General features: G+C 38.4%; 1 protein-coding gene across 1 annotated transcript; it reads right to left on the bottom strand.

Moving 5' to 3' along the window:
• Positions 1-51,927: 51,927 nt before the first annotated feature.
• Positions 51,928-287,999, bottom strand: ZNF804B (zinc finger protein 804B). The gene is given in 5 exon segments (XM_065629591.1): positions 51,928-55,618; positions 58,209-58,339; positions 81,412-81,555; positions 287,605-287,817; positions 287,820-287,999. Coding segments are annotated over 5 exon segments (4,359 nt in total).
• Positions 288,000-288,358: the final 359 nt, after the last annotated feature.

Genomic DNA, 288,358 nt, shown 5'->3' with positions numbered 1-288,358 from the left:
AAAGTGTATCACCTACCAATTTGTTCTGTTCCTGCCAGCTAGAAAAGCAAAGGTCTTGACTTCACTAACAAAATAGCTGAATTTCTCTGGCTTGGCAGCAAACCTCTGCACTAACTATTAGAATTGCTTGACACCTATTTGCTGTGTGAATAAAGAAACCTTAAGCTTCTTCACCCTCTAGGTACAAACTAGCCAGGCTGCAGGTTAATTCTGCACCACAGAAGGGCTGAGCAGGCAGGAAATGTCAGCAGACCAAAGGAGTTAATTCTGCAGCACTGTGAGGGCATGTGTCTCACATCTCCAAAGCTCACTTCATTTTAAAAGCCTGGGGCAGACACAGCTTTAAAACAGGGAGAATACCCTTCAAACTGTTTTCTGTTTTTTACGCTCATTTCACATTGTCAACACATATATTTTGCCTTGATGCAAGTGGTTATAAGGTGACCAAATATTTGAACCTGGAAACAAGAAAAATTTCTCTATGTTGTCCCTGTAAAGTTGGGGTATGAAGGCAGCAAGGTGATGGAGGAAGACAGAACATGGAACCTTACAAGGGAGTTAGGAAAATTATTACTGTAGTCCTGTTCAAATCAAAACACACTGGAATCTCTGCAAGACTCCTCAGCACCTAATACATCTCTGCTCTGCAAGGGCCAAAGCTGATAACTTATTTTCTGCAGAGAGAGGCTTGAGATATCTCACCTTCTTATTAAAGAGCAGACCAACATTCAAGGGGCTGCAGGTTCACTGTCAATATTGCATACTCTTAAGATTTTATCAAGAGTTTTCTCGTATTCAGCACTCTTCTGAAAGCTTCTGGAGCCAAGTGATAACATGCTAGTCTCAGATTTCATTTTCAGCATCACTATGTTTTTGTTCCTTCTCACTGGAAAAAGAGTTTGAAATTGGAAATCCTGAAGGACTGGTGGTAAGATCGCCCAGTAGCTGTTTTAATGGTTGGTGTTTTTAGGAACATCTCTTAATTCCTTCAAAGCTGACTTGCAGTTTTGTTTAGTTCCTAGCATTAAATACTTCCCTTTGACAGTTCCAGGTGAGGCGCAGAGTGTGTTTCAGGTGAACACTGTTATGGGCACTTCGCCCAGGGAAGAAACACATTTATGGAAAGAGCAGCTGCACAGGATGGTTAAAATCAGTGTTCCCTTTGAAATATAAACATGGCTGCATTTAGTTTAGAATGGCTTTTAAAGGTCAAATCTGTTCATGAGCAATGAGAAAAACCAAAACATAAAAGAAACCTTACATTTTTTTAAATAACATAATTTGCAATGACTGTTTCGGGAAATTAAAGAGTAGCAATAGGTCCAGAAGTGTACAATGTTCATGTACTGGGTTCAGTAAAAATTTGGTTGCATCGGCTCTTGCTTTCCTTTTTATACTTGGGGGTGACCTAATTCTAATTAAAGTCTTCCATAGATGCTGCATAATATGTTGCAAATCCCCTGTGCTATGACAGTCTGGACAGTTCCCAACTACTGTGCAGGTTTTCCTGTCAAAGTAGCAAGATTTTACGGTCTTTTTCTAGTGAAGGTTCTTGAAGTCACTGAATACAGATACATCGTCTGCCCAGGAAATCTACTACAGGATAAGCTACTTTCTCTGAAGCAGACAGGCATTTTCAAAATCTGTATTTCTTTATCCAGCTGATCCATTTTAATTCTACCCCTTTTTATTGCAGAAATTTCTTCCTGTTGTGGGACTGATTTGCGTTATTCAGGTTAATCACCTGGGATTGTACTACAGTTTAGACTTCATGCTTGCTTTTTTATTGAGGATTTTGTGAAGTTGGAAGAAGTACTTCACTACTTGGAGGTATTTCCCACAATCCATGTTGATTCTTGTTCAAGACCAGGAGTAACTATTAATTCTCCTGCTGCTTTTTATCTAGTGGAGCAGCTGCTACTTTAATGCACAGATTCAAGCCAGGTATGTCAGTCTAGCAGAAAATTCTTGCAGAACAAAGTAAAAATTTGGGTGGAAGTTGTTTTTCTCACCCTTAATCTCTGTGTTTGCTTGACCGTTTTAATTTTTTTTTTTTAGTTTTCCCCAATCTTTCTTTTGGCAATGGTCTTGAGGTCATCTTGTTTCTTATTTTTGCTGGAGGATGCTGCTTCACCTTTGGCTTTGTTTCAGAATCCTTTCTTGATTTCTTTTTATAAAACCAATTTATTAAAAAAAAAGTCATTATGAAATCTACTGTTGCTGAATGCCCTCCTGTTTCAGGTGGTGATTGCATTGCTTTGGGAAAGAAGCCAGGGCTCAATGTAAAAGTAAATTTCAGCTGTGTATAAGTTTCCCTCTAAAATGTTATTTTGCAAGGAATTCACAGGCTGATCATAGACCCGAGACCAAACTGCAAAGGAAATTAAAGAAGTAAAAACTTAGGCCACATAATAATGCCTGTAGCCTGCTCCCACCTGGCTGTTAGCAACCAACGCTCAGGATTGTGAAGCGTGTGCTTGGGCCAACAGCCCTATGGAAGGATTTCTGCAGCAGCCTGGCTCACCGGGCTGTTTAGAGTGGCTGCCTTGTGGGCTGAGACTGGCTGAGCCATTTGGAGGTGTTTGGAGGAGTATTCTAACCAGTACTGAGTGAATTAAAGGTTTTTAAATCAGATGAAAGAAGGGATTGATCCCTGCCCAAACCCACGGATGAGTGCCTTTCAGTCCCAACTGCATGCAGATTTTTCCCTGTTTTTGGAAACAGGCAGTACAGTTGTCTTTTGTTTTCAAAACCACCTAACCAGCTGGCTTGAGACAACATAATATTGGTCAGTTAAATACTTAGTACTTCATAAAATGGCAGATAACTGAGACAGGCTTTTGCAACGGGCAATGTCCGACGATGTGGAGAGAAGCACTTCCTTTCCTCATACATGGCCTGGTAACTGTGAAAGTCTCTTGTAACTGGTACCTCTGATAACAGCCTCCCAGTGAGCTCACCACACAGGAGGGAAACTGGTGGCCCCATCTGATTTGGACTGCCTAAAATGTAGATGTCTACCCTAATATACGTAGACCATTTGCAGACACCAAACAGGCACTCCATGGCAGGGTAAGCATTTGAAAGACAGGTGAACTGCACTCAAATGTGTAGCTGTCTTTCCCTGATAGCTCTATGGGGAGCAGAGATAACTAAACCGACTGTCCAGTTTAGACTAGAAAATTAGCTTTTAGCCAGCTATAATGCTGTGCAATTAATCCTGTACAGAATGTTTAGAGTCTGCCAGTGCAGCTTTGTAGTACAGGAGACGTGAGACAGAGCACTGATATATTCAAAATGGAATTTACCTTCTTTATATCTGTGTTCTGCCTACATTATGTAAACGGAAGTGTAAAGGAATTGCCAAATGTTATTTTTTCTAAGGAGTAACTTAACTGTGATCATAGTCAAAGAACAGACAAGACTGCATTTTTTCGTTGTTGATTACTTGTTTTTCTCCTTGCAAACTTACACCTTTAGCAAACTCAAATCAGCAGCACTCTTTGTCTTCATAAGACTAAATATTCGCTGTGATGTTAGAAAACTGACTAAGTCAATTAGACCTACAGTGCTATTTGGGAACACCTGTCATGACATAATACACATTTGTGCTCATTTCCAGTAAGTAAAAAAGTAATGGATTTGCTTGAAGTTGCTCTATGTGCGATTTGCAGCTGACATTGAGCTTGCTTACGTCATTTATTGATTGCTATCAGAATAATGTTAAAGAACAACACTTTCTAGTGTTTTCTTTGTGTTCAAGGCTGCTGTACATGGAATGCCACTGACTACATGTATAACTCAACATGGCACCTATGAAGAGTTGTGAGGAAACTGGAAAAAGATCATGTCTATTTCTGCAAAGATACTTTAACAAAAGAATAGCTCTTATTGTGTTGAAAAGAGCCAAACCTGTAAATGAGTTTTATGCTTTATCTTCATGAGAAAGAACAGCCATTGTCCAAGCAACTGGCATACAGGGAAAAAAGTCTTCCCTGAGCCGCCTGTTCCTGCACAGAGTCAGCTTCAAGGTTGCCAGCTAAACTGCTTGACAAGTCTGCCAGTGAGTCAGAACCTGCTGCTAAAGAAATATCTTGGAAAGCGCAGCATCTGGGTTCTCTATTGCAATCCAAGAAGAATGGGAATGACGTTTTAGTTTGACTGTAGCTGGCACAGGCTTAGACAGATCTGTCAGAGTTACCATTGCCTTTATCTTCTTTCAGATAGCTTGTTTCCTGTCAGTTGCTTATTTAAGTAGATCTGGGACATTTATTTGACTGTTTTGCTTTATCCTCCCTCCTCAGTATTGCTTTCTGGTTTATTCTAAATGTTGTTGTCTGAAAGAGGCAGGCTCTACTCTACAGTGGGTTAGATATCTGCAGACCTTCCCTTTTTTTCCATGTGCGTGTAGGTAAGCCACTGAGCAGAAACTCATGCTTTGTAACTGAAGGCTCAAGACAGAGATAGTCACATGATTCTGTATGTTTGATGCAGCTTTTTAGCTGAAATGACAAATAAATCTATTTCAGGCTGTGTTAAACAGATAGGAGTAAGTTTGTTTTTTCCAGTTGAATTTCAGTCAGAATAGGGCTATAGTCTGCTTTACTGATGCTGAATCTTAATAATTGAATAACATATTTTTATCATGACTAAGGGGATCCACACCTTGCAAAACATAGCAGTTTGCCTCCATATTCCTAAATTATGGCTTAAAGGATAATAAGTAGAAATAGTTGGCACTGGGTGAAGAAAACAGGCTCTTTCGTGCCTTCACTAGTGATACCTTGCTTGAGCTCCAGCAGAGCACAGCCTTTGCCTACAAGGCCTGCAGGTGGCTGGTGCTTTGTTGACAAGACTACCAGCAGGCTGTTGTAGCTTGAGACAGGATGCAACAAAACCTAAACAGTTGCAATCCTATGCAGATTCTTTCAAACCAATGAGATTTTTAAGTTGCATTGTGTTTTTGAGATGAAACAACACTATTTTTGAGACCAAGGTATTATAAATTGTGTTTAGAATCTTTGGAACAGTTCAAATTTTCCATAAGAAAACTAGCAAATTTGAGGAATGATTTGGTCAGAAGTAAGTTTTAGTCCAGGAAATAAGATTAATTCCCAAACCATCTTCAATCTTCCAGGGAAAAGTGGATTTTTCTTTGAAATTTTGAGGAATTGCACACACATATGTATGTATGTATATCTTTGCATTTCTTCCACAAGCCCTGTTCTGCGCTATAGTTGTTCATAGGCACAGATTTATCATCTGGGCTAAGAGTGAGTTCATTTTCCAATAACTGGCCTATAATGTGCTCTTTCTTATTCGTCTGATTTCGGCAAAGTGATGGCAGGTCCCCTACATTTAGATCACAGTGGTCTCTGTCTCTGTCTTCAGACTGTGGGACTGCAGCTCACTGAGCAATATATTTTAATGGGGACAGGTTCTTTTGTCAATTCATTTTTTGACAGAACAGCTGGACAGGGACAAGCCTGGCAGTACCTTTTTGGGGGGGCAGTTTTTAGAAATCCTATTCTGGGACAATCTGTGCAGTTCCCTGAAGGCTGCTTATGTTCACGTCATAGTGATTTCGTTAAACTAATACAAAAACTTGGCACTATGTAAGTGTATGGAGCCTTTCAAGACTGCCTTATATCAATTTAATGTATTTCTCGCTTTGTATGTTTTGCTTTTTTTCTTTGTTTTTCATTTCCTTGATGTGTCTAGATGAATATAATATCAAAACCACTCTTCATATCCTGACATTTTCTGAAGTCTCCCTCTGACAAGGAACTTTGCCTGTTACCACATACCTGCAGGACTGGCTTCTTGGTTTGGCTTCTTTGTTTTAGATAAACAGTTGGCTTCTTCTTATCACCCCTTTCGAAATAAAGCTAATGAAATTTGGTTGAGCCTACCTTTAGATGTGAAAGTCTATTCTTTACACCTGCGGTTGCATTTTTTCCTCTCCTACATGTTTGGATCATTGTTTTCCCCAGACTATGGAAATGAAAGATCAAGAAGGAGTTATGATATCCCAGGGCAGGGACAGCTTCATGTAGCAGGAATCAAAATTGAGGACCATAGAATTTAGATTAGAAGCTGTTACAGAGGTGAGGAAATACCCTTTTCTTAGCACTAGCAGTAAATTTATTTAAAATAAAAAATGTAAAAATGTTTTAGTACTGTTATTTTCTGGGACAGTTTTATTATGTCAGAATATAATCTCCTTTGGTCGCTACTCAGACAGTTACAGGTGATGAATACGGTAGGAGAACACCCGTCCTTGCCTAAATACAGGTAAATCTGATACTTCCTGAACTGATATAGCCCGTCTTTTAAAGACTGTCTTGCTCAAGGTGTATCAGTAGTTTGAAAGGTTTCTGCTATTTTTTCAACATTTAAATTGTATCACCAAAAAATACAAGGAAAGTAGGAGCAAATAGTTATTTCTTAAAACATTCTAGCTACTGACTCTCTTGATTAAGTGAAGAATTGCTCTTCTGCTTTTCACATTATTGCACTCTTCATTTGACTACTAGTGGGTGGCTATTTCATAGAGAATCTTTTTGATTATGAGAGTGCAGGTGATATATTATTTTCTCATTTTCAAATAATCTCTCCATTAGAGAAAGTGTGAGTGGTAAATGAGGAGTTTCTCCTTCAGGTGTCCGCTGTGTATGTACAGCAAGTTTCCTAGGCGATGCTCATTGGTATTTGTAAATGATCTGTTCTCCATCTGAGAGATTTAAGTACTGGTTGCAGCTGCTCATGCTTCGCCCCATTTGTAAATAGTTTTAAATATGCATGATCATCTCTGGCAGATTGCTTTACTTGCAGGATTTATGAGTTTTTTGACTTGTCTCTTGTAAAATAATTCACCATACCGTCTCCTGCACCTCCCTTTCCAAATAAACAGAGAACAAGCACATTCTGAGATCCAGGAATTTAGAATGAATAGTCAGAAAATGTAAAATCATGGAATGTCAGTAATTCTCATGTTCAGACTGCTAATCAGCTACCCCCCAGGAGTACTTTTCCCTCCCCTCCTTATTCAATATGCCATATGTCAGCAATTAACAGTGAGTCAAATTACAGCTCAACACAGTTTTGCTCATGCAGTTAGTGGAGTAGGCAAGAACTAAACTGAATCCAACAACTATTTGTAAGTACAATGCAAAGGGCAAATGGAAATTTCCTACAAAATTATGGATGGTGAAATGTCAATGTCATAAATTATTTTATCTTCAGGGTTCTAGGAGGCCAGTAAAACCTTAGTAAATAAAATAATTTTCTAAAATTCTTTGGTTTTTTGACAAAAACCTGTAAACATATTTGAGACCCAAAAAGCTCTGACTGGAGTTGGCACCCCATAGTGCTGATGACATTTGTATGAAGTGATACAGTTGACCAGGAAGAGATTATGAATTTTGATCTGCAGAGTGCCATGTTCAGAGCATGGTACACTGAGTGGGGCATGTAGAAGAGAGGCAGGGGATAACCAGGGTTATATATGGTTGTTTCTAAACTGAAGGACAGATGCAGATTGCTGTATCCATAGGAGAGCAGCTCAGACTGCAAGAAAACTCTGCTGGACTCCATCCAAGGAGCAGGTCCACCTCACTCTGGTTCAGGATTTCCTGATCTTTACTCAGAGCTCTCCGTGGGTTTTTAAAATGTGCATGTGTGTGCCTGTGTGCATTAAATCATTTCCCTTGGACTGTTCAAAAGCTGAGAGAAGTGTCACAGTACAAATAATACCGGAAGAATTTAGAGAAGTAGTGATAACAATGCACACTAACAATAGGAATAGGAACTCCCACCAGAAGTGTAGTATTTTATACAATTACTCAGTTTTACACAAAGTTCAGAATTAAAAGAATATTAGACTTAACCATTATTCACCCTATGCTTATTCCTCAAAGCCTAATTTTTACCTAATCTGTATTTATTACCAAAATCATCAAAGCAAAATGTGACTCATGACCCTTGCAGACTGGATTTTGACTTATTATGTCTCTCAAAACTTCTTTTCAGACTGAGACTTACCACTACTGTTTGAGATGTTGTTTAATTCATATTTGTAAGGAAAAGTCTGACAAGCCAAGAAATACTGTAAATACAGTTCAAATTTATCTATGCCTGGCACATCTACAATCTTTTACAGAAGATTATATTTCAACCTCTCTGATCATTTTGCCTTCAGGAACCAGAACCAATATTATATTTTCTAATTTGAACTTATTTCCAGGTTATCACCTTGGTTTCTTAGATAGTGATCTAAGAACCCTCATGCAGATAGCATCATGTCCATCAAGTGTTATCTCATTTTTTTCAGTTTCTCTATAAGCCATTTACAATCTTTAGTGAGATATTTCAAACATTTCATCCATTGTATTCTGAATTTTATCTAACCTTGTACTTCTGTCTCCCGAATTTTCAGTAAGTATGCCTGAATTCATTAAAAAAAAAAGAAGAAATCAGATTAGAAAAAAGAAATATATATAGCTGTGCATGATTAAGAGGCTCTCCACAGAATATTTTTCAAATGTGATGAGATGTAATATTTTGAATACAGTAGCATATGCAGGACTATTCTCTGACACATCTGGATCTCCAGCTGATATATGCCACCCTATTAAAATCCAGGTTTACATCCCAGCTGTGATCAGAACCAGTGTGTTAGCTTGCTGTATTTGTTCAAACATTTGCTGATATAAGATGCATATCAATTCAAAAAATTCATATGGATGAGACTCAGATTGCAGAAAAGCCTATATGACTGAAGAATTTCATAACAACTTAACTTATTTTGTTATTTTTCACATCAAGAAAGAACTTCTAAGAGGCTAGTGTCTGGATATCTTCATCTTCTGACAGAGTTATTGTGTGCCCTTAGATGATCTCCTACCCTCTGTGTCTCAGAGTGCTGGCTCCCTGACTGTCTTATAGCTGGTCACCTTCATGGGGCTTTTTTTCAGTCAGGAGGATGAGCATTTGTATCACTCAAGCCATAACATCATTAATTATCAATTTTTTTCATAATATTTGAAATATTACATTTTTTGTAATGCCTGCATTACATAAAGGAAAAAAATAGAAATAAAACTTAGATGTCTTGTGGTAAAACTTGTTGAAAGTTTTTGTAATTTATTCTTTTCACCAGCAAATGTTATGATCTACAGTTTAACTGCAAGATGCTCTGTGCCCAGGTTCTGTCAGGTTTTCACAAGATTATTGGCAGACTGCGTCTATCATACTTCTATATGCAGTGATATCCTGCACACGGCATGTCCTCTGATAGTAGCTGTTACAGCAAAGGTCACTATCTGTTAGATGCTACACTAACCAAAAGACACGATTCTTTCCCAAAGCCATTTCCTTCTTGTTTAACCCACTGGGTGGATGTAAAAAAGAGCCAGGAGGTGCAAGGAGCAGAGAATATAGGAAGGATGGCAGACAGCACTCTTCGTTTACCAGACATCCAACTGCTGCCAAGTCTATTTCCTGTAAGCATCATTGCAAAGGACAGTTTCAGGGAATGATTTAAGAGAACAACAAGGTCATTTTGTGGATATTTGTGAGGAGCTCAAAGGTGTTTACCTGAAAACTTTGTAAGTGTAGGATGGAGCTGCCTGACTGGCAATGGGGTTTGACATTGTAGTAGTTGGGGGATGGAGCTAAGAAGTAGGAGTAAGATAAAGCTAAGTAAAGGTGAGTTATTTTTAGTGCAGAACAAGCAGAAGAGAGGTCATTAGAGGATGGCTGCAAGGTGGGGACTGTAACTAAAATAATAGGCTAAAATGAACTCATTTTCTATATTATATTATTTTATAACTGTATTTCAGATACAGGTATTTTAAAAGAGTGAGCCACTAAGATTTAGAATAAGTTTTGGTGTAAAGTTGCAAGGAGAGGGTCAAGAGAACAAAATGACCAGGTTATCTTTCAATAGCAAGATGAAAGAACTGTCAAAAGTGATCAAGAAAGAAGAAAGGTCAGAAGGCCGAGGAGAGAAAGTTAAACATTTGGATTGCTTGTCAGCACATAGCTGGTTTGGATGATGGTTTGGAAAGACAGAGCTCATGTGGACACAGAGGTCAAGTCTGAAGCAAAGAAAAAGACCTATCATAGACTTTTGTTCGCTTTCTTCACCCCACAGAACTGGATGGTAAAAGGGCAGTCCTGGGAATAACACGTTGAGGAAATTATTAGAGGAGCTAAAGGAACTCAAGGACATATACAGCTGGAGGAAACTGTCAGAGGAAGAAATACTTTGGGGAAGTTTGTAGTTGTCACTACCTACAGTCAGACAGACAGAAAGAAAGAAATAGAAATAGAAAAACAGAACATTAATAAATTCTTCCAAGCCGAGGCCAGCAGAATGTCCATTCCCAAGGCATCACACAGAGGGACAGGGAGGCACAGACAAGTGGTACCATAGGTTAGAATCATCGAGGGTAAAAAAGCAGAGGAAGGAAAACTATTAGAAGTGATGGAAATTACAGAATTCAGACTGCAGCTTAGAGATGAAAATGGAGCCATCAGGAAATGCAGTGGAAGAAGAAATAGTAAACAAGAAATGAAGGAGTAACAGGCAGACATGATTTGAGAAAACAAAATAAAACATGCAGAAACAGTTGAATAAAGCAGAACTTGGTAAGAAATTATTCATGTGAGATGCACAGTTAGATCGAAAAGGGAGAACATCCAGGATGAATAATTTCTGTGTTTTGTATTCCAGAAGGGAAATAGAACAAGACTCTGTTGACATTATCCTTCGTTATTCCCTCCCCTCCTCTCTCTTCTGTCGTTTCTCCTTGCCTCTTTCCACTTTCTCTTGAAATTCTATTTTCTGGCCAACCTTATGATGTGATTCAATGAAAATACAGTCCCTACATCACATAATCATATAATCAATGAAAATACAGTCCCTACATCACATAATCTCAGGCTGGAAGAGGTAGAAATTTAGTGGTGAGTCAGCTACTGACTTTTGAAGACAACCAAACAACTCAGTCCTACAGAAGAAGTTTCAACTGAAAGTTTTAACTTTATACATCAAGCAGATTTAAGGTAAAAAGCTGTATTAATATGAGAACTGTCAACAATAATTTGATTCATTCTTCCCACCGATTAAGAACAAATATGAAAATGCTCTAAAATACAAAATGAGCTCTTCATTGGTGAGAGAATAGCAATTACATTTCATCAAGGGACCTTAACAGAAAAACCTTTCCTGCATTTCTCTCTCCCTTTGAGACTAAAGACTGGGATATGTCTTTTCACATTGGTATTTTTGATGCAGATAATTTGTCTCCTCGGGCACTTTGAACACCACCTGTTTAGGCTTAAAAGAAAAAAAAAATTGAAAATGATTAGTATTCTGTTGTGCTTCTGTTGTACTTTCCTTTAGAACAGGGAAGTTGAAAAGTTTAACTGACAAGGTATTTGTTCATTGCATATTCATAGACATCTTTCAAGCTTTACAACTGCCATAATCAGGAGATGATAATTCAAGGCCCATCAAAGAAACTTATTTTCAATTTATGATGCTTCAAATTTTTCTTTTTTGTTCCCCCCCGCATTGCCAATCTTGATAATCTCAAATAAAACTATCAGAAAATAGCAACAGAAGAGAAACAGAAATATATTTTCTGTGCATGATAAATAATCATTTTGCTAAAATGCTTCTGCTCCATGCGAACTTCATGAGTCTCATGAAATTCAACAAAGGGAAATGCCAAGCCCTCCGCATGGGGAGGAATAGCCCCACACACCAGGACAGGTTGGGGCCAGCCAACTGAAAAACAGCTTCGCAGAATTGACCCTGGGGGTCCTGGTAGGCACCAAGTTGAACATGAGCAGCAAAGAAGGCTAACAGCCTCCTAGGCTGCATTAGGAAAGGCATCACTAGCAGTCAAGGAAGGTGATCCTTCCTGTCTACTCAGCACTGGTGTAACACATCTGAAGCGCTGGCCCCGATTCCGGGTTCCTCAGTACCAGAAAGACATGGGCACACTAGAACAAGTTTGGCAAAGTGTCACAAAGATGAAGAAGGGACCAGAGCATCTGGTGTACAAGGAGGTGGTGATAGAGCAGGGACTATCCAGCGTGGAGAAGAGAAGGCTCATGGGGCTCTTACCATCTGTATAAATACCTGATGAAGGAGAGTAAAGAAGACAAAGACAGGCTCCTCTCAGTGGTGACCAGTGACAGGACAAGAGACAATGGACACAAACTGAAACGAAAGAGGATGATTAAACAGAAAAAACCGATTTTTTTACTGTGAGAATGATCAAGCACTGGCACGTTGCCCAGAGAGACAGTAGAGTCTCCATCCTTGGAGGTATTCAAAACCTTTCTCGACACGGTCCTGGGCAACTAGCTCTAGTTGAACCTACTTGAGCAGAGGGTTGTACTAGTCAGTCTCCAGAGATGCCTTCCAACCTCAACCATTCTGTGATTCTGTGTCATTTCTTCTTTCTATAGAATATACAAACTTTCTTCAAAAAAAAAAAAAAAATTTGCTGGATAAGCATGTATTTAAATTGTATTTCAGGATGCTGTATCATGTGTCTGGAGAAGGGGTCCTTCCATTGTGTAAAAATAAATAGCTGTTTCATCTGACCTTGATTGGTGAGATGCTTTATTGTTTTTCTGTGGGAAGATTTTAAAGACTGGATTTCATTCCAACAAAGAGGGAAAACATCCAGCAATGAGGAAGCTTATAATTTTTCATAAGGAATAAATTTTTGTTAGAAGTTCATTACAGAGGTGGGGTCAGTAAAAAATAGAACAAAGACAAACCCTTATAAAACTGGCATTAATGGCTGTTGCTGTACTTAGCATTCTGGTAAATAAACTATGATCTCTGCACAAAAAATGTAAAACTATGTATATGGTTGTCTTATTCCACAGAAATATCTAAGATTGTGACCTTTTTCTGTGTGCTTTTTGGAGTAAGCTACAGATTTATTTTAAATTAAAATCTGTTCACTCAATCTCATTATTAAAAGCACCTGTGATACCTAATATACAACTAAGGCACTTAAAATTAGTGTATGAGGAGGCTTAGTAAATAAAATACTGTTTAATTGAGGAACTGTCTCCATTTTTCACATTAAAGTTCTTCAGGTACCTATGTATGCTCAGAAGTAATCAGTCTTGTCATGACTCAGTGATTAATACATATCTTGGAAATGCTAAGATCAATAGAACAAGCACTTTTAGAGCACACGTATCACATCAGACCACTCTAATAATAATGAGGTGACCTTTACATGTTTTAAAAATATATTTATGGCAATCAGCAGTTAAAGGCCTGCTTGAGCTTGAGTTAGCATTTAGAACATTGTTTTCAAAAGCTACTAATGACCTTAACTTCTGTGAATTTGTTTTATGTATTTTGAAATCATTTATCCTACTATCCTCTGTGAAATTCTGTGGCAATTCTGTGGCAATGAGTTTCCAATTTAAATAGATTCATATGAAAAATGTAATTCTTATTGTAAATGTGCTACTGAATGATTCTGCAAGGGCTCATTTCTGTTTCTTCCACGTACTCTGAGAAACAATAAATGTCCTTCTCCCTAGAATTCCTAATTTTATTAAGCAACATCGTATCCTCTTCACTGACATTTTTAAGCCATAAAGACCTCTTCTTTACAGTCTCATCTACTCTTGAATGTATTCCACATATCTGTTAGTATTTGTTGCATTTTTCTGTCCTTTTCTAACTCCGCCATAAAGTTTTTAGAATAGGTTTGCCAAGAATTTCATGCAACATTTAGGATGTGGGCACATTGTGGATTTATGCAGTAACACATTGATGCTTTCTGTTTCTTTCTCTATGCATTTCTTAATCATTCCTACATTCATTTATTTTTTTAATTATTTTTATTTATTTATTTATTTATTTATTTATTTATTTGTCTATCTATCTATCTATCTATCTATTTTACCAGGCACTGAGCATGTAGTTAATGGGGGTACATTTCAGAAAACAATAATTCTGGTATCTCTTTCCTGCCTAGTAATAGCTAATTTAGAGGCCAGCCTTGTGCAAACAGGGCTATTTTACACTGGTGATACCAGTTAATAAATCTGTCGATAGACAACTCTTTATAGACTGTGTGTGGTGATCAATTTATACAGCCCAAGTTTCAGACTAGATCTGTGCTTGAATTTCTCGTAATTTACACTTATTTTCTCCTGTTAAAAATAATCTATGAAAGGACCTTACCAGTTTGCCCATGGAAGCCTAGTTTCTTTACACTTTCCTGGAGGATTCAGAATGTAACAAATGATCACTTTTCTGTTTGCTAGAGGAAGGTTAAACCCCAATTTCCCACTCCTAAGAGGAAGTACATCAAAGTACAAGACTGCTTCTAGTCTATCCCCTTAAATCAGTTTCATTTTGAATGAAGTTGTTCAAGATTTTTTCAGGTCCAATGACAATGCCTGAGCAAGAACCAGTGAGCATGGGTCCAAGATGCTGATGCAAGAGACCACAGTTGTGTGAGATACAAATTAGCATTTGCATTTCTATGTTAAACAGTCATTCCGTGAAAAGCAACAATGAAAAAAAAGGTTGACTGGAGACGGAAGTTTTATCTGGCAGGGTAAAAGGTTCCTCCTTCTTCTTCCTCCTTTCTTCTTTAACTTGTTACCTTCACCTCTTGAACTGAGTATCTTCTCTCTATCTGCTATTTGGAACTTTTATTTTCCCTCCCCTGAGTGTTTCTTTGAATAATACTCATATTTTTTCCTTAAGTGGCTCATTCTTACTGCTCTTAGGCTTTCTTCAAAAAAAAAAGAACCACCACATTTAAAAAAAAATATGGTAGTATTGTAGAAATCAGGTGTCACTAGAAGCATCCATTTTATACAATCTCATTAACCTTCCAGCTTTTACTCTGTTATTTCATTTTCGTGAAAACCATGTTCATGATCACACGTGGGAAAAATCTAGAAGACAGAGTGCTTCTTCAAGCTGTCTTCCTTACCCCAGCTTGTTCTGCTAGCTTTGGTAGTACTTGTGGTCACACTGGCACAGAGCTGGGTGTGCCCATGTTGCCATCACCACCTTCAGGGTACCGTTCAGTTCCTTCCTAGGATGATATCAAATGGTCCTGGAAGAATCTGGCTGGGAATTGATAGGATACTTTTACCTATTATTACACTCAGGTTTTAGATATCTAGATATCTCAGGTATCTAAAGGATGTAGGAGGAGCTAAAACTGCTTTTTAAGAATAAACTTGCCATCTTTTTGAGACAGGGAACCTGAAATGGGTTCTGTGAAAGTAGAGGACTGAATTCATTGAGTTTAGATGCAGCGCATAGGCACCTTTGAGTCAATCATGCCACTTAGAGAATCAAATACTAAGGAGCAGACCATATGGATGATTGTAGCACACAGAGGAAAACATATCTCTTCATTACTGAAATACCGTCTGTCAGCACTGAGGTCAAAATCTTATGCACCTTTCTTGTGAAAGATGTATTTTGCTTCTCTTTCCTTATGAGAATTTATGCTCCAGTCACTTAGGAGACTTTACATACTAGAGACAGCTGCAGTACCTGATGACATTATTCCAGCTGTACTGTTTTATTCCCAGTGGTATGGGCAATGGATTGTCTGCTGAGATTTCAGATTGAGATGTAGTGACATGTGTTACTTCTGTGGCTGCATTCACCCAGTGAGCAGTAACAAGAGGATTTTCCAGTTACAAGCATTTTGATGTATTTCAATTTGCAGAACTAATTTAGAGGAACGCAGTAGCCAGTTAATTGAGTTATCCTAGGTTGTTACTGAGATGACAAACTAATTTTTATTAATAAGCTTTTTTTGCAATACAAGATTGAAATACGTGTAAAGTGTTGATTTATTTGATGCATTACATGAAGTTATCTTTACATTAGTAGGAAATATTTCTCATTTTTTATTCTATATTACCAAGTAGCTTGTCAAAAAGCTTTGTTAATGAAAATTGCTATAAAGTTTCCATGTCCCAATAGGAAAAAAAGAAGTCACAAAATATTTGAATGTACACAAGAATTGAAGTACAGATGAGAAAGTAGACCATCTAGGTTGGCATTCTCCCTCCAATAATGACCGACACCAGATGCTTCAGAGCAGATGAATGAACATTTGGATGATCAAAGAAGAGAATTGTTTTTGCTGAGTAGATTTCTCCTTAACCTTATACAATTTTAATTGGCTTTGTCTCACAGTGGGGAATTTATAAATCCATTCAGTTCTTTTGTTTTATTTTATTGGTCAGTGTAACTGGATTTTCTTTCCATCTGTGGACACATTTCTGTCTTCATGAAATCTTAGTAACTCTGAAGTCTCAATGCTACATATGGCAAGAAGTCAGACAGGTCAACTGTTTACACAGTTCAGTTGTGTTGTGTGGGGAGAAAAAAGAAGTATTCTGCCTAGTAGCATTTCCAATTTGATTGGCTCCATCTCTGTTAACTTTGGATTGTATGGATTTTTTTTTTCAAAGACTCCTGAGAAAACTATATTTGAAATTAGTATCTTGGTACAAATATGCTTTTTTTTTTTCCAGGAAAGTGGATGTTTCTATATATTTTCAGTGTTTTCCAGTCTAGCAAATTAAGTGGTTTGGTGTTTTGTGAGCCTCTAGTATAATTACTCAGGTCCATTGCTTCAATGGGTTAGGATAAAATGAAGTGTTTTCCCTTGAAGTTTTGCCTGACAGCTTCTTCTGGTGTTAACTGCATTGAAGAAATCTTTATTTGGGAGATTTGTTGGAACTACATTATGGTGACCCTTGAGTTATAGGTATCATCCAATTCAATTTACGCCTCTTTGGAGTCTGGCATATCGCCAACGTCATCCTGGCTTCAAGTCATTTAAATTATTTAAAATGTCTTTGTTCTCTTCTGTAGAAAAATATTAAGAAGAGGATCTGGCATATGCATGTGTTTCAATTCATGATCATCATAACATATGTGCTGTCTTGCGAAGTTGTTTATGGGCATGTGGCTTGAAATGTCAGTTGTACAGAGAGAGAGGACCAGTCAAGAAAGGAATCTGTACAGGTCCACTTTGATAATTTTTGACAGAGCGGCTTGAAGGACACTCATAGCTTTGGCTACACAATTTCACCTGTTTTTCCAACATACAGGTGGAATCTTTTAATAAAAGTAGAAAATTTCACAGTTACAAGTCTAGGAGCTTTTCTTATCCTGGGTAATTAAAAAACTAATATATTTTCTGTCCTACTGCCTGCTAATGCAATTAAATAAGTTCTGCCTCTGTTCTTATTTGATTCCACATTCCATCCTTCATATGATCTTCAATAACTCTTTCAATAGATTTTATTTGCCAAAGTACACTATGTTATGGAAAGAGAAAATAGTGAAAAGCATCTGCAGCATATGCATGGCACTACTCAGTTAAGCAGAAAAAAAACCTGGGCTCCTGGGAAAAAATTGTCCTGCAGATGAAACCTTTCAGTTGTAGAGGGCACTGTGTCGCTGATACCCAGAGAGGACGGTGGCAGGAAGAGTAACTATTTTGGGATTGGTTTACATCAGATTTTAAAAACTCTGTAGGGTTTCTGGTCATGATGAGGGGAGTATTTTGGCAAATGAAGGACTCAGCAGGTGTAAATCAGCATAGATCGCACTCCAGCTGACAATGTAGTATAACTACTCTAGCACTATATGGAGGAGCTAATTTCTCTTGAAGTAAGGATTATGTTTCCATGCATAAAAACCACAACTCAGACAATACAAAAGCTTTAGAAGTATCATTCTTTGAGACTAAGTCCTCAGATAACCTGCCGTCTCAGACAATATCAGAGGAACAGCCAGAAGGAGGGAGTTTCTACTTCAACAGAGTTCTTGTTTATGAAAAATCAACGCAGAAGACCGGCTGCATGAAATTCAGCTTTCTGTTACATTTTCTCTTGTATTGCCTGCACACTTCTGCTGAATCATAGGGGCTTTTACACATACCCCAGGAGTCACCCATACAGTAATTCAGAAAAATTCCTTTTCACGAGCAAGGGAATGTTTGGAAATACTATACTGTCATAAAGCAGAGGCTGATTTTCCACAAGGGTTTCAAGTGCACATTTATTACCCTATGTACAGTTTAAAGCATAATATTGTTACATATTTTTTTCTGAAAGCTGCCAACTATTTGCTTTTTTTTCCTCATTTATCATTCTACCACTGCTTGGGTTGACAAAGTCTATTAATTCCTTCAAAGTCATTGAAATTCATGATTTTACAATACGCTCTACCTCATAAGACCTCTTTTTTTCCTACTGTTTCCTGATACAATCCAGCTAGAATCAGTTTGATTAAAAACTTCTTGGGTATAGTTTTCCAAGAAGCAGTTTTCTGGTTTATCAAATTGAAACAAAAGTACAACAAGTGTCTGTGAAATAATAATATCAAACAGAAGCTTATGCAACAAAGTTTAAAAAAAAATAACCCCCAAAGCAGTGTCAGTGAGGCATAAGTGGAAGGATTTAATCACAGGATGAAAGCTCGGCTGATCCAGAGAGACTGTATGTGGAACAGCTTGGAGTAACCAATTTCCCAAGGGTAGCTGGGACAAAACCTCAGCCCAGAAACAAGCTCAGAGCTCACTGTCTCAGCAGCACTGTCACTTTTCTCCCTTCCCCCTGTTGTCATCCCTTAGCCAAAGCCTAAGGACATAACATTCATGTGTGATAAAGCCATAACCACCACTCAACAAGCACTTGTGAAATTTGTTCTATGGAAGCAAACCATGCCTGCTCAGGAATCATATACCTGTAAATCAGGTATAACCCTCTGACCGTTCAAGTACACCACCACTATGTTCTCCACAGAGTCATCTTAGAAGGAAGTCAGAGACCCTTGCAGGGGTTTCCATCCTTTCTTGCCCTCTTTACATCTCTTATGGCTCTTCTGCTATCGTTCATGTTTGGGTAATTGGGCTAAGTGGTTAAGGGTGAGTGAAGTGCTGCAGAGGTGTATCGTGGGACCTGTCCTCTTCAACATATTTATCAACAACCTGGAGGAGGGGGATGAGGGGCACTTGAAGGAATGGCCTGATGGAAACTTCATGCAATTCAGCATGGACAAACACGAAGTCCAGCAGCCAGGAAGGAAGCCCATCACCACCACCACCACAATGTTACAGGCTGCAGATGACTGCCCAGGGGCAGCTCTGGAAACACAGCCCTGGAGGTCATGGCAGAGAGCATCCATATAAGAGTCCCTATAACCCTGTCAGCAGTGAGAATCAGCAGCACCCTGGGCTGCACAAACAGAAGCACAGGTACTACATCCAAGGAAGTGATCACCTTCATCTGCTCAGCACTCTTCAGACCACATCTCAATTACTGAGGCCAGTTTGGGGACCTTCAGTACCAGACAGGCACTGACAAATGTGGGAGTTCAGCTGAAGGTACAGAAGATGGCTAGGAGCTGGATAACTTGTCCTGTGAGAAAGGGCTGAGAGTCTAAGGTTTACCTAGCCTGGGGAAAGGATATCTTCAGAAGAACCTAGTAGCAGCTAGCCAGAACCTACAAAGAGGTTAGTCTGAAGATGGAGAAAGGTTCTTCACAGTGTTGCATGGTAGGAAGACGACAGACAATGCTGTTACACTCAAAATCTTATTTGCAGGCAAAGAGAAAGCATGCCTTACACATATAAAGCCAAGAATTTATTGTTAGTATAACTGAAATCTTGATGGGCTAAGTATTACTCATCTAGATCTCTTATTATACAAAAATAAATAATAATATCCTAAGCAGGTTTCAGTAATCATAATAATTCAGTTAAAATTGTTGTACAAACACTTCCTAGTTTCTACCCATTTTCCTCATGCTGTGCTTATCTTTCTCCTGCTCCTCAGGGTCTTGAATTCAGTAGTTTCACTTTGGTGGTGGTCGTGGGGTCGCGTTACTCTGAAGAATATGATGTAGATGTCGATGGTTTCTTCTTTCTCAGTGTAGGATCAACCTGGGGTCTTTCCTATGTGCTTGCCAACATGCTTTTACACCTTTACTCCTTCTGGATTGGTCTGTAGCTCCATGTTACATTCAAATTCAGTGTATAGCATGCTTTTTATGTATGCTAGGTAGTATTTTTTTATTATCTTTTTTTTTTTTTTTTTTTTCCTAAAGCCCTGCTTCCAATCTGCATTTATTTAACTCACCACGGGTGTGTTGTATGCAGCCATAGGGTCTCCAGAGCCAGCCCATGCCCCACTTCTTGTAACACCATGCCTGTGCTCCTCTATGCTGCATCCAGTCTCTCCATATTGTCGGGCCTCTGCTATCACTCCAGGCCTGCATTTCTCTATACTAAACCATTCTGTTAAAGTCATAAAACCATGGTGGTACTGTAAAAAGCCAAACAAAAGTAAAATGAATGAGGCACAGATTCACGATCAATGGGAAAAAGTGCTGTAACAGCTAAACCAAGTAAAAGAAGTCTGCATGAAGGTCAAGAAAAGTTCAGAGAGCAAACATGACAGCCTCAGTCCTGAGCCCTTACAAACTCAGTACAAAGCTTATGGCTTGGTACTGGCAGTGGCTTGTTACTGTATTATGGGGTTACATGGTTACTATGGGCGTAGACTGTAACAAGAGATGTTCAAACTGGATATATGGACAAACTTGTTCCTCATGAGGACAGTGAGGTCAAGGAACAGGTTGCCCAGAAAGGTTGTGTTGTGTCTGCCCCAACCACAGGTAGCTCAAGGTTATTTCACTGCCAATATGATATCCACAAACATTGCCTTGACAGTGCTCCCACTGACCCCTGAATGGGATGGAGAGCGCAGATGTGCAGTTTGTAGTGGTGAGGAACAGGCTGAGGGGACAACTCCATCACAGGGTTAGGAGGAACCACGGCAGCTCCATGCAGCACCTGGAAAGACTCTCAGGAGTATTATGGTCATGTTCTTTTAGTTTGTTCACGTTTATTTGCTTAGCACATTTCTTTTTACTTATTTGAAAACCTTTCACCTGCATTGTCTGCATTATTTGACAGACTATAATAAAGGGAATGTTTTATTGACCTCTTGAGAGCACTTGAGGCCTGAAGTGGAGGGCAGAAGGCTATTAAACTTAATTCATGTTTACTGTAACAACAACTTTTTCAGCTGTTTTTTTAACAATGTTTCTCTGAGCTATCAGTGCCGGGGTACCCCTAAGAAAAGGTATTTTAAAATATTTTTGTTGTGAGTGGATTCTGAAGGGTTTTGTGCAGTTTCTTGTTAGCTTTCTCTCAGTGCCATGTGACAGTACCATACTTACCCTGGAAAAAGAGTGGCTTCTTCGAAGATAATGCCTCACTATAGATTCTGCATATTCTGACTTCATCTCAATCTGGCTGAGTAGAGTGGTGGAAGCCCCATGTTCTCCACTGTCTGGGCAGGGAAAACCCTGTGTTCAGTAGTGCCTGGCTGTCCTCATGTCAGGTGGGCTGCTTTGAGGCTGAGGGCTTGTGACCACTCTCAACTGAAGAGCGCCTGGCAGCTCTGAGCTTCTCAGCCTGACTTCTGGGATGGGCTCAGTACCTGCCTGCCTCAGAGGACACCTGGCAAGCAGGGCAAGTGGCGGGAAGCCCATTGGTGAAGCAGGGCATGCCTCCAGAGGTGCTGCGAGACCAGCACCTACCTCTTCACCTACAGCAGACCAGTGCATGCAGGAGGAGCACTCGGGCTAGAACTGGCATTTCTGAGCTGAGAAACTTTGTCAGAACATTTGTGGCTTGCTTTCTCCACCAACATTATTAAAGGAGGGATGTGAAGTGTTTACAATGGAGACTTCTCAAAGCATTGTTAAATGATTTCATGCTTTTAAGACAATAATTCCCATAGGGCTGTGCTCATTTTTATCACATATTAATCATTCACCAGCACTGAGGGTATATGGCAAAATGCAGTACTGCGCAGAGGCTGTTACTGAAACCAGTATAGTCCCATTAGGGGGGGTTCATTGTCAGAGTTACTCATATACACATGGGCAAGATGGAATGCTTCGTGCACACTGTGTATAAAGAGCTCCTGTGTGACTCTGGCTGAGAACATTTTCTAAGATATTAGCTGAAGGAAGAGAGAGAGTGGGGCTGAACAAAAGTATTTAACCACAGAGAATCACATATTGGCTGAAGACATATTTTTTTTCCCAGTGAAATGAAAGGAATTTCAATGGCTCCCATGAACAAGAGTGGAAAACTTCCCCATGAACGTTATACCACATCTTGTCAGGTTGGAGGAGTCAGGAAGTGGGAAAAATGCTGGATTTGTCTCCTTATTCACTGTCAGGTTGTCATCCTGTAGCTGTGAGATCTCATTTCTCTGACTTTTTGCCCAAGGAGCTTTAATCAACTTCCATAGTTATCTGCTGTGGCTTAAGTAGACATGATTGTGTCTTTGATAATGCAGGGTAGGTTTGTATTGGCATGAGGAAGAGGAGAGACCTGAAAATGGTGAAGGACTGCTGTGTCTAATTCGTTATCCCAGAGGATTTTAAAGACAGTGAGGTTCAGTGAAACAGGCTAAATTATCACTGTAAAGTCTGCAATAAAGCTATGGAAAATCCTGACATTTGAGAATGGTTCCAAGAATAAAACTGTAGCAATTTATAGCACACATAACAGCAGAGTGTACTACAGACTCCTTCACAGGGATACCTGTGTGAAAAGATGCTGACAGTGAATGTGCCAGCATCTTCCGGAGAGACGTTACTGTTAATAACAGGTGCTGTTGCTAGCAAATTTCATATCTTTCTTCCCCATCAAACACAAAACAGAAAATATGTAAACTATGGCTAGACAGAAGCAGTGATTTCTATTAGCAGAGTACTCAGGTTAGCTAAATCCCACACCCGAAATTGTTCTGGAAGGCTAACATTTCTGAAGTTTGTGACTGTTATTGAATATGGTTGCTGGAATTGACATCAAGGTAGTGCAAGTTTGCTTATCGTTAGCAGCAGTAGATGATAAAAATAAAGGTCAGCAAAACATGAAGGATGAAACTGTACACTAAAACCAGCAAAAGCCTTCACCCATCTCACTTCTGCAGGCCCTCTCACAAACATTTGCATCTGTCAAAATATTACATTTCTTGCAGAAAATGCTACTTACATAATAAGCAAGCACAAATAAATCTGGAAGCATATAATTAAAGTTTTGGCCTGTTTCTTTACTGATGCAATTTTAATTTCTCATTCTTATTCCTAACTAGAAAGTAACCACTCAGTTTTAATCACTTTAACATCATTCTTTTTACCCCAAAATGGAAATAGTTCTGTATCTGTATGCAGCTGTATACATGTTGTCAGATGTATATTCACTTTCTTCAGATAGATATATATCAAAATACCTGTAAGCTCTATATTTTTTCACATAATGCAATATGTCGTGGGCAGGAAAAAAAATATATAGAGAGAGAATCCATGTTGGATTCCCAACAGGGTGTTGTAACTTATATACAAGAGTATATAATTCACTGGAAATTTGTATTTTTCTGTGCTGTCAAGCAGCCAGAACTTGTATGCTTTGTTGAATAATGTGCTCTGATTCTATACTTATAATCTATGCTGAACTGATTTCTGGTGAAAAAAAGTGGCGTTTTGCCATTGGTGTGCTAAAAATATAAACCCCATGTTTGTGCGTGAGAAAGAGAATGGAGGAGGACTCAGAGAAGAAACCTGAGACTTTGGGGAACAGAAATGGAGGCAGGGAGGAAGCTCACAGCAGGGAAGGAGAGGCTGGATGGTGAGTGGTGGCATGAGGAGGGGACAAAGAGAAGCACCGGGGCAGCGGTGGCTCAGCAGGGGCCAGGGCAGCAGTTGGAGTCAGGACCCGGAGAGGAAGGGGCAGCGCGGTAGGGGCGAGACTTGGTGGGGAGATGTGCAATGGGCTGTGCCCAACTGTGCGGGATGCAAATGTACCATTAGAGACTCAGCATAACATATTTGGTGTCCTGATGTTTCTTTCTCTCTGAGGGGTAGCTGTTCTCATCTTCATGCTGATTCACCTGGGCAGGAATAGTATTTGATTATCTATGGCATACCAACACTGGTTATATTTCTCTCATTATGACATAGCAAATCTCCTTAAGTAAAAGGTCTTAATAAGAAAAACCTTTAATCCAGTGCAGCACTGGTTTTGGAAGGGATAAAAATATGCTCTTCCTATGCAAGATGTGTATTTTTATGTATTTCTGTCTGCCTGACATTAAAAACAATGAATTTACATGCAGGCACAAGCATTCATGGCCATTCTCTCCCATCATTTATAGGGGACTGGGAATCTTTAGTCTGTGGGGAAACCAGTTAGTGGAAGAAGGGCTCTGGTAAGAAGGCTTTGACAGCAAGCTGATGTGAATCATTTCTGCTGCCTGTCTCTCAATAGAAAACTTCCCACAGGGTGAAACGGACTTTTTTCCATCCAGAACACATATTATTTACCAAAAGTCCCTAAAGGGAAGATGGGAAATAAGGAGGCTGGAAAGCAGACTCAGTCACCTTTCTCTGTATGCAGCTTCAGTCCTGCTCATGTTTTTGTGGTTATTCCATTTGAGTTTGTTGTCCTGCAAAGACAATATATACCTCCCCAGTGACAACTACTGGAGATTCTCGATTTAGCCCAGTTGGGAATATTCAGCCCTTCTGGAACTAATGATTACAGGTTAGCTCTACTGTGTGTAGCTTAGCAGGTTATTTTTCCTTTGTCTATGGAGAGCCCGGATCATTACAGAAGCTTGAATTGCTGTATAATGCTAGCTAATAATTGATTTTTCTGTTCATTTGAGGGGAAAAAATAGACTCAAAGAGGCTATAAAACTTTCTGATTTTTTTTCCTTTTTCTAAAACAACCCCTCCTACCAAGTATTTCATCTGACATGGTATGTTTAACTGATTATGGGGAGGGAAGAAAAGAGCATTCAAAAATAGCCAAAAGGAATAACAAAATTCAAAAGGTAGGAAGACTGGTGACAAAAAAAAGGAAAACCTTAGACCTTACAGTGCCTGCTAATGGTGGTCAAGAAGACCTGAGCTAAAAAATGGTTACAAGGGTAGAAGGGTCCATATTTATTCAGTGGCTCAGTGATGAAACCAGAGCGTGCACAAGTAGGAGACCCACGACTCACTGGCGTCAGCGCAAAGCTGAATCCACATCAGCTGCCAGCAGCTGCATGGAGGAGGGCTCTGCTCAGCATGTACAGGGAGATCACAGCACTGGGCTGGAAGCTGGGAACACGGATTTAGTTACTCTGCCTGGCTCAAAGCAAGCCTCAAGCAAAAGGGACTTTTAAAGTAACTGGTTAATCAGGATAAAGAAAAAGTGGAAAGTCAGAGGCATAATGGGTCCCATCTTGGACAGCGAGGGTCTGGGATTCTGTTGAGACCTCTTTAAGCCCAGAGCGCCAAGTGACTTAGGGACTTACAATGGAGACAGTTATTGGCTATCCCTGAAAGATTAAGATGTCATGGAAAGGTATTCTAACAAATTTTAGTTCAGGAATTGGATAGGATAAGAGTTATTGAAGTCTTTGCTTTGAGGAAACAAAATATTGTGGACAATGTATGACTCGTTTGTGTTTAAAATTAGAAAATATCAAGAAAATATCAAGGAAAGTCAGATAAAAAATGGAACAAACCACATTTCACATTATTTTGATTTACACATTTTGTAATATTTGATGCTGTATTGTAAAATGCTTCATTTTTGAGAAAATCTTATTTTCCAATAAAAAATTTAATCTATCAAAAATGTTTGCAGAATGTTTATTTAATAAGGCTTAAATGAAGAGAATAAGCTTTTATACCTTTGTCTTCATGAGAGGAAAATAAAACATAAAAAAGCTGATCACCATTCTCTGTTTATCATATATAATAGAGAAATAGTGTTTACACTATAGAACTGTACGAATAGGTAGTGTTTACAATAACAATGAATACAGGCCAAAGCAATTGAGAAGTTTTTTAGCACAACTTCACCTGAGAGGAATTGAATCAAGGGGTAGTTCAGAACTGGCATCTCATTGTTAATTTGTTTGACCGTGTAGATCTAGATTTGTTCTTTAGTTCCTATTTTTACATGACAAAACCTTGTTTCTGAGTTTTTAGCTCTATTTATGTAAACCATTTTTGTTGCAAACTGCCAGTTTATCTCAATAAAGCAATGAAGGTTGCTAATCAGGGTGGGTTATGAAAAGTCTCTGCTGACAGAGTCATTTTTCATATTGAACAGCCATTTGGGGGAAAAAAGGGAATGAGAAAAAACAACTTTAATAGCTTGCACTGTAACTAGCATTCCCTGTTCCTTTGCTAGTTTACAGCTGTAAATAGCTTCCAGAAACTCAGTCCCTTTGGTCTAATTCCATTGCTTCTCTAGCTAATAAAAATGTTTGTAGTAACAGCAGGGATTGTAATACATGTTCTCCTAATTCTTCACTTGATGCAGGTTCTTATAGTTCCTCAGACCTGTTTGTGTTTCAATAGCTGGATACCCTTTATTGCTGTTTTGATAGGAGAATCATATTTTCCAAGGTTTACAACTAGACTATCAACCTTTCTCCATTTTGGAATCTTGACCTCATAATTTTGAAATGGTGAATGTATGCTTTTCGTTTTATATTGGCGATTAGAACTATCTGATCATGTGTTATTAGTACAACCTCCTTTATAGTTCTGTTTTTGTCTGTAAAGCTTTGGGCACAAAGTACACTTTACTGGAAGGGCTGATTTCTTGGTCAGTCTGGACAGGAGAAGGCTCGAGGCTGCCCTGTGGTGCGCTCCCATCCAGAGACATCTCTCTGGCCATTCAGGTTTGGGTAGAGCATGATTTCCCTCACTCCCTGTCACTCTTTGTAGAGAGAGCAGATGAAAAATCCACTTGAGCTAATATTACCCAGGTTAAATATTTTCCCATGGTAGTAGGAATCCCCTCTGTTCATTTGAATACCTTCCTGCCAGTGAGCTCCAGACCTAACCCTAGAGGTATCTCTTCTGATGTAAAATTGGATTTGAAATGTACACTTTTAAAAATCTTCTGTACTCTCCCACCCTAAGAACCTTATAAGGGTGGTCATGATTCCTCCCAAACACACTCTTCTGTCTTGCCTGATTATTTTCTCACAACTGTTTCTCTCAGTGTCTTTCAGCTGAAAGACATTTGTTTTTCCTAGTCAGAAGAGAAGACTTCAAGTCTGTGATTTTCCTTTCCTACACAGCACAAGTAATTAGTCATTTTCAGTGGCTCAGCTGATATTAGCAGCTGTGGGATTTTCCTTTTTTTCTTGTTACTTTTCATGTAATTGTACAATTAAAATGTTATTTGTAGTTCCCAGCTAAACTTTTCGGCCATTCTTTTATACCACTTCCAGAGAAGTGACCCGCCATTTTTTTTCATAGCTACTGTCATTTCTCCCTTTGTTAGCACATCAAAGGCAGAGATTCCTTTTTAAATAACTTTTCTGACATATGGTAGGTTGGTATTTGAAGAGATTATAAAGATTCTTAAAATGCAGTTTGATCTACAAGACTACGCTTGACAATGTTCTTTGGGATTTATTAGCATTTTTATTTTGTATTTGACTGCCTTCATCACTGGATACTCCAACTGACCATATTGGACTGCATTCTCAGAAATCAAAGACAAGGAAAGTACTGAATGCAAAGGAAAATGCTTTTGAATACTTGGCATTTTTTCTGCATATTTTTCAATATTACTCAACATTTCAAAACTTCCCTTTGTGACATTTCATCTAATCATGAGCATCATTGACCAGAAAATTATTATTTTCAGACCCAGTGACAGCATCATCTGCGCCTGAACTTTGCCTTCTTCAATATGTAGAAAAAAGCAATTGGACGGGCTTTGTGACTCTTGGTAACCATATTCTATTATCTCCAAGCATACATTAGCTACTTCAGAAAAGGTATTATTTGTCTGTGTTTTTACTGACAGCATCCAGTGGCCTTATCCTGGTCAGGCTCAGCTGCGGTACGTGATTTTGATTTCACTCTGTACCTGCTGCTCTCAGGGACATGTCTGCACTGGCTTTTCAGTGGTGCAAAATTTCTCTGCACACCTCCATGTGGCAACGAAGCACCTTAAAACACCCTTTCAGACAAACTCTGTTCAAATAGACAGTGAGAAAACTGAGAAGACATGGGTCAGAGAACTTTTTTCATAAAAGGAGAGTGGTATAGATAGGCAGGAGTAGGAAGTTTATTGGACGCCAATCAGTCGGATGTGCTGTGGTTAAAAATTAAGCATGTTCCATATTGGGATTTTATGTCGACAACTTAAGTAAAGCATTTGTCTTTCTCAGTCTTTCTAGACTTTCTAGCCTCCTGCAGATCTCCTTGTCTGCTGGCTGGAGAAGAAAACTGCTTGATGTTGACTCAATTTGTGAATTTCAAATAGTTGGTGATTCAAAAGGCAGGCTATTCAAATCCTCATACCAAAATTTGTACCTATTCCAATGATAGTAACTGTAAACTAAAGTGAGATTGCATATTTATACTAACCCGGAAAAAACATTTGATATCTTTTGTTATCCAGTTGTCTTTGGAAAAAACATTATTTGGCTAACGTTAGCCTTATCTTAGAAAAGCCTATTTTTCAAATATTTTATCTGATGAATTTTGAAGACTGCCTCATAAATTATCTGATAATTTTCTGCAATCCTGTCACAGCTCGGTGGAATCTGTATTTCATAAAGAAGTGATGTATGGAGAACCAAAGGGATGCTCACTTGAAAAGTATAAATCCTTTCCCCAACTTTCTAGCCAGAGGAAGAACAAATATCTCTGATCATCATCTATATGAAATGAAGAACTTGGCCTATGGAGGAGAAGAGAAAGGTGAGACAGTCACAACTCTCTTTTGAATGAAAACATTTGCTTTTGTAGCTTTAGTCTTCTGATGTTTTCGTATATCCCTAAGCCCCCAATTTTTTACTTTTTTTAAAATAGTGGTTTTCTCACTAGTTCTAAACCAAAAGGAATATCCTTATATAACTAATGTGGCAAAGAAATCACTGTTTGTACATCCTAGGTATCTATCTGTATATAAATAAAACAAAAATTGTGGGAAGAGATTACAAGCAAGATTTATTGTTAATTTAGAAGTATACTGAAATATTTGTTAACAACTTGTAAATCTGGTTTTGGGTCCCAACATTACATGTAACACATCCTGTTAATTAAAATGAGTGTTTCTCATGGGTAACTTTGGCCCACATTTTTTGAGCTGCAACTTAGATAGCTGTGCCATTCATCCCACTGTTTGCAAGTGGAAATGAGATTTTCTTTTCTCTCCTGATCTCTGATCAGGGTATTATACTGGGCCTCATTAGACCTTTCACAGAGAAATGGGATTTTTTAATGGGAAGACTGAGATCTAAAAAAAGCAAAGCATTTCCACAAAAACATTTCTTTTGACAAGTCTAATGGGAACAATTGTGCTTCACAACTTGTGAGCTAGGCAGGTTTTCAGTTCTGACTAGGCTGTGTGATGCGTGTATCTGCCTCTGCAGTTACCCTGATATGAGGACAACCTCTGAATCACTTTGTTTCCGAGGTCTGGGACAACTACTCTGCACAATAGTCCTAGGTGAGGAGACCCAGACTATCTGATTTGCCCATCTGTTCGGCTACCACAGCCTGAAACATGGTGCTCAAAGAATCAGCCCCAAAAGTTTAAGTTTGAGGTCAGGTTTTCAGGGTTGAGCTTCTGGATCTCTGGCAACAAAGTGACACTGAACCAGGATCACATGGTTTTCAGGCTCCTTTCCTTACAGCCAGGACGATCTCCATCTGACTTGTCCCTGAGACCAAGGAACCAAATCGGTCTCGAAGCCCTGAGGTCTCCACTTCTGGAGCATTTCACATGTTCATACTGCCAGCATGTCTTCTCCTAGCACAGAAAAGCAGACTCAATAGGTTTTCCTAGTGCCATTCCTTACTGCTGCTAGTGGAAAACAAGAACTGAGATAAACATCATGTTTTGCTTACTTAGATTTTTGGGAAGTTTGAGCAGGGTTGTGTTTCAGGCAAATGCATTCACATTATGGCCTGTGGAGTGCTAGGGAAGGATTCAGTTACAAAACTTAGGTGCCAAGATCTTCTTGGTACCCAAGACATCTGCAGAGCTCTGTCAGATACAATGTAGTACCTACAGCGGCTGTATGTCATTTGAGCTGTAGCTGGAGATCAGGAGGATTTACCTTGAGCACCTGAAATGGCACCAGACACCAGAATTGCATCTCTGGTGATGGCTGACTGCATGGCCTCGGGAGCAACTCACCTCAAGGTAGAAAATGATGGCTCACCTTAGTTGCAGAGACCTGGTCGTCCAGTGACGGTATTTACATCACACCAGGCAGCTATGTTCCAGCACCTCAGCTGAGTTCTCAGCAGCCCATCAGCTGAATCATGCTCTCCCGCAGCCATAGTGGAAGATTAGACACATAACTCACAGACAACACATGCTTTAACAGCCCTAAATTTAGGTGATTTAGTCTCCTTAGCAGCCCAGGATTTGAAAGTCATTCCACACATTCACTGACTGTATTTTCGTGTTTCCTAATGGTAATATTGCAGGCTTTCGGTTCTGTGAGCTCCCTGCAGTTTTGGCTTTTCCTCCTTGAATCATGACTGAAACATTTCAGCTGGAAAGCCCAATGACTATGTCTAGGTGAGCCATATGCTTGTTGACCAAAATATGCCCTTAAAAAGTATATGTACATGCACACCTGTCTGAATCTTTGTCACTCTCCTTCTGGCTGGGCCACATTTCACATTTCTCGTGGAGAACTGAAGTTGAACTTCCTGCTGTAATTATAAAATTATATCATGACAAGGAAATGAGAAACAAGGAAAGTATCCCAAGGGTCACACAACTGTAATGTGCTCAATGAATTGGTTTTAAAGTGACTCGTAATGAGGAGGAGGAATAATTAAACTTGTGTCCCTTTATTTCTCTGCAATATAATCCCAGGAGCTAGGGCTAAAACGTGCCTGGTTCACAGTGCCATGCAACAGAGGATTTTGCTCCATCCTGGGTTAGACCTCAAAAGAGAAGGAGGCAAGGAAGTTCTCTAAGGTCGATGACAACCCCGTTAGATCCACAATGAAGAACCAACTGTTCTTCACCTTCAATGTTACACGACAGAGATTCATGGCCTCAAACTTTAGGAGGCAGCTGGGTAAGAAAGAAGACAGAATAGTAGAGCATAGGGTAAGCAAAAAATATGTGCTTTCCTGGTTGTGTCAAAGTAATGTAATTGCAACCTAGTTAAACCTAATTTCTAGTGTTGTATCTGTCTTTTTTGCAATGTCTAGGATGTTGAGAAATGCCATTTAACTTTAATATATTCATAATTTTATTGTACTCTGCAGCAAATCTTAACTGACTGTTTGAGGTTCCTCTTCACTTCTCTACAAATGATTATTTGGCTGGCTGTCTTCTAATCTTGATCCATACTGAATTTTAAAACAATAAAAAACATCCAAGTTGGCAAGTCATTTATAAGGGAAACATTTCTATAATTAGGATTAACTCAAAATACATATTGCCTGTCCTTACTAACTCTCATGCTTGTTTAGAAGCATGATTCAGCATCATCCCATAGGAGCCAGCTACAAGAATTTAAACAGCACTCCATCAATCTGTAGGCTGAAGTGACATAAGCCAATATAGCTGTGTGTACAGTAGATAAAACTAACCATCTCTGGAGTTTTCTATTCTAGTGAAAAAATTCTTTACAGTGAATAACCCTATACTTCCACAAGGCTCTAGAGAAAACTTGCTGTTCGTTTGGAGGACAGGCTCTGTGAAGGCTATCACCGTTGAATTTAGCTTGTCACTGTATTGATTAAGGTGAGATTATTTTTGCCCTTGATGTTGGTCTAGTTTTTTATATTATAAAATCCTTCAGTACAGCAGATAGTGTCTGTAGAAGAAAGTGATTTTTTTCCACCCAGTTTATCAAAGATAAAGGTGTGTATTTTTGTTATGCTTGAAAATAAAGTGAACAAAATCAGAAATAAATGCATGTTTAAATGCCTGTCTTAGCTGACAAGGGAGACTGCGAAGCTGACAACTGCTAACCTGAGGATAATAGGTTCGCCTACTCTGCAATTTCCTTTGTGGATTTAGTGTCTTGCATAATCGTTGCAGATAATATCAAATACTAATTAGCATTTGAGCAGATTTGGGGTTAATTTTCATCTCACATACATCGATAGAGCTCTACTGACTACAATAATACATTCATTTATATCAGTTAACTATCCGGCATTTTCTCTTCTCTGCATTTGCTGTCACTGCCAACAATGTGTTTTGGAGTAGGAAAAGGTGAGGGAGCAACTGAGATTAAAGCGGTAGGTAAAGAGGAAAAAATTCTTTAAAAGCATGATTGCAACCTGTCCCCTCATCCTCAATCTGAGATCTGGCAGTTGCAGGAACCTGATTAGCAGTGCTATGAGAGAGACACAGCTGTCCATTCCTGTCTGCAGGTGTTGCAGTAGGTATTCTGTTGTCAGACAGCCAGTGTTTTGAATCAAAGTAATTATTTCTTGTTGTAGGAAAAAAGTGTTATCTGTGTCGTTATAATAGTAATTACCCACCTGTAACAAGCTGGGCACTTGGAGAATACCATTATATTACTGAATTACCGGCTCTGTGGTGATTAGATTTTCCTTTTTTACTTCCACTTGATGTCAGGTGTCTTCCACGCTGCCCAGTTAATTCCAGCTTCAGATCCTGTGTGCTTTGAGTGCTTCAGCTCTTGAGAGCACTAGACAAGACACCTGGCCTTTGAGCAGACTGTTTTAGTGGAGAAGAGAGAGAACCTGCTCTGTCACCCTGGTGGAAGTCAGCATTGAAATGACAGTGCCTGATCTGTCATAGCCCAGAGGACAATGAATCAGTGCAGTAGGAAAGAGGACGTTTTCACAGAAACCGAACTGAATGAATGAGGGTTAGTCATACATGAAATATGTTCTACCTGACCACTTCTGAAACAGCAGCTTGGAAATCTAGAAGGCAACAGCATAAAGCAAATATGCCACTTATGTTCATTTCTAGGTAGAGAACTGCATATATAACTTATTTAGTCTCAAGCTTGCAGACAGCCAACCTCTAGCCATTTACTGCAGAAGGGCTCACGGGACACTCTTTGTACTCTTACCCACTCTTGCAGCTTTGAGTGAAATTAATTGGAAGTGAGAGCAGCCACTGTCTCTTGAAGATCATGTGCCTCTATTATTTTTCATAGCCACAAAACCACACACTGAACCAGGCTGCATGCAAACGTACTTTCTTCCCAAAATGCAATAGGAATGAGTCCTCCAGGAGAAGCCTCCATACATGGTTTGGAGTCCAGAGGAGGTCAACAAAAGGGATTGTAGCAGAGGACTCTGTGGGAACATGTATGAGCTCCCAGCCTCCGTGATGTTTGCCAAGACACAGAAATGGTCTCACAAGCAAATGACTTCATCATGACAGCAGCATGTGCTGGTTTGATTCACCTGTGTCACTTGGCTACCTGCCCTCCAGGTGTGTGTCGGGGTAAACGCCTCTTCTGGTGTTCGGACCCTGAAATAATGGTACTATTTGGTGGTAGGTGGGGAACTAACAAGGACGTGTATTATTTTCTTTTTTGCATTTTGGAATTTCTCTCACTTTGTTTTCTAAGCCAAATCCTGGTTCCATCTTTTTTGCCACTGAATTTCTGGTGTTGCATAAGTTTACACAACAATTACACAGATGTTAATTCAGAAGTAGTACAGATTTTGGGTTTGTGCGTTAGAAGTACAATTTATTTATTTATTTATTTTTGCTTCAGTTCTCTGGTTCTCCAATTTGATTGCCAAGGGAAACAGCTGATCATATATTCAACAAAAGTAAACCAATCATAATTCATTGACATACAAATTGATTGGCAAAACAGGTTCAGTGTATGCATTGACTCTGTAATGAGTGATAATTTAAAAACAAACAATAACAAAAAACAAAACCAAAAAACAAAGAAACAACCCCCCCAAAAACCATACACACACACAACCAACCAACCAAAAACCCCACAAACAAACAAAAACAAACAAACAAAAACCACTTTAGCTAATGAAAGGAACTCTGATTTGATCATTCAAGATTGAACAGACAAGCTGACCTAGGGGTGAACGGAAGTGTAATAATTTGAGTAATTATGATATCGCCTACCCACAGCCCTCACATATTCTGTTAAATTAACCTTTGCCATTAAAGACAGGCTGTTGTCTGGTCTCTTCAAGTTGAAATGCTTGTTTATAAACTCCTTACTATGAATAGCCTCATGTGCTGGCCCAGAGAAGCTAGGTGAACTAGCTAACCTAAGGCACTGAAAGGTCAGGGCTTTAACCAAACACTTTGGCTTCTACTGCTTTATTTAGAAATGCTTGTTAAAAAAGCAAGCCTTATTTCCCTCCTGCCATACCTGTCCTGTTAGATGTAGTACACGTAGTGTGACTTCAGTGAGCAATGAGATCTGTTCTCTTTGGAATCCAAGGTGGTGTCTCTGCCTTGTGATATGTGGCAGCACCAAGCTGCCCTGCACAGAGGTTGCTTCAGGATCTCTGCAAGGTGTGTTAAGGACTTGTCCAGGATGATTCCTTTAGGTTGCAAACAGACCTCATATTCTCATTGCTTGTTTATTCTTATATGTGAATGATTTATGCATTTTTCATGTGAGAAAAATATTTGCTTTCAGAACAAGAACGTGACCAGATGTATTAGCACTCTCCAGAAAGCTGCAGAACATGCTGGATGATTCACCCAGGAAGGCCAGATGGGAAACTCTAACTCTGGCTTCCTAGGCAGAAAGTTCAAGGGCTGACACAAAGGATTTTTAAGGGAAAAACTATGACATCAGTTTATAATGTCTAACATTTGAATATAAAAAATGTGGTTTTAGATGGAGAATTTAGATTTGAAAATAAGGAAATATTTCCTGCAATGTACATAGTGGAAATGCAGGTCTTTCAACGGGTGGCTCTGGACTGCTGAGCAACAGTGGTTTTATTGTGCTATACTGAAATACATCCCACCCCAAAACATACCTCAATCTGGAGCAGTGTTCAGGTGGCAGTGGTTTGATTACCTGATGCTTTCTGCCCTGCTTACACTTATCTTTTTACTAATTTAAAGAAACAGGACTTTTTGTCAGGAAGGGCTAGAAAACAAAATTTGTGACTCCACCTCATGCACTCAGCTCCCTCATGTATCTTGCCTAGGACTTTCTCATCAACTTTTCAAAGGCTTTGCATTTGGTGTGATCATTGTAGGAGGTTCATAAATGATAGATGAAGTAAATACCTCCTATCCCATGCCTGCATGGAGAATGAGAGAGAAAAAAGTCAGAATGTGTTTGACAATCACTTGTATGCTGAGCAGTGACTAGTAGCAAGTAGAACCGTTTTGATAAAACCAAGAAAATCCACAGATCATTACTTGTTTCCAAAACTCTTAACTCTTCTAAGACACTTTCAGTATTCTGCACTGTCCAGTGCTGAAAGGCTCACTGGACATTTTCTCTTTGTGCAACCGTTCACACTTGCACCTGAACAAAATTAACTGGAGGTGTTAGTAGCCGCAGTGCCTTGAGGACCAGGTGCTTCTTGTCCTTGTCACAGCCATAAAAAGTAATGAAGAACTCAATTAAAAGTACACAATAATAGTGAAAATCAAGAGGCATTCTACATGCTCCACCTGTGAGAAACAGATACATAACACAATAAAAGATAGATATTGTTGATATTTGTAAGTTGCAGTTGATTTTGCTGATCCCAGTCTTGATCTCCATCTTGGCTGTGTGCTTTGTCTTGAGAGTGTAATTACTGCTTTATTTCTAGAAGTTTTGCTCCAAAGTGATTTTTTTTTTCCTCCACCTGACTTAATAAGTTAAAAAGTAATTTGGGATTCCAGGTTGTCCTTAAAGTCTTTCCCAGGTACCCCCTAACCTCTACAGATTCTTCTGCAAAAAACAGTTGTCCTAAAAGTACATCCTGCATCCTTCTGGCTATGTCTAAATATCTGCTTATAGTCTTTAGTATTGGAAAATTGTAAATGTTTAGTAATAACAAATATTTGCTTCATTAGGAAGGAGACTGCACATTTCCATATCTGAATGGCAAGTTATTAATGATTCTTCAAATGATTCTTAGTAGTTCTATGTGACATAGAAAATTTTATTGATATAAACGTACATTTTGTAGTTTCACCTCTGTAATACTTACACATTGGCAAAAGTGCTAATAATTATATAGGTTATTTAATCGAGGTAAATGAATTGTGTTACACAGAATGAACAAGAATCTGTGTGGTTGCTTTTAATACAAGGGTATCCATATGATGGAAAACCAAAACAAAACAACTTTTTCTTACCTGACATGTAATATGATAGCTTTTATTTTGCTCTCTCTCTCTCTCTCTCTCTCTATATATATATATATGTAACGTGTTTGATCTGTTAGAAGAGAAGAAGTTGGAAAAAATAATGAATGCTAAGGAAAAAATCTATGCCAAGTAAACTTGATTTACCTTCAGAAAATAACGTGAGCTAGCACCAGCTTAGGCAATCCTTGTTAGCTTAGGTGGCAACAATGTACACTTTTTGATGTGGTATTAGTAGATCCGTCCTGGTCTCAGGCCTGTTCTGTGATTTTTACCTTTTTTTTTTTTTTTTTTTTTTTTGTTATACTCTCAACAGCCTCGGTCTATGTTTCAGGCTCTGAAAAGCCACTACAGAAGTGTTCAGAAGCTTGATAGTTCCTCCACTTCTGCTCCCTGTATATTTCTTGGACAGAAACCATTAGAACCATGAGTGCCTTCTGGAAAATGGTAAGCAGACTGCTACGGGTCTTCTAGTTTGTCTCCAGTTATGGACAGAAGGATCACAGAGTGGTATGGAAGGTAAAAACAGGGAGTTATAGAATTGTTATAGAGGATTTCTCTGCCCAAAGCCTACTTTTCTGGGCAAACTGCAAGCATTGAAGGATAAAGTGAGAAATTAGCAGGTTTAAGTTCATATCCAATGACTTGGTACAGCTGTTGTGCATGCATAGAAACATTATGCAAGAGCATCCACTGTAAATGTCCAGTTCTTTAGAGCAGTTTTAAAGTCAATTCTTAACCTACCTGTCCAAACTGGAAAAATAACTGATTTGAAAATCTAGAGATAGCATTTTGATTTTCTTTCAGTATGACCAGAATTGTAGGAACTGTGTTGCCACTGTCCACTCAAGTAGAAGAGCCACAGCTCTGGCCTTTGTATCATGAAAATATCCCAGAAAGACTTGCAGCTTTGGCCAGACTTCTCTGTATTCAACGTGTGGCATATTGTTACGTAATAAGATATTTTCTAGGAAACTGGAAAACTGTATGAACACCAACATATAGAAAGCTGCCAAACTGGCCATCCAAATTCAAAGAAGACAGATGTTTGTAGTGTCTTAAAGAGATCTTTTCTAACTGCTTATGTCTCTATTCTTTTCCTCGCTACTTTTAAGGCTGCGCTACATATGTGTAAAACTTAAATGTTCTGTAATGACTCTGTGCTTGTCTGAAACACTAACAGCGAACCTAGATAAAAATGCCACCTTGAATCATATTATGTGGTGCCATCCTACAGGTACAGCACACTCCACTGTGACACAGAATAGCTCAACACATTCCTGCACTACCAAAGTAAGGAAACACAAATAACCCCATAATTTCATACAATGTACCACTGGTGGGAAAGAAATTACAGCTGAAAAATATTTTTGTTATTATCTTATTTTTCAAGAAATAAGTTCTTACATTCTGTTCCTCTTCTCATCCTTTTGTTTTAAGGGACATACCCCATCCAGCAATTTTGTTTTTTACTTTTTTAAATTTTTTTTTTCCCCTAGGAGATGCTAGGATGGATCAGAATAAACCGAATGCAGAAAAGCTATCCTCCCATCCATCAAGTCAAGAGTCCAGGTTGACAAAAGCAGAAGCCCCAAACTAGGGCAGTGTGGCTGTGTTGGTTGCTGATGCAAGAAAGGAAATCGGACTCCTGAGTATCCAAACACTAGTGCTTGAGATGGGTTCCTATGATCTTTCTACTACCATGCCAGAGATCTTCTTGCTTATATACAGCACCATTTTTGCAATACTTACTCAGTTGCTACAGCCATGAAAACCTCTCTGGAGAGGATAGTTTAGTCCCTGAGAGGCCTTGTGTTTGGTGTCATACTATTTTGATGGAAAAGTAAAGAGAATGAAAAGATATAACAAAATGTAATATAGTAATAGAATCAGAAATAACAAGGTAAAGAAGGTTCAGAGTTTAGCACAGAAGAGAGGGACACTGAGATCAGGAAAATGGAATAAAATCAGGTTTTAGTACTGAAATAATGGAAGGGAAGAGATAGTATCTCTTTGGTTGTGGAGCCCTTTCTATAAGATAAACTTTTCACTGCTATGGGGTCTCAGTGCTGTTTCTGACCTGAAGTGTACTTTCCTAGGCTTCTCCTTGTCTTTGGGTCATTAATTTTCCTGTTTCAGGAACCCATCCTTCAGTCAGCATTCAGGTATATTGTTTATCATGTCTTGGTCACTTGAGTAGGAAGGATCCTGCTGAAGCAGGATATCTGCTGGAAATTAGAAAAAACTCAAGGTTTAGCCATGACCTCAAGCGACATGAATGAAGATTTTAAGATGATCATGGGTAGTCAGTCATCTTTTTTTTTTTTTTTTCTTTTTTAATCAAGAAATGAGAAAATAATGTGATACATTTGAGAAAATACTCAAAGAAGATGGGCGGGATCTTTTAGGTAGCTCTTGAAATAACTCGTTTGCCTTTCCTTGAACCGAGTTTTTTACTTAAAAAAGCCCCATGGATTGTTAATTTGAACTTTCAATGCATTTGTATGTGTCAGGTCTAAAAAGAAAAATGTTGAGTGTCTTGAGTGAAACTTCAGTTCACATGTGACATCTGAAACTATGAAAGAAAGTCAGAAGTACCATCAAGACATTGCCTGGACCTTTCTGAGAGCTACAGACCCCTTATATACTGGAGTATGTAAGTCCTCTCATTCATATTTGGACAAAGGCATCCATAATAAGGCTAAAATGTCAAACCTACCCGATGTGTGACAAGTGTAGATTTAGTCAGAAAACTGGGGATGCACTTTGGTGATCCAGTCATTCAAAATAAGAGAACACGGTGAGGACAGAAATCTGCTTCAGCTGCTGCACAGATATATCTGCAAACATATGTGTGTGTGTATATATATATACACACATGTGAACATACACTGTGAACAGTGAAATTTGTGAGTGCTTACGTTCTCTGGAGTCAAAAGTATAATTTTATGGAAATTACACGGACTCTGTTGCACATCTATTATTTGAACTCGATTTTAGAAATCATCATCGTGGTTACATGTCTTTGCATTAGCAGACTGGAAATGATCCTGTTTATCTATTTCAAAACATAGGACTTCAGGTTATTTTCTTCGAAATATCACTACTCTGAGATCTTTGGAAGACCAAGACAGGTAATACAATCCCTAGGTTTATTGCATGGAATTGGGCATCTACAAGGTAAAACAAATACCACAGGACTGTCAAACAATTATTTTAAGGACCACAATGGGAAAGAACAATTTTGCATACAATGAATGCCCTGCATTTCCTCTGTCACATCTCCAGTAGTTTATGTCCTTATTTGGAGAGAGATAGCGAGCTCATGTGGTGTAATATATGCTCTGAGCACATTACAATGAATTGTTGGGTCCTAATGAGAGCTACCTGAGAAATTTTAATCTTCAGGCACTAACTGTAATGGCTTGGCAGCTTATGCTTTGAAGATCTCTATAGCTAACTGCCATATCCAACTGCTATTTCTTTTCTTCCAAGACAGGCATAATGAGTCCCCTGTACAATATATGGAGACCATCTCCCACTTGGCAACAGTGTCATCTACTACAGCTGTACTCAGCTTATAAGCAGCTCTGTAGGTTGCTCAAATGTCACAATTTAAAGGTAAAACCTCTAGTTACTTGGCTCTGAAAGTAACATTTTCTGGTCAGAAAATGGGGTTGAATGGTTCCATGCAGTAGAAAGTCTGTATAGAAAGAAAAGTTTCTTCCATAAAACACAGATTTTTATGGCAACCAGGCCTGATTGCATGCATCTGCCACCATGGGAATTTAGGTGGGTGTGAGAGCTGCCCTTCTATTATATTGTGTATTCATGCTCATTTAAGCACAGCAGCTCCCATTCACTCAAGAGGGTTAAAATGAACCATCTTTCTTTTGAAGGGCAATTTGCTTTCATACACTGCTTGGTTATCTCCATGCTGTGATTTTCTCAGCTGGGCCAGGCTCAGCCTTTAAAGCCTTTTTTGCCATGCAAGTGGAGCAGTGTGGCTGCCTCTCTTAGCACATTCCTCTTTTTGGCTGCAGGCTGGGAACTTTCCCTAGCTACTCCTGCCACAGGGCAAGTTTGCTCCCAGGACTTCTGCTCCCCTGGGATCTGCATGTGCCTTCACATTTTCCAAAACCATCCATTCCACAGTGAAGGTTATGAGATATCATAGCAGGTTTTTATTTCCCTTTATTCCCTGGGGTCTGAAATACATCAGGGAGAGTACAGAGTTGATCAATTTGGTCCTTTGCAGTCTTGTTTGGGCCATAGATTTCTTGTGCATTGATGATTCATGGAAGAAGACAATGTCTATAGTGCCTTGAAATGCCATACCACCAGGCATATCTCCGTGCCTAGAGATTTCAACAGTGGTCTTTCCAGTAATTATATGGAGAACATATCTAGGCTTGTAGATAGGATATTGTTTACTGATGCTCTGCAGTGTATTCTCTGTATCACTTTCTGTGGACATCTGGTCCACCAAAGTAGATGAACTGCTGCTTGTCCTGTGAAGAGCTGCTGCCTCTGATGTCTGAAATATTCTTCTATGGGGAATCTGATAATTCATTCCTCATAAATATATTCACATGTTAGTGCTTCGGCAGAGACATTCTTCTGCCTCAGGTTAACTTTGTCAGGAAGAGCCAGGTAAAGGTCCCTTTTAAAAGACACCACAGCTTCTTTGGATGCTGATGCATCAAACATATTATCAAATATGATGAACACTATTTTCCTAAATGATCATTTGCAGTTTTATATTCACTGGCTATTTCCTAGAAAAAAATGTTGCCGTTAACTCTCTAGAAAAAATGCTGGTGTTAAACAATAAAATTTTTTCCACTTAACAGATTTTGAATTCATCATTTAGATTATATTTCACCAAGCATACAAGTTTCTTGAGATTCAAATGGAGCTGTGACTCATTTACATTATTCGTAAATCCAAATGTACCTACTTCACCAGGCTGAAGTGTTTCATGCTGTTTGCTTATACTTGCTCAAAAACTAGCCCATAATCTCCTGTTTCAATTGTCCCCAATGTAGGAATGAGCAGATCACATAAAGAAGAAGAAGAACTGACCAGACATTTAGTTGGTAGCTGAACACTTATTTGTGTACTTTTTTAAACACTTTGTGGCAGGCACATTTCCCCCTCACCCCTCAAAAGCACCAGAAACTTCTAGACTGATGGACTACTATGGTCATGTACATGCCCCTTGCTCAACAGACAGGGCCCTTAACCAATGAAATACCTCAGCCGAGAGGTATTTCTAGACCACTACCAGAAATGACCACAAGCTCAGATTCAACTGGGGTGTAAATGGAGCCCACTGGAGACCCCATTTTGAGTTGGTCTTCCTTGGAGCAGCAGGTCTGCAGATGAGGAGTCTCCTTCTTAGACTAGGATGCCATCTACAGAAAGTTCCTCAGGGATTGAGGAATCTCTTGAGTTGCCTTATTGGTGAGTGATTGTATCTTCTGGGGACCTTTGAGAGTCCTCACTTTGTGAGTGGGTAGATGGAGATTTTTAATCATCATTCTAAAGTTTTGGGGATCCCCTGAGTCTGAATTAGCTATGTAGTATTTGAACTCCCAACTGGTACCCGAATCTGTGTTTTATAATGTCGGAGTGCTGAATGATTTTGGATAAACCCCATTTCTAGTTGGTTCTCTGCTCTGGTTAGAATAAAGTCTGTTTTGAGCATATCATCTGCCTAAATGGAATTTTGGGGTGCTTCTGTGACACACTTGTACAGTTATTCTTTATTTTTCATCATTACCTGACCCTCTTTGTTTTGGGACTTCACGGGGAGCAGATATGGAAAAAAAAAATTAATTTTATGAAAGTTACAACATACCGCAAGTTAAAAATCACCTAGAATTTTTGTCTTAATTTTATTGACATCAATAGCTACAGCTGCTCATGTGAGGTCTTATTTGAGCTTGCAAACCTCTCTAGCTTTATCCATCATGAGTCAAACCTTTCCTTGGTGTTCTCTGCACCCTCTGGAATTAACATACTTTTTTCTCCAGGTGTCACAAATCTGACATTGCTCTTCAGACTTTGCACATGCCCTTTTTTCTGCCTTTATTGTTCACAGGCAGCCCTTTTGCTCATTTGCTTCCTTCTGCTCTATTTCAGCACTGTCCCTGGCATTTGAGAATCTCTTTTGTGAAAAGCTAGTGGGGTCTGGCAACATTGAGATGAAAGACAAAATTATTTTCAACTCATAAGCTCTGATCATAACCCATAATAAGATTCATTATTATTATACTTCACCCTGACCCATATAATTTCCAATAAAAATCATTTAAGAACCACGTATCTAACACATTATTTGAGAAAAATAAAACCAGGGAACTTAGCATTTGAAAAAATAGTCACAGAACAGAACTAAGAGAGGAAAACTCATGGGGAGGAAGCTCATTGCTAAGGATTAAACCTATAATATGTCAGCAGTAGATACCAGTGCTGTAATTACTGATGATACTAATAAAAGCATTAAGTCAAAGAGACCTTTCAAGAAATTAGTAGTAAACTAAAAAGTAGACCAACAATCATCTCAATTAATTGTCTTTTTTATTTTTTTTTTCCAGACAGTTTCTCAATTGCCTGAGAGAGAGAGAAATGTAATATAGTCCTGACAACTGTCCTGTGTACTTCAGGTATTGGTTGCATGCTATAGATAAGACAGAAAAAAAATTCCAATACTATGTGAGCAGGAAACTTATCCCAGTTGACAACTAGCACCTTAAACAACATGTAGTGTTAACTTTTCTCTTAAAACATTCAAGTTTTTCAGATGTGGATTCCTATCCCTGGATCTGGCTGTCTTTATTTGGAACCTAAATTAACAGGATCATCATTTAAACAGAAGAGACTACCTGCATCTCCACCTTCAAACTCATAGGTGCTCCAGCTCTCTGGAGAATGCAACTCACTTGAAAACGAAGTGCACTCCCAAGAAGACTGGAATCTTTTCAGAGAAATCCTGGCTTATATAAGCAAGGAGCAAACATTTCTAGTGTTTTCACCTTCTCTGATGAAGGTAGGGCTTTCCACTTCACAACAATGTAGACAGCTGACAGATAAGCATTTTTTCAGAAGCTTACACCTTCTAAGCACGAGGGACAGGGGAAAAAAGACTCCCTGTTTTGGGAAACCTGCAGTATTTCACCCATGAAGATATGCAACAATTGATTAAAGATATTTCCTACCTGTACATCTTTCCTTTGATTTACATGCAAAATTCTATGTCAGGGTATAAGTTTCTATTAGATGCAATTGTACATCCTTAAGAAGACACACATTTCCTCCCCAACACACACACACATAACTATTTCTATTAAATTCCTTAGGGTTTCCTACTGGGCTCGCAGAAAACAGCCCATAAATTACCTACAGAAAAGAAGAAAGCAAATTATAATTCAACCATTTTTGTGTAGAACTTATTGTTTTATATAGAAATAGTCAGTTTATAACTGTCTGAGACTAATTGGTTCATTCCATTCACAATGATTTATTTATTAATGTTGCTGATTTGCACACATACACAGCTTGGAGTACACAGAACAGTTTTATACATAAAATTGATAAATACATTTAATTTATTGATTTGCAAATGACAAATTTATTTGGTCTCAAAAGTTTATTGGTTCATAAGAATGAAATATTGATTTTTGTGTGTAATATAAGTTTTAGATGTGCACTTAAGCAGAGGCAGCAGAACTGCTTACACGGCTTGATGGAAGTCTCTCAAGCTTTTCAACCTTATCTTTATATTGAGGGGTTTATAGCTAGGTCGTAAAAAATGAGCTTGGGCTGAGTCTTCTTTTAAGACAGTCATGTTTCTACTGCTTGACATCTCAGTCAAGAGCAGCGTTACGCAGATTCACAAAACAGATTGGTCACTGTTAAGCTGTACATGTTTAGAATACATACCCATTACTGTAACTGTAGATTTATTTCTGTCTGTAATTTCTGCAATTGCCTATTTGGCTTCTGTGTTTTCTATTAAAGAGAATAATGTGTTTATTGAAGAATAATAAAAAGTATTTTAAAACTGCTGCATGCTCTATGGACAAGTAAGGTGCTGACTTAAGGCTCAACCTGATGGTCCTGAAGACAGTGGGAGTATTTCCATGACCTGAAAAGTTCATGAGTTAATTCCCCTTAGCCCTGGGGCAGAGAAACATTCAAGCACATCACAACAGTGTGTCCCAATCTCAGCAAGGCAGCAGTGCAGTTAATTGACATGCAGATTCCTGTTATCCCCACACGCATTGTTATCATTGTGCCTAGTGTCTAGAAAGAGCAAAGTAATGAGCTGCATTCCAAATGATTCTTTATATTTCTGTATCAAGTTTATATTAAGATGCTTATTTTGCATAATAAGGTTATGCACTGAAGTGGAAGACTTCCCACCACAGTGTAGGAAAGATTTTGCTGACGTTAGATTGGGGCACAAGTACTCGTTGTAATCTCTGAAGAAAATTGTCCAAATATGTTTCCAGCCTCCCTTCCTCTGCTGTTCTCTCTTTTACTGTCCTGGCTCAGTCTCATTTGCCTCTTTGGCTCTGCTGATGTGATTGATCGTAGGACTAAACTGAAACAGAACACAGTAGGGAGAAGAAACGAGAGGAGAGGAGAGGAGAGAGGAGAGGAGAAATCCACTGCAGTGTGGGAGTTGAAACCTGTGCTGGGTGGTTGAGGAGATGGAATATCTTTAAATCAGTCTTGTGTGTCTGAATCCTGAGTGGGCTGGTTATAGCCAGATAGGCCATTACATTTTGCAATCATATTCATTTTGTGTTCTGCATGGCTGGGTGACAATGCTGCCTAGCCTGTGCCCAAGAGCCAGATGTATTTTGGCTGCAGTACTTATCGCTGTGATAGAAGAAGCCATGGGTACTCACCTCAGGCTTACAGGAAGCCTTCAGAGGTCAGGGAGATCTGAGTAGACACTGGGGGAAACAATATGTCCAAAACAAACGCTGTTCCCCAGCTGAGATCCTGTGGAGTGGAGGCAATATCGGTGTCTTCCTAAGGCTGGACACTGCATTGAGAAAATCTTGTAACTGAGGGAAGCAAAAAAGAGTGTTTTAAAGCTAAAGTTAGATATTAGTAGCTACAAAATGTTTTCTTTTATACTGTCTCTAAATATCTACTTCATTGATCTTTCAATTTTTAAATTAAATAAAATGTATATTTTTTCCTACAAAAAGTCTCTCTGTCTAGTGACAAGAGACATTTAAAATCTGGCAAAACATTTGTTTTTCATTTTCAAGGAAGTAACAGCCCTAAATCTGGCTTTGGCCTTAATAGATTAATTGTGGCATAGAGAAAAAATAAAAATAAAAATAAATCCGCTTAGGCTCAACTGTTAAACAAATCTGGGATTCAGGCTAGCTATACCAAGAACAGGAAGGTGTGGACATCTTCATTTCTACACATATTACATCCTAGTCAAAATGGGATCACTGTTCATTTAACAATCATAGAATCAGAATAATTTCAGTTGGAAAAGATCCTCAGGATCATCGAGTCCAACCATAAGCTAACTTAACTCTAGCACTAAACCATGTCCCTAAGAACCTTGTCTAAATGCCTTTTAAACACCTTCAGGGATGGTGCCCCCACCACCTCCCTGAGCAGCCTGTTCCAATGCCTTCTTTCCGTGAAGAATTTTTTTCCTAATACCCAATCTAAACCTCCCCTTGTGCAACTTGAGGCCATTTCCTCTTGTCCTATCACTTGCTACTTGGGAGAAGAGACCAACACCGTCCATGCTACAACCTCCTTTCAGGTAGTTGTAGACAGTGACAAGGTCTCCCCTCAGCCTCCTTTTCTCCAGGATAAACAGCCCCAGTTCCCTCAGCCGCTCCTCATCAGACTTGTGCTCCAGACCCCTCACCAGCTTTGTTGCCCTCCTCTGCACTCTCTCCAGCACCTCAATGTCCTTCTTATGATGAAGAGCCCAAAATCAAACACAGGATTCAAGGTAGGGCCTCACCAGCACAGAGTACAGTGGCACAATCACTTCTTTAGTCCTGCTGGCCACACTGTTCCTGACAGAAGCCAGGATGCTCTTGGCCTTTTTGGCTCCCTGGGCCCACTGCTGGCTCATATTCAGACAGCTGTCAATCAACACCCCCAGATCCCTCTCTGCCAGGCAGCTTTCCAGCCACTCTTCCCTGAGCCTGTAGTGTTGCCTGAGGTTGTTGTGATCCAAGTGTAGGACCTGGCACTTGGCCTTGTTAAATCTCATACAACTGGCCTCAGCCCATCCATCCAGCTGGTCCAGATCCCTCTGTATGGCCATCCTACCCTCCAGCAGATCAACGCTCCCACTCAATTTGGTGTTGTCTACAGACTTACTAAGGGTGCACTCAATCCCCTCCTCCAGATCATTGATAAAGTGATTAAACAGGAGTGACTCCAATACTGAGCCCTGGGGAACACTTGGATTTGACTCCATTCACCACAACAACTTGGGCCTGGCTATCCAGCCAGTTCTTTATCCATTGCAGAGTACACCCATCCAGGCCATGAGCTGCCAGCTTCTCCAGGAGAATGCTGTGAGATACAGTGTCAAAGGCCTTACTGAAGTCTAAGTACACAACATTTACAGACTTTCCCTCATCTACTGGTTGGGTCACCTTGTCCCTCGGCTACTAGGTGGGTCACAACAAACAGGTAAGATCTGGTCTCAACCTCCTATAGGTAGGTTGAAGCCTACTATAGGTAACAGTTAATGGTACAGATATTAATTGGCAGGGGTTTTCCTTCAGACATGCCACACTTTTTATTTGTTTGTCCAATTCTGAATTTTGTTTTTATTATGAAACAACTTGGTGAAGAAACACAATTGAACGGACTTGGATACTTTATGTCAATTATGGCTCTGTTGATTTGCTGTGATTTCAAGATTTTATAGAATGTCTGAGTGAGTGCATGGTAGATTAATTTGGTCCCAGAGGTTGGCAAAAGTTGTCTTTGTGCTTGCCTGGAGACATGAAATTTCTGAAACTGTCTGCTGATGGCCTTATGATTACTATTAGTACAGCATGAGTGCCTGGGACCTTCAAAGCTGAGTACCTATATGACAAAATCAAAGTATTGTATCAGCTTGCAATATAAATAAAAGATAGAAGGAAATGGAAAAAGCAGACAAACTGGAAAAAGGGAAAACACAGGAAAAAGAGATACTTGTCATGACTACGGTAAGTTTTAAAGAATGGTTAAAAAGTGAATAAATAATACACTTGTGGATCCTACTGCTAGCTTCTTTACCAAAGGACCTTCTACACAAGCATTAGGAATCATAGCTCAGAGACATTATTTGGGGAACCTGACAGGTGAGTTATAAGTGTAATTCTAAATAAACTGATTAGTGAATAAAAATATCCAAGAGGATGTTGATCCATTACAAATACTTGCAAAAACCACATAGATAGAATATATTTTTTAAAGGAATATTTATTTTCAGTTCCATTTAAACAACCCACTTTTGTAACACATACTAAAATCTTTAGGAAACATTCTAAGAAATTTCAGGATTAGAGCCACAGGGATGAATTAAATGCATTTCAGTTCTGCAGATTAAAATACAGAATATGTTTACATTATTCTGCATTCTATTAAGATGCTGCCTTTTGGTATGCTTTACATTAAAAATACATGACTGACACTCTTTATACCAGTAAGCCTTTTTATTGAAAAAAAAATATTATTGCATTAAACTACATTCCCAGGAATTTCTTGAATAACCTAAAAAAAAGCCGCATTGCATGTACAATAGTGCAATTCACTTCGCTACTGTATAATATAAAACACTTTATACAGAGAATACAAAACAAAATTACTAGTTTACATATTATACTAGCCAGAGTATTATCTGGTTTCAAATATAAACTTAACACTTTTAAAATCAACCTGGTCAAATGGCATTTTTATGTAAATCTGCACAACAAATATACATGTTAAATGTATTTCAGAAGTACCTCAATTACCAAAAAAAAGAAAAACCCTCAGAAACCCTCCACAAAAAACGCCAAAACAAAAGAAATAAACAAACAAACAAAAACCCCCAAAACAAAACAACAACAAAAACCACAAGAAAAAAACAAAACCAGACTTATTATTGTGTAACTCAGGAAACTTCTGTTATTGGAATTTTACAGTGTGGGTGGCCTGTTTCCTTAGATTATGTATCAACAATATACGATCAAGCTAAAAGAGACCATTACTAACTTGGAGGGTATATGTGTCTGCCACCAGGATACTGTAAATCTTTTAAAAATCAGTCCAGATAAAATCAAAATTGTAGCATGGCTCCATACATCAGGCTCAATTATGCTTTAATAATAATAATAATAATAATGATACATACTTAAAGTACATTACTGTTGAAAAATAAATATGGCAGCAAGTAGAGCAAATATATCATCTCAGCTCTCCTGATTTTATTACATTTCTGCAAGAAAATCCCTTCTGAGTACTAAGAATAATATTGGACTTTTGCTATTGTGCTGTTTCTATTCCTTCTTAAACTCTCTTTTTTTCCATATATACCTCTCAAAATCCTATTTCCTACTGTTCCAAGAATTAAATTTAATCTTTATTGTCTATTAATTTATCTTACCAGATCATCCTTCTTGATATATACAATGATGCATGGGCACCCTATGATTTAGTTCCTTCCTAGAATCCCATTGTATTGTGCATACATTAAGGGAACGTATATAACTATTTTCCATAAATGAGCTACATAGTTGGATGTTGTTAAGTTTCAGTTGGTCAGGTTTCTTGCCATAGAAATTTTTACAATATTAACATTGTCTGTAAGAGACAGACATACAAAATGTGTGTGTACATGCTGAAGATGAGATTAGCATTTCTTCTGTTACAGTTTTTTCTCTTGGTGTTATCTACTCAGGATTCAAATGAACACTTATATACAGTGACAACAATTGGGGTTTTTTCTGACTCGCAATGAAACTGTGCCCATAAATTTAAATTTTTTTAGGACTGGAAGTTAATCTTTTAGGCTGGTATTATCCCTGAACTGGTGGTAGTGGCTGTGCAGCTCGGTCACCCTATTCCAGGGCACAGGTTGACCTGCTCCTTTCAACATCCAATTCGGAATGTTTCTACAGGACTATAACTGATGTTTCCAAGTGTCCAAGTGAGTGAGGGATCTCCATCTGAGCAAGCAAGTACTAAATTTCAGAGATGTTAAGTCACATTCAGTGAAATATGTTTGATTCTCAGAAAACAGAGTTTCTGAAGTATAGAAATTTTATGTAAATTCAGACCTAATTTGGAGAAGATTTTCAAACAAAAAATGAAAGAAGGAATTTTAAAACTCTGGAAATATTTATTTTTAACATCTTTCCCAAAGAAAATTTCTGACTTTCTTAATTCTAAAGCAACAATTTCAACTAAAAAAATCCCTAAAATTAAAATGAGAAAATTAAACCATAAAGATAAGTAACTCCAAAATGGCACAAATCCATTTTGTTAATGAATTCAATAAAGGTGGAAGTCCAAACTGAAGATATGCAAGGGTGCTAGTTTCACCAATCTTTTTCAATACAAAATGTTTTGCTTCTGCTAAATCTCCAGATTTTTTCCTGACAGCTTTTATATGATGGCTAAAATGTTAAGTATCAAAAAAAATTTTAGCTTTGAAAATCAACTGAAAAACAAGCAGTCACAACTTCTAAAGACATTTGAACAGCTTGGCATGATACCAATTTATGCTGAAGCAGCTTCTTTTAGAAATTAAAACAATTCTATTTTATTGCAATGGATCAATTTAGTTTGACTAAAAATAAGTTAGAAAATTGTTTCTAAGATGTATTTTTAAAAATCCACTTAATTGCAATTAGATTTTTCAATTTCATCAGATAGCCAAATATAATGGAATAAAATCCTACAAAATTTTCTCCATGTGTTTTATATAAATTCTGAAAGATACATTATTAATTGTGCACTACATTATTGTAAATGAATTGAAATAATTTCAAATGTTTCTAATCCAAACATACAGGTAATGACTGTCAGACACTTCCCTGTCCAATTACATTGGGAGGCATGCCTGCAGTATAACCAAAATTATGAACCTCATTTCATGCTAAATACCCCATGTTGAGTAAGAAACATTATAAAAATAGTCAAAATGTGCAATTCAAAGAGATGCTCAAGCCCTCACCTATTTCCAGATAGACAGTTATTAATAGCAATTTCAACCCCATGTTACCTTGAAGTTGGATATGCGCATTCAAACATTGCAGATTCAGAACTTCAATTTATATGTTGAGAGTTTGGTAAGATGTGAAAATCTAGACTCACTTGATTAGATTCAATATACTTTGAAATGCTGAGAACTGTGGCATGGTTGTCTGTGAGATCTGACCTGGAGAACCAGTTTCCTCTCAGAATTCTACTTGTGGATTTTTATGAATATCAGCATGATTTTATAGGACCAGCCAATTGTTCATGTTGTTTATGAAAGGGATGAAACATATTTACACCTTCTTTGGGCAAGACTCTCCCACATGTCAGAGTTCTGTTTGGTAGGAAAGAAGTGTTGCAGTCTTGGCCAAGGACCTCTGGGGTTCAAGGCCAGCACTAGCTGCTTGGCAGCTCTGGGCTGCTGCATCCCACTCCTGACATACTCTGTGCTACAGCCACAGGCAGGCAATGCCAAAGGACTTGGCTTCATCCACTTCTTTCCCTCGCCACCTTGGATGGTTGGCTCAGGGAGAAAAGTCACAGCCTGCTGTGCCAGCACAGATCCCCCTCTACACTAAGGGAATTTTTTGTTATGTACTTGTGGCTAGGCTGCAGTTCCTTTACACTGTACAAGCAACATATCTCAGTGGTAAAATCACTAAAGTACCTTTGAGGTGTTGTTCTGACTCTCATCTCCCGGTGTTAACTCACCAGGTATGACACTGAGGCTCCTCAATTTTTTGGCCAGGAGACAGAACTGGGGACTTGTGGCCCCGGATGCCTTATTTTTTGCTCAGTGTGGAATATCTTAAACAGCCCAAGCACTATGCCATTGCATATACACAGTCGGAAAAGCAAACCTTTGCGCTGCTTTAAATTGTGCTGCTTTAAATCACTCAACAGTGTTGATATTCTTGGTCCAGTTGTGTCTGGGTGCTGTGGTCCTATTCTTACTGACAGCCATAGACTTTACTTCAAGCTGTTCTTTCCAAACCTTCTGCTGAATGACATTTAGCTGGACCCCATCCCCCTTGTGATACTATCATAAAAGGCTTTAAAACAGCTTTTACTCAGTGATACAAGAAAGAAATCAACATTCATGTGCCGTCAGCCAGACTGTGGACTTTAAAATATTTGCTGTTGTGCTCTCAGCAAAACAGGAGTTTTCCCCTCAGACATATGATTGAACACTGAATAATTTATTTTATTCAAATTTGGGTTTGGAGCCATGGTGTAATCATTTGGGCTAGTTTAAATAGCTAGAAACACTGAAAACTTCTTTTATTGTTGGTAACTGCTGAGACTGGCTAGAGCAAGAATGGTGATGGGGCTCTTGCCCTTGGAATAATGGATGAACCAAGGGATTTGGATGTATAGCAGAAGGTGTGGCTGCACTCAGGTGTGGTGTAAATAAGGCTGGGATATACGCAGTGTGTGGCAGTGCAGGGAGGGTCAGTGGGGAAGGTTGGAGGGGGGTGGTGGAGACAAAGTGCAATGGGTGTCCTGTCAGCAGAGCAGGGTGGGTGGGAATGAGGGCTGGCGCTAATGGGGAAAGTGATATGGGTGTGAAATGTGCCTGAGAGAGGGGGTGGAGGTGTGCCGGGGAGAGATGGCTGCCATAGGGATGGACAGATGCCGAGACAGCAAAGCGTTGCAGCAACGTGTGGTGAATGGTGGTGACAGTAGCGTGCTGCTGGACAGGGAGGGCAGGAACTGCTGGTGTTGCAGAGAAGGCAGCTGGTCCTGGGGCAGGCAAAACTTTCAGGTGTTTTGCCAGAAGTTGTTTCTGCATATGCTGCTGAGCTTGCAGCTGCAGCAACCTATATTTGTCTACTTCCTCTGGTGAAAACGTGATAGGCTGCTCCGTTAAAGGAGGGGAGGTGGATTTACTGTACACTTCTAGGTCATTTACTGTGTCATCATACTTCTGCATAGCATTTTCACAAAGAGAGTCTGAACTGCCTTCTGCATGGTTTGAGTCCATGTTTACATCGTGTAGTTCTTCTTTGGTCTCTGTTGAATCAGCAACAACAGAATATCTATTAGAGGGAAAAGCACCAGGGAAATAATTTGGTACTGGGTCACAGCTTTGTATAAAGGGTTGCACTTCACTAATGAAGAGATTCGATTGTTCCTTTATTGCTGTGTTCGTTTTTATGCTTGGGCTCTGATAGCCTGTTCCTATTTGAATGATGTCTTTAAAAAGACAATGATTATAATCAGTGCCCGTTGAAAGAGCAACATTAGTTATCTCTGATGCTTCAAAGTTGTTTTTCTTCACACTGGTATCCAATGAACTGATTTCATTATGCCTCATGTCATTTTTACCTATGCTTAGCAGTTTATCTGGTGAAGGTAACATTGCAGTGTCATCTACTGGTGACGAAAATTGAAGAGCAAAGTGACTTTGCGAGTGATCCTTTAATTCCACTCCACAAGTGTTTGAAAACCTCTCTGAATTTTGTGTTTGTTCCTGGGCTTTCTTGGACTGCACTCTTTCTAAAAGTAAGCTGGCTGTCAGTGACTTTCTTTTTCCACATATGTCTTTTGCCAGGTTTTCAGACGAGCAGGTGGCAACATTTTTTGACTGACCATTCACATTCAGAAAGTCATAATGCGCAGTTTCAGCTTTTCCTGGTTCAGAGTTAGAATCTCTTTCTGCATCCTCTTTTGTTTTGTTTTCACAGTTGTCAGTCTCTTTTGAGAAGGATTCTGAACTGCTACCTCTTGACATTCTGCTACTAGATGACCTTTCACTGCTCCTTGAATCTCTGGTGGAACAAATTTTGGAGCTATGGTAGCTTCTACTTTGACTGTGCATTTTGCAAAAATGCCGGTGTCTACATCTGCTGTGTTTAGATCTGTCTCTGTGTTGTAAAACTTTATGTCTTGACCATCTTCGACATTTAATGGTGCCCCTCTGTGTACAGTTCCTAGTTCTGTGACTTCTACCATGACAATGATAATCCTCATCTGTACCTTCAGAAGCAAAAATACACTTGTGCTTTCTGTGTTCACATTTGTGCCTTTCAGCTGTCTTGCTTTTTCTTTTACAACAAAAAAGCAAATGATTTCTGCTGTGATTGTTCAATGTGGGATTCATGTAGCTCATGTAGCTACTTGTATCACTACCTGAAGTGTCAGAATAGCTGGAATGTCTGTCAGAAGAGGATCTTTGAGGAGATGGGAATCTCCAGCATCTTGTGTAACTTGCATTTCCTTCATTTTCCAAATAGTTGCAGTTTGAACTGGATTTGTAATTAAGGGAACTTCCACTAGAGTCTTTTCCACTATCACTTACGTCACTGTTGCAGCTGACCACATCTTGAACAGATCTGGAGTCATTTTGCTTTTTACATTTTTCTTCAGAATAAATTAAATGACATTTTGCAGCTTTAGACTTTTTAATCCTAGACATAAAAGCAGAAAAGGAAATGCTTTCGTTTCTAATGTTCTGGTTTTTTCTTTCACAGCTATGAAAATGATGCTTTAAAGATCTTCTCAGTGGTTTTGTATGAAGGCTTTTTCCTGTCACATAATCCTTTTGTGAGAGATCAAGGTAAGCAGGCACTTTGGGTATATTTTCATTCAAATAATCTGCGATGTATTTTTGACCATTTTCATTCATTTCTTTCCCTATGTCTGACTCAGCTTTTTGCTTGGCCTTTCTTGGATTTAGGGAACCTTTCATCTTCTTTGGTTTCAACAAGTGATTATCTTGTTCATTTGACATTTGCTTGTGTTTTATTAAACCTGAGGCTTCATTTTCATCTGCAGTCTTATTTATAGAGTGCTCTTTACAGCTTTCTTGGTTTGTTTCATGCTGTTTACCATCTCTGTGATTTAAAGAGAGTCTGAAGTCAAAATACAATGGATTACAGCCATATGAAATACAGGGCTCAGTTTTTGTAAACAAAAGTAATTCTGTGGGCCACTGCAGAGCAGTGGTGCCATCTTTGCTCACTACATGGAGGAAAGGTAATGCCTGGGGCTTAACCTCTTTAACCATGGTCTCCCTTGGAAGCATTTCCATATTGCCATTTGTGGTTTCCGAACTCTCTAAAGATCTTTCTTTTTTTACCACCCCAGGACTATCAATAATGTTGCTTCCGCATGCCAGCTGAGGTGCCGGCCATTGGGGGAGCTCAGGTAACTGGTCACGCAGGTGGCCATTGCTGTGCTTGTAGGTGTTCGGCTGTGTACAAAAATCACTAGCCTGGTATGAAGGTGAAATAAGAGCTTCCAAAAATTTGTAAGACTCATTCAAATGGCTTTCTTGCTCTGTTTCTCCAAGTGAACCAGAAAAATCCAAATTTGAAAGATGCATTCTGACTTTGGAAAATGAAAGATGAGCACTGATCTTTTCTTCTAATTCTCTATCACTGCTTTTATAATTTTCCTTTACCATCTTAGGTTTTGTTGCTACATGACTTGGTACACAATTATCCAAATCCATTTGGTTTTGAGTAATAGGTGGCCCTTTATCCAAGCTTGCTTTCACATCTTCCTCCAAAACTGTGCCAGAACGACAGCCCTCAAGAGCTTGCTTTGCTTTATGGTTGGAGGATTCACTACAATCATTTCCTTCTTCAGAGTTCTCACTGAAGACTGATGCTGAGGACTCGAGCTTCAAAGGGACCTTTTTAGAGAATGAGAAAGACACTCCTGCCCTTTGAGAAGCATTAGTCCTATCTGGGAGCACTTGTGAGACTTGATTTCCAAGTGCATGGGGTCTTTCAGTAGAGGACTGGTGCCTGCTTACTATAGGCTGCTGTTTCTCTAGTATGTTGCTGGAGAAACCTTGTCCTTTACTTATGGTGGTTCTTTGAGAACTGGCTGTGAACTTGCTGCCCTTGTACAGGAAAATGCCATCCGGTGATTGCTGCTTTTCCACAACTAATCTGGGGGCTTTAAGCAATGGTCCAGTTCCAGTGATGCTGTAAGGTAATAAAAAAAAAAAAAAAAAAAAAAAAGCTGTATTAAGTAACCAAGTTAAAACAGAACTCACATTTGACGATGTCTGTCTGGTAAAGAAGGGTGTCACCCATGCTGTTACAGGGGAAAACTAAGTTTCTAAAGGGTAAATGTGCAGTATAGCCCTGAGCTCTCACCTCTATATGGGCAAGACAGTCTTTACACACAGGAAATTATGTGATTCGAAGTCAGCACATTAATACTCTTTTTCAGAGTTATGCCCACGTACATCCAGAACAAACAATATTGTCTTTACTCTGAATTTATGTCAATTACAAGTATGTGCTAAGTCTTGGTTTTCTGAGAGGCTACTGAAAAGGAAATTGTGCCTGGTTTAAAATGCGACACTTCGACCTGAAGCATCTGCACAATCAGATTCCATAAGAGAAAAGGCAGCATTCTTCTTGCTTAGGGTAGATGATTTTTTTAAGCATAGATTTTTATTTTAGCTTTACATTTTTCTACAATAAATGATTTTGTGATGCATGCAAAGTATAGTAATGCTAAAACTATCATCAAATGTTAGTGGGGAAAAAGGCACAAGATCCATTTCCATTGGTATTAATGGTAACTTAAGTATTCTCATTATCAACCACCATTTGACTTTCTTTGTCATATTTTCTCCTTCTGTGTTCTACTTCCATTAATTACATTTTATCTATTCCCAAAGTGTCTCAGATTTTAAATCTGCAGTTTAGTTTTCTTGCACTTCAAAAAAAAATCAACCTATTCTAAGGTAAATCATTGATTTCTTGCAATGGATAAATAACTGAGGTTGGAATGACTGCTGCCATTTTCCTTTAGAGATGAGATATATATAACCACCAAACGTTATTCCAAGTAATATTTTAAACATGCATTTCATTCGACCAGTTATCTACATTTGCTATCAAAGCAGTACTACAGTACACTTACATGAAACAATTTTGGAACCAGCTTCAGTAAAGAGTTTGATTAAAAATTCGAAAATATTGTAATTAAGTGTAAGTGAATTACGACTGCCAGATCTGCATAACAGCTATCTATAGATAATCAGGAAGCTTTATAAATGCTATAAAAATGCATTGATCTCCAGCAGTGGAAATGACATAAAGACTCCCTGGAGTATGGTCAACTCAGAGTATGAGAATATGTATGCATTTCTGAGAATATATTTGCATTTGCCACAAATTTGGCATCAGGAGATACAAATCCACCCCTATATATACATGAAGAAGGAATTATCTCTTGGAGAAGGCATGTAAAGAGATCCTTTTCAAAGTCTACTTAGAACAGCAAAATAAAGCTGCATTTTTCAGCTTTTCTGTGCATGAGATTAACAGTAATTTTGTTGTCAAATTGTACTAGCTAGTTGTAAGGAACTCTGTTGGAACCTGAGACACAGTACTTGGGGACAAAAACAATTGTTTTCATGTGTGTGTGTATAGACTTTGGCTTAGAAGGGCTGGCTTTCTGTCCTGCCTGAGCAACTGGGAATGCTACCGCTCCACTGGGATGACAGCTCACAGCCCCCCCTGAACCTGTTAGTCGTTACAAACAGGAATGGCAAGCTGTCTTACCAGGCTCTTTGTAAAGAATTACGGACTCCTGACTGTTTCTAAAAGCAAACCCGCTTTTTTTTACCTCCCAGTCTCTCTCTGGCTCTCCTGTAATCACTGACCTTTTCAGTCTATCAGAGACTACATCTTCAAACGCATGGGCATAAAGTATCTTCCCACACCAAGTTACATTGCTTTCAGTAGATTTGTATGAAAATGGAGTTGTAACCATAAAAGTGATACATTAGCGCTAAACTGTTATATTTCAGCAGATTACTCAAAAGCAATTACATAGGCCAAAATGAGTGTATAATAAACTCTGAATGTTATTATTTCCAGAGTACAGTAAGCTGGATATGAATTTAAAGGGATGCCTGTTTAATTATCTACTTAATTCATTACAGTCATAGCTTAACATAAACAATTGGTCTGGTGGCAATCTATTCTACTGAAGCATCCAGTGTCATTAAACAAAGGAGATTTCTCAAACATAAAGGTCTATTAGTGCAAACTTTGTACTGTATCTTGATATGAGCTAACAGTATTGGATAAACTTAACTCAGTTACTTGTTTTTCATTCGCATAATGATACTTCCATTACTCTATGGAGAAACTGTGATGACCTCATTATACTAAAAGTAGTGAAAATCATTTACACACTAAGTATAGATGCTCCAAGAGGGGTTTTCCTCTCCTGTTCACTTACTATCAAATGATGACAGTGATACTAATCTATTCATAAGATAAAATGGTAATATTATAAAAACATCTTCAAACCACTCTGTTCAGAAGAGATGAGATTAACTGGCTACAGGAAAGAAAAACACAAACCTTCAAATAGCAAGTAATTAATTCAGGGGCTTTCAATTTTATGGTTTGCAGAACAGGAATATTTGGAGTTGGGGACAGTGGAAAACAATCACTGTACACAACAGAGTGTAGGAGTAAAAATAGGAAGACTTCTGGAACTGAGGAAAGAGGGCATAAATATGTAATACAAACTTTAAATACTTGCCATTCTGACTGCTTCCGTAACTCTGCAAGCTGGTGAAGCCGCTTGAGTGCTTTTTCCTGCTTCTTCTCATCTTTCCATGACTTTGAGGCCACATTTCGAGCAAATTCCCTTTGTTTTAAATCTTTCAATCTCTGTGTGAAGACAACAAAAAGAGAAGAGATTAAATACATACACAGTGGATGCATTTCTTCTTACGCAATTTATTTGCTTTTGGTGAAGTTAGTATGTAAGTAGAGAGTGAAAATATACTTAAAATGCTATCGTCCTAAGAAGAAATTGAAAATGCTGGTTTTCCCTAAAAATACAATATGATTGGGCCATTGCTATTTAACTGATCTATACCTACATATGAATGATAACTTTTTAGTTTCTTATGAATACACAGATCTTCTTCTGTGTACAAATACATAGACTCCATTTAATGTAGTAGAAATTTTCCTATTTAATTCAGTCAGTTGGAATTTAATTCATAGACATACACTAGAATAAGGCTGAAGGCATGTGTGTAGTATATTTTATACATCTCTATACTTGCACATACATGCATGGATGCATGTGTGCTTCTGTGTTGGTTTTGTAGCTTTTTAAACTGCATTTGTTTTTCAATGAAAGAACTACTGTCGGAAATATTTGGTCAGGAAACTCTTTAATGGTTATTTTTACAAATTTTTTTAGCTCCTCCAACATCTGTAAATCAGGTAATTCCTGTAATCACCTGTTGGAGGAAGCAAAATTCTTTGCCTTTATTACATTTTCTATTACCCATTTTTGCACTGGTGGTAGAATAAGGAAAAGTGGTAGAGAAGAAGATGCAAACCAAAAAGTGCCAAAAAACATCCTCTGCAAAAAAAAGTGGTGCTGTCTTGCCTTTGAGTTCACTGTGTTTTGTAGGACTCAGTAGGTCATGTCCAGCCTTACAGCTCCCCGGTTCAGGTTCATGCTTCCAGGTTCCATGGCAGAAATACCAACCTTCCTTCTTTCACCACCTCTCCGGTGCTCTGCGGTGTTTGGGGAAGGCAGGTTTACAAGCCAGAAGGGACCTCTGTGCATCAGCCAGATGTGCAAACTGCAAACCTTGAGGACTAGGACTGAGAATTAAACTGCTGCATCTACTTGCCCGTTGGTCTGGAGGTGGCCCTGTGCTCTTCTGTGAAATTCAGTACTATAGTATCAACACCTGGAAATGTTAAATTTTCCATGGAATCCAGAGAGCTGTTTTTGCAAGCTTGACTTGAAGAAAGGCTTTGGTATAAAAGTCTTTTAAAAACTGCTGCTCGACTGCCAGCACCTATGCCTACTTGCCTGTCCAAGGTTCCTTCCAACCCAAGCTATTCTCTGATTCTCTGACTCTATGATAGACATCCTAATCACTGCCATCATCTCATACTGGTTTTTTGCCTATATCATGGCCAAAGTTGCAACATGAGTCAGTAGGATAAATTGGAAGGCTGAACCAGCACTATAGCAGCAAATATTGCTTTCTGCAGTTCAGGTATGTGGAGCAGTCGAGCCATGGCACAGAGCTCTGCACAGGTCAACAGGTATCTGTGTTTGAGAAACAGGGCTGATAGCAGAGTCCTCAGCTTTTGGGGGTCAAGAGAATGATCAATGCATGAGAGAGAACTGCTTTCTGGGGAGAGGTCTAGGTTTTGTCAGTAGGTGAAGACAAAGCAAATAGATGAAAACCACTGTAGAGTTGCTTTATACAATCTAAAGAGAGGGCAGCTTTTTTCTCCAGCTGAAATAGGTCATCCAGTTAGTGGCAGTGACCTATTATGACAGAGAGGCATGGAGGAACCCTTGATGGAAACAGGCCATACAGGGTTAGTGACTACATTCCATGAAGAGTGCTGGAAAGCTGTAGTGGGTATCTCCCACCACTGTCACATGAGCTGTCCTTCAAGTATGGGATTTAAACAAGCAAACAAACAATGAAACAGATAACCTCTGCGAACAAATAAATGCTGGGAGACTAAGAGCAGAAGTTTCTTGTTTGCTTTCAGCCTTCTGGACACCAAGGCATGTGCCTCTGAGCACTGATCTGGAGGTGGGGAGAGCTAGGCTGCCCATGAATCACCTGCTCAGGGAGCTTAAGAGCTGGCTCTCAACCACCCTGATGTCTCTGCACAGGTGGACTCCCTTGGATGAGGAGAAGGCCAGAAAGGCAGTTGCTCAGGGAACTGGTGCAGCTCCAACCAGCAAGAACTGTCCTGCCACCTGGTGCCTGTTGAAAGTTTAACCATATTCATCAGAAATATTCACACTCGCAAATCTGTATTATGTGTCTCTGGAAAGTTTCTATCAGCTCCAACATCTAGTACTTCACCTAATTAGACTCTGAAACAGGACAGCTGCAATGTTCTCTTATAAGGTCTAAGGCTCCAGTTCCTTGGAAATAAATGGTTGCTCCATCGCATTTTTAGCTTTTTCCTGTCCCCTTAGATGACCTCTCTTACTGTTCCTTCAACGTCATTCCTTGCAATGTACAGTAAAATGGATGAATATGTAAGACAACATTACTTTTGGCCCACAAAAGTAATGTAAATAATATGTTAAAGCCAAAGCTGTAAAATAAGTGAGACAATCTTCCCAGAATGAAAACACACTTTCTGTCACCTAAGTAATATTCACAAGAACGTAAAGATATTTAAGCAGTAAAGATCCTCTCCTCCATAAACATAGGTAGTCTTATTAACATCTTCAGTGTGAAGAAAGGGCAAAGAAACACACTCGAGAAATGTCCTTTAGTGCTTCTTGCTATGTTTTAGCTGTCACCATGAGCTGGTTGGTATCACACATAAAGCATTCATGAGGAAAAACAGAAACATTTTCTACCTGTCAAGGCAGCACAGAACAATGTGAAAACTAGTACTATGGAGTGCAGGTACTGCAAAGCAATACCATTTAACTTCTTTGACAGTTGGGATGATAATCAACAAAGCAAATGGATGAACACTAAGAATAGAAGTTCTTGCAGTATTTTTTGCTCTCTAATGGCATACAGCATGTGTCAAGGAAGTAAAGAAAAGAATAAAAAAATATAGTAAACATAGCAGAGAATGCATTTACTGGAGATGAAATCCAAGAAATCAAAAGCATCTACAGTCTGAACAGAGAAAGGACTGTCCCTGCACATCCCCTCATCGAAATAAAAAAAGCTGCACTGCCAGAGCTCCAGTTAGGAGTCATAATTAAATTTGTCGGCTATGTTGGATAGACAGTGGAACTGCTCACTGAACCTGCAAAGCCGTGGTTTTCCTCGCTAATAACCTGTGCCAGGCTCCTGACAGGCACACAAATATTTTCTGCAGGTGGTGCACAACAGCAAGCAACTGAGCAGGTACCTGAATGACAACCCTAAGCTCAGCAGGTGTGCTTCAAAATTAACATCGCTTTACATGGTAATTGCATTTTTCCTGTAATTAGGTACTTAACTGGGCATCCAAATAGAGGCGTGTATAATAGATTATGATTTATTTAATAGAAATCTTGTGTTCTGTCCTTCACCTGCTACCAATATCATTGCCATGGAGTTATATTTCATTTTTAGACTCATGTTCTATTCTTTCTCTGGTTTTCATGTGCATGTGTGTGGACATTGCCATATCTAAAAGTAGCCCATCCCTTTTTTTATGAACTCCCACACAGAATATTAAAAGATTACAAAATAGCATTCACTGTTATGGAAAGATTTGTTCATACAACCAGGCCTGAGTCATGTTAGTTCCTCTGTCTAAGACACACTCAAAAACTGCTGAATCTGTTCTTTTCCTCCTGAACTCTGGCATGAATCACCAGGAGATCCAAATGGGTTAATGGAGCTGCATCTTCACTGCCTACTTTTTCTAGACATGAGATGTCAATGGATCAATACCTGTACTTTAGCAGTTTCTGCCCATTCTTAATGTTTGGTTGTTTTTTAAAAATTGTTGCTTCATTGTGGCCGGTACTTGCTTTTCACTGATGTATGAGCACCTCCAGTGTACTCACTACTGGCTACATTTGCATTACTGAGATTACTTTCTTTCCAGAGTTATGACCCTGATTTCTGTTCCTCTCTGTGCAGGTGAACATTTCTCTGGATTGCTATTCATCTGATCCAATTTAGATGCCTACAGGAGTTGCTTAGATTTTTCTTTATGACCACTGGAAAGAAAGCACTTTTACGGACCTAATTGCCATTTTTTAAAGCAGCTGTCTAAAGCAGAGGGATAAAATGAGCTGTAAAAGTACCTCTTTCTTTTCATTGCGTAAGAGGGTATTAAGGGTAGCTATCTTAATTTTTAAGGGGTACTCCTCTAAGAAGGTGACATGGCTGACAGCCCAGCTGAAGTGCCCCTACACCAATGCATGCAGCATGGGCAGCAAACAGGAGGAGTTGGAAGCTGCCATGCTGCTAGAAAGCTACAACCTGGTGGCCATTAATGAAACTTGGTGGGACAGATCCCATGACAGGAGTGTGACTATCAATGGCTACAGGCTGTTCAGGAACAGGTATACAGGGAAGAGTTTAGGGACACTGCATGGCTGTGTATGGATGGGGTCAGGAAGGTCAAGGCACAGCTGGAGCTGAACTTAGCAAGGGATACAAAGAATAACAAGGGCTTCTATAGGTATGTCAGCCAAAAAAGGAAAGTCAAAGAAAGTGTACGCCCCCAATGAGCTAGGCTGGCAGACTAGTAATAGTGGATGAGCAGAAGGCTGAGGTACTCAACAGCCTCAGTCTTCACTGGCAATATCTCTTCCACACCTCTCAAGTGAATGGACTGCAAGACAGGGACTGGGGGAGCAACTGTAAGAGAAGATCAGGTTCATGAGCCCCTGAGGAACCTGGACATACATAAGTCTATGAGACCTGACAAGATGCATCCCAGAGTCCTGAGGAAATTGTCTGATGTAGTTGCCAAGCCACTCTCCTTGATGTTTGAAAAGTCATGGCAGTCAGGTGATATAAGGAAGAAATTTTTTACAGTGAGGGTAGTAAAACACTGGAACAAGTGGCCCGGAGAGGTGGTGGATGCCCCATCCCTGGAGACATTCAAGGCCAGGCTGGACGGGGCTCTGAGCAACCTGATCTAGTTGAAGATATTCCTGCTCATTGCAGGGGGGTTAGAGTAGATGATCTTTAAAAGTCCCTTCTAACCCAAACTATTCTATGATTCTATCTCAGAGTTAGACTTTTGATAGACAGAGGAAACTGGTGGTATTGGTACATTTTCATTGCTGCAGATAATATTCATATTTCCAGGTTGCATAAAAGAGTACTTTAAATTAGTGTGCTTTTGGAACATGCAATATAAAGTTGAGGAAGACATCTGGGCTTGCTTTATAAATCATTGCCAAGAATACAGAGAAGTCTTTCATAATCTGCATTTCCTTGCCATATTTGCCACCCCTCGTTCTCCAGGGGGTCTCTGGCTTCAGGAATCATTTCTTCTAAATTGCTGTCTCATACATTCTCTCTCAGTTTGAGGACCACAGGACCACAGTAGTGGGGCACAGCATTACTTCTTTTGAGCATTCTACCAGGGACCACACTCATCCCATTATATAGATTTAACAAGGTTCTCAGTATAACTACTTCAGATACTGGAGCAAATAACAGTTGCTACAAGTATACTGAGAAGCAAATCCTCTTATTCACAGCAGCATAACTGCATTGATGTAAAGAGAAGGCAGCTTTGGAAAAAATAATTTTCCATGCATTAAGTTAGAAAATGGCAGATGAGTATGAATTAGATAATTTTTTCCACTTACATTTAGAATTTTTTCCCCTGAATATCATTTACAATGCATCCTCCAAAATATTCATCATTCTGTAATGCTTTGCAGTCCCAGGTAAAAATGTAATGTATACCACTAGTTTCTTTAGTCAGCATTAGGTATATGTCTCCTGTCATGTTTAGAGAGTTTTCTCTGAATCTAAGTCCATGAACTAATGTGAGAGTTTGAGTGCCTAATTTGCTTTAAAGATTGATTTCCACTTTGCTGAAAAGCTTTTTAATTAAGTTCTAAACAAATTCACCATTGAAGAGTTAAATGAGGAAAAAAATGAAATGTGAACTTCAGTAATTATTCTCTTGCTTTTAACCCTAATATTGGAAACAAATACATTATTTGTAAAATGAATTCACAGTGCAAACCATCAAATGAGAATGATAGTTACTAGAGAACATAATTCGACTTGGTGTCTGAAGCTTATGATATTAGCTCTCTAAGTGAAAGGGAGGAAACAGTAACAAAGGTATTTGCTTTTACTATGGTAAAAAAAACCCTAAAAAATAGATTGGAAGGGCTACTACATAGAAGAATTAGCCATGAGATATGAAGCTCTAAAACTAGCTGATAAATTTTCATTTGTTTCACCCATAAATAGCTATAGAACACTTTGAAGTGTGTGATAGTATCATTTTTTGGAGTAGCTTCTATCTGAAGTAAATCTTAACAGATGCAGTATTTTTAGTGGGGACAATTGGGAAGATAGAAAATAAACAGCCATGATTGGTTGAGAAATGAGATAATAGCAGGAGGGGGAACAACTCAGTCCTCAGACATGCCCTGGAGAATCTGTCTATCAGTGAATGAGATGTTGATCACAGATCCAACCAGAAGGATAAATTAGAGATGGCTGTTTGGAGGCCTTGTTTTTGTACGTCTTCACAGAAACTCCTGCTAAGTCTGTATAGAAAGACGGTCTGGTCTGGCACAAGGGGTCTTCATGCCAGAAAGCATCAAGACCTACTAGCGCTAACCTGTGTCTTTTCTGTGGGAGCTTCTTACTGTTTAACTAGATCTGCAAATATTCCTGCTAATTAAACTGATTTGATCAATTGCTGGATGAAAGCACATCCATTTGTACAGCTCATGAGAATCCCCCAAATAAAGTTAAACCAGACGGGTTTCATGGGGGCCATTTCCATAGGGGACAGGACAGATCAGGTACTTTGTGGCATCAATTGTCTCATCTGAAGGCCCGAGCTATTTGTCGATCCAGCATATGCTCCACTTGACCACACATATTTATATCAGTTCCAATGAACTTGTCATATGCTCCAACAAGCTGGCTGCATATTGTGTAATTTGATTAGACATATTTGGTGCCACTTCAGAATACAAAGTAATTTACCCAGTAGAACCAACACATTTGAATGTTACGAAACTTGGAGCAGGGACTGTATCTTCACTGCGTGTCCATGTATTATTATACCTCACTTGTTGGAGTGTTGGGGTCTCTTAGCCAGAGAAAAACGCATCATCTCATATATTTTATTTCTTTTTCCTTCTAATTTAAGCAGTTTAGAGAGAAAAAAACCTGTCATTACAGACCCTGTGCATGACCAGCTCATTTCAAAACTTTCAGTACTTCCTGCAATCTTATTTAAAAAATATTTAAGCCTTTTCCTCATGTTTTTGAAGCCTGTCTCACCATTTTGTTTTCCTTTGTTCTAACCACAGTAGGTATGATACAAAATCACCTACATTTTAAGGAAAAGAGCAAGAATCCAAATTATCCAAGAATTCAACAAGTGAGTCCAAAGCCTGGCCTCAAACTTTCTTCATTGTGGTCATCAGACTTTCAGAGTAACAAAAATGAGAGTGGAAGTGACCCTACATATATTTTACATAGCACTTTCCATAGGCAGATCTCAGGTTTCTTGTGAAACAGGTACCTTCACCATGTCACTTTACAAATAAAGAAAAGAAGACAGAGAGATGGTGTGACTTCTGAAAAGAGCAAGGAGGAGGCTGAAGGAGCACTTACAGATACATGTTTAATTACTAGATCTAACTCTGTGTAAGCCCATTAAAACAAGAGCAAAGATGCCAGACATCTGAATTATGCCTAAATTTGATTTAACTGTATAACCAGTTAATTCCTGATAACTATGATAGTGCTGATGGAACAACAATAAATCATAAAGGATAAATCTATTACAAACTATTGTGCTAGATCCATAAGTTTACATAAAGGAAATTTGAATCAGCAGACCACTCACTACACAGTGACTTTGAAGTGCTGAACCAGAAAACAAGTTCCTCACTAAAAAAAGTCATTTTAACATGTACTTGAGATAAAAATAGTGTTGTTTACATATACCACTCACTGCATTTTAGATGAAAAGGTATGGTCAGGACAAATAGTGAGGAATAATATGCGCATGAAGGATATTAAAGGCAGCTATAAGCAGAAACCTCATCAAATATCTCAAGGAAGTAAAATTTGCTTTTTTGTCTGATAGAATGTAATAGCTATCCATAAAAATTATTTTAGTGGTATTTTTTTTTTTAATTCAGTCAAAACCAAAATATTCTGTATCTTGTATTTACTTAAAGTAGGCTGATCTCTTCTGGAACAGGGGAGTTAAAGTTACCCAGGAATCCAGCAGCAATACTATAACTAAATGCCTGTTCAAAGTAAAGGAAGTTTAATAAATTACATTTCCTTGCAGTTTTTGTCAATAAGAAAAGGCCACAAAGGACTTTCGTAATCACCTGATCAAAACTTTTCAATACCACAAGACAGAGGACAACCTGATTTGCTGTGTTTTGACAGAGAAACTGATGGAATCAAATTACTTTGACAAGATATATTTTACATAAACCACATTAAATAAAATTAATTACATTCTCATTCTTTAATACTTTATGTATCAGGCATGCCAGTATTTTCCCTGGCACTAATGTCAGGATGACAGATTTTCTTGTTTATTCTTTTTAAACCCTAGCATGACATTATCTAGCTTCTAGCTTGATGCATCTTCCTCTGGTGCTCTGAGACTTATTAAAAATCAACATTAATGATTAGGAGAGTTTATGGCCATGTCTTTCCTAATACTTAAATGTTGGTCACCTGAAATCTGCTGATACAAAAGTGTTTAGCTCTAGATTAGGTCGTTTAATATCCTTCTTAGCTATTGGTAGAGTGGTACTTCACAATCATCATAAATGTCATAGATGTGACTAAATCATCTGAGTTTGCCCCAAGTATAGAATAGAAAACTCTGTTGAATAATCCTTTTTACATCACTGATAACAAGTAATTTATTTATATTTGAAGCAGAAGATTCTTTATGTCCTCAATATACTTTCAGAAACCTTCTTGCTCTCACCTCTGATGACTACAGATTTTCCTTTTGCCCTTTTTACTTCCTCCATCGCTTTTTCCAAATTCTTCACTTCTGATTTGTGATCTTTACCATCCATTTTTCCTTTCTCTCCTTAATTTTACATTTAAGCCACAGAGAATTGACTTTCCTTCCAAACGAGATTATACATTTATAACCTATTTGGTCTTTTTCAGTTGTGGGATTTGGGTTCTTAAACAATCTACCAAGTGCCCTTTAAAATTTCCTAGGTCTCTCTCATATCTTCCATTTGAATTCCTCCTCCCAGTCCATTTGGCAAGCTTATTCACCTTTATGAAACTAGAGTGCTTAAAGAAGTATCTGTTACAGTTTGTTATTCATATAAAAAATATGCAAACATTTATTGTTTACTAAATACAATCGCTTGGCTTTTTTAAGTTCCTGTATGCCTGTGTTGATCACCATAATGCTAATAACACATAGATTAAAGATTTTCTTTTTAGACACCTATAATGTGGACAAAGTATTTTTGTGCTATTCTTGACGGAAGGGAGGCTCACAGAGGCAGCAAATTCAGATGGATAATCTGTTAATTTTAATTTCTGCATGCATGGGATTGGAGTAGAAGTTTATGTTCCAGTCTGTGGTTTATTTACAGGAGAAGATGAACAGATGTCCTTTTTTTTTTTTTTTCACTCCTGCAATAGCCTGGTTTAGTCTTTGCTTATCTGAGACAATCTTCTGAGAATGCATCTCAGTAAATTATACTGATTTAAAAAAAGCTTATTTTGATTATACATTTGGTTTTGGTTTTTTTTGTTTGGGTTTTTTTTGTAATTATTTTCCAAATTTTTCTCACATTATTATGTGTTATCTTTTTTTACTTTACTGTCCTTTCTTCCCTCTACTTGACCTAGCCATTTCTCTTCCCAGATCAACAGCATTTCCCTCTGAAATAACAAAAGCAATAAGGTGCTTTCTAAACAAATGCAGTGTATCATGGAAAAAGATGACCAAACTGTGCAGACTGAATGATGTCCTAATTTTCCAGTTTAAAAAGGCAAAGATATTTTGGCCTATCTAGCACCCTTTCTATTGTCACATGCTTAAAATATTATTTATTTGCAATGTGGTATTTGTATTTCATTCCCTTGAATGTCCTGCTGTTGCAACCTGCAGTGCCTAAGGCTTTTATAAGAGAGGGAGGCAAAAGCAAGCACATGGTCAAGATATGCAGTTCAGCCTACTGGTACATAACGTATCACTGAGCTGCAACTTGAAGACCTTCAATTGTAATTCCATAATTCAAAACTTTTAATACTGTTGTAGAAACTGTTCCCTGGAAAGGGGGTGGAAATGAGCATGACACACTTCTATAAGAGCAGTCACAAACTACTCTTATCCCCTTGTATGTTGTGGAGCTACGGGAGGTAACATTTGATGTCCCACTCTCTCCTCTTACCCATGCTCCAGACAATGGCTGTTTGTATTCACTCTTACATTAAATGATGCTATAAACATGCATTTACTCTTTCACGTAGACATGGACATTTTTAATATTACAAAGCTGATCTATCGCTCACTGCTTCTAAAATACTCTTCTCAAATTCTTTGCCTGTTACTTGACACAACCAACCTTCCCTCACAGGAAACTTTTATTCTTGTAAAATTTGAAGTTGATCTTTTGTTTATACTGTGGCTTCTTATTCTAGTAATCCATACTTTTCTACACTCCTGAATTTTAATTATTTCTTGAAAAAAAAAAAATGAGAGTTTATGTACTGAAATAGAACAACAATCCTCTCAAAATATGCACCAACACTATTGTGATAGTGACTTTGGACTAGGTGGGTTGAAAAGATACTGTAAATTATTCTGGAGACAAGGAGAAGTAGGGAAACTGGATCATTTTAACTTCTGAAAAATATTCCATTGTTTTTCCAGGTATTATTGGTTTAGCTTTTTAGAAAGACCTTGTACAAAAATGAGTAAGGAATTATGTACAAATTGTGTTATTTTCCTAGAAATACGAGAAAATTGCTATAACAATTATTTTATAATTCTCACATATTCAATGTTCATATTTATTAGGATATGACTGGCTGTTTTGCATGTGTACAGGTCCAATTTATAATTATTTTTGAACTGCAGACCAGAATCTTCATTTTCTTTTTAACCAAGCTAAGAGACATTACACTGTGTTAAATTTCAAAATGAGAAGGAAATCAGAATCTGACATGAGCTATTGAGGGCCATAATTACATCAATGAATAGAACATTTGGTGTAACCCAGGCTCAAATGATATAAAAGTAATGCCAAACTTAGAAAAAATGGTCATTAGCGGCTGATGAAAAGACTGAATTTTGCTTTGAGGTAAAGAACAAGATGAGGTTAATCTGAATATTCTGGGTTCCTTTTAAAAGGTAAAAATTGCATTGTACCTTTTAGGCAATATTTCTGTATACAAACATTGATACCAACGCAATTTAATGAATTGTATTGTTTTACTCCTATACAAATTACTTTACCCAATAATTTCTCAACTAATTATGATTTGACATTCACACAATAAGATCCTTATCTAAGACTGAAGGTCCAGCGCAGGTTCAGAACACAAGCAATAGATTATATGGCTTCTGCTGGATATGGTTTAGTAGACTGCTGAATCCCACAGATCCTAAATGGAAAATTTAAATACAGAGCAATGTAATGTGACTGCACTTGCACTTTTAAGCATCAATATTTAAGTGTCTGTTTTGAAGGAAGCAACACTAAGAATCCATCAACATGTTAAGGCCTGAGAACAAGCAAAGAAAAGCTAACTATGAGCATAAAGTATCCTACGGGGTTCCAGGGGGCTTCTGTCAACTCCTCTGTAGTTACACACTTGTTTAAAGAACCAGAATTTCTGCTCCACAGGAAAGTTTGACATTAGGGATTTCTTTACCTCTTAGTCTTACTGGAAGAAGTAAAATTTTGAAAACTTACTAAAAAAAAAGAAAAATTTAAAGTGCTTCCAAATGACTTGGTGTCAATGCATCTAAATAGCAACAAAACATAATACCTCAAAGTTATAATTTTCATCATTTCTTTATCTCAAGGAGAGTAAATATAATGTCTGCTTTAGTTAAAATTAATATTTTTAAAGTATTTTTAAATACTTTACAATACATTTTAGAAGTATTTTTTTAAGTAATACTCTTGAAGCAAAGTATTTCAGTGTTTATGAGCCATTTCAACCTGAGTGAAACTAAATGATGTAAACCTTTCAAATGAAAAATGGTTTTGATCTTTTTGCATTCTTGCAAAACCACTCAACTTTAAAAATAGTATTTCCTGATTGAAAAAAAAAAGTGTTTAGTTGCCAATTTTTTTTGTTCAGGAAACATTTGGTTTCTATTGTTCCATCACCTGTGATAATATATTTGTTTGGTACTCACAGGAATATCATCCACATTTCTCTAGATATTCCCTTGTAATGCAATCAGAGAAGATGCTTAAAGAGCCCTCATCTTTTTAATGGCTCCTGGTGGAGCCTAATTATTATGAAATTGCAAAAGCTGTGAAATGATAATTAGTCTGGGTTACCTCCTTTATTTTTCCCTTAGAGACACATTAAAAGAAGTTAATTAATGCTTTTAACTAAGTAAGGATAATAAATGACTATCCTCACCATTTTTATTACTGTCTTGGTGATGCACAGATATGTTTCTCTTTTGTTTTTAAATATTTGTTTCTGCTATGAAAATCCCTTAAAGACATACAAGGCACATTGTACCTTTCCTCAGACACAAACATAGCTGATTAACATGACTTTAAATCTCCACAGGAATCAATTGCTCAGCTACATTCTTGCACATTAATTACTGTATTGAAAGTACAGACAGTCAAAAGTGAACAGAACTATAATAGATGCAGATTCTAGACAGAAGTTCACAGGGCCACATATACTTTGAGAATGCCAGTGGGATAGGAAGAATTATTATTTTTCCAGAGAAGGGAAAGATATGAGCCAGAGACCACTGTTCAAAAGTCACGCAGAAGCTGAGAGAAACGTAATTTTTCTGGGAAAATTTGAGGGTGCAACATTTTGCTAGCAAAGCTAATTACCTAATATTTCTGAAAAGCTGACTATGACACAGAATTGCCCCAGGTAAGATATGTACAGATGTGTTGTGACCTGCACAACAGGTTCTTTAGTCTGGCTGAATAGTACCTTACTCTGCAATCACTCCATAAATATGAATTAAAGTGTATGTGAACAGACAGTAATCAAAGACAATCATAGCATTTGGCAGTGCTTTGTCCCTATTACCTCCCTATCTGAAGCCTGACCTTAAGATGACACCAGTTATTCCAGATCTACTACTCTAACAACAAAAAAAAGTACAAAATATGTGGCCTATAAGCAATATCACCTAATGTTTGCCAGTTTTTGGATGCTGACGCATGAAGTAAAATGTACATATGTGTTCAATCTTGCCCAGTTCTTATTAGTTCATGGTGAACAGACATTTTTGCATGAACAGTAACATGTTAGATAGAAGTAGGTGGAAAACATGCTGTATATTCTACTTCTTCTGTCCTTATTCCTGTCCTTCAAAAAGTGGAGAAGACATCTGCATACAGACATTTAAAAAGAGAACAGCAATGCTCAATATAATTTATCTTGTTCATTAAACAATACAGGCACAAGTCCAGGCTGACTGCCCAAAAGGTTAACTAAAAATGGGAATAATAATTTGAACATAAATTTTTAGGTTATCCATATCTACCCTGTTTTCTCAAGTAATATTCTATTTGCTGCATGTATTAGCATTTCGGAACCAAGAACCAAAGAGGAATATGTTGGTTTTAATCAATCCTTTTCACACAGTGTAAAAAAGAAGCATAACTGGCTCAAAACCACTTTTTATTTGAACAGAATGTTTCAGAAAGTCTTTTGTTTCAAAATTTGTTGAGTTGTCATAACAGAACATTTTAATCTCTTTTTGAGCATTTTTTCCTTATCCATATTTGAAAGGGAAGCAAATTTGGAAACAATGGAAATTTATTTGAACCAGAGATGCTGAGTTTTAACCAGATTTAACGCACATTCAGTCTGAATATAATTAAATAAGAATGTTCCGTCATGTTCTGGGTGGGCAATTATTGTAAAAAATTGAAACCTAAATTGATATTTCAGGGCAGAATTTCATTTGTCTGTGGTTTGGCACCATGTTTTTCTTACAAATCTAAGCCTTCAGATTTCTTGCTTATTTGAATAAGCAATCTATTACACAGCATCAACCATTCCTCCTGCTTGAAAAATTAGTTGTAAAAGTTTAGTAATTAAAAAGTTTATCCTCTGAGAAGAATGGAAAGGACAACAACACAGGCATTAATGAAGAGCACTTCCCCTAACTGGCATTCTGGTTATTGCTGTCTTAAATGTCAAAATCTGATAATACACTTCTGAAATTCCTTATATAACGAAATACTTAAGAAATATCTTACAGTCATTGGACCATAATTAACAACTATGAAATTAGGTGTCCCGTGGAGTTTTTTCCAATTTAAAGAGGGTTAAATTGCTAATTTACATGTTAATTAGCATTAATTCTAAAGAACACCAAATGTAATTCCATAGCATCTAGAATTTAACAATTTATTTTATCAGGACATTAGATTTAAAAGAGATTGTGCATTATTTGCAAGAAGTTTTTTCAGGCCTAATGATGAAAGGAATCTCATTATTCTAAGCAACACACAGTTTAAAAAGGATGAATACTGCCAATTTATTTACTTCATCACTGAGTGATAAGAAAGCAGCAAAGCATTGCCAAGGCAGCAGGTTCAGCAGTTCTTAATAAGGCCTACTGACCTGCACAATTTGTAAGTTTAAAATAAGGAGTTGTTTATGGTGACATTTCTTTGGAATCTGTTGCCTTGAGTCATGCCCAATCACCTGAGTATGCTCAGTGGTATTTGATAATGTTTCTTCTGCTGTTCCAGAGCTACTGGAGTACATGTGCTTGCTGTAGTGTGCAATTAAGGCATCTCTGGGTAACATTGCCATAAATACAAGCCTCGCTTTATAACATTTAAGAAAACATTGCATGAAATTATAAGTTAAGCATTCACTTTAAGATCATTTCAAGTTGGCAAAATAAATGTTCTAAGTACAGTGATGCCATAGAATTATCGTATTTTTATTTTGCTTTTGCTCATATGCTGTACACTATTCCTTTGCTTAAATGCTGATATCAATCTGTAGTGCTTTATGTTACCTTTATTTACATCAGTTTCTGTGATGTGACACAATCTGATTGCTTCACTGCACTGCTACTTCAGCATTTCAAAGATGCTGGATTGCATGTACTGTGAAGCACAGCAGCTGTGATGCAAACATGCTTTTAGAAAGATGGGATTTCTCTATTTCTAAATAACAGAAGCGTTCATGCCAAGAAAATAGAGTGTTTAGGTCCTATATTATCTATCTGTGTCAAAAGATGGAATTGTACATGAACAACAGCATTATACGTTCCATTCTTTGCTTTTTTCAGACCCCAGCCATTTTTTATGTTGTGTAGGTCATTCGTATTATTTTCAAGACAACATTTTCAAGACAACATGAGTCCAGCGCAGAGCCACGAAGATGATTAAGGGAGTGGAGCATCTCCCTTATGAGGAAAGGCTGAGGGAGCTGGGTCTCTTTAGTTTGGAGGAGAGGAGACTGAGGGGAGACCTCATTAATGTTTATAAATATGTAAAGGGTGAGTGTCACAAGCATGGAGCCAGGCTCTTCTCGGTGACAACCAAGGATAGGACAAGGCGCAAGGGGTACAAACTGGAACACAGGAGGTTCAACTTAAATATGAGAAGAAACTTCTTCTCAGTGAGGGTGACAGAGCCCTGGAACAGGCTGCCCAGGGAGGTTGTGGAGTCTCCTTCTCTGGAGACATTCAAAACCCCCCTGGACACCTTCCTGTGTAACCTCATCTGGGTGTTCCTGCTCAGGTGGGGAGATTGGACTAGATGGCTTTTCGAGGTCCCTTCCAATCCCTAATATTCTGTGATTCTGCATGATTCTGTGGTTTTGTACCACTATAATATCTGCGGTATTCTTGTTAACAGACTTAGAGTTGTGAAATGTGATTTTCATATAGCCTATCTGGTTGATTCACTAAGTTCCCCAGCTCTAAGTGGAATGGTTTAGACACTGGTGACTCTAAGTGGCTGACTCTGACCGTCTCCTTCTGTGTTTTGCCCTGGTATTTCCCCTTATTTATGGATTATTTCTTCAGGTCCTTCCTTAAGTAACACCTTTTCCTCCCTTTCTTGTACACACCTTTCATTGTCTTCTAATTTCAGAGTGATCCTTCCATGCATTTCTGTTCTTGAGGTTCTGTCTCTGTCCATTACACCTATTCCCATCATTAGTTCCTAAACCTATTTCTTCTCCTCCTGTATTTCCCTCATTTCAGTTCATCAGTTATTTTGTAGCCAATAGCTTCAACCCCTGCACAAGATGGATTCATTCCTCAAGTATGGTCCATTTTCAGTACTGAGTCAGGGAGTTTTCCTTAGGAAAAACAACATGCAATCTGTGATTAAAGATTTTATTAAAGACCAGATACATAATGGTATCAGATTAGATTGTCCAAACAGAATTGATTATGGCCCCTTATTACTTCCTTGTTCTTGATTTTTCAAATAATATGTATTTTTATTTAAACTTAGTGAAGCTTGGGATCCAGAAAGAAAATATCATCCCAAGCTCTGAGAGCAACAGAAACCTGGGTCTTAAAATACAAAGTGTTTGGAAATCTTCATTATAAGCATAACAGCCAGTGCTGTGTCTAACAGCCCAGTAGAAACCATGAGGTAATCTAGTTTGTAATAAAACCTAATTTGGGAACAAAAGAGAAGAGTAACAGGAGTTATTTCACAAGAACAAATTCTGGAAGAATGAGAAGAACTTTTTAAAGTTAATTATGGGAAAGGCAGCGTGAGAAAATGAAATTATCGAAAACCTGCTCTTCGGGAACAGTTACAGTCAGAGTGGAAGTAATTTTTAGGAGTATAAAGAAGAACACACACTGCAAAATCAATATATGATGAGAAGCTAAGAAAGTGTGAAGCTATAACAGAAATTAGAGAATGTAATAAATGGCATAGGCATAAGCAACAATAAGAAAATCACTGGTTTCAGAATGAGCAAGAGAACAGTGTGTCTTTAAGGCAAAAGATACTGAAATTATAGGACAGACAAATTCTTTGCTTTTAGCTTTGATTTTCACAAGAAAGAAAACAAAACTTAAGCCAGAAATGTAAATAGTATATCGTATGCTGTTTCCAAGGGGAAACTGCTTAAAAGGAAAGAACAGGGATAATTGAATCAGTATGTGTATTATAGAATGATGAACAAAATAAATAAAATTCCCCAAATATACAAGAGAAAATAAATATTGTGATGAAGCAGAAGTGTCTGACAAACGATATACTGGCACAGATGATTATTCTAAGTAATTGTGTAATGGTGATAGTTAAAACAGAAACTGGTAATAGATTGCCCGAAGCTTAAAATAAATGAGCATTTCACTGAAATGAAAGAATAATTTGTGGAAAAATCTGAGAAACTGTTGACCATATTGAGTCATAGTTTCAGTATTTTGATTTATGTGTCAGAAACATCTAATCTCACTAGAGATAGTTATGGTTAATGTTTGAAGAGACAAAAAATAAATAATAAGTAATAACCTTTGTCTCTAAACCCCCTCTCTTGTAAAACATCTGAGCATCCTTAATTTTATACATTTCGATATTTTATTTTTGTGGGGCTGCTTATAGGCATATATCCAAGAAAGTTTACAATTGTTTTTGGGACTAGCCTAATTTTACACCCTACAAATTGCACACACATAGTATAGCCGTTTGTGTATGCAATAGTTGCTTTTGAACATAGTAACCTATTGGTACCTAAAAATAGGAGGACAATAACTACCACACATATAAAATTCCTTTGCCACTTCAAGTCCATTTATAAATCAGCTGTTTGAGGGAATCTAACATCATTTTACTGTCTCTCTTGCTTGACTCCTTTTCTTTTATCCTTAATACAGTTCTGGTTCTGGCTTTCTTACTAGAGATGTGAGGAATATGAAAATTTTATTAGAAGTATGCATGTATTTCTTAACAAACATCAAACCAAGGTGATTTTTGCGAGGTTACAGGACCAGAATGCTGACGGCTGCAGACGGCACCACTCACTAACTGAGAGCAAGAAACGCCGAGCTCTTCTGCTATTCAGGTTATTTTCTGAGAAGGATACAGAGAGCACAGATCTCACGTGCACAATCTGGCCCTAAAAAAACCAGGCAGACCTTAATGGCCTGATGCAGAGAAACAGAAGCAGGATCTGCAGGGAAGGACATAAATCTTGTCCCTGTGGGAGTACAAGAGTGGGATGAAGGGTCCACTGTCCTACTGTATTGAGGGCAAAAAGCAGAGACTACACAAGCATACATAGTCATGGACCTTCATCCTGGTGTAGCACTTTCTGTTTTATTAGTGTGTTCTTACAGCTAGATACATGATACTTTGTCCAGAAGAAGGTTTCTTGGTGTTGCTCTGTTTGCCTAATTGTCCAGATACCAAGGTGAAATCTCTCAGATATTGCCAAACAAGGTTCCTTTTCTCCAAATGAAAATTGTTTGGATAATAAGAGAGGTGTACCTGAGATCCAAAATATGTGATTTTTTCTCCAATAAGCATGCAGATGCTGGAAAAAACACCCTAAAGATGAATGAACAAAATCTCAGTATTACACTCATTCCTGGAGCTTTCTCTGTGTTCACTTATCTGTGCATTTTCTAGGTGATAAGAGGTAAAGTTGGCTAAAATGTAAACATATTTGCTAGCTTTGATGTTTAAAAGGAGCTAAATCTCTGCCTGAATTGCAGTTTAAATCCACAAGCACTACGAAGTCTTAACAGCAAGAGCCCACAGCTGTACACAGTAAATCAGACTTTCATGCAAAAAATATACCCAAGTGATACTATGCATAGATTTAAATACTAAGATAGAGGTACATGCATGTGAACTAGTGTAGACTGAAAGTTCTGTTCACTTACTTAGACAGTACTGCCTGCTTCTACAACACTAAATTTAGATTTCTTTTTTTTTTTTAAATATGAGACAGTGTGATGTATTTAACTGCATGGCTAAATTTTGATAACAAAACTAAGACTTGTTTTGTCATCTGAAACCCCAAGATGGCAATACAGCCTTGTTTTTCTTTGCTGCTTAGTCCTATTGTTGTTATTATTATCATCGCCATGATTATTACACTGCAGTACATGGAACAGACTTGTGATTTTCTCCTTTGCTGACATGTAAAAGCCTTACTGATTGCTAAGGATTATTTATACAAAAATTGAAAGCTCCAGCTATTTTGACATTAAGTGAGTGGATGAATGCTGTCTATGACCTAGAGGTATTAAAAGCTTCCATTTAATAATGTTAACCAAACAGACATCTCTGCTCAAGTTAGACTTCCTGTTATAGATGCACTTAACTTACAACCCTGTTAAATAATCTATACTTCCATATTATTTTCAGCTTAGCAAGTAACATACATTCATATGTATACATTTTCAGGCAGCAGCCTATTATTGATTATCTATATACTAATCACTTTTGAATGTATTTACACCAAGACCCTTATATTTTTCAACATTCAGATAGTTTCAACAGAGCCGAAGTAATCAGTTTTGATGCAGTTAACTTTTGCTGCAGAGAACATAGCGATCAAGTGAGAGCAAGCATTGTTCACCTTGTTGCTTGATGAGAGAGACTGCGGATTTATCAAATATGCTACTGCCCATGATGGCTGCCCAGGACTACATAAAGTCATAGATTTGATAACAAAGGAAAAACGCAAAGGAAAAAAAAAGCCATTGATTTCAAGTGGGCTAGCTGGTATGTGCTGTGTCAATGAGACATGTATGCAGAGGCCTGTATGGTGATGAAAGATGAGGTTCTCCCAGGGAAGTCACTCACAGTCTCGCCTCAGCCTTGTTAAGTATCAGGCTGCACGACAGAGAGCTCAGGTAAAGCTGGGTGGGAGCGCAGCCTTCTGCTCAAATTTCTGAGTTCACTTCATCCAGCCTTGCACTGAGAGAAATTAATTTCCAATAACAGGTAATATCAACGAAAAATTATCATAGAGTAGCGCGCTGGGAAAGATGTTGGCAACGTTAATTAAGACTAGTGTTGTCAAGATAACCAAAGAAATAAGACCTGCTTAATACTCAGACAATGTTACCCAAAAGTACATAAATCAAATTAGACCCCTTCAGGGTAATTACAGTGTTAGAAGATAAGATGTGGGCAGGGGAGATCTTTGACGTTCTGTCAAAGTTTTCTTTGTATCCATATGTGTTTATATATGTACATGTACATATAAATGTGTAGTATTTATATATATATAAGTATGGATAGCATGCAGCAAAAAGGCCAGTTAGGGAAACAAGGCCAGATTGTGATAACATTTTGCCATCCTCTGAGGACAGGGAAGGATATGGCTGCTATGCCAACTGCTATGTCCAAGACTCAGTACTTTCTGCTTTAACAACTAGTTGAAATCATAGATAAGAAAAAGGATCACAAAATTAATTTTATAAAACCATAATATTGGGAGATTATAGTCATAATTCTTTGATTAAAATCTGTTTCCTCTGGAAGAGAAACCAAAGGATTATGACAAAGTGCTCTGCAATATTCTTTTTTTTGCTTTTATATCTTCTCTAAACAGCATTGCCACTTTAATAAAAATTTCAAAGTAGTAGCAGTTAAATATGAAATCACATGGGAGGACTATACTGTTTGTTACTGAGATGTAAAGAACCTCTCATTCTAATTTAGTCTCCATTAGAAGAATGATGCCCAGAACATATCAGTGCGAATGACTAAAGGTGCACTCAAATTTCTGCTGGAAAACAGAAAATACACCTTAGGAGAAGGAAGCTTTTTTGGTGGCTACTACCCCTCCCAGAACAAACATTTTGAAGCTAAGCTAACTAAAACTGCAGGAAACCATAAATTAACTTGTTTTCTTTCAAGATTACTCTGATAAAAGAAAGAAGAATAAAGGCTCTTCTATGATCAGCTATAAAATTCAGAGGAAAGAACACATCCACCCTGTTCCTAGAGGCAAACTAATGCTGTTCCCAGACTTGGCTGAGCAGTCAAGAAGTGAGAGGGGAGAAGAGCCTGAATTACCTGTCACATCAGGAGGATAGCTAGCTAATCCTCTGCTAACTGAGCTGCTGAACTACATCTGAAAGGGCAGGATGGGGTGAGCTTGTGCTGCCAGTTGATATTCTGCATGTGCTGTGTGTTTCCACGCAGACTCTTCGTTCCCAATACTATGTCTGGCAGCTTTTAAAGCACCAAAAATTAAAAACAGTTTTATTGCTTAAACATTCCCTTTAATAATGGAAAGCTGCCAAAATCTCCCCTGCCCAATTGTAGATGGTGTATCGTCAGGCTGTTTTGTTTTGCATAAGCTGCTCTTTGCAGGGAGAGTGTGTGAAGAGGGATGGGCACAAATGGATCCATCTCAGTTGAGATGCACTTCTGATGAGTAAAAAAACCAGCTGAAGGGTGAAAAAAAATTCATTGTGCAGCAAATAGGGATTTATAAGGATTAGAGTCACAAGTTTAGGATCTGGAAAAGCATTTGTTTTGTGTTCTTATAACCATTTTCATGGATTAATAAATGCAGTGGTGATGTAAGGATCTTCTCTTGATTGAATACGTAGATACATTAGATGAATCTAGCTCTGGTTTGGAGTGATGGGCCAAAAGAGTCCCATTAATACCCATGGATAGCTGACTCTGGGCTGCTTGAATTCAGCAGGATGGTCCAGCATGACGGGTGGGCAGGCACTAGCGAGTTTGTTAATGCAGTGCTGTGATAGATGCACACCGAAAATTCCAAACTGATTTACAAGCTCCATAGTACTGCAAAAGACAATAAGATTATTTGCAGTGAGAGTGAGGACTTTTGCCTTTGGCACTGTTTGATTTACTCAACATGTATTGTTTCTAGTGCTCTGTCAGAAATACCTGAGGCTTCTAAATGATTCATATATTTGCAAAGTAGCTCCTGACCCCTGTGCACCCGGAAGTGTGATCACCCAGAGGACACTAATACCCTGACAACTCGAATGCACACAATACATGAGAACTTGAACTGTATAATGCATGTAAGCGCTAGCAGAAAAACATCTATGGAATCCTGTTACTGGTTCTAACTTCTTATGTGTTAGATTAGCAGATGAGATGTATTACATTGGAGATTCAGAAATGCTCATTCCTGAAATCTGCAAAAAATTTTATTTGAATTCTGAAGCGTTTATGTGATTTAATTGCATTTTTCCTTGCATAATGCCAACTGAAATGTGGATTTTGCTAAAATCGGACAAAAACTGAGATGCAGGAAGCAGACATATAAGGATGAGCATATAAGTGTAGAGTATACCTACCACATATAGATTTGATAAAGTTGATACAAAACTAATGACAAATAATTAGCATCTGTTATATTTTCCCAAGAATCCAATATCTTGTCATTCAAAAGCAGCCGTTGTTCTATATTATGTTCTGCATGCAAGGCAAAATGTATTCCACTCTGAGAAATATTATGAGACATAGATTTCAACTTCAGAAACTTATGCTTTTAAAAAAAAATAAACTATTTTTCTGCCGTGGTCATATGCCTTCTGCATCCAAAAGAGGGACCTGGATATTTGAGGAAGTGATCATCCCCCCTCTCTAGTTTATAAGTAATTCCACATTTAAATATATCAAATGCAGAGTGAATATTGGTGTTGAGCACCTGTCTAAAACTATTGACAGTGATCTTTCAGTCAAAGGGCCTTAAAAGAAATTGTGGTGAAGATTAAAACAACGAACATTTTTCACTTTATTTTAATGAAAAATAGCATGTTGAGGTCAAAACCATCAAATGTTAAATTGTCTTCTACTTGGGCAAATTTAGAAACCTCCCACAATCAAGCAGGAAGGAAGATGGACTACTGTGACATGCACAGACATTTGTCAGGTTTACCTGCTTGTGAGCATGGTCGTAAGAATTGATGTGGTTGTCAAATTCCTGGTGTTTGTGGTACTGCTTGTCACATAGTTCACAGTAGAAGTTAGCCTTCACATCCTCCAGAGCCTTGGCTGCAGCTTTCTCCTTCTCAGCATAGTCCTACAAAGGTAGAAGCAGAGGGAGACAGTTTGCTACAGATCCTGGTGAGGTCATGCTTCAGCAGCTGTTTTTGTCATCCACGTTAAAAACACTAGACTGACAAGGACTGCTAGATCACAAGGTTCCATCCCAGTATCAAAGTACACGATAAGGAGGTTTTGGTCTTAAGTTGGGTTTAATAAAACAGTTGAATAATTATTCTTACTACTTGTTGTAGGAACTGTAGTAAGGAAAGTAGAGAGGAGTGGGGTGCAGAGAAATACTGTCAGGATACTGCCCAGCTCCTGGGCAGGAGAGCTGAGCAGTGAAGAAGACGTAAGGCACAAGGTGGATGTATGCAGGGTTAATCTGTTCACTCTCACAGCACTGTCCCAGGCTGCACCAATGCATGTCTGCTCTTTCAGGTGCTGTTGCTCAGAAGAAAGAAAATAGTTTCAGTCTGATACTAAGGCAGATTTGTGTTCTGCTTTCTACCTTCTGTGAAATATTCAGCAGGGCCAGCCAGCAACAGGCTATGGCCAGCTGAGATTTCCCTGGAGCAGAGGCACCTCAGCAGGAGCCTTTTCCTTGTCACCCTGTCCCTTCCCCAGGTCTGGGTGAGGGGACATGCCATCCATCCACCCAAACTGGGTGTAACTGTCACCCATCCAACACAGACCACAGCCACTGACAAGAGCATGAGCTCACATCCAGGCTCAGGCAAACATGGCAGAAAACAGGAAAACACAATTAGTTCCTACATAGTCCCCCTCCACGTCTCTCTGTTGACTCATGTGGATGCTCTGGAGAGTCAAGTACTTTGATTTCAATATATAATAATGGGTAAAAAGAGAAAACTTAAATCATAGGAGCCAAAAGTTACTGAGCTCCAAATAATGCACTTAAATAAGTGTCCTGACATGCAAAATTGTTAGCAGCCTTTGATAACCTTATTTCTTTTGAAAGTCCTTCATTATATTGTTATTATTAGAACACTTCCTTAAATGTTTTACGTTAGAGTTTAAAGAGCAAACTTCTGACGTGGAAAATATGAACAAAAAATTTGGTAGAAGCAAGTAATTTTGTATTCCTATTGAGAAGTGGATATTACTTGACTGTGTGTAATATATTGCCTGGGATTACAATAATTCATCATTTGCTGTATCATTTTACTCATGTAAAGAAATGCCTACTTTCTGCCACCAGGTTTTTCACGTTATACAGTCAGCATTGTCTGCTGTCTACATGCTTTCACCACCCTTTGTGTGACAAACTCAGAGCACACCAAATCCTGGACATCCTGAACATCTGGGCCGCCCTGCTCCCAGCACATCACACTGCCCAGCATTGCTCTGGAGACCGCTCCAGCATGGAAATAAGCCTTCAGGCACAGCAGATCAACACAAATGCACATTTTGAGCCATTCAGTGTGTGAAGGACTTTCTTAATGAGTACCACATGTTTTGAGTCTGAGACTTGTCCAAGCAGCGTGGGTGCTGGTTGTTGATGTGACGCATTGAGCTGTGAGTCCTGCTCTGCCCTGGTCCTTAAACCATCAGGTTGGTGACAGTAGGTCTCTCTCACATAGTAGTTTAGAGGCTGCCATTGCTGGTGAAATTCACTTCACCTAAACTAGACTGCCTAGAAGTTAGGTGTATGCTCTAAGGCAATATCCCAAACTTCCTCTATAAGAAATAGAAAAATGATAGCCACTGCCAAATGGTGATTAATCCTATCCATTTCGAAAACCTATTTTAGGATGAGATGAAACTCTCCAGAGATGCCTTCTCTTTCCTTTGACCACTGCAAGATTCTAAATTACTAACTTGGCCTACATCCTTAATTCTTAGATTGCTGAACTCAAGGATAATGAATTCTATATTGTATTTCTTTATATTCAATTCTAAATCTCCCCATGAAACTTGCATGAACTGACCTGCTTGAAGACAGGAGGTCAAAGAGAAATTTTGTGCCTGGAATTTTGATTTTACATCTTACAGACGATGCCAATGACATGTCAGTCCCTCTCACAGGGCAAACATCCAAATAAATCTCTTTCCTGCATGTATATGGCTCAGATGGATTAGTGTACTGTGGTATACTCAGAGTGGTCAATTGTCAAAACAGGTAGCCTGAGCTAACATTTCTCCACTTGAGAGATTTTCAATAATAGTAGTTAATACTTGATTGTATCGGGGGAAATATTCTCAGAATCAAATAGTTAAATAGCTTTCATTAGTTATTTAAATCTACAAAGCCCATTAAAAAGTGCTACTTTTCAGCTTATGTTTCAGACCCATTGTTTTGCTAGCATTAATTATTCACCAGATCTTTGGTATAATTAAAATGCATAAATTTGAATGTGGATGCAATAGCATTAATTATGCAGAGACGTGTTCCCTGGAAGTCAAGTGTTGAGGGCTACATATTTTTATTCTAAACTGGTAAAAATGTAAGTTTTGCACTCACTGGCAGCCAACCAAAGCATAGTGGGGGTTTTGGTTGGGGTTTTTTTGTTGGTTTTTTTTTTTTTTTTCTGGGTCTGAACTGTCAATTAAATGTCTACAGCCTGCTCCATATTTGCTTCTGCTGAAGGAGAAGCCTAATTGTTCGGGGTGAACACACCACATTACTCTCTGTGAAGCACAACTGAAACTGCTGTTCACAAGCGTTCCAAACTGCCAACTTTATCTTTCTCAGCAGAAATTAATACAGTTCCCTAGCATAAAGATGTTTTAAAATAGCAACAAGGCAGCTCCCAGGTGCATCCTAAGATAATCACAACTACCTCCATTGCCTTACTGCTTAATTATGCTTGTCTACCATGGCAAAAGATATAATTTCCTGCTTGCTTATCGATCAGATGCAGGGAAATTGAATGCTACATCACATACTTTAGAAAGGTCATGGATTTTTCTTTCTCTACAAAGGCATAAGAAGTTCTAGCACTACAGTAAATTGTGCATAGTCAAATTAATTTTCATATTCAGACTGCTAATAGAATCTCCCTAGGAATATAGAGACTGGTGGTCAATTCTGGCATATTAAATGTGATCATGTGGAAGAAAATGTGTAGAATTACACTTGTAGGAAACATATGTGATCATTAACGCTTGACTACATCAATACATACACAGGAAAGCAAGAAAGATGCCCCAATGTATTCTGAACTGGGGACCAGCACTGGTAATGAATATGTGTGTCACAGTCTCATAAACTTTACTCTGTATCCTATGCTACTCACTAATGACATATAGCCTGGGTAAACGTGTATACTTGCAAGTTTGCAGTTCTGTCTTTGAGCTATGGACAACTATAAGTGCAAGCAGATGTCAGGGATGATGCAGTCATTGTAGATAAGAACGCCTAGAAACGATGGGTTAACCACCTTCTACATTGCTGGATGCAGATAAGTACACTGTAAAAGGATAAAGAAATGCAGAATGCACCTGAATGCCTTTTTTTCCTAGACGCCTGCAAAATGGTTCCATATTATAGATTGTAATTACATTCACATCAATTTGGCCCACCGAGGCACATAACTTTAATAAATGTTTATATATTGGATTAATTTTAAAAGAATACTTCTATTGCGTGTTAGGCTGGAAGTGATTTCACTTAGGAGCTACTTTTGCAGTATGCTTCTTATTGTGAAAATGCAATTAATGGTATCTGACATTTCATTTTCTAATATAGGGAAAATCAATGAAAAATCCCATGTAACTGAGTTTTCTAGACTGTTGCCACTGACACCTACTCAATTAGAAATCATTTATTAAATCCAGAGTCTGTAAGACATATTTAATAGACTGCAGGGCCATTAAAGTGTGCTGATCTAGACAAAACAATACCACATTGCCTTCCTCAGTAACTGATAGTAAATATATCTGCTATGTTCAAGTGGACTAAGGTGAAAAGTAGGTCACTTGATACAGTAAAACTTTCAGAGGCTGTTTTCTATAAACCCATGTAACCCATGTATTTCTACGAATATAGTGCAGTAAATGCATAGTGCTTGTAAATAGAACATGAGAAAAATATAACATCATAACCCCACGTTTGGTCATCTATTTATAAATTGGAATGCAAAATCAGTGACAGAACAGCTAACTCACATTAATGCAGAGCTCAGTAAGTGTCAGACTGCTTCCTCTTTTGGGACGTAAGCAATCAGAGTTGTTAGAGTTTGATAACTTGAATATACTTCTGTGAACCAGATTAGATATGAGTGCAAATATTAAATACTGATGCAACTACTGAGGTGCCTTGGAGATTTTCAGACTAGAGATTAAAGGAGAAATAGGACAAATATAACCACATGAATAAGTTACAGAATTATATTCTACATCTAAGAATTTTAAATACGTCTTCATTAGTGACTTAGATGACGAAATGAACTGTGATTATGTATGAAATCTATGAATAATACTAATTAACAGCACAGGGCAGACAAATGTTTTAGGGACCAGGATCAGGATTCAAACTAATAATCTTGAGATATTGTCTAAAATCAGCAAGATAAAATTCAATAAGATGTGTATCAAATGCTGCACTTTGGAGGGGGAAATTACATTCACCAATACTAGATTGTGAATAGCTGAGTAAACACAAATGCAAGGGAAAAGGTCCAGGAGGTTATAGTAGAAAAGAAATTAAATGAAAGTCAAGGCAAATCACATTCTGACATGTTAATAGTAGTTTTATATGTAAGATGCTGAGGGTAATGATTCCACTTGATTCAGTATTGGTGAAATGTCAGCTGTAAAATACTATTTGGTGCATCTACACCATCAAATAACTTGGCTCCTGGAACCTGGCCCTCCATCATCCCCACTCCATATGTGATAGTTCGTTCTCAGGTTTTCGTTTCAGAGTGAAGTTGCTAGTTCCCTTTAAAATAAAAATGAGTGCAGTTCTAGAATAACATTCAGTTCAGGGATCACAATCTACAGGTAACAAGGATGAGACTTCACCAGATTTTCTAAGCTCTGTATAGTTTTCCAACAACCATCAAACTGCATTCCCTCAAGCATCCCCATCTCATGGCATTCCCTGAGGCAAGCAACACTTGCATGCCATAAAAACACATGCAGCATCGTGCCACAAAAGATCTACCCAGGCAACGTTTTAACATAGCCCTCAGACTTTTTCAGACAGATAGAAATAAAAACAAGTACAATTATACCTAAGGGTATATATACCCCCAGACCTGAGGAGACTTAAGACAAATATGGACATAACTTGTTTGCCCTGAGATGCAGGATGGATGATGTTTTTTTCTACAACACTGGTCCTGAGAGACTCGTCCTGCTTGTTGGGGCAGATCAAAGTGTAGATGTAGCCTTTAGGACAGTTTTGGTACCCACAAATTGAAAAAGATATGGACGTACTTGAGAGATCCTCAAGCAGGACAGTAAGAGCGAGTTACACACGAATTAGGCAAACTAGATTTCAACCTGTAATTCCTGTTTTCATTGGATCATTCATGTGAGCACTTGTAAATAATATTTTTAAGGGAAATCTGTGGAACTGCTTGGGCTGTCACAGAACATCTCTGGGTGGTCAGGACCTGCACATGGATGGGTAGAGACAGCAATTGTAGAACTTTCATTTTGAGTGCTCATTCACTACTTCTTCCTCATTCACCTGTTCGTGGGATAACTGCACATATTTTTTATGCCCTTATATCTTTTCTTCTGCAGCTACAACAAAATAGATTTTAAAAGAACTCTAAAACTCAGTGGACAGGTGGTAGGATGCAGGAAGTAATCAAAGTACTTGTGTGAAGTGCGAAACTTGAGAACGACACAAATGTCCTGATAGTAGGATATGCAATTGAACATCAGGGTGGTTGAATTAACAATTTTTTCCCTGAATGCTATCCTTTTTTTTTTTTTCCCCTGGAGAAGACTCTGCTGTCTTAAGTAAAAAAATTTGCTAGGGAAGTTTGGCTGTGGAGATAGAATAAAAAGCAAGTAATTTCGTTCAGCTGCAATACCAGCAATACGGAACATTTTCATTTACCTCACACATGTTCGACCATTCTCAACCTTGAGAATGCTATGCATAGCTTGTTTCTGCCAGTGTCAGATCTAAAGAGAGGAATTACAGAATTATCTATTGCAAGGAATTTTTTTTTTTCTTCAAAGGCGGTAAATACTGTCATTCTTATCTGACTTACAGAGGCCAGCTCCTAGCTTCTGCAAATAAATACATCTTCATATTTTTCACACTCAGCCAACTACTGCAGTGTTTTCAATTATATGCACTTCCATTTGCTTCTAGAATGCCGAGACCTGAGAAGTGCTATGCTTTTAGCATGTCCTACAGGCCTTCCAGTGTACAAACCTGCTGGAACTAATAGGACAGACAGAGAGCTTTAAGGAGTCATAAACCTCTTCCTAACTTATTTACCATCAAAATCATCAGTGCTGATTGGAATCAGCCTTATACAGCATATGAATTCAGAGAAGGACATCAGCAGGGCTATTCAGATCTTCAGCAAATATTTCATATTCTAAGATGCATTGCTGCTTCTGGTAACTTTATAAGTGACTTGTACTTTGAGATTTTCTAAACACTTTTTCAACTTTATAAATGGAGCATATAACCACTAAAAACCTTGTCTGTGAACACAGAGGGCATTTTTCAATAATGTCAATGTGATTCAACATTTTTCCCCTAATTTTCAGAAATCAGTGGAACTTAAGCAGCTGCATCTATTAGAATTTCTGAAAATGTGATCAAGAGTTGACCTGCAAAGGCAATTAGGTACCTAACTGAAAGTTATATACAAATTTGTATGTGGTCAGTTTAATTTTGAAAGAAATATATAATAAAGTGAATTTGAGAGTTTAGATAATTTTTCATTGCTAAGGGATATATTTAAAGAGCTTAAAGGAAGTAATTAGCAAAACGTAATTTCTTCAGGTGAACAAAACCACCTGGAATAACATACAGTGCAGAAAACAGAATTTTAGGATAAATAACCAACTCAAAGAGGATATTAGAACTAGAATGAAAATAACATAAATAGGAAAGAAAGCTAAATCACCAGTTTCGGAAAACAAAAGGATAAAGTGAAGATCAGTGACAAGTGGTGTCCCTCAGGGGTCCATATTGGGACCAGTACTGTTTAGTATCTTCATCAATGACACAGACAGTGGGATTGAGTGCACCCTTGCAAGTCTGCAGATGACACCAAGCTGAGTGTTGCAGTTGACACGCCTGAAGGACGAGACGCCAGCCAGAGGGACCTGGACAAGCTTGAGAACTGGGCCCATGTGAACATCATGAGGTTCAACAAGGCCAAGTGCAAGGTCCTGCACCTGGGTTGGGGCAGCCCTCAGTCAAAGCAGATTATGATGAAGGGCCTGCTCCCATGTATTAACCAACTGGTGTGATGCAGATGTAAAAAAAAATATATGTATATATATTTGAATATAGCAAATTCAGAATTTCCAAAAGAGACAGGGAAACACATTCAAGCATAAAGACAAAACTTTATTTAGGCTGGAATCCAGAAGGTTTCTCATCATCAGTGGAACATCCTCAAGAACAGACTTCACATTGAGGGTGTTATTTTAAGATGGAGTACAATACATTTATGGAGGGGAATATATGATGTGGTTTGGTTGACTATGCTAATAGAAAACTAAATTTGTTTTGAAGATTTAGGAAAACCTACAGTTGTACTAAACCTGCTTAATGATATGTGATGCTGCCAGAATTTTATATTGGTGTTATGACCAGTATTTGACTTATTATTTTGAAAGTACTTTCTAGGTAAGAAGTAATTAGATAACAATTTCCAAATACTAACTCTGCCATTAGAGATAAATAAATAAATGGTCATTCTGTAACTAGAGGAACAGCCCCAAAACCACGAAGGGATGTGATTGAAGGATGAAATGAGAACACAAAGGGCATCAGATCTGTCAGAGGTGCGATACAGTTTTAGAGGCTGAAATGATTTCTGGGATAATGGTGGAAATGAAGTTTGTTTTATTACTGTTGGGATTACATTCTAGGCATTTAAAAGCAAATTCTAAGAGACTATCGAAAGATGGAAAATAATAGAGGATCTCGGAATTTTTGCAGCTACTCTGCAGATATCGTGATTGGTGTGACTGCAGTAAATCTAGACTGCCTACTAAGGCTTCAGTGAAATTAAATATCAATAAGACTATCTTGAAGTGCAGATAGAATAGAAATGTTTTTCTAAGTTGGACAGAAGAACTGCCTCCCGTTGCACAGAAGGAAAAAAATACATCACTCACTTTTTCCTTATAGTGCTGCTTCTCTGTACAGAAGTGAGTCCTTCAGTGAATCTGGTTGTGATATTATTCTCTGCCTTCCATTTAAAGTAAATTCCTTCAATTTGTTCACTATTTCATATTACTTTCTCTCTCCTTCTCTTGAGTGATCATTTCTTTTACCTGTTTTTTGATGAGTTAGGTATTATCAATTAATCTGAAGAGTTAGTCCTCCATTTATCTCTTACCATTCTCGTTTTTCCAGTTGCAGTTTTTAGAGTACAATGCATGTTCCAGCACTGGATTTAATAGATTGTGTGATGTTGTATTTCTTTGTTTGACACCTCTTTTCAGATGAAACCTACTTGACATTATTTGAGATCTTTGTGCGTTTTGACCTAAAAGCTTCCTGTATAGAACACAACAGAATTTAACTTATATGCAGTGTCTTTCATATTTGAGTTAGCTAAAAGCACTTTAAAATAATGAAATTGATCATGCAGTAACTGTGTAGGAAAATGCAGCATTTGTTACAAGGACAGAAACAGTTATCACACAACTCATCCATGGCTGCTAGAACATTTTTTTTTATTAAATGCCTTTTTTCATAAAATACAGGCTATTCATATCAGATAGTTTTTTATTGTCTTTAATATCAATAACATTAAACTTTTACATCCTCTCTCTTTTAATATTGTTTGACTCTTTCTTTGCAGATATCATTATATTAAAGCCAGTTCATGCAGACTAATTCAATATCATAAATGATGCAATATGATGTCTAATATCAGTAAGTTTCTATTGCTCATAGCAGCAGAGAATAATTTTTAACTTTATGATAAAATATTTATAAACTTTTAGTAATTCCAGATTGGTCAATTTATTTTCTTACATATATTTGTAATCTACTTCAGAAAAATGTCTTGCAGGATAAGCATTAAACATACATTTGAATTATATCTATACTGTCCACCTTCTCTTAAAACTTTCCTGTAAAATAGTGCCTCATCATTGCATTGTGTAGCATTTGATGACATGTTTTTAACTGGAAACCAAGGTATTCCCTCACATTAGCTTTTCATGCATCCCTTTTTGCATTTTATTTTCAAGAGAAACCCAGAACACTGATTTATGAAAGCTTTGGCTTTCCTTAGCACTTGGTGTTGTCCAAGTGAAAAAGAAAGAGTTCCAAATTGCTGTATAAGATCCATATGGAAAAGGAAGGTTATTTACATACAAATATATGCCTGTTCCTCTGCCCCTCCCCAAATGCATTCATATGAATGGCAAAATTCTATACACTGTTTTTTATTAACTCTGCAGTTTTATATGTGCTACAATTCCACTGATCCGAGCCAAAGCAAAAAATTTGCTTTTATTCATCTACCAGATTAAAGTATAATATTTTCATTCTGATTGCAAAAAAAAAAAAAAGCATGTCAGAGGGAAAGAGGGAAGAATATAGGAAGGGCAGGTGAAAGGAAGGGTGGAACAGAGGGAGGAAGGATAGAAGAAAGGGTAGAAGGGTAGAAGGAAGGAATACTTTTTCCAGCTCTTTTTTAGCCAAATGCTTATGACTTGAAATCCACCCGGCAGCACACTTGGCAATTCAAAGTCATTCAGTTTCTAAATACAACTGGGCACTAAACTTGCAGATTAATGGCACCATTACAGCAATTTCTGAAGTAAAACTCTGCCATCCCATGCTCAAAAGCCATCATGCAGGAATAATTGCCCAGCAGTATCCCCTGCACCCAAATGGAAACAACGACATTCTAAAATTACTTCTGTGTGATGACTTAAGAATATGTCCACAACAAAAATACATTAGCTACTGACATATCTAAAGAATTAACATGAATACTTGTTTGTTGACTGTAGGAAACCACTATTGACCAAAGACACTAATTCGGTCTCTGTCCAGCACCTCCAGACTTAAAACTGAATTAACATTAACTAATCCAAAAACTCTGAGTGATGTCTACATTCTTGCATCACATCTTCAGTTCCAACGTTCCTTTAGGACAGACTTTTCAAGATGAAGTGCTAGTTTTTTTTTCTCAGCACAAGGAGGTCTCCTCAGCAGGGAGGAGTGAAGGCGTTAGTGAAATGAGTGGAGACACACAAGAAGTGATGGCTCAGCAGCAATGCTGGGCACTGTTTTAGGTACATGTGACTCAAGTGCCAAGTGGTTTCCTTCACAGTTTCCATGCTCAGTGTACAACTCCAGGGGCATGCAGCAGAATCCTTGCAGCCCATGGTATTTTGCTTGATGTATAGCTGATCCTACATGACTTTGTGGCTTTGTTCTTTTTTTTTGGTGCCTTCTTTCCTTCAACTTACAACCCATGGCAGAGACAGAATCCTCATCCTACCTGCCAGTTTTTGTATTTACCAGGCAGTATAGTCAGTAGTGCTGTTAATTTATCAGCTGCAAGTCTGCAATGTGTTTGATTACTTGTTCACAAAAAATAAAGATATTTTAGTCAGAATATATTACTGGTGCAAACTCCTGGCCTTCATGAGAGTGTGGAGAAACTCCAATGCTCATGATCGGTTGGGACACCTTGGTGCTACTCGCCAGCTCCTCTTGCTGTTCTCTCACCCTGGGTAAGGATGTATTGCAAAAGACCATGAAGGGCAATCTAAAAATGTTTGCCTAAAATTCTTCACCCAGTTGTCTGCAGAAACTGGATAACAAAAAAACAGAGGTGCAGCCACCTCCGTTTTCAACTGGTCTAGCACAATCCAACATGGCTGGAGTCAACGGGAAGTTGCTACTGATTCTAATGGGAGCATAGGATCCAGATATAACAAGCATAAGTGGAAAAACAAAACAAACAAAGGAGAAGATAACATTTAGATCCAGAAGGATTTCCTGAGAAATTATTAAAATTAATAAAAGCAAGAGGGAGCATATTCTTGCAGAGGCAGCTGTAGAAAACAAGCAAACAAACAAAAATGAACAACAACAACAAACCAAACAAAAACCAAAAAAACCCCAATCCAGACTAAAACCAAACAACAAAACACAAGATGTGGAAAAGGAAAATAATACCTGTTTATAACCAAAGACTACATTTTTTCTGCTCTGATATTTTTGAGTAGCAAACGAATAGGGTACCAAATTGACAGCAATCATCTATTGTGCTCTTGAATTCACGGTACATGATTGTTGGTATTAGGAATAGTATTGTAGAATACAACGTGCAATTTAAAATAAATACGTCAGGGTCTGGGGCACAAAAGATCTTAAACAGATACTTTGTTAAACAAATAAAAGATGATCCATCCTCATCTCCCCTCAAATGAATAAACTGTATAAAGTAGAGCTAATTTTGTCCCAAGTACTTGGTTGGGAATACATTACTCAGACTTCGCAAGCACTTGTAGTGCTGCCGTGGAGACCTGAGGCTTCCTGAGACAACAATTCAAGCAGCTGATTAAGCCTGATGCTGTTTCACGAGGCCTCCTGGGATGTCAATTAATCCCATGAACTTCCTGAACATAGTGGAACATTAGAGGGTCTTGATTTCAGAAAAATGAGCAAGGCTGCTGTCTCTCAATTTGTAAGAATGTTCTGGGCTTCACCATCACCTATTATAAATATAAATGGGGAGTTCTCAGCTCCAAGAGTACCATCATTAAATTGCCTGCCTTACTGTGTCACATTTCTTAAGACTGAGTCCTCTTAAAAACTGACTGAATTTATATCCATTATAGGCTCTCTGGATTCTTCTTTATCTTTGAACTATGATTCTTCATTGAATTTTTAATTATTTTAATGCTACATAGGTGAACACAAGTACTTTGTAACTTTGATTTTAGATAACCTGCTAGCACAACCACCTATGTTATAAAAAGGTGCACAATGTTATTAGATAACAGATTTGATGGTGCATTTCCTTAATGAATATGAATACAAGTGTGTGAGCTCTGTAACTCCTGATCTAATTAAAACAGACGACTCGAATTAATGATGAGACATTTCCTCCCAGTATTTAAAAACTACATAGTAAACTGCCTGTTCTTGAATAAAATGCAACAAACAAAAATACTGCTTATAATCTCACTGGCTTGCCACTGGATTCTCTAGAATAGTGCTTGGTTATGTAAGTGTATGTATGAAAGCAGAAGCAAGCCAACAGTAATTTTCATCTGGATGATGCTCTTAGTCATACAGTTTAGTTTAAGATAGTCCTTCAAGGAGCAAGGAATTGGACTATCAGTCCCTTCCAACTCGAGATATGTATGATTCTATGATTCATGAAGCAATGTAGTCCTCTAGTACAATGCAACTTCACTGAATGGTTACAGCATGAGGAGGTCCGGGGGCCACATTCAGTGTATTGTGTAACATCATGTTATGCCTGTAATCAATATGAATGTAATTTCTAAACTATTGGATAACTTGGATTGAGTTTATATTTACAATACGAATGAAAAGTATGACAAAAAGTTAATGTGAATGGGCAGGAAAAAAAAAAGCTTTGCATAGCTTTATATATTAATAAGTTTAGGTGAGCTATTTTATATGGTTTTCTCCTGTTAATTACTTCCCTTCTGCACAAACTTTGCACTGCCTCACTCTCTAAACCTCATTAGTTTGTATACATCCCATTGACACTTCATTCCTTCACTTTATTTTAAAGTAACTTGTTCTGGTACATTTCCATCACCAGTGATTTTGGTCTAACTTTCATCCCTGAGCTGTTTTCTGTTATGCTGTCAATATACCGTCAGGAAAACCCAACAGAAAATTTGCCGTTATGAGATTTGATGTGTTAATGTGAAGCTGGATTCTTCCAAGCTGGCTCACACTAATGTCAATAGCTGTCTGATGGGATGTGCACTCTCAGTAGTGCAAGCATTCACAACTGTCCCCCACACATGTGGGTAATAACACAAGTGCACTGTAGAAATGTCCAGGTAATAATAGTTTTGTCAGGTCTCATTGCTTGTATTTAGAGATATTCTCTTCCCTTTTTAATACAAGTAGGTACTATCCTGTATGAAATTACTAAAGCAGAAGTTCTGACTCGATTCATTAGAGCTGTGATGAGACCATTTGGGAAGCAAGTCTATAGTTATTTAAAAATAATCAGGCCTTCATTTGCATCATGACAAAGGTGACCAGGTGAGAGTCAAACTTAATACTAGCAGTTATTGCTGTCCTGCAAATTTTCTTTTTCGTCATTTGAGAGGAACACAGCTCTCAAATGACTGACATTCAGCCATATGCAGCGACCTCTATATAGTAAATTCCAGTTATGAATTCAGTACAAGATATTTTTATATATTCAAAATAACCTATTCTGCTCTAGTTAGAATAACTGTGACAAGTTTTGCCATGATTACTGTATACATTTTATGTAGGGAAATAACAAAGCAACTACACCATATGTGATTTATGCAGTCATCTCTGTCTTCATCTCTAAGTCTATTTGTCATATGGTTGCATAAGCTAATATTTAATATTCAAAACATCATCCTGAAGCCTGACTGACCCCTACACTGAATGCAGTGCTAGGACTTCGGGCCCACTATACTCAGCACTGAAGCTCTGTGTGCCTTACTGCGTTCTGGAACCTGTAGAGCTGAATTAGGCATCATCACAGCTGCCTGTTGTGAGCCCAGCATAAATCCAGCATGTTGGATGAGACACTGTTAGCAAATACCAAGGAAAAAAGTGGAGTTTTATGTGTCTTTCCTTCAGGGGTTCGGATGCCTTCCTGAAGTTAAATAGCTAAGCTATTCTTCACAAAGTTGTTGGCCTCTCATGTCTTGCCCACACAAGGTGAATTTTCTGATCGAGTTGGGAATATGGTACTGCATTTGTTCCCTTCCCGTTTCCAACCATTAGGACAGAGGAGCTCAGTACAGTGTTATACGATTCTAACACTATGGAAAAAGGGAAAAAGTGAAAGCAAGCAGTGAGATGACATGAACAAGATTTGCCTTCAGGTTTGTAGTTGTGCCACAAATAGCACCCCATGTTCCAGCCTTAGCCCAGCAAACTGCATAACTACATCTTAATTGATAATAGTGGGGGAAGATTTTTAGAAAACACGGAAAAATATGACAACAAAGATGAAGATGGTTGGAAAATAAAGGAACAAATGACAAGGCATAGGAAGGAGAAAATACAGCAGTGGAGGACGAAAGAAAGAAAATCTTCATGCTAATTACCTAGGTAAAAAAAAAGCGTAGTATATTTATATACATGCTTCAACCTTTCTCTTTGTTTAGTTTATATAGTATGTATATTTATTATAGTATTTTGGTATAACTATGAAACAATACTATAGTTGCAGCCGATATGTTATACATATTACATGCATTATATCATTATATTATTACATTATTAGCACAGTAATATAATAAAAAATTTATATATAATATCAAATTAATGCTAATATTAATGTAATATAATAGCAATAAATATAACATTACCAGCATTGGCTTTACTATATTGTTAATATTTTGAATAATATATGATATCATGATATTTAATATTACTGTAATATAGTAGAGAAATATACGGTGTGAAATGGTTGCTGATATTTCAAGTCACAATATTCCAGGTTTCTGTATTAAAATGTTTATGATTACTTTCTACATTAATATCCTTCATATAGCATTGTGTCACTTAGGATAGGCCACCTGCATTATGAACTAAAATCAGACATGATACATACGTATGACTTTATGAGAAACAGAAGTTGGCATCACTAAATCTAAATAATGTTGCAACTTTATACTATGCCATAAGGAGAAATAGTGTTATTACTATCTCTGCTACCAACTTGTTTCTGCTAATGAGCTGCATTTTCACAAATCACTTCAAGTAAACCTACAGTTCCATCAGTTCGTGCATGGTATTAATATCTTGGAATTTACAGCGAAGTGCAGATTTTACAGGAACGAGTATTTTAGATTAGTTTGAATGTACACATTTCTTGCTCTCAAGATTTTTGCTTTTATGGCTAGTGCTGAAAAACATCTTTTTGCAGTTCTCTCCATTTTTATTTAAGACGTCATAAAAGAGAAGGCTACTTACAATAATGAGAGTTTATGACAACTTACATATTTTAATAATGCCCACATTGGTCCATTGTTTCTCTATTTCAGATTTTAACTCAGTCTAATAATGAATGTCACAATTTGTGGTGCTACTCGAGATAAAACACGCAGAGGTCAATGAACCAAAGTAATTTCTATACTAGTTACTTGAAACAAAATTCTATTCATACAACTTATACTTAAAACCTGGAAATCCTTATCACAACTGTTCAAGATGTACTGTTCTAAAACAAGCACTTGCTTGGTTTTACATGCATAATAAACCTCTTACTGAATTTGCTTCTCCTTACCGCTTCTTCATTTGCAAATGTAATCCATGCTTGCATGCAGAATCGGATAATGAAATTAATGTCATGCTTATATTTCCCATAAAGAAAAAAGGAGTCAGGATACAATAAAATAATGGAAAACTAAAGTGACAATGCAAGCAAGATATTTATACAACAGGCACAAACCCAGCCCATTTCATATATTATTTTAGTCAGAAGTTATCCTCCTGCCCACAAATTTATCATATATCAAACAAACAAAAAATTATTATTTTTACACTAATTGCTCACCAAGAGATTTTCTGAAGTGACCTCATTTCTCCTCAGATCCTGCATTTGATATTAGTTGTATTGCCCTGAAATGTAGCGATGTGACACTGGCATCTAATTTTGGATTAAATTCAACCCTGCATAGAAAACCTGCTTATGATACTCTGCACTCCCTTGAGCAAAAATTAGTAGGTTGACTAGTGCTCTGCACTGGGATGAATTCCATTTGCAATGAGTGTCAGTGTGCAGATTATGAAGAAGGTTTTCATTGTTACCAGAGGAAGGGCAAGGGCTCCAAATTGTCAGATTGTGCCACAATCTTAAGTAGAATTTAAGTCTATTTTTTCCTCTGTTGGCAAGCTCTAGCAAAACAGGCAGATAGGAATTCTGAGTTAGTACTCTCATGCACATCAGCGGACACCCGTGCTTCTGTTCATCTTGCTTTCTTTGAAATATGACTTGTGTCTTCTGTTCCCTTGAGTTGTCAAGGGCTCTTGGGGTCTGTTAGATTCTAAGACCCCAAAAGCTGCTGACATGCTCTTATCAGATTCTGGAAAATTGTGTTTAAGCACAGCATAACTGTTGCTCTGCTATAACAGCTTCTCTAGTCAAATCATTTCAGCCAGGGTACCTCATACAAGAGGCTCAAGAATCTTATTACGAAAGTAATTAATTGCAGAGCAGAGATGAGAAACTTAAAATAACTAAGTTTGAGAAGATGTGTTTTATTTAGTTATTTCCTTCTTTACACTAGAAATAAAAATCTGCCTCAAGCAGGGCTTCTTCAGAAAGAGTGGCAGTCTCTGCATTAGTATATTGGACCAAAGCTTTTGAAGCAAACCTAAAAGCTTTCTCTACTTCTTCCACATTGGCTTGGTGCACGGAGCAGATTCGGTGCATAAAATCATGGAATCATTTAGGTTGGAAAAGATCCCCAAGATCATTAAGTCCACTCATTAACCTAACACTGCCAAGTCGACCACTTAACTATGTCCCTAAGAACCACATCTACACATCTTTTAAATACTTCCAAGAATTGTTACTCAACCACTTCCCTGGGCAACCCATTCCAAAGCTTGATCACTCTCTTGGTGAAGAAATTTTTCCTGGTGCAAACTGAGGCCATTTCCTTGTCTTATCACTTGTTACCTGGGAGAAGAGACTGACACCCACCTCGCTACAACCTCCTTTCAGATAGTTATAGAGAGCGATAAGGTCTCCTCTGAGCCTCCTTTTCTCCAGGCTGAACAATGCCAGTTCCCTCAGCAGCTTGTGACCCTTCACCAGCTTTGTTGCTCTGTTTTGGTCATGCTTTAGCAACAGCTTTCTTGTAGTGTGAGGCTCAAAACTGAACATAGGATTTGAGGTGGGACCTCAGCAGTGCTGAGTACAGGGGGACAATCACTTCCCTAGTCCTGCTTGCTTTCAGGGGAAACAACAGGAGAAGACCTGCCCTGGGTGCATGCCAAGTGTTTCCAACCAGTAATGGAAGCATAAAGATCTAAACTAATGGCTTATCCTGCAGACAACATTGAGCTACATGTGTGGTGGGGACAACCGCTCCAAGTGAGCAGCCTAGATCTTGTCCAAAGCGAAATCTCTGAATAACGAGCTTGACGTAGGTGTCTCAAAACCAACTATTTCAGTTCACATATCCACTCCTACTATACTGAATTATTCATTAATGTAGACAAGGCCTGGCTACATGCTAGTGAGAGCAGACTAGGATCCCCTTTTTGCAACTTCTCCTATCAGGTGCTCTACCAAATTTGCCCCTGATTCAGCCGAACTCAGTAAAGCACAAAGGTTTTGCTACACATCAGTAGTCCACTTGTCGGCATACTGTATTATACAGCACTTTGTTGGTCAACAGCTGGGTTGTTAGGCTTCTTTATGTCTTTCTAGGTTTGAGGGTTTTATGTTAAAAATGGGAACAGTAGTTCTCTGAATTATGTTAATAAAAAATCACTCCACAGCCCACCCATAAGCCTGCATCCAGCCTGTCACTGAGTAGATGGGGTCAAATAAAAGGGTTGCTCTGTCCAAAAGTGAAGGACAGTTCATCAGTAACGTGTAGCTTTAAAATAGCAGTGAAAAGAAAGTGAGACCCTGAGGTGAAAATATTCCCTATTGCAACAAAGAAGTGTCATCTATAACTTATCCATTAAGGTGACTATGTTAGGGGACTGATCTTTCTTTTCCATCAAGGAGACACCAAATATAGCTTAAGTTTATAAACTGAACATTTCGATAACACTGCAGTCAGGTCAATTGAAGCAGAACTGGTACAGAAACATTATCAAGCAGCATTTCAATAGCATGTGGCTGTCTTCCAGGGGTGAAAATATCATTACAACATAGCAAAGCAGCCTATGGACTGGATTAGCAGAACAGCCGTTATCAGCACTCAGGAAAATAATATCAGTGACAGTGACTTCATCTGCCTGAGTGGTTTAAATGTCCTCCCTTGCCATAACGATAACACTTGGTACCACTTGCAGGCTGAAGAAAGTGTGACTTTGTTTGATCTAATTATAGAACCGTAACAATTTTTGATAGAGAAAAGACATGTAGTCGAGGTCATCTTGTCCATCTCCCTGTAACTACATGACAGTTGCATGCTCATGTGCCTGAAGTGCACTAGAATAATACCCTCTTTTTGGCTCCTCTGTGCTTTTTTATCGGATTTATTGGGTGGATTTTCAGTCTAAGAGCAGCTGAGCTACCTAAAGGAATGCTATTGGAGTCTTTACATAGGGCAAATATTAGTAATTTGGTTTGGCAGAGAAGAATAGGAAGAGAGATGGTGTTTTTAGAGCTGTTAGAAAGATTTTCCTCTGGGATTTAATCACCCCAGCACAGGATCTCTGTATGGAGGAGAACACTTTGGCTTGGTATGGGCAGGCACTTGCCTGCAGTCCAAAGCTGGCAATCTGGCTTGGAAGCAGTCAGGTGGATTTTTAAGTGATTCAAGAAAAAGAATGGTTTAGACACAGAATCCTTATTAACCAACCATGCTTTCTGTCCTGTTAGCTTGCTTTACAGTATATACAGTATATGTTAAATATGCTATATACTCTATAGACAGCACTAACATACAGTAAAAGAGAATTTGTTGGATTTCTTTAAGTTTCTTATCCATCCCTGCAATGCTTTTTTACTTGAGGCAGTGCTGTAGCAGTAATTCGATTTGCAGTATAGCACTAATTTTACTCTAATTATAGGAGTGGACTTTCACTAGTCACAGTTTGAAAAGTGTGAATTCTGATGTAAATAACAATGTACCATACACACTATGGGGAAGTGATATGACATAGAATTGATAGAGCTATAACAACACCTATATATTTATTTTTTAAAAAAACCCCTAAACAATAAAATAACATCATCAGCTTTGAATTGTGTCCTCAGATTTATCTAAGGCCTACTACAGTATAATATTAGGCTGTAGAGTCACCTGCTATGTGTGCACAGCAGTAAGCTCGCAGAGTTCCATTAGGTTGCTCAGTTTAGGCACAAAAAAGATCCAACTACAGATTCAATATCAGGGCAAGTAAAGCTAGAAAACAGATGCTGACCTTCGACACCCACAGAGCATTTCCTCACTCTGCTTTCCATTATCCTGGAGGGCGTTCTCATTATCAGCTCCAAGAAAAGTTTTCCTAAGAGCAGTGAGGTGGAAGGCACTATAAGGATGCTCACTCCCATGGACTGCCAAAGCATTACACGCAGCTGAGTAACAGAAGATGACTTTAACAAGATAGTCATGCCGAGCACAAACCCATGTAGTCATTAGTGTCAGCATTAGAGAGGTATTCATTTCACGACAAACACTAAGGTTGGGTGTCCAAATATGCACTCTGCAGGCTCTCCTATTACAGTCAGTTGAGTGCTGGGGTTTGGTTCTGTAGCCCACACATATCCAGTGCTACCCGATATGCCCTTAGTATTGCTCTGTAAGAGCATCAAGCTGCTTTAGATCCTACCTCTAACCCATCTGGCAGCTTTTACCCTAGATGCTGACCAGGGCAACTGCATCTGATGCCTCGTCAGTTGTGCAAGTGGGCTGGGAGAAGAAGGTTCAGCGAGACCTGTGCTCAGGGCCTACTTCGAAGCATGAGCAGTTCTCTAGAGTAAATGGCCTGTGCTGGTCAGAGGCTCAGTGTGGGATTTTGAGTGCCTTTTGAGATGCTTGAGGTTATCAAGACATACACACAGGGCTGGCTGTTGTACTGGACCCCACCTGAAATTCACGTATTTCCAGAAGAGGCACCTGAGGAGCAGGCAGAATGAATATCCTGGGACATTGGAAATCTCAATTAGGAGAGGAAGCTCAGGCAATTGAATCCTGTCAGTAGCCTATGTTTAGACACCAAAACTTAGGTATTTCAGTCTGGAGATGAGCATCACCTTGGAATGATGATCAAGTGCTTACAGATAAAGGAAAAACTGAAACCTTTCCAAATCTTTTCTGCTGACACCTACAGCTGACAAGGGAAAGATGTCAACCTTGCAAGAACAAGAAATTAATTTGAAGACATTTACTTTTTTGACTTCAAAACTTGTTTTGGATTAGGTTGAGGAAGCTCATATCCCTAGTAAAGCATGTTAGTAAAAACTTGTTCTTGCACTGTCCTGTTAACTTCACTGACTATCCACTGAAAAGAGAAGAAGAAAAAAAAAACACATATTTTTTTTTTAAAATCCTGATTTTCAGGTCATTTATTACTTTGAATCTTCCAGCAGCAGTAGAGACCAAGCATTTATTCACAGGTGGGATGTCCTTTGACAGCCCAGGATGGTAGAACCGTCAACTGAACAATGAGTGAGTGATGACACTTATTCTGCAGCTGGTCCACCACATGTAATTCTCTTTTATCTTAGATTAAAAGGAGAGTGACTGATGTGTCATTCACATATCATTGTTCAAATAATGTGAAAACCTGCTTCTGCGAGTTATATTTCACCATAAAGTAAAAAACAAACAAACAAACAAATGAACAAACAAACAAAAACTCAGAACTCCTCCTGTTAATACAGGGGGAGTAGAGGTTTGTAATGTGCTCTCACAGTAAAGTAAATAGTATTAGAAGGAGACTCTTCAGAATTTTTTGTCAATAAGTATAAATTTGTTTATGTAACTACACTCTAGCCACAGGGTATTTTGGTTAAAAGAAGGGAATGGACTTTTAACAAATTATAGTTTTTGCTGATATTTCATAAAGGTCTGTTGGATTGTTTGAGGGAGGCCAGAGTTCAATGTGTGTTTTATAATCATGGAGCATAACTGCAATTTTTCCCTGTGAATACATTGCAGAAATTAAAATAGTGAGTGCATGTTAGGTAGGCAATTTTCAGTTACTGTGTACAATAGTCTAGATAAAATCAATTTCATATGCATTACCGCTTAAGACATCTACACAGACCACTAATACTCTAAGCCACCCTGTGAGACTGCTCAAAAAGATGTAAAATTTTATTTTACAATAAGAAAAAAAAGCTTTTTAAAAAAATTATTTTCTCAGATAATGTTAAATATTTTGTTCAAAAAACTTCCAAAAGGGACTTTCTTGTCTCATACAGACTGATGAACAACACAAAAAAAGGAGTCTGCTTTGAAAATGCAAAAAGTTAAGAAAATAGAGTTCCCTCCAATACTGTGGAGATCAATACCAGACATGCTATTTCTAGTGCTCTCTAACTTTATATGGCTGTGATCTGAATAAAAGTCACCTCTCCTTCCTCAAACCTCTGACCAAAAGCAGGCATTCTGTTCCATGGAGTCAAAAACAGTCAGAGAAGCTGATGTTTTCAGCCTGTGGCTTCAACAGGGACATACATTAAGGATTTAGGCTTGCAACCTGGGAGGTAACACTCACTTCAGTGTTTGCAAAATTGCTTCCCCAAAAGGCGTTAAACAGTGGCAAGCCTTTTGTATGAGCATTTCTGTGGTCTATGGCAATACAGTTCTAGCTAACTTCTACCACTATTCATAAGCTTGCTAATTTGCTGGGCCTCAGACTCATTTCTAGTAGCTATAGAAAATCTACATACATGCACTCATAGAACATTAGAAAGATTATGTAATACACCACAAACGAATACCAAGGAACAAGAACAAAACTTTGATGTAAAAGGCTCTATTTGGGGCAAAAAAGAGTAAATGCCACGTCCTGGGGAAAAAAAGTACAGTTAGGAAATGTAACGTAATTCAGTGATAAAACAGCTAGAGAATTACTGAATCTAGAAAGAATACAAATAATCTAATTTTAAAAAGGGAGTGAATGAAATGTGCCGAAAGGACCAAAGAAATGAACTGTTACTGACTCAGTCATTTCATTAAACTTCCGAATGTTTTCATGCTTTTTAATTTAACCCATTGTGATCCTGGCACTTTCAAGCAGGAATTTCTCTACCTTTCTCATGAGGTTTCATTTTTTCTGAAGGATGGTGTCAAGACAGGAATATTCTACCAGTACATTGTGACTGAAGCCGTTCTTCTTCTGAGGCTTCTCCAGGGCACTTGCTTGCTGTTATGCCCTAATTGTTACACTTTCTTAATATTTCACAGCTCTCTTTAATCAAACTGGGCTAGCTTTGTGTACAGGCAAGCAGATTTTCAACAGCAGTCTGCAAAACTGGCATGCAGCCTGGGAGAGCACTGTGAAGAACCTGTACCGCGTTTTGGTTCACAAATCCAGTTATGTAGACAAAATTGTAAAAACATGTGAAAGACAAAAGGAGAATTCATCCAGGCTGCTGACAGTGTGCTCCCTGTCTCACCTACGTCACTGGATTGAGCATTACACTGGCAGGAGGTTAGAAGGAGGAAAAGACTCACTGGTAAAAGACTCTTGTACTTGTAGGACTGTATTTGCTGTTGCATAATTACAGGAAGATCAACGTGATCCAAAGATTGTGGTTAAAAATGCTCTTATTTAAGAAGAAAAAAAAAAAAAAAAAAAAAAAGAAGCCTGGCTATGGCTCTTCTGTTGTGTGGGAATTGGTCTCAGAATTACTCTGAATGTTTCCGGCACTGTCTTTATCTGTATCACCGCTTTTGATGTTGAGAAAGAAGACAGATGAGATAGAAGCTAATGAAAAGCTAGGATCAAAAAACTGAATGGTTCTCTGTTGTTACATTTTTCAAAATAGGAGTGCCCATGCTGTATGCCAGACCTTCTCTGTTGGTTTTAGCATAAAATACATGATAAAATGTAGTGATTGATATTTTTTGTTCCTCTACAACCTTATAAAATAGTGAAAATGCTTGAATCAGAGCACATATAGAGGCACTGAAGTACTTGTCTACTGACATGTAGATTAGATTGTTCGTTTTTGAGCCAATAAAGTTTGCAAAATTTCCAGCATTTCCTGACTGTATCATTTTTTTGGTTTTGGAGTCACAATATTTGCCTTCAACAAATACCATGCCAATTTGTATTTTATTCTGTCTGTTCCACAATGCTCACCAAACTCACAAGACGTGTGTTTGAACCTAGTAGCATGACCAAGCATAAGAACGTTAAGAAGACGAAAGTTATTTCTGAAACCAAAATGCGAACTAAACAGCAGTGCTCCATGCAGCTGTTGCCGGTGTACCAGAGGAACCAGCTCTGAATATGTCCTTGAGAAAAACTAAGGGTGGGCACACACACTCAGTGTGTTCCTATTGTGCTTCTAACACACCCATGTCCCCTACATTTTGTGGGCTGCAGAAAGTGAGCCCCATTTTAGTATTCTACTCTGGCATATAAGAAAATATCAAACCTTACTGTAATTCCCCACTGTTATTATACACATATGCAATACAATCATAGTTTGTGAGAAATTTTTGGAGATTTAGGGAACCTCAGGTCTGAGGCAATACTAGGGAAAATGCTCATTAATAAACATCACTTTACAGTCTGCTTCAGAAGCACTCCCAGTCTGCTTCTAGGTGCACCTTGAACACATCCGTACAATCAAAATGGCACAGTGGAAGTTCCTACATGCTAAAACACTGGACAATACTGTGACACTACTGCTGTGTAAGTACAAAGTGAAACCAGCAGAAGTTAAAAGCCTACTTTCCAGTAAAAGATATAAGATACATACTGCGGTCTGAAATGGCTGAAGATGCAGTCCTAGTCATAATATGACCACACTGCCTCTTTGAATCTTTTCTTTTTCACCAGTTAAATACCTACCCATTTTGGTGCCTTTGCATCTCATTTTCCAATATGGAAAATAATATAAGTCTAGTAAGTCTTATACTTGCGATTACTTCAAAGCCGAACCTTGTCCCAGTATCTACCAGCAGGGAAAAAAATGCTGCCATAGAAACCATTTTTTGTGCTGCCCTAGCAATCCCTCACGCAGCAATTTTCTGTAACACATATTACAAAGAATATGCAGAAGTGTACAGTTTTGCCACAGTGTGTGTTTACTTATCACTAGATGAATATTAAGGACTGCCTGTGAAGACAATGGTGTCAAGTCAATAAGTGATACTAAACGGCAAGTAAAGACATTGATCTATGTGACTATATCATCAAATTGATTGTGCCAGCATTTGTTGTTTGTGTAGTTCAATATTTTTAATGAAGTAAAACGTGAGATTTTAGTCTGATGTATTCTTCTGTTATGTAGCCTGTATCTTATAACTTCCTTTTATTTCTGGAGATTTGATGTCAAACCTCTAAATACAAGGTAAAAGAAAAAGTAAATTTTGAATAATCTGTTGATTTTCCATGCCGTCATGTATGTCCTCTTCTTGTCTCCTCACTGGCCACAGAAGAGAGTTACCTCGCAGTTTACCCCCAAGCCCCACAGCACTATGACAATGAATGGTGGCAGGGCACAAAGGAAGGCAGGGCTCCCTGCACGGCTCTCCTGGACTCCACAGTCTCTACAATGTGCTAAGGAGGGAGAATCTGAACACGCTGCTACATACAATGTCCTTGTCTTGAAATGCATCCAGTCTTGAATGTGACCTTTGTATGTAGTGGTTCCTTCAGCATCCACTGCTCAGTAACTTTGCCTCTACTGGCAGCTGTAAACAACAGTGACAGGAATCCTCAGGACGGAGATCACAGGAATAAACATCTGCCCACCCGCGTCCTGAAACCTAATTAATTTTTGCTTTACTATTTGGATGGGCTGGAATGTATCCATTGCTGCATCTGTGTTGGCAGGCAGAAGCTCCTTAAGATGACTAATTCAATTGCCTGCAATTTCACAATTGTGTGAACATACAGCAAATTGCACCAGGTCTTTAAAAGGTACCTTTTATTCTGCTCTCTGCCAACAGCAAGCCCATAGACCTCATCTGCTTCTTCCCAGAAACTGAGATACAGCAAAACTAAGTAAACTTACATACTCTGCTTACACCAGAGCCAAGTATGTCTTTGATGCCTTTTTAAATTCTTTATTTCACCTTCGTCCTTGCTGAGCTGCAAAATATAACTGCACTACCCAATACAATATTAATTTAATTTGCTTTTCAGTTTAAAATGGGGACAAATACTATCTAAAACAAATTCCAGCACTTTCATTGTTTGAACTACTGTTGAAAATACCAGTGCAAGAAAAGTCACATATTAATCTTAAATGACTTGACATTTCAGTTTTATTAATCAAACTCTTGTCGATTAAATCACATTTCATCACACTTTACAGATTTCAGCAGCACACAGTACATTTAAAATAGCTATAGAAGTTCAGATTGAGAGAACTGCAATCTGCAAAATGGACATTGCTACATCAAACCCTGCTGCTTTATTTACATTTGTTCGTATTTTTAAAAAACAAATAGACATATTTCACTCTGTTTTAACAAGTTAAAGGCATCTAATCTTATACTTTTGACTATTTCTCTTCTGCCCTCACTAATAAAAGCTGAAGAATTTAGAGGAAAATACAAAAGAGAAAGACAATGGAAAGAATTTTTATTTATGATTTTATTAGAGATTAAAGCCATTTATCAGTTGTGCTAAAGCCATGGATAATGGAGTAGGTAATTCCTTATACTCTATTTGATATTAGATATTATATGTTAATTTACTGCTTTACCTACAAAGCTAATATCACAAGCTCATCCCTCAGGAGCAATGCTTCATGTTATAGTTTTCTGCAGGGTCTGTAGTGGATTCCCTTTTCTTGTATGTGCATAGCTGTGTGTATCAAAATTGCCCAAGTACATAGGAGAGGCATATTTTAAAAATTCAGATCCAAGATTTTAATTCCTCGCATCCCCTTATCTAACAGCTTTGAATTACCTTGTGTTACTTGTGTTGCAGGATGTTCTTGAGAATATAACAGATTAAATGGCACAAAATCTAGCAGCAGTGGAGCAACTTCAAATTCAAGGTCATTAAATGGATTCTCAGACTGCCAGGCTTTCTAAAAAAAAAAATAAAACCCTGAAGGCCAGAACAGATATTCAGTAAGTTTTGAAGCAGCTGTAATGTTTTCACTCTTGTTTTGTAATGAAACTATTGGAGTGGGCCCAGTTAATTATCCTTCAGTTATGTAACTATTTATCCAAACAAGGTTCAAAGTGTGATAACTAGTGATTGTACAAGTCATGAACAAACTGAATTGCTTTAAAGGCTTTGGGTGTTTACAAATTCATTCCTGCTGCATATTAGCAATTTAAAAAAAAATATTGAAGATTTTCGCTTTTTGTAATTGAAAGGCATGAAATAATTGTAATTATAATGATGTGGCAAGAAAAAGGTTTGTTTGAATGTTGGCTAAAATAGTCTTTGTCAATTCTTTCCTGAATGAGCCTTATGGAATATCTGTTGTTACTGTCAAAGCTCAACACAGTTTATGCTCATGTTACCTGTGGTCTCTCAGGTCTCATTCTTCCCTGCTTTAAACCCACAATCCGAACTCATCAATGTGTATCTCTTAGTTGTTTGGATTTTAATATAACTTCACACTTACTTTCAGGATCTCCCATACATTCAGGGTCAGTTACCTATGAACATCCAGCAAGTCACAAGGTCATTCTCCTTCACTTTGCTTTGGAAGCCTTTCCTTTGCTGTAATGCAAAACTAGAAGGTGTTTTGGCTACTGATGCTGTATTATCTCACTGTTCCCTTCTCCCTCCATCCCCCCTCTATCTGTCTATATCCATCTGCTGTCCTTTGTGTTTTAATTTAAATTATAACAAATCCAGGGCAGATACCTTCTGGCTGTTTGCATGTTACTTGCCACAGAAGGCTCCAGCTCCAAGCCTAGTTGTCCCAGATGGTACTGTAATACAAACAATAAATATAATCTCATAATTCCACAGGGCATCAGACTCTGGGCCCCACATGCAGGGTGCACTCCTCTTTCTCAGCATTGATCAGGCTTTTCTGTCAAGAGAAATGCTCTGAGGTGAGAAGGACTCTACAACACTTTTATGTCCTTTCCTGAATCTACACTTTGCATAATGAATGACAGACAAGGGTGGCTACCTGCAAATTTACATAGACATGCACACACAGAGATACACATGCACATATTTTCTAAGGCTCAGGTGTTACGACAATTTACTACTCCAGCCCAGATATTCAGCTTCTGCATCACTGCAGACATTTCTTTATGACAGTATAATATGAATCCCTACGAATTCCTATTACGTGCATGTCTGAATGGAAACTGCTGAGTCCTGAAACTAGCCCTCAATGGTACATCTCTACATCCATGGTGAAAATTCATTCAACGTATTGCTTTGCTACCATTGAATTGCGATTAACGGTACACTGATAGATTTACTCACGTTGATTCAACCATCTAAAAATTAGATTTGGCCTTAGACACACCGCTCACTTTAGACTTCCTTTACAGTCAATGGAGAAATAATTCTCACTTGAACAATGGCCCTTTTAAAACAGGGGCCCTAAAATAGATGAGATAAAATGTTCTCAATGCTGAGAGCCTGGGATGAATAAATTAGACACCTGATTTTAGATAACTAAAGTTAAATGAGATTGACCATTTCTGGGATTACTGTTTGCCTTGCCTTTGTCTCTCCACTGAAGAAGTATAAGATTCTGTGCTAGCATTTCAGTACTGTTCCTGAATGCCATGTTGTGAGGGTGGCCTGTGGGGAGATTATGACTTTTTGTTTAGCCCACTCTATAGGGAAATCGTGACTTTTTGTTTACCACTCCATGGCTAAGCTTTATAGATAGTTATCATACTCGCCTTCTCAGTCAGTTGATTTTATTTTTTAATCCTGGCAGCGTCTTTTAATTATATCTTATCCCTAGAGCTCACTAAACCTTTATATCCCTAATACTCTTACAACCAGTTCCACAATCTAACAGGTATTTATTTTTGATCCTCTGTAAAGAATTATATTCCCTTCTCTCTATGTGAAAACAACAGTAAAGAATTTTTTTCCCCAAACTTTACTATTCATCTTTCCGGATGGTTATATTGTAAAATATAGGTCACCTCAATGTTTCTGCCCACACTTTGATGTCCATAAATGTTGAATATCAGGACTGTAAAAATGCTCAAAATGGATAATAATGTAATACTTATTTGCTCAGTGATAACAAATTTAAGCACATCATTTGGAAACGTAATGGCCTTTGTAGGCAGAGACTGAGACAAAGTACCCCAAACATCCTCACTCATTCTGGTATATTGCCAGTGTCTTCATAGATGAGTTCACAGGTTGCAATACTAAGCAAGGAGGAAAAAAACATTCAGGAGAGTATGGCCTTGGAGCTGGGTATCAAGCAGGGTGTATATGCACCATCCTGCATTAGAGAATGTAACTCTTCTGTGAATTAATTTATTGTAAAATTAATCAGAAAAAATGGGTCATTTTATGGAAGGCAGGTCTATGAGCACTGGTTCTTTGATTAAATGGTAAACATTGATAAATACTATGAAATTGCAGTTCTATAGCAAGGATATTCCTTAAAAAAATCTGCATGTTAAGAAGAAGTTTATTATTAATTGGGAAGCTATATAGCTTATTGTTTGCTTTTTTTCAAGTTGTTCATAACTGGCTATTTGATCATCCCTTATTGTGCTGGAGCACATGGAAGATGATTGCAATGGCAAACTCATTTGCAACCTCTAAAATTCCAGGAATGATTATTTCCACTAATAATGAGCTGCAACGAGCTTGTCATCAGGGTATTCTGCACCAATTACATATAAATGTGCATTTTCCATTGAAAATTCTAGTCAATATTTGCACATTTAAGAACAAGGTGCATGAATGCTTAGAAAGTAAAGAGTATGTTGGCCAAAAGCATAGCTCCAATATGTTAGCAAAGCAATAAATTCTCCAGCAGAATTAATAACTTCTCTGAAACCAACTAAAATACACTGTAACAATTTTTAATAGCTCACTGTACCCAGTGGTTTTAGGAAGATTTAAAAATAAACTGATTCAAAGACACTGGTTTAAATAAATATTTAATCCATGTCAATATCTGCAGATATTTTTTCTCTGTAGGAATTCTCAGTGGGGAAAAATTCTACATTGATTCTCTTATTTGTTACCACATGTAGTTTGTCTATTGCCATAGCCCAAAGTTTCAATGTTGTGGTTTTGGTTTTAGTAGTGTTTTGTGGGTTTGATGTTATTATTTTATTAACGTTTTGAAACTTCTTGTGAAAAGTGTTTACCAAACTGGCAACACTCTAACTTTCTATTTCCTTATATAATCTGTACTTCATGCAACTGACAAATCGAATTACCTGAACAAATATTTTGGTTGTAAGTACTAAACGACACATTGAAGAGCAAGTCAAATAGTAAATAAAAATAGACATATTTTGCCAGTTTGTGGTGCCAGGCTTTAATGAAAACATAAACTCATCGCTCATACTGCATCGAGTTGCTATATCAGAAAAAAAATGCAGTCTTATAAGGAATAAGGATTTTGAGAGCTTTTTTCCAAATGAGGGCAGAAATAATGAAAAATCACAAACCATTTTGCCAAATGAATGACATTGATTTTAGTTATCATTGTACCATTGTTTCCAGAAACCATGACTGTTAATCAGAACAACAGTAAACGGAATACAAATATTCCCTTCCCTGTGCATTCAAATCTTCTACTATCAGCATAATTCTAATTATTAATTATTTATATTGCAGTAGTACTCCAGAGTCCTAATCAAAATCTGGCATAAACACAGATGAACAGAGTGGTCTGGCATAGGAAAGCCTAGGTAAGTTTTGTGACAAAACACTGATGACTGCAGAAACTTGTTCCTAATCAGGAGAATATGAGAAATATAATGACTTTTTAGTTCTTTATCTAGTCAAAAATTTGTGCCCAAATGCAGTCAGCTAAATTTCAGTCCAGCTGATCATTCTTCCATTTTTGTTTTGCAAAGTCTACCTTTGGCATGCCTAGGATAAAAATATTCTGTGGCATATGAAAAAATTCTTACGTTCATACAAACAAAGTACATTTTCAAGAATAATGAAGTGAAGATAAATTCAGTCCATGCAAAGAGTAAATTTAAGTGAAATCTGCCATAGCAGATGTATGATATGATAATTATTGCTATCTTCACTGAATTATTCTATACAAAAAATAAGAGATTTCATTGATTTTTCCAAGTCTAATTATATAATGGCATTTTTTAAAGGCATCAGTAAAAAAAAAAGTTAAAATGTTAGCCAAGAAGTTAAGAAGATCCCTTGGAAAAGAGAGCTTCCCATTAATTTTATACAGTCCTTCCAGTAACTGAGAGACAAATATATTTTTGCAACTTCATAGCTACAGAATAAGATTGCATCTGGCAGCCAGTCTGAACTCTGGTTTTTTGGCATAGAGCATATAATCATTTCACTAATAACAAATGCTCACAAATCTTAACACATGCAAAACTACAATTGTAGGTATATACCTGTATAAAGAAGAAAGAATCAAAATAGCAGCTAATAACACAGTAGAAAGTATTCCTGAAATAGGGAAAAAAAATTTCTCCATTTGGAACACTCTTTGGTTCCGTTTCACACTTTTTAGTATAGCCATTTTGGACATGGTCATTATTCCGCTTTTTTAACATCAGAGAGGGATATTACTTTTATTAAAAATACACACCATGGTGCTGAGTGACTCTGTGTTTCTGTCTCTCATCCAATATTGCCCACTGATCTATGATTGAGTTCAAGTGCCTTCTTTTCTGAGTTGAAGTGAAAAGGCTGATCTTGTCTCACCTATTTAAGAAACTGCTTGTACTATTAGACCGCAAGTCATGATCTTAACAGATCATCATTTTAGTATAAGGTTAAAGTTCAAGCCTAACAGCCTCCCTCCCTCAGAGTCACATGAGAAGTGAACAAAATAAATTAGCAAAAGATTAAAGCATACAGAGCAAGAAAAGAAATATATAAATGGTTTCAATGATTTGCTGTCATACTGCTCGCTTCCTGTGAAACCTTAATTGATGATACGATTAGAAATAATATGTTTAGGTTACATTGTCTGTAAAATTTAAACTTCTTAATTTGCATACTGGGGAATTAAAAATAACCAAAAATGTAGTATTACTGTAATTATTAAAATATAATTACTTAATGACTGACTGTATACCAAAATATTAAATAGCTATTTATATGTACAATTACAAAGAAATTACCCCCCCTCAAAAAAACCCCCAAAAAACCAAAAAACTGTAGCAACACAGTAAACACTTCATATTTAGGGCTTTTTTGGCATAAAAATTCTTACGTTAAGTAGGTCACTAGCATATGAAGATGCATTAGTAGACAGAGCACACTAAGAAACAAAATATTATTTATACATTGCACTTGTCATAAAAATCTGCTATTTAATACACATGTAGCCATCACATTTTTTCATGTCTCTACATAATTCATAGGACCACTAAAGATTTGTTTAGTACAAAATGTGAACGGTCATTGCTGAAACCAGTCCAACTTTTCTTTTTGTGTGGAATCTCAGGTTTTGAAAGTGAAAAATAAGACCACAGGCAGAACCATCACTCAATGGCTAGGAACTAGAAGTGAAGGAAATTAAGAACTGCTAATGTTCTAGGAATGTCCTTCTGTGAAAAAATTAAAGTACCTTAATATGGTGGCATCAGGAACCTCCTGCACTATCTTGGCAATTCAAGATATTTGCATTACCTACTTACAAGAGATTTGCTTGTCTGATGAGGTCCTCCAGGATGGCCAAAATTGAGCTCTTGTCCTGTAAGGAGAGGCTGAAGGACCATGGCTTGGTCACCCTGGGAAAGTGATAGCTTTGGAGGGATCTAACACCAGTACTTATGAGGGATTGTCAAGAAGATGGAACCAGGCTCTTCACGGAGGTGCCCGATGAGGAAAGGCAATGGGCATAAGCTGAAAGAAGGGAAGTTCAGACTGGATACGGGGAAAACTTTTTCCCAATGAGGACAATCAAGCAGTAGCACAGATTGCCCAGAGAGGTTTCATGTTCTATGTCTTTGAGGTTTTCAATACCAGACTGGACAAAGCCCTGAACAACCTGGTCTGAGATCCCAGCTGACCCTGTTTGAGCAGGAGATTGGACTATAGACCTCCTGAGGTCTCTTCCACCCTGAATTATCCTGTGGTCCTAAGATTCTGTGATGTCAGCTTTCATATGCACAAAGTAGAAACAATATGAAATTTATCAAAGACAAAACTCCTCAAAACTCATATAAATATTTGGATCCTACATATTGTGTACAGACTTGCTTAGCTGCCACTTCAGGGCATCATGGGCTTTGTTTCTTTGCCTAACACAGCTGTGGCATTAAGCAGATGTCTTGTGTAGACTTAATTATTATCTGACATTTGTATACATTCAATGAGACATTATTCTAAATACAAAAGACAATTAAACTTCCAAGAAAATTATTTACAAGAGAGGAATAAATGCAGTTACATAGATATATAGATAAGTAAGACAAAGTTTATATCACTTAGAAGTGTGGTCTGTATATAATACATATCTTTGTCTTCTTTATGGCGTACATAAAGTTAAATTTGTTTGGGTGTCTTAACTATGTATTTACATATACTGACATTTAGATTTTTTTAAGTGCTTGTTTTAGATAATAATTTGTTTATATGTACTTTAAACTACATTGCTATACCACTTTTTCTTCTAGATTTACAATATGGATTTTAGCTCTTCCATTTAGATTATTCTAAAAGCTCAGCAAGAAGTTATTGTAGTAGGTATTGTTTTAAGCATTTGCTTGCTAACAGAAGGCTGTAAGAGGCCAACATGCATTTGGTGCAATTGTGACAGTACATCTGTCTCAACTATCAACCATATGAAATTGGTGCTGCAGAAACTGCTAAAAAGAAGCATATTGACTGTTTAACTTTGCTGTCAACAGAGTACAATGCACAGTATTATAACGAATGCAGATTACAGTGATTGTAGTTGAACAAGAAACTTTTGAGAGATTCTCTTTATTTTAAATGCTTTAACAAGAGCAGTTTGAATGAGTCCAAACACAGATATTTTCCCCTAAGTTGCTTTCTGTGTTCCCGTTTTTAATGGATTTTATTTTAGAAAGTCCTGACAAGTAGGGTGGTGATGACTTCTATACAGAATGCTTTTGTGTGATAAAGCCACAAACAATTTATTCAATTTATCTCAACCGACAATAAAATTCAGTATTCTGTCAATAATGCCTTCCTCATCCCACTTTTCCACAAGGTTATTTTGACAGTGGCTTTAAAAATATGTATTTACTTAATGTAAAACTAAACAACATGTTTAAGTAATGTAAATGTTAATAAAAAACTAAATATAATATGTCCAGCTTCTTAGGAAACAGAGAAAGTGGGACAGTTCTAAATCCATTTAACATTTGGTTTTATTTTATATTGAACACTTCAACTTTATTAGAATTTACTATGAAACATGACAATATATCTCAACTGCATTACACTGAGTGTTCAAAATCAACAAATAGCTCTACATGACTTTCCATACCTATGTAGTAAAGAAAAAAATGCACTATTTTTAGGATTAAAATGAGGAAACTATGAAGAAATAATAGATAATTTTTTCATTTGTATGTTTTCCATGTCCACAGGTGTAAAAAATTACCTTTAACTGATAAATGCTTAGTTGACAGGACATGCTTTCCTAAAAATCTTGACAAAAATTTAATTAACCAAGCCACTATATTAAATTTATTGTTTTCTCTAACCAGAAATGTAGCAAGGGAAGTAAGATGTGTTCCCACCACAAACATTCTAATGATAGGAGCACCCAGAGAAAAATATATTCCACCAGTCCTCCTTCCTTTGCACTCGAAACCACAAAGAAGGGCTGCTAATCCGTAGTGGTAAGTAGGACAAGGTAATATTTGTTCCTGGAAAGAGACCAAGGAAGAACAGAACACCTGTGAAGACAGATGTTTTATGTATTGGCAGGTCTTGATACTGCTCTTCCCACAGTGGCTTTTACATTATTTTGCTTAGAAGTGAAGTTGGATTATGATTTTCTGGAACATCCTACCAGCCTTGTTGAATACTGACATAGTACCAGTACTCCTTCAGCTTTCTGGACTATCCCACGTAACCCAATGTTTATTTAAATATTTCATAGGACCAGCTAAGACCAAAGACTCTTAGCAATAAGTGGGCAAGGCCTGATGGTTTTAAAAAAAGGATATTTTTGGTAGGTAAGAGTTTAGTGTTTAGGTTAATGATTCATAAAGGAACAGATAGCACTTTCTCACCTCACTGCCATTATCATAGAATCATAGAAGAGTTTGGGTTGGAAGGCACCTGCAAAGCTCATCCAGTCCAATCCCCCTGCAATGACCAGGGACATCTTCAACTAGATCAGGTTACCCAGAGCCCCGTCCAGCCCGGCCTTGAATGTCTCCAGGGATGGGGCATCTATCACCTCTCTGGGCAACCTGTGCCAGTGTTTCACCACCCTCATTCTCCATGCTTATCACATTTGTTTTGCACAAATATGTGTTGATTATATTTGGCTTCCCTACATCCTTTCATGGGTATATATAAGTTTCAAATGTATTCAAGATATGATTTTTTATACTTATAGGATATAAAACTTCAACAAAGTTTATTATTTCAGTCATAATGTATTTGAGCTTTGAAGCTCATAGGCCTTAGATCAACAAATCACTTTTAATACTTTTTTTAAAAAATCTTCCTTTAAATAACCTGTATTTTATACTCCCATGTTTATTGTTTAATTTTTGTGTACACTTTCTTCCACTTTCTTCCCATTGTTTTTCATTGACGACTGTTTTCCTTTATATTGCCACTCCACTTTCAGTAGGACAACGCAGCTTTCTGTCTATTCTGTAAATCCTTTCTCATATCCACTTCCACTCAAAATTTTCCATGTACCTTTTTTCTGTTAGTCAGAATTTTCTGTCAGTTTTCTTTGGGTTTTGGAAATTAGCTTTTCTGAAGCACTAACTATACATCTAGCTGGTTGGAACTATCTCTATTTTCCTCTTCTGAACATAGTCATATTGTTACCACTAATATCTAGGCCAAAATTAAGTTCCAGTGAAGGGATTAATTAATTTTTACATATTGGAATACTATACCAAAATGAACTTTAAATTTGTAACACTGAAATGTACTCATATATCCTATCTTGTGAGGCTAGAAATAAAAGTATTATTTCTTGATTGCCTCCCCTAGAAAGAAAATAAGTCAGCCTCCTAGTTATAATAAAATGTGGGCCAAGAACCAACTCTAAAAATGCACAGAATACTGAATATACTGTATCTATTTTTAGTTGAATATTAGTCATTGAATACATTATTTAGAAAATGTTGCTGGTTTTCAATGAATAATTTATTAAATTTTGTTGCTATACTAGACCATCTTTAATATAACCTGTAGAGCAGTGCTGGAGCAAAGAGAGATGAAAAAGATAAGCCTAACTATTGCTATGATGTGTAGAGACTTAGGGCATTAAATGTCACCAGTCTAAGCTGAAAAAAAAGGCGCTGTTTTCAACTCGCCCCTATTCTCTCTTATTACTTCTTCTCAGTTCTTCTGGTTTAGTCTCTCTCTCCTTTTTTCCCCTCCCTCCCTGCTTTCTGTCAATTTTTGTCTCCATTTCTCAAACCAGTATCTTCTGCATTTCCATTCTGTCTTTCCTGTGTCTTTTGTGTTTCACCACTCAGCTGCTTCTGCCAACAAGACCTCATTTATTGAATAAGGGTAGTCCAGCAGACCTCTTGAGAGTGAATGGATCCTTCATAAAACACTTCTAAATTTATGAATTTTTCTCTGCTGATTCAGCTCAGTGGAGTAAATCTACACTAAAACATTTCTTGGAGCTGTTTTATTTCCTTGTAGGTTTCTGGTAAATCTTTACAGTTCTATGACCACTGTGTTTTAATAGGTCCCTCATGAAACCACCATCAGCTCTTGCCTATCCTTTAATTCAGGCTAGAAAAATACCATAATAAATTTGCTGAGTTTGTTTGGCAACATCTAAGAATGCAAATTTATAGAGGACAGAAAGAAATATTAATCAATACAGATCCATGCACCAATCTTTAAGCAGGCTATAAAGACATAACTAAGTATAGAAATCTGGAGAGGCTGCTTCCATCCAAGTCAAGCGGTAATCTATGTAAATGCCGACATATTGGAATTGGGAAACAGCTTAGACAGTAGGTACAGTACCAGAAATCATTAAAAATTACAAGAGGATAGGAATGCCTGTTAACCATTAAAATCTTTCTGTTCCTCACAGTGCCGTTATACAGACTTCTGTGCAATGTAGTAATGCTGATGTGAGCCATTTTGCTGTAGCTACACAAAAAGGGAAAAGAGATGAGAGGAGTCTGGGAACTAAACATAGTGTTTTGAAAATATTCATATTTGAAAAGCTTTTGATAATTTCACAGGTTGCTACTGTCAAAAAATCTCTACATATCTTGTACTTGCACTTTGATTTGCATGGGACAGAATTTGTAAAACAAGCTTCATCTGTACTGTAAAGAGTTCATACTGGATTGTCCTTATGCAGAAATAGTACAGGAGGACTCGGGTGGAGTTCCTTCCCAACTGGACTTCCTGGGCACTACGGAAATGCAAATAATAATAATTGCAATTGTATGAAAAATAGACAGCCCAAAGGATGTTCTCTGGTTGTTCCAGGAGAAAATCGTAGTGGTTCTTGTTCTGGAGCCTCTATCTCTGATTAGAATTTAAATATAGTCGCAACTGGAACTTCACCAAAATACCATTATATGGCAGCAACAGCAGCACATGATTCACCAAGTTCTAACATCTGCAATTTAATACAGAGGAACTGGAAAGAACAAAGGTCCCAGTCAGGTATCTGTTACATACTTAAGGTCTGCTAATAATGTAGCACATGCAAGTGAGCCTCAAAGATTCATTGCCTAAAATAAAACAAATATTTAATTTCCACCATCTCTGATTAAACAGTTAAATGCAAGAACAGTGAGGATAAGCAAACATACGCGTATATATGAATATATACATAGTGACAGAGGCAGCATTTTTATTCTGTGTTACTTAAAATTGTGATAGATTTAAGTATCACAAGGCATATAATTAGCCCTCTTCAAGAAAATATTGTTTAATACTACAAACTGAGACTAATCTAAATATAGCAGATATTTTTTCTTTACAGAAGACAGTTTAAAAAAATGTTCTCCATTTCTATTAACAGTCCTGAAAAACTTGCCTACTGATATAATACATTATCAGCATATCTCTCCTTCTTCATCAACAATTTTGATACAATAAATGTAAGCCAATTTCAAAGAACTAATGCTATGAGGAAATTGCATCCCATTTTACCAAACCTCTGCAGAAAAGAGAGAAATTAAATCTTTACACTGTAATTATCAAAAAAATAAAGGTGTATTAATTTAGGTAGGTATTTTCCACATATCTTCTTCATTTCCTAGCTCGTAGTCAAGGTTAACTCATTGTTATAAACAAGTCATGCTACGCGAAACTTTCCAAAACCACATCATAACATGTTGTCTATTATAATTATGACATCTGTTCTGCAGCAGAGTATTATATAGTTCAATACCAACAGTTGGACTTGTATCACAGATATAATAATCAATACTGTATTAATGGAATCTCTATAGGAATTTATTGTATAGTATATTGCTTCTCCCAACCTAAAAAGACAAACATTCTTGTCTACCCAAGTATTATTCTGTAAGCAACCAGAATAATTTTTAAATAATATAACTGAAAAAGTAATAATGAGCTGCCTGACAGATGTTCTACAATTTTTAACAAGTTTTTTTCCATTAAACAGAATTATCTTTAAAATTAATAGCAATTTATGAGACTCAATAACACATAGAAGAAATACAGTACCTTGAACACTACTTTTTCCAAAGATAAGTAAATGAAACATAAAGGCCTAAATATCATGCGTCATTTACCCGTACAGCTGTAGCTGAGAACACAAGGTAGTAACAAATCCACTTTAATATCTGCATTATGAGACCTCAGGTAACTTTTTGAATAATATTCAAGTACCTGTATCATCTGTTAGGAAAACGGCAGTGCAGGCATGTAGCTTTTAAACAGAAAGTCAAAATTGCAGCTGAAGAGCAAGACAGAAATGTATAACAGACCTTTTCCAGCTCCCTCACCAACTGGTTGTTGAATTTTCTAGGTAGATTAAGTCATAGAAGATTAAGATGGAAGCTTTGCTCAGAGTACATAGCAGGCAAGAGAAAGCGAAATACAGCATTCCATTTACAATAACGTACTATGTAAAACCAGAAAAGCTGATTGGCAAAGCAATCATCTTAAAAATGTCCCTGAAGACTATAAATATAACACTATTATATTTTATACGGGAACTCTGCAGTATGACGACAACCCATTAACTCAATCAGAATAACGACAGGAGGGCCATCTGAATGATAAAGCCATTCTAATGAAATGCAGACAAAGATTAAAAAGAATTAAAAGTGACAAGTAAAATCCATTAAAGGACAGCCTTTAGCTACAGTAATCAAAGGATTATTACTTACCATGTCAATTAACAGCTGTGTGTCTATTTTTCCATGTAACACAAAAGACTATGCCAAGTGTCAAAAAATCATTATTAATACGAGGCCTTTATTTTTAATTTATTTGGCTTGTGCATGTACATTGTAAGACCTCCAAATGAATCGTGTACACAATTTTAGGAGCTGTAACACACACAATTAACCACAGGGTTCTGTGCTATTATTGCCTTTAAAACTTAGTCTTACTGGAGAAAGAAAGTAATTACAAGTGTATTAATCAATGCCTTTAATCTGTGTGTAACATTAGAAACCCACGCATGCAGAAATGTTCTATTTGTTTTTCACTCATTGCCAGTATTTTACCTTTACTTTGCCACAAAATTTCACGTCACAGGAGATTCCACCAATGTTAGATTCTGGGAATTGCAAAGGCAAACTAATTTCCGGTTCATTAACCTTGAAAATAACTGACAGTAGAAAATAAAGCTTAAAAAAGAGAAAGTAAATGAAAGTTCTTAAACACAACAGGCAAATTTGTGCTTCTGTTTGGAAAAGGAAAAACTGCCCTCCATGGGTAACAAGTTAGCACTGATTACTTTGCATGAACTTATAAAATGTCATTACCAAGTCTTTTGCAGTTAATATTAGACAATTGATACAATTAATAATAACAATGATACTACAAGATGAGAGTGGAAGAGGTCACAGTAAAAATGCTTTCCTTCTTTTTTAGGTGTTTATAATATGTGACCATCATCTGTATTGTTTCCATTATCTGTAGCAAATTGTCACTAGTTTGTGCTGCTTCCAGTGAGGTATAAATGCTTTCAGCTTGGGAAAAATCTATGTTATAACTCCACGCTTACACACCTTTTCTCAGACAAATTAATCCTATGGGTCAAGTTTCAGTTTTTAGTCATTCATCCAGATTTGTTCAGCATCACAACTATAACTAAATGAATGTCTGAGCTGCTTAAGTTTCTATTAATGCTTCATTTCTTGAACAAGGAAAATAGTTTGTACTATTCTGCAGAGACTAAGAGAGAAAATTCAGACACAATAACATATCAAGTGCATCGATTTCAATCTACCCAGATAAAACTAGAGTAATCATAAACAAAACATCACCCAAACCCACATCTGCAGTACCTAAATGAATGTCAGGATACTTTGTTCTCCCAGTGCTTATCATTTTCATACCTTTGACATTCCAAGTTATACTGGAACAAATCTAAAAGATGTCTTGGCAGTTGGAGCTGGAACACCAATGACATTCTTCTGATGTTTGGTTCCAGTCTCCAAGACAGATGGGCCATCAAAGGCATAAATATAGAATTAAATTAATGAAAGACTGGAGTATTTCATTAGTGAGACTGTGTGTTGCCAGTTTTTTGGTGTTTTTTTTTTTTTTTTTTTTTTTGACAAAGCAGATACTCACCTTTCACTTGTTAAATATTTCACTGGTCTCCCTAAAGCCAGTTCACTAACAAGTATTGAGGTTTTGCTGTTTAACACTGTCAGGAATAGAACTTTCCACCCAATAGAGTCATAACCAAATGAGAAGCCTCCAGACACACCTAGAAACCTCCTCAAGTCCTTTCTGTTGAGTGTGAAAACACATCAGGCAGTTTCACACTCTAGGTATAGAAAAAAAGAATTCTGTCATAAAGAGTTATTCAAAGTCTTTTTCAGGATCTTTCAGACAGCCAAGAGATCTGGAATGAAAATACTGAAATGTGAAAGACTTCTGTGTTCCAATGTGAGATACGCAAATATAATAACATTTTGAAGGCACTAATATCTCTTACCTTCAAGAAACTCTTCTATGGAAACAAAATTATCCCTCTAAAATCAATAAACATATGCTTTTCTCAATATCCATAACCAAAAACCAAACCAAACCAAAACAAAACAAAAACAACTAAATCATGATGTCAGGTGATGCATCTTATGGATTTCTATGCTATTGTAAAAATTTCAGTATTATTGCGTGATTAATATCATAGCCAAGAAGATTAATATTTGTTAAGTTTAGAAATCTAAAAGTTTTGGTAACAAGTCTCAGACAGTATTTAATCAGTGAAAAGCAATAGATACAACCAGAAATCAAACTTTCCTACTGCTCCTTAATCTTTCTGTTGGGCTGGACAACATTGGTGTCATACTACAAGAAGCCAAAGAGACACAGTGCTTTGTAAAATTGTTGTCGTTAGGGTTATGAAACAAGACATCCGGAAACGTTTGCAAACAACATTCAAATCTTACAACCGAACAGCTCATTAGCTACCAAATTCATACATCATGAAAATAAAGCCCAAACCCAAGTCTATTAAAACATGTCAAACTGTCAAAATTCTATATTTAGTGCAAGAGGTGAACAAAGTTCTCAACCAAGTTAAATCATGAAAGATTGCCAGATTTGAAGATATTTTTCCAAAATTCCTAAAAACATAGAGAAAGATTCTGACTATCAAGTATTATTACAAAACAAGAAGATACCTAATGTATACAAGACTAAAAGTATTATCATTTTTTTTTAACTTGGGACAAAGGTTACAAAAATTAAGCCAATCCTTCATCGGCATTTATAAGATGTTAGCTGAATGGTTAATTGGATGCCTTACGATGATCTCTGCAGAGTTATCTAAATACCTCAAGTATTGTTCATCTCTTTCCACAATTGCTGTGGATGTGGTTTTTATTAAGCACCTATGTAAAACTATAAGGCACAAAAATAGCTGTCCAAGGAAAACTATCCCATAAAAACAAGCTAAAAAATTGGTAAGAATTTTTCCTGCATATCATTTTTTAAGTAAATGAGAAATCTTCATTCCCCTTGAACAAATATTATTGAAAAACACTTTAGAATTTCATTTGGAAAGGATTTACTAATTTTGATTTACCTCTGGAAAAGTCAGAGAGTGCAAGTTTCTCAAGGCCTGATAGACTGCATTCAGAATTATATATAATCACATCAATTGCAAGATTGATAGTTGCTACTGTGAGAGATATCTGAAAGAACAAATATTTTCATTTGGTGCAAATTAGCTTACTAAAGGGAAAATAGCAATGCCATTTACACCATCCAGGGATTTCTTGTCAAACAGCACTAAGTAATACTGTATTTCCCTTGTGCAAAACTATGTGTCTGAGATCCAGTATAAGCAGAACTCCAAATATTTTCTTGATATATCCTATGAATATGTTGCAGTTTGTCAGTGAGTCACAACATTAAATTTTAGGTAAATCAATAGTTCAAATGTTGTACCTGCCCTGTATTTTTGTAATTTAAAGAACTGTTGAAATGGACTGTTTATTGCATTGAAACAGGTGAAGGAATCCTGCTTCTATACCTACTATTGAAATGCAGGATGGAGATCAGTCAGTTGAGAATTTTAGAAAAAGAATCTGCAGGATACTATAAATAATAAATTTATTTTTGGTAAAATAGTTAATAAAATAATTTCTATAACATCATATGAACAAAAAAGCCTTTTTAATCCTTACCATCTTCCAGCAAACAAAAACAACAAAAATTCTGGCATTTCTATGAATTATTATTTTCTCCCCCTTTAAGTAAGGTGCAAAGGGAATGAAGGAATGATGTATCTTCAAGAAAGACCCCTGAAGGAGTTCTGTCTTTTATTCTTACTTTAATCACATCAACTGTGTCTAATACTATCAGTAAGCAATGTTATATTTTTTCCTGTTTTCCTATTCAGCATCTCCCATATTCTCCATACCCAGGGTTGTTCAAAGTGTTCTCCTTGTTCTGCTCTTGGATAGGAGTTAGTTTCTGTGGCTCACTGATTCTGCCATATAATGCCTTGACCTTTGGAAAGCTTTTTTTTTTTACCCTTTGAGTCTATTCCCACAGCTGCTTTACAGAGGTCTGTTCAGAGTCTTTTCAGACTGCCTAGAGGAGCTTGTTCCTCGGCATTCAAATCTCTGGAGACAAACCCAGTCAGTGCAGTTCCGGTAAGAAACACGTCCCTTAGCTGTTCGTTGAGAGACATGAAGTTTCACAGACAAATGTTACAGAGAGTTTTCTGTACACTACATAGAGCAAGTAGGTAGGACAGTATCAAAGATATGTGTTCCTGTAGCTTCTGGAGATGCTTTTGTAAAATGAAAAATCTTTGTAGCTTCCGCCTCTCATATCTGCATATGTCAACTTTCTCTAGCATCTCCCACTTTCTTTCAAAACTATGGCGAGACTAAGCTCTCCTCTATCAGTGACAAAATAATGTGTAATTGTACTAAGCTGTGGGATATAATGTGGGAATGTGAATAACATGGATGTGAGTAAAATTTAGCTTTGCATACTTGCTGCAAAATATTTATATAGAATATTTAGTATTACTTTTCATTTTTTTAATCCATGGCCTTCCTGCCAGTTATGAAGTTATTAATATTAGAATATTTTACACTGTTCCATCTGCAATTTCTTATTCCTAATCCTAAAAGAAAGCCTATAAAATATCTTTGGAAGACATACTTGGAAATTAAAGTACACAACTTCTCTGAATATGAATTGTCATGGAATCAGTAAGTGACACTGGACTTCTGGCATACTGCAATTATCTTGCATTCCACTACTTAGCACCATACGTGATAAACACTTCTCTCTGCCCCCAAAGAGATATTCACCCTCTCTCTCTTTACTTGAATTCCTCTCTGCTCCACAAATTTTAGTATCTTTTTCTCAAATTAATAAATTAAGCTAATTTACTTGAACTGTGAGTAACCTTTCTAAGGATGTTTTTAGCCTGAAATTATGAACAAATATAATATGTGTGAAAATAACCTAACCTCCTACTCACACATTGAAGGCACACGATGAGGTTCCTTCATAAATCAGAGTATATGAAGACTTCATTCTAACAAAGAAATGGATGGGTTTTTCCCTCTTGCCAATGGCAGAAGTAGTTTAAGTTAAAATGATAGATGATATAATAAAAACGATGCAGAGAAAAGAAAACTAAAGAAACATAAAAGTTGTTTACTATCATTAAAGATTGTAAAAGTTTTAAAAAATGTTTCAATATATCCTTTTATGTTAATAACACCAACAGTAAATTATGTTGTGTTATAAAAGAGCTATTGCTGCTTCTTTTTTTCTAATAGCCAATGTTATGTTTTATGGTCTTTAAACAATTAAAAAGCTATATGGGATTAAAACTTATAAAAATAACTATGAACAGAAAGGGAAGTTATTAACAATTCTGTACCTCAGAAGTTAATTTTAAAATACATCTCAAGTCTTTAAGTTGTTTGCAAATTATATTTGATCATATGTATGACTTTAACAGTGATATTTCCAATAGAAATTATAAGTTTGAACAGCATCTGGACAAGAGCAATATCTAAGAGCAAAGACTAAACAGTATTTATAGTTCTAGTCTACCAACGATGGAAGTTGTTTGGTCTTTTGCCACAATTTGAATGAGAGTAAGGTCAGGTCATAGGTGTGAATTATTTTCTATGATTACATTGACAGCAAGATAAGGCTATACTTGACATTACGTTCTGTGGTCATGGTGATTTTGATTTCCATGCTAAACCATGGGCCTTATTCTGCTGTCATTGTTTTGTGTGTTTTAATGGCATTATCAATATCACTGAACCTCTCCTGATGAGCACCAGCTGAACTAGTCCTAATGACTTGCATTGCTAGCTGAAGCAGCTGACTGTAAGCAAAGCAGTTCAGCACATGCTTCCCTTTGAGAAAGTAAATTGTTGTGCTGTTTTACTTTGCCATGTGAAGTAGCACTCATGTAAGCAAATTTTAGCTGCACACAAATCTTATGAGTTCTCTACAACCGGTAGCTCTCTATTCCAAAAGGCGATATTCCTCACCCATTTTAGACCACGGTGTAAACTCCCTATAAGAAATCAGAAAGTTATTACACATATTAGCATGCTCTGCTCCTGAACCGTATTAGTACTAGTGACAGAGACATAATAAGCATCACAGTTATCAGTGATACACCAGACCTTGCAGAACTGTTTGATGAACAAACTTTTTTATTTTATTTTTTTTGGAATGCTGTTAAAAACTATCACCCAATATGGATGGATTTGTTGAGCTTCTGTCACATCAGTTCTCATGCACCAAAATGTACTCTGTTGTTCTGTTGCTTTGACACAGGATTGCATGGAATTTTTTCCCCTATGGAGATTTGACTAACGTCAGTGAGAGATCTTCTTAGATTTATTGTGCCAGCTGTTTTTTAAAAATTTTCTCCCTGTCTTTGTTCTATATCAGAAGGATTAAAGGTTCTATTTATACAGGGGCTTTTTTAGATTGTGTTTTTTTCTTACTAAGTTTGTGTGCCATCCAATAGTTTGGATGTCTGCTCAGTCCTGACTGAACTCTTTGAGAAACCTGGGCTCTTAAGGACACATTTGGGCCAATGCAACAGGAAATGTCTGCACACACTAACACGTATTCATTGAGTCACTTGTGAGTCTAAAGTCTTTTGGAGAGGATGAGATGTCTTTGAAATACCTTCAGTACCTGTCTGTTAGCTACCTAGGATGGGAAATATCTGTAAAAAGGAATTCAACTGGCTGGATTATCAGAATAAGGAGAAAGACAATTTTCTTAGCAGTAGGCAGCTATGTAAATCTGAGAAGAATACCAGTGGAGTTGTATTGTTTATATTACAGAGAGACATTGGAGCTAACTCCATATATGTTTGGTCTGCAAGACCATGCACTGTTCAGGTGCGGCATTGCAAAACTTGGCTATACAGCTTTCAGGTCCAGCTTCAGCCCAGAAAGAAGTCTGATTTTCTGCAGCACAGAGTCTGTACTAAGGTGCTTCTATGTAGATTTAGTGAACTTTTCTATACAGGAAATGATAGGAAGCCCATTTACAGAGACACACAAATAATCAGGTATGTATTGCACTGAAATCAAGCAAAGCTTACCAACTGGCTCGGTGCTGCCCTTCTATGCCTGATTTGACTCCTGTGGAGGCATTTCAGTTTCTCTGCACTGTGCTCTCTGTGCTCGAGTGGTGAGGCTACCTGCATAACTCAGCTACAGAGTTCAGCCCATACAATCAGTATTACCAGGCTTCCCCACTGTCCAGTGTATCTCAACCAGTTCCCTGTTAACCTGGACAATAGTCAACCAAACTTTTCATGTAATGCAGTCAAGCCGTAGGAACAATGTTTGTGTTTTTTTTTTTTCAAAATGAAACTTCTCAATGGGAAGTGGGAGTGTTTGGTATAGGAAAAAAGACAAAGAAACAAACTCAAACAGAACCCAGGCTAATGTATTCTGCCTGAGTTAGCCATGCAGCACTTTATTGTTAATGCATCAGATCTAGAGTAAGTGTCCAAGGTCCACACAGAGCTGACGGAGAACCAAATTTCTTTTCAAAGGCTTTAGATCCATCCCATGTCTAGCTAGGTGGCTAAAGTATGCCCATAATGTTTATAAATGTTTTAACTTTGAAATCAAACAGGAAAAACCTGTAAGTGAGGATGGCTCCAATTCTTCTTCGAGAAAATGAAACGTCACCTGCACTCCCTTCCTTTTCTATTCTTTAATTTTAGTATTCCTACAGTGCTTATGATTTTCCATAATGTACTAAGAACACACTGCAAAGTAATGTTGAAATGCACCACCCATGTCTCAAACACAAGACAGGAACTAACACACAGGGACAGACAAAAAGAGCTATTTTAACTTGTCCTGAGCATCAAAAATATTGTCCATCTAACAGCCTCAATGCAACACATATTAAAGCATACATTTAATTTTATCACACAACTGTACAGAGAAAAATGCTCCAGTTCATTCAAGTTCCTTTTTGAACCATAGCCCTAGTACTGCAACAGCCTGTTGAGGCTGAGATGAGTGAGGTCCCAAATGTGGTAACATGTTCATCATATATACCATCTGTAACATTCTGTGATAGCTAAAGCTCTGCAATGTATCATTTGGGGGTGTGATTTTTCTCTCTTACAATGCAATTTTTTGAAAAGATGAGTCATTCTCAAGAAAATTAAATGCTTTCCACCCCATTTAAGTTCTGTCATGCATTATTAAAGGTCTGCATATCTTCATTTATACCTTTTGTGTAATTCAGCCATTCTTTATGTTCCTTCCCATAAAACACACTTACACTACTGTCACCATCATAGTCTCAGATAAACTGTGATAGAAAAGGTCAGCACAGAACAGGCAACAAAGAACATCTTCATATTCAGCAAGATGCATGATGTTTCCCACCTAATGTTACCCAGCAAAGGTGTAGATACCCAGGATATTATTTATTTGGGTTCTCTTTACAGTTATCAAAAAACATTTGTTTGAGTGTGAATACTGATTTTTAATATGTTTGGGAAGAAGACTCCCATGAGTGCTCATTCACTATTAAATATAGTTACAATAGATGAGACATTTAAAGAAAACTTTCAGATGGCTAAAGCCAGATTAAACAAATCCTTCCATAAACAAGTGCATGAGCACCTCAAGACATGGACCTTGTACTGGAAGAACTTTCACCTCACATTTGAATGTTATCAATAAAGTTATGCTGCCTAACACTTTCTGATGGCCCATGAATTACTTTAGGTATACTGATAAGAGAACATAATGGAAAGAGTAAGTAATTTTTAAACTGGCAGAAAGCATGTTCACATTATTTCAACTCCAATTTGCTGGTCTTTCACAGGTCATATTTCTACTTAGCTTGACAATGCTTATTGAACTGTCTCTGAACTTTCTGATAATGATTTTATCAACTTTTAAAACAGTGAGTATTTTCTGACTGGAATAGTCACTATTATGTGCCAATACTCCAATACTGACTTTTACGTCTCTTGTATTTTTTCAGTTGTGGACATAGAATTGCTGCTAAGTCCCTGAAATGCACAAACCCTGAATATTCTTGCTGGATATCTGATATCGAATGTTATTTCATAGTAAGGAGCTTAGTTCTCTCAGCTCCCACTGGGCTCAGTAATATAATCCAGAAGAAAAGGGTGACAAGCAATAACGAAAGGTTCAGCAATGGCCTGTCAAACGTCAATCACACCAGCAATTTTGGACTGCACTTCCAAAGACACTCAAAAGTTAAATGCACCAAGAGTGTATTTTTGACTAACATAATGTTGCCTTATTGTTTTGTTGACAGGAAAATATTCTGGCAGCTCTTTGGCATAAAAAGCTTTAGTCATGATGTCTTCCTGAAAGTTCATTTGCAGCAGCTCCTTCGCTGTGGTTAATAGCGATCCAGGGTAAAACTTGTGGCTAGGTTTTATTCTCTGAGGAGCGAAATGTGGCACAGTTCTATACCAAAGTAAAATTCAAAGCAAACCACACTATAAAACTCATACCCTTGCAAATGCTTTAGAAATTATTATCTAAAACAGGGATGACAGGGTAGGAAATGGGCCATTATGGTCGTACTGAAAGCAGGTCCACAGAAAGAGGGCATCAAGGAAGTGTCAGAGTGCCACATGGGTTGGGGGGTCCCAGGGGCCAGTGGCCGTGGGTGGTTCCCCGAGGGGGCAGAGCAGAACCTCACAGCCTGGGCCCTTTCCACCGCCTCAGAGAGGAGCAGGGCAGCTGGGGGGCCACAGGTGGGCCCAGTTGGGAGGCCCAGGGCAGGGCTGTGGGGAGCAGGGGACCGGCACTGCTACAGTATTACTGGGGTAGAAACTGAGGGTCTGAGGGGTGACATGGGGTTTGGGCCCATGGGCAGGGTGACCCCAGGGAGGCCAGGCAGGGACATCGGGCCTGTTGGTGCTCTCAGGGCCTGGACAGGAAGGACCAGTTGAATACCCAATCTTGTCAGACATTTTCACTAAAGACTTTGGCACAGAAAGTAACTGCGTTAAGGAAATTTGGAAGCTTATTCATAGGTAACAGATACAAACATTTATACGTATGTCCTGGTTTCAGCTGGGACAGGGTTAATTTTCTTCCTAGGAGCTGGTATTGTGCCGCGTTTTGGATTTAGTGTGAGAATAATGTTGATAACTGATGTTTCAGTGGTTGCTAAGTAGTACTTATACGAAGTCAAGGACTTTTCAGCTTTGCATGCTCTGCCAGCGGGGAGGTGCACAAGAACGAGGGAGGGGACACAGCCAGGACAGCTGAGCCAAACTGGCCAAAGGGATATTCCATACTTATATACCATATGAGGTCATGCTCAATATATAAGCTGGGGAGAATCGGCTGAGTTGGGAGAAGGACAACTGCTGCTCAGGAACTGGTCAACAGGCAGTGAGCAATTGCATTGTGCATCACTTGTTCTATATATTCTTTTACTACTACTAGTACGAGTAGTAGTAGTAGCAGTAGTAGTATTTTCCTTTGCTGTCCTATTAAATGGTCTCTACCCATGAGAATTACCTTTTTTTTCCAATTCCCCCACTACCCCACCGTGGGGGAAGGAGTGAGTGAATATCAGTGTGATGTGCAGCTAGGTTAAAACACAACATATACAAAATATGTCCAAATGCTACAGCTGTACCATCCTGAGGATGGGAAGTCTGGAAATAGGATGAAAAATAAAAGCTGCTGAGCTAATAAAGTGGCTTGGGATCAATGGAGAAAGACAAAGGCTTGAGCTTAATAATAGTCACAAATTATGGTTAAGTCACCAGTTTGGATATGATAAGCTAAAAAAAAAATGGAACGAGCAAAAATTTTCAGCTGACCTCGTCAAGTATTATATCACTGTACATTGTTGATCCCACCTGGACCTGAAGCCAGTCTCTGCTTGCCCTGAGGTAAGGGCTATTTGAAATAAAGGACAAGGTTAGAAGACAACTAAATGGGTATAAACTGGTTGTGGAGGGGAAAAAAAGTTATGTATTCATGGTAAGAAGCCTTATTTTAGAATAGGAAAGTCAACTAAACAGTGGGAGAATGAAACTCGTCTCTTTTTTTGAGTTAGAGTAGTTTATAGGCTGGAATACACAACATCAACACAGGTTTTGAGAGAACAGTGTTTCAGTGAGAAGACTGTTTCAGAGGGTCCATCTTGTTTTATGCCATTCTGTGACACAGGCCTGCTGTGCATGATCATCTCTTTGGGAGTGTCTTCACTTCTTCACGGAAAAGGTTGTGAGGCATTAGGACAGGCTGCCCAGGGAACTGGTAGAGCCACCGTCCCCAGAAGTGTTTAAATGGCATTTAGACGAGGTTCTTAGGGACATGGTTTAGTGCTAGCTTTAGGTTATGGTTGGACTCAATGATCCTGAGGGTCTCTTCCAACTGAAATGACACTGAAGACATATCTTTATTGAGGCTGAATGTAAGGGTTATTAACCCCGCCCCAAACACAATGAGGTCCAACAACTGGAACTTGAAGTGAGGAAGTTCAAACTTAAAGGTATTAAGTTGCAACAGTTGAGTTGGGCAGGAGTGCATTCTCACTTGACAACTTTTAGATGAAACACCTATGTGCATTTTCCAGGAAGAAATATATTGCCTTTAAAAAAAATTAACAGACTGGTAGGTAGTTCATTCAGCTCTCGTATCTAGGAACCTGTAAGTACATAAGATGATATGTGGTGTCTATGCAACTGCCTGCCACCACAATAATGTTTTCATATCTTGAAGGTTTTGTCTATGTTTTTAAAACAAACATTAGAAGCTCTTTGGAATGTTATAAATGTTCTACTGCTTGCCCACAGGTTTTAAAATTGACATAATAGAACACAATACCAGAACACAATCTTTTTACTGCTGGCCTTCTTAGAAGTTTTAGGCATTCTCAAATCTCAAATTGTTTTGGCATCAGTATTGATGATGAAATGAATGAAATACACTTTCAGACATGACTTGAAAAATAAAAACTGAGTAATGTTGTTGAAGAATTGATGCCTTTCATGAAAGGGGTCATTAGTGTACTTAAATTACACTGGAACTTTGTAATACATTAGATGTCCTATCAAGAAGTCATAAGACATGGACGAGAACAGAATAAAGAATTTATCTTGTCTACCTCTAGATTTTAAAGACAGGGCCAGCTATGTCTGAAGTGTTTTTCCTAATGCAATTTAAAAAACTTAAGTATTGCCCATTGCACCTCTTTCAATGAGCTTATTCCAATGCTTACTCATTTTAGAATGTGTTCACTCATATTTCATTTGTGACAATTTAAGCTCATTATTTTTCTTATATACAAACATGAGCAAGCAATAGTTTGTTACTTTTCTCTCTAGAGCAACCTTTTAAAGGTTTTTAAAGCATTTAAAATATTTAAAGCATTATATTTGTCTTCTACAGAAAAAAAGAAACAGAACAAAGTTTTCAGTTTTTCCTCCATGTAGACTTTGCACAACTCTTATTCTTAAGCATGTACTACCATTTTGTTCCAAATGGTCCACCAAATTACTGCAGACTGAAGCAACTTGGTTTTAATTTAAAGAGCAGTAGAATTTTCAGCTGAAAAGCTTGATTAATAGCATTGATCAGAATAGCATGGAAACATATTTCCTTGCACGTGGGCTCTTATCTTATTTTGACAGTTCCCAGTATAAAATTCCACATTACTGAACTCTATCATATAATCAGAAACAGTATGGCCAGCAGGATTGTGGAGGTGATCGTACCCCTATACTCGGCACTGGTGAGGCCCCACCTCAAATCCTGTGATCAGTTTTGGACCCCTCATTACAAGAAAGACATTGAGGTGCTGGAGAGAGTTCAGAGAAGGGCAACGAGGCTGGTGAGGGGCCTGGAGCACAAGTCTGATGAGGAGCGGCTGAGGGAACTGGGGCTGTTTAGCCTGGAGAAAAGGAGGCTGAGGAGAAACCTTATCGGTGTCTACAGCTACCTGAAAAGAGGTTGTAGCGAGGAGGGTGTTAGTCTCACAAGTAACAAGGGATAGGATAAGAGGAAATGGCCTCAAGTTGCGCCGGGGGAGGTTTAGACTGGATATTAGGAAAAACTTCTTAACAGAAAGAGTTGTCAAGCACTGGAACAGGCTGCCCAGGGAAGCAGTGGAGTCATCATCCCTGGAGGTGTTTAACAGAAAATGTAGACATGGTGCTTAAGGACATGATTTATTGGTAGACTCATCAATGTTAGGTTTATGGTTGGACTCAATCTTAAGGGTCTTTTCCACTCTAAATGATTTTGTGATTCTGTGATTCTATATCTGAACATTACCAACATGAGATTTCCTCTTTCAGGAAACCTTCGAGCAATCTCAACTTATTTGTTTCAGAGTTGCTCTATTGACTTACTGAGTCACACATTTTTACTTTGTGTAGTCTTTGGTTCTGCGTATTGTCCTCTGCACATCATTTTGTTACAGAACGTAAATTGAAAAGCTGAGGTAATTTAAAAGTTGCTCATTTATTGTACTAAGAAATGTAAATTATAATTGATTTTTTTTGGTTGTTAATGTTTCCCAATAAAAACAGACTCACTTTAGGATCTTGAGATCAGTGGGAAAAATAATTATCAGTATGTCTATTTAAAGTAGATATTTCTTTCCATCATTTTGATTTGCGCTCATCTTGGGAACTCTATAATTCTAGAATACAGTAAAATATTTTCATCAGTATAAAAAGAAGTGGCTTTTAATACCGGACACCTGCAAAGGTGAAAGTACTTCTAAAAAGGCAGTCTTAAAACCTCAAGTGCCTTTATCTTGATCTATTATCTTGACGTGAGCTGGGCACAAAAGAATGGATGATATGATGTGACCAGGGTCAGGGTTTGATCTGACCCGGGTCAGGCGGTTTTACTTCTTTTTCTCTGCAACTTCTCCAAGACTAAACGATCTTCTATTTTGTTAAAAATACCCCATCCTTTGGATTTTAGATGTCTGCAATATTTTTTTCTTCTCCTAGTGCTATTGTAGTGTTACTGGTTCCTTTTACTGTTTGAATTTTAGGAACTATTTCAGTACATTGCACCTTTTCAAGACTGGATTGCTTATAACACTGTAACATGTATTTCAGTTTCACATTTAACAAAGAATGTAACACACAGAATTTCCTTTGTCTCAGCCCTGTCTGTCTGTCTATCTGTCTGTCTATCATCTATATCCATCTATCTATCTATCTATCTATCTATCTATCTATCTATCTATCTATCTATCTATCTATCCTTCCATGATTCCCCTGCTCACAGAACAGCTTCATTTAACTAATGCCCTACTTTCTATACTGTCTGCAGTAATTTGACCTATTAAACCTCACTTCTTTGGTGCTGACTAAAATAAACTATCAAAAAATAACAAAAAATGCTGGCATTATTCATATTTAAGTTTTAATGTATGAATTAATTATATGTCTTTTGACCTCAGTCACCTCTTTCTGCTTCATTTTATTTCTTATATTAGAGCAGAGAATAAACATTAATCTCACCAGAAAACTTGAGATAAATTCAAGCATATTAAGAGCAAGATTAAGAGTTTTGAGGACGCAGGAGTATTTCTGACCATATGAAAAATATGTAATAATTTACACGAAAATGATTCTATAGTTCCATATCAATATTTTCTGGAAATTTGACATCTTGATATTTTTTATTTTGGAATGGATTTTTTTTTTACATTCACTTTTAAAACAGATTTACTAGGTTTATTTGAAGCCAAGCAGTTTTGTAATACTGATAAAATATACTATTGCAGCTTCCTTCTGCTTAAGTTGTTGAGTTTTAGCAAACAATTCAGGATGGAGCTCCTGTCTTGTTCTGCTTGAATAATGGCTCATCAATTGGTCAAACATTTTTTATTCTTTTAATTGGTTAAAACCCACAGGAAATTCATGCTTTATTAAGTAAATCTTTGTAAATGAAACAGCAGAACGGAAATATCTCTACATCATTAATTGCCTGTTAATTCTAAAATAGGACTACTAATAATTTGGTACAATGAAAAAAGAATGAAAACATGTTTTCCCCAAGAATAACTGAGCCACCACCACTTCACAGGACAACATGGCCAATAAAATGGTTTGATGGAGTAAGCTGCTGAGTAAGCTGCATTCATGTCTCCTGACCCATGTCCAAGATATCTTCTTGGCAACTTTGATGGTGGCTATCCCGTGTATGCCCTTCAAGCGGTGACCCTTGTGCTTATAGTGCCCCAGACTACCAGCGCCTTGCAGGACTCATGCCTTGTTTGGATTTCTCTCCTGGGCTCATGGCAAACTGCAGAGCAGTTTGAGAAAGAACAGTACCTGACTTTTTGTGTCAATTTTAGAAGAGAGGAAAAGTAGCCAGAGAATTTCAGCCAGGGGAAGGATTTAACTTCCACAGGTTCACAGACATATAGTGCTTCATTTTCTTATTAACCTTGTATTATGCAGCCTGCATTTATTAGTGGCTAAGACTCCTCTATGCATATCTTTAAAATGACCGTCATTTTACTTCAAGACACTCAATTGTACATTGTTTTCCCCATTAGTATGCCCCAGTGAACATCAGCATTCATAAGTAGAAATGTCAGACATAACCAAGAATTTCTTCAAAAGCCATTTTATTACACACGTAGAAAAAGAAAAAGAAAAAAGAAAAAAGAAGAGAGACAGATTTCATGTAGCTTCAGTTTTCTTCAGTCTGTCCTTGATTTATGGTACTGTTGTCCTTGATTCCTTTGTTTGTGTTTAAAATGAATACCAGCTATGCGAAGAGTGCACAATGTTATTCATATGTAGATATGTACAGGTCCTCCCACATATTACTTAAAAGAGAATGAAAACACAATGAAAAACTACATTGTCCTTTCACACTGAATATCTCACCGTATAATCAAAACTAACTTAGTTCATGTATGCAGTGTGCATTTTGTTAATTAGCTTCCTTCTGGCACCTCTGAAGCAAAAATCAATTTTTCACAGGATCATTTTTCCCTCCTTGTAATAAGTAACATTTAATATTTGCTGGTACTGCGATAAAATGTATTTTGAAGTATTTTTATGGAGCACCAAATTAAATGTTTCAATTAGAGCTTCAGTGAGCTGTGCAGCAAAGATTTGAATGAACCCCTGTAGGCCAACCTTAAAAAAAAATCTTCAGGCCTATATTTTCATGCACTCTATAAAGATGTGTCAGACATGCAATTAAAATAATTCGTTTTTCTAAATGAGCTGAGAGAGATCACATCTCTTTTGCTCAATTGCTCCCATTTCTACTAGTTTTTCTCCTATGTTCTTGTGCCCATATGACTCTGGAGCAAAAAGTAATGTGAGACTTTGGAGAATGTAACATTGGGAGTTGGCATTTGTGACCTCCAGCTCTTGATTATGTAAGAGAAAAGTTCATTTTGGTTGTTTTTCTGAGTTTTCCCAATAGGCAAAACTCTTCAGTATCCATCAGCTTAACATGTGTCTAGACTTTCTCTATTACCAAGCACCCTCAGGGTCCTGTCATGAGATAATTACTCCAAAAATATGGTTTCTTGCCCTGTCTCTTTCCTTTGGTCTTTAGGCTTGTCATTGCCCCCTTGAAACTGATTTTATGTGCTGTCATTAGGAATCTTCCATGTCTGTCAAACCAGAGCCATGAACACAGCAAGTCTTGTGAGACAGGATTCCTCACTCTGTTTTTGTTTAGCAGAGTAGGCAGCGAGTATTCCTAACATTTTACCTAATTTCTTTATTCTCCTTTTTTTTTTTCTTCTTGAAGACTGAGGATTGTGCTAAAACAGATGGTTTCTGCTAAATTCCTAATAAATTTGATATGAACATAGCCACAAAAAGGGGGTTTTCTTTTTTCTTTTTTTTTTTTTTTGTACAAGATGTGTAATATACTCATAATAAACCCAAGAGAAGCTTGAAACACTTTCACTTGTCATCCACTTGTCACAGTCATGTCTTTCATGATTCAATCCCATATACCTTCAGAAACACAAAACAAAATCACTTTTCAAAAACTTTTCCTTTGGAAAAATTATCCCCAAATGAGAAACTTTAGCAATGCAAGGAGAAAAATGTTGTCAGCATTTTTGTCCAAAGTATTATGTATTTTTACTTAGCTTTATTGGCATTTGGGCAAACAGAACCTCCAAATGTGAGATACATTTCTGAGATGACTCAGTGCCATAGGTTCATATCTGCATGCTACCTGTGAGCATCAAGCTCATCATTCTGTTGGCAGGATATATATTTGAAAGGCTGCAAATGTTAAGCATTTATAAAACACTTCTGAGGTAATTTTTTGTAAGATCAGCTTTGGGTGTTTTTGTTGTTAATTTTGCTTGGTTTTGTTTTGGTTTTAACCTCTCTTACCTTAATTATGCTTTAGACAAGCACTCAGACATACACAGAACTTATGTGTTCCACAGGATCCTGGCATATATTAATGTTTAAATACGTGCTTCATCGCTGTTCTGAAGGGTGGAAGAACAAAAAAAGGAGGCAAGAGGCAGAAGGAGAGAATTTACTGTTTGTTTCCTCTCCACTTAAAAGGGCACTCTTAAAAGCTACTATGACAAAATCAAAGGTATACACAACTTGAATAACCATGAGGCCAATAAAAAATACAGCAGCTTTTAGAGGACATTCAAGTGACACTGTAGAATAAGAAATTCTTATGAATGAAATTATATTGAACTAAACTGGTAGCTTTTGTAAAAGTCTTTAGAAGATTCTTAACTGATCAGATCATAAAGCAAAACAGTCATGAGGACAAAAAATCATAATAAACACAAAACATAAGCTAAATACAAACAACACATCCAAAATAAACACCAACATAGTCCTTAGACAAATAACACTCTACCATGCAATATTTTCTGACACTGACTAATGTTTTTTTTTTGCATGGGTAGCTCACAGGCACTCTCGAAGAAATTATTCTGTTTAGAGAGACTCAAGCAGCAAACAAACTTCAGTTAAGTGCACTTAGCTCTCAAGAAGAACTGTACCAGAAATAAAAACAAACATTACTTAAATATCTAATTAGATAGATATCTAGTATATGTGTACTGCACTGTTAAATTGACTACTTCATACATATAATATATATCCTGTTTACCTTGTATGTGAATGTTAATGTGCTGGTTTAGTACACTCATTTAGTCTACAGAGTAGAAAATATACAGAAGAAACAATTTTCCACTTTGATGAAGTGTTGGGTTCAATTCCATTCTTCTGTGATCCAGGCAATCACACCAATCTTGAGAATGTCTTAGTCATTCTCTCTCTCAACCTCAGCATTTAATTAACAAAAATAATTGTATTATATCAGTATTACTCTATGTTGATAGAAGAACTGTTACATTTTCCAGGAAAGTACTATGTTCGTTGGATAATTTCTAAATAAAATGCTGCTATAAATATGGCTAAAGTCATAGTTAATTATAAATGTACCTAAAAGGGTGTCGCAAGGTTAGGAACACCAATAAACTATGTGTCACAACAAACATCACATTGAACATCCTTTCAGGATTTAACTCTAAAGATCTATATGTCACTTGGCTTATCTCTTCCATCTCAATGTCTGCATATTTCTCCCGAGAAATAATCATTATAAAAACTGAATATTGCTGCTAAAAACAATACAGGATTTTGTTTTGCTAATAGCACAACTGGTTCCCCAAACAGGAAATTAGAAAAAGCACCCTTAGGAGTATTTTTGAACTGCAATGAAATGAAATAGGGCTCTCTTCATTGCTATTGGCAGAACATAATATAATGTTTCATACTAAATTACCTTTGATGCATTTGTACATAAAATTAATTATGCAAATAATATAATATCTTCTCTCTATGGATAATTACAACAGTAATCATACTTATGCTGTTTCTTTTTTTTCTTTACACAGGTATTTTCCAAAAGTGGTGTTAAATAAAACACTGTGATTCTACCTAGATGAAAATGAAAAAGCTACTGAAATCCAGGTTGTGACCTTCTTGATGCAAAGAGTAACCCAGAACAGCTGTGAGGCTTCTCCTTATAATGGCCTGGTCTATCACAGAATGGCTGATACCAGGAGGCTCCACTGGAGACCATCCAGTTTAATGCTCTGCTCTGGACAGGGTCAGCTGGAGCAGGATCCTTAGGGCTGTGTTCAGTCAGGTTTTCAGTATCTCCATGAATGGAGACTCCACAACATCTCTGAGCAACCTGTGCCAGTACTTAGTTACTCTCACAGCAAAAAAACCCCTTGTTTCCTAATGTTCAGACAGAACCTCCTGTGTTTCAGCTTGTGGCCACTACCTCTTGTCCAGTCGCTGGGCACCACTGAAAGAGTCTGGCACTGTCTTCTGTACATCTTCCCTTCAGGTATTTATATACATTGACAAGATTCCCCACCTGAGCCTTCTCTCCCACAGGCTAAACAGTCCCAGCTCTCTCTAGCCTTTCTTCACGGGAGAGATGCTCCACTCCCTTAATCATCTTTGTGTCCCTTTACTGGACTCTCTCCAGCACGTTTATGTCTTTCTTGCACTGGTGAACCCAGAACTGGACACAGAACTGCAGGTGTGGCTTCACCAGTGCTGAGCAGAGGGGAAGAGTCACCTCCCTTGACCCACTAGGAATACTTTGTCCAATGCAGACCAAGATACTATTAGCCGCCTCTTCTTCAAGGGCACACTGCTGGCTCATGTTTAACTTAGTGTCCACCAGGATCCCCAGGTCTTTTTCTGCAAAGCTGCTTTCCAGCTGGATGGCCCCCAACATATATTGGTGCCTGGGGTTGTTCCTCCCAAGGTGCAGGACTTTGCACTTTCCTTTGTTGAACTTAACGAGGTTTCTGAGTTGTGCATGTCCAGTTTGTTGTAATGTTCCTTGATCTCACTCTCCTCCTCCAAGTCTTCCTTGCTCCAGACTTTTCCACTGCTCTCAGGGTCCTGGGATTCCTTAAGTCTTGTCTTACCAGTAAAGACTGAGGTGAAGGAAGCATTGAGTACCTCAGCCCCTTCCATATCCTTTGTCACTAGAACCCCATTCCCATGCAGAAGAATGCACATATTTTCCCTAGCCTTCCCTTTGCTTATCATATACCTGAAGAAGATCTTCTTGTTGACAAGATTCAGTTCCAGGTGGGCTTAGTTATTCATAAACACATTCCTGCCTGCTTGGACAGTGTGTCCTAACTTCTGGCTGATCTGATCCTACTGCCACCTTTGTATGATTCATTTTTATGTTTCAGTTTAGTCAGGAGATCCTTATTCAGACCTGCAGGTTCCCTGCAACTTTGCTGGACTTCCTGCTTGATCATTCTTGAGCTTGGATAGTCTACGTCTGTTCCTCAGCACCAGAGTAAGTCAGTTCTTAACTTAAGCTGACGATAAGAAGCCTTGTGTAGATGGTGGTGCAAGTACACGATCTTATGCACAACACAACTCTACACTGAGAAGCTCAGAACATCCAGGACAGATGTTATTTGCCCTTTTTTACTGGGAAGACCACGTCATATCTATTCCTCAAAATCCTTCAACTAAACCACAAATGGCTTCACTGTGCTGCCATTCCAGACGCGTCATGCATTTTCCTGTGTCTCATACAATCATTTTAAACAACAGCAAAGAAAAAAAGGGACAAACAGCTTATGGATCTTACAAAATGTATCTCTCACAATCATGGAAGTTTTGCTTTCTGCATTCCCTCACCTGCTGTCTTTGTTTATTGTCATCCCTTGCTGTGTTATGTGCAATTTGGATCGCATGCTCCTTGAGGTAAGGAGCTGTCAGTTTTCAGTTGTCTGTACAATGCCATGCACACCTATTAGACTATAGAAGTAATTAATAATAATGATTTATGACAGAGTACATTGTTAGCAATCATCACGTATTGTGTGCAGTTGTGTAAGACAAGAAAAGCTTTTCTAATACTAGTGGAATAACATGCCGTGTTTCTTGAAAGCTGACTTCTTAATATATTCTCTGTATAAACACAAAAGATACTGGAAGAAGGTCCCATGCATCCAAAAGTTTATCTGTTTTTTCTAAGTTTAAAAAATATTAACATTTCCTACAAAACTTGCCTTTTTCTTTATTTCCTGAGACTATCATAGCTAAACCAATTCTGCTAATACAAACATACAGCTGTTACTGGTGTGGCACATAGCATGGATTTTCCATACAAAATTCTTTACATAACAGGACAGGAGGAATGCAGTAATCATTTGATGTGTGCAGATGGAAAACAAAAACCTAAGTCCCAAGTCTCTTTTCTGCTGTAATTCCCCACAAAAATTAACAAAGTTTTTCATGGACTTCAGCAGAACAACAGTCACCTTATAGTCTGAGGAGTTTAAAGAAGTTACCTTCTTATTTTTCTATATAAATAGAAGATACTTAGTTATTTTTGTAGCTAGACAACTTTTACATCTTTGATTTAAAATTCTGGGAAAACTGAAGTCACTGCTCTGAAAATGACTGTATCATGAAATGTCTCTATCTCCTTTTGCAGTCAATAATTATATTTACCCACTAGTTTAGAAAAATGAACTGTGGTTAAGAATTTCACTTTGAATAACTATAAATGTGTTAAAGAAATTTCTAGGCCAAGGAGGACCTGGTTTGCCACTTCTTAGGGAGGGATTTGTGGAAAAAAGATTTTCCCAGCACAGCAAAAGCCGAGATATGACAAAGCCTTCCTTTTATAAACAGTGTGTAGATATATAAACAGGAAGACCTTGGAACTAAAAGAACTGCAAAATTTTCTAGGTGTGCAATAAGCTGCCTACCTGGAGACTGCATTTTCCCAGATGACCCAATCAAAAATTCAAAATACAAAGAATGGCCTGCAAGTACACTTGGAGAAAGATGTTTTCAGAATCACTACACAAAGCTTTGCTATATGAAATCATGTACCTATGCATCTCACAACTATTGTGCATCCCTGAAGAGTTAAAAAAATATAAAAATGGATCACTGACATGTTTACAAAGTTGCAGAGGAAACTCTCTTTGACAAATCTAGGTAAAGTATAAATTTAAAACATTTTTAGAAAATTCTTTTTTTGTGCATTTTTTGTGAACAGTCAACATGTTTGCTTTTATAAATGTTTTCGTTATGTGAAATTCTACGTTTCAGATTTCTCAAACTTTTTTGAGCTGCAAGTTCACTGATAACCCACAGAGTTTGCTACTGATAGCACGTGGTGGTATTTCCTTGGTTGGATCTCTTAGATTTCACACAACAATGCCTTCACATATTTCATCACTCTTTCTAACCTCTTTGTAACACCATTAAAAATGAATAATATTGACCTTTATGAAATACTTTGACTTCTGCAAAGGCAAGAAGATTGCTCTCTACAGGAATCCCATGTACTGCTTGTACATCATTAAAGGGAGATTTATTTTAGCTTTTTCACGTGGGCTGAATTTCACACCAAATTAATTTTATTAAGTCATAACATTAATTTTATTTCTTGTTCAAATGAAATTTAATGTTTCTCCTTTCTGTGGCACAGACTGTAACAACTTTAGTCACACAAGCTGTACTCCGCTCTGTTTTGGTTTGAGTATGAACATATTTGCATTTCAACTACCCGGCAACTGCTTGCAAACCTCTACACTACAACATATGTAATATATTGCATGTTGATCTTTGATTGAGAAAAATCTTATCAAAAACCTGAAAGGAAACAGTGTCCTCTTCACAAGCACATTTTTACATTTTTTTGTGCAGCTTGTGTTACTTAATGTTTTTCTTGTCAACCTGATCACTATACATACCCCTGGCTTGAAGTGTGGAAGAGAAACAGCAAGAGACCTGTGTGTGTGCAATCTTCAAGAACCTTAGGAGGAACAGCTGTCCTGTTATGCAGAGCAAATCACCCCCTTCCCTTTCCCTCCCCTTCCCTCTCTGCTCCACTCTGCTCACACTCCCAGTCCTGCTCCCTCTCCTCTAACTGTGTGACCTTTCAGGAGCCACAATTTATTGTACTGCAGGAATCTTTCAAATTTACCGTTTTCTTAGAGCCCAAGTCTGACATTTCCATGCTTTACAATCTTGATTGTCACAATTTGATATGCTATTTTCAAATTAAAACCTTTCTTAAAAGTATTTTAAAAATGGTTTGGTCTTTCTTATTAAGCATAGCAACTTGTGGCATCTTTCACACAGAGATCGTATTGTGTACTGGGAACACAAGTTGGTGTTTTATTATGTTTCAGAAAGGAAACACAGTTCAGAAGTGAGAGGTAATGTGCAGGTGGCTTTAAGACCAGAGCACAAATTGCATGGATACTGAAGATACATAAACATGTAAGCACTGTAAAAATGTCTGCTTATCAATGGAGATTAGTTCATTACTCACTCCTGAAAGAATGGGAAAAAAAGAGAGTCTTCTGAACAAAAAACTGAACCAAGGTAGCATGTACAGTAGAAATATCTGATTTGACCCACACATAAGGAAAACTAAAGTAAGCAAGATAATTTTGCTCAGGGAGATAGAAACAGAAAAATATCAATGATATTTATATCTCTTTCTTAACTGTAATATCCGCTGCCATCTGGGCAGAGCCATCACTGGGCAAAAACAAGGTATGTGTTTAGTCATACATACAAACACTTATAAGTTAGGATGGGAATTGCATACTTTACTCAAACCAGAGTAAAGTGAGACATCTGCACAAGGACTATCTATATATGTTACATCCAATGTGATAGGAACATTCTCTGGCTCTGAAACCAACTGGCTTAAACCAGCCCACACCTCTACTATTAACTGTCTTATTCTCCAAGACAGAGACAACCTAGTCTCCTCCTTTCAATAACACTCCAAACATGCTCAGGAACTGTATGAGAAAATGCAAGCTGGCCTGGGCACAAATGTATGCCAGGAAGCATTCTAAAATTTAACAGTGGAGATGATTGTGATCCAGTGCCTGTGGGTATTACCTGACACTCTTTGCTTTACTGATGCAAACAGAGCTGAAACATCTGCTTTACATTTCTCAGGCCTGTGCAAACGAGTATAAGGTCTTTTAGATTTGACAGCACATATAGATTAAGTTACTCGATACTGACCTTCAAAATTTTTTTGATATACATTTCCAAGACAACATAAGCCTAACAATAATAGGTTTATTTGTTTTTTATGTCCTCCACAGAATATTTTGAAACAGTCTTTAGTAACCTGCATGTCAGAAGCTGAAAAACACTCCTTCAGGATAATCTGACATTAGTATACAGACTGATGAGAAATAAATTATGTATTCTTTTTACTATAGAGGATTAACTGGAAAACTACTGTACATGTTTGGTCTTTGACTTTCGTCTGAAAACTAGAATTCGATATTTAAGTCATAACTTGATGTTGTTTTGCATGCTGTGCCCTACTTTAGAAAATGGCTAGTGGTCAAAAAAATGGCAAGGAGAAGCTGCCTTTGCTTTCACATGCAAAATGAACATAAGTGCTAAAGAGCAAAAGTTTCTCATTTAAAAACATAGAAGGACATAATTTCCTTTTTGTAACCATAGCTATTATCTCTTTCTACACTGAATAAATTTGCATGCAGTGGTCATTAGATTTTATTTATTTATTTCTAAATCAGGCCTCAGATCTTTAGCAGGAACTAAATTTAGCCTTTTTCAAAGTCTGATCACAGAATGGACTGTTTCAGTGCTGTCTGTCTGAAAGGCAGAAAAAAGCAAAGAGACCTTAATTCCAGTTTGCAGGAAGGCAGGAACAGAAGATCCAGATCCAGCCATATGCAGGGTTTCTTTATTGACATTTGCACAGTTATACCAAATTCATTGTTGTTTAATTGCATATTTCTCACTAATATGAGGCCTGAACTTAACAACTTTGCACCCTGAGACTGTTAGAGCCACAATTGACTCTTAGATTCACAAAGGAAATTAATTTAAAAATTCACAGCCCCAAATTAAACACATTGCTCCCATTTTACACTCTAGGCAGGACATCCACAGAACTGGGAAACATTTACGTAAGCCATTAAGAGGCACATAGTCAGGCCTCAGGCACTGTGCAAATAATTCCAGCATGTTTTAACACTGCATTTACAATGTAGAACAGGGAAGACCTGTCCTCAAATAATGGAAGAGAAGGCAGCAGAGAGGGAGAGTGCTCAATGGGACATAAGACACCTGAGGTCAAAACCATTCTCTAAATCAGACTGAGTGAGGACCTGATCCTAAGTATCCTGCTTAAGCAAAGGTAACGATCACCATGTTATGCTGGAAAAATTCCTTTGCTTCCTTAGGCTTTTGTTAAAAAGAAATGGCTTATGCCCCTAACTCAAGAAAGAGGACAGAACAATGAGTCTCAGGTGCTGTTATACCCCCATAGTATCACTCAGGTACAGCCCTGACTCTTCAAAGAGGACAGGACAAAAGTCACACCCCTCTCAACAGCATTTTCTGCTGGTGAGATAAACTCACTTCTAAGAATCTCCTTTCTAGTCCTCCAGCTCTTTCCAGGTATTGTGAGGAGAGCCCAGGCTTTAATGGGAGACACCAAATTCTACTTGATAAGGGAGTATCAAAGTTAGTAGGTGCGTTTAATCCTTAGAGATAATGTGGCTCTAAAAATCTTTGCTTATTCCTATTCTATAGCTGTTTCTGAAATTTCAGCAATGTATTAGCACTCATCTTCATGCAAAACCATGCTGCTCTTTAAGACAAGCAAGACTGAACTCTTGACCCACGGCAGTTCTTTTATGTGCTAAATTGGCTGGCTTTGAAGGACTTGTGCATTTTTCTCCAGGTAGATCTATAGGGACAACAGAGTGAAAGGGCTGGCATGTCTCTGGGCATTGTTTGAACAAAAACATCAGATATACTCAGCTTTCTACCTGCCAAAGGTGCTTCTATCAGAAAGGAGAGATTCTGGTGTGTGATACTGCCAGGGACAGAAGTATCTTCCAGGAAATATCTCCTTCTCACTGACATATACACCAAATGTGTCATACTTTTTTTTTTTTTTGTATGGAGGCATAGCACTCATAGAACTTATTTATGGATTTGTTTATTTTAAATTATTAAACCACAGCATTTGCTTGTGATATGCCAAGATTTGGTTCGCTCTTTCACAACGCGCAGAAAGCCCCTGCATGACAGGGACCAGTAATGCAGATGTCCTACCAGCCCCTCTCTGTGTCAGTGTCCAGAACACTGCAGCACAGCATACAAAATGGGATAAACCAGGGGTTTGATGGTTTAGTCCACTCCTTCATTGAGCAGTTGAACATGAGATGTCAAAAGATTAAAGTTGTGGTGCGCTCGTGTACTTTTGCTTCTTGCTGAAAAACAAGCTTCACCATATTGCCATGGAAAGCAGAATAAAAAATCCCTGAGCTGATGGACATGAGCATAACTCATCACCTGTGTCTGTTTCACGTTGCTAAGCTCTTCAAAATAAATATATACTCATACATGGAGAGAGTCCCTTTCTGTACAAAAACACCACCTGGGTTATTTCCCCTCAGAGTTGACTATCTCTGTCACTCCAGCCACAGGAGTCTACTGAGCTTTTCGTAATGGGCATTTTATGGGAAAATAAAATATTAAAGTCCAGGATGCCTTTACTACATATTGACTACTAATGGAGTGATCTGTACATTGTACAGCGTATTATGGTGTTTGGCCTCACACCGCTGGCATTGTCACAGGCCTCAGACCAGCAATTCACACTGACCAGCTGTAGCAAAACCTTGCACAAAGTACCAGTGTGACTGCTTGAGTGCAGTTCTCAGGTACACAATGCCACTATCTTTGCTGCAGCTGCCACACATAAGTTCATTGCCGCATTTTACACTGCAGCAGCATGATTCTCTAGCCAAGAAAATCCATATAAAAGGCATTTGATGACTTCGTATTTCTTCTTTTAACATCTATATCAAGATTCATCTCCAATATTTGGTATTGCACAAGCTCTCAGTCAGCCAAGTATACAACTAAAGGGTCAAGTTATGAGGAAATTCTCAAATATTAGCATCTTGCTCTACAAACACATATACTCTATGGGTGTAACTGAATGTAATGATCTATATTAGATGTACATTCACTAATCAAACAGTGTGCTGGTTTGGCTGAAAATGAGTTAATTTTCTTCATGCAGTTAGAAACCTTTGTTTTTCATAGCTAGCATCATCATTATTTGGACTTAGTTTGAGAACAAGATATAACACCCCAGCACAGAGTTAAGGTCTTAAATTGCTCTGATCTGAGAGCCAAGGACATTCTGAGCGCTTTGCCCACAGGTGTGAGGCATTGAGGAAGTGGGGCAGAGATGGGTCAGAGCTTGGCTGACATCCAGACTGATCAGTAAGAGCATTCCATCCCATTAGCGTCATGCTTCATATTTAGAAGAGTCGGGATCTTCTGGTCTCTCTCTCGCTTCTTCGCCTTCTTTGCTCTTTTTGTTGGAGACAGGGGGAGTTCTGTTCGGGACATATAATTCGGCTTTTTGCCATTTTGCAGAGGTCTCTGGGCTTTTCTGCCTTTTTTCTTTTTTTCTCTCTCCAGGATCAGCTGGTCAGGAGCAGTTGCTGCTGCCTGGGACTGGCTGCTCAGTGTGGACAGAGTTCATGAGGAATTGCATCAAGTATCTTTTATTTGATATTCTATTTCTATTTTATATGTATATATTTTTATATATATATTACCATGTATTACCATTTAGTTATTTTATTAAGCTGTGTTTATCTCAATCCAAATTTCTCCCTTCCCTTTTGATTCTCTCCCCTGTTTGAGGGGTGAAGAGGGGAGCGAGTGAGCAGCTGTCATGGTTATATTGCTAGTTCGGGCTGAACCACGACAAACAGCTACAGGTAGTTAAGGCATTACTGACCCTACAGATCCCGCACTAGTCAATCCAATGTTAGTGATTATTGCTTTCACAGCCAAAACAGAACAAGTAATTTGCAGCCACGTGAGAGGAGTGGGTGATCAGTGCTACACACATATTCCAGCAGTAACCTTCAGATGTGTAAAGGGTTTATTTTCCTGTAATTTCTGTGATGTTGAAAAGCAGCAATAGCACAAAATCACCCACTTCCAACAATATGAGTCAGACCCTGAATTTCTTTGGAAGGTGATGTTCGTCCCTTTTTGAACCACTGTTAACCAAAATGCCTCATAAATAAACCAAATTATGTAAACACTGAGTTGAAAAAATTTTATATTTCTATATTTGAGTTTTTCCTGCATAATTAGGTTATTCTTTATGGAAAGCAACTGCTAAAACTCACTTCCCAAATTGTGACTTGTTGTACGAAGTTGGAATTCAGAAGAATTCAGTGGGATTTAGTGAAGTTACTGCAGACTTTTACCTGTGCAACAGAGCATAAATTGCCACTTATATCTAAACCTAAAGATGTTTTTGTCAGGGTTTCATATAGAGATCCTTTCCCATCAAATCTCCCATAAAGTCAGTAGGAATTAAACTGAATTTAAGATTTTTGAAAACAATTCCCCAGTTTGTACAAATATTTATCACTTGTTGTTTTTCTCTCTCCTTATTTAGACTCTACACAAGGAAAATAAGTCACCCTCAGAAAGGAGAAAAACAGCTCAGGAACAATTTCAGTATCTGAGCCTAAAACCCAAATCCACAAAATAATTTGACTACGTCTGTCTCACTGATTTAAGTTGGACTTACATGTGCAAATATCTTTGTACATACTTCGCATCTTCCTATATAAAAAGGTTTTGTCATTCTACAGGTATTCCCAACAGGTTTAAAGCTTGATGACATGCTGTAGAACTGAAAGGAGAGGGAATTTCTTTCCCTGGTCAAAGCTGGTACAGCTCTATTAATTTCAGTGGAACTCCAATGTTTTTCAATCTTGCCTGGCCTTTTCCCTTTAAAAAGCAAGGATGATTAGAAAAAAACATTTAGATTCTATTAATAAGACAGTAATGCAATTAATAGATTGACAATAATACAGAGCTGTTGGCTTCCAGGGAAAGAACTGTACCATTTCAATCTTTTCTTTAGCTCTCCAGCTTATATGAATAGGTGAGATTAAATGACACAGGCAGATATTTAAGACGTGTATAACAGTAGTGTTCCGATGTTAGTGCCTTTTTAAGCAACTGCAGACCACCAAAAAATAGTTTAAAAGTTAATGAATTAGGGGAAAAAAATATATCTATATAATTGCCACTGAGAAATATCTTAAGCCCAGTCAGTCTGCCAACAAAGTTTTCAGGCACACCTGCTGTGGTTTGTATGGGTGGCAGCTCTCCCTCTGTAAGCTTGATGTTCGCGAGGCTGTTCCCTGCAGAACCAGAGCTGCCACCACCTCCCATGGGGGAAGCAGCTGCCACAACTCCCCAGCTCTGTGATTCCTTGCCTGGTCACCTCCTCCTTGCTGTCCTAACCTCACCCTGGCCACACTCTGGTAGGAATGGCAGACTAAGACTTGTGGCCTGTCACTGTCATTAAAGCTTAAAGCCTGACCCCTCCTCTTGGTTTACCAGAGGAAATTACTACCTCCTAAAATTTTTCTGTACATCAACAGGAACTTGTCTGAGGTAGAGAGGCAGCTTGACCTGAAAAAATATCCTGTCTCTTTGAAACAAGTGGTAACCTGGACAGAACCAGTACTTAGCCTGGCAGGTTAGGCTTACTTGGTGTACCTGGGAAGAAGGGTGGTAGGGGAAGAGGCCAGGAAGGGGATATGCTCTTAAATCACATGGACATAGATTTATTTATGCAGCTAGCAAGCATCTAAATGCACCAGGACTAAGAATGGGTTATGCTTCTCACCAAAACTTTTGTACAGACCTGTAAATTAGTCATGCTCTAAGTGAATCACCCTTTCAACACTACAAGCCCTACCTGGCTACTTTCTAGTTAGAAAATACGTGTGTGATGGCAGGGATGGAGGGGAAGTCAGACACTGAGTTATTAAGTCCATGGCAAGGAAGCACTTGGCATGAGCTCAAGATCAGCAGGGCTACATTAATTAGCTAGGATCACCCATGGTGGTTTCTACACTGCGTCAGCAAGCACAGAGCCACATTCAAAAGGCTGGTTGTGCTTTGAAATGAGGGGTTGATCATATACTTACCTAAACTCCCTGCTTTTCTACCTTACTTTCTCTATATCATAAATGGTGATTTATCATGCCATGAACTAACTTTGGTTGTTGGAACTTCAAGCACTGTTTCTTTCAACAATTCTTTAATATTCCCAGGCAGAAACATTTTGCACTTACACTTAAAGAAACTGCATGGTTTGGTGTTTATCCACAAATATGTTTACTTTCTTGTCCATTCAGACTTGGCTTGGAAGACACAGAATTCTCAAAACTCATATTACTATTCACCCTCTGATGTAATCACACTTAATATTGAAGTCAAGAATCTGTTCTTAGACGAAGGGAGAGAAATATGAGCAAGCAATATGTGGAACACAGGAAGAGTCAAGGATGGGATACTCAGAAAGACAGAAGAAAAAGGGGATTATGGTTGAAAGGCAGATATGAGAAATGAATTTGTATAGAAAGTGGGACCAGAATGAGACAGCTGGATAGCATACATCAAAAAATCAGATAAAACAGCAGCTTGGGTGGTGCAGCATTCTGGGACTAAAACTAGGCATAGAATGAAAGACTGTTTTGGCTGCGAGGAGTGAAAGGCACAGACCTGTAGGTTAGAAGATTACTTGGCTATACCCACACAACTGCTAAAGAGCAGTTTGGAGACGAGGGCAGGGCACAGTGTGCTCCTTCAACACCATTCCCACAGCTGCTTCACAGATGGCCTTTGCCAGCCTCTGGGGATGTAGTGTGGTGAGGTACATGGACACCAAGTGCACGTGTGCAGGAGGGGTACCGGGCACACCGAGGCCTTGCCCAGCAGCGCCGGGCACCGGACTGCTGCCTCAGGTGTCTGCACAGTCAGGGAATCAGGTCTCAGGACAGGTCTCAGGAGACAGCAGAAGCAAATTCGCCATGGCTCTGGGGTCTGGAGGTTTGAATATTAGCTTTAGCTAACCGGCAGTTTCCTCCACACTTCCTTGGAGCATTGATTAAAATACTAATGAGAATAGCATGAACTGTGAGAAAATAGACTGTGTGAAAAGCAAATGTAACTTGAGAAGAGTGCATTAAAGCAAAAAGCTGTACTCATAACCAATCACTCAGACAGAGATACTGTCTCCACGGAGTGTGAGCAGAAGAGAAAATTCTATATGTAAAGTTAATTCTAGCTTCATGTCATATCACAAACATGCTTATTGTCAGTAGTCATAAGTAGTGGTAGGGAGAGCTTAGATGGTTCTAGAATATTTAATGTCTCATTTTTGTATTTACCCAAACAGTGAAGTTTTACAGCAGTTACTAATCACTTCTTAGCCGGCAGCAGCAGACTCCTTATTCCCTGAAGTCTGTTCTCAGTTAATTGCACTCATGAGTATGGCAAATTTAGAATTATTATTCTTCAACAAATCCTTGCAACACTCTGGCCAAGAAGCTGGTATAACAACTAGGCAATATAAGATACATTATCACCTCACCCCACATACTGGCCTAATATTTTAATAGGTTTTTTAACCATCACCTACTGACTGACATCTCTCCTGTGAAAAGGAAGGACCAATAAAATATATATGTGTATATATAAGTTGAAAAGTAATTGCCTCCAAAAGTAGGATGAAAGCTGGTGCTGAAATACACTTAGCACTTTGGTCTACAGGATATACTCTATGAATCCAAACAGAACGCTCCAGCAGAAGCTGTGCCCAAGCAGGGCAGCTAGTGGTAATAACTGATTACCTCCATTTCTTTTGAAGGCAATGCATTAGCTCTACATTTTGGAGCTGGCTGTTTCCATTAGCCATTGTTGTCATGGATTGTTCTCAATAGCCAGACTGAAAAAAAATTAGTTATCGCTTTATTTCAAAGTGTGCCTTTGGGGCCAGATTCACAGTCAGAAGAGCTCTACTGATTTTTGTAGGCTTATACTTCTTTGCTCTGGTGTTTATATGCAGTTTCATTCTGATTTAAATGATCTGAAGGGAACAGTGGCAGTCGTCATACCAGCAGAGTTTTCTTTAGTGCTTTCCGTATTTTTCTGTCAGAGGTTAGATAGGTTTGTCGCTTGGCTCAGTTGCAAAAACTGTTTTTGCTCAAATTCTCCATTTTTTTGTAAGGATAAGTGGCAGTGCCTTTTACATCTAAGGCATAAAAACAGGTTTTAAGAGACAAATTCTACCTCTCAGATAGGGTCTCCCAAGTGACATCCCCTCTGAATATACCGACAAACCTCACAGCACCACACTCTGTCCCCATACTGCTGCATTACCAATGCTCAGATCCTCCTGCTTGCTGCTTAGCAGGGAAAAAAAATCACTTTATTGTAGGGCCTGAACAATAGCACTGAAGTAAATGAAAAGATTCAACTGATGTCAGCAGACTTTGGCTCAGGACCTGCTCCCACTGTGCGCTGTGACGAAAGGTGTGCAGTTTGCTTTGCTGGGCTTTATCTCAAGGAAAGATGCTTTCCCTGAAGGGTGTCACGAACACCGGCTCTCCCTGTCAATAACAAGCGTGAGCTTGCAGACTTGCCTAGAAGTGATCAGCTTTTAACAGGTTCAGTCAAATTGTAAAGTTTAAGTTGAATGATTTCACTCTAACCTCTTTTCACAAAGTCCAGCAGACTCGAGACAGCGGGCAACTCTATATCAGAGAAGACTTCTATTTCAAAGGGTCCTGTTCAAGCATGAGACACAAATAATGTAACTCCCAAAGTATGACTGCAGATGCATACAAGGAAAAATGGACTGAAAAATGGTAGTAGCCATGGTTACACACACACCACCACAACACAATGGTTCTATAATCCATTGCAATGAAAAGCTCAGCTATAGCCCCGTGTAACACAAGTCTCTGGAGCAAAAACAAGAAAAGGCAAACCACTGCAACTCTTCAAATCAACAACGCACCTTGTGCCACAGGGAAAATCGTGCTCTCCACAGGAGGGAATCAAGTGTTCTGCAGGTACGCCCTTAATTTTAGAGAAACTGACTGTGAGAAACAAAATGAGTAAAGTGGTTGCTTAAGCAAAAGTTTTGCATACTATCACAAGAACAGTAAAAAAGCAAGAAAACTGATGAGGAAACCCCACAATTGCCTTTTTCATACCAGATGATTCCACTAATGAGGAGTGCTAAATAGTTCTACTTGGTTCACTAATTCACATTGAACTCCTTAAGTACTGCATAGTTCTTGTGATAACCATGGTGAGCCAGTGTCCTCAGTCTTTCTTTAATGGACTATATAATGTCTACAAGATTTGACTCATGACTGACATTATCGGCTCTTTATAGCTTTATATAATGAATCATGGCATTTACAGAATATCTGTTTTATAGAACATCTTTCAGAAATGCATGCTGCAAGAACTCACAGAGCTTGTACAACTGCTGAGCACTTTTAAAAAGTAGTTAAAAAAAAAATGCAGTCCCTAGATTTTCAGTGAATACATGTCGTCTTACTGTTCCCTTCTGAAGCACAAGGCTTGCCCGAGTCCCAAGCCCTCCATAGGGTGGTGGGGAAACCCCAGATGGGTGTGCTGCTGACCCATGGCCAGGCAGTCCAGGCCTTTCGCTGTCTGTATTTTGTCCTCGAGGGCCACAACACAGCTGCAATCTGGCAGCCAGGGAACCAGCCATTGACAAGACATGTTATCCTTTCCGCTGAGCCCTGCTGATGGCTCCCGGCTACTCGAATGCAGCTGTCTGGCTTTGGGACCGTGCCTGGCTCAGGGCTGGGTTTGGAGCAAGGTGACTGCATATCTGTTTTCACTGTATAGAGAAGATTTGGCTTTTCTGTGCTTCAGTTCACATTGGTGAAAATACAGATAAAATAAGTTTCCTGTTTTCTCTGGGTGTTCTGAGGCAAAATACATGAAATCTTGGATGTAGTCTGCTTATGAAGCAGAGACTGCTGATGGCACAGCTGAGTCAAGGAGAATATTTTAGTGGCATCCTGAAGTAAATGTTCAAACTTCTGCGAGGTACAGAGCTGTGCAATTTCGCTCATATGAAAAAGGCAGGAGAGACTTTCTCCATGGACTGAGTCACTGGCACCACCAGGAGTCTTTTGTTTAATTCAGCAGAGCTCAGATCACTTAAGTCTTGATAGGGAAAGAAAATAATTGGTAAAAACCCCAAGTTTTGCTGTCTGACCATATCACTGCATAATGCAGTCTGTGTGCGGAACAGAAACAAATCACAAGTTTGCTTCTTGCTGTAATTCTTTGGAGGACAACATGGCATCAGGGGTCCCAATTATACTCTGAGAGAACAGTTTTCTGAATGGAGTTAGAGAAGAAACCACAGAAAAAGGCTGAGGGTATTTAGTTTTTACAGCTCAAGAAAAATGACATCTGTCACATGTGGCTCCTGTCAAGAGAGTAACTGATCAGAAAAGCTGTTTTTCTAGAGCTTAGTCTCCCCCTGACTTTGTTTACCTTCAAAAACATAGCTCACTCTTAGAGAGTGTCCTGCAAGGAGGAAAACTAACATCCTCGCCAGCTAATCAGAATTCTTACCCCCTGTGTTGGCTGCAGGTCAAGCAATTGATTGGATTTAAATAATTAGTTCACTCATGTCGCTAAAGACATGAGGCCAAATTCAGAAGTGATGCAAACATGGATCCAGGGGAGCCAGAGTTTTTGGATTTTATAACCTATGAGACAAGAGGAATGCAATAGAATAAACATAGCAATGAAGCAAACAAAAGGAAGTTTACTGGGAAACTTAATGATAGACTAAATTAAAATAACCCTTCCTCCCCTCCATTTACTCAAACCTAAACTTATCTCAAACTAGACAAACCTGAAGTCCTTAGTTGCTCGTCATAGGACATTCCTTGCAGCCTTCTCACTAGCTTTGTTGCCCTGCTCTGGATGCATTCAAGCACCTTCACATCCTTCAAACTAGTTGCCTAAACACATTTTCCAATCACTGCAGAGGAACGGGCAACTCTAGAGGACAATTTATACCACCTCTCTGAAATACCTGGTCTAGAACTGGATGAAACACCTTCTGAAGGTGCCTAATTTTTCTAAACGATGGCTAGCTGCCCTCCCATAGTATCAGAGTCACAACAGAGTCTGTAAGTGGAGTTTCCTTGTGATGAAAAATTCTTACAAATAAAAATGTAGTTTCATTCTGAATGAGAGAGAAATGTCAAAATGTTGTCATTTTTCACAGAACAGAATTTCCAACAAATGTAAAATCAGAAATATTGAATTGTTTGTTTTGATAATGTCAAATTGTCACACTTTGCTAATGTCAAAATATGTCTCAGAAAGTTTAAAGCATTTCAGTAGCACTGGAAAAATAGAAAATATTAAAATAATATAAATTATAATAGAGATGAACAATACCATCTGACAATGTGAAAACTGTTCCACATAAGAGTAGGATTCCTGGTGTAGCAACTAGAATAAAGCCAAATTAAGTGAAAGAATCATGTCAGAGCAAAATGAGTGTTTTTCTACTACACATTCTGAAGAACAGAGAGCATTAGTTTTGACACTTGTTTGAAAATTTTATCAAAATAAAAAAAACCTCAAAACTGTGTTGTTAAGTGAAAAATTTCCCCATTTCTCTTGTAAAAGTTTTAGCGATAGCTCATAGTAGGCCTCTTTTTTATATGAATTGCAGGTGCTGTTCCAACTTTCCATCCAGTCTTTGCGTAACGATACTGTCCCAGTAAAACTGTTTGGTGCAAGTTTCAGCTCTGTTTCCACAAGCTGTTGCAATACTTTTGCATCTGCCATCTCTGCAAGCAGGAAATCACACTCTGCATATGAAACATCATTATTTTGAGAAATGAGTAGTAGAAGACTTCCAATGGCCTCAGTGTTTCCAACTTTAGAAAAGGCAAAGTGCAGATCAACAAGTTCCTCCTTTACAGCTGTCCTGTAGCAACAGTGAGAAGACTCTGCAAAATTTTGACCTTGTTAACAACACTGTAATGCCAAGAAGAAATGTATTCTTCCCTGCCTTGGACTTTGCATAAACGTATCTTACATGACCTTTTAATCAATCTATGGAAATTTTTTCCTGATTTTAATGCTTACCATTAATGACAAACGTCTGTGTGACAAATATTATTGCAAAAATAACAAGAAAATTGAGACCTCCAAGGCTGACTATTCTTCAAATTAGATTTAAGCCTTGATGTAATTTAATTTTCTGCTTTTTACATATTATTAAATGGCTACAATATGGAATTTCCAGCCAAAGACTCCCTATGTGACCTTATTCTTTAACTGAACTTTTGTGCCTGATTAGCCAAAAGAACCTGAATTAGCATTTTTACTTTTTTTCCTGATGCTTTATCCTATATTATTCCCCTTGTCTCATGGCCTTCCTATAGTATAGCTGTTTCTATTTATAAGAGGCAAAATGGGACAGGTCAGGAAGGAAGGGCATAATTAAAATATAACTGAAATTCTCAAGCCAAAAGTGAAAGCTGAAATATGAAAAAGTCTTAGAGAAAATACATTGAAAAAAAATTAGCTCTCTGTATTTATTCATTCCCCTACCATTTAAGGGCTACAACTGCCAGTACTCAATTCTGCAAGATAAATGAGAAGAAAATGTTAATTTTTTTTAGCAATATTGACAAGATTGTTAACAGTAAATGAGGGATTGGTGGTCCGGAAAATAGTACAGCTGTACTCTCAGACCTCTGGGATGTTATCCTGGCTGGTGGACATCGGTTGACTGGCATTTTGTATGTAATTGTGAAAAACAATAAAAATGCTTTCTCCAAACTGCAGTTAATATCCTCTGACTTATTCTCTCATGGAGAACATATATTGCCTCTGACTTTACAGGAGAGCTTGTATAATGGATAATGGAGCAAAATTATAAGATGAAGGTAAGAGCTGTCACTTTAAGCTGAAATCAGACAAACCGAGTTGGGGGACAGGGCCACAAGCATCACCCGTTGTCCTTGCAGGCACGTTGGTGGATCCCACACATGCCCAGGCTGCACATTTCCCTGTGCACAGCCCTGCAGGTGTTCACCATGGAGGTGGGTATCTGAAAAGGCAGATCCCAGAGCACTCAGTCTAGAATGAAAAACTATTTTCAAGGAGCTCTGATGAAAAACAAGAGTTTTCTGCCAGGAGTCAACACTTAGTGTGAGAAATTTAGTGTGAGAAATTTCATGAAAGAGACAGTGTTCCACATAAAATGGAGGTTGGATGTTCCAAAATAACTCAGTGAACAGATATACAAAACCAGAGATATTGCCTTTGATGAGGACATCTTTCCCAAGCTACCAGGACATAAAGCTGTGTGCAGATAGGGATGAAGAGTATTTTAAAATTGTGCTAGAAAAAAAGTATAATAGTTTAAAACTTCCAGCTGCATGTCCTGTTTAATCCATTTTTACACGGTGAATGGACAAAACAACAATGGAGCTAGAGCCATCTAACTTAGCTACCTAAATGCCACGTCTTCATCCCATTAATAAGTAATTTATATTAAGTACTCATCTGAGTAGTGATGAAGTCTGCATTCCCAAGTGTCATAATAATTCTGTCTTTGGCCCTACATCTTTTACATTAAATGTATTATTGTGAAATTACATTTCTACTGTAGATCTGGGGAATATCTTAGATGACCCTGAGCTTGTCCTTTTCTTTCAGCTACATCAGATGTTCTTATAGGAGACATTATCTTTTCCCACCAAGCTTTTCTTCTCTTATTATTCTTAGACCATTACAGCTACAAGAGCACTACCACTAGTTTCAATTATTTCAGACAGCATGAAACATCTTTCATGGGACTGAGAAAGCCTTTACTCAGAATAGGCTATAGTCTGGCCATTATGATGCTCTTCTGGGACATGGGAGGGTGGGTTGAATCCCATTAAGTGGAGGAGACAATTGAATCTACCTTTCCTGCAGCCTGGGTGAGTACTTTAATCATGAGTTATTGGATAAAAGGTTAGGGAATGATCACCATTGGCTTCTCCAGATGCGTTTTGTGAGAAATGAATAATAGCACCTTATACAGTAAAGCTTCAGTGTTGCGTGTCCCACTGGGGCTAAAGCTGTAAGTACTGGAGGACAGTCTAAGACCACCTCTGTTCATAGCAGTTCCTACTGGCTAGCTTAAGTAGCTCAGCACAGTTTGCAAATCTCATTAGGAGACATTTATGTGTCCTGAACTACTGTACCGAAACCAGGCACCAAACTCAGGGCAGTGACCTAAAAATGTAGTCATTGAATGACTAACTAGAAAGCCTGAGACTCAAGTCTCCAGAATTTTTGAATTATGAATAATTGTCTGATAAAGTGGCAACTTCAGTATCCTACTTCAGTAGCATAACTGATGTTCTGAAATAAAATATGTACCACAAGCTCTTTGGGATCTAATACTATTTTGCATTCTGCACATTTTCCTGAGTGTTGTTAGTGGATGCGATTCAGGCAATTGAAAACAAAGAGAGATTTTCTATCACCATCACAAGAAAAGATGACATTTTTGTTCTCAGCACTTCTTAGATATCAGTTTTGAGGTAAAAAAAACATCCACTTTACCCAGATTTTCACTTCAGAGATTTTGGGAGAGTAACTGAAAATGCAATTTAATTTACCTGATCATCATAACCTAAAAACATTCAGATGGTCTTATGGCCCATTTGTACACATTCTATTATTATGTATTGCATAAATTGTAACTGGGTAAATAAGCACTCAACAAAAGTACAAAAGTAGTAACACCAGCCATATACATGCTTTTCTTCTATCTAGTAATATTTTTCACTATGCTTATAATTGCGGAAGTAGACAGAGGTTGCATTCAAAGTCAGTCACAGACGTTAAAGATTCTGTATGCTCCAGTAACAAGACTAAACTCTTACAATAGTCCGGTTATGGAGCAATGCTTTAAGACGTTCTATTCCCAGTTTTTCTCAGAATTGCAGAGAAAACTGCAGATGCTGGGGTGTAACCATGGAATTCAGCCTTCTGTTTCTTAAAAGGTATCAAAGACACATTTCCAATGCTACTCTTGCTGGATGTTTGAAATGCAACGGAATACACTGAGACATACGTTCTTTAAAAATCTCATGTTTTCATGCAGCACTAAAACATATCTGACATGCACTGAAATGTCACTAGCATTATATGAGATGACTTGATATCACAAGCCATGGCGACATAACAGTAAACAACCTTGGAAATGGGAACGGGAGTAGCACACATATCTGAAACTGCAGAATGTCCTTTAGCCTCTTACAGATAGTTATTTTCTCTGCTGTCATAAAGATGTTCAGCCCAGATATAACCTCAATTTTTGAATTTACTGATTCTTTTATCCCTCTTACAGTTTTCTATATCAAGCTCCTTTTACAATTTTACGTTGCATGCAGCTATACTTTTCCTGCTGGGAGAGAAGACAGAGAAGTTCGCAGTTAGACCATTAGCCTGAAGGTGGGTAGGTTTGAGTGCTCCACACCACTCTCTCACAGACCTTTTCGATGAGTTTGGACAAGTCACTCAGGGGGTCTCCATTTCCTACTTATATATAAGTGAAGCTACTGTAGAACTTGTGAGATGCTCGGATGGTACAGTAAAGGGCCTTCTAAATATCATAAATAGATGATTTTTTTTTTCCAGATGGAATAAAGATTTCATTTAGTTACCAATTTCTTTGATTGATTATATGGTCCAAAGCCCTCTATACTGGAAGCTAAGAAAGCAAGTGTTTCATAATAACCCCACTGGAAACATTGCACTGCCACTTTACATCTGTTTCAGGACCCATTGGCCAGCTACTCATTGCAACACTGAAACAGCTCAACCAGCAATGGTAAATTACTGTACCTCTCTTTTCATAATATGATAGCCATATTGAGAGACTGAAAAACATGTCTTACATTTAGATCATTTTGTTCTATGTGTGTGCACTCTTTTGATGAAAAGCATTTGAATATACCCAGCTAGGTGTGACTCCTGAAAATATTCTTTTCAACATTGAAAAAAATGTGTTTTTTTCCTTTCAGAACTGCACAAATACTCTGATTTTCATGCTCTATTTTCTCTGAAACTCTGTTAGAATGCTACATCATTCACATCTGTTGTTTGCAGACTTCAGATTTAATCATCTACAGAAAAGACAAAGCAAGATATTTGTTATGCACAGAATTCTATGAAAACAGGAGCTGCCAGTCTCAAGAAATTCCCAGATTTCAAAACTATATCCTTAAAATTAAAAAAAAAAAAAGAAAAAAATCATCATTAACTAAAATGTGTTGAAGAACTGGAATTAATATATATGTATCTGCTGTATCTGCATATATGCTTATATACACTTACAGATATACAGCTATAATTCTAACTATAACTATAGACATATATAAGAGTTTACATGTCATTTTGGGAAGGATTCTTCTGTCCCAGCTTTCATGTCCAAAAGTTTTACCTTGAAATGTAATTTAGGCTTTCTGAACAATGCAAAGAAGCAGGCATTCCCAAAGGAATACCCCTTTCAGCTGAAGTAAAGCACCTTAAAAAAAGAACAGATGAAACTATTCTCTGGTTTACACATTTTCTGCAATGACTACAAAGAGTGCTATACATAACCCAAATGTGGTCATCATTCTTTAGAAAACCAGAATAATTTAAGATCAAACCTATTATTTGAATTTCTCTTGGTCAAAGTTTTGGAGCCTCAGGTGCTCAAAGGTGGAATTCTGGGCAGCACCAAAGTGGCAGAGGCCAGGATAGTTGCCCAGTTGGAGAAGAAGCTGGGCATCTTCCAGGTGCCACACACCATAGGAACATTTCACCTCAAGAGATCAGGATCTTCAGAGGGCAAAACATTCAATCAGAAAGTTTATCATCAGTTCTAGTCTTCAACAACACTGAGTCTTTTTTTTTTTTTTTTCATTAATGTGACCAGCATGCAGTGCATCCTAAATTGAGCAGAAGTTTTGTTTGAGACTTATAGATCCCCTAAAGATTGCTCATGGCTCCTTGCTCCTGGTGCACTACAATCCTGACATCTCTGGCATCACAGTTAATTGAATTGCAGTATAAGCTGAAAGCCTGGCTGACCAATGCTTCCAACAAAAGCAACTCCCTAGCTTAAAATGCCTGGATTTAAAAAGCTTTGACTATTCATTGGCTTTTCTAGCTGTGTTCAGACAGTAAAGATCTCACATCAGCATTGGTGAGATTGAGTGAAGATACTAAAAAAGGCAAAACCAAATGCAAAGTTAAAGGAGTAGCAAACAACATCTTAATAAGCAAAACCAGGAAGAAATAAGTGTTACAGTTAGATATTATATAAGCAAAGGACAAAAGAAGTGATACTGAATTAACACAGAAATTCAGATAGTTTATCCAAAAGAGCCATCAATACGATTGTTTTAAGGAAAAGGGAAAAACTGTTTCTCTAAATAAAGACTGTAAAGGACAGAACTTTCCTCTGAATCAACAGTTCTTTGCATTCTGATAACAGCTGCATCTATTGTTAATCACTATTGTGTTTAAGTTCAATACTTTTTAGTCTCCTTGAGCGTCCTCTGGTTCCCTTGATTACTGTGCAAAATATTAAACTAGCATACACAGATGATGAAAAAAAAGTGAACTGAAATATTGATTTTTCAATTTCCTTTTCCTCTCGTAAAAATTAATGAACCAAATTCATCACAGGAATAATTGGTAGAAATTATTCCTATTGCATTGTCAAACCAAATGACATTCCATTGTTTATCTGGAGGCCTAATGATGACTCCTGGTAACAATTACTGAACTTTCAAACTTCTTGTAAATATGCACCGGATTTCTCTGTTTATCCAAACCCAGAAAATATGTGAATATATAAACTTATTTTGAATAGTTCTCAACTGTTGAGTTGTGCTGAACGGAAAAAGCAGTTTTTGTTGATGCAATATTTTTTATGGTTCCATTTCTCCAATCCTTCTTTTGAAAACTTGATGTGAGAATTAAAGCTGAGAGTTTACAAATCAGCCTTGATAATGTATGTCATGAATACTGATAACAAACAAGTGCAAGACCAGCAATAGCTGAAAGAAAGAAAATAGGAAGTACCTATATTCTCACTCACTTCTAAACTTTTTCTGATTTAGTCACACTCACCTACAGGACCAAATCAGTGACCGATAAATCCTATTTCATGACTACCTGTGGCAGAGATGGTGCAGAAATTCTTGAAACAGGACTGACGAAGCCAACTCTAAACCTGCTGCAGCACATTTAGTTCAGGTGCAACGTGACTTCTGTAGGGATCTAACTGGTTTCAGGGCAGTACTGTGCTGTGTCCTGTAGATGTACCAGGCTACAGACCATTACACATTTTAGGCACTTGTAAGGTTAAGTGGTGAGAATTTTAATTATCTAAATGTTGGATTTATGCTCCTAGAGAGACAGTTATGTAAGTGAAATCAAGCCTATTAAAAATTAAATTGAAGAAATATGTGTGGAACTGGATAGCAACCACTAAAACCATGTAGTAATACTGTTCTACACATATTTCTTCAATTTTTTTTCACTACATTTTCTTGACCTTTTGCAGACTTTAAGGCCAGAAAGATCTTGTGTTCATCATCCAGTGTGATCTGCTGCTTAACCTGTGCAAGGGAAACTGACCAAAAAAATTTCTTAAAGTGGTACCTTTCCTTTTCCTACGGGAACTGTAAATAACACTTTCCTACTGTAGGAAACACTTATTAGCAACAATAGAGACACTATTATGCTTCTCACAAGAATATTGTCAATTCCAGGTCAGCTTTGATCTGTGTCTTGTATTATTCTTATTTTCATTTTTATTCTCTATTCTGTGCTTTCAAGATCAGTAGTTACACTCTTTTTCTTTTTTTTTTTTTCCATTTGTATCCCTCCAGCTTTTTCTGGGGTCTTAATTAGTAGCTCTACAGTCTGGAGTTAGACTGTAAGGTTATTTTGATGGCAAATCAGGTTATGACAGTAAGAAAGAAATGCTTTGCAAAATCTCAGAATGTCAGTGGCTCATCATATCACTTATGGAACACTTCGAGTCAAGAAATGTACAATGACGTTGTCCAGAAGTAATAGATTTCATTACTTTGTATATGTCGAGTTAAATTTATTGCAAGAACATCACATTCTTCATGGGTGCCAGAAAATGCATATGTTCTAGGAACAGTCCTGTATGGACTATTCATCCAAATATTTGGATTCAAGAAAAGTTCTAACCTGCTGCTACAAAATCTTTTGAAATTTTCACCAAATGGATGTATTTGCTGCCTACACAGAGTATGGCAAGTGATATGATACAGCACACAAGTAGCACACAAATAGTCAATAAACTGAGGCCAGGCTTCTGAATATCTTAATAAAATATTTGAATTATTTTAGTTTGAAGTTAAGAATTTACAACACCACAAGAACATTTTGTTGTGCTTAGCTTCACAGATATGAGCGAAGGCATACCAGTTTGGGGATCCTGAAAAGGGTCTGTGTATGTTTCTGTTTATGCATTATTCAGTTTCCAAAACCCATTTTAGGTGAAAATTAACGCTGAATCGGAAAGCCATTAAAGTGAGGACACCTAGCAATAGGACCTGAGGCTTTCAGCTGACTTCGTCTGAAGAGATACAGGTCTCAGGGTAAAATCAATACATCCTACACGCTCGTCCTGTTCATTTCTGAATTAATCTGTATTCACGTCCACGGACTGCAGCCCATCAGGTGATCATGCTCATCAGGAGGAAGCATCAGCTACTAGCAAGCTTCTTGATGGAGCCCAAAGTGTGATATCATTGTGTCTTGATTTAGACAAGCTCCTTGCTTTGGGTCCCTAGCTAGGAACACGTGAGCTGGCAGCTATGGCTTCAATAAAAAACATAAGTGCACTCACATAGATATCCAACAGCGTCCTTGCTCTAAGAGATCACATTAATCTCCATAAGCTGTCATTACAAAATACAATGCAAAGAGGTCAGGTCCTAGCCCTTGCATTTCATCGACCTCTCGAGCTATGCAAGCAAAAAAAAATTAAATCACATCCTCAGGAGTTTAACATTAACTATAACATTTTCTCTCCCTTGCTTCTTTTAATTTTCATTTGATATGTCTTAAAACAGGAGATAAAGACAAGAGCCACTTTAAAGCCAGTAATTGTTTCTTGATGTTAGGCCCGCTGTCAAATTAGCCTCAAACAGAGAACTTTGATGAGATTTGCCCAACTATTAAGGCTATTAGTTGAAACTTGAAATTGATTTATTTTGCCTGTTACATTAACCTTCTCCTGCACATTTCAGTGGTTTATTACATAGGGCAAAGTAAAGGCAACTTGATATTTAAAAATGTAAAAATGACTGTAAAACACATCTTGTTATAAACCACTTGTTACTGTAATAACAACCTAACAAAGACTTCATAAGGATGTTCAGTGCTAGCAACAAAATGGAATATTTGTAATAGTGTTATAGTAGAAAATGAATTTGATGGCACTGCAGAGAGCAAATGTAATTACTAATAAGCAGGCTTTATTTTGAAAGTTTATGAGATATATGACCTCCAATGCAAAGATATGTGAACTGAAAATAAATGTTCTTTTGACTGTGAGGCAAGGCAGAATGAATTCCATTTGTTTTGCCCATTTATCTAAGGCTATTTTCATTAGATTGATGTATTAATATCAACCAGGAAAGCTCCTAGTCTGAATATGGAGGAATTTCCATAACTAGAGAAGGAAGCTGGTAACCCTGCCATTATTAACAGGGAATTATTTCATTAAAATAGAATGCTAATTTAAATACATAGTGCTTTTGCACAAGAACCTAAGAGCAGAATATGAGAAATAATTCTATACATACTGAAGCTGTAGGTATTTTTCCAGGAAAAAGCACATGCTCTTCACTGGCAGAAAGTGTATCTTGAATTTCAGCACAGGGTCCATATAGCTGCAGTCCTTGTATTTCAGTCAGAAAGATATCTCAGTATAAACATACAAATTCATAATCCAAAATGTATTTATACTCAATTTCTTCCGTGTACAAAAGACATCCCTGAAACGTCAGCTCCTTCATCTTCTGTTTCCACAAACAACATCTCAGAATACCCACTGATCCAATAACATAGGTCAAAAAATAAAGCAGCAGTTTAATTTTTTATTATTAAATGCTGAGAGTCAACTCTTTTTTCTCCTTAAGAAAAATCTCTATGGGGAAATATTGCATGTGAACAAACGTGCTCTAACTTTGGTATCTAGAGGGACAAAAACCCAACTTTGGGAGCCAGGCAGGCCAGACCCACACAGGGGAGGCAGTTCCCTTGTGATGCCAGGTGGACACATGTGCCTCAAGCTTCTCTGTCCTCCGTACCACACACAGGGACCCACATATGCATTCTCAGCCACAGAGGCACCAGCTCCGGCTCCAAGCTCCGGCTGCTTGCGGTGGGGGCAGTTGTCAAAGCAGCTGAAGTGCCTGTCCCTGGGAGCACTGATGAAAAGGGGAACTTGTGGAAAGACCCCTGTACATGAGATTCAGCCCACGAGCTGCCAGCTGGACCATGTTGCTCCATGATATCAGCAACGCAAGAGATAAAATAAAATCGCAAAAGGCATCTTCTACTCCAGCACCAGCCTATTCATGGAGAAGCTGAGTACCAAGAGGCAAAAGAACTCTCTTTGACGAGAAGAGAGTTTTTCTTGTTTTCTCAAGCATCACTCATAGACAGTGTTTCTAGGGTTTCTGAGTATGATGAAGGCTACTGGTACTTACCGTACCATTTGCAATTATAAAATGTCACTACTTGGTATTTTTCCCGTGTTCCCCTTTCCTTGCTGCAGTCTGTGATTAACACTTGATGTTTCAAGAGAATACCCAGCCTGCACTTGCCGTTTTGCTTTCATATTTTTCTCCTTGTTTATCTTGCTGTATTCCTGAAATTGCTTTGCTATTTGGGGACTTAGAAAAATCTGGTTCCATGGTGGCATTTTAAAAACAGCTTAGCTGGGCTTCCTGACACTCTGATGGAGTGAACTCAGACATAATGTGCTTTCCAGTGATTCACTGCAGGTATTTGAGCAGTTATCTTAAAAAAATGAATAAGGTTGTGGGGTTGTGTCCTCCCAGCTGACCTGCCGGCAGGCTTGTGTTGGGAGCACGCGTGCCAGCAAGGCTGTCATTGGGGACCTCATGCAGCTCTTTAAAATAAGCTCTAAGGATACAAACTAATGCTGTAGCACTCTGGGTGTCCTTAGCACACACCTTACACCACCAGTGCTAATAGGTGAGGTTTCCCATTTGTAAGTCTATATCAGGATTCACATGTAAAACACATAAATTAGGGTAAGGAAAGAAGAAAAGGATCCTGTTGACAAGTGCATGGCTTAGAATTGTGTCAGAGCTCGGAAACCAGGAAAAAACAGCATGAATGTTCAGTCACATTTTCAGTCTGCCTTTGACCTTGTTTAACTTTCAATGAACATTTGGAAAACTCATAATGCCATATTTTACTATTATCAATATTCATGTAAAGCAAGTACTAAGTTTTTATGCTCAAATATTTATAGAAGGTGAATTTTATGTTTGTTTTCCATAGATATTAGTATCAGAATCCTGGTTGTTAGCATTAGCACTGCACCATCAAGAAAGAGAACCAGTGCCATGTGCCTTACACAACCAGTCACACTTAAATGATACAGACAATACTCCAAAAAAGATCTGTAAAGCACATGAATCATAGAATAACAGAACAAATCTGCAGAAACAGTCAGCTGTATATAGGCTTTCTGTCGATGGAGAAAAGGATCAAAATTTATTAGCTCCAATTTAAGTGTGAATTATTCAGTCAGCTCTTTTTGCAGACTTGCCTTTCAGCATTATTATTTTTCATGTTAGACTATACTAACTCACTTCATGCAAGTCAGGAAGCATCTGATCTATTGTTTTTATAAATTATTTTATCATGGCAATAGTGCTGAGTTCCCCTATTCTTCCGGTATTAGTAATTAGTTAAGAAACATACTTCTCCTGCAGAGGCAGTAAAGAAAGCCAACTAAGAATGAGAAGACAGGAACATTACTGTCTCCATTTTATTGCAGGTAAAAGAAAACCTTTTAAAAATCAACCATTACCAGGTTCTTAGATAACATAGTGGTAGATCTAAAAACCTAGTCTCCTAATTACTAATCTGGTGCGTGTGTCAGATTCCATTTTCCAACGGAGAGAAGTTTTACAGGATTTTTTTAAGGTCCATTTTATCTTTTCCACAGAAGCTGGAGTTCATCAACAAATAAAATTGCTTATTGAAATCATAGATGGTCAATAAAATTCCTCAAAATGCTACTTTGTGACCTGGAGATCAGACTTCTTAAAACAACTGCCTTCTTTTCCTTCCAGTACCTATGAGGAATATTTGCCCTCACCTCTGCACCAACTCAGTTGCTGTACACCCTGATGGGGTTTTGGAACTCATTTCCAAAGTCACCGAGATGTGCAGGCAGGCTCCTTTTTGGACTGCAGCCACATGGCTTTGCAAGCCCTGCTCATTAGACTTACAAAGTCAGAGAAATCCCTGCAAGCAGCTACAGCCAACCCAGTTGAAGCATCAGGCCCATGGGAAGCACTGACTGACCTGCAGCGGCTTCAGAAGAGTGATGCAGAACAGCAAAACCAGTGCCAAACAGGGAAGGAGGAGCTGGAATTTGAGTGGCCAAGTCTGTACCTTTATTCTGATTTGGCCTTCAAAAGCAACTTGGGGAGTAATTTCCATGTTGTCTCTTCAGCAGCTTCATTGCGATTCTGTTAAAAATTCCCCTTTGCAAAATGCCGTTACAAGTTAAAAACCATTATTGCATGATAGTCTTGGCACATTCACCTTTTCTCAGCTAGATGATTATGATTTTGGACAGTATTTCCCACAAGATGTTTCTTGCTCCACATTTTTACTATCCCCAAATCATGTTCAATTTAGACTCTTCAAAAAAAAGGGTTATTTTTAAGTCTTAACTCTCCACTGATAGAAAATCTTCCATATTCAATGCAAGATCTTAAAATCTTCTGATACAGCCTTGTAGACCTTTTATTGCTAAGACCATTTTTGTTAAGATTCAGGAAGAGGCAGTGACTGGCCCCCTGGATCTGTTTGACTTTTACATTATGGGACAGCACTTCTAACCACAGAGGAGAGTTATTTTAGTAGCAGATCAGAATCTCAATTTACAAAGACTGTGCTGCAGTCAAATGCCTTCTCACACCGGTGAATTCTGTTTTGTTTGCATAGTGCTTATTTTTAGCTGTTGTCATTGAAGTTATTACTACAGACAACATAGGTCCGAAATGTCCCTTGCACTTACGTAAAAAATAAAGGTTCCCCGGGATTCCCTGCATTAGGATTTTGGCTTTTTTTTTTTTTTTTTTCTCCAGGCATAAGTGCCTTCCCAATCAGTCATCTGAAATTAGCCCTGCTAATATCAGATGTTTGTAAAAGTCATGCTTCTCATTATAAACTTTTACAATCCCTACATCTTTGTGAATTCCATCTTTTTAAGAAAGGGTTTTTTTATATCTCATTTGGGAGTTCATTTTATTTTAATGCACTTCACATTTCTCAAATAAGCTTCCTAATTTCCACCCATAATGAGTATATTATCCAAGTAAGAGATCACTCTACTTAAAACAGTTATTATGCAGTCTGCTGAAATGCAGAAATATTGCTAGCCATTGTTGAAAGCTGAGAAGAGCAGAAATGGGGGGTGTTAAATATATGTAGATTCATTCAAATATAAAGCATTAAACAGTCACTGAGCAAATTGGCCACTATTCAACAAATACTTTATTTATCTGCAATTAAATGAAGTTAGAATTAATCATTTTTCCATTGTGTCTGCAAACACATTTAGAGTGCTATAGATGGAAGGGACCTAAGGAGGTCACCTGGCCTACGTCCCATCTCAAGGCAGGATCAGCCACACTTACATCAGTCCAGTCCAGCCTGATAACATGTTACTAAAGACTGCCAGTGATGGAGACCTCATCACTTCCCCATCTTCCAAAAACACTTTATCTTTACCATTATAAGGATTTTCCTAGTATTTAACCCTGGCCATAGTTGGATTTCAGGGCATTTGTTCTTATCTATCCGTCATCAATATGGGCACCATATTATCCCTTGCCATGATTATGGAAGCTTTTTCTGTAGCTGTTTTTATGGGCTTTAACATGTCCCTTCTCTATTTTAGGCTAAAGTCCCATTCTTTCCATCTTTCTTCCCAAGTCATGTTTTCAATTTCTCTGGGATGGAAAGAGTCTGTCTTATGTTTCACAGATTACATTTCTGTCTCTACAGCACAAAAACTTCCTATTACATGACAAACTTTAGGGTTGTGTGAAACAAACAGAAGGGGTTTTTTTCCAGTATTTTGTTTAATGGGCAGTTTCCCAAATGATCCTTGCATCTGTGCCCATGTAAAGGTTGGACTCAGCACGTTCTCTGCATGCTTTAGAAAATGTTGACCCTTCATTTAAAAATGAGCAGCTCAGCTTACCACAACACTTCTACAAAAACAGAAGCAGTGGCTGGGGCAGCGCCAGTGTGGTGGCTGTACCAGCCGCCCAGCTTGCAGGGTGGAAGGGCGAAATGAAGCTGCTGGGCATGGCTGGAAGCAACACTGACTGACATGTAGGGCTGTGATCTCCTGTAAATGTGCTGTACAGGGCAAGATATATGCCATTTCCACCCAGGCTTACCAGGACAATGCTAATCAAACCTCTCAGCATCCCCTTCCCTTTCCCCCCTGAGCATCATTTTACTCCTCCCGCACACAGCCCTGAGGAGCTGTGGCTGCTGTGGCTGATTGTGACCAGCAGGGCACAGAGGCCCCTGGTCCTTGCACCGCGACCCTCCGCAGAGCTGCTGCCAGCCCTGCCAGCTCAGGGGAAAGTTCACCCTTCACTTCCAGTCCCTTCCCTGTGCCTTCGCCTGTGGCCACATGGTGCAATTTTTTTCCTGTTTGTTTTTCCTCTGCAATCTTTTTAGGACTCCAGTGCTAAGCAGTGCTTGCTTTTAGTCACAAAATGCATTAGTGGCTCTGTACGGATCATAGTGGAAAGGATTTTGTAGCAAATGACAATCATAAGGGAGGCATAAGGAATTATTTTTGGGAAATAACTGTCATAAGGGAGTCACTTGTGCTATCATTCAAGTGTTTTTAGTATCCAAGAGCAGGCAACGTGAGGTAAAAGCTTTCTGTGCATTGGAAGCAGTACTATAAGGAAGAGAAACAGCTACTGGATATATTAAGGCAGGTTATCTATCCTTCTGTCACTGTGTACTAACTACTGTGTTATAAATGCTGATTAATGCAGTCAGTTCACATGAAGATTGATCTGCTCCATCGCTTAAGTCTTTGAGAGGACCATATAGAACATGTGAGTTTACTTCCTACCTACAACAGGTGCTGTAAGATGTGTGTTGCCAGCTCTACCAAAATACACAGAAAGCCTTGTGAGGGGGCAAATGTTGGGGAGAAGGACTGCCTGCTGCCAAAGGCTGCTTCTGCTGAAACACTCCAAATGCAAGATCAGTGCTGCAAATACCACGTGCACCCGGATTTCCCACTCCTGCTATATTCCCAGAGCTTTAGAAGTACTCAAACCTGCTCCCCGGTTGTTTTAAAGCAAGGTTTGAATGTGCTGTGGTGCTTGGATGAAGTAACTGATTTTACAGGGCAGGCAGAGCTGCAGAGCTCTCTGCAAAGACAGAGCCACCCATGCACTGAGGCTCATAGAGTGCTGGGGTCTGAGCTCACAGCTGGGCTGTGAGATGGTGAGGGACATTTCTACGTCGCTGGCGTGGGACCAGCCTTCAGACAGCCCTCCTCTGCGGCACTGGAGTGTGGTGGGGAGAGCTCAAGCTTTTATCAAAGGGGACAGGTGTTGTTTTGAAGATAAATGGCTTTGAGGAGAAGGACTCTTCTTTGCAGTCAGCAGATATTTAGTGCTACTCTATAAGCTGAAATGCTACTTCCTTCCACGGGGTACATTTTAAAGCAAAATGTAAAAACAGTTTCCTCCTGAAAAAGGTGCCTGTTTGGTATTCCCTAAGCAACTGTGAAGTCCCCCTTCACAGGAGATGTTGCTCAGAAAGATTTATGAAATGTGGCAGGGCAACATCAAGGCCTAAGAAACATTAATTTAAAATGCCTTCCCCCTTCGTCCTCCTGTGTAAATTGCTGAGCAATCATGATTTCTTCTTACCTTCTGCTCTCAGTGATACAGCTCATGTCATGCCAGGATCACAGTTCCATGACATTAATTATACACAACCAAGACACACTTTTTATTTTGTGCCCAAAATGGAAAATAGTGCAAAGGAGCACAGGAGACACTAGCTGTGCTTAGGGAATTTCATTTCAGCTCTGTACTTTAGAAGAAAAAATACCCTATGACTTGAGAGATCTTTCATTTTGAAAGCAGTAAAGGGGTCACTGCTACATTCAGAGCTGCTTACAGTGGAGTGCCTTAAAATATAGAAGAAAAGTAATATCAGGAGAAAATTTCTCAACCCTGCTTACTTTTATGTAACTGAAGGTAGATGACATGGCCCAGATAACAATCTGACCCTAATCTTACCCCCTAGATGCAACAAAACTGAACCATATAACTCAGATGTAGGAGACCCAGAGCATCAGGTCAGCATCTGTCTCTTCCTAGGGCAGGACTGTGGCATCTAGCACACCCTGCAGTGTGAACAACTTATATCATTTTAACTACAAATTCACATTGTCAGGCTTTACCCATACATCGACAGCAGCAAAAATTATCATAATGCATTACCCTAAGTTAAATGTTTTGTACAGAAAGAGACGTTTACTGGCTCAGATTCAGCTGCTCACCCAGAGCAGCATGGAAGTGGTGTGGAGAGCAGCTGAGCAGGCACCGCAGGCACAGGGCCATATTGGTGCTCGCTCCCTCCCGTAATGCCCTCTCCAGCCCGAGAGCAGCAGCTCCTGAGCAGTCTTCGTTGGCTCCGCATTGAAACAGTTTTTGAGATCTAGTGTGGCCCCTGAGACAGCTTTGCCTAGGATACAGCTTACAAGGACATACTGGTACTCATCCAAATCTCTCAAGGATACTAGGTGGGGGAGAGCCCCCAGCACAGCTGAGAGGAGCACCTTAAACCTCTGCCACCACAAAGCAGCTACACCTCATCTGCAGCCCCCCGGGCTCACACGGAGACCAGCGCCAGTGAGGTCCCACCGCTCCCACAGAGACCAGCGCCAGTGAGGTCCTGCTGCTCCCACAGAAGCAACAGGAACCAGCAGAAATAAAACAGTAACCTGGGATGTTCTCAGAGAACAGGCCACAGCTCATGCAGGCTGGCAGATCCTCAAGCACATACATTTCTCTGATCATGGTTCTCTGCGTCTCCATGCTGGGGAGCTACACAGAGCTGCGTATAGTTCTGCAGCATCTTTCACTCTGCAAGTGGTACAAGTGGAGAATGAAGTATATTTCATTCAGCAGCCATGGCCATCTAGGTAACACCACATGACTTTCGTCCTGAACTCCTCTTTTGGTCCTGCCAACAAGTATCTCAGGCTACTCTGTCTGTCAAACGAAGGGTGCTGCTTGCAAACAGATGATTTGTAGATAAGATTTAGAAAAATAAAAAGAAATTATGGACTTCTTAGGTTTCTGCAAATCTGTTTGGACTGTTGTGAAGAAATACTGGTGACTGACAACCACCTTTCATATAAATATTTTCCAATTAGTTTTACATTATTTATGGATCCTCTAAAACTTTTGCCTTCCTTGAACACTGTGAGCTTAATGAAACTCCTTTGTGACTGAGTTATGAATTCAGGTTTAACATGGCATTTTATGAATCTGACATTTCCACACACATGAAATCCCGGGCACTGACGATACAGTGATCTATAGGTGATCCGTATTCTATTAAAAAAATATGAAGAAGGACTATAAAGGCATATAAAGGGGTCACACATAGCCAGGACCTGATATATCAAAATATCTTTTGAAATTCCTTTAGACATTTAAGTAGTCTTTGTGGAAAAAATAGAGAAAGAATAGACCATTCTTATAGACAATTCATAAGAATTGGTCACAAGTTTTGGTTTTTAGGGGTTTTTTCCCACCTCACTATTGCATGTCCCTTTAATTATTTCTGCTAGAAAAACAAAACAAAACAAAACTTCTTTTTTTCCCCAGAAAAAAAATGAGATATTTTTCCTTGGAAAAATTGTTGTGAGACTCCTAGGTGCATGCCCAAAAGTCCCGTGCACACTTTTGCCAGACAGCTCAGCCATCACCAACTCAGTCTGTGACTGATGTCTCCACTTCCCTGTAACAGCCTGTGCAGGAGCTCAGGGGAAGAGCATGAGGGCACCCAGGACAGAAGCACAGGAGGAGGAGGAGGTACATCCCACAGGCAGCGAAGGGGGACCCAGCCTGGGACCAGGACAAAACAAGTGGTGCGACCTTCCCCTGTCCTCAGCTGAGGCAGCAGATCCCAGGCATAACTCAGGCCTGGAGAAGCAACTGTCCTAAAGAAGAGCAATTATTTATGGTAGATAAAAGATTTTACTGCAGAGCATTCAACCGTAGCTTTTGTACCTGTACCTGCATACTTTATCTCTCAACAAGGCAATATTTAAGAATCCTTCAACTTTTCAAGAGTAATCAGTTATTCTCTGCAATCACACAAGACTAACGAAGTTCAATATCTAATGAAAACAACAAATGCTACAGTGGTGTTATGCCAGTCTATCTATGTTAAGCTGTTACTGCATCCTTTATTACTTGTTTATATTTAATAGTTATTTAACAGTCACTCATATTCTTTCTTGTTATAATGCACTTGGTAAAATTGTCCATTTCTGGGGAAAAAAAATTAAAAGAGCATATATACCATTTACCATCTCACACACACCCTTAGTCACTGAATGTTTAATGAACCAAAGAATGTCAAACCAGGCATTAAATTTTGCAGTTGCTCAACTAGCACTTGTTTGTTCTGCTGTATATTTTCCATACTCAAAGTAGCCCTCACCAGCTCTCTTGCCTTGCTGCTCATGCTTGGGCACTCCTAATGCAACAAGTCAGGACCATTCAGACTGCCACTGATCACACTAAAGAATGACATTTAGGCTGCTTTGAAGAAAAACAACTAGCTGTTCTTCAGCTTTGACTAGACCTATTCCTATGGAATATAAAACAGGAACATTAAGTAGTAAACCAAAGAGAAGACTCACTGACTACTGAAGAACACCTGCTTTACAACGTTCCTCGGGCTGACTATTGCTCTGTTGGGGATACTATGTAGTCTGATGCATCCTGGAAAATTCAAAAAGTCCATGGAACAACTTTATAGAGCTCACGCAAAAGACAAGTGCAGAGCAGAACCAAAAAATTACAAAGATTTTGTGGTGTTTTGAGCATGCAGAATAAATTAATAGATCTGAATGCAAAAGAAGTAGCCACAGTAATTTGTTACCTGCTCTGTTTGCATAACCCTATGCACAAGGCATAACATTGTAATAATAGATAATCTCTCCAGTTCCTCCATGATTCCTACTTAAAGCTGAACACTTGCAATTACATTTCTTTGTATTGGGAGCATATCTTTAGTGGGAAATTTAGCGCTTCTCTGAAGAAACTGCACCAGTAATTATCTTTGTTCTTTAAAAGAGTTAAAAATATGTATTGGAAATTTGAATTTCACTAGCTACAGCTTCCAGGCATTGGTTTATTTTGTGCTCTTTGGTAATTAAAAAGCCTTCAATTGTCCATTGAAACAGTGAATCTACCTCTGTGCGTACGTTTGTGTGGCAGAAAAAGAGAGTTTTGTCTTCAAACCAAGATAATTTTGTTCTTTAACAAAACATAGGTTGTATAGAAAAGCAGAAAGCTATTACACTCAGAGCATTTCTCCAAGATTCCCTTCATAAATAATTGGTAACCTATTACAATTGGTTTTCATGGACTCATTACAGTATTATTATGAAACCTTTTTTGGTGTATGTATTGTCAAAGAGAGATGACACATATAATGCCATTTTCTATGTCATTTTTCTCATGACAATATAGAACAAAGACACTCCTAACTGGGGTAGGACTCCTGAAAACATTCTCCCCTCATCATCCTATCATGAGACACTGGCTTATTGTAACTAAAGAGCATATTATCATAGGTAAACCTATTGCAATACTGTTAACTCACAGATTTATTTCATACAAATATGTGAAATGTTTATTAATGCATAAAACTGACTATTTTTGCTTTGGTGTCAAGGTGCGATATCAAATACACACTTCAAAAAAGAAGCATGCAAATCACAGTCATTAGTGTTTTAATCTTTTGCAGCCAAGTTTTGCAAAAAAATAAATCTCGTTAATGTGTTGAGGCAATAGGAAGCTAAGTTATACATGCTGTCTCCAAAACAGATTAGTTACTGAATAACATTAGAAAAGAGATACAAATGCATGATGCTTAGTGCCTGCTAAAAATAGTCTATAGAAACTCACTGTTCATTTTTTTGTACACATTGTATTTTTTGTACATTCGCGTCTTGCAGAATGTAACTTAGTGTACCGTATTTTTAACCTCCTCAGAAATTAAATTCAAGGTTGTGATTTCCAATTATCTTTGCCATGTCTAATTAAGTAAAGCAAATTCCCAAATCTGTTGCCTTTTTCATGAAAACTATCACTGCTTTCAAAACCAGCCTTAAAGCCATGACAGCAGCTCACACCACAGGGCAGAGCAGACGAAAGCTGTTCATGACCCGACCACTTCCCACCCCCACGTGGCCAGAGAGTGGCCGAGGGCAGGTGGCACAGGGGTGCTTTGGTGGCCAGGGTCCCCAGGGCCACTGCAGTGCTCAGAAAGTGACCCTGAGTGAGGAAAGGGCAGTTTTCCCTATGCCCTGGCTTCCAGAGCACCTGCATATTTTTAGCAGGTTCAGTCTTCTCAATATCGTGAAGGCAGATGTTGCTCCCCATTTCTAAGACTCCTCACAGGTCTAGGAATGCAGTAACTTCAGCTGCAAGTGAGGGAAGTCTTGAAGGAAAGCACTACTTCAAGGTGATGGTTTTGACTTCGATCTCACACATCTTCTCCCCAGAGTCTGGATAAAACAATTAAATTTGCTTTTTATCCCGCAACAAGCAGGTGAGCGCTTGGGAGTTTGGGAGCTCTCCCAGGCACATGCGTGGAGGGGGCTGCTCCCTGGCACCCATGAGCAGCACCTGGCTCTGCTCCACGCCACCAGACCCAACCAGCTGAGTGTTAGCAGCGACACAGCACACGCTGGTTGGTGACAAACAAATGCTGTCCCAGAGTTAGCTCCCAACCAACAGCCACCAAGAGGGGGAGTCGAATCGTCTCTGTCATTGCAGCCTCCTTCTGCAACATCAATCTGCATTCACTTCTGTAATGCACTTAGGCTGTAATTAAAACTAAATCTCTAAACTGGCAAATTCAGCTATACGTTCTGATGTTTTTGGAGTTAATAAGCTGAAAACCATTTCTACAGAATGTGCAGTGTACAGACTCAGTTGTCAGGGGTGACCACAGTCCTCAAAATATAAGAGCAAAGAACAAATAAAACCCTCTTTTAGGAATATCTGCTGCTTTTCCTTCTTCCAGCTGAAACTAGAGGCTTTGCTTCATGATACATTTGGCATCATGGCTGGAGTGCTGCGGGGTGTGCCACAAAGCACAGCCGGCTTGTCCACTTCATCCCATGTGGCAAGCATGAATGAGCCACAGCAACTGTCAGCAGTTAACAGAAAATAAGGTGTCTACCTGCTTGCTCCATACTGTGGACTCATTAGCTACTAGTTGTTGCACAGGCTGAGTTTGATGTCTTAATTTTAGCATGTAGATTTTAAATAGACATGATTACAGTAGACATGGGAGGTACTTGTGACTGATGCTCTACTTCAGCCTTCAGATTTGGAGACAGAGAGTTTTTAAGCAGAGGATTTTCCAGCTGAGCAGAATGGTTTCATGCTCAAACATAAAACCAGGGGCTAAAAACGTGGAAACGAAACTTAGCTGTGACAGTGCACCTCTATGGCTAAGCAAATCAGTTCAGTACACTCCTCTTTCTAGGAATCTCAATTACCTGTCCCTCCTCTGTATATGAAACAAAGCCATATACCCAGAGCTTCTAGATTACATAGAAGATGTCTTTGAGAGCACAGAGGACAATATTGAGATTTCTGATTTGTTGTTTTCCCAAATTACCTGGTTGACCACAGTGACAATATACATAGCAGCAGCCACACTGCTGCAGGGACAGACGGCTCTCAGCTGCTTTGTAAGCCTGTGCCTTTGCAGGACAGTAACTCTGATTTGGGGCAGCATCTGCTGACATGATCAGGAAGTGTTGAACTACATATGCACTTCTGTTACACCCAGTATGGATATTTTTCCAAGGGAGTCTGCAGCAGCCCAAACCCAGATACCCTGCATCATTCTCAAGCTGCTAGATCAGCAGTGCTCTCTGTAGGGAAAAGTACTGGGAGAAGGCTATGAGTGAATCACAGAATCACAGAATCACAGAATGTTAGGGATTGGAAGGGACCTCGAAAGATCTTCTAGTCCAATCCCCCTGCCAGAGCAGGAACACCCAGATGAGGTTACACAGGAAGGTGTCCAGGCGGGTTTTGAATGTCTCCAGAGAAGGAGAATCCACAACCCCCCTGGGCAGCCTGTTCCAGTGTTCTGTCACCCTCACTGAGAAGAAGTTTCTTCTCAAATTTAAGTGGAACCTCTTGTGTTCCAGTTGAACCCATTACCCCTTGTCCTATCATTGGTTGTCACCGAGAAGAGCCTGGCTTCATCCTCGTGACACCCACTCTTTATATATTTATAAACATTAATGAGGTCACCCCTCAGTCTCCTCTTCTCCAAGCTAAAGAGACCCAGCTCCCTCAGCCTTTCCTCATAAGGGAGATGCTCCACTCCCTTAATCATCTTTGTGGCCCTGCGCTGGACTCTCTCCAGCAGTTCCCTGTCCTTCTTGAACTGACAGGCCCAGAACTGGACACAATATTCCAGATAAGGTCTCACCAGGGCAGAGTAGAGAGGAAGGAGAACCTCTCTGGACCTACTAACCACTCCCCTTCTAATACACCCCAGGATGCCATTGGCCTTCTTGGCCACAAGGGCACAGTGCTGGCTCATGGTCATCCTGCTGCCCACCAGGACCCCCAGGTCCCTTTCCCCTACACTGCTCTCTAATAGGTCATTCCCCAACCTATACTGGAACCTGGGGTTGTTCCTGCCCAGATGTAAGACTCTACATTTTCCCTTGTTATATTTCATTAAATTTTTCCCCACCCAACTCTCCAGCCTGCCCAGGTCTCGCCGGATGGCAGCACAGCCCTCTGGTGTGTCAGCCACTCCTCCCAGCTTGGTGTCATCAGCAAACTTGCTGACAGTGCACTCTATTCCCTCATCCAAGTCATTGATGAATATATTGAATAATACTGGTCCCAGTACTGACCCTTGAGGCACTCCACTAGATACAGGCCTCCAACCAGACTCCGCCCCATTGACCATGACTCTCTGGCTTCTTTCCTTCAGCCAGTTTGCAGTCCACCTCACTACCCGATCGTCCAGTCCACACTTCTTCAGTTTAGCCGTGAGGATGCTGTGGGAGACGGTGTCAAATGCTTTACTGAAGTCAAGGCAGACCACATCCACCGCTCTGCCTTCATCAGTCCACCTTGTTATGTCCTCATAAAAGGCTATGAGGTTGGTTAAGCATGACTTCCCCTTGGTGAAGCCATGTTGACTGCCCCTGATGACTCTCTTATCCTTGATATGTCTTAAGATGGCACCAAGGATAAGGTGTTCCATCACTTTCCCAGGGATGGAGGTGCAGCTGACCTGTCTATAGTTACCCAGTTCCTCCTTCTTGCCCTTTTTGAAGACCGGAGTGACATTTGCTTTCCTCCAGTCCTCAGGCACCTCTCCCGTTTCCCAAGACTTGGCAAAGATGATGGAGAGCGGTCCAGCAATGACTTCAGCCAGCTCCCTCAGCACCCGCGTGTGCATCCCATCTGGACCCATGGATTTATGGATGTCCAGATTGCTTAACTGGTCCCTAACCGAGTCCTCATCAACTAAGGCAAACTCCTCCATTGCCCTGCCTTCCTCTGGGGCCTCAGGGGTACGGGGCTCCTCAGGACAGCCTCCGGCAGAGTAGACAGAGACAAAGAAGGCATTCAGTAACTCTGCCTTCTCTGTATCTTCTGTCACCAGGGCACCCACCCCATTCATCAGTGGGCCTACATTGCCTCTAGTGTTAGTTTTATCTGCCATGTATTTGAAGAAGCTCTTTCTGTTGTCCGTGACCCCTCTCACCAGGTTTAACTCTGAGGCCTTAGCTTTCCTAGTTGCCTCCCTACATCCTCTGACAACAGCCTTATATTCTTCCCAAGTGGCCAGCCCCTCCTTCCATGATTTGTAAACCCTCCTCTCCCACTTGAGTTTGCCCAGCAGTTCCTTGTTTAACCACACAAGTCTCCTGGCTCCCTTCCTTGACTTCCTACGCGTCGGGATGCACTGATCTTGAGCTTAGTAGAAGCAGTCCCTGAATGCTAACCAACTATCTTGGGCCCCTTTACCTTCAAGCAGCCTTGCCCATGGGATTTCCTCCAGCAATTGTTTGAACAGGCCAAAGTTGGCCCTGCTGAAGTCCAGGGTTGCAATTCTGCTCGGTATTCTGCTCCCACCACAGGAGATTCTGAACTCCACCATCTCATGGTCGCTGCAACCAAGGCAGCCCCCCACCTTTACTGCTTCAACCAGACCCTCCTTGTTAGCGAGGACGAGATCCAGCAGCGCACCTCTCCTAGTCGGCTCCTCCACCATTTGCATCAGAAAGTTATTGTCAACGCACTGGAGGAACCTCCTAGACTGAGGCTGGCTGGCTGAGTAGTCCTTCCAGCAAACATCAGGGTAGTTAAAATCCCCCGTAACAACCAGAGCCTGTGAAGTTATTGCAGAGAGGTTGCCAGAAAGACTATCACCTTCTACCAGAAATATCAGCTCCAGAGCAGCACATTCATTCTCCTCCTGACACCTGCCATGCATTTGTAAAAGGCGTGTTCTATTTCAGGAGACAGCAAAGAGGAACAAGTCGGGGAACACCTGCCAGTACTTTCCACCTGTGAGATTTCCACACTTGGCAGCTGCTGTCAGTCCTTCACAACCACTTCTTCCCGATGTAGTTGCAAAGGCCCCTGAACCACAATCTGGAGGACAGCCAGGTTGTTGAAGGAAAGTCCCTCTGTACAAGACATGAACTGTAAGAGATGAACTATAATAGATGAATTACTTTGTTAGCTTGAAAAGTAGTTTCAATGAAGTTCCATCTGACTTATTGTTCAGGCAGATATTAAAGATCTAACAAATTATCAACATTTACATTAATTGGTATTTATACTGCAGTTAAATGCAGATGGCAAGCACCTGCAGGCTGGTTTCCTTATCTACATTTGCCATTCCACTATTGCTGTGTAAAACATTGCTTACGAACGGCTGAAGAAATAAAACATTGAAAAAGTGTCCTCTGAATATGATGTAGTTACTGAACAAGTTGATTTTGACAAGGACAACACCAATACATTTTAAGAAAGATCCTGCACAATTTCACCTAAGAGCAGCCAGAGAAATAAGACTGTACTCAGCAAAAACAAAGTCTTGTAAAGTGCATAAAGGGTACCTGTGCAGATTTTGCTGGCAACTACTTATGCAATAAAAACCCCATTACTCCAACTGGCACAAACTGGGAGCAGCAGCACTCCCCAAGCGTGCAGCACAAGGGGAACCAGGTAATCAACCAGGTAATCAACCAGGTAATCCTGGGTGAGCTTTGAGTCAGGATCCGGAGTCACGCTCCAGCCCCGTGAGAAGTCGTGGGCTTGCTGAAAGAACAATCACAGAAAACTCAGAAGCCTGGAGCAGGAAGAAAGTCAGAGGAGATGATTAAAATAACTGGTCGTGTCTTGTTGCAGAACGAGTTTGGGCAGCCCTGTGCTGCATCTGCAGCTGAAGTGCAGCAACAGCAACAAGTTCCCACTGCATCAATCCCTGGCTTTTCATCCCTCTTTCTGTCTCAAATGCATGACAATACTAACTATTATCAGCTAGATGAAAGTTTATCTTCACTAGCAGAATAGATATTTTATGCTCATCAATCTAAATAACTACATATCTAAAGAATTTGGTCATCCACGGTATCCAAAAGCAGCTGAGTTATTTCCCATATTGCTAGGTGAAACATGTTGCTATCCTCCACAACTCTTTATCACCTTTGCAACAGCTTCTGATAAATTAGTTGCGGTACAAAGGCATAACATAAATATCTCATCTTGGAATGCTTGAACTGCAAAAACCTGGTTGTAAATCCACCCATACGTGGTAAGCAGTCCCTCAAAATTTGCTGTTAAAGCCAAGTAGGTAGCTAGCGCAGGTCATATAATGAGTTGAGGATAAGTGTTCCTAAGAGCCAGATCATTGCTGATGACTGCCGAGTGTTCCCGATGATTTTAATCCCCTTTGCCACTCACAGGGGTGCTACTTCTCTGATCCTCCCCTTCCTTCCAGCCTTCCCCAAAGCTCACTTCTCTGCTGGCTCATATGAAGGAGAAGATGGGAAAACAGGCAGGTTTGAGGAGATAGGTAAGACACAACAGCCATCAAAACCTGTCTACTTCTCATGGGGCATCTGCCAGATTTTTATCTTCTCCCAAATTTCTGGCCTTCCTCAGTGATTTGTTACCCTTAAATCCTCTGTCAGGTTTGATTCAAAGTCCACAGTCCTCCAAAGCTTATTTTGTAATACATTTATGACATTTCTGGAATGGTTAAAGTTATACAGCAAAAAGTTGTATAATTCAGGGTTGATTTTTGTGTGTTCTTTTTGTTAGAAGTTAAAAGAAATTAAAAGCTTCTTTCAGCAACACAGAGAAAGTATTTTGATTTCCCTTTTTCATTTCTAAGCTCATACTCACATACTATTTTGGAATTACTGTTATTAGAAGAGTGGCTGGCACCCCTCACTGAGCTCAGAGCCTCATTTATTGCTATTAGCCCAGCAAAGGTATATTGAAAAGTGTTGCACCTGTGGCATTCATCAAATGCAATTTGCCCATCTTAGAGCTTTATTCTTTTCCTACTAATGCTCTGAGTAACCGATTTTTCCCACAATTTTCTCTGAATCACTAATTATTACATTCGATTTCCATTAATATGAGCAGCCAATATTATTTGAAACAGTCTGTCAAGAGGGCAGACCGTCTAATTTCGTATGGCTCATATTTGTATGTGTTTCACAAATATAGGTGTAAGTAATTGTAGTTAATTACTGTTTAGTGCCAAGTACGAGCCAGACTAAGCTTCCATCTCTAAATACATATCTATAATCCATAGATATGTATGGGTTTCCCTGCAAGGACCCATCACAAAGCATTTAAGCACCTGCCTTGAAGCTTGGTCCTTTCCTAGCTAAAGCCTAAATCTGCATGTTTTTCCAGACATAGTTTCTAGATGCTAATACGATGTGAATAATGTCAAAGTGGAATGCTGAGAAACTGGTGGCAAAACCACCCTTTCTGACTGAAAATGTAATCTGAGTTCAGTGGAAACCCTCCTGCAAGCTGGTTTCCTCTGTTCCCTCTGCCTCAGATCCCACCATACCCACTGCACTGAAGCTGTTTTCCCACTCCCAGGAAACATCCATCAGTAATCTGACTAGCAAATAAAGAAGCTATTTGCATCACTAACCCCAGTAGTATGACGAGATCTAAAAGACATCAAAAATAACAAAATATCCAAAAGCTCTTGTGCTTTTAGGTGCAGGCAACAATGCAAACAGTGTCCTTGGGAGCACCAGTTTGATGAGAATGAGTTCCGTAGATCAGAGCAATTTATCCTCATCATTCTGAGCTGATGGAAAATCATAGGTGTGAGTATTTCAACCAAGCATGTTTTTCATTAGAAGTATCAGAATAAAAATCACAGAAGTTTCATATTGGAAAAGCTGCCTTCATGTAATCAAGAGATTTAGTTTAGCTGCCTGATGATTCTGGTGTGGGCCAGCACAATGACTTCTGCAAGGACCAGCCACAGCAGCTCCACAAGTGAGAGCCAGTGACACGGGATGGGGTGGGGTGGGATGGGATGGGATGGCCAAGAGTCCCACCTGCAGGTAAGACTACAGAGGTGGTACAGCATAAAAATACCTTGGTTTTCCCAGGGCAGTCATTTCTAAACTGAGAAATTTCACATGATAATTTTCAGTTTGGGGATGAAAATAATGGGGATTTTTTTTTTTCCTTTTTTCCACACAACATTCAGCATTGTCAAAAGAAAATTAATTCCTAGAGTAGGGACAGGCATTAGCCTGGAGGTGGTGATTTCCACAAGAAATAGCCTGATCACATTTCCTGTCCTTATCTACCTAAAAGCATAAGGATCCCAAGGACCTTGTATGCTTCTAAAAGCTGTATGAAAATGGAAATAAAAAATACACTTGCATTTTGGTCATTCTATGTCCTCAGGCAATCTTTTCCTATGGAAGCAATGACTGTTGTACTGTGGAAGGAGAGGCAGACATCAGGGAAAACCCATTACTTTTCTCATCAATCATATTACAATACTAGGAATTAAGAAATCCTTTATTTGTCATTATATTTCCATTACCAAATACTGATACAAATTATTTGCTTTGATCTCCTTGGGCAGGCCAGAGATACCATATTGGTTTTTAAATTAAAATATTTTCCCCATTCTGAACTACATATAGTATGATACACAAAAAAAAAAAAAATCTTAATTGAAGTGTGAAGTGTAAGGTGCAATAAGAAAGTGTGTTATTAGGAATAAAATAGTAAGTAATTTATCTGGTGACCTGTTTCTCAAATGGATTTTTCTTTTTACGAAACCTACACACTATCAGTGATTAAATTCAGGTTAATAAAAGCATTGTCTACTCATTCTTTGCTGACGAGGTTTGATTGATGTTCTGAGAGATGCAATTCACCATCTGAATTTTCTGCCCAGGATTGTATTGCCAATAGGTCTCTCTAGCAGGAGGCATAGTTTTTGTTTGTTTCCCCCAAAGCTGTTTAGAATTATAAACATATGGTGTAAACATATAACAATATTATGTCAACCCAAAGCAGAATGTGAGTTTGTAACAGAATCTTCTCTAAAATAAATGAAACCATCTCTATGATTTCAGTCTGTCTACTGGCCTGACATTTTTAAGAAGCTTTTGGACTTGCCTTTTTCTTTTATAAATGAGATCCAGTGAATAGAAAGGTAATATATGCCAGTTTCCCCACACAGACATTGTCACACTGCCAAATGCAGCCCAATGCAAAGTAAACTGACTTCCATGGAAAATCACCCACACAAAACAGAATTATGTTTGTTCTACTTTTCTTTAAAAGGCCATACAATCCTTCTGTTTAATTTGAGAAGACAGGAATAACTTCGCAGCATAACTCACGTAATAAAGAAAGCAGCTCCAGTTGGGAGTTCATATTGTACATGCAGCTAACAGAATAAAGGGAGCTCACTTACTAAGAAAGAAAATGCAGGCTAGATCTGGCCGATGTAGTGGCTCAGCAGACTGTAGCGTAGACTCTACTGAATTATAAATGTCACGGTTGACTTCCCAAGCCACTGACCAGATTTGGGAAGTAAAGCAGTGGCTACCACTGGCAGAACTGCACTATCTATCAGTGCATCCTGCCCCAAAGTGAAAACATCTGTTAATTAACACACGCTGCATTCTTCCCTCAGGTACCTCTGTAGTTTGGGAGTTGAGCACATATGATTGAAGGCAGAATACAAATAGAAAACAAAATATCTTCTAAATTGTAATAATTACTATACATTACAATTAAAATTGTTGTGAATTTGCTCATATATCACAACCAGTCTGAACTCCACGGTTGCTGCACAGGCTGAATTCTTGTCAAGAGCGAAGGCTACGGCATGCAGCACTGCTGTAGCAGGGATACGCTTTGCTAAGGCTGGGTCCTTCTTCAGGTCCACTTCACTCAGCACCTAATATTCTGTGCTGGGGACAGTGCTGAGACACCAGTCAGTATTTCTCTGCATATTTGTCATCAGCTCCTTAACCCCTTTTGGCATGAAGCAAATCGGACAGCTTTAGGCATTTATCAGGGAGTCGAGATACAAAGATGGACTGACAGCAGATCTACTTTACATCTGGTGGTGACATGTGGCATTCTCAGTGAATGACAGAAAAAAGTCTCCTCCTTATTTGAAAAATAACCAACAATGACCTAAACCAAAATATTGATGCTTTAAAGTGCATCCATGTTTCCTGGCTTTTTATTAAAAAGCCCTAAACTGAAATGAATTGTCCAGAAAGAAAATACGTAATAAATTTCACTCAACTCACAATAATGTCTTTCTTCCAAGCACTTTGGAAGTGTCTGTTGAAAGACCGTGCAGATGGCTGTTGTGCCAGGAAGATGTTTCCGCAGCAGCATCTGCCATGCCCGAGTCTGCCCCGCGGTTCAGCAGAGCCAAGGACTCAGCACCAGCCGCTGCCACCAGCATCTCTGGAGAATAATGACTCCTATGTATGCCTGAGCTGTTTCCCCCGGAATGGTAAATATTAGGCTTCGCGTTTTAGATTGATAACATGCTATTAGGCCCTTAAAAAAAAAAAATCTTAGTGGAAAAATAAAGTAGAAATTCTTAATGCAAATGCAGACTGGGAGTACGTAAATGCTGTCGTGGCCAGATTGACTGCTGTCACATTGCTTGTGAGAATGGTCACTGAGCAAGACAGCCACTGAGCACTGCGGAACTCGGACCAGGACCTTGCTGCCCATCAGAGAAGACCATTTGCAAGGCTCGCTTTCATGTGGGCTCCCGTAGCACTGCAAAGAGACTGGGGGATGAGAACAGAGGAGAGGGGTTTACAGAAAGGTGAAAGCTGCATTTTGAGCGACTGGTGCTATATAACCCGACTATGATACAGCTAAGTTTCTCCAAGGTGTCCCCTGACTTCACTCTCCACTCCACCTGCTCCTGAAATACTGCTCTGGACCCTGGGACAGGGGAGAGAAGGAGAGGAGAAAGAGTCTGTGGCCATGTGTATGTTCAAAAGAAGCAAAAAAGCACAGGAATGCACTCCAGTTAATCTAGAGATGAGGGTAAAGAACAAATAAATTTTTCTAAGATTTGGTTCTTCTTGTGGAAGTTTTGCAAAATGAAATGCAGAGATTCTTTTCTTATCTTTGCAAGTGAACAGCAAGACCTCTGGAGTTTTGCTCGTGGGTTTTTTTCTTATTTTTCTTCAGTTGTACCTGAGCAGACATTAATGTTAGAGGAGATGCTGTTGGTCTAACAGCAGAAATTTTGCTGCTTAACCTCTGCCTGCCCTATCTCCGCACGAGGAGGCATGCTGAAGAGACTGATAACTCACACTGCCTGCCTCTTGGCCTCCCCATCCTACAGCACCATGGAGACCAGGTGCATGGAGGTTACCGAACAGTAGGAAAGTTATTTTTGTCATCTAACTTGGAGCATTTTGTCACCTTCCTCTTCACACAGAAAAAGCAGCAGGTAGAACAAGCATGTTTGCCAAAATGAGGGTAGCTTGTTAAGGTCCTGAGTGCCTTTTATGCAGAGGGTTACAAATTTGATACCCTGTGACAGATGTCAAACACTAGATATTAGCATTTTGAATCTAGGAATCATTTTCTACACAATTGAACAAATTAGTTACACCATATAGTATCTCGCAAGCTCTTTGCTATTTCATTAGGTGTCCAGCAGTAACTTGGTATGTCAAAAATATAGCATAGAAGGGCCACATTATATGGAAAGACTCAGATATTATCATTCAATATCTTGCCAATTAGTCTCAATCTGTGAAAGAAAATCTCCAGGATATACCTTCTGTTAATTCAACAAGAAGAAATTCCCTCTTTCCTGCATAATTTTCTTGAGTGATCATCTGTCCATTTTTATTTAGTGTGCAGAATTTAACCTATAGGCCCAAGTTATTTTCCAGTATTTTATTTCCATATTTTTCAAAGATTGTCTGTTATGTACCAAAGCTGCCATTCGTCCGAGATTACTGGAACAAAACTTTTTCCATTTTATTGCATAGTCATGAGACTATATTCTTCAACCTCAGTTGCTTAAAATTAGAGTTCCGCTTTTACAAACCTCTGCTTTCCAGGGATTCACAACCTTTACAGTGAATAGACACCACAGGTTTGTAGCGCCTGGGAAAAATCAGGGCAGATTTGTTCAGTTTTCTAAATAGTTACTTCTGAGTAAAACTTTAGGTATAAGCTGTGAATATATTGTCTCCCACAACATGTCTCAGATTCTCAAATGTGTTCAGGTTTAGCCTACACCCACTGTTTACTTAAAAACATTTCATGTCTCCATAGGTATGGAGAAACCAATACTGAGCACTTCTGAGAATTGCGTCTTCATCAGTTGTAGATTGTAACTCTGATGTTACCCTGCATTTGCAATATTGAAATGGAGAATAAAGTTTCTCCCAGAAATTTTAAGATTCGATGTACAAAACTCCATTTCAAACCAACTGGTTAAATGACTGAATCAGAGACGTACAGAGCAGCTCGTGTGGCAGCAAGTGTGGTGCATGAGGACGTGAGATGGGTACCTCAAACTGCAGAAGACTCCTCTGGAGAACTGGGAGGGCCATGGGACATAGGAAGGGCAGGGGCTTGGGGACCATGGGACCCCCCTTTAGTTCAGAACATGAAGCCACCCTCCTTCTGTGGGTGTTCCACTGACTGCTGGGCTGCACCTGCCTTTTTGGGGTGATGCTTATAAATTCCAGCTTGTGCAGCCTGTTTCGGTGGTGCCCCATCAATCATTATTTCCATGATTTATAAGTGGCTGTCGGTTGCACGAGTAGTGCCTGTGAAAAGCTCTGTGCCATGGACAAGACCCCATCAGCAATAGCAATGGTTTCCTTCCGATGGTTCTGCTTGGAAAAGCTTTCATTTAGCCAGATTTCCACAACCATCTACATCTGAAATTAGACACTTCTTTCCTGAGATGGTTCATTACACCACACCATAGCTCCTACAAGCTAGAGCATTTTATTAGCACAGCTTAAAATTGGCTTCAAATATGAAAAATGAAACCTGACCAATTTTATCATTTTCTGTTATTTTATGCCAAACTTTCACACAGTAGAATTAGACTTAAAAATAACAAAAATACAGTGTATAAGATACTGATTGAAATTATACAGCTTAGTCTGTGTATATTCCTTTCAGTTCATATCGAGTTTTACTATCAGAACATAATGATTATGGGAAACCAACACACAGTGTAATTATATTATAGCAAAAGATTCAACACAGCAAGGTAAATATTTTCTGCATTTGGTATTATTTGGTTTGGTTTGTATTTCAGCTATAATAATGAGTTTTCTTAATGCTTCTGACATGAATGTTTTAGGCAAATACTTTTTAAAAAAATCCTTGACGACATGAATGCAATTAGGGATCTCCCATGACAGTCACAAGTCATGTTACAGAACCACACTGAAATTTATGTTAGTGGATGCTTTTTGCATGAAAGAGAAAAATTACTGAATTCTACATTCACAGTGAGGGAGAAAACAAAAAGCACATAATCATAGTATAACTGAGTTAAACTGGAAGAAAAAACAGCTTTTGAAACACAGAGAGGACTGAATTTTTTTTTTTTCTCCCTTGGCACTGTTACACTTTCTCCCCTAATCTGTTCCGGGCTTTTTGTGACTGGAAACATTTGTAAGACAGTAGCTGTCCTACCTGTAGGTGGATAATATTTGTTTTGAAAAGAGAAAAATCCAGCCTTGACCCGATTGAACCTCACAGCAAAAGCTGATGCAATTCAGAGTGAAGACAAAGGGAGCGGCCCAAATACAGCCCTGGGCGTATTTTGGTCCTTTGGGCTCCACTCCTCACCATTCCACTCGCACACACAGCCCGGCAACTCCAGCCTCTCCTGGGGACCGGCACCAACTTCTGTGCACAGCCCGGTTATTGAGGGAGATTTGCCGACAGAGAAGTCTTCTTCCAAACAGCGTGTTGGCCACTGTAACACATACAAGGTTAGGTAAAATATATAAGCTTACCTACTATAATTTCATACGTATTTTTACACATTAAAAAATCTTCTCTCTTGACCTCTGTGGCATCCCTTTCAATCCCTAACATTCTGTGATTCTGTGCGATTCCGTGATTCTGTGATATTATAAATGTAAGTTTTGCACTTGAAGTGACCTTTTACTGTTTTTCTTCTCTTTTCTGTACTCTCTTGTCAGTTTAGCAGGGACTTCTTGATTTACCTTCTCTTTTCTGTTCAATATTTGTTTTTCTACACACTTCGCAAGTGGCACAGTATCTACAGTTCATTGTATTTGATCAAGTTAGATCACATATACATAGTGAAGTCCCTGAAACACACAGGCACTGCAAGATGAATTAAGGAGGTCGTGCAAGCTATTAAAATCACATTTTTATGAAACCAGCAGAAAAGCCAGCGGGTAATAAAAGGCAGTCAAGCCACAGATCCTGCAGAAAGTGAGTGATACGACGCAGCAGGTTGACCACCATTTATTGCCTGCCAGCTAAATAAAATAGGATGCAACTTATTACTTGCTGGCTTTTCTGCCGGTTTGATAAGATGTAATTCACATTTTGGGTGGTGAGACTGCGATCTCCTTCAGCTGTAACGTTCCCTTTGCTCTCACTGAATCTGTCACTCTCTGCCTCACTCAAACAGATACTAATGGGAAACTCTTGAGGGCCAGTTCCAGTACTGGTTTGTAGAGGCTTGTTTCTGATGGCAAGGATAGCATTGTTTCAGCAAATTATAGCTCCTTCCTCCAACCCAGGCAAAATCTGGAGAGTATTATCCCATCTCTGACTTGTTCTAGTTAATGCCAGAAAACAAATACTTTTGTTTGTTTGTTTGTTTTCTGAGTTAGGAGAATGGAGAACCAGCAACTGCCCAAGCTCACAACTGTGTCAAACCCAAACACACATTTCTAAGGAGAAAGTGCTGCTCTGGGGGAGGAGGTTGCTTCCAATGGTGACTTCAGCACCTGCTACATCCGGAGTATGTAAACAGTAAATGTGAAAATTTCCTGAGATTAGTTCAAGCTCCAGACATCAGACTGCAAATCCAAGTAACTGCACTTTGGGCAAGAATGAATGCTAGGCAGGTTACACACAGAAGTAAAAGCAGATTGTTAAAACCAATTTATCCCTGGTACAATTATTCCTTATGCAGCAACTGGAAAGAGTGGTGGTATTTGGTTTTGCATACATGCATTGGTACTTGTGTTTGCAAAGTGGAACAAGAGCAGAAAGTTAGACTTGCCTCTCTTCAGCCCCTACAGGGCAAAGGGCCTCATGTCCAAAATCTGAAAGTCTTCAAAGTACCAGGGGGCCTCGGAGGACACAGAACTTCTGAGGCTGCAGAGCCTCGCTGTTCCTGCCTGTCCCCACAACAGCACAGCTCTTCTACGGGAGATGGAGCCGGGCCAGGCTGAGGCTGGGCGAGACATGGCCCTTACCAATGAATTAGCAGTAAGACAGAGTCATCACAACCAAACAGTGCTGTGTTTTGAGCCCAAAAGACCAAAATCTCTCTGGGCAAAAATGCATATTCAATGACAGCAAACACTGCACATACACTTAATGGGAAGTTTATCCTACATTCAAAGATCAAACTGTACCAGAAATCCATACACTCAGAAATTCTTGACAAAAAGTAGCTGTTCTCCCAAATCATGCATCAGAGCTCCCAAATGTAACAAAATGAGCCAAGATGGAATCGAAAGCTACTCATGGTGAACGCAATCCTGCTCATGAAATTCAACACAGAGTGGAAATTTAGCTCCTAGGAATAGATGCTATTTATCATTTGTTTGCAGTTCCCCAACTGATCAGCTCCCAGCTGTACACCAACTAAACATCAGGGGATTAACTCAGCTTTGATGCAGAGTAATCAGTCTATTTGGTCTTTGAGCTGTCTCTCACATCTTCACATTTCCTTAGAAACACACGATATTATTTCACTACTACACCAATGAACTCTAAAAATGGTAGTTAAGCCAAATATTGCACGGACTGTGAAAGAAACCTCTTGAATGACAAACACATATGCAGCACCTTCTCTGCTTTGCAATTAACTGACTAAAAGCTGTTTAATAGCATCCTGGTAGAGACTGCGAGGATCACTAGCACCAATACTTATATACTACAGGGTGTTTCAAAGAGATGGACCCAGTTTCAGAGACATAGTGATTTCAAATTGGGTCAGTCTTTTTGAAACATGCTGTATTCTTAATGTGCTGCTGACAACACAAAGAAATTTCTTAGACTGAATTTTCATAGGATGCAGTAGTTGACATTGCCAGGAACTGCTTGTATGATGAGGAAAAAGCCTAGCTGATGAGAAAATATCCTAACTGATTATTTCCTGGTGTTACACTGCTTTCACTGAGATAAAAATATTTTGGCTGGTTTTCCAGAAAGTCAAATGCTTCAGCCGGAGTTGTATTTTGCATACATTTCCTAATGTGACAATGCATTCACAGTGATTTAGAGGGATTGCAAACACAGAACTCCAGTGCTCTTCCATTTACGGGTGATACCAACTTGTCCAGAATTAAAATATCAGCTATATATCAGCAGTCAGTGCAGGTTTACAAAACTTCTGGCCACTGCATGTTTGTACACGCATACACAGAGCACACAGAGACTCCAGTCAGGCACCATACAGCTCCGTCCTTTGACACATCACTGTCACTTCAGTTTTGTTCCTGACACTGCACTGTAAACCCATGGCCCTCTCAGTCATAGTCCACTTGAATGCTAGTGAATAATAAACAGAAAGCCACATAAGCAGGGGCCAAAGAAGGACAATCCTATTTGGATTTCTTCCATGTGTATGTACTAGAGACTGCAGCACAGAGGCATTAGCATTCTTCTGCAGAAAAATTGCTGCTAAAATGTCCCTCGCTTCCCATTCTGGAACTGTATTTGTAAATAGAGGTTGGGGGGTTATTTGTTTGTTTGCTTTTCTTACACGTGCTGCCACTGTGTCATACACTGACAGTCTTGCCTCAAAAGTTAATTAAATGTTCAATATACATTACAGTTTCCTTCCATTAGTATTCATTTGCAGAAGCCTGGGACACCTCACCCATTAAGTTCAGATACATGTAATTTGTTCTTAATGTATGCTCATTATTTGCTATGAAAATGAGAAAGAGATTTCTACGCAAGTCTTTTATTCAATATCATTTCATGCATAGCCAAATAGGTAGTATAAATAGCACCGGTTCTATTTTTAAATCTTTGTATCATAAGGGTTAGTGTTCCAGGCACTTGCATTGTTACAATGTGATCTGAAAATCCATGCCACCAGCAGATGACTCGAAAGCATACATTTAATGGTAAGCTGTCAAATATGTGCCAAGCGTTGCTTTAAAAATAATTCCTCAGGCAAGATCCAAATCTATCACACTCTCATCTCTGAACTTCTTACTTCCAACCAAAATGCCAGTAATATTTTGTTAAGCAATGAAAAATACTTTATTAAATATGGTAATTAATATTTTACTATGAAATTGCAGCCAGTTATTTAAAGATTACAATAATTTAGCAATTATAATAATTTAACAATGGAAGATACATACAATTCCTATTCTGAGAATCAGACAGAAACATTATTCCATGGAAGAAAAATATTTCTTCTCAGCTACTCTATGCTCTATCTGAATTCAATAACTCCCTAGAAGTGAACATTGGCTAGCAGTCCTTTGTTAAGAATAAATCAATGAATCTCCTTAATTAACCCGTAATGCCCATTGTAAGTTAAGGTTTATACATCCCTATATTTTACAGAGAAACAGACAAAAATTTCATGTTCTTGTCCTTACTAGGAGCCTCATTCAGAAAAGGAGCACAGCGCATGCTAAACTGATTTCCTCCGTATCTTCGTTCACTTCACTACCACTATGTGATCAGGGCAGTCCTGTCATAATTTTTCAGACCAATGTTGTACAGTTCATGAGCGTTTTGCTTTTATAGAATGGACATTAGCCACACAACATGAGTGATGGACCCAGAATCAGTTTTCTTGTCACACGAATCCCAAGTTTCCAGCCTTGGCAGGCAAGATCAGGACAATCAATACACAACTTTTAGTCTAGTTTTAGTTATTACTTTGCGCAGCAGAGACACAGGAATGAACAGAACCTCAGTCAGCATATTTTTCCACTTTTTTTTTTTTTATTTTACAAAAGGGAAGGGGCTGTTGATTTTTAATTTATTATAAGACCATTTTTATGGTCTGAATATACCAACCCTTCTATTTACACCTGTTTGAAGTATTATTTTCAAAGGAAAATCACTTCAGTAGGTGCAGAAATAGCGGAAGTCTCAAAGTGTCAACTAAAGGGTCATTAAAAAAGCTGGAATTTAAGCAGATAGCTACAAATATTTCTTGGAACTTCTTTTCACCCGTAACTTTCCAATAAGTTCAGTGGTCATAGAGGTACCACAATGACAGTCTTGGCTTTTAGACTCCTCTGTGTCTGAAGACATGCAATGCATATATGTCGTGCAAAGCAGAAATGCAATACAGAAATAGAGGAAATTACCAACATGATAAGAATATGCCACCCTTAGGATGAGAGAGCAATCATCTGCTAACAGTTCAAACATGCTAATCGTAAGGATAGTTTTTGAGACATAGCTGAAGTATTTGGAAGAGTAAAAAGCTACAGATTTCTCTTAAAGGAATGAGCACTAGTAAGGCTACTCATAAGGTGGCAGGTAAAAATGTAAAATATTATGAGATTGACAAGTATGGACCACACTGCCTTTCTCCAGAAATCTCTTTTTGGAACCTAGAAATTCTTTCCTGCCAGCATGACTGAAATAGCCCTACCCGGTGTGACCAAGCTGAATTTTCTGACCAGAATAAAACCTGACCAGGTTTTCTAACACTTGTTTCCGAACCTTTCCAAATCCTTTATGCATTTTTTTCTACTCCTGATGGTATAAAATTTCAATATGTAGGAAAAATGAATTCAGAATAAGAGGATAGTTTTCTGGTTTTAATGTTAAGAAGGCACCAGGCCCACTAATGTCTTCTTAAAGGGTGATGTTTCTGGGTTTTTATCTAGGGTATGGGTATAAAGAAGGCCCCACAATGATGAAGGAACTGGAACATACATATTGTTCAGGATACTGGGAGATCATGGCCTATTTCTAGCCATACCTGGCATACCACACAGGGTAAGATGTAGAAGGGTGTTTGTGGGAGAACAAGAGTTGGCTGGAGAGGAGCAGGGTGCTGTACAGTCTCCTGCGGCTGCACTGTGACAACCTGTCTTGGCTTCCTTCAGCAGGAGCTTTTTTCCATCTGTGTTGTTTGCTCTGTGATTACATGTGTGAGCAACCAGAAGTTATGAGTTCACACAAAAAATGACAGGAGAGGGAGTCAAGTGAAAGGTCAAGTCAAAGGCTGTGAGAAGTTAAATACAGATGAGTTAACAGCGCACACGTGGACACATCCCAACAACAAAATGCTTCTGCACTGTAATATCCTCACTAATTTTTTAGTTCCCTGACTGAAACATTTTAGGCCCATTAACATGATTCCTCTAATAGTGCAGATATGCTTTTTATGCAGGGATGCCTCTGGAGATTCGATAACTGGAGGAATATTCCTCTGTATCAGGAGAACTGTCAAAGGAAATTTCTGTAATATATGTCCACAGAGCTCCTCCAGAAGAGGAAAGCTATTCCCTTATGGGGAGATGAATGGAAGCTCAAGGATGATATAGGCCTTGGTTATTCCCTTTTGTTTCTTGCTTGAAGCACTTTTAGATTATGTTAGGAATTCTTAAGCACTAGAAGTAAATGAGAGTTCCCATTTACTTTTCTGGTAATTTAATGTTTGGCAAACTGGAAAATATACAGATTAATAGATCTGACAGGCTCAGAAACATCTGGTTTAGCAAATTAATGAGACTGCATGAAAAAGAGGGAAAACTGTAATGCCATGACAAGCTTTTCTTCACTGACAGGCTACATACACATTAGCTGAGTGTCCAGACCCTCCTCTCCAGTAGTGGTTTAGAGGCTAAGCAATGCAAGTTGGTGACTTTCCACTGACAACAGTGATTTCTGTGGTCTTTGAATAGATGTTAAGAATGCTTCAGTAAACTGCTGGGGGAACTTTCCATTGATTCTAAGGACGGTTCAGTCAGTCCACAGGTTAAAAAAAAAAAAAAAAAACAAAAAAAAACAAACGGAAGCAGAAATTATCTGAGAGAAGATGTGATACATAACTCTAGATGAATAAATTGTCCTGAAGCTGTTCCAAGGAGATCAAAACAACTTTTAGAAAATTCTGTTTCTTTTTAGGACAGAAAAAGTCCAACACATGCCTGGAAAAGGGGGGAGCAAGACTCAGAAAAGCTTCAATGAATTTTTTCAGTGGTACGGAGGAGGCTGGGAGGTCCCCGCACAATCTTGTCAGCATTGTGATGAACTGCAGAGCTGCCAAGTCTCTTACACAAATACATTTTCCTCTTGTTGATGGGGTGCCCATTTTCCTCCCACCTCAGGCTCAGTAGATCCTCTGTCTCCTTCCTTTTCAGGGTCACTACCTCTCAGTTCGAGACGCAGCAGGCCCTTGACGGGCTCTGTCAGGCAGGCAGGACAGAAGCTGCTGGCTGCACTGCAGCAGGAGCTCCAAGAAGCGCCCAGCCCGGACGTGTGATCCCACCACAGCCTCCGCCATGGCCCATCTGTAGAGGTGCCTCTGCTGTCGCTTAATCCATCGCACACAGTTGTTGTGCACTGAAGAGAAGAGAGGTAAAAAGTCTAAGACTGCATCAAACCCAGGATTTTTCTGTTGGAAGTCCCAGAGGGTGACAGAAGCAAGCATCCCTGCAAAGGCTGGGTCCGTAATCCCCAAGGAGGTGCAGAAGGAGCATTACACAGGCCAGAGACTGGCAGAGGGGACAATTTGCAACCCGTCACCTTGTTCTGAAACACTTAATAAGGTGCTTTATTGCATGATGCTAATGATTTTTGCATCAAGGTAGTACATCTCTAGGACCTATTCTTTGGAGGTGTTGACACTTTAAAATATTTATTATAAAGTAATATGGCATTTCAAGGAGATAAACACAGCATTTATCTGACCTAACAGACAGGAAGACTGTTACTCAGGCACCTGCAGGAGCAGGTCTGGTCTGCTCGCTTCATCCCACCACCTCAAGTTAAAGTCTCAGACTACCAGAAATATCGGGAAAGATTACTCTGCTTATCAATGGTGACCGAGAATTACTTTTAGAAACAGAGAATGTCTTAAGTGACCTCGTAAAAAGAAAAAAAAAAAAAAAGAAAAAAATGGAGATAAAGCTGATGTGTAGGTTAAATCTGCACTGTGCAGAGACAGCCTAAGGCAATGTCTGCACTTTATCAGCTTCCACTGACTCAGTATGTTTATTCATTTTATCTGTTTGTTTTATAGTAGCTGAGGTATTTGTTTATACAGCAGCATTTTTATATCAAAATGTTAATTTCTGTATAGAGGAAATCAGCTTTAAATTATATAAATACAAAGAAGAGAAAAGTATCCTGAAAAAGACAAACCCAAGGGATACATGGAGGACTGCAGTTCACATTTTTATATTGTAATTGTAATTGTAATTGTAAATTAATTATAATAATTAATTATAATGATTAACCATCTCCACAGTGCCCAGAAAAGCAAAGCAAGACCTCCATGCCTGCACAGCCAAGTGAAAGCGTGCTGTCCACATATCATGATCCAAATGGCAATCAAGCCAGACTGAATTTTAGAGATATAAAGGGGGATGAAACAACATAATTTAAAACCCAAGAAAAATATACTTTACTGGGTCACATAAATATCAAAGCAGATTTGATTGCTCAGGAACTAGGATATTAACAAGCCAAGAAAGCAAGTTCACTGCCTGCTCCAGTCTGCAGGTCAGCATGTAAATGCCTTCCATTATTTATATTGTCTGAGACAGTTATAGGATATTGCATACTGCATAGAATATTAGCTAAGTCATGGTCATGCAGAAGAAATGAACAAAAAATACCCTTTAGATTTTAACTCTGGTTGAAACCTTCAGAGTATGCCTGAGAAACTACAACAGACCGTTAATAATTTGACACAATGAGACCACACATGGTCCAGATCACCACTCAAGTTAGTTTATGTCCAAAGTCTTTACACTGGCTAATTATCCCATTAGGAGTCAATGGAGGAGTGAATGACTGAGTAATGACTCCAAGATTTGGGTAGTGCAGAGGGAGAATGGGTAAATGAAAACAGCAATCAAAACCTCTAACAAATGAACAGAATCATAAGGGGTTTGGTTGCTCGGGTTTGGGTTTTTTTCTTTTTTTCCCTTCTGTTATTGGTAATTTGTAGTACCTCGCAATTTTCCCAAAATAGCTGGAAGGAGAAAATTGTAGCAACATTCCTAGAAATCTCAAAGAGGTATCAGTGTTAGCAATAATTTCATGTGAGACTCTGTTTCAGCCTTGGACTGAATCGATGAATGCATAACAATCCCATGTGTTTTTTTCTTGTCTCTTATTAAGATAACTCTGAATATCCTAATAGTCTGAGACTTTCCAGTGACTAAAAGTCATCAATAAAGGAAGAGTAGCATAGATTTTTTGAGGGGCTTATCGAAGCTTCTACCAGCATTTCCATTCTGCCAGGTGAAAAAGCATTGAAAGACAAATAATTAAATTAATCCATTAATTTATGCATTATGTAGGGAAGGTAGCATTGTAATGGCATTCACATTTCCCAGTGGGACATCAGCTTCGCAGTTAACATTGCAAGTACACATTTTTTCCTTGCAGTCACAATTCATCTCAAGACTTCTGCCTTCTGACTAATGGGGACAGGATCCTTATTCCCTTTCCTGCTGTCATCACTCAGCCTTGGAAGGATTGGAAGTACTCTGCAATCCTCACTGCCCAATTAATCCAGCTGTTACCCAGACCTCGTGTCCTTATGATACACATGGGAAAGCCCCTTACATGAGACTTGAAGTGCCTTAAACCTTGCTCAGCTTTCACAGTGCTGCTGTGGCTCAAGCAAGGTCATGGTAACTTTGAAGCAAAACCAAAATCAAGATCAAATTCAATAAAAGCCTGACAACAAGAAAAAAAACCCTGTTTTAAAAATTATTCAGGAAATACATCTCAAATTAATTTTTTCCTTTCATTCATGGAAACCCTGATCCTTTTCTCCATCCCTCTGTTAATGAGTGGCCTAAAAGACAGGACAATGTGCTTATAGGATGATTTCACCATCACTCCTTCATTTTCCTTTCACTATAGTGTAGCTAGTGGCACATGATGCCCTGCAGCCCTTCTGGACTAGACCCGTCTTGCACAGTTACCAATGATTGACAGCAAATGTACTCACTGGCCCAGCTATTTCCCTCCCTTGCTGTGTTACCAACTTTTAACAATTTCTCAGTTTTGAGAACTTGAGGAATAATACAATGTAAAATAAAAAATGTTAAAAGTCTTGGGTTCTTTCCAGTAGCAAAGAAAGCCTGAGAGTGACAAAGTAAAAAAAAGGGTGATTATGAAAATGAAACCTCCACCTCAAATATAAGAATTCTGTTGTATTTAATGAAAGTGGGAGAAAAAAAGGGTAGGGGAAACAAGAGAACTTCAAAGCTAATAATGTTACTTCCAATGGAAAAATCTGGACAGAGGGATGAAACTTTTTGCAGAAGTTTTCAGTACAAGAAAAGGAATATATTTTACATCAACAGAACATTTTTCAGAATAAGCTTCCAGGACTAATTAGGAAGGCTCTCCTGCCCTTCATGCTGGGAAGAGCAGTCAATATCCTGCTGGTAGAGAGCTCCTGAAGTCACAAGTGCAGTGATAGCAGCACCAGCATTAGGGTCCCACAAAGCAATAGAGACCAGCTGTTATTGATTTCAGGAGCAATAAGGCTTATTGATTTTACTGTTTGACAGAACTAAAAGCAAAAGAAAAATCCTCTTCAAGGAAGATCTGTCATGTGTATTCCCTGGATACACAAACAAAAGAGGCCCTTTGGAAGTATATCAATATTATACACTATCCAAAGAAAATCTGACATGTTTTGACCATGGTGCCAAAGTATCTGAGACATAACCAAGGATGAGTGGCAGCTTCCCAGGACACATCTCACCACAATCACAACTTCCATCTACTTTCTTTCTCATACGGTTTCAATGCCTCTATCTGGTAATGGGAAAGGAAGGGCAGAAGAGATGGCAGTGTAGCTATGCAAAAGAGCAAGCAGTAGAAATCATCACACCGTCTTTTGGATAATCTGTATCTCATCAGCCTTCTCTAATAAAAATAGTTCAGATAAGAACAAGATCACGTCCAGTATTGGCTATGAAAGAAAGCACTTGAAAATCTGTTCAGGGGTCGGGCAGGGGAGGAATGTAGAAGCTTTACCACTACATTAAAAAATATCCCAGTGTATTACTACCATCTTTCTCCTCTCTGCATGTCAGCTTACAAACTCCTTTTCTCCTAGAGGTAATGTAATCCTACTGAAAACCAAATAAACAAATACATTTTCGTTGTTTTCTTTACCCCACTCAAATAGCACAGACTGCAGTTCACAGAGTAAAGCATTTCTTTGGGTATTACAGTCTACTACTCAATTCAATACCTAAGAATCTCAAATATTAACAGATTTAACAGGTCACTATGCTCAATATTATTGGCAGTTAGGGATTCTTGGAATTTTCCCTCTTAAAAATAGAAGGAGTGATGAAAAGAAATTATGACTCTTGTTCAACAGCACTCAGGTCTGTTCTTTAACTGGGAATTGAAAAACACACTTTTGAACAAGGAGGGGAAATAACAAAAGCTAATTTGTTTCTGGTTGATCAATTAACATTATTTTGATTAGCTGACAATTTTAAAACACAATCAAATAAAAAGAAACATTTTACTTTACCCCAAACTATGCATTTTCAATGTTTACACTTTCTAGTGCATGTCAACGTTATTCAGCAGTTATTGTCAACCGATAAACTATTTCTTAACAGTAAAATCCAAGCATTTAATTTAGAAAATACTTTAACAAAATACTTGGGCTGTTTAAATCAAAACAATTTGCAAAAGTGTAGGTTTCTAAAACATTTAACCTGACCTAAATCTGAATACCTGGGAAAAAAAAAAAAGGCCTAGCTATGTTCAATTTACACAGTCCTGTTCACTATGTTGTCCTTTTCACTTTCTTCAGGACTGAATCTTAAAAGACTACAAATCAAATGAACCAGAATAGGGTGGGTTTCTCTTTTTACAAGCTAAATTGCAGAATGAAGGGACCACAATTAGAGACCATCAATTATACTTATTATTTCTCAAAATAGATTGCATTGGACAACGTGGCCATAAAAGAATAAGTTCTGAGATAATTTTCTTAAGAGCTTTTCAATATTTTTTGGTTACATTAGAAGATGAAAATCATCTTTAGCAATAACATACTGCAAAAGAACTTAGAAGTCTGTGATATCTTCACACACAGATTGTCAAGCCTTAATTAGCTTGACACGGTTAAGCAACATAAAAATTAATAAACACTATCCATAGAGTACCTTGATACAAAACAAAAGTCTTTTTAGCAAAGGCATGTGTAAATCAGAATTATGGAGTCTACTTTCAATTGTTCTGTTTCTGAAGTGGCTGGAAAAGCTTAATACGAGTCAAGGTATGTGAAATCAACCAAACAAATACAGGAGACAAAGACACAAATTGGAAAAGAAGATGTTAAAGTTACATAAGATACTATGACAGTTCACATACAAAGCTGGAAAAAATTATCAGACTAGGCTATGTCTTCTACTGTAACACAGCAGCACTGGAAACAAACAGTCACACTAGTCAATGTAGACAAAACTTCAAAATAGCAGCGTGGCACGAAAAACTTGAAAATTAATCCTCTCCAGAAAACCTTCTCCTAACAGCAAGCAAAATATCCTCAACATCCTTTTGTGCCTTAAGGTCATGGCTGGAAAGAAAAACACAGCTTTGGAGGTTCAAGAACATGTGTATCTAAAGCAATCAAGTTATTATTCGACTGTTCAAATGCCATTACGTCTAACTTTGGGGTTACTGGGTGGAATTGTGCAGCAGTAATGCATTTGATGGAAAAACTCACTTTATTACTTTTAGCTCTAAATGGTGAAAAAATCAGAATCCATACAACACTGGGTAGCAATGAGAGGAAACACAGGAATCCTAAGTGTAAGACAGAATGCATTTTCATCAAAGACAACAAGGCTTAAATATAAAGGACCATAGCTCACACTGCACCTCAAGTGCAAATGCCCATAATCAACTATGAAACTTGGAATAGGGTACAAGAAACTCTCCCTCTCTTATCCTTCTCATAGCACTAGTTAAAGTGTTTTGGACTTAAAGAAGAGGAAATATGAGATAATGCTACCAACTCACTGAAGAACGGAGGGAAACAACTCCTAAACCCATCCAACACTTGAACCAGCCAGAAGAGAAATCTTGAAACTGACATGGGCTGACAGACTTTGAATTAGCAGACAAGTGTTATGCATCTACCATGAAACTAATATGTCCCCTGAAAGGATGCTTCGTGTCCCTTATCTTTCCCCATCAACATGTGCAATGGAGAACCAAAACCACACCTGCCCAGACTCAGGCTCACTGGCTTCCCAGAAGGAAAAACATCACATGATTCATCACAAATATTAAGGTGAAACAGTCCCGGTTGAAAGCTGTCCTCACTACCCAACACACATGCCCCCAGCATTTCTTCCATGACCCTACACACCTTGTCTGTGGCACTGGGATTCAAACTGGTATTTGTGTCTGCTGGTGCTGAGCATGGGGCCACGGAAGGAAGCACATGTGGTGGTTCCTAAGTGCATGAACCAACACATCCCCTCCATGACCTGAAAAGCCTTGTGCCCTCTGGGCCTTGATCCTGGTTTTACATTGTGCTGTTCACAGATCTTAGAATGACTGAGCTTGATGACTGACCTCCCACAGTCCCCACCCCACAAACATGAGTAAGAGAAAATCCAAATACTGGCTGTGAGAGTGGCTGAGGTCCAAGGAAAGAGAGGAAGAGCCTGCCAGTTGGCTCACAGAGGGCTTTGGAAATAAAAGCTACTTGGTATAAACTGCTGCTGAGAGATCACCTGTAAATATAACACATTTGCACTCTAAAACAAGAAAATACTAGAACCATAACGGTGTTAGTTCCTGTGTTACTGGAATGAGCTGTATGCCTTCACCTGCCAGGGAAGAGGACGTGGGCACACTTCTGATGTGAATATACGCACAAATGAGCAGTTTTTCAGATGTCCCTCAGTGTTACGCTTCCTTCCTTCTTCAGCTCAAAAATGCAATATACACCCAATATAAATTACAAACAAAATGTATCATTAGGAGTCAGAGATTTCCAAACCGCTTTGGCAAAGAAAACAGTTTTCTAAATTACAGAGATAAGCAGTGATCTGTATTTGCATAAAAAACATGAAAGTGTCTACTGTGTTATTCAAATACTACTAGCAATTTAGCATAATTACCCTGCCTGCTTAAAAATTGCCCATGGAGAAATGGATGAGGCCTTAAAATATTGCACAATGCAAAATACATTTTATGAACTGTACAGCTTTTAAAGTGCTTTTGAAACCCAAGAGGTGGCATGATTTAAGGTATATTCTCAATTTCGTCTGTATTATAGACTATACTTTCAACCTCAAATCCTGGAATGCCATTAGCCTTCAAACTTTATGAGGCTCATGACCTAGAAGAAGATTTCATACTGTGCATCTGCATTAGTGTTTTCATCTGGATCAGGAAGACACTTTTGAAATAAATGCCCTGGTCACTTAATTAGCTTTAGTTCATGTTATAGTCTTAAAAGCACATGGACCTGAAGACACTCTCCAACAGTTGTTTTTGTACTCCAACCTGTAGTAGGTGAACACCAGTTTACAGGACCAGACTATGGGAGTTTTGCTGTAAAATTCCTGAAATATGTGTAGTGTGGACATTGTGTCCTCAGTAACAATGTTTTTACTCTACTAATCCACTCCCATTGGTTTCAGTACTTCCTGACATAGACACAGAGTACAGTTGTGCAAAGGTTGGGTTAGACCCTTAAACCCCAGAGGAAACTAATGATCTCTTGGAAAACAGGATTCATCTTCACAGACAGACCTGAGGGTAGCAAGATCTGCCCTTGCATTGTTTGACTTGGCTCTCAAGGCTCTAGGATGTAATGTTCCCATTTTCTGTGCTTTTTCTCCGACAGTGGCTGCACTCTACCAAGAGAATAAATGGACAGAAGAACAGGTGGTTTTGGAAACCAGGACTGGGTGCATTTGTGGAATTAGAGACTCAGAGTGGGATATAAATTATGAGATTTTGTATTTCCAGCTTATTTCCCAATATATGGAAACTGGACCACACATCGCAGTTCTCATGAATAGATTAAGAAATAGCTTTTACCCCCAGTTCCTCATTTTCATAGTTTGGACTATAGTAATAATTTTAATATTATTCTTCTCTTCTCTGAGCTGCAAGGTGTAACGCAGAACCCAAATGCAGCAAGTAAGGGTCTCATTTTTGCATGGCTTTAGGGAAAACTATATGAAACTGATTTACTCCAGGCTAAGATAATGTACGGTTAGAAGAGAGATTAAATGAAAATGGGTCTGTTTCTGGCTGTGATCATAATACATGTATCTGGAAAGGAATTACTGGTCTGAAATAAAAAATTACAGTTCCAAAGGCACCAGATTTTTTTAACTGTTGGTACAGACAGCAAGTATGTTATCAAACAAATACGTCTGCATTCAGCAACTTCCAGTTCTTCAAATAAAGGGGAGCAAGCTACTTGATTGAACAGACACTACGTTGTTCTGACTTCGTATCAAACCAAAATCATTCACATGTATCATTCTGTGGGGGGAAAAAAAAAAAAAGCGGTAAAAATAAATGACAGCACAAGTACTGAGACTAAGATGGAAAAGCACCAGTCACGAGCCAGAATTGAATGGTGCAAACAGGATGCTACAGTGTGTAGTTTATAACCACAGGAAGAGATCAGCTTCTCTCCTCAGTACAGGTCAGGCAGTGTAGTTAGGAATTAAGAAGCATTGAAATAAGACTAAAATATAAAATTGATATATTCATATGTGAAAATTGAAAAAATCTAAATGCTCCTCAGAATGTTTCTCCCATTGTTCTGCTACTGAGACAGAAGAACATGCTCGAACCATTTGCACTGATGGCTACAAGGAGTAATTTTAAGGTCTTTGGAGATCAGAATCCAATTCCACCCTGGCTTTTTCACCTATAAGCCAAATCAGCCTGTAACTTTTACAAGCCTTCTTAGACTTATTTGCCAAGCATCCATGATTCCTGAAATCTCACTATACTCTTTAGGCCAGAGTAGGGAAATATGATATGATACAATAAAATTGTGCTTCCCAGGTGGTCCCACAGTGCTTACCCTGCCCTGCCTACAACAGAAGAGGGAGCAAGGAAAGGAAGGTATCAGGCAGGAGGGAAGTCTCAGGAGAACTGGGTAGAGGAGATGTTGGGGTAGGCAGGAGGGACTGCTGTTTCTTGTCCCACAAGGTGAGATCTGTGGCCAGCAAACCCAGGGCTCTCTTCAGTGAGTTCCTCTGCTGCCCACTCCACCACCTCAATCTTCTCCCTGGCCAGGATCTGGCATGGCAGTACAGGGAGCCTGGCCTAGTTTCTGGTCAGGCTTCCCCTTTAGCATCCTCAAATTTCCCTCTGCTTGTCATCAGTTTTTGTGTGTTGCCCAGGAGGCTAAGACTGCGATTCATTTTGAAATTGCAGGTGGTAAACTTATTCCTGCTTCAGTCAGTGCCACTTGGAATACAGCAGGATGAGTCAGAGGGAACTTCAGTCGGCTTCAACTCTCGCTCTTCTCTAAGCTTTCCTACATGTGGTACCTGCATTAGAAGTTCTGTTCCTAACCCACTTCTCATTTTGAACAGAAAAAGAGAACTAGCTCACAGGGATGTGGGTTGATAATATTCCAGCCTGGGCAAATGGATTTCAGATATTTGATCACCTTTCTCTGAGATCAGGCACATATTAATTTCTTGCTGTATCTCTCTTAGAATATTTTACTTAGTTGTTACAAGCAAAAGCAACATATAAGACTAACTGTTTAAAATCAATTGTAACAATTAAAATTAAATTTTTCTGAACCTTCCTGTTGGAAACGGTCATCTATGGCCTATTTTGCAAGGAACCTTAACTATTAAAGTTTTTTGCACCAGATTTTACGAAGATGTTATCAAAATGATTGTATTAATCTAAGTAACTACCTCATTCATCTAAGTTTCCATGTCCTTATTTATCTTGTTACAATGGATTTTGCTAATCTTATCTTCCATCTTTGAAATTACATATTGCAATTCAATAAATAATTTAATTTTTAATATAATTAATAGTAATTTTATTTGCCTTGATAATACTGAAATGGTGGTTTTCTCACAAAATAATGTTGTTCATGGCAGTGGCTACTTGTTTGTGGGCAGAAAACTTGAACCTGAACTGCAACTACGACATAAATGACAATTCAATCTATTTACAAGCTCTGAGTTATTTCTCGGGAAATTTTTAAAATGCAGTTTTTACGACATTAAAATTCCTATATCTCATTTGCCACTAGACAGTCAGTAAGAAATTTAACATAAATCAATAATATGATCCTAAGCACAAAAATGAAAACATAAATTGCTACTTTGGTATATGACAGTTGGATATGTGAGCATTATACAACTTCGGACATAGGGTGTTTAAGTGCTGTTCAAATATTTGGTCTGTCAATCAAGTTACTTTGAAAAGTGACAAATTCTCAAAGGGATAATCAACCAATAACCCAGGAAGCAATTGTTCACTTCAGCACTTCATCTAGTGAGCTGAATTTGGTTCAGGCAACAAAAGCCTTTCTTGAATGATGCCAGCACAGTTAGTAGAATATTAAGCATTTACCCTTAAAAAGATTTCCTTATTTGGGAAAAACTTCATCAACAAAGGACAAAAAATGATGAGCTGTATGAACTGCTCTATCAAATATTTGTTTAAAGATTCTGTCATACAAAATTATACAGTAAATGTCTCTTAATTAAGACAGACCAGAAAGAAAACACATGCATCAGGCAAAAGAATACAGACCTGTAGGTTCTAGAAAAATGGGTAACAAGAGAATCAAGATAATACTATGTGAAATTCTAGTCCTTTTTCAATCTGGAAATTCAGTTTAACTAGCTAATGCACAGACTAGGTTATATAATTTCATAATTCCTTTTCAGAGGGCTAAACCTCAAGAGTGTTGCAGGCAGAAGGATCAACATTCACCAATGAGCAGTTTCTTGATAAAACCGAATGATGTTAATCAATGAATATACATTGAAAACATGCAAAGAGTACTGGAAATATTTACAATTAATCTTTAAATAAAAACTATTAAATCATTCTCTATATAAATTTATTCATGCTGCTGATGATAGGGCAATGTTTTAACAGGACATGGATAGGCTTCTATTTTTAATACATTTAAAAACATATTCTTCTCAAATCTGATCCAAGAGCCAAATATCTCTTGAACTCTCAGTGATAACAGGAATACAGAGTCCGTATTTGTATTATTACCAGAATAAAAGTATCCTTTTCTCTTGTACCACAGAGATATTGTGCCTACAAGATTATCTTAAATGCATAGATTACATTTTTCTCTTAATCTTTGATGAGTTCAGTTCACAGACACTCAGAACCTATTTGCCCCCTTCACAGCTGCAGAACAGCTATTTAGTGTATCTGCTGAGCATCACATAATTCCTGCACACATCTCTGATATCTGTGTATGTGTAAAGAGGATTTAATTAAAGTTGACTTCAATGTTTCCCTCTAACTCTTAGGCTTTTAGCTATCTATCTTAAAATATATGTGAATCAATCATTTCGATCAAAATCAAACGCTGTAACACAAGCATGTAAATGGGATCTTCAGGAGGACAACAGCACAAAAGAGCATCCTATGGGGGAAAAGGTACAAAATTATATCACTGTATATCCAATAATTTTAATGAATTTACAGCTGAGATGCAGGAAATAAAAGAGATGAAGGAGAACACGAAAAGTAAAACAATATTGTAGTGGTTTGTTATTTAGGAAAAATATTTAACTATAGCACATTACATAAAAATTATCAATAGAGAGAGGCTTATGACAAGAACATTTGATATTTGACCTTCTTATGTCTTAGTCCAGGGAACAATATCTGTTGATGAGGGTTAAAACTTACTACCCTTTAACTGACTGAGGTGTTTTATGAGGGACAGTGGACAAGTAATAACTATGAGAAAAAAATCACAGATAGATTTAAGACAAATATAGATGGGGTACTAGCGGAACAGTTGTCCTGGTCCTAAAGCCTTTCAAGGAGTAAGAGTGGGGATCATAACGTAAAGTGATTACATGGACAGGTAAAAGAAACATTACTGGAAGGTGAGAGGCACTGATCCATGCCTCGGTTATTCAGGAAGCAGGTCTGTATCCCTTGATATCCTCAGAAATACAACACTTTTTATTCTATTTGCTTTATTTGGCCAAAGCATTTTCCAAGCCATGGACCAGTCTCAGATGAAACTACAGGTGAAAAAGCAGAACAGCACATGTGAGAGTCTGCTCCTCTGACTCAAAGCATTGCACTGTTTGGTGGTAGAACTGACTTCTGAGGCATCCTACAGCTTCGTGGGGACTGGATGCCCTGAAGGAGGGTCAGGAGAGCCAGAGATGATGAAGTGAAATGGAGCTGGAAAGAGATGAACATAAGGGCACACTGGAGCAGCAGGGAGGATCACTTCCCACTGATGGCATGAATTCACACGACAGAAGGATTTGGGGGGGACCAAGTATAAAGATAGGAGAGAAAACCATGGTAGGTTAGTGAAAGATTAGGAAGGAACATATAATATATGGTGATGCAGCAAGGAAAGGAGAGGAACTCATGGGAACTCATAGTACATCTGAGGTAACAGGTGAGGCAGAAGAGCAGACTAAAGTGAGTTGACAGGTAAACCAGAAGACTGATTTAGGATTGCTGCCGAGGGAACTTATAGTAATTTGTACTACAGTTTCCTGCAACTTAGGAAAGATTAGTTAGTAATTACGCTAGTAATTAATTAGTTCTTTCTCCCTAACCTGCCATCCACTGCCTCTGCTATATTTAGCCATGCTGAGCAGCACGTTGCTGTATAGACTGGACTGGACATACAGCATGACAAATCTCTGACAAGTACTAGCACATTCTAGAGCCATTTTTGCGGGGATATGGTTAATATCTGTATCTGTTTCATGCTAGAAAAAGCACCAGTCCTTCTATGATGTGAGTGCACTTTGCAGTTTTCCTGAGCTGCATTAATAATTACTCTTCAATTGTGGTTAGTCAGCCATCTGCCTAGCAATTTCAAAAGCATTAACCACACCACTTTTTTTCTGATGTGGAGTAATGTCAAATGCTTTGCTGAAGTCAAGAGATATGTCCCCTTTATTCCTCTTTTCTATGAAGCTTATTATCTCATCAAAGGCAGAAACCAAGTTAGCTTGACGTGTTTTACTTTTATGAATCCATATCGCCTTTCTGCATTAATCTCTTTAAAAAGCTTGCAGACTGTCCACTTCATTGTTTGTCGTAGTACTTTAACTACTTCTTTTGGCCTGTGCCTCACAAGGTTTAGTTTTTTATTCCTCTTTCCTGAAGGTAAATAATTTTAATTGGTGTTATGTTCCACTTTATAGCTAGATAACCAGTTAAACTTCAAATTGAGTGCTGGCCTGGTTTGATGAGTCCCTGTCCATTCCTGAGTTATTTCATCATAAGAGAAACCTCTGGCATTAGTTTGTCCACCACTGCTACAGGTAGCTCTGTTCTCTGCTGATTCCTGTACCACACTGATAGGGAGTGTATCTTGCCATCTGACCAATGATTTCTGACTGTTAAAGGACATCTTTTTCTAAGTGCTCTCATCCTGACACCATTTAACATTGTTTAGTGAAATTCACTATAAAAAAGAGAAATATAATCCCAGACAAGGACGGCCAGCACAGCTCTGTTCACCTTGGACAAAGCCTGGAAGCTGTGGGGCAGCTTCAGTCACACCTCAGCATTTCTTTCAGCAAGAGCAGTACTGCCCTGCTCCAATTTTCATGCACTATGCAGCTATCCCAGCCCCAGGAGCCCAGGTCTTTGCTTCCTATGTCTTGAGTAAAGCTAAATGTAATTTTTCTATGAACTTCAGGATTTAGTTTAAGTTGACAGTAATTCTTGACTCTTCTCTTGGACTTCAGGGACTGAAGCCAGGCAGCTGTGGATATTGCGGAGACAGTAAAACCTGATTTGAATACAGGATAAAATTACCCAAAAAAGTCCAAAGACAAGATACAACAACATCATCAAAATCTAATGGGAACCCACATTATCCATCATCTCTGTCATATTATTTGTCAACATGGACAAGAGTATGGAAGGTATTTCTGGCAAGATTTATTTTTACTTGAATGACAGCTAATTTGTCATATAAACTGATCTCTAGAGCTATATGATGTCCAGTGTATAAAAGAAGAGTCAGTGACTCATTTTAGTCAGATGAAAGGGATGGTACTTTTAGTGAGGCAAATATATTAATATCAATATATTTATTATTCAAGGGACATAAGGCAGAAAAAAACACATCTAAGCTGGCATTTCAGCATTATAGACACACAAAAGTGAAATTTTGGCTGTCTGAGAGACAGGTCATAGCAAATAATGGCAGGATGCTACATATTATATTCTATTCTTAGTAGTGGCAGACTCAAGGCTTCAAAAATGAAATATGTCTAAGCTAAAGCCAGATAAAATTTTGCCATAATTTTTGGGTCGTTTAATTGTAGGACTCACCATATCATTCTCTAGTCCCCAGAATTAACGAAAGCAAATGAGATCACATACATGAAAGCAATTGTTATTATTTTTCTTGACTTTTTTACCATTATGCCACTGCATTTATTTAATAAATAAATTAACACCAATTACTACTACAATTAGAGCAATATCTTGATAACAATTGTTACCCAAACTCATTCATTCTATCAATCTCATATGATAATGCTAGTTATGGGAAATTTGGGTGGCAACTTCCAGACAGAATTATCTGTCATTCAGAAAGCTGTGATGCTTTTCCTTATGACCTGGTCAAATCTTTGACCTAAACCATATTTGATCCTGATTTTGTAAAATCTGGGCTTTATAATATGCAGTGTCAAAGCATACATCTAGTAAATGATATTCATGTGTTAGAGGGACATAATAATCATCAACGCAGTAAGTTTTCAAGAAGTGAGGTGCCTCTCCTGTGCCCACGAAGCCAGTGCTAGGTGCTGCAGCAGCGCAGCCCCAGGGCTTAAGCAAGGGCTTGTTTCATTTCACCCTCCATATCTTCTCTTTCACTGTCACCTGTAGGGACATCTAATGCCCTTGAAAAGAGGAGGTTACATTTAGGGTCATGTCCTATTATGATTTTATATGTTCACCATATTATGTTTATTTTAGCATTACAATCATGTAAAAGCATACAGGCATGCCAGCAATGATAGCTGATTCTGTTTTCCTGCAGCATACGTTATTATTTCAGAGATTTTAAACATTTCTTGGTGCATACACATACTGCTAAGGTATAATATCTGACATGATTGTCTACCAAGGGGGTCATTACCTTATCTGAATTTATCATGAGCCAGAAAATCTCATGCAACCACAGTAGTGTGACTCCAAAGTCAAGCTAATAAATTGAGATAAACTCCTAGCAGTAATTATTAGATTAATCTTAGCAATTGAACAACTTCAGGTCAGATCAAACAGATCTTGCATTTGCCCAGAGTACATTTTATAAACATACTATAAAAAGGAGCAATAATTAACAGCTACTTTGCTGGGAAAGACAAGTGCCTTTTTCCTCACTACTCCTTGATGAAAATTGTGTGATGTTTCATTTTTCTAAACTAGCCTAATTCAACAAAAAAGCAACTTGATAAATGTTGTCTCTCCCTGTTGAATTTAGCTCATAGTTTATTTAAATGTACTTTATGCTGTTAATTTTGGTGCTACAACTTGTTTTGCTTCCTAATCTACTAAGTATTTCACTTCAAAAATATTCAAGCAGCATCTGTGTTCTCTTATACACCAAGTCTCAGATACTTAGAACAGATCAAAGGGAAAGCTATGCTCTACACCTAAAGCAAATTTTCAGGGTAACCTTGTTGCTCTGAAATGGATTTTTTTTTAAAACCTGTATCTTGTTGGTCTGCAGAGCCATCAGAAATCTCAAACTACTGCAATGTTAGATGAAGCTTTAGGAAGGAACTTCCCTGGTTTCTATGTATGGATTGTAACACAGGAATTTAAGGTACAGCACTTCTTTCAAGGAATGTATCTCCTAAATCTACTACACAGCTGGTAGAGGATATCTCACTCAACTAAAAGCTTCAGTATAGACTACATTAATATTTTGTGAGGAGATTCAAAAGCTCAACAAGAAAATCAGGTTATTCAGCATGCAAAATTAACATTCATTTATAGATTTGGGGTTACAGTCCCAAAACCATACATTTTAGTTGAACAAAACGTGTGGTTTTGTGAATAAAATAGGCAGCAATTCACATAATTTACAGTCTGTAATTAGAAATGATGAACAATTACAGGCCTGGAATAGAAAAGGTGCCCTTACAAAATGCAAATCTCCAATCACACTTTTTTCCCTCCAATTTGAAACATTTGCAAATAGAGAAGCATAACATGATTATAGGTTTCAGATACAAAATTAAATTTCTAGATCAATCAGGGGAAAAAATGTTGGAATTTCCTGCGGCATTTGTAAAGGACAAAGGATAAGTGTCTGGATAATATACAACTGTCTGCCACGATATTGTTTTGCAAGTATATCAGTCGTATTTTTATATGTGTGGCAACATGTACGCTTTCTCACACCTGGACTTTAGAGCAAACATGTATCTTAGAAAGATATATAAATGCTCTTTCATCCAGCCATCTAAATCAGCAAGGTCCTAATGAAATTTGGGGTATGTAATATTTTCTTTTTCTTTTTTTCTTTTTTTTAAATAAGTTTTACAGCTAATTGGTTGTCATAGTCTATTAGCAGCAAAACATTATGGTGAAAAAAAATAGTTGCTTGTGACAGAGCTGTATCTTATTTGCATCAAGTATCCTTCAGAAGCATTTTGCCTGATGAAAACTCAGTAGTTTAGTTTTCCCTTTGCATGCATTTTGTATGCATTTTTTACTTCTCTTGAGATTTTCTCCCCATGTGCATGATCGTGACCGACAGCAACGTTACTTGGAAGATGTCAGCTATGTGTAAGCAAATACATGGCTTTTTTCCCCTGTGTCAGCCTGCATAAAGAAACATCACGTTACCCAAAACTGTCCAGCCTATGTTTTCATTTGCCTGAGAGGTTCACGTGTCATTGTTCAGTTTCTCACAGGTGCAGCAATGGTATGGGCTAGACTTGGTCTACTTTTCCTCTTTTGAGCTACATGCAGGGTTGCGTTGGAGGTGACAGCAATACAACGCTGTAAAGACACACAGCTGGCTCTCCAGACACCAGCTGGGCTAGCACAGGCATAAGGGCCACCTGGCTGCTACGCTCAGCAAAGCTTCACCAGCCGCACAGAGCAGGGATCTCATCCCAACCCTCAGCCTCATTCATTGACAGCTGCTTCCTGTTCCTCACAGAGCATGATGGTGTGCCACGGACATGTACCATGGGCCCTTAATATCAGCCAAATGATTTTAAAAAAACCCCACGAAACCTAGCAATCAATTATTCAGTATAGAGTCACATCAAAGAATCTGAATAATGCTACACAGAATGAAGGAGATGCTTTTTTTCTGGCTCTACTTCTTGTATTCACTGTGAAATTAACTGCATTAAGTTGATTTCTTGGCAGACAATTCACAAAGCCAGGTTTCTATACAAGACAGGCCTGAATCTGTCCAAGGCAGACCCTCTCTGGTGTTTCCTTCTGACCACCTGGCTCATAACTAAGACTCACAAGCCTGGAGCTGATTTCTTTGTGTTCCCTCCCATCCTTCTGTAGCTCTTTTCTCCATTATCATGGACAAATTTAAGGCCTCTGTATGGCTCTACAACCTCTGTCTCTACCACAATAAACACACGCTACTTGGTCATCTGTCACTCAGCAGGGAGAGGCCAACTCCCTGTTCCGTGCAGCAGCTGGACAACCTGCCATGTGCTGCATGAGGCTGACGGATGTGCACGCTTCCTCAAAGCAGTGCAGCACCCTTTGACAGCATCCCAACAAATGCCAACAGTGACTGGGCCATTGTTACACCAAGGCTGCTGTTTTGCATGCTGCTCAGCATCATCTCTTGCCTCCTTGTACTCCTCATCTGTCCTCATTACTGTTGTCTTCACATGCCAGTCATCCTGACAGGGCTCGCCCTGGGTTTGTGTTGTGCCTCATGCTATGGAGCTCTGATCTATTAACCATGTTCCAACTAAGTAAAATATGTTGTAGAAAATTTGATCTAACTCATCAAAAGTGGTTTAGGAGCTCATACCGACATCCTATAACACTTGACAGGTTGCATTTTCATGACAGATCTTGAAATATTTAGATGATCTTGCAGAATACTGAACATATGCCCAGAGGTCTTAAGAACCAGAGCTCCCAGTACCTCCAGTACAGCCTAATAATGCTCAGTTCCTTTGCAGAATTAGACCCTTCATCAGAAACTCACTGGCTCATAACTGGTTGGTGTGGCTGCTAGCAAAAAAGGAACTCTTTGGGATTAAAAAATTTGCAATGAAAACACATTGAGGATTCAACAGGGTAAAACAGGTGAATTTGTGTTCAACTAAAAGATCTGGCAGTAGCATATCTGAAGGACAAGGGAGAACCTTAATGAACTACAAACTGGGAGTGGATAACACATTGCCTGACACACTACATGCTAGTCTGGCTGTCCACACACAAAAGTAGCAGATTATATGTATAATGGCAATTTACTGGAATTTCAATGTCTAAGTGCAAGGTGTATGACAAATGAGAAAATATATATATATGACACAAAGATAGAAGCCTCAAGTGCCTTGTGGCTTAATAAAATGGGATTCAGGGAAAAAAAAAAAAGATATCTAGAGATGAAAGACCAAATAGGACAGGGGAAACAGTGACAGTACCGGAAAAATAAAATCTTTATTTTCAAGAACAGAAGTTTGAAAAAGCCTATTCTGATGATAGAAAAAAAGTTAAAGACTTCATGAAGGAAATTAAAAAGGGCAGGTACAGGGGACAGTGACAATGTAAAGGCAACCATGCAATACACAGATCAAACAGTATTCAATTGATTGAGATTTAAATCTGAAATACGTTACCTCAAAGAGAGTTATTAAGGCAGGAAAGACGAAAGCACAAGGCTGTAAATGAATATACCATTCCAAGAAAGTTGTTGAGAAAAAGCATCCAGAAGACCTTACAGAGCTAGCAGGACTAATTTATGAAGAAAGACCTGACTTGCTAACCTCACAAAGGCTAAGTGACAGCAACAGTGGGAGGCTAAGGGTGAGACATCTCCACACATTTAAAAGAGCGTAAATGCCACAGGGTGAATCCCGAGCAACCCAGTGTGAAGCTTGAACTGATGAATGTGTGAAGAGAAATTTTTATTGAAGGGAAGTATTTTTTGACTGACCCGATGTTTTCATGGGAGAAAACAACATACTTTTTCACTTCATCTGATGTTTTATTTTTCTTGAAAACCCTACTACTATTATAGAAGAACAGAAAATTCCCCCAGATTCTGTGGTATATGCAAATATCACAAGCTAACCTGCCTCAAGCAGGCCACAGGGGTGAGCCTTCTTCTCTACAGCACTACTCACTTTTGATCTCATGCCATGTTTCAGAGGACAAGGCTAGCCTTCCATGCACTGGATCTTTAGAGGTGAAGAATTTTTAGAAGATTTGCTACTGGGAGAATGAAAAGAAAAACCATTGGAAATACAAGACTGTACAATAAATCACTTTCTGAAAGCAGCCCAGGAAGGAAGATTTGAACTAATGTGAATAGTTTAAATAAAATAAACCAGCTAGGAAGATGTATTTTGACCTTTCCCTACCCATTCTTTTGTTTTCCTTGTTTAATCTCCTCTTCTGTACCTTTTATCTGTTTCTATTTCCCAGTTTTTCTTATCTCATTTTCTTTTATTTTCCTTTCCCTATTTTGTCTCTTCTCTTGCCTGTTTCATGATCTTGTTCTCCTTTTCTCTCTCATACCAGTTCTTTATTCCTACCCACCTAACTCATTCACCATCTTCCTATAGGCCCTATGTCCTGTCATTTAATTTCTCCTCATGGCAGTTTTTTATGAGCAAGATATTATTAATGTTTGGGGTTTTTTTGTTGGTTTTGTTTGTTTGTTTTGTTTTGTCTTTTTAACAGTGCATTTCAAAGAATTGTACCAATGTGATCACTAAGTATTGCTAACTTACAAATTGGCAAATAGAAGCACAAAGAGACTTGGTTTGCACAAAGCTGCTGGTAGCCCGTAAAATTCACGTATTCTGAGTAAAATTTATATGGTTTTAAGTACTAACCAATACTGCCTTTTAACTTTCATTCTCTGCTTCAAATTCCTCCATCTCATCAGTTGCTCTCCTTTTACTCTCCATATTTTCTTTCTCCTCAAACATTTTTTCCCTTTCAGCCACCAGAAACATTGTTACATATGTACATACATACAAATATATATAAATACATTTATATGCAATATTGCTATATTCCCATAATATCTTACCTACCAGAGAACTGTGGTAAAAAGAAGATACACAGTAAGGCATCAGTGACATGGAATAATGATGATTGGGGCACCATGGAAATGACTAGATGTAAATATTTGGGGCCTTGAACTATTTTTGCTCATTATTTTGTAACAGGGTTTAGCACTAACTCAGGAGTTGAGAATTTAGCAATATCATGACACAAATAACAAATATGTTCTATATGTTGGCTTCTTTTTATGAATCCATTTGGACCTGGAATACCTTTTTTTCCTAGTTGTCATTTAACCAGTTATTTTAACCCTACATGCCACAGTATTGGCTTCTTAATTGAAATTTAAAATGTACTACATCTAATGCCTTCTATTTAATTTCTCATTAGTAGTTACACTGAAAAAAAAGCTGAGAGACTTGTTTCATTTGACCTAATTTTCATGTGTTTTTCTTCCTATTATTAGAAATTGTTTGCCTGAAAGACTAGGTCTAGTCTGCTTCCTATCACAATTTACATTTTCTTTGTACAACTTCTGAATTTTAGCTGTTCTCACAAAGAAACTGTGCCACTTATTGCTTCATTGTATATGTCAGTCACAGGCCATCCAGTGTCACATACCTTCGAGAGCTGGGATAAGGGAAGTCTGCTAAATATTAATGATTCTCCAATCAAATGGGAATAGCTTAAGACAATAACAAGATCACATAACAGAGACTAGATTTGTCCAACTTTGATCCAAGTGATTGAAACCTGCAAGGTTTCAAATTCCCCTCAAAAGCAGCCAGGCGTTTGTGCCTGGACTTGGAAAAGCAGAGTCCCTGAGATCTGGTGAGTTTGTACAGAAGGAAAGCACATGAAAGCAAGAACAGATGCTGTACTCACTCATTCCTAGAGTCCTTTTTAAAACCAGCCATAAGAAGAAAACAAAGCAGCTGTGAAAAGTGGCAATGGTTTTGAACTGAAAGAAGGTAGATTTTGATTGAACATAAGAAGAACATAAGAAATTCTCTACAGTGAGGGTAGCGAGACACTGGAACAGGCTGCCCAGAGAAGCTGTGGATGCCCCATCTCTGGAAGTGTTCAAGGCCAGGTTGGATGGAGCTTTGAGCAACCTGGTCTAGTGGAAGGTGTCCCTGCCCATGACAGGGGTGTTGGACCAGGTTATCTTTAAAGGTCCAACCATGCCAATCATTCCCTAGAACCTGCACTCCAGGACAGTTTTTGAGTCTGCACAGGAAAAACTATCTACAAACTTGCCTTTAAGTACATTTATGTGCTCTGCTAAATAACTATGAAATTAAACAGCTATTAAAGATAAAACAGGGGCCTACATGGTTTTCTTAAATATATGCAATTAACCATACTCATGATCTACTTGCTTATATATACACCCTTTTAATGGAGACCCTTTTCATTCTTCTTGCATATGCAAGTTTGAAGGGTTGATTATATTATAAATTACTGTGTACACCACCATTTATTTTCCTCTTGATTCTTTTTTAATAACTTATGCCCTCTGTGTTGGAAAATTTAACCTTAAACTCCAAGAATTTCTGGCTACAACAGGAATAAATGGCATTTAAAAATATCTTGGTTAATCAAGTCAACCTGTTCTAAGATGATCTATGGCTTAAGGTCATTCTTCTTCAAACAGAGATTTAATTCAGGAAGGAAAAGGTTTATTTAGCAGTCATTTTCATTTCATTAGTTCTGCCTCAAAAATCTTCCAATCATTAGGGTACATAATGCCATGTTTTTCAAGGTTTGGGCCATTTAGTCATTTTCTGTGGACTACAGCTACATGCCTGTAAAATTACTGTGTTGAAATATTTAAGATTTCACAGCAAAAGTCTGATATATCAGGCAAAGCCCATCTAGAAACAAATATATTACTACTGACTTTTTATGAAACATTTCTAATAATTGCTTTATTTTAAAATGCAAACATTTATGGCTTCACCACGGATCTCCTATGCATCCAAGCAGTCTTGTAAAATAAGAAATACCAGCACAAACTGACATTATAAGTTGCCCTTTTTTTTTTTTTACGTGGTTGGTTGACTTCAGCTGTCACTAGTATGATCAACATTTTCTTACCCTTTAAAAAGACTTCCACAATTGTTTCAGACAGTTCCTAGAGCATGAGGACCATAATATGAATAGAAGTACTCTACTGTCAAATGCCTTCTTATGAAGTCTTATGTTGCAAAAGTACCTGTATGTGCTCAGAATTTCAAGGCACAATAAAAAAAACAAGTTATAAACAGAAGATACTGTTGATAAAAACCCAGAGTTATCTGAAAGCTATATGCAATAATTCAGCCTAAGAACTACTGCACTGTCACTGAATAGCGAATGCTCCAGAAAAAAGCTTTTATATTGACTTTTTTTCCCCCATTTCTATTCTATACTTGCACAGACAATTAGAAATTAAAGGATTGTCATAACAAATTAGCATAATGTTTATTATTTGGTTTAATTTTTCAGGCATAAATAATTGAAAACTATTATTTGAAATACATTCCATATGACCTGCTGTTGGAGACAATACCCAGGAATCAATAACACCAGTTTCTTGACAATACAAGTTGTAATGAAAAATGGTTTATTACAATGAAAGCAGTGAATCAAGTGTTCATTTCCATTCCAGAAAAATGCAAATAGGCATTAAAAAGCAATTTGATCCTTTCTCCTGGGTATTTTTCTACACCAATGAGTCACACTGGAGCACACCAAGTACTGTAGAGCACTCCACTGCTGGATGCACAGTTAAAAAAAAATGCCTGAAGTTGAAAGTAGTCTTAATTGTGTTCTGATGTATGGAAACATTACAATAACAATCATTTTTGACAATGTTTTATCATGTTTGTAATGTCATTGTCCCTCCATATTATTTTTAACATAATTGGTGTGTTCTGATATAACACAATACCTTTTAGGCTGCTGCAGACGCTTAGGGGATATTAAGAGCCCTCAGAGCTGGGCAGTGTGAATTCCCTCACTTGAGGTTATAAAACAAGGTTCTGTGAGGAATCTGGACAAGCCTATGGTCATATAGGTACAAGCCAGCCCAGTAAAGCACTTGCTCCAGCCATTTGTGGCTTGAGATTGGGAAGCCTGGAGGGCGCAAGGCTTGCAACATCCCTGCAAGGGGTATGGTATCAACTCCTCTTCTAGGATGTTCACATCCTTCTCTTTTGTGCTGGCTCAAACACTTGTGAAGCTGTGCTGTGATCAAGGAGTGAATCTTAGTCAAATTGGACCTGGCCAAAGGAAAAAAAAAAGAAAAGTTGTTACTTTTAACTTGAATCAGCAGCCTGATGCCTTGGACACAAATATCAGCATCCTCACAAAGAAAGGGATAGGCACATGAGCTGGAGGAAGGACAGGGCAGGAGGATTCTCCAGGTGACCATGTCCAGGCTATGGTACCCTGATGAGCTTCCAGAACTACTTATAGTGCAGCCATAAGAGACTCAACAATATCCCATTAATGCAGTACATCTTTGCATAAGGGTCTACTTATTAGGAAGAAACAGGTAACCTTGAGTTACACCTCCATCCAAAACACACTAGGACATTACAGGTAGCCAACAGAAGTGTTACTAATGAAATCAGATAACAAGCTCCCTTGCTATTTGGGGTCTTTAAGCTGTCAAACTTGAGAGTCATTGTTTGTATAAAAATAAAAATATCCCTCACAGTAAGGGCAAAAAAAAAATTATCTTGCCACCCAAGCTACAGCTTAAGAGGAATTTGGACATTTCAAGAAACTTTGTCATTTAACACCTATTCCATATGCATACATGTACATTTGCAGATTGTTATTCATCACTGTGGGACTATTAGCATTACTCCACACTCCTTCATTCAGTGGTGGTGCTCTGCCCTACAGAATGCTTTCGCTCTAAATGGATTGTAGTCCTACTGTAAGCATATACCCTTAAGATTTGACTTCCGCTAGGACCGCTGAAAGTCCAAGGAACCTGTCTAAATGAACTCTTGTCATCAGCAACCAGAACTGTAGGTGCTGGGTAGGAATCTAGGCTTACACTGTCTGCTTCAAATGGCTGTATTCTCCAGCTTTGTTAGACTTCTCTGCAATCCCAGTACTCTACAGCTCCCAACCATGAAAGCTGGACACAATTTTGAGTAGACATCAATCTTTTCTCTTGCCCATCCATTTCTTTATTGCACAAATATTCTGGATACTTATTCAAAGCACCATCCAGTCTTTCTGATTTGCAAGCCAAATATGCAAACTCTTTTCCCCTTCTGGTTGCATACTTGACAGTCTACTCATACCTTTAAGGTCACCTAAGGCTGAACATGTTTTCTAAAAGGCTACAACAGTTGTCTTCATTAACTTAGTGGAAAGAAATAAACTGCATTAGTCAAAGTGCCAGACTTTCTTATTAAATCTTCTGCCCTGTTGACATAAAATGAGCACTACCGCAAGAGGTTAGCTTAAAAATCTAACAGGAATTGTTTGACTTCTAGAATACCAATGCAAAACATGCAGCATTAATGCATTAGATGTGGCAGAGACCATACACAGAAGGTGGAGACTGAATTACAATACAGTTATAAAGGCAATAAATAGGAGGTCAGATTTTGCTCTCACTCAGACTACAGCAGCATCTTTCACTGCAGTGGCATTGTAAAAGTATGGACTGAAACAGAATGCTTTAAGATGTGTCCAGAAGAAAAGTTTCTACATTTCTATCGGACTAGAGGTTACTCCTTTCTTTAATTTTAAATACAAGAAGAATTCTTAGATAACCTAGCTTGGCATTCTGATTAAGAACAGCCACTGAATGATCTGCTGGTTGCTGTCTTCCATACCATAAGTCACAAAAATTCAGCCTTAAAACTGTTTCTAAATATACCCAAGGGACAGAGTCTAAAACTAGTCCAATCACCCACCCAGTAAGACACTCCCTATCGTGACACAGAGTGATACATTTCAGTCTTTCCAAAACTATTTATATTCTTCTTTAATTGGTTTTTGAGTCCACATAAAGTATGATCAAAGGCTACACATCATTGTGGCAGCTGGCATGCTGACTGTCAGGGTTACTGAAGACCTTCAGGTTAACTGCCATTTTTGATTCCTACAGAACATCTACCCTCTGATGTTTTCTCCAGAGGGAAAAGCAAGAGATTCCTGAGCATCTTGCCTCCAACAGAGTCAGGGAGCAATTCTGTGACTAGATGATCAAAGCTGGCTGCTCTTGGAAGGAAGGAAAAAAACTGTCTGTAAAAAAGGAGGGGGGGAGTGGGAATAAAAAAATTAAAAAATTTTTTAAAAAAGAGTCTCCAAAGGCACTACAGGGATTTGGGAATGCTACAAAAGCATGAAGAGCATGTTGGAGAGATCAAAGAAATCTTCAAAGCCTGGCTAGGGCAAACTTGCTGGCTGCTTATCTGTAAGAGACCCCCACAATTTTGAGGTTTGCTCACAAGGGCACTAAACTCAAAAGATTAGTACCAGGCAAGCAGTACAAGCACAAATATGGGTCCTTTTGGACTGGCAAGTGACCAGCCTAAAAGTAGGCTTAAGTGAGGAATCCTGCACAGAGGCAGAAGAAAGACAGCACAGATTTGGATGAAAGAAACCCTGCTGCTTTCACCAAATGTGCAGGCTGGAGCTGCATTTCCCCACACACAGACACACAAAGCTGATAGCAATTCAAATGCAAGCAAAGTGTTCTGTGGTCCAGCCTGGCATTAGCAATATAAAGCAAAGTGAACAGTCAGTCTATTATTTCTTCTGAATGTTGCAGTCGCACAATGGCAACTGAAAGGAATTGGACTATACTTTGAAGCTTGTATTAAAGGCAGCTCGATATAGGGAAGATTTCATTCTCTTCCACAACAATAAATTCAGAACTAGAACTCATGTAAATATTACTGCTGATACCACCTATTGTAAATTATAAAATCCACAAGTGGGTAGGATACTTCACAGCTGCTGATGAAATTATCTATCATTATCAACTGACTACTAAATGGACCCTGGAACACAGGCAGGCAACCTCTCCATGTTGACAAAGCAATTTATGTGGTTAGTCATGTTAAAAACACAAGGAACCAAATTACCAAAAAGATTAATTAAACCAAATCAAACCCAATGTAAAATTATTTGTGACCTGGAAAGGAGCAGAATCCAAGGAAGGCCTAGTTTTGAAAATTTAGGACGCTCTCAGGCACCTAGACTTAAATACGGGTAAGAGGATGAGTGACTCAAATCAGCTAAAAAGCTTTCAACTCAGAATATTTTTTGAGAAACAGTTTCAACTTGCTCTTATTGTTAAGTTAAACACTAGTAAATTTTAAACTGTGGTCTCTGACAATGAAGCCTTTTATGATTTAAAGTAACAAGCTAATTAAAAAAAACCAACACAAAACAAAAGAAACAAGGAGGGGAGAAAAAACCTCAGGAAAATACAAAATCCTGCAGTTACCATCATCAAAACTGGTATCACAATTCCTTCAGCCCAACTGAGAGGGGAATTGTTGGAGATCTCACAGTTGTTACATTCAAGAGATTCCATGAGGCCACCTGAGACTCTCCACGTTCTCTCTGAAGGATTCAGCAAACAGCCCAGAACAGTTATCTGAAGGAACAAATGCAAGTTAAAAAAAAAAAAGCAACTAGAGTCATGGCAAGTTAAATGACAAGAAGATCCATTTTTTGTGACAACCAAAAAAAGAAAATCATCTTTGATAGCTTCTCAATATGTTGCAAGCGGCAGATTTCCCTATTGCAGTTCATTATGGCTTCATTTAAATGAGCAATACTAGGCCAAAAAGGAAATGTATTTTGTAAATCAGAACCACAGATCTCAGTAGTTTTCAGTTTTTGATAGTAACAAATAGAAAGACAAGCTAATGGTACCATTTAGAGTGTGAATTAATAAATTCTGTGCTGAAATACTTTAGATTGGCTGAATTCATCACATCAACATGTTTTAAGTGTCACTAATGCAAATCTCAACCTAGATTCAATAGAAGGCTAATACTAATGGAAAACTCCCTCATCTTTGCAGAGAAGTCAGAATTGCTATCTTCCTTGGAGGTATACTCAAAGACTTCCAAAAATGACACCGTATCTCCAGCAATTATGATGTAATGCAATCCCTTATGACTGAACAAAGTATATTTCTTGGAGTATGGCTATGAGTTGTCTCCAGATAACCCAAGAATCTCTAAGAACCATAAATCCTGGTCTTTTCTTACAAGGTTGGGATGGCATACTCATTTCCACAGCTGATCATTAAGGTGAAACATATCTCTTCTAGTAATACATTAACAGGATACAGTCAGAATTACAAAGGCTAGTGTCAGAATATCAGAAAAATTTAGGATGCAAAGCACAAATAACGTAGGTAAAGCTGCCACTTGTCACCATGTGTATGTCTCCAGTCAAGTGCAGAAATCTGCTCCATACTTGAACCTGTACGAGACCCAAACCCAGAAATATTCTACAGGCATATCTTAGAGCAGGGAACATCTTGGAGAATAGGTCACTCCAAAGGAAATAACATGAAATGCTACAAGATCTATTTGTATCCCTGAAATTTCTAACAATAAAGCAAAGCCAGCCATACAAGACATTGCAGAATGATCACTGAAAATCCAGGTTCCGCACATACAATTTAAATATTGTGATGGTATCATGGTGTTTCTACTTCCTCATATTTACCTAGACTGAGTGCATAGAAACATCGTCCATTTATCTAGCCTGTACTTCATCAGCTTGTCTATAAGGATGACAAGTCTATTTGAAGTCAAGATGAAGAACATCAACTACTCTTCCCTCATCCATCAAGCCAGTTACCTCATCATAGAAGGCTATCAGGTCGGTTAAGCATGATTTGCCCTTGATAAATCCATGCTAACTAGTCCCAATCACCTTCCTGTCTTTCATATGCTTGGAAATGGTTTCCAGGATTATTTGCTTCATCAGCTTCCTAGAGGTCAAGTGAGACTGACTGGCTTGTAGGTACCAGATCCTCCTTGTTGCCTGTCTTGAATGACTGACATTTACTTTCTCTGAGTCCCCAGAAGCCTCCCACAATTACCATGACCTAAGATTATTAGTCCTATCTCTTCACAGTAGTTGTTGATCCTCAAAGATGGTCCCATGGTCGTAAACCCCAAGTATCTGTCATCAATAGTAGCTCTGCAATCAGTTGTTAGATTTCTAGATTTGCTGAAGCCCTTGTCCATCACCAAAAGGATCAAGAGAGATCAGCTGAGCCCCCATGCCCTTGAAAAATCACCTTGGAGCCATGTGGCCATGCTTTATAAACTCTAGGTTTCTTCTGGCAGCATCACTAGTGACCATGTGGAAGATCAGCAGGGGGTAACAGTCCAAGAGCCAGACAAGCCTCTGCAGTCTCTCCACAACATCCTGGACCTGGGTCCCAAGCAAACAGCAAACTTCCCTAGACAGCAGATCACGTCAGCCAACGTGGGCCTCCATCCTGCAGAGCTGGGAATCACCCACCACTATCCCTTACCACTTCCTCCTGATGCAAAACAGCCCTCAGTTCCTCCTCTGCAACCAGGGCACTGAATTTGCTCTGTAGACACAGATCCACAGGTAGACAGGATCTATCCTTCATTGCCTGAAGTCATAAGCTCCCTACCTTCACCATCAGGGGAGTCTTCATTTCTCAACATAAGCACAGGCTCTGCCTGCTCCTCCTTCAGCACATCTGGGAGAGGTCAAGCATTTGAACGTGCAGGATCTCATAGAATATCCAGTTGATCTCCCTTTCAGCATCCACACTGCCACACAGGCTGCTGACCTCCTGCAGCTCCATACTCGGTAACACAAACTCTGTCACTGCACGCAGCTCCTTCAGGCAAGGAGCCCATCTCTCCAGCCCAAGGTATCAGGCACCCCCACAGCCCCAGACCTGTCGGGCTGCAACCTTCCTCCAGAGCTCAAACAGGGTCAAAGCCTCTGCTGTGCCAGGGCAGCCACTCCCACGGGTACTGAAGACCCCACCGTGTGATGCACCACCACTAAGCACAGAAACAGTCTTTAACATCCTCCTCCACACACTCCTGCACCTGTTAGCTGTGTGCTGATCAGCTGTGGTGAAGCCCTGGCTCTTATATGGGCTGTTCACATCACCAGCTGCAAGTGTTTTCCACCCTCCCTAATCAGGGACAGCTGACCAGGAACCCTTAGGGCTGACAGAGTTTTTCCTAGAGGTCAAAGCCTTCTGTACGTACCTTTTGATATAAGGGCCACTCGAAAGTGTTCCAAAGTGTCCCCAAAGTCCTTCAATAATCCTAGAAGTTCTGAAAGAACATATCATACCTTTTCTTGATCATAGGCCTAATTTCCTCTAAAATTTCTTTCAGGAAACTTAACATTCAACAACAGTAAAGAAATTTGTAGCAAAGGCTACATACAACGTGTATAACTTGGTACTGCAGCTGCGAAGTTTAATCCAAACAGCTTCTTTTTCTGCTTCATATTTTGCAGGTTTTGAACTCACTGAAACATTAATCAAAGGCCAAGCAAAATGCAGGAATATTTTAGAAGCAGACTATTTTCAAAAGATCACTTAGACCCAAAAGTGCAAACAATTGCGAATATGCTTGAATTTATGAATACAGGTGGTCTCAGAGACATAGGACTAATGTATGTGAAATCAAATATGGGCCAAGCGTTTGTGGTGTTGGTGATCCAGTCTAACACTGGAAGAAATGCTCTGTCAAAATAAAAGCTATTTCAATGTAACTTATACTTTTACAGTGCAACAGAAAAATCCATTCTGCAGCTAACAGGTTAATTTGTAGTTAAAGTCTTTCCTAAAACTGTTATAAATACAGTATTTTTTTACAGCATACGTGAAAGACAGAAGGCTGCAGCTAATAAATAGCATTCCTCATGCTATTCTCTGAGTCCCCCTGGGGAAGATATGGCCTCTTCAAAGGGGGTGAAATCCATGTAAGGCAAAAAATGAAAAGAAAGCAGTATTTTTCATTTCATGCTTCCCCATTTTCATTTAAATTTTAGCAAAAATAGAACAATCTGTTGACTATAGTCCACCAAAAGAATAAAATAAATTACCACAAATACATATATTGTTGAATATACGTATTTTATTCCAAAAATATGGGGGTTTTTTACTAAAATATTGATAGTAGAGAGACAATAATTGCAGGAAAATATAATCATATTTCAGAATCTTTCTACACATTTAAGAATGTTAGTTATGGAAAGGTATCAACAGATATGATACACAACTGTATTTGAAAAGACTTTTCTTATAATATTATGCTTTCGAAAGACTCACTGTTGATGAGGCATCCACTTTTCTTCATCCTATTATTACTTTAAGAGAAGGTCAGATTTGAATGACTGAAGAAAACATCCAGCTCCTTCTGTGGATTTTCCAACAACCTTAGTACCAAGGTGTTTTTGCTCTGAGCATCTCTTTTTACACACGAATGTATTTTCAATATAGATTTTTAATTTGGCTTCCTACAGGAGGCAAACTTACACTGTCATATATAATAACACTTTTTGTCTGTTAGCAACACATTTGAACTCAGAGATCAAGTTCAACAAAATTTGAGACAGTGGTAAAGGTGCCCAATTTATTGACTTTTTACAAGTGTCATGAAAAGAGACATGGAGGTAAAAAAAGATCAAAATAGTGTAGAAATAATGTATTGAAATGTACACAATTAAAACCAGCATATGTCAGCAGAGCCCTAATTATTGTAACAATGCAGTTATAACTGTGAATCTGTATTAACTGAAATCTTAGGGACTGTATATGAAGAAATTAGATCCCAAGTACGTGAAGTTATTAAAAATGACCTGGCTGGCACGGAGCCACCTCGCAGCCTGCGAGAACAGCCCTCAGAGGACGGAGGTACCTGGACTCGGGGACTGCTCTGCCTCCATCAGCTCCCTTTTGACAAAATGATAACACTCAGAGACAACTGTAAATTAAAAAAAGATGGTCACCCATACACTGGTGTTATTTTGTGGTCCTCTGGTGATGCAAAGCATGTCCTAACACAGTGCAACGGGTTGCTGTAGTGTAACGCTTTCTCTTGCTGAGGTGCAGATGGACTTCAAAATTAACATTTCATAAAACCCTCATTGAAGTTATGTACCTCATGTCTTCAAGTCATTACAGGTATTCACAGAATATCATTCTACCTGCAGGTTTAGTGTATCATATATGTAAGGCAAACATTCCTAACCCCATGTTAATGCAGTTTTCTGTCAGGAAATTTTCTGCCCTTCAAGGGTGGCAGTAGGACAATCAAATCATCTCAGGCTCAGGTATTATATACTTGGGAAAATCTAATATATACTGAAAACCAGCACTAAAACGAAATAAATCAAATATTTAAAATTTAAAAAATACATAGTTCAGATACACAATCATAATTCAATCTAGCATTGATGTCAAGAGTAGAAAGTATATTAAGAAACTGCCTTTAACAGTTTGCTTAATATAATCTGGAATTAAAATGTCTTAATTGAAACTATGTGATTAGTGCATAATTTTCCAATATTTTCACTGATTTTCTGGAGCTTGTTAAGGCTGGCTTTTGTCTAAATCTTAAATGTTAAATCTCAAATTCCTGAAATATTTTTTATCTTCAGGATTCATGTGAACGGATCATTCCTTGAATGGGATGGTTTTTTAAGCACCAGGAACAGACTGGCTTATTTTGGAAGCACTGACATTTTGAGGCAGTTTGACTTGGAGGAATGGAAACAGAAGGTGAAAGGGTTGCCGTGTCCCTTTATAGCTGGCTTTCAGACCCCAGGACTGAGAGCACAATTTTTTAACACGGCAGTAAAACTTGAAAGCAAAGATGGTAGATTGAGCCTTGACAGTTGATAGCTTTTCTTTTTCATTCACACTGAAGAAAGAACACTTAGCATTTCACAGCTTATGAACTGATAAATCCTTTTCCTTAACTCTGAAAGGATAATTCTCTAATGTTTGTACTCTTACCTTGTGAAGATAAAACAGCTCTTTTATATATTTGACAATAATAACAAATTTTGGCAGACTTTTAATTATAATATCATAATATTAGCTCTTCTTTAATGGACTTGTTCAGAATGGTTTAATTTTGACTACTGCTTTTTATATTTCTTGTCAATTAACTGAAATATTTTGTAGGTAACTTATGAACTGACACAGGAAAAAATACACTTGAATATTTATGTCTGCAACCAGTTAAACTACTGAGTACCAAGTGGGTTAGAAACATAGCTTAAAAGATCCAGAAACGGTAGTGAAGAATGGATGACTATATTACACTTATGCATGTAATATGCATAAGTAAACAAGGATTGAATGAATGAACATCAGTAGGAACTATGCGTTAGAGATAAAGATGCTCACAAAAACTGGTTTGAAAAAAAAAGCATTGTGCTGACAGTGGACAATCTTAAAAGCTTCGAAAGCCAACAAAGCAGAAGCATATCTGAACAGAGGAGCAAACAACAAATTAAAGAGGAAGCATCCTGGGAAACCATATCTAGATTAGAGTATGTAATTGCAGGATTTGCAGCTTGATAAAGCAATTTATTATAGCGGTGAACAGGATCTGAAAAAGAGCTAGCTATTTTATTTGGCAATCTTATTCTACTCGGAAGTTGTAAGGTACAGTTTCACTTACCTGATGCACGATGCAGAACTAAAAAGGCACCTGACATATGTGCTTAGTTACTTTCAATGGCTATCACATAAGGGCACTCCCAAATACATCAGACAATGAAGAAAATATTTATTATTTCATTGTTATTTTTCAGATCCAATGAACAAACAATTTTAACACCTTAAATTTAAAATTTTAAATATGTTTGACAGCCAAATGGCTAATATTATTTTCAGACAGAATTCTGAAAATTTGAAAATAGCACAAGACAAAAGCTAAGAAGCTATGGATAAAAGGAAGCTGAAGATATAGACCAACTTTATTCATGGTATCTAATTATATATATAAAATATACTCGGGGAATCATGTTACAGCATATGAGCTCAATCATAAGCACATCCAAATGCTTATTTCTCCACCACCTGTTTCATTTAACACAACTGTGTTCTATCCTTTTTGTGAATGCTAATGCATAAGGAATGGCATCTGAGGACTGATCACGCAGTACTTCCTGAAGATGCACTTTTCCCTCAACAAGACCGTCTGTGAGGACCAAACCAGTGGGATTTACTGTTCAGAGTGGATCAAGACAGATGTATACAGAAGCACCTTTATTATAGAAGAATAATCATAATTTTATTGATCAAAACTGGAAATACAGACAGCTCAGAGGAACTCGAGTTAAATGGTACAAACCTTTCCATCATGTCATACAAGTCTGAGAACTGAATTTTCTTCACCAGCTTGCTCAGGTTAAACTCCTAAGCATACTTCACAAGCTTTAAGAGACTAGATTGTGTTCAGATACTTTTTTTTTTTTCACTTCATATGGCAAGACTCTGTGCTTCATGTGGACTGGTCAGTCTTCCCAGTGCTGTTCACCATGTGTTCCTATCTCTTGATTTTTCAAAGCAGCTTCGATCGTTCATAGCTCCACAAACAAAAATTATGAAAGTGAAGAGGAAAGTAAAACTGCCACGTCATATCAAAATATGCAAAAGTTTTTTATTAATTTGATGAGGATCAAATGAAACCTATGTTGTTGACTACAAGTAGGCAAGTATATCTATTAAATATCAGATACAATAATGAAATAGAAGATGATGCAGATTTCCCATAAGGTGCTATATCAAATTTGGTAAACAAATTAATGTAAGAAGTCATATTTACCAATAAGTTAATATGGATATTTTCAGGTAGACGATGAAATTCAGTGTCTCAAGAGGTGTAAAGTTAATTGTCTCTATTTCCTTCTTTACCTTAATTGGTTAATTAATTGACAGTTCTCAAAACCAGCTCACAGTCTTGGGTAGTTTTGCGAGAAGCAGGGAGTTGGACTCAATGATCCTTAGTGGGTCCTTTCCAACTCAAGATATTTTATGATTCTGTGATATAAATCATATTCAATTTGTATTTCTACAGGAACACTAACTACTGGAAACAATATTTGAGCAAATATGTAAATCTAATTCATTCTCTAAAAGATGCATTAGAATATGTACAATGTCTAGAGCTCATTCTATATTATTCTAAAAATTCTTCTACAATCTACATCTGATGTACATGATATCCAACTGATAAAGAAATATGGAAAAGGAAAAAGAGGAAACACTTTTAGTCTAACAGAAATGTCATTGCTGTAAGATAAACTTTACTTGACCCTGATTTTTACATAAAAATAATCCTATTACAACCTACAGAATATTAAACTTTGTTTGTTCATCTCTTAGAGCCTGCTTTTATTCACTTACCTGCATTCCTACAAAGGCGGAAAACTAGTTCAGTGAAACCTGCACACCAACTCACAGTCAGACCTTAGCTTCTTGAAAGTAAAAATAAGTAAGATTTAAAACCTCTTTTGCACTGTTTAAAGACACATAACAACCTCTGTCCATTTTTAACAGATAATACAAGTAATACTGTTAATGGTGAAGTAGAAGACATAAGAAAATAAATTTTTCAATCAATTGTTCTAATTCTATTTCATGCTATTCTAATAGGTTTTTTATGCTCTTTAAAATTTTATAAGCTCCTTTATAAGTGTCTTGAATTACAAGGGAGAGACTGCTTCAAGACCAGAAACAGAAATCTGAATATAAGAGAAATAAAATTGTCTGGTTTCCATGAAGTTTGGCAGAGAACGCATGGACAGAAAATGTATGCATATTTACACATTTAATTTGCATACACAATGACCATAATTGCAGTCAACCAACCATTAATTCATCAAATTGATCATTTGTGCAGCAGATCCTTAGTGAAATATCATTAAGTTACAAAAGAAAATTCGCATATATCTTTGCATGCACACTTGCACGTCTGACCTTTTAAATATCGGGCCCTATTTTTATTGTGATTTACATATCATGTAGATGATCATTAGGTACTGGGGTAGAATCTTAATGACTGAAGCTCGCTCAAGGCTAGTTTATATACATTCAGTGCTCACCTGGGCAGGATTTGGCCCACACCAGTGTGCATTTTTGCTGATTCACAAAAGGATCAAGGAGAAAGGGATTCAAGAAGCTACAGAAGTGCACACAAACCATACACATTGAAATAACCAGTAGACTAGTAGATAAAAATAAGCTTGGAATAATTTTCAAAACATACAGCTGACTTGCTTGAGTTAAAATCTACCTGGACAGGAAAATTAATACGTTGACATCTGGTAGTGCTATAAGAATTACTCAGAGCCAGGTACAAGACCATCTTCATTCAGCTGCTGTTCTCGAGAAAGGTGTGCAAATCTTGAAAAATCAATATTTTAGAGATCGTACAACCTTGCCCAGGAAGCAGCAGCACAGAGGTTGGGCAGAGTCCATGGGAGATAGTCACTGGTTTTGTAGAAATACAAATGTGACTTCAGCAGCAGCAACAGCAGAGTGAAAGGGGATTAGGGAGGTATTTTAGTCTTTACAAGAGATCCCTAGCACAGAGTGAGCAGAACAACAACCTAATCATAATAATGCCTCTACCATCGCAATGGCTACTGTTCAAGATACAAACAGTGCTGTCAAGTGAGAACCAGTTTCTCTGCCTCTCTCAAGACCTGGTCATGATGCTGGTATAAATCCCTCACAAGAGCCATGGGGTGTCAAAGGGGTGAGGAAAGAAAAACAAAGCACAGTAAAAATTTCAGCCCACAAATATATAGCTGGTAGTGCTGACTGAGTTCAGGACAGGCAGAAAGTTTAAAGTTACATGGGATGGGGAAGAAAGGAGGTGGTTGTGGAAACTGCTCTTAAAGACCCCAGACAAAACTCCACAGTTCTCCCCGGAAAATTGTATTTCCCTTCCACCTTGGGAGAAATAACACTGGGAGCCAAAATAGGTCATCAGGATACATCCAGGAATTCTTATTTAGTAAGCCTACATAAAGCAGGATATTGAAATACAACATTATACCAAGAGCTAAGCAGTACACCACCACTAACTGTCTGTGTACAGGTTGGAAAGAGACACATATTTAGTTATAATACGAACGTGACATTCAGCCTTAAAAAGCTGCTCAGTCACAGAGCAGACTTTCTGGTGAGACTGATGTATAATGTTCACTTTATGCTGCTTAAAGACTCTACTATTTTAAGTAGAAACATTTTGTTCTAGTGGGAACTTGCACCTCACAGTCTCTTTCCTCCCACCCTATTCCAAACTCTTCCTTCTTTGGGTAACCAAAGTAAATTTAAGATTTGTTAGCACAGCTAAGAAATTAACAATTATACCCAGTTATTAGCTAATTTACACCTAATTCACCCCTAATATTATCACTGATAATGGCAATTTCATCATAAAACATGATGCCACTCAGAGTTTCATCTCTTTCTAATACAAAAGTTGACTTCAACAGCTATTTTATCTCAGAGTGTAAAGACGTGAAGTGCACATTTCACAATCAGTGTCCAACTATTGCACACAGCAAAGCAGGCTCTTCTGTGACATCTGAACTGTTAAAACTAGTCAGATCATTTATTCCAGTGCATTATCCCTTCAGTAGAAAGTACTTTTTCTTTTACCAATACAGCCAGAAAACAATATAAAGGATTATAAGTAGTTGAAAAGAAGAACACTAAGAACACAAAACTTCCTTATTTCTATACAGCCAATGGAACAGTAATCTCAATGAAAAATCTCATTACTAAAACCACAAGCAACAGAAGTCCAGCTTTCTTGAAAAATGTTCTTATTTTGGAAATTACTGTTGCTTATATATGCTGTATTATTAGCAGGTGATTAATTAAAAAAACAAATAACATATAATGCTGAATACTCCCAGACCAACTGCATCCAAGTCAATTTGTGCCATTCGAAGTAACTGTATTTTGTACTACATATTAGACATAAGTAAGGTGGGTTTCACAGAATAGCTACCAATAAATCTTGTACAACACCACAACCATATATATCACTAAACCTCAGAAATCGACATGGATTATGACATAAAGCATAAAAACCCATGCAGCTTCTGCAGCAGTAATACAATATTATCTCTCAATAGACCTCAAGAGATCCTCAAGAATCAAGGGACTGTAATATTGCCAGTCTCCTGTGTTCAAAAATATTATCAAGTCCCCATCAGCTCCTAAAGAATAGGCCTAAAAATCATGAGATTTAAAGATAATAATCAACTCTATCCTTTATCTTCTCAACGAAGCTTACATTTCTTCCTTCCAACATTTTTGCACAATAGGAAGGGTTATTTACTTTCTAGGGAAGTTTGGCTTCTCAGAAAATAACCTGATTTCATAGCTGGGGCTCTAGGAGAAACGCTGAATGTCGATATACAATATCATGAGAGCTGGTAACACAGAATGTGGTATACAACTAGATTTTTTTACCCATCACCCACCTACCACACATCCTCAGAGATATAACCAGATGGGCTCTTTCAAGGAAAAATGCTGCATCTTCCCCAAGAATAAATCTCTCCCTCACACCATTTCATCATGATACATGACTCAATTATACACACCCTTACTGGAAGGACTCCCGTGGCAGTATGGCCATTAGGAAATACCTCTGTATGCACTTAGTATGTAGCACTAGCAGGTATAACAGCTATTACTTTAGAGTGGTATGTCCTCTGTAAGGCAAGAAGGTCAATTCCAATCCACAGAATCAGCCTCTTTCTTCAGGGCATTAGTCCTGAGAGTTCAGTGCAGACATTACTTGGGAGTAAGCACAGCAAGAAGAAACATTACGCCTGGGGTCATGCCTTTTACAGAGTCTGTGCATTTCCACACTTCGTAGCCAGGAGAAATACAATTTACAGTTGTACATCTGTATCATCAGCTGTGGTGCTGCAGATGGAGGAATGGGGGCAGACGGGAAGGAGAAGGACTGGAATGGAGGAAAGGAATTCTGCCTGGTGGGAAAGAGATCTCAAGAAAAGGAACCTGGTCATCACTTCTCTTATCCCATCTCAAATGAGGGTGTAGTTGGAGTTCTTACACAGATCTGCTTGTCTGTAATTTTCTAGGCTTAGTTTTTTTGAGTGGACACTTGCAATATGTCATTCATTATATTATCTGTTAAAGATGGTTTGGGATTTTAGATAAATTATTTTAAATACAAATAATGTAAAATATTGAACCAAATTTGTAGCAAGTACTACTTAAAGAAGAATAATGTCCAAATCATATATTTCACTGGTTTTTGAATAAAAAGTTAAAAATGTCAGATGTTCAATTTTCATAATTAACTTCCAAATATACTTAAAACATTCAGAATTAATTCCCCCTATCTAGATTGATCTAGAGTGTGCTTGCCACAAGCTAACTCTTCCAAACGTATTTTTTGAACCTTTAAGCCAAGGGGATCTGTACACTTTACTATCCGAGGAACAATATGGTCAGTTTAACAAGTGATCAGCTCAGCTAGAAATAGGCAACAGGGCTCAGTTAGACAGATTAACTGTTCTATAGTCAGTGACCTTCTTTTTTTTTCTTGGTTTGTTAATAATTAATTGTGTGTGCATCTTCTGGCCACAACTGATAAGAATGCATATGCATTTCAATTACAATCTCCTATTTCAGCATATTAAAACTTAACCATAAAATTTTGCCTTTGGCTGAAACCTGGTGTTCAAGGACTCAAAAGATGTATATAATACGGTGTTAAAATGGGAAAACTAATAAGCTTTTTAAAGATTTTTAAAAGCATATTTAACCAATTTTACGCATACATGTGTGTAGACTCCCAAACGTAAGCACACTAAAATAACAACACTAAAGCCTTTTACCTGAAATCGTGGCAGACTAAATGAAACCATATTGTTTCCCAAAATTTAGTACAGAAATTACTTAGGATATGTATAACACTACTGTGCAATCACAGCTGCAAACAAATGTCTACCTTTTAATACTAACCTCAGCACTGTTCCGTAAAACACAGAGAGGAAAAAAAACAAAACAAACCAAAACAAAGCAAAAAAACCCACAAACAAAAAACCACAAATGTGGCCCTTTATTGTCTCTATTCATAGCACTGGGAATCGTTCCTGTAGAAGTCTCAACGTACGTGTGCAGCTGGCCAGGGACTGGGGCTTGTCTAAACTCCAGAGGACACATGTTGAGGGAGGAATGGGAAGTTTCAGTACGACAGTAATAATGACAAGTGAATAGCCCTAGTGAAAACTCTCAGGCTTTATCATTGAGCATGAGAACTGGGCACCGCATGAGGTAGTTCTTAACATATTAAATTTGAGTTTTTGGCTTTTTCAGAAAATCTATGATCAGGAACCTCCACAAACACTAGGACTCAAAATCAGATTATTTCATTTAATGATGCATGGGCCTCTGTTTATATATTCCACTTTTCTATATCTGTCTCTCTTTGGACTTTAACAGCAACGTTTTAGTTACAGGTGTGAGGTAAATCAGGTTGACTGAAATCTGTTCTACTTCCATCATAGTGTGCAATTTATATTAAACATCAGTACTTTAAAATGTATTCTGATTTTAAAAGCAAAAAGAAAATTACTGCCTGGAGTTTCACGGAGATATATTTTTTTGAAGTTTATCCGAATGACAAAGCAGACCATTTCTCAGATAAATGGGAAAACACATAAAAATTATAACTATTAATTCAAACGCAAAACAATCTTACAGGGAAAACATTAAAAAATCACTATATGAAGTGCTTTTATGATGCATGGGAGTTATCCTATATGAAAAAACTGATTTACAAGAAAAATTTAACAGACGATTAGTAAGTAATATACTATGTACAGTAATGTTCAGTAATGTATTTTCTTATTACAAATGACAGAAAAGTGTGACTTTCTTCCCTTTCATTTCATTAAGCTAATTCTCAAAGGAAGGTTTTTCTGAGATTGTCAGACACCTATGTTCCTCTCCTTAGAATAAGTTATATTAACAGAAAAGCAGTTGTGAAAAGAAAAAAAATAGACAACTTAAAAGTAATACAAAAATGAAAAATAAGATTGCTTGGCAAAATCTCGTTACACAAATCCTGAGCTATCCAGAAGATTTCAACTCAAACCTGCAGGTTATCTGCTTGGGGGGGAAAAATTATCCTACAAACATGGGGTATTCTGTATTTAAGTTTCATATGTGTACCTTCTGAGCAGACATACTAGGTAAAAAGCTCAAATATCTTATGGCTCTCTAAGCCAACTTTCAGAGATCCTCAGGCAAACCTTGCTCAGATTTACAGATGGTAAGACTGTGCCCAAGTGTGAACAGTAGCACTTTATGTTGGTTTTGAACAAATTTGATAAATAATATCTAAAGTGCAAGAGGGTCAGTGAAGAACCATGTTCCTTGTAGACTATGTTCACAGAAGTGTGACAGGTAACGAGACAGATTAGAGAAGCATTAAAGCAATTAAAAAAAAAAAAGTCTGAAAAGACTGGGGTGGAATCTATCTTACCTTGTCACCCTAAAGGATCCTTTGTAGTCACTGAAGACCTAGTAAACACAATCATGTTATCTGAGATGAAATTTATTTCATGTATGAGTTTAATTAAGTGGATTTCATTCCTTAAAGGTGTTCTTCCTTTCCAACAACTAAAAGGCAACCTAAGATGATGAGATCAGCTAGTAGATAACTACATCAGTGATGCCTTGCAATGAACCTATTTGAATCACATTTTTGCCTTTCATTTCTCATTTGAAGATTTTTCTGGGCTGTTTATTTCTACTAATCTATTTCAGAAATACATGATGAATGTTACAAGTAAAAAGCTTATTTATACACAAATAATTAATGCATATTTGAGTTGGTTTTTATTATAATTTTTATGAGATTTCATGTAAATTTAAAAAACCCAACATCGCAGTATTTCTATGGCATTGCCATAGAACAGTTGTTGTCATCTCAATTGCAATTTTTGCTTTAGCTCACAATCTGCATTTTCTGTCAGTAGTAAAATATGGACAATGTAGTTTTTGTTTTTGTTTTTTTTTTCCTGACATAATCACAGGTGCAGCTTTGCTAAAAAAAGAATTGAAGCTCTATCAGCAAACTGGTGTAATTATAAAGTCTTTGTACACAGCACACAGCTGCTGGCTCTTTGAAAAATAGCCAAGAATTACAGAGTGATAGACTGTAAGAGAAATAAAATTTTAGAAAATAATTTCTTACTGCATTCAAGCTTATAAAACTTTAAACTTGAATACTCTTAGGAAAAGATAGCTCTTTGGGAATTCTGGCTTCCCTTTGTGTTTTCTGTTCTCCAGCACTCTGAAGTTTGGTATCTCCATTCTTGCTCCTTTTGGATGGACAAAAGGAAAGGAATACCACCTATATGATGATTAGACCTTGTCCATACCACAGGTTCCAGCTGTCGTGTGTATGAATAAATACCCCAGGGATTTTTAATCCCATTTGATTTTGCAGGTACTCAGAGAAGAAGAAGTAACAGATATCTGTTTCATTTTCATATTGCTATAAAAATTCTTTCCGAAATGGCCTCTCTCTGCCTTGTGACACTTGTCAACTGCAGGCTAGATCACAATACAAAGAAAATGTGCTTGGCTGCATATGGCACCTCTGCTTTAAAACTCTGAATTTACCATTTACTCCTGCCAGGTGCTGATGCTGACCTAAAGTTTTGTGGGGAAGGCCTAGGCTACTTAAAATAGATCTTGAATAGGACTTGAAGTATGTTTCACCTACTTTGACTTATTTCCTTGTAAGCAACACTGATTGTCTCAGACTTAAATATGAGATAATAGCAAGGAAAATAGGAAGTGATTATTGATGTAATTCCTACCAGCATTTACAGTACTAGTTACCAGACATTCATATCCAACTATTATTCTTTTTCTAATACCTAGTTTCCCCTTCTTATCCCTCATTTGCCTGTTTAGAGGCTGATTAAGCTACAGATCTGCCTCTAAGTGCAATGTTTTGGGGCTTGCTCACTCCGACTACCTGGACAGAACAACTCCTGCATGCTGGACACCCACCAGCTGGCAACAATCAGGCTGCAAACCATGCCCTGAGGGCTAGGCTGATTACATACACCCTTTACTAACTTTTTATAAGCACTGAGAGTCAGGTAACACACTGCTATTTTCCCAGGGTAATCTGCCATGTATAAAGTATCTGCCATACCTTATTTATTGTTCCATTAAGCTCAGGCCCATTTACAGACTCTGTGCACTCAAGAGAGCTCCTTCCTTCTCTGTCTCACTAGCAGAGCTTAATCATGGGCTCTGCAAAGGGCTGCCAGCATCCTCCTTCCATTGCTGCCAGCAACAGCCCACTCTCCCAGAGCTCCCTGGTCTTCACACCCAAAGCTCAGGCTGCCCCTGACCTGTCTGTCCTCCAAAGCCTCCCCTAAGGTTCATGCCTTCAGCCTGTCGCTCACTCTCATACACAGCACTGCTCTTCCATAGCCTGAAGCGCTCTGGTTTCCTTTCTTTCCCTCTCCTGGCTCACGGGCAGCTCTGTCCCAGTCAGGAGCCCCCAGCATCCGCTGGACCTCTGGGATGCAGCACAGAATATGCTCCCTTCTCCAGCTCTGGAGTGGGGCGGGGGGGGCCCTCCTAACACAGCAAGCACTGGACTGCAATAGGACTTCTGCTCTCTCAACAGTCCCTACTGCATTGTCGCCCTCTTTTCAGAGAGTCAGTACAGATAGCCGGGGAAAATAAACCCAACACAAGGCTCCATGGCACTCACCTGGACACTTCAATTCGTTAACAACTGACAATGTATTTCCACACTCCTAAGTTTAAATGCAGGAGGCAGCCTGCAATGAGCTCTTTTAAAATAAGTTTTTGAGAAAGACAATGTCAAATGTTCTATTGAAATGCAAATATGTTGCCTCTGTTATACTCCTTTCCTCCATTAATTTTATAATTTGACCATGGTTTGTTTGTTCTGGATTTTTTTCTTTCTTAAAAACCTATGCCAGTACTGGCTCAGCTATCCTTTAAGTATTTATGTAAATGACAGTGCCCTTAAACATAGTAGTAGCTGTTTTGCTATTTTATTAGGGGCTGAATTAACCATTGACTGAAAACAGCACAGGAAATTGTGTGTAGTAATCATGTACCTTGCACTTAAAAAGCTGACAATGAATTCAACTGAAGAGTTGATATAAATTCTTTTACATACCCCTGGAAGCCTTAGCTTTGAAATACTTTGCTTTTAAAGCAAATGGATTAAAAAACGTCAAAAACCAATGAAGTTTAGTGAACACTTTTGCTAGTACAACAGACTCTGAAAACTTGTAAAATCAATAGGCATCTCCAATCTTGACAGTGTTGTGGAGGGTTTTACAACTGACATCACTGATGTTCGGTTTTAGTGGTGATATACTAAAGGGTTTTTTAGGAAAAACAACAAACAAAGATAAAAAAAATCCCTCCAGCAACAACAAAAAGCCCTTATGATTAAATTTGGATAGGCTGAAATTTCGTAAATAGATTAAACCAGTGAAATATTACAGTACTGATTGTTTTATCTTTAAAAAATCTTTTGCATTGTATTCTTGAAAAATAATAAATATACATAGTATAAAATACATTTGACAGTTCTTGCTATGAAACTGCAAAGGTTTTTCTGTGTAAGAGAGAAAAAAAAGTGAGTTTTATGACAGAATTTCTGCTCATCAGCCTTTGCTATCCCTTGAAAGAACCACAGAAACAGGAAAGCAGAAAAATGTTCAGCTGTACTTTCCATGTCATACCTCTTTAGAAGTGTAATACAAAATCTGCCTCTGGACAGTATAGTATAGACCAGATCTTAGCTGGAATAACTGATCAGAGATTTGTTCATTGGTAGTTATCAGTAAATCCTTCCAACAGGACTTTGTCTTAAGACATCCTTCAGATTTCACAGACAGAAAAAATAAAAGGAGAAAAAAGATCCTCTCCGTGGGTTAGTAAATCCATGGATTTTAAATAAAGATAAAACTGTAAATTAACAAAGTTGTCTCAGGCATAGCTTTTGTAAAAATTTATGAAGCAAACACGCAAACTCAGGTCTGACTTGCATTACCATGAGCTAGAAATCTGTTCATATATAATTATATTATAGTGTCAATATTTGCTGAGCTCTAATTAAGGGTCATAAAGTTTCAGCTTCTTTCTTTAATTTGTGCTTCTAATTTGATCAATAATTCACTATCAACTGAAAACCAAACATACTTCATTAATATTAGATAAACAAAATTCTACCTTAATAGTGTCAAAGTTAAACAAAATGCCTGGCAATCTGGAAATTCTGATTTTCTCTAAAAATCCTGCTCTAGGATGGAATTTAATCTTTCGACCAAGCAGACCAGAATATTGACCATTCAATGGAAAATATTTGCAGTAAACTTTAGTAGTATCAAAATAAGAAATATTATGTTACCAAAGCAGAAATACATTCAGATCCAAAGCAAGCTATAAGGCATCCACAGCAGAGAGCTTAATGAACGAAGACAGAACACAAAACCAAAGTCAAAGAAATGAAACACAGAAAATGTACAGTAGCAAATTACACATCTGAAGCGCAGGAAGATACACATAAACATAGCTAGGAAAAAACATTAGGAAATACTAGGACCTTTAGATGAGCACACAAAATCCAAAAATAAGTAATGGAGAATTGGATTCTACAAGCAGGAGGAGTGAATCAGAAGATATGTTAGTGTTACTGCATAAAGTAATAACCTAGTATGTCAAGTACACATTCCTTTGATTACCTCATCATAGTGAGATTATTTCAACATTAGAAATAACGCTGCACAGACCAGGCAGAACGGTATTAAGACTCAAGGTTAAGACTCAGAAATTACAGATAAATTCTCCTTTTACGATTTAGGTAGCAGTAAGCTAGGTGACGGCTATGCAATAAGAAAATTATAAAAGAAACAAACAAACAAGCAGCAGCAAAATCAAGATTGTTTAATAAAGGCAGATAGTGAAATGAATAAACTGAATTTTGTGAACCTGTATTTTTCTAAACTACATGTTTTATAATCAGTACACGAACTGGTGAGCTCTCTTCACCTTTCTTCAGATCTTTAATAAAAGCTACCATGCTAAATCTAACCTTCCTAAGAATATTTGAAAAAGTATACCAATTTACTACTGTATAAATAATTCTTGTAATATTTTGATCATCTGGTTAAGATTAAAGAAACAAGGAAGAAATGGCATTATGTACCTTTGAAAAGGAGAACAACTGCTGCACCTTTTCTGCAGGCTGAAGGGGCTGGACGGAGGGACTGGACAGGGACTGAACAGAGTGAAGAGAGACAGAGACACAGTTTAGTGTGATAACCACCTGGGCAAGGACCAAGAGTGGCTGGAAGTGGCTCAACCTGTAGACAACAAGAGGATGGCTGCGAGCATGGCCTGAGAGTGAGGGGATTGCCCAGATGTGGGACCCATGGGACAGTAGGGAGGCAGGATGCTCCACCACCTGCTGAAGCGATGGAGCTGTTCCAGGGGTGGATGCAGCCCTTGTTTTCTAAGATGGAATGGCCTAACCTGAGTTTAAGTCCAGTGCTTTGGAAGTTTCCAGTGTTAACAGAAGTCATAGCTGTACCATATTTTCATTTCTATTAAAATATCTTTTGATTAAGCAGGAATTTTGACTGTGTGTGTGTGTCATTAACACAAGGGGGAATTTCCCCAGAACCTTTGTTATCTCCCTCCCAAGCCCCTCACTTCATGCTGCCACCACCTTCCCTGCATACCACCAGACCTCTGCCATTCAATTTCTCCTTACATCTGCTCCTGGTTTTCTTCATGTTATCTGGAGATGAGGATTACCTGGGGATTTATTTTTCAATTGTCAGTACTTCCAAAGCAAGACAAGTTGAGGTGCATGAAAACACAGTAATACCAAGCAGATTTGAGATATAAACTTAGTTATTCATTTTCTCAAACCTAATGGAAGTACACAGAAGTTGTCCCTCCTCATAGTTCTCCATAACTCTGAACACTTCAGTTCTTTCAAGATAGGACTATTGCAAATGATTACCTTTGAGTAAGTGGTAGTTTGCGCTGACATTTAAACATTAATAACTTACATGAACTAGAACCCTACATAAAAAACAAAAAACAAAAACAAAAACAAAACAAAACAACAAAAAAAGGGAAGATGACTGTTTTTGACAGTGTTTGGAAGTGCAAAACTGACGTGCTTACAAAAATAGCCTGGAAACAAACTAAAGCAAAACATAAACTATTCATTTTCTCAAGAAAATACACTGATATAAAATTATGAAAACATACTGTTGTAGTTCCCAAGATAGGGTTCACTTAGGAAGCATTTATCCAGATTGAGAAAACCCATTATTGATGGCCCATACCACAAAAGTACTCAGGCTACTCAGAGGACTGAAAATATCAGAAAATCATGTGAATTACAGATAAAAGTCCCATTAGTCCATCATGAAGCACCCAACTGCTACTTGTGGGTGCTTTAGAAAAGAAAGTGAAAGAGACATCTCCTGTCAAAATACATTTTTTCCCTGATGTTTCCTACTCTAATTTTAAATTTCTTAAAGGATGGAGCTTTTAAAATTTCTTTAAGAAAGCTTTTCCACAATTGTTTAGATCTCAATGTCAGGTAGTTGTTATTGATCTAAACTGTCTCTTTACTAAATTATATCCAATTACATGCAGTCACATTCCCTTTGGCACATTTTACATGCAGTACCAAGACAGTCTTACCCTAATCAGTGCAAAGAATTCAACCACATTTTTCCTACCACTCAGGTACTCATATCATTCCTGTTTCTCTAAGTGACTATCATTTTGCCATTACTTATTAATTAGCCAAACTACACATTTGTAGTTTTTGCTTTTTCCCTTTCAGTTCTGTCTGTCCACCCTCTTAATGACACCTGTTGGTGGATAAGGAAGTGCAGATACATATTCCAGCAGTTTTCTCACCAGCATCTTACAGAAGATCCCAACTTCATGATCTGGCATCTTCTCTAAGCAGATGTCCATCACTTCTTACGGGATGAGAATGAACACTTTGCCAATCCTTAGATTTGTTGATTTGCTGATAATGTGAAGGAGGTAAATAAATACAAGTAAATGACAAAACAACTGTGTGCTTGCTTGATTTTCAGGTAAAAAAATCCCTCTTCTCTGTGTATATATAAAGATATTTCTTTGGTTCCTTCTCCCTGCAATGCTTATGTTATGTTGAATTCATTCTCAGCTCAAGGTCCTGATACATTTGCAGTAATATGTTGACATCAAAAGCCGTTTCAAAGCATACAGCAGAAAACACAGCGTTGTCATACTCCAGGGCACATACGGACCTTCAGGGGCAGTCAATAAGTTAAACATGAAGTCTGAGATTTGTCTCCCCAAAGTGCAGCTGTTTAGAGGCTTAAGCATTATTGAAGGGAGACGGTCACATCGACAGAGGCAGTCATTCCCTGCATCATCAGTGACCTCCCTCTTCTCAGACTATGGATGGAGCCTCAACAAGAGCAGGACCCTAAACAAGGACAAGAAACTTTCCCTATGTGACTGTCTCTCCCACAGGATACAAGCGACAAACTTAGTCCTTCCTCCTCTAATGAAGCAGGTATAACTTTGCACTTGTACAGCTTCCTCTCATCCGTTGAAAATTGGATTTTTGCACTTTCTGCCTAGCCAACCAGATAAAAATGACAAAAAAATGACAAAAAAATGACACTTCAGAAGAATAAGCCCAAAGCAATATTCCAAGCATGAAATGGCAGAAATTCTCTGTACCTTAAAGGAATAAAGTTTTCCTGACAACTGGGAATCAGGGAGCACTGTTCCTGCAGTTTATTTCACTTAACTTGGTCAGCTACTTTGAAATCTTCCTCTGTAATCTCTTCATCACACTCATACTACATTAGCTATGGTTCCTCCTCTAAATCAGCACCTCAAATGGGTCATCAAATGCTAGATTTTTATTGAGATGTAAGGTTTGGAAAATATTCATCCACCAACATAATGAATAATGTCATATGCTGCACATGCTACATGGCATTTTCCGGGTCTTAAAATTGTTCGGTGCTGCAGCTACAAGTTCTATGCAAATACTTGTAAAAACTAAGTTAAAAGAATGAAAAAAAAGAAAAAGCAGTGAATCCTTTCTGTCAAAACAACAACAACAAAAAAAAAAAACACCAGCAACTGAACAATTTCTATGTAATCATACACTTAAACTCCACCTGTAACAAAAAGCATCAGAGAGGAAATTTCACCTTCCAAAATTTCACTCACATGAATGCTGGAGTATAAATGCTAATTTCTCTTCACATTTTTCCACTGTCTGCTTCACCACAAAAATATTCTGGTTTCAATTTTTTTGATTGATAAAGAAAACATCTTTGGTTTTGTACCAAGTTTAAAAGTATTTCACACAATGATCCCAGTTTTCCTATGGGCATGTTTTTAGCAAAATGCTGAGATATATAAGCATGTCTCCCACTAAATTTAGTATGGTTTGTATGTTTGGTAAATGCCAAAAGAAAGGTCTTGGCCTTCTGCAATTTGCCATACTGGAGACCTAGCTACAGAAGAAGGCATATTTACTGTTTGGTCAACTATTGAGAGTGGAAGAAATGAAAATAAATAAAACAAAATAAATTATAAAATCAGATGAACTCAAAATAAAAAATAAAATAAGAAGGTCTTTAAATGGAAAAATATTTCTTTAACTTCAAATAAGGTCTTCCTAGTCAATCAGCTGCTACTGAAGTTGCAGTGGCATACAAAGCTTTTCCTAAAGCTGATAAAGATGTGGATTTTACATATTTTTTAATCCTTCGGTTATTCCTTTGGAAAACAACCCATTCCCTACAAAAAGTTTCTGTGGCTCCTAATAAAGACTATAGCAAAAATACAACATAGGGTTCAGGAGCATATTTGTTCTATAGAATGAAGATAATTCATAAAAATGCCTCTGTCATGAATGAAATCCTCCCTTTCTTCTTCTCTTGAAGAACAAGTAAAAACATTCCATTTCTAAAATTTGACAGACAGACAATATTTTAACACGTTCCTACCCAAATCCGTGCATTGGAAATAGAACAGGAGAAGACAAGGTGTGTGGGGGGAAACAAGAATGAGCCCCTGAGTTTTAGGAAGTTAAGAAGAATGATATTATGAAAAGATGAGGAGGCTGGTTAAAAAAATAAGGAAAAAGAAACTTTTTTCTGGTCTGGCTAATTTAGTTTGCCTTGCTTTCATGAGCAGGAATAAGTGGATCTGTCATTATAACACATCTAGAAGAAAGAAGGATGTGTTGTCTGATGAAAACAAGGCCTGAGAAGAGGACGGGGGTCTGAAATACACCCTGACAAGAGTCAGGAAGAACCTACTGACCACCTGTCATAGTAGCAAAGCTGACAACATAAAACTCACATGAAAAGGACTATGGATGATGCCTCTGAAGAAAGAGGAAGGAGAAAAGGAATCTTGGGCAATTTTCCTTGAAATTCTTGTCATTTTTCTCAAATGAAGGAAAAAGCACAGGAAAATAATGAAGATCAAGAACCAGTACTGTGGGAAAACTACAGCACTGGATAGGAAAACATTAGAATGGCTACTAGTGATGGAATGGATATCCGCTCTGTGAATAGGCTCCAGAGAAGTGTGAATCAAGCTGAGATGAATGCTAGCATAGTTGATGAGATGGGTTTTAAATTAAGAAATACAGGGGAAAATTCGAAGGAGATTTGCCTTATTTGCATTAACTCGGTTATTCAGTGTGGGGGAAAAAAAGGAAAACAGATGAAGTTCTGGAAGCAGATGAAGTTCCGTGCATGGCTGTAATTTACAGGAAGGTGAACATGAGTCCGTAAGAATAGGACAGTAGAAGAATGATTATCAGAGAAAATCTGAAAGTACAATAAGGGGAATGAAAATATTAATGTTGATGAGAACAGTAAATATGCAATCAACACAGATAATGAGAGGAACATGCCAGTCTAGCCTACGTAGTCTAAGAGAAGGCCAGATCCACTGGTTCCTAGGGGGTAACTGAAATGCTGAAAGGCAAAGGAAACAAAATGGATGTGTTAAAATTACTGATACAGACCTGAAGGCTGCTAGTATAAGAGTAATAGAAATATTAGGGCAACCCTGGCTGGAAAAATAAGCATTGTGGAAAGGTGTTGTTGATGAAAGACAAATTTCTCCTATGAAAGAGAGAAATATTATACTGTAAGACAGCATTGTAATTCATTGACATGACTGTACATAGAAGGCATAATATGTATAAAGGATAATCCCGATCCAAATGAATACATCCACTGGGTTTCAGTGTCAGCAGTGCTAATGAGCACAGTGCCCAGTGATGAAGGCTGATTTTGCAGAAGGTACAGAAAGTTTTTGTCCCACCTGAATTGGAAACAAATCTAAACCAGTTTAATGCTTTCAAGAACTTCAGCCGATTGCTGGCCTTGCTTACTGTGTCAATGTGAACTTCGGAGTGTAAGGGGACAAAGTAAGCCAGGAACAATGTCTAACAAACAGGGTGCAGGAAAGGCATCATCCAGAATCTGAGAATTTGAGAATTTGAATGATTTTTAATTATGCCAAGAAGAGTTAAAAAAAAAAAAAGCTTTGAAGAGAACTCAACTTTTCTATCTGTGCTGAAATTTAAACTGAAAGAACAAATGGCCTCAGTGGTTTAATAATAACCTTGAAGAGGAAAAATATTTATTGTTATGCTTTCTTCATATTGTAAAGACCTTGCATTAATGCAGCTTTCAAGTGCATATGAACTTTCAAGACCATATGACTATTGAAGTTCTGCTGAGTGAAGTTAATAGGAGATGAGATTTTACTCTGAGACTTTTTCTAAAAAGAATAAATGTTAGTATCTAGACATCATGAGCCTAGCGGATAAGAGTAGATGTGAAAAAAATATATTAATATGTAATCACTTGAAGGAAAAGACACTGACAGACACTTATTTTGGCATAAACAGACAGTATATGATCCCTGTCCTAAGTGAAAGGCAGTCATAACTGAATCAGCATCATAATATAAAATTTCTGATAATTTCATTATCAGGGAAACTCAGTTCCCCTAGTTTTGGCAAAATATGTACCACAATTGGTACAATACACACAATATGAACATGTCACTTGATGGAAGGATGATGCAAGAAGTTGAAAATCTACCCAAACACCAAAAACTGCAGCTTTTGGCATATTTCTTATGCAGCAAAGTACACTAAATAATTCCACATTTTCCAGAAGCTTATGTTTTATCTCATTCATTTGACCCTTTAACATTTAACCTCTTACATCAATTTAACCTCTTACATCAATAAGTGGTCTGGTAAAAGCAGAACATAAACTCATGTTATTACTTCAGGAAAATCACATAGTAATCTGACGTTGAATTTACATAATATCAAGTATAGCCATGCTGACAGAGTAAGGTCGAAAAAAGTAAGCTTCCATTTACTCATATTACTAGAAAAAGTTGTAATTGAGGTACGTATGTGCAACAGGCCCAAAAGGACTAAGCACAGGTATTTTCGCTCTTGCCTCTTAAAGGAAAAAAAAAAAAAAAAGTAGATACTCAAAAGGCCATTCATCTTTATTCCTCAATTTGACAAAAAATGTATGATATTCTTAATTTTCATCCAATTCCTACCTTCTATACATACATTTCCATGAGCATTAGCAATGATATAAAACTAGTGGCTAAATCAAGGCAGTGTCTGTATAATATCCAGTACAGACAGGACCCATGGTGAGGGTGCATAGGTACTGCCATAACAGAAGCCAAACTGCCTATAGAATTAGTAACAGGATCACTGTGCACGTTGATCCACACATGTAGGTGCTACACAAAAACAATCTGGAAGCTGCAAATGGAGGCTACATACAACCAGAGATGTGATGTTCAAAGGTATAAGAGAGAGCCAAAATGAAAAGGTGGATCTGCCTTGAAGTGCTCTTCTGCACAATGCACAGGGAAACACTGTCCTGAGGGGGACGTTAATTTTATTACTTATTTTGTCACTTAAAACCACATTGAGAACTGCACAGACAGGGCAGGTATCCCTACAGCCATAAAAACTAAAAGCGGTAAATCAAATTACACTAGTTCCTCCATCATACTACCTGAACCATTTCTCAGATTCCTTGAAATTCATACTACTTTTGTCATATATGACACACGTATAGTATTTAAATAAATACAAGTGATACATGTATAAGCATAGGCCTTTTTCTATATAAACAAATTCTCACTGACTATTTTTTGCTTCATTGCTGTATATTCCTGTCATTATACTTTCATCACATTACAGTTGCATCTACAAGCAAAATCGTAAACATGACACTGTTTTCAGAGTTTGAATATTTCAACAAGCAATTAGTTGTGTGTATGCAGGCAGATTTCAAGTACCTTTTTATGTGAACCATGGCTTTCACTTTATTTATATTTCTTCACGGTTTTTAAAAGGAAGTTTATTTAAACTTTTTGAAGTTTCTGTTTAAGCTTTACATCCTAAAAGCTTAAATGGGTCTTTTATTTCTTCTTTCCTTGTATTAAGAAAAAATACAACTCTCAGACAAAATACTTAATTCCGAACACTTGAATTCATTTCCTTTTCACCCTTAGTGTTCTTGCTAGAAACTGTTTCATTACTTTTTATATTAAAGATCCCTATCTAAAGTACCTATGTAATATCTAGAGACATCTTTGTGAAAAGGGATGGAAAGCACCAAAGAGCAAGCCATTCTCTCCTTGTATTACTCCTAGACTGTGGTCCTACCAATCAGAAAGGCAACAAAGCCGTGGAGATGTGGTTTCCAGCTCATGGCAAGCCCAATGGGCATGAGGCCCAGCCATAGTTCTTGCACTGAAAATGTTTGGGTTTCTTGTGTTCCCCCTCACGCCTGTCGGAGCGATGGTTACAAACTGAGTAGGATGTACGTAAGCAGACTTAAAGGGATTTTAAGCTCTGCACAGGCAAATCAGGGCTTTCTCTTGTATGCATACCTCTCTGCTTTTCATTATTGAGTGGCATCATTAGTGTCTGGCCAAATTCCACTGAACTCTGTTCTGCTCATTATTTTAAACTTCATTTCTTCGCCACCCAGAACTTAGCCCTGCAAGATACCAAGTGAACACAGGATGGAACACTCTTTTAGAAATTAAATGCTTTTTAGAGATATCTTCACATGTAGTTTGGCACACCAAGGTATACTGCTTCTTAAGGATGCAGCTGCTTTTTAAATACGAGTTTGATGTTTTGTATTTCTTAGTCACAGCTATGTTGTATTGCTTTTAATAGCAAAACGTTATTTTCTGTGTTGTTTTACAGTGCTACTGGAGAACTGTTTTCATGTAGTTATTTCCACGGTATACTGCCACCGGAGAAACATTTCCAAAGTTTCAGAAGGAGGAGCCAAACTGAGAATTAAAAGTGTTCATTTGTTTGAATAACATTTAAATAGTGAAATACAGGATTGATAAAATAAATGCATTTGAAAAATTAGACAACTTTGAAAAGTATTATCTTCATCATTTTTCTCAAAATTGCTTGAATCCTGTCTTGCTTGCCTTTGAATGAGATACTAATTCCTGGCATTACTTGATAACTATGGTAATGTGGGGGAAAAAAACAAACAAACAAACCCACAACCACAAACAAACAAACCTCACTGTGTGCACTGGAAGACTTTTTTTTTTTAATGTTAATATTTGGTGTACCTTCCTCTCCATTTTAATAAATAAATAGGAATAGGGTTTCTATCCTGACATGGTATACTTACACCCTTCTGGTTTAACGTGTGTGAGAGGCCTTTCAAAGGGACAGTAAGACAAGCACAGCTTTGCTGTCTTCAGCTGGCACCTCTCTATCTCTGGCATCATCCAATATGCGCTGAGGCTAACATTATAAAAAGTACAGGACTTGGTTAAGATGGCTGTGAGGGAAGGCCAACAACCTAGAGAAAGTACAAATCATATCCTATGTTTAAATAGAAAGATTGTACGTGTTCTTAGTAAAAATTCAGAAGATTTTAGAAAAAAAAAAAACACCTTCCATGACCAGCTTGTTCTTGAATATACAATATAGCATTTAAAATTTTAAATGGACTCTTTTACTTGTGACTATCAAAATATAGGGTTAGGATATCTCACAACACAATCAGCCAAAATTCAGAGGGGGTAGGAGGAATGCCTACAAAAATAAAACCAAAAAGTGATATCAGGTTCATCAGAACATAGCAAGGATGAAGAATATTAAGACACATTTGGGCATTGCTTTTCAACACTTGCTGAAACAAAACTCAATTTAATCTCTGTCACTCAGCAATTACTTAAGTTTTGTAATGATTGCAATATTTTATTTCTAGCCTCTTTTGAACAAAACCACCTAAACACATCATGCAGTGCTAGTCAACAGAGTACTACAGAACATCAGCACTCTTTTAAAAGGGATTCAACTTCATAGTCTTTGAAATCAAGACATAAAAAAGAAAAATTATGCCATGTACAGCAATTTACTAAGCAAAGCTTATGGACATTTAGTGCAAAGTTCACTAAACGATTCCTTTTCAAAGGGGCTGACACAACAGTTAACATAGGAAAAATGTTAAAGTAGTAATTTTGTAAAATTAATATTTGGCATAATCTTACTTTTTTATGCTAAGACAAAATACAATATGGAGAAACCTATGTGATGGAAAGTAACTTTGAAAAGTGTAGAAAAAGTGAACTTAGATGAAATACAAACTTTGTTATTAGAAAAAATATTTTTTTAATATACTTTCTGAGCTGCAGAGTAATATAAAGGTTTTCTGGAGACCTTTGTAAATCATATCAATGAAAGGTGAAAGGAGATATCCTTGTTTATTTCTCAAGTTATCATTCATGGTCAATGGGTTTTGAAATGATCCTGCACTTGCTCTTTCAGAGATATTTCGGCTTTACAGCTTCTAAACCTAAATTTAAAATTTCTTGACCAACAATACAAAGAACCAGTCAAAATTAAGTATCAGGTGTTTTCAAGGGAAAAATTATTTCAAATTCAAAAAAAATGCTTCAGGTCTTTTCAAGACCTGAACAACTGAGTGGTCATGTAATATGATTCTTTGCCAGAAGGAATGGGATAAATTACTATATTGGTGCTGACGCTGCTCTATTTTTGACCATTTCATCTTTTGTAGAAGTTTAGATCAAACTTGAACACAAGATGGATCGTGGAGATATCCTCCTCTGCCAAATAATACCATCAGACAAGAATGAGACACATTCAGAAAGATATTTTGCTTTTGGGTTTGTTTGTTTGGTTGGTTGGTTCGTTTGGTTGGTTTGGTTTTTTTAGCATCGGCCCAGAAATTTAGATGCTAAAAAGCACTCTAGAAGCAGAAAAGGAACAGGCAAGACTAGACTTGTCATGCAAAAACTCTTCCTGACAAAATACATCTGACAATTGCCACGTAGTTGGTTTACATTTTCTGAGAAATGAATGGTTTCAACTTCAGTCTGCACTTCCAGAGACTGAAAAGCCTTTGTGTGAGAGTAATTTGTCATAGTTATGGCTGAATAGGTGTCAGACAAAGAAGTTAGGCTGGAAGGTACATAAGTTATTAATGACTCTTATGCAAACTACACAACTATCACAACAGTAGGCTCCTTTTAATTTTTAAAAACATGAAGCAAATTGAACAAATCCATTGAAAACTTTGTGGGATACTGGAAAAAAAAAAAAAAGAAAAAATTCCTGTGTTTTCCCATGTTTGAGTCTAACAGATAATTTCAGGATTTCAAGTTCTAAACCAGATGTTGACCCACATCTTGTAAAAGTTCTGCATTCACCTTTCAGAGGACTTCCTGAGTGACTGATCCTCAAAGCCTTATCCATATGAACAGAAAAAACTCTCCTTTGTTTCTCCTTTGTTGTCGAAAACTCAGTACAAAAATTCTTGCTTTTAACACAAAGTTTAGCAAGCCGTTCAAATTAGAAAAAGCCATGCACATGTATATGAGGTGAATGTCTTCATCACAGCACTTCCCACAGCAGCTTTGCTCCTTTCAAAATGTCGCTTTTCTTCTTCTACTATTCCTACATTTCCATGTATTCCTAACATCTTTTTTCTCCTGTTTCTTCCTTATGCTGTGATTTTAATGCCTCTTTCCCAGAATTCTTTCTTATACTTGAAAATGGTTTTGGTTTTGTTTTTTTCCAGCAAATGACCTGTCTCTTCAACCCAATCTTTTCTGAGAGCTCGCTGCTTCTGTGAAGTGGTTTTTAACCCTCTATATCACACGTGTTGAAGCTGAATCATTCGTATTTGATTTACACAGTAGGTTCTATGAGCCTATTTATTCTATGTATTTGCAAAAGCAATAGTGACTGGAAAACCTGGGAGTGAATCGGTGACCTCCAATAAAGAACAAAAGTCATAAGTCTCTCAACTGAGTTATTATAACTCCACAGCTATGAATGTGACAAATTCACATTGGTGGTCCTCAGATTCGATTCAGTTAGGTATCTGGAAGACATGCCACATTCCACTGGTATCTGGAAGACGTACCTCTTCAATACGTATTAAAACATCCAGTGCATTGCTTATCATACTCCGTAAAGAATAACAGAAATACATGTCTAGTGAGTAGTTAATTAGGCTGAGTGTGAAATAGGAGAGCAGTGTTAATAATTATACAGAATTTACACTAAGGACTCAAAATGGGAAAAAAACCAGTGCTTTCAGAAATAGTTGTATTTTGCTGACTGGTTAGACAATTCAAACACACACAGCACAGCACTGAGTTAACTCCCAGCTACCTCTGTTACTATGACCCCTTCATTGTGCCAGCATTGGAATAAACATTCAAATTAAAGGTATTTTGAATGCTAGTACTCTGTTTAGTGCATCACGATAGATTTCAACAATCAAAGCTTTTTTCTTTTAGTATGTCCTTGACAGGTGTGTCAGCTTCTGAAGCATTTGGGTATTCCCATGATCTGCCAACAACTTTATAACAAAAGTCCACCAAAACACCACTATTAAAGAGGCAAGTGTGAGCTACCATCTAACAGTAACCTCTTCTGAAAGCAGGAGCTTCTTCACAGTAGAAAAACTTTTCACAGAAACTGCACTCTGAACTTTCAGTTATCAAAGTCAGATTAGTTGGATTTCACTAGCACCGAGTCAGTGAAGACTGAGGCAAAGACAGAGCTGAGCAACTCAGCCATCTCTCTGTTATTAATTCACCCATCCCATTTAGCAATAGGCCCACATTTTCCTCACTTAGTACTTCATTACTAATACAGTGGCAGAAGCTTTGTTGGCTACCCTTGACAAGTCTCAAACCCAGCTGAGTGTTGCTCTTCCTAAAATCCTCCTACATGCCTGGACAATCTTTCTAAATTCCTCTTTTGCATCCTGTCCCTTTGTCCACCTCCTATGCTACCATTTTGCAGTGTGCACTTCAATTTCATAAAGAGTACCTGGAAAAAAAAAAAGAAAAAAAATCCAGGGAACACTTTTGACTATCTGGGCAAAGGAATATCACTGGTAGGTCCAGATATAGGCCCATTTTATGGGACTGAATCTTTCTGTGCAGCCATTCATCCTGAAGCCATCACATTGTGCACTATCAATAACCTTTAAGCCTCATGAGACTTGACAGGTGAGTAGCTCAGTTTTATTTGTCTGTTCGCTAAGTTAATCTTTTTGACTCATATGGGGGTCTCAGATAATTCAAGCAACTATAATTTAAAATCATATTTTCAAAAGGTGGAATAAATCTGCATACTTTTTTCTTCTCTATAATTCAGTATTGCAACAAATGGTTTAAATGGAGGCAACCTAACCAGAGTCCACAATCCGTTACTGTTAACAGTGCAGAACGCAGACTGCACTTGGAAAAATAGGTGCATTCACCTTCTTTAACCTGCTGTCTTAGACTTTCCGTGAATAAATAAATGTTCTTTTATGTATATCTAGAGTCACGGAGACTCCTAAAGGACTCAATGCTGTACACATATTCACCTACACAACCACGTTACAATAAAGGAGCACTTACTATTTGTTGGAGAGCTTACCTAAGAAGTAACTCTCTGATGAGTTCACTTGACTGGCCAGATGATGGAGGTCTTGTTTTTTCTAATTGCCCCATTGGTTAAATCTATCGTATGCCTTAGGTTTGTCAGCAGAAGACATTCCAGACAGACCTCCTCGCAAGACCCTAGCCAGCAACATTATCTACTTTTTACCACCTCATAAACTGATTGGTACTACCTCTACCACGTTTCTTTAATTCTCTTAAGTTTATGTGAACTGTGATCATGTTTTTGATATTTTCCACATTGAACCTTACTCCTGTTTGACAAGAGAAATCATAGTCACACAGGGTGTGAGCTTTCTCCCTCTCCCCCTAAACCTGCTCATTTTGCCCTTGCGCAGGCATTGATTTACCAGAGAATAATTCTTTCTGGCTGGTTTATTCAGTTAAGTACAATGGTTCCTTACTGTTGTACAGGAGATATGTCATTGTACTGTTGCACAGTTTTTCCTTCATATAATATTTGCATTATATTCATTACGCATTCTCCGCCACAAGCAAAGTAACATAGTCTCATAACTTGGAGTGCATTATGCTCAGTCATATAAACAACAGCTGTATTGTCATCTCTGCTCTACTGGTCTAGTGTTCTTCCTTCTCTACCCTTACTAAATACATAGCCTACATCTATATATATGACAATACAGGTATACACATACAAAACCATAAGCATATATTTCTGGATTCAAGCATGAAATAAGTATAATATAAACTGAATGTTGCAAATCACAAGTCTTGCTGCACTGCTTGATGTATGGTGACTATAAACACACATGGAAAGGAATAAATGAATAGAAAATCTTAACAGAACAAAGTGTTATCATTGTAATGATTATCTCTACAGTGCCAAAGTGTCCCTGATTCTTTGCACACCACTTAAGGGTAATACCCTGAAACTCTTTGAAAAACTTAGTGCCATACAGAAATAGTATTAGAAGCAGTATTACTGGTGCTGATACCAGTATGGGAAGTATTCTCAAAAGGGGCTCTCAACAGGAGCATGCAGAAGAAGAGGGACCTTGGTGAACAAGAAGTGGAAGACTTTCAATATAAAAGAGTACCATGACAGAAAGTGCTCATTTGAAAGAAAGAGAGAGAATGGAAACAGCTATTACGCTGATCATTTAATGGAAAAAGTTGTTTTCTGGAAAACAGTTAGACAATAGCAGACTGACTGTAACCTGCCCAATACAATATTCCAGTGTAAGACCATTTCAGGATAGGGGCATGTTTACATCATGACATTTAAGTTTCTGTACCACAGACTCTGACATACTTGAGATGAAATTTAAGAGTACTCAGAGTAACCACCACAAAGCCATTATTTCCCATACGGCTTCGAGTAAAGTTGAGCCACCAGACTGGGAAATGTAAATGCCACCCTAGAAGAGCTTTGCTGTGCAGTAAAATCACTGTCAAAGCAAGTGCAAGTAAGTAAACCTGTAAATCCTAATTTTTTCAGAAAAAATATTTTACATGGATTTTAGGACTTATACTACTTTTCCCCTTAACAGAAGGCAGAGGGCTTATATAAATAAATGCTTCCATCACTGCATGGGTGGCACTAACTTGAGCAGGATGCAGAAGTCAGAACCTTTCATCCTTCTTCAGGAAATCAGGACCTTAGGACAGCTGGAGAGCCTAACATCTCCTGAAGCATTTTACACTGTTCAAGGAAAGAGTTCGATCTCCTGAAAAACCCTGACTAGGAAGAAATTAGAGGAATAACTGTTCATAAAGAAAACCTTTACTCCTTTCTCAAAACAAATAAACAGATAACCAACAACAAAGAACCACCATGGCATACCTGAGGGATCGAATAATGAGAACAAGAAATTGTGAAAATTAGGAAAAGGCTCCACTCAAGCATCACAAAGATTTAGCAAAGGAAGCTCCATTTACTCTTTCCTGTCCAGAGGTGGTAAGAGAAGAAAACATGCATATCTCTCGTGAAATGCTGTTTTGCACATCAAAGTGAAAGGGAGAACAGCTCTCACCTACACATCTAACCACTCCATGCCTCTTCTGCAGCTCAGTGAAAGGCTGAGCTGGCTTTACATGGGGTTTTTTTCTAAAATTTGGCAGCTCACTGCTTGGTTTAGGATTTTATTAAGCTGTAGAGTACTTCCTCTAATCAGAGCAAGGAATACTGTTGACAGTGGACTTAGTTTTATGAGAAAACATTTAAAAAGCCATCATGACATTCAAAAGACATAAATGTTAGTGCAAATTGAACTCATCTCTCTGTGCTTCTCATTCATTTTGTCAAGTACTGTGAGACAATTTGCCTGGGGAAATGAAGCAATAATGTCTGAAGGCCTGATTTTGCAGAGGTGTTAAGACATAGAGCTCCAGATGCTATCACAGGAATCTCCAGTGCTCAGTGGTTCTGAAAATTGGGCTGTATATGTATAAAGTCTTACCTTGTGCTTGTCTAAAAGGTACATAGTAGAGGACAAGTAGTAAATATGGTGCTTTCAAAATAAACCTTGTCTTGCCTCCTTTTCAGGTGTAAAATTATAAATGAGTGTTACAGCTGAAATAAACACTAGAGGAAGTAAATTTGTGTAAGCTTTCTTTTTGTTTCCCTCTGTTGAGAGAACAGGCTTTCACTTCAGTGACTTACAAGGAAAAAGTCTTCAATTAAAATAGGGCTTCTGCTATAACTTCATAAGCAGTTGCCCTGGAAATGTAAGACTTGCCTGAGGGCGTGCAGTTACTCTGACTTGAGCTATCTAAGCTCCCTGGTCTTGCAGAACCTTGTCTTGCTTTGACATATTGCAGTCTTTTATGTACATTATGTCCTGTATGCACCAGACACTATGTAGGTGTAAATCTTTCGTTGTGTCCAGTACAAAAACACACACAGGCAAGGGTATTCTTACTAGTAAAAAGTACTTCTAAACATTTACCATAGCTTTCTAAGTGTTAGCAGTAGGCAAGACACATTCAATCTATATTTTCATCACCAAAAAAAAAAAAAGTTTATTCTAGGCATACGAAAAACTAAGTGATTTTCATTCTATCGATGTATAAGGAATTTCCTTGAGATGGAAAATGAAAGTTTTTTTCTTTGGATCACCCTTTGCAGACTCTGTCTTAGTACGTCCATTCAAGACTGCTATAGTTAAGTCTGTCAGCATTTCCATTTAAGTCCCTGTTTTCAAAAGTCTCAAGTCTGGTTTTTATTACTGCTCTCTTTTGAGCAACTAGATCTTTATAAATCAGATCTCTTGTATCTTGATCTACTTATAAGTGTACTTGGCCGTTGCAATAATTATTTGAGTACATCTACATTTTCTGCTCTGCTTAATAAACTATACGGAGTCTTCACATAGATAGCAGAACCAAAGCAGACCAGCCCAATTATGGGTGCAGTTTGCTACCTTTTCTGTCAATGGCCTCCAACATAAGTGCAAGAAATACCACAATGAGCAGTTACCAAAGTTACTAAGGGCATTGTCCAAATGCCTCTTAAACAGGCTTGGGGCATTGGCCACCTCTCTAGGAAGTCTGGTCCAGTGTTTGACCAGCCTCTCAGTAAAGAAATGCTTCCTAATGCCCAGTCTAAATCTCCACTGGAAGGTTAAAAATCAGGTGATTAAATTAAAAGCTTGTCTCTTGATTTAAGAAGGTAACCAGGCAGATTTTTTTAAATGTTGACCACTACAATGATTAATTTGAAAAGTCATTGTTCTGTTTAGGATTGTTCTTGCTATTGTTTATCTAGCTGTCAGTTCACCATATTCGAAGGAAATAACTAAGCATTTGCACTGTATAACTTGAGTTCTGAAAAGAGACAGAACTACCCCGCCAGTGCAGCAGGAGAGCTTCTCTGCAGACGGGAAACCTCACGTAGTTCAGAGTGAGCAGTCCTTGGCATTGCTAGCAGAGGGTTTGTGCCTGTGTTGAGTGACAGCAAGCCTCCTTTCAAGTGTGCCAGAGGCCACACTGGCACCCTAAACACATTAAGGTAAGTCCAAGTGACTTTTTTGCCATTTCCATTAAGCAGAAATTTATTCCCTCTGGTTCTATACTGACAAGTAGCATTTGTCCTGGAGAAGCATTAGGGTCAAACTATTTGCTCAGAACTATTGATTTAAGATGTCACTGCCCACCATTGGCATGTTGGCACTCCTCAAAGTTAAGCTACAGTTACAGAGAGGGAATGCACAGGTCTGAAGAGAATGGATAGTCTGTAAGAGCTTACGGAGTCCAAATGCAAACTCCACTGTAACGGTAGTATTTGTCTGCATGCCTGCATGTCACTACAGATAAAACAAATACTGCTGAAAACCTGAAAAGCCAGAACAACATTAAAAAGTTGCCACTTGGGATTTCTAAATCCTGCTATCTTTTTTATTATTATTATTTTTAAAGTAACTTTGATTTAAAACTAGAAATAAAGAATATTGGAAGAGGAAGAATAAAAAAAAAAACTAAAACCAAAAACCTGTGATAATATGAGAATCAACAAAAATAAATAACATAAGATTCAGTTGCAATATTTAGGTTTGCAGGCAGTTACTGTCAGATATCATCTACACTTAAGAGAAAAAAATGATGGCTTTTAGGGAAAATTTTGTTTGCTTCATTTCCTGCTTTTCACATAATGACTGACTCTCTTCTTCCCTTTAGTTTCTTCTAATTACTACATCTGCAGTAGGAAACAGTAAATTATGTTTTTATTTCATTTGCTTTTCTGACATTTGAGGTCATATCCAACAAAACCTCAGGCCCCACCCTAGAATGAAAGGAAACACTTAAATGCCTTGGAGAATTTGTGCCTCAAAGGTAGGTCTCTCTTTAGTGTTGCTGTTGCCTGAATCTTCTTAAATTAAACTACATATATCCAAACTGAAATGAAAAAAAAAAAATTCCTCCTGTTATTCAATCCAGAGTGGGAGTTTCAGACTTGGCCTATCCAATTCCCTCTAAATTCAAAAGCAACTAGAAACAACTCTCAGATTTCTGCTTGTGGGCGTATTGGAGAAAACAAGAAATAAAACCCATTTTAAGGCCTTTGACACTGTATCCCACAGCATTCTCCTGGAGAAGCAGGCAGCTCATGGCCTGGATGGGTGTACTCTGCGATGGATAAAGAACTGGCTGGAGGGCTGGGCCCAAAGAGTTGTGGTGAACAGAGCCAAATCCAGTTGGTGGCCAGTCATGAGTGGTGTTCCCCAGGGCTCAGTATTGGGGCCAGTTCTGTTTAATCTCTTTATCAATGATCTGGAGGAGGGGATTGAGTGCACCCGTAGTAAGTTTCCAGGTGACACCAAATTGGGTGGGAATGTTGACCTTCTAGAGGGTAGGATGGCCATACAGAGGGATCTGGACGAGCTGGATCATTGGGCCGAGGCCAATTGTATGAGGTTTAACAAGGCCAAGTGCTGGGCCTGCACTTGGGTCACAACAACCCCAGGCAGCGCTACAGGTTCGGGGAAAAGTGGCTGGAAAGCTGCTTGGTGGAAAAGGATCTGGGGGTGTTGATTGACAGCCGGCTGAACATGAGCCATCAGTGTGCCCAGGGAGCCAAAAAGGCCAACAGCATCCTGGCTTGTATCAGGAATAGTGTGGCCAGCAGGACTAGAGAAGTGATTGTGCCACTGTACTTGGCTCTGGTGAGGCTGCACCTTGAATCCTGTGTTCAGTTTTGGGCCCCTCACCATAAGAAGGACATTCTTCATGGAAAGGGTTGTCAGGCATTGGAACAGGCTGCCCAGGGAAGTGGTGGAGTCACCAACCCTAGAGGTGTTTAAAAGGCATTTAGATGAGGTTCTTAGGGACATGGTTAAGTGCTGGAGTTAGGTTAGGTTATGGTTGGACTCAATGATCCTGATGGTCTCTTCCAACTGAAATGATTCTGTGATTCTATGAATTAAAAACCTCAAATAAACTAAAAAAAATTCTAGCTTGAAATCTACCTGTAGCTGCTTTTTCTTCTCCTGTATATAAAGATCTTAAAACCAATTTTTATATTTCTGAAAACTGTAAGAATTTTGTAAGTATATCTGTTTCCAAGTGCCTGATAATTCTAAGTATTAAAAGAAAAAATATTAATACAGTTTAATTGTCAACTGAACTTACAGCAAAGAGGTGGTTATATTTTTAAACATTTACGATCTGTGTGCTACAATATATTTCAGCTCCTACAATAACAGTTCTTTGGTTTAATGTGTGCTGCACAAATGTAAAAAAGATGGCACACAGCACTAGGATATCAACTGCCTACTTGGAGAATGATTAATTTAAGATAAATAGACACTGGTTTCAGCTGCACTGATTGTATTTCCTATCCCAAGCTGCAGAATCAGTGTTTCCACTCAGATGTTGTAAAACATATGCAGAAATCATTTTTTTCCACTCACAAACCACAATGCATCACAGATTTAATCTTGCTCTTCTGTACTCTGTGGCTGAATTTAATTTTACCTCTGCCATCAGCCTAATAGACAAAAAATGTTTCCTATTTATTCTAATACATAAACTTTAAACTCATGTTATTCTGATTTCATCCCACTTCAATTTCTTGATTTGATAGCAAATAACATAGAGCTTAACTCTGTCTACAAGTATGTAATTGTATCACTTGGAATATTTATTTTTTTAAATAAAGAAATTACAACATACCTAACTCAAAACATGTATGTTTTCACGATGATCATGGCCTGGCCAGACATGAAAAATACATAAAGCACAGAAAGAAGAATCTTGCATGAGTTTTTTTTCAGTGCAACAAAACAAGACTATTAATTTGTTCCACAGTAAAATAGAGTTTTTTTAAAAAGACACTTTCTAGAAAAGCTAATGGCTCAGTCTTACGAGGCTGCACATCCTTGAAAGACCTACCCCGCTGCATTTAGAGCAAATAGCATCTCCCACTCCATAACTGCGTATCCCACGTGAAGTCTGTATCTGAATTCCTGTGTCTGTAGGAACTATCCTACTCACGATAAAAAACTGATTTGCTCAGCAAGCCAGGGTGGAAGTGGAAGAGGAGAGAGGAAAGGAAGATAGGACCAGGCAAAGCTAGAGTTTCATTCAGCATGCAAATGTATTTAATACATTTGAGATCTAGCAAAAAACGGGGCGCGGGGGTGCTCTTTAAAAAAAAAAGGAAGAAGAAACACAACACCATGGTTTTGGGAAAACATAGTTACGATTAATTTATCAACCAAATAACTCAATGAAAATTTTTCAAATCTGTTTTATTTTATTCCATGGAAAGAAGACCAAGTACCCCAGCCACATGAAGACATGTTTGCCAGCCAAGCACCTTGCAACAGTCACAGAATCACAGAACGGTTGGGGTTGGAAGTGACCTCTGGAGATCACATAGTCCAACCCAGGTGCGGGTTTCTGTTTTACTTCGAACCATGCTGCCAGAGGCTGCAATAGCAATGGAAGGGATGGGAAGTCCAATTCAGATTTAACAACACAGTTTATTTCTGAAAGATACTTATTTAAAAAAAAATTTGAAGTATGTCGCTGTAATGGGCATAAATGACAGGGTTTAATTAGCAGGGTGCAGCAGTGGTGATGTGTGAGAGGAGGACATGAACTCCCATGTGCCAATAAAAACAAATTGCAGGCACACAATTCCCCTCACACACCAAAACTGCAACAGGTCAGGGGAGCACACAGCGCCCCTCCTCAGGCAGCAGACCCACAAGGGCACAGCTGCAGGTGCACCCTTGGAAGGAGATTCTCCATGACAGAGGAGCAGGGACACCCCTGAGGGACTGTGACGCATCCTGTGGACAATCTACACAGGGGCAGGGACACCCTCGAAGGACTGTGGCCTGCAGATGACTCGCAGGAGGGCAAAGGACCACCAGTGAGAAGGGAAAATCAGGTGTTAAAGACCCGCAGGCACATGAGCCCAACCTTCCTTATGTGCCACCCATCACCTGTCTGGAGGAACTGGGATGGGCAGAGTGTAGTAACCCACAGTGAACATAAGGGAAGCGGAGATTAGGAAGGGGCAGGTTGGGTGTTTGGCTCACACTGAGCATAGGGGAGAGGAAAGACAGATGCTTACCTAGGAGTTTGATTGCTAATGACCCTAAGCATGTCTTGGAGTAGGTCCTTTTAAAGCATTGGCTAGTAACTTTGTTCTCAAATATGTAACTAGATTTAGGTTTTGAACAATTAGAGATGAGTCACAGAAGAAAAAAAATAAATCAGACTGACCTTAAATTGGAGCAACTTGTACAGCTTTTCTTATCAGTCAATATGCAATAAGTCAGATAAGCATCCCTTGAGTTGGATGGAAAGAAAAAAAAAAGGAAAAAATATCTATGTGCGTTTTAATATTACATTGCTTTGTATTAGGTATATGAATTCTTATAAGTAACCTCAACATTTTTATTTCCTCTGTGTAAGCATTTAAAGCAGATGTAAATGATTCCAGTGAACAGCCTGGAAATTTGCCTATCTCATAATAGAAAAGACAGCAATAAAGATGTGAATGTTAGAAACCACCTATAGAGATGAGAGGTGATTTTACTCCTCATTCCCATTTATTTTCTTCCCAACAGTTTTCCAGCCAGGGGACCAATTAGTGCTGCACAGTGATTCAGAGTTTTAAGTATTTGCCCACAAGAATCAACCTGCAATTACTATACCATTTTATGTAAACTACCCAGCATCCAGCAGATGATGACAAACTTAGCTGAAACTGCTTCTTCTAATGGAACAACATATTTAATACACACGATAATTTTAATTATGTGCATGACTTTATTGCTTCTGGTGTTTTGTTCATTTTGAGGGTTTTTTTGTTGTTGATGATGGTTTGGTTTGGTTTTTTTTAATAGTGGAAGCTGCATCTTGAAAGCATCAATACGTCATGTCATATCTGTTGTAAATCCTTGTCAATAAATAGTGTGAGGAGCAGCTCTTACCTCTACCAGGCAAAATTCTCTGTCTGAATCACTTTAAAAGATTCCTGGTATGTTACTGTCTTAAAAGGTTGGATATTCTTCCTCTATCTCATGCCTTACAAAGAATCAATAAAAAGACATTGTACAGTTCTCAAATTATGTCTGCAGGCAGAGCAGGCTCCTTTCCCAGCTCCAGAGCAATTTAAATCCTTTAGAGTACCTCCTTATTGCTCTTCTCCTGCCTGGTACCTGCTTGCTAAGAGTTACAGATAGTGTACAGGAGATTTACACACATCCCAAAGAAATGTATCTACAGTCAGGAGTGCTTTGTGTATATGGAATCACAGTAGTTGATACAAACTCATTACGTGATATGTAAGTTCTGTGGAGCTTTATGACTTGCCTTTTCAGGGTTCCGGGTATTCTTCACCATGGGTGAAAAAGATGGGGCACCCTGATGGAACTCCTGATTGTCGCTACAAGCATAGCCACAGCTGTGAAATGGACAAAGGTACAGTAAAATAGAAACAACCTTCAGGCAAGCCAAAAGTAGACCCCAGAAATCACCCATTTTATGTATTTACACAATGAACTAGAACTCTTTAAGAATTACATTTTGAATACCAGCTGTCCTACATGAAGATGTAACACGGCAAAAAAACCCCTCATTCACAGACTACAGTATTTCAAATTTCAGAAGCTGAAATTAAAGCTACATGAAAATGGAAAAGTGCCCACTATGATGGTACAGCAGCATCACCCCATGTTTTTTCACATGTTACACAGGCATAAAGTGGGCCAGATTAAAAGACAGATAACAATACCAAGGTATATGTTATACAGTAAGGTGCAAGGCATACTCTCCAAACTGAAGAAATAGTCATAGTATTATTGGAAAACAGCAGTGACATCAACAGGGCTACATGAGTACAAACCTGGAAAAGCCGAGGTAAGATTCTGGACATGTATTTTTTATTTAAATGTTTGTTTATTCCTAAGGACCCAATACCTATCAAATATCCTGTCTGTTAGGGTCTAGGCCGTTTGGGACAAAGAACTTTCCTTATTCACAATATTCAACAATCTGTGTGTTCGGCAATTATTTTTTTAAGTGACAAGTGAATCCCTCTTTCTGAGTCTTGCTGGAAAGGAAAAAGGTACAAACATAACAGAGATATATTTTTCATGTAGGAAGCACTCAAACTCCATTAATATAAGGCAGATACACTGTTGGTTAAGCTACAGGAACCTGATGAGCTAAAACTTAAGAATTGTATTACTAGCAAAAGTAAAATTATTTTTATTGTATAGTAAATTAAAAGCTGCTCCAAAATCTTACACAACTCAAAACTGAAAATACAAAATGTCTCGGCCAACGTTCAGATGAATATCAACACTCATATGTTAAAGTCTTGACTGCACAAGATTTCCTTTAAGGTGTAAATTTTTAAAATAATTACCCAGAAATATGTGCTTTAATTTAACTTTCTTGGATAATAAGCAGAAGAGGCCATATTAAAAATAAATAAATAAATAAATAAAACCTGCCACAGAATACAGCCATAGAAATACATTCCAGTGCAGCTGTGTTTCACCTAATGCCATAAAATGGGATCCTCTAATGCATCAAACTGTCCTCAAAAGTTTAAAATTGAAAGGAGGTTCAAGATAATTAAACAAGTTTGAAGACCTCTTTATGTCCTCAGGAAAACATTAAACACATTTTTCTGTGGTTTAGTGACACACTTGGCATTGTATGTCCGTATAAATAGGAAATTACAAAATTACTTATTGTACAATCTTGAAAGTGAAATTTCATTTGTTAGAACACTTGCATGCTATTTTATAACTCAGATAATTTTTATCTATTTGTAAAAATATGCTTTAAAGTTTGTTTAGAAAACACTTTTGCATACAGATGATTTAAAAACAGGGAATAATTTATCAAAAAAAAATTATGGAGAACATTAAAAGTAGAAATGGGGGCTATGCCAAAACTTATGATTTCTTGCATTGACTATGTGCTTCTAAGTAATGCTTTGACTTTTATTCATGCAGATAATCCTATTGATTTCATTAATGCTTGTGAGATTGAATCTTATTTTCGAAAGGCACAAGATGATATCGACATAGTATACCTAAAACTGGAGATAGACAGTATATGAACATCACTTGTACTACCTCTTACAGAAATATCCTTTTCCAAAGCAGAAAGACAAATCCTGTGGCAGTACAAGTGGATGGAGCTGTTCTGCTGGCGAGCGACAGCAAGGAAGCAGGAAGATGCAGAGGATGTATGGGGCACGAGACATTCTTCGGGTCTAGGTCTTGCTTCATGCCTATATTAGGATTTCTATGGATAATACTTCATTAATTTTTGGAACCTTCCTTCTGCTGAGGGAGGCAGCAGGACCCTGCAACTGCCAGTCTGCAGAAAGCAAAGAGAGTCTCTCAACACAGAACCCAAGAGTGCCTGTTGCACATTTAACCAGCTCAGTGATTAGTCATTTTCTAGTTTTTCACCACCATGAGCAACGCAGAGGTATCCAGACAGCTCACCTCTCAGGCAAGCCTGAAGCATGTGCCTGCACTGAATTTCAAATTCAATCTGTTTTTACCCATTACTGTTTTCAAGAAAAGCTGACTTCAGCAGCCCGCTGCTATTGATAACCACTAATGTCCAGGACACAAAGAAGAAACACTTACAGATTTCCAAGGCTCTCATTAGCGATGGCCTGGGAATGTCACACAACAAAATGAGATGTCTGTGGGTATCTGCTTTTCATCCCAAAATGCTGAGTCACATTTTGCTCTCATTTACACGTGCTCCATAAATTATTCATTGAGATCGTCTGCATATAAATAACAATTGAACTTCTATTTCCAAAGCCAAGTCCTCCCCACTTCCCAAACCACACATATACCACATACACAATTCTGAGCTGTAACTGGTCTCCTGGGTCACAGTGGCCAATAAAGAGTTTTCTTGACAAATCCGATTTCAGCTTTTTATTGCACAAAACCCCCTGAAACCTCTTTGCAATGAAAACAGTTTACACCTCATTCTGCTGCAAGTAGAAGTCCACTGGAGAGAGTCCACAGCAGGGAGGCTGACTGCAATCCTCAGAGGCAAACCATGGAATAAAGCCTTGTGCTGCAGCCTGTGATTGCACTGCAGCTCCTGTCCTGTGAAGCCTTAGGAAAAGGCTTCCCAAAGGCAGATCACATCACCTAATTCTTTGCTTAAAGGGGTCTCTGCACAGACCAGAATACTTTAGAACTCTGTACAGTGTGTTAGTATAATCATGCTATGTCCGCATAAGCTGAACAGAATTTATATGTTACATACATTAAAATTCTGGCTTGCTGCTTGAGTCCATACCATGTATTTGTACCATCTTTGCTCATGTGTGAGGCAACAGATAAATGCCATTTCCAATAAATGACTTTTAGACACCTGCTGAACTTGGAAAGAATGCCTGAACTGTGGAGCCCACTGCTGCTGCAAACCAAAGACATTTTGCAACCTTGAAAAATAGCTGCTTTTGAAGAGAACACCTCCAGACACTTCTGTAGCTGTTTAGCCCATGCCAAAGGCAGCAATGAAATCGTGGGTAAATACTTATTTTTTACTGTGGAATTTGGTCCAAAAGAGATGGGTGAGTAGAGTTCCAGACTTCCCAAATAACAAAGATTAAAGAAATGTGTGCATTTAGACAGGAAAAAAGGCAAATATAAAATCTCAGATTATTGTTAAAAGACAGATTTAGTGAAGTTAAAGAAACAAATGAAGAATCAAACAAAATCCACACAAACTCTTAAGAAACTAAACCAGAATTTGGGAGATTTTTAGCTCTTTAACAAAAACACAATCTGAAACCTCCTGATCAGTCTGAGTCTGGAGGTATCAAAACTGTGTTTGAAATAAAAGCGAGAGAAACCAAGAGCAGTGCCAAGGGTTCTGAACATGCCCAGGACTCCCTGTTAGCCAGCACTGACCTCTTGGCCAAGCTCCCCAGCTCTGTCAAAACCAGGCAAAATTGCTCAAAGTGCCTGGAAGAACAGGTTTGTTCTGAGCATGATAAACACACACCAACATCATTTGGCTTTTGCATTCAGGAACACAGCTAGAAGAAGCAGCCTTTTACACAATTCAGTGCTCAAAGAACTTGTCCAGAAATTGAGAGCACCCTGTTCTGTGTCCTACTAACTGTGACCAAACTCCAAACCTAATGTACAACCTCCCACAAGTGCTTTAATCACACCAATGTTAGTACCTTAGGATTTTTTCACTTTTTTTGTTTTTTTAGTCTTACAACCACCATGAAAATGGACAAGCTACATGATTGTTGAATTTCTTAATCTCTAAAAGTGCATAGGTACCTACTTCACAGAGGCACTGCAGGAATGTGTTAGTTAATGTTACAGGTTTGTGAAGAAGTAAGAGCAATAATAATAATACTTTACACTTGTATTGTGCCTTCCATCTGAGAATCACAAAGCACTTTACAAATATCCATTATTAAGATGCTGTGAGGTAGGTAAGTATTATCTACCTTTTACAGATGATGAAATGCAGGCTTATATTGGTTAATTGAATTGTTAAAGTTATCCAGGAGGCAGACATAGAGCCACAATAGATAGCACATGTAAGACCTCCTCTGTCACCTCTAACCACCAGGAATTCTTTCTACCGATTTGCTCTCACTTACCATTTTTGTGAGCTGTCTTCAACAAGTAATTTTCATTATCTTTCCTATCATTATAAATGACAGAATTAAGGACATCACGCTAGCAAATATACCCCTGTCCATTTATGTCCAGGATATGTGTCATGCAGCATTACATGAATAATCCCTTTACATGTAGTAGTAACCATTAAGATTTATTCTCCTTATTCTCTTTTGCTGTTTTGGTGAAGAGATAAAGCAGAGCCAGTAACAACAACAACAACAAAAATATTTTGGTAGGTTTTACAAAACCGGAAACCATAAATAAAACTACCTGTATTCTTCGTGCTCCTAGAAACCAACACCCAAATGTCATTATTCTTACTTATGCTTATTAGTGTCATTCCTTGAGAGAAGTACTTCTGATTAGAGGGTGTTTCCTTAATACAATTTACTCATTCTCATGCAAAATCTGCTCTTAAAAAAAAACACTGCATAGGTGCCTGCACAATCTAATTACTTTCTCTTTTGCCCATAGATTACGAGACTGTGTTTTGTTTGGGTTTTTTTTTAAATGACATGCCTATATGGCCATGAATGGTCACTGTACTATCTCAGCCAGTGAGCTGCTCAAGGATGCTTGCTGTTAAGTGTACCTTTACAAGTGAGCCTCACCTGCAACTCCAACTGCTGAGTTCAAGCACGGTCCAGTGCCGAGGGAGGGTGCGTGGCCCCAACTTGGGACTGCGCCTCACCTTGTAAACTCAAAGCAGGTGATGTGAGACTGACTGCTCACAATAATTACTTTGGATAATACATAAAGATATCGGTGGCCTGCCATTTTTAGACTATCCTGAGCTTGATACAGATGACTACCCCCTAACTTCTGCTAGAATTTTCTCCTTCATTAACAAGGTCAATGTACTATTCTGTTTTTTCTAAAGTCAGGTACTAGCTAGATATTTAGGTGCACAAAGAGCTTCACAGATTGGAAAAGGTAGATACCTCATTAAAATTCTCAGAGCCAAGACGTGCCAAGCGAAGTGTATAGGTATGCTGCCACTGGACCCAGGAAAAAATTACTGACACTGTTCCCATAAATTAAGGAGAGAAATTATTTGTCTTGTTAATATTACTAGATAATGAATTTGTAGAAATGTAAGATACATTTTCACTTATACATTCATTTCTCCACACACATTCCTTCCCTCTCCAATAACAGTAGCACATTTTACCAGGAGAACACCAGATCACATCTTCACCAGCTTCAGTGAAAAAGTGCTTTCCTTTCCTGTTTATATACCTTCTAAAGATGGCAGTAGTACTCATATATTGTGGCTTAGAAACTGGATCATGTAAAGAGTCTATGTGCACATGTGCATTAATCTCCTCTGACTACCTGAGTGTCCCTTTTCCTTCTGCAACCAATTCATAATGAGGAAGCAAGCTGTCCCCTCAATTTGCCTCTTACTTGCACCACTTCTCAAGATTAATGCTGCGTCACACAGCCCTGTCTGCACAGAGGCCTTTGGAGGAAGGGACCACAAGGAGGGGACATCTTCTCTGCCTCCCAGTACTTTGCTTTCCTCATCTGCTGCTCATTGCCCTTCTCCATCCAGCCGGCTCACCATGTGTGTACACACTGCACTGAGCTGTCACACGGAAGCAGAGCAAACCACATCGTAGCTTTCTAGGAACAACCAGGGAGATGTAATGGAAACCAGGAAAGCATTCCTTCATACAGCATTCTTCATTACCTTCATCTTCTTTTGTCCTTCCCCTCTCCAGGCTTGCTGGATACATTTTTTAGCAAATTAATGCATAAAACGGAGGGAAAGAGAGGCAGTTGGATGTCCACAAGATTTCCAGTATACTGTGAAAACACTACACATTCCTCCTCCTGTCCTCTGGCTGCAGCAAGAGGGCTAAAATCAAATTTAGGTTCGAAGCTCTTTTTGCTATAGAACATTCAGCAACTTTAATCCAAGCTGACTTAGCATGGGAAGTCACTGTGCATACGAAACAGACATTGTTTTCCCTTCAAGAGACAACACAGCAACACTGTATTTCTAAAACAGCCAAAGATGCTGGCCTAAGTTTTGAACTGTCTAACACTGCCATCTTTTTGATCTTTTCTTCTTTTGAGAATACACAAAGAATGAGTTGCAAAAATGTCTTTATTAAGGGGGAACAGAAAAAGTCAATTGCTCGTCTTGAAAAGTCTGAATAAATTAATTAACCAGCCTCTGCAATGTGTTAAGCTTGCCCAATTTTGAGAAATGACAAAATATTAACAAAGGTGTGACAGTCTTTAAAAGCACTATAACGGATAGTGTTGGGTATCCTGTCTTACACACAGTCCTTCACCCTAATGCATTTCTCTACGTACGTATTTTTAATATATAATGATACCAAATGCTCAATTCCACATTCCCTAACAGCCCCACTACCCAGAGTATGAATTCATAACACTTACAAGATCCTGCATAATCCAAAATTTTCTTTGCTTAAAATCCAGTGTCTTCCATGCCCACATCATTGCATGCATATAAATATTTAAAGTCAGATTTCATTAAGTTTTATACATTTCTAAACTTTAAAATGACACATTTCTGTTGTTGATTCTGAACATTGGATTACAACTTCTAACCTTTCCATAGGAGAAACTTAATTTTACATCAGATCACATTCCAAACACAAGCAGCATTTAGCTTACTTTAAAGGCCTTAACATCTCAACCTTAAAGATCATTCAAAATGAACTCAGTTATACGACCACTTAATGGTAACCTTGTTCATTGCCAAGCCAAACCTGATAGAAACTGTCAGTAATCCCCAATTACCACTTTCTAAAACAGATGATATAATGACCTGAAAGTAATCTGACTGACTTTTTGCTTCAGAAAATAGTTATAGGACTGCAAATGTATTTGTTCTTCATGAAAAACAAAAACAGTGGGAGAAATTGGGTACTTTATTCCTTATGGAAGAATTTAATATATTCTCTTTTTTAGCATTGCTTTTTGTTAATATGCTATGCCTATACTTATTTACTAACATGATTTTTTATGCAATTAGAAAAAAATCAATACCTTTATGTACCAATCATGAAGCAAAATAACACCAAGAAATTTTCTCAACTTCAGCACATGCAAGATCAAGCTCTGAATTGACATTATCCATCACTATGTTTGTGTAACACAAAACTAATATGTGTTAATTTTGTACTCTAAGGTAGTATTTATTCTCAGATCCCCCTGGGAGCATAAAATGTTCAAAGAATGAGTAAGAGGTGCCACTACATACGGCAGAGTAATTGCATGGGAGACAGGATTTTCTGCTAACATTTTTACATGAGATTATGCTCAAAATCATGAAAGCCGAGCTCTGTAAAACTCCTTGAAACTACTGTGAGAGGCACAAATTAATTCCTGTCCTAGTTACAGGGGAAAACAATGTACCTTCCCGACCTCTGGCTGTGTACAGGTGCCAGCCCTCGGTGTGGAGATGAAGCAGCAACCTGCTGCTGCTGTCTTCTCCCCAGCCTGCCAGAAGCACTCGGAGCACCTGTGACATTTTGCCAATATTAACAAATGGCTCAGACATAAATTATTGCACATGGCTGCCTAAAAACTATGCTTCCTAGGGACATACCTACCATGAAAAGCTGTGCTCCTGCATCTGAAAAAGCTATTGATTTATTCTTTACGCAAAATCATTCTCAATACCATACCTGAAGAGAGGAACTCTTCATATTTCCTGACAAAAGCTGCATTTTCTCAGACTTTTAGTTTGTGATAAATACACTCAGTGTGCTAACAGAGCAACAGTTTATAGTTTACACACACTAATAAAAACACTGGGATTACAGTCATGCAAGGGAGACAGTTCCAGCACTAGGACATATCACTTATCTGTGTACTAAAACCAACCCTTCTTCCATTACATTGCTGGTAACCCATACATGCATACAAACTATGCAGAAATTAACCAAAATCATAGATAATGTGTATCTGTGTCTCAGTTGTTTTGGGAGCAGGAGTAAACCAGTGCCAGCAGGCTAAATGTCACAGTGAGAGAGCTGAGTCCATTTCCAGCTTCAGTTGCAGGCTAGTTCATTAACTAGCTGCAGAGAGAGCAAAAATATCCTCACGCACAACTGCCAAAATTCTGTTTTCCAAAGCTTTTACTTCTTTGTGTCAATTATTTTAGATCTACTGTCACATTGCAGACCTTTGGCCTTGGATGAATACTTTTCCCCTAGCATGCTATCACTATGAAAACAAAACCAATGGAAAGTGTGTATTTTCCCATATTTAACTTCCATATCTTTCTGTCCCTTCCACCTTCTCAAGGCAGTTCTCCGCATCACACTCAGCCTGCTGAACCATGACGAACTCCAAGCGCACCTCAAAAAGGCAGGACGAACAACCCAGCCCTTCACAGCTCCATCTTCTGTGCTGTCTTGCAAGTTTCCTCCTGAATTTTTTGGACAGCGACAGAGCGCGCCGTGACTATTGGGTACCACAGTGTACATAGGGTAGCACTGCTAGTGGATATACCAAGAGGAGAGCCAGCAGAGAGTTATCACATATATCCACCCCAACCAGAGAAACCGAAGCAGCCTCACAAAACCTCTGGCATCCCCCTATTGTAATTGTAATTCTCCAGGCAATTTTCTACCTGTAATTTTCCAGACTCATCACATCATCACTTAGTATCACAATGGAAATGTTTACTATCTTCAAAAAATAAAGCAAGACACCTCCATCTCTCACTTGCCTAATCGTGGCATCAACAACATGAAGGAATAAGATTACTCAAAGCTGAATCCCTTTTGTCCTGCAAAGCACCAAGCTCAAAAGTTTCCTGACAGTTAGTGACCTGCAGTCACCGACCTGCAGTCACCCAGATCCCCCGCTGTGACAGCATCCCTGGTGTGCACTCACTGCAGAACTGAAACAGCAGAGAGACTCTGCTCTTGTGAAGAGAGAATCTCTTGTGTGGAAATAAATGCCAGCCCTCCTACTACATCCAAGGGCACAGTCCCACTGAAGTCATTAAAGAGCAAGATTCATCCTTGAGCCTTATAGATAATGACTGTTGGCAAGTTTCCGGTATATATTATGTTAGAGGAAATTATCAGCATGGCAACACTGTAATGTAAGAGGAAAAGAAACAAATAGAAATCCCTAACAGGGCAGCTAAACATACAAACCCATAAAATCCATCTCATATAATTAATAAAATATTGTGCATTAGACTCCAAAAGAAACCTGAAAAGGACACTTGCCCTCTATAGGAAATGAATCACTTGACTACTTCAACAGCTGGTGTTAACTGGCCTAGTCACTCACTTATGCACAAAAATTGTAACAGCAGAGAAGAGGATATTAGCTTAACATCCAAAGATTGAGATAATACCAAGATACTGGTTAATATTAATTAATATTGGTATATTAAGTAATTCACATTCCAAAAGCACAGTGGTCTGCATTTCTAAGCCAGGAGAAGCTGCAACTGACTTCTGAGGAGCTTTTTCTCTTCTTGAAAGATAGAAAGTGCTTTATATGTGTCTTTTACTTAGATCTGATTTATTCCAACCAGAAATCTGGTTCCTGAAAGCAAGTGGCACTGATGTTACTATGATGAGCATCTAAAATATACAGTATAAAACCATCCCACAGTGAATAACCCCCGAATTGTCCTTCGTAATGAACATGTATCTGCTGTGAGGATAAGGAATGTAGAAGCAAGTTCTGAGTCAAACTGCATGCTCTTAGGGAAGTGTGAAAATCAAAGAGGTACTCCATAACACAAAAGATGTCATGCTTATTGCATTAATATATATGCCCTAGTAGCACAGTTTGTAATTAACCAGTATTGTTTGTGCTTCCGTAGAACAGAAAAGACAGTCACTGTCAAGCAAAAATATACAAGGTTTCGGTTTTGAAGCATAGTTGCATTTCCCTTCTAATTGAAATTCTGTGGCTGAATCACAGCAATGTCTCAACTCTGGAGGTCCTAGTGACTAGTATTCACTAACTTTAGCCAGATTACTTACTAAATAAAATCTAAATAAAATGTAAGGACCAGATTCATGCAGGCATAAATCAGCCTTGCAAAACACAATCAATTAAATACATTTATTTACAAGAGCTAAAATCTTGCCCTAAGCAGACAGTCACTGGGCACTTCCACTCCCTGTGAATTTTAAGGATGCTTGAAGAAACTATGGAAAGCACTCCAAGAAGCTTATGATTCACCAATATCCTCTCAGTCACTCTTTTTCTTTGAAGTTCACTGCCTGAGTGGTGAAGCTAAGCTTTCTCTCCTTCAGTCAGTGTATACATATCACATTTACTGAGACTCTGCCTGTCAGGAGCACAAACCAGATTTGTAACAGTATTTGCAAGGAAATCCAGCTGCTCCATTGGATCCACCCACCAGATTGCTGTCAGGAGATCCAGCCACTACCCTTCAATCTTCGTATGTCCTGACACACTCCAAGATAGACTCCTGTTTTCTGCATACCCTTAATAGAGCTGGAGCCCAGGCTACACTAATTCTGGTAATTAAACAGAGCTGGGACATGGGCTCAAGCACTAGCAAAGAGCTGTCAACACCATTTTATTTTTACAATGCTCCCCAGCACAATCTTGACTTACAGTACCCACCATTCTTTTAACATCCAGTTATAGTTTGGGGAACAACAGATGATGGGCAATGTTCCCAGCAGGTGGTTTGGAAAAGGTGACCTTATTTCAGGTGGGAGAAAGGGCTTCACTGCCTGGGCAAACACTGTGAGCGTCTGCCACCCCCCTGCTGCTCCTCACTTCACAGGACAGACACAGCTTCACAGTTCCACTGTCAGTGCCTGGGGTCCAAAACCAATTCTGCAGGCTCCTATAATTGCCTAAACATTGATTTTATTCTACAGAGAAGTTACAATCACTGGTAAATGCCAAAATCTTATTAGGGCTTAACAGCTCCTCTTAGTAACTGCAGCCCAAGATGAAGTGCAAAAAAGTGGGGAAGCACCAGCTCAGATGTACAGAAAGCTTATAATTTTAGGGACAATCCATAACAGGTCCCCCACCTAATACTGAATGTAGAGTCATTCATTCATACCTCGGAGTTCTGGGTCGATGGAGACACAGAGATATGTAAACCATAATTTTAGAACAACTTCTCTTTAGAGAGCCTCTCTTTGTTCTTTGACAGCCTTTAAACATCATTGCTGTGCAATGCCAAATTCAAAAAATACATGTGATACTCTAATGCTCTCGAAAATATCTGCCATCCCATTCTGGCATGCCTTTGAGTTTGTTTCCTTCCACAAGTGACTACGCTTTATACAAGCTTTCCTCTGTATTACCTGTTGTTATCTCAAAGAGGAAAGACAGCCTGAAACTATAAAGCTTGGGTAAATATGTTGCACAGACTTAATTGCCAACTGTGGGATGACTCTGATTATCCAGAACCTGTGCAAGATTCAATATCATGAAACAGAGAAGAATCAAGAAACAGTCAGATGGAGTAAATATACCCAGAGACAGTAAATGCTGCTGCCCAAAAAAAAAGGAACAGAAGATATCTGGTGTCTACAAGAAGGACAAAGAGAAGCAAAAGAGCCAAAAGTAGGTTTAGAACATGATGTTCTGAGAATTCCTGATTGCATGGAGTTGCTCCAGATTTACACAAAAAAAATTACATTTGTTTGGGACAGATTTCAATTGGAGTCAGGGATGGTCCATGCACAGAGGCAGACAGGACCAGCCATGCAGGGTGGTAGAACCCAAGAAGCAGTGATCTTCTGCCCCATAGAGGAGAGAGATTACAAAGCCTGATAAAAAGGAAAACAAACAAACAAAGAAACATGACCCTTTTACCTGCCTTTACTGAGCAGCTGTTAAACACTCTTGGAATGGAAACCACTTGTTGATAACTGTCCCCACCCTATACTAGTTCCCAAACCCTCCCCAAGAAATGCTTGTGCTACTTGGTAGCTTGTGCTACTTGGTCCATGCCACAAGCATACTGGAAACAACACTCATAATTTCATAGTTTAGCTGATTAAGCTCCAGTGCCTGGCACATTCCCTAGTGTTGTTTACTAATACACACACATCCTTTGAGAATCTGAGCCTCTGCACTTTCTGCAGCAAACTCATTTACTTTGCAATTAACCTCCCCGTTCACATTTACTATCCCACTTCCTTTCTTCTTTGCAGTTACTTCTAAAAACCAAGTCCTCTCCACGCCTGCCAACTGTAATGCCTACATGTCTTTGTTCACTGTCCTTCAGAGCAGTGCAAGGATTCACATTTTTATTGTTAGTTCTGCTCACTGTGAAGTACAGCATACAATTGCCATACTAAATCACTGTACTTGAGGGCTCATTCTTAATATGCAGATCTTATCAAAATATATTAGTACCATCAAGCAGAAAATTGACACCTCTATGTTTCTTCAGATACCACATATCCTTTTTAACTCCCTAAGAGATTTGAACCCTACAATTTATACTATAGTGTGCTGTAATCAAAAGCATCAATCTTTTTAAGGCTGTCTGATGCCTAATGCCTACGTTTGCCATCCTTATTATGTTAAGCGTAAACATAACTAAGTACACAACAATGACAGAAAAGAATAGAGCTTCTTTTATGACATATAATATGAACAGCCGTACCTTTTATTATAAGGAGACAGCCCAGAATGCTTTATGTATTGAAAACTCTTCAGCATAAGGTGCTACAATTACTTAATCAGTTATTACTCTTAACAGGCAATCAGGAAGCCAATTAGGATTTTTATAACAGCTCCCGGACAAGTGGAAGGTCAAGATCTGAACTTTACCTGAGTGGACATGAGAGGAAAGGCTGCCAGCAATTCATCACACTCATGGTGATCTCATCTGCTAACTCTGATTATTTTGCTGTGTTTGGGGGTATGGTTTTGGGTGGCTTGGGGTGTTGGTGGGTGTGGGGGGGTTTTACAATTATTCAAGATTACGGTAGTGCTTAGTACAATGATCAATCACAGTACCTAAAAATACGTTCTAAAAATACATATTTCAAGTACTTATTTAATCAGAATTTCATTCTTCAGACAGTGCTAGTCAGTGTGTCAGGAAGACAATATTACTGCAATTAGACGTATTTTGGCAAAAGCTTCAGATAAACAACAGTATTTGGGTAGAGGGAAAAGGCATTCAAGGTCCTCATTACTGAATTTTACAGATGAACTCCAGATTTAAAAAGAAAAACCTTGAAAATTGTTTTTCTACTGGAATATTTCTAAGTGCACATGCCTAAAAGCCTCATGTGCTGTAGCTTAAAGAGTGAGTCTTCAAGAACAGACAATGGAAACAAAGCATTTTTGCTGTGGATTTTAAGCATGTTTTGCTGCCTTTGATTTTATTGACTGTGAAGATTGTGCAGGCTCTGTTAAGTCATTCTGTAAACTCATTTAGACCCCTTTCAAGGAAACAAATTTTTTAACTTTTTCCAATTCGCTATTTATAATTATCTCTGCCGATTAAGTTGTCATGTATGCAAATCAACCTAAACACTTAAAGGCTTATCCCACAACCCACAGATACCAAATTCAATCACCTATAATGTCAGTGATTCTTTAAGGTGAAGAAATAGTATTATGAATATATATCCAGGCTAGTGGACTGCTGCCAAAAAAAAAAGAGAAACTTAAAAAAACACCAAAAAACCCACAAAACAGTCCAACTTTATGTGCTCTGTTTTCCTTTCCCCATTAGAAGTCACAACATGGCATATGGATATAACGTCCTGTTTCAGCCATCACTTCAAGAAACATCTACTTTGTATAACAAAAAACCCAATGCTGTCAATACCTTTTTTTTTAAACTTCACAGAATGAAAACCTGTTCCCCAATAATAAGAAGAGAGCTCTAAACCTGTGCTGCACAGATTTATTAACCTAGCCAAAATGAAAGGCATATCTTCTCCACCAAGTGTTATCATTTTCAAATAAGACGTCCTCTAGGGAATAAATTTAGAGATGGTTTCTTGTTTATGTTGAGGGGAAGGTTAACTTCTGAGATAAATAACACAATGTTGCATCAATATTTTTTTAAGTTTAATTTCTAAAATACGCTTATCATAATGCTAAGCAGTAAAACACATATATTGTACAGTATACACCTAATAAAAAGCTCCCGTTCCATACGGTATACAATATACTATGGCAATAAACAGGTCTTCAGCAAAAGAGATAAACAAAATATAAAACCAGCAAGTTTACGTATTCAACACTTATTTCAATGTCATTTTTGTTCTATAGGATACAAATATGTCTCCATCAAAGAGCACGTATCTGTGATTTTTCTATTGATTATTAGTAACCACAAAAATTTATCATTCATTCATGGAAAAGTAACTTTTTTAAAGTGCTATTTATTTTGTGAGTAAATCACTGGCTCCAACATTGTTGAGCCTTCCTTACGTTGCCTCTTTGCCACACTGAATAGCCAAGGATTTATTTATCATTCCAATCAAAATTTGATTAGGCTCACTAAACTATTTTTTCACATAGGTTTTGTCATCTTTTCCTTAAAGTGAAGTAAGTGTATACCTAAACACTGAAGATGGGAAATGCTAGTGTCCATTCATGTAGATACATACTACATAATAACCTTGGACTTCTGTCAAGGAAGAGCAGTTGTTCAGCTTTATAAGGACTGCAGTTAAGTATCTAGACAGCTAAGAGAAGCTGCAGAGGTATTCAGTGACATTTACAGAATGAGTATTTATTATTTGGCATGCACAAACTACCTGCATACACATCATATTGTGAGCTTTTGTCTTTTGCTGTATGGGGACCTACAGGACTGTTCTTTTTAATTTCATTTGCTAAACAGGTTCTCTATAGCTATGTGGCAGCTTCTGACCTGGTGTTCATCAGACCAGGCAGCCGATCCCTGCATTGAGGTGATGGGTACGTCTCTCGGCTGCAGTTTGGCACAGACCTGTGGCCATGTGGGCTGTGGTTATCCTGGATATTCTGTTCCTACACAGTTAATGACTTCCAGCACAGTGGAGCAGTCAGACCAGCATCTGGAAGCAAGCAGTGCCTTTCTCACACTGAGAAATCCTGATTGTTTTCCAGTCCACTGATTGCCCATCTTAGCCAGTACTTCAACCACAATATTCACCAAGTAACTGAGGTGACGATGACTGCAAATTCTTTTCCTATCAACCTGTAATGCGTCACCGGAAGCTTCTTGCAATCACAGACAGGGACTCAAGAACAGGCTCAAAATATCAAGATTTGAACTCAGTTTTCCAGTATCTAACATAGGGTGGCACGAATATACACCTTTTGCTCCTATTTAGACTGCCCTCTCTAAAAAAAACAGTGGTCAGATCTTGTCACATCTCACCGTAAGTCATACTTCCACTGAAGATGTAATGATTAGCACAGAAAAATGGATATTAGTATAGACAAATAATTTGTCCTGACCACTTCTGAAACCCACAAAAAACTACTAGAATTAGAATTATGAAATTCTTAATATGAAAACTTTTCTTTGAAAAAAAAAATACATAGAACAGCTGAATAACCGTAAGAGTTTGCATTTCTAGCAGACCCTCTGATCATAGTATTTGTACAGATTTCATATGTAATTTTAACCCAAAAAACCCATCTACTGAATATTTTGCCATCAAAGGGTGTATTTTAGGAGCTAATGCTTTCCAATCTAGTTTCACAAGCCTTCCTAACATGTTACAGTCTAAGTTGGAAATGCAGGCTGCAGATTTACAGATGATCACAACTGAGAATTTTCTCAACCACATCAAATACATCTCTCCTGTTCAGTCTGAGCAGAATATAGATAGAATATTTCTGTTGACACAAATGCACTAAATCTGTTTTGGAACATGTTTCAGGGAAAACATCAATTGAAAAATTGATATCAACTAGAGTTGATTAATGTATGAATTGTTTCAGAGCTGCACACAATCTGCAAGCAATAGTTCTATTTCTCTACTCGAACCAGCTTGCCAATTATCATTATGCATAACTGTGAAACTGGGACAAAATTTTGATGATGATGTTTACATCTTATCCAGTATGCACATAAATTTAGTCTAGTATAAAAAAATAAAAAAAAAAAAAAGCTGTCATTAAACTGTCTTACGACTGGGTACAGAACAATACATTCTGAGCAGTAAACAGCATTTTCAGGCATGTCTACATACTCCATGACAAATCTTGTTACACATGCGCAGTAGCTGATTGTACAAGACAAGCAGTGATACATGCCCACAGAAAATACAGAAATGCAGGAGTGAACTCTGGATATCTAGCTCTAATATTACAGTAGCTGCCCTGGTATCACCTATAGATTATCATCATAAAGCAAGTTATTTTAATATTGTCAATTCAGAGTTTTGAAGGTTCAAAGGTTAACAGCACAGCTGGTTGAATCTTGAAAAAACAGTGTTTGCAACTGTTGATGTGAATGCTAAAAAGCTCTTTTAAAGGATCTTCTTATTGCTATTCAGAAACGTTTGCATGCAAGGACTTCTACATGCACATATGTTTGCAAAATGTCATTTTTTCTCCAGTAAAGACCACTTAATTCCTTGGATGGACAAACTGGATTTTAATGATACTGCCTGCTAGGTTGGGGATTCCAGATCCTGCAGGTCGATGTATGCACCTGTACTTCTCTTTGACATTGACTTGACCCTGAAATAAACTTAATTTTATCTTTAAAAAAAATTGTCCCTGATCTATGATTTTTTTTAAAACTTTCACAGTAAGATCCTAAATCTTGAGCTCTAAGAGAAGGATTACAGCTTTTCTGTGTGATGTAACAAATGTGATGCACTGTCTTCCAGAGCGAAGACCTTGAGGGCATCATGGAAGACATGTCCATACAAGAAGCCAGGCTTATACAGCTGGATAGACACATAAAGCAGCAAAACTAAATCTCTCACAATGTACTAGAGCGGTATTTTACAATAACAGTATTTCAGCAGGCAGATCAAAACAATTCAATTCTTTTTTTTTTTTTTTCCTCAGAAAAATCAACGTTTTCCCCAGGGGAATATTTTGCCACACTCTTCTTAATACACTCCACAGATTTCCTAATACAAGTGAGAAAAATGACATTTGTAGGTAATGATGACTTAATAATCAGTTGAGGTGTAATAAAAAGACTTAATAAAGTTTCTTGATGTTAAATGCAAAAAAAAAAAAAAAAAAAAAAAGCCCTAAGGCTTGCAGCTGTAGGCTATACAGTCCATCAAGGAAACCCAAGCAGGAAAAAATACCTACACTCTGGCTAGTCTTTAAAAGCTTTGGTTTTTTTCTCCATTTAGCAAACTTTTGCAGGGGGCTCTTACAAATCCTTTCTGTCAGGGAATCAGTAGATTTTGATTACGAGATTCTTTTGACACAGTTCTTATGCAAGGAATCTAATCTCAAATGAAAGTATTTGCATAAACAAAGTTACTCCGTTTAGTCATCAAGTGGTCAAAACGAAACGTTCATTTAGCCAGAGGAAGGAGCTGGAGCAGCCGCCCCAGCGCGGGCCGGCGAGCGCTCCCCGTGGGCAGCAGATGCGGGCAGGAGCCCAGGGCAGGGACAGGCAGAGGAACAGCCGTTGCTGCTTCCAGCCTGCTCAACAGCTCAACCCACTCTCTGAGGGAGCACCTGTTTCACAAACACTAGGTCTCTACATCCATTTTCAAACTTGTACACAATGGAGAATTTTAAAAAAAAAAACAACCCTAAACTGCTACGCTCTGGGTGAGTAAAATGCGTGCAAACTGAAAGCGACAATGCAAATGGATGTAGCAGCAATAACTCTGGAAGTAATGGACAAACAACTATTGTCAAATGCAAAATAAGAGAGAAATCGATGTGCTTTTAAGAACTCTATTGAGGGACCAATAAAAATATTAAAATGCTGGAAAGGCACTGTCAAACATAAAGCACCTGTTTAACATTACTGCTAATTGTGGGTGAAGGAAATGGCCCCAGCAGAAATTGGTTGAAGATGATTAAATTTAATTGCAATGAATGCTATATACAAAGTGCTACCCACTGATTGAATTAGAAACAAAATATGCTTGAAAGAGGTACATTACACAAAACCAGGTTTAATACAAAGCATGAACAGCAATGCTACATGTGGCTAAAAACACATTCATATTTTCTGAAAGTTCTTTCCATCTCTCACATGTTGCAGAAATGCACAGAAAGCACAAGAGGAACCACAAGTAAGGTCACCATAAGGTTGAGCATGGGCTGCATGGACATTTGTATTCTCCAGCATGGCAGAGGCATTATGGTTGGTAGGAAACACACTCAGCCCACTCTGAGACATGAAGCACCCAGAATCAATGAGATTAGGAACAGTTCGGCAGGAGTGCCTTCCCTTCGTTTATGTGAGGCAGGTGCCTGGGTAAGCCAGCTCCAGGCTTTGAGCAGAGCGCGCGGGATTCCCCCTGGCAGGTGGCCACTTCTGCTGGAAGCAGCTGCCAGAGACTTTTGGCACAGAAGAGTGGAAGTACCACTTTCCCTTTTCTTTCCTATTTCTCCCTCTTCTTCTTTTTACACTATTTTGTTAGCACAGTTGGGTTTTCTCCTCTTTTCTTGCATAGAAACTACCCAAACCAGATTATTTATTGGAGCTGATGGTTCATTATTAGTCCCTTTATGCTATATTTCTTAACTGAAATTTTACTTCCCATGCATTTTTTTTTTGGTAATACCTAGAGCACATCCTTCCTCTCTGCTTTCAGTGCTGGTGAGGGTGCAGCCACAGGGCTGAGGTGTGACTTGTTTACGATCAGAAACTCACAAATTATTCCAGCTAATCACCCAGATAGATGGTGGACCCTCCTTTTAACCTGCTGCCACCTACACCACATTTCACATGATACACATTCATCAGTATAGCCTTTAAATTGGTTTCTCACAACTGTGCTTGGCACACATCTCTCCTCACGGGTGGCAAACACAAAAGCGGCATTCTTTGTGGCAGACTCAGTTGTGCTAGCATTTCCCCATCAAGCTCAGACAGATGGAGAGAGCTGCTTGTGCCATGGTCCTTCTGTTTTCTATTTATGGTCCCTAAGTCCCCAAACATGCTCAAATTTCCTAGAGAGTTTCCAATGTTGTTGTTATCTGCTACAGAAAGTAACAAGGTGCTACTCAGTCCTGGTTACACTTGCTTTAGTGCTGGAACAGCATGTTTGTGGCTCAATATCGACTAAACAGTCATTATTTCCAAGTACCTGCATTGTACGTATTTAGAACTAGTGGAACCTCTGGACATGGGGTGAGAGCTGTGCTTTTTAAAAGGTGTAACAGAGAAGCATTTCCCACACCACACACCTCAAAGAAATTAGGGAAGCACCAAGTGCAATGGAGCAGCTGCTTGACAGCCTTATTAGAAAACAGCTTAGAGAAGTACGTGAAAAATACTGTATTCAGCTGAAGCTGCAGGGAACAACAGAAGAAAAATAATTAGCCAAGTCAGAAATTGGCTAAGGCACTGAGTCTTCTGAGCCTTCGGTTTCATTCAAAAGACAAAGGGAACTTTAAATAACAAGTAGTAAATGAGACTCTGTTTATATCTCACCTTAAAAAGCCACAAGCAGAGCAGTGCACCCTAATAACATCTTTGGCTCAGAAATGATTCAGAAGCAAGGGGGCCATCTGCTGAATTCCCAGTACCATTTTCTGCTTGATCCTGAAAGACTTCATTTGTAAGTTTCATAGGCAAGTCTTTTTCAGCATCAGCTTTGCCAGGCCTGTGAGGTGTGGCAGTAAACCTCTGAGCGTGTTTAGCTGCAGGTGAATATTACAACATATCTATCATGACTGCAAAAACTAAAACCAGTAAACTGATCAATATAATCTGTTCAAGACTCAAAAATCCAGTAGACGATATCATCAGTTTGAAGTATATATCTCTGTATCATAATGCATTTCATTAATCAGAAAGTTTCAGAGACAGAAAGCTATGTTCATGAACATATAATAACTTTCCAAATAAAAAAGCTTAAAGCACAGAACTGGGTCTCTAAAACAAGAAGTTTCCTTCTTCAGCTAACTGTCCTTTATCCACAGCAATGTTGGCACTGCGCTTAAACTCAGCATTCCTGTTCCCATGCAAGTCTATCACAACACCATTGATACATGATTCATTGGCAATTGCTTCTAATTCCACTCTTTCTGCTTTCAGTACCACTAACTTCACATCCCAGCTTCAGAGCATTCACAGCTAGTCCCTTTTCTAACATGTGAAAGTGGGCAAAGGACAGGTAGAATTTTAAAAAGATTTTAAGACAATGTCACCACACAGCCACATGCACAAACGAAGTGCACATCTTTGTAGTCCTCCATATCTTGTTCTTCTTAGTACTGTTACAGCTAAAGGTCTCTCCGCACACCAGGAGGAAGGACCAGAATTGTTTCTGACACAGTAAGCAAAGTATGCTAAGTAAATACTACAGAAACATCCAGACTGAAAAATCCTTGTTCATATAGCTATGAAATTTGATAAAGGTATTTAAAATATTCACCACTGTTCTCATTTCTTAAAGCATAGCCTTAAGTCTACTGACATTTCATGGTCTGTTAATACAGAACACTTTAAATATAGAAAGGTACATGTTATCCATTAAAGACTATGTAGACTCATGCATAAGATAGCTCATAGTGTACCAATATAAGATTGTTTAATGGTACAAATTATAAAATCAAATCTTCAACTCTGCTTCCAAGTTCAGCATTTTAAAAATGACTGCAAGACATAACCTGTATCTTTCAAAGTTATAATCAGGTGGTATTAAATAAGAGCACAAGTACAGCACAGAGAATACAAATAAATGCTACTTGCTTAAGACTTCCTTCTTAAGAAGTGGTCCCAAGTTTAACTCATAGCTTGCTGAAAATACAAATAGATGGAGGGTTTGTTTGCCTTGTGTGGGGTTTTTTCATGCCTAAAGCAGTTTTACTACCTCAGTCAATACTAAATCTCAACATGCATGACTTCTGCATCCATAATGCAAAAATGTATCAAGGTGGTGTTGTTTTCTGTTCACTGTTCCCAGCTTCATACACACTCATGAGCAAGAAGAAGATGGTCTGGAAAGTTACAAATTTGTAGGAACATGCAGATTATTCTAGAGAATAACTGCTTTCAGTATTTAGTAGCAAACTAATATCTACTTCGCTAACTAAGCATCCCTTATTTTTCTTCTAAAATCTGGACTCCCACATGAAAATATGAAAACAGCATATACGAAACAGTAGTAAATGTTACATATAAAACACATAAAAGTAAAAGAGTTCTAGAGCTAAAATTAACCAGCATTAATAAAACATTAATTTATCAGGTACCTTTATTCCCATGAGCTGCCCACCACTCCCTCTCCACAGGACCTAGCCTATCACCTCAAAAGCCTGACTAGCTTCAAAGAGAGGCCATTAAAAAGAGCAAAAGGAAATAAAGGAAAAAAACCCCATGTGTGAAGAAGTGAAAGTTTTCCCTCAAGAATTGAGAATGAAAGCTAAGGATTGCTAAAATTCAGTCCTTTCTATAGAAATAGTTCCAAACCATGTAAAGCATCCCAACTCCTTGTCATATGAATCTCAAAACCAAGAGGTTTTATCTTAGTGAAAAGCAATTCAAAGTGTTCTTGCTACTTGTTTCAAACTCTGGACAGCTCACAAGAAAGAATGTTTCTTTATAGTGAAAGAGACCTTGAGGTTATTTTCAGCTTTCAATTTTTTTCCCTTTTCCACTAAACTTCAGATAATTGGCTTCAGACTAAGTCTTCAATTTAAAGCAAAATTCTTAAAAAAAAAATACACCTTTAAGCAATAAGAAACATCAATACAATTATTTGTTGGTCTTTTTCTCTGATATTTGCACTTAAACAAAAATTACTCCCAGTTGGTTAAAAATCATGATTTGTTAATGGAGTCGGATAATTACGGTTACTTCATTAAGTATTTAGACTGAGAGGACTGGTGTGCATGCTCAGTAGGCAGCTAGAAAGAAAGGGAAAGAAGTTGGAAACTGAATGATTTCGAACATGGCACAATTGGAGAGCAATATCTTATGATACTTATGATACTCCTCGACTTGGACATCAGTTGTTAAAGTTCTACTAAATACAAAGTATTTACAATCAAGCTTCTTCCCAGTTTAGATCTTTGAGGTCTATACCTTTTCACCCCTATGATTTTGTAAAGAAAACTCAGTAACTTCTCATGCATTTCAGGAGCTTCCACACACAAGGGTGGATCAGCTCCACGGGTCAGAGAACATAAACACAGCTCAGCCAACATCTGATTGATGATGCCTATGGTGCAGTTGCTTTATATTGCACACAAAAGATACAGCAGTACAAGGGAAGAACCTGTAGGTGCTGTATCAGAGCGCTGGCCTAGGACACAGAAGGGATTTAAGAAGTGTAATTAAATATTTGTCACTTTCTATCTTTGAAAGTCAAGAAACCGAAAGCAGAGACTTTGTCATCACAAGCAGTTTCTGAAAGGTGTTTGGCGTGCAGGTTTGTTATGGGGCACAGCGTGGCACTGCCGAAGCCAGAGGGAGTCCCACCATGGGGGAATCAAGGCACCCCTGGTACCTCCGCAAGTCCAGTAAGGAGGATGGCAGGTCCATACCTTCAGTATTTCAAGTCTTGAGATCTGGCACATTGACAGGGAAAGTTCATACGGAAGCGTTTACGATACTATTACCACTATCGTAGGTGGAGGAGAGGCTACAGCGCTCCGGCGTCGCCCGGGAACCCTCCGCACGGCGGCTCCTCCGGGCACCCCGCTGCCCTCCGTCCCGGCAGCAGCGCGGCGGCGACCCGCTCGCAGCCCGGCACCCGCTCGCCCCTACGAAAAGCCTTTAGGGACTCAAAGAGACCGTCTTACGGTAGCCCGACGGGTCTCTGGTCTCCGCGGGACCTCCCCAAACTTCACGCGTGTTCTGCCTAGATGTCGGTCTCGACAGGTAGTTTACAACACGCCGCAGCCAAACGCTCAAGTTCCATTTTTTGAAGCCGTAAACAGAAGGTAGATCGCTCCCTCTCCTCCGCAGCGTCAAAACCTTGGACAAGGTACTAAACCGCGACACCTGGAGCCGACACGGCGCCTTCCCCTCTAGAAGCCTCCAACTTTCCCGCAAAGCGTCAGAAATTAAGCTTTCCGTCCTCAAGAGCCCGAGACGCGGTCCACGGAGAACCGCAACTAAAAGACAGCCCTTCTGACCCACCGCGGAGCGCCAGCCCCGTCCCCCCAGCCCCGTCCCCTCGGCCCCACTCAGGCGGCCGCCAGCGGAGAAACTTTTCCGAGGCGCCCGAGGAGGCAGCGCCCACGCCGGCCGCCCCGCGGAGCGGGACCGACCCGGCTCCCACGTACCGTGCGCCCGGCGGGCCAACGCCGCCCCCCCGCGGGCGGCGCCGCGCCGGCCGCCCCGCTGCGTGGGCACCCACGGCCCCGCGAGCACCCACCCGCCCGCACCGCTCCTACCGTGCGGGGGGCAAGTGAGAGAGGGAGCGAGGAGGTGGCAGTTACCGGCGAGCGAGCGCCTTTCTTGCAGAGCGGTCCCCTGAAGACGCCTTTGATGCCGCGGTAGTGCCCGTTGCTGAGGTGCCGGGAGCTGATGACCAGGTAGCACGCCATGCGGGCCCCCAGGGCGGGCGAGCGGGGGGAGCGTCCCAGCCCCGCGGGCGGCGGCGGGGAAGGCAGGCCGACTCCTCGGCGGCGGCGGCGGTGCTAACCCCGCCGGAGCACAAGCCCGCATGAAGGAGCAGGCGGAACCGCAGCAGCGATCTCCCCCCTCCCGTCTCATCCAGCGCCCGGGTTAGCGCTGCCAGCAGCAGGATGCACTGAAGGCGGCAGCAGCGGCGGCAGCCAGAGCACATCTGAGGGAGCGCGGAGGCCAGTCCGCATGCTGCTCCGCGGGTAGGAGACGAGCCCGGGAAGAAGAAGGGCAGAGCGCAACTTGCACAGTCCGCCGCTGCTACGGCCCCTTCCCTCCCTCCTCTTCCTCAGACCAGGCCAGCGGCAGCCGACATCCGGAGGGGAGTTTCTCCTCGGCAGCTCGAGCCGCGGCTGCTCCCCATGGCTCTTCCCTCCGCCGGGCTGGGCGCTTGATGGAGCCGGCCGCCGCGGAGAGCCCTCGCCTCCCCAGCCCTCCCTTGCCGCCGCTGCAGTCGGCGCCGCGCCTGGCCTCACCTCCGCCGGCGGGGGGGAAGGCGGTGCGTGGTGCGAGGGGGGCGGA

Source organism: Caloenas nicobarica, chromosome 2 (genome assembly GCF_036013445.1).
Source record: "Caloenas nicobarica isolate bCalNic1 chromosome 2, bCalNic1.hap1, whole genome shotgun sequence".
Classification (NCBI taxonomy): Eukaryota; Metazoa; Chordata; class Aves; order Columbiformes; family Columbidae; genus Caloenas; species Caloenas nicobarica.
The sequence above is the reverse complement of the archived record's forward strand: the minus strand, read 5'-3'. Positions and strand labels throughout refer to the sequence as shown.